Source organism: Oryctolagus cuniculus, chromosome 13 (genome assembly GCF_051225735.1).
Source record: "Oryctolagus cuniculus isolate XC-2025 breed Fujian yellow rabbit chromosome 13, ASM5122573v1, whole genome shotgun sequence".
In the NCBI taxonomy this organism is placed as follows: domain Eukaryota; kingdom Metazoa; phylum Chordata; class Mammalia; order Lagomorpha; family Leporidae; genus Oryctolagus; species Oryctolagus cuniculus.
Genome location: NC_142879.1, coordinates 22,889,332 through 23,173,195, shown reverse-complemented (window position 1 = coordinate 23,173,195; position 283,864 = coordinate 22,889,332). Strand labels below are relative to the sequence as shown.

Below are 283,864 nucleotides of genomic sequence, written 5' to 3'. Positions count from 1 at the left end.
TTGTGACACTTACCGTAGTCTGCCCAGCCCTGAACAAGCTGGCTCTCGAGGACCCCTGTGTTTTCATCTCTTACCAAACTCCTCTGAGCTCCTGCTACTTCGGAAGAGGTCAGACTTGTCTGCTCCCTGGAGCCCCACACTTGCTGAGCTCCCTCCCCACAGTTCTGCAGGATCAGGTCATCCCATGGTTGCTTCCTCACCAGTTAGATCTCAGCTCGTCCTCAACGAGGCCTATCCAGAGCAGCCCACCCAGCACAGCCCCCACCCACTGGCCGCAGCCATCATGCAGCACTCTGTTCATTGTCTTCATAACGCCCATCACTCCCTAAAATTGCAAATGCTTGACATTGTTTTTCATATCTTTCCCCATCAGAAGGTAAGACCTATAAAAATAGAGACTTTCGCTTTTGGTTTCTTTGTGTTTCCCCAGCATGCAGGACAGTCCCTCACTCACAGCAAGTGTTCAATATTGCTGGAATGAATGAATGGCACCTCACTCTTTCACTTATCTGAGTTTCCATAGTACCCTCCTCCTATCTCTATGAAGACATTCAGCACGTTGTAGAGTAGGAATTTGTCAAAGTCTCATCCTCTCATTCTTGATTATGAGCCCCTTAAAGGAAAGGATGTGTGTTGTGAGACATGTGTTAGGGCACGGCAAGCAGCATTACCCACGGAGCTGGCACTTCTCAAACTTTCATGGGTGCAAGGATCACCCAAGGAATCTTGTTAAAATTCAGCTTCTGATTCTGGAATGGGACTCAGAATTCTCTATTTCTAACAAGCTTCCAAATGATGTTAATGTTGTTCGGTCTTGGCATAGTGTGAGTAGAAAGGTATATTTTGAGTGGATGTTTTAAAATATTGGTTTTTCCCCCTTCCCTTGTATTTGATGCACAGCCTCGTTCAGCACTTCTATGATGGATGTAAAATAGCATACATTATATGAGTGAGTGAGTCTAATATTCTCCAGTGTGTTGAAAACAAGTTGAGTCATAATGAATTAAGTAACTCGCTTGTCTGAGATCTCACACCAACTAAGTCTGGTCTAGAATCCTTGTCACTAGTGCTCTCCAGCCAAGACTTCCTCTTTCCAGCTGCTTTCCAGGATTGAGCTTTACATGTTGAAAGTACGAGGGATGGTCTGCCGAGGGCAGAGTGTCTCCACAGTCTATCACAAGTGCTAAAGAAGGCCAAGGGAGCATGCGCAGAGGGGCCATTGCCCAGTGACTATCAGTGAATTCCTGCCCCTATCAGCCTGTGTCCACATGGCCTACCCATCCCAGGGCATCTCTTTCAGCAGAAGCTGTCCTGTTTACAGGACACGCAAGCCAACTTCTGAGAAGGGCAAGCCAAGGCCCAGTTGAGAACTGTGAGAGAAGATATGTAGTTATACTGATTGAAAGTGAAAAGCTAGAAGACCTGGAATTATGAGAATGAGTGGGCAGAATCAGATGAAGGAGGGCCTTGCTGCACTCCTTCCCAAACCTTGGGTAGCAGGGTCCACACTGCAGGTTCACCCTTGGTCCCAGTTAGCATAGAGGGACCTTCAATTCACAGCCCATGGCTTAGCACTGGGACGAGTCAGGACCCCTTCATAGAGAACAGAATAGCTCAGCTGGGAGTGGGAAACATTTGGTCTGGTGGTTAAGATGCTTCTTTTTTTTTTTATTTTTTGACAGGAAGAGTGGACAGTGAGAGAGAGACAGAGAGAAAGGTCTTCCTTTTGCTGTTGGTTCACCCTCCAATGGCCGGCGCGGCTGGCGCACTGCGCTGATCCGATGGCAGCAGCCAGGTGCTTCTCCTGGTCTCCCATGGGGTGCAGGGCCCAAGCACTTGGGCCATCCTCCACTGCACTCCTGGGCCACAGCAGAGAGCTGGCCTGGAAGGAGGGCAACCGGGACAGAATCCAGCGCCCTGACCAGGACTAGAACCCGGTATGCTGGCGCTGCAAGGCGGAGGATTAGCCTAGTGAGCCGAGGCACCAGCTAAGATGCTTCTTGAGATGCCCACAGCCCATACTGGAGCGCCTGAGTTTGAGTCCCAGCTCTGCTCCCAGTTCCAGCTTCCTGCTAATGTGCACCCTGGGAGGCAGCAGGTGATGGCTCAAATGGATGCCACGCACAGAGGAGACCGGGATGGAGTTCCCAATTCCAGGGCACTTGAGGAGCGAACCCATGGATGGGACAGCACACTTGCCCTCGTTCTCTCAAATAAATATAAATAAATAAATATTTAAGAGGAAAAAATAGCCCAGGAGACAGATGTACACAGTTGCTCACATTCCCTCAATAGCAGCCCGGGACGTGTCCTTAGTGAAAGAATATGGAACACATAGGAGAAGCACATGTCTGAAAGCTGTACTCGCCAGGGGAGCTTTTCTCGAACTTTCTGCTTTCATTCTTATTCCCACCCCTGTGGGTTCTGAGAAATGACGATTGTTGCATTGGCCTTTCCAGTCATTCAGAGTAGCCTCAAGCCAGGCTTGCAGGGACTGCCCAGGAACACCCTCTAACCTGCCAGGAACTGTATGGTCTCTTCTTCACACATGACCCCAGGAGTATGTGGTTCGAAGGCGTGGCATAGAAAGGTTCACCAGTCATTGTGCACCTATGCTACAAGCAGCACGGAAAGAACACGTTGTCCACGTGCATGTAAGTCAGACCAACACCCTGACTCTGAACGTGGTGGGGCCTCAGAACGCAGGTTCCCGTGTGCAGAACTGACTGGCACCTTGTTGCTTACTCAGAACGTCCAGAAGCCAGGAGAGGGTGGTAAAGTCCAGATCTCACCAACCCACACCCCAGGCTTTCAAATCAGAATCTGCGTTTTAGCCCAGCCCCTGGATGGCTTCACCCTGAGACGAGACACTTCTGAGACACTGGATACGCCTCTGATGGGGATAGCAGCTACAACCCTGGCCAACCACAGATGACAAACCAATGATGAGTCCAGTTCCCTGGGACCTTCTCATTGAATCCTATTTTTCCCCATGTCTCGACTATGGATCACTTGCTGTGCAGGGGCATAATTTGCCTTTTTGCTTTATCCAAAGGACATGGGACTATTTCAATCTTCGGGCACAGAAAGCAAGCAAGACAAGCTCAAAATTTCCCCCCATGAATCCGAAATACAACAAAGAGTGGCCTCTCTCCTTTAAGGAACAAGCAGGATCCATCGTATCTCCCCTGCGCCTTCTCAGGATGATCCCATTTAGCTCTTGCCCACACTGGCCCTCTTCCGCTCCCTCCCCCTTCCTCCTTCGGAACAGCCACTGGCTGAAACCTGGCACATCAGAGAAAAGAGTCTCTTGCCGTCTTCCATGGCTCCATCTCTCCCGATGGCTTTTAGTTACTGGTCCCTCCTGGGCACGCCCCCTTCTTCTGTCTGAGGCCTCCAGAGCTGCAGGTGTGAGCACATTGGACCCTCATCCTCCCTAGCATTCTGCTGGCATTAACCCCTCTTCGCCTGACTGCACATCACACCTCTCCTCCAGGAACCAGAAATGGCAGATGGCAGCTTAGTATTGGAGACACCTTCACAGGTGAGTGCATATGCCCCAAGCTGGAAAGAATCCCATTGGCCACTACTTCATGGACTGCTAATATCCACGCTTGGGGGCCATGTGATGTAGTGAAAAGCTTCCGTGCTGGCTGGAGTTCAAATCCCAGCACTGCCGTTTAATATTCGTGTGTCTTTGAGCAACGATTTGATGTCATTTCCCCTCTGGGTGCCCCGGCTGGGGATTCAGGATAACGACGCCCAGTTCCCAGTGTGATGTCTGGCACATAATCTTTCCAGTTTCCGAGGTTCCCTGCTCCCACAAAGCTCTTGCTGGTTGACTGAGTGCTGGCTCTCGGCTCACCTGACTGCCAATGGTTCTGGGCATGCAGGCTACATGCCTATGCCTTTGTCCTCTATAACCATAGGCAGCCCGTTGATCTATAGAATGGTGGAGGATCCAGATCCAGCCTGTACCTATTTGTATAAAATTGTTCTGACAATTCCAACCTATCACAGATGCAAGAATTCACTGTTTCCATTGTTTGAAGCTTGGGGACAGCAAAGACCCCTGGGGGGCCCTAGCACTTTTCCAACTGCCCACACCCATGCCATTCATGCAGGTGGCTTTCTTCCGTGGTCAGCTTTTAGCCACTACTTGACATCTTCTGCTGCACACACAATCTGAACAGATCAATTGAGACTTTAATGAGGACTCTACAGTTAATTCCAAATAATTGTTGTGTTCTTTTAATCAGAGATTCATTTTGAAAAACCAAAAAATCATAAGAATATTTATGTAACAGTTCTTTCCCCAGGGAGGCTTTGACTTGATGTTCTCAGGAGATGTGAACCCAACATAACAATTTTATTAGCTCTTATTAAAGCTTTGATACATGCACTTCAAAGGAGTGGCCGTTCTTTTCATGTGAGGTTCCGAAATCTCTCCTGGCATCTGCTCTGTCTGGAGGGGCAGTTGCTCTCTGCAGGTCTCAGAGCCAAGACCCTGGAACAAACAGAACTTTCTGACAATGCCAATCCTCCCTACGGCCATGTATTTTACGTTTCTCCATCTGCTCCTAAAGAGTCGCTGGAGTTAAGCGGGAGGGGGGCAAGCACTATTTAGGGGTCAGTGAAGTCACCCTGGCCCAGGGAATAGGCTTATGAGGCAACCCCAGAGATTTCCTGATCCTCCCAACTGTCCTGGTTCTCAGATGAGTTCTTGGCCTCTGCTTTGCAACCTACAAGTGGTCAGGAACCGGCTTAACCAAATGTTGCCTGATTCACCTAGAGATAACTTCTAACTGTTGGGGAGGGGGAATTTTCTTTATATTGAGTTAATATCTGCTTTTGTCACACCATTCATAATCACACCAGCTCTGCTTTCTGGAATACAAAGAATAATTCATCTTCTCCATGAGATTCTTTTAAATGTCTGAAGCCAATTGTATTATCTCCCAAAATGTTCTTTTCCTAAACACATTGCCAGCTTTCTCAATCAATCTTCTGTTGACAAGACGTCCAGATGCTTTTCAGAGCAGTCTCCTTTCTTCGATTTGTTAGTATCTCTCCTAACCCTGGAACCCAGAGCTGACTAGAGTACTCTGAGTGACTTCGAGCTGATGTAGAGGAGGACAGTTTACTCTACAGATTGGACCAGGCATGTAGAAATAGATAGATAGATAGATAGATAGATAGATAGATAGATAGATAGATAATGATGACAGATTTAGATAGATGATAGGTAGGTAGATAGATAATAGAATGATGGATGAGAAAGAAAGAGAGAGTATGTACACAAAGCCTTTGTATGTATTATGTTGACCTGGTAGAGTCTACAATCAACTCAAGCCCACTCAGATGTTTCCTGTATGGACTACACACCAATTCTCTGCTATCCTCCATTTCTGTAATCAAGCTGTCTTTCAAACCTAAAGCTGAGACTCTACTTTTATCCTTGTTAAATTTATCTCATTAGTTTCAACACATCATTCAAGATATCAGATCTTTTGAAACTTGTTTGTATCGTTTGTCATGTAGCTGACCTGTGCTTTGTGTCATCACAAAAGTTGATAAGCACATGGTCGATGTTTCATTCAAATCATTGATAAATACTTTGAACACGACAGGGACAGGATAAAACCCCTGTAAGCTGATACCACACTCCTCCCTTCCCATCAAATGTCACTGAATGGCATTGTCCCATCAGCTGCAAATACACATGCACCACCCATATTTTCCAGATCATTTCAGAAGGCATCAGGAGAAATTCTGCCATAGGCATTACTAGATGCTTATGATTTGTGTCTACCCTACCTACTGCCACACCCACCTGTCTGCCGGTCTAGTGAAGATGTCAAAAGAGGCACTGAGGATGTTTGGAATGCCTTGCTTTTAGCAAATTGTAGATGCTTCTGGTGATCACCCATTTCTTTCTTATGTGTTCGTTATCTACTTAATAATATGCTCTAGCATTTTTCCAAGAACAAGCCTCAGGATCACGAGTCCACAGTTTTTTTTTAATTCATATTGCCCCTTTTGTGAAGCTGAGGGCAGCATTTGCCTATTATTTCAATTCCTCATGAATTCAGAGAATACGTTCAAGACTTCCCAGGAATCTGTAGTCATACATTAAACCCAGAGCCCAAATAATTGAGGAATCTGCACTTTAAAAACATGTTCTTAGTCATAAAGAGAAGCAGAGCTTAGACCTCGAAGATTAACCTTGAATGTCTTAAGGACTTGGGGTCTAGGTCCCACGGGCTATTACACGACCAGGGATAGAGATCAAATTCTGTCTCTTCTTCCAACTAGCAATTAGTTTCTCTGGTCTTAGTTTCCTCATCTATAAAATTAGGGAATTTATTCTAGCTCCATGTTTTAGTGACAGAAGAGTTTAGTTGCTGTAGGTGACCATGCATAGTACATATGTCTGATTTCCAACCCTCCCAATTCTTTGGAGGGTTTTTACAGCTGTGAGATCTTCATACACATCGGCATCCACAATCATGAATTGCTCCTCTTTCTGGAATGTTCATGTGATGAGAATCAAGTCCATTGTTTTAACAGTATCACTCTATAATGAATCTGTGCTAGGAACAGCTTGTCACAGTCTCATCTGTCAAGAATGTATTACTAATGCCTTTGAAGACATTCCTCATAATATGTTCCTAGAGAATAATGCTGGGTCTAGATAACACTTATTAAATATTAGAAACATTGTCAAATAACTTCACATATAAGTAAGGTTTGAGAGGTTTGTATATATTAACATACATGTATATTTTTAAGAATAATAAAACCCAATGCGAGCGGAAATATTTTTTGACGTTCTGTCAAATGCAACCTCCCCTATTTATGTTCTCTGAGATATTCCAGGGTGTATCTATTTATCCAAATAGAAGTGAATAAGCAAAATGCAAGGATGTTGGAAAGCCATTTGAGAGTGAAGTCAGAACTAGCCTTTCCTCATTTTCTGACCTAGAAAAAGTGAAAATAAGCCTAGAGCACCAGAAGAGGGGTGTAATTGTCCAGTTCTTTGGAATTTTCCACTTGAACACAACCTCAGGTTCCTATTGGTCAGCCTGTGGTGGATAGGCCCTTCAGAGCTGAGAAATGACATTTCAGAACCTCCTTCACTTCATAACTGTGACTTTGTGCTGCATACCTGGGGCATCCTGGGGGACGGATTCTTACTTCATTAAGCCTCTATTTGACCCAGACTGACAAGTCACTGTTCTTAAAGGACCCATACTTGAGACCTGCTTTCCATGGACAGGGACACTGACTCTTCCTACTGTAGCCTCAGACATGGCACAATCAACGTGCTGCTGGCTTCTATGTATAAAAGAACCCCAAGCATCTATAGTCCTAGCATGTGCGTGCACACACACACACACACACACACTACTAGCGCTACAGAATGGCTGCTGTGAAAATTAATAGAAAGGCTATAGAATTGTGCAAATTGCTAAGAAGAATCTACTATGTCTTGATACAAAGAAGATTGGGCTGTCTTTCCCACCTTAACTGTCCTACTCTTACCTAAAATCCGAATCCTAGGTGGAAAGCTCTGATCAGTGGCTCTCAATCCTCACGGCTGATCAGAATCACATGAAGGGATTTTCAGCCTATCTTCTTCTAACGGAATTTAAGACCTACCCACTGGATGAGGCCTAATCCCTATTACCTTTTAATTCCGAAAAGTCTCTGAAGCAGTTGTACAGTAGATTTGATGTGGATCCTGCACCCTCTTACCATGTCTACTACCACCTTTCACAACTACTCAGAAAACATTGACTGCACAATTACATTTTTTATGCTGAAAGTCAATATGATAGAGACTCTAAAGGCAAACTGTGTGGGTTCAAATCCCATCTCAGCCACCTCCATGCACCTCTGTACAGCCAATCCATCTGTGATGAAACAGGACTGCTAAGAACACTACTCTGGAGGTCAAATGAATATTCTTACACATAAAGGGTACAGAATGATGCTTGGTTTATTCTGAGTTTCAGAAAATGTAAGTTCTTTCAGGCAAATGTGCTCTTGATTCTAAGATTTGAGTCTTCACCTCTAGCTGCATTTTCCGTTGAGACTGCGGCCAGCTCGACAACACACCGCCTTGTGATCAATTTCTTCTTGCCTTGTCTCTGTTCCTTTTTACCACAGTCTTGCTTCACTAGGATTTCTCCTTCCACATAAACACAATAAAACATCCACCATAAGTTTTATCTCAAGCTCTATTTTCCAGAGAAGTGGGTAAAGATTCTAGGATTACCAAGGCAATAACCAGATAAACCAACAGAGAGTGTTGCTATGCTTTCGAATAGAGAACATAAGTATCCAATGGTGGAATCTGGACAAGTACTAAAGGTACTAAGAAACACTGCTTGCCCTGAATGTAAAGGTTAGAGGCGGAGCCAGTGTGGAGAACACTACCTATCTCAACCCTCCTTGCCCCATACCCCCGGAAGAACTGCTAGAAGAAAGGTTTAGCTCAAGACCAAGAAGGCCTCTCGCTGATGACAGCCCGGAGGTGACTGATGGCAGTGAGGCTGGTTCTAGAGGAGCCCCGGGGTCCCTAGGCAGAAGGCTGCCCAGCAGACCAAGCCTACACTAAAAGAAGAAAGAACTCCGGCAACTGAGGGGACCTTTGTCCTAGGCCAGGGGACCCAAGGTCTACCCAGAATGAGAGCTCATGTAACAGCAGGGGCCTTTGCCTGGCTCAACCTCTCATCCAAGGTGGCACAAAGTGCATTCTCTCTGTTCCCCACTCAGTGAAGGACAGAGGTGATCGGCCTAGGCCCTGCCTGCGTCTCTGGAATGGATTCAGGAATGGCGGTGGGGCCTTTCCCAAGGAAGGAAGGGAAGGAATAGGGCCGAAGCTCCTAGAGAAAGTCTGTACCACGGCAGCATCTGATGCTAGAGAAAACACCCCTGCAGCCACGGCAGGGGTCTAGGCACCGTCATGGTGGAACTCACCAAACCCGCGGGGGTCTGAAGAGGAATACCAGTGAAGGGCTGCATTCCCAGGGTTTTGCTAAGATTAAGACCTGCACTCCTCTAGGTGGGAGCAACAGAATGCAAATGGGAGTGAGCAGCCGGAGCAAGAACGATTTCTCTTTCCACCTCCTCAGTCTGCCCCAGGCAGTCATTCTCACTGCAGCTTCCAGCTTGTCCTAGACCAGCCTTGCCCTGGTTCTCGCCTACACAGGAAGGGCATAAAGAGCCGTGGTATCAAGGCCAAGAGTTGCCTCAGCAACCAAAGCCCTTCTTCCTGATCCCACACATCCGTGTCCTTCCTTCCTGGATCCACGTCTGAGCTCCCACTGTTGTCTGAGATTTAACATGTTCTCCTGCCTTGTGCCTTTTACGTCTTAGGTCCCAGCTTAGCCTGTTCGCTTTTGCCAGGTACCACCTGACCTTGGTTGACCCAGCTGATTTAACAGCCTTCCTCTACGGTTAACAGCACCTGCATTTCAACTCTGACCCGGCGCTCCCCAGAACACCCAACACCCCACATTCCAGAACAACAAATGACCCTTTTGGTGACAGAGTTCTAAAAGAGACCAAAAGCCTGTCTAATTCTGTTCATGGGTTTCCAAGCTAGATCCATTGTCCCCATCAAAGCACTGGACACAAATGCATCACCAGGATGGCCATGCGCTGCTCCCAGCCCCGCAGCCCATGTGCTCCCTGGTGAGGGAAGACCCAAGCAATGCTCTCTGACCCTGTTCATGTCAGGATGATTTATCCCTGGCTCTCTCTACTCTGTTGCCTGAACGTCAGGCGCCCAGAAGCCTCATTTTGCCACTGACAATCAAGGAGTGGAGTGGTGATGCTGGGAAGCGGATGAAATCAGAGAGGGGAAAACAAATTAAGTCTCTCTCTCCTGTCTCCACCAGAGACTCCACCCCTTTCCTTGCTCCTTAAGCCCAACCACAACTGTGGGTAGATTCTCATTGAGGAGGCAAAAAGTAGTTTCTAGAGCCACCCAATTCGCACTGCTTAAGCAAACTGAGCTGTTTAAAATTTCAGATTTGTCCATCAAAAAAATAATAATAGGAAGTTGTCTAGAGTGGAATGTGCTGACAGCAGTAATGTTTCCATACTAATTCATGTGTAGTAGATGATACTCTGGAAGTCAGCCCGGCGGGCTAATGCAGACTGGGGCTGCTCTCCCACTGATGGCCAAACGATTGATGGGCACTTCTGCTCCATCCTGAAATCAGATGGCAAAAGAAGAGGAGGTGGCTCCAAAGCAGGGGAATGGAAGCGGAATGCAGGAATGAAAGACAGTGAGCAGTAATGTGGGGGAAGTTTGAGGGGAATGACCAAAAAGACTTTTCAAGGTCCATCTCCAGTCTATGTCAACTCCATCTTGACTTTCTGTCATCATTTTATAAAAGATAACCAGGCAATAAAGGAAGTGAACTGCACCAAACCCACCACCTGGCAACCAGATCTCCCTCCCAAAAAAACTATCTGCGTTTCTCCAATTCTGCCAATAAGATCTGTACAACCAATTAGCTCTGCTCTTGCTGCACACAGAACTGAGTGGTTGGAGCCAGTGTTGTGGCATAGCAGGTTCAGCCACTGCGTATGATGACAGCATCGCTTGATGGCCCAGGTAGTTGCGTCCCTTCCCCTCACATGGGAGATGCAGCTGCAGCTCTGGATTCCTGGCTTCAGCCTGGACCAGCCCTGGTCATTGTGGCCAGTAGGGGATTGAGCCAGTAGGGGGAAGATAGTCGTCTCTCCCTCATTTTGTCATTTCTGCTTTCAAATAAGTAGATAAATAAATCTTTTTTAAGGGGAACAAAAGAGAAGTGAATGGCTTTCTGCTCCATCCTCCCTGGTCGATGTCATCAGCTCTGGATATCAATGGGTTGATAAACACAGATGACTGTGTTTCCCAGACTGGATTCACTTTGCCACCCAGAGCCTTGAGCCTTCCGTGCCCAAAAGTCAGTGAAGAAAAATTCATTTCTGAGTTAGGATTTACACAGTGTAACTAGGTAGAAAAATGTGCTGCCCCTAACTACATAACAAAGCAAAATCAAAATAAGTTTATAAATCCCTCATGTTAGCTTTCTTGAATTGAATGTGAATAATTGAAGGATCAGTTTTCAAGGCAGATACCTTTAATATTTTGTGATTAAAGTGCAAGAATCAGAGAGGAAGAATTTATAAAGGGTCTACCAGTTGCCATGCACAGGACTAGTTATTTAATAGCTTCTCACTTGATTTTCACAACTTGCTAAAATCAGTAATGTTACATTAGATGGATTATTAGTTAAATCTCTACTGCCAATGTGGTAGCCATTATCCATATGTGACTACAGAGCACATGGAATGGGACTAGTCTAAACTGAAATGTGTTGTAATTGCACAAATATACAATGGATTTAGAAGAATATGTTAGGAAAAAAGAATGCCAAATATCACACTGGTAATTTTTACATTGATTATATATTGAAATTACATTGTGGGAAAAAAGGGTCAATAAAATATATGACAAAAATTACTGTCACCTGTTTCTTCTGCTGTGTTTAACATGGCCCAGGACAAGGATGGATTGAATTCAAGTGGTCAGAGTAAGCTGGGCCTCGGACCACCATCCAGGAGTCAGGTGTGGCAGAGATACCCAGAGAGCCATCTCTGCCCTTACAATCTGTTTTGCCTTAAGTAAGTTAGTAACTGCTCTAGTCCTTAGTTTTCTCATCCAACAAGGTGTGTGTGTGTGGGGGGGGGCTTAATAATAATGAATTTGGGGGTAGCGTTGTAGGTAAAGCCACTGCCTGCTATACCAGCATCCTGTATGGGTGGCTGTTAGAGTCCTGGCTGCTCCACATCCAATCCAGCTCCCTGCTATTGCATCTGGGAAAGCAGCAGAAGATGGTGTAATCGTGTGGGCTCCTGTACCCACGTGGGAGACCTGGAAGAAGCTCACAATTCCTGGCTTCAGTCTGGCCCAACCCTGGCCAATGAGGCCATCTGGGGTATGAACCAGCAGATGAAGGTCTCTTTCTCTCTCTCTCTCTCTAACTCTAACTCAAATAAATCTTTTAAAAATAATGGATTTATAAGCTTGCTGTGAAGATTAAATGAAATGACATCTATACAGCAGTGGCTACCATACCTAGGATAGAGTGGGCTTCAATAAATTTGGATCATTACTATTGTCTATCAAAAGAGGAGGTTAAATTAGATGGTGGCTAATGGTTCTTTATGCCTGCTATTAAAAATGGCCTTGAATATCACTCTACAAAAACAAATTATGACTACGGAGGAAGCAATTCAACAATTGCTGGCTGCCTGGAAGTGGATCTAGCCACGTGGATCCAAACTGTTCTCTGGGGATGGTGTTAGAACCTTTTGAACAGAGTCAGGAGAACCTCCCAACAGAGCACGTTCCATCTTCTCCCTGCTCTGGGTCTGGACTGTGCCAGTGCCAGAGGGGACCACCTGCCTCCCACCCTGAGCATAAGAATCTCCCGCCGGCTCTATACCTGGCCACAGGGTCCATGGTGCCCAGGTCCTGGAGCTGAGTGTGCTGGGAAATCAGTGGTGAAGACCTTGAGCACAGACCCTGTCAAGAGCTTAGCTGGTCCATGTGCAAGAGCTTGAGCAAACTCAAAGCCCTGACTGAAGAAAGTCTGGCCACGTAAATGAAGCTAAACAGAGGGCAGCTCTGACATGTTGACCTCTCATTAGCTTCTGTGGTTCTTAGGAGTGAATCTAAAATCTTTAACACTTTCTGCATGACCGGATAGGATCTGGCCCAGGCCTGCCCCCACTGGATCCCTGCCTCTTCCACTGGGCTCCAAGCAAGTAGGTCTGAACTCAGTCTCTCCAAAACGCTAAGGTCTTTCATGCCTCAGAGTACATGCATAGGCTGTTTCCTATTGCCTCAGACTTGGTATGGCTACCTCCTACCTACAGGGTCTCCAGGTCTCTGCATTGCCACAGGTATCTGCTCCTCACTCCCCCTCCCCCAATTTTTGCCCTTATGGCCCAGATCAAAACCTTCACTTTCTTTCCCTCTCAAGATCACAACTCTCATATTTGTTGCATCTTCAGCTCAGTGTGTGTGTGGTGCAGGGGGTTTTCAGAAATTTCAGAGAAGTGGCAGGTGTCGTGGCATAGTGCGTTAAGCTGCTGCTTGGGCTGCCTGCATCCCATGTTGGAATTGCCTGGTTTGAGTCCAGCTGCTCCACTTCCATTCCAGCTTCCTACCAATGCTCCTGAGAGGCAGCAAATGTTGGCTCAAATGTTAAGTCCCAGCCAACTCTGGACTTCGCTAACTGTAGCTATTGCCAGCATTTGGAGATGGAGGATTCTCTCTCTCTCTCTCTCTCTCTCTGTCTCTTTCTCTCTCTGTCACTCTGCCTAAATCTTTGTTTAAAAAGTTCGTGAGAATGTACATTATCTTTTAATTCATATTTCATTGAACTTTGTTCAAAGTCCTGTTGCTTGTAGGCAACTAGATTTGTGAAAATCCAGGTATACATAGATGGATCAGCATGGGTGGCCTCATGTATGATTCTGTACTTGTCTGCCTTTCTGCCGCTCGTGTTTTCTGATTCCTTCTCCAGTCTCAGACATACAACTCCTCCTCTTTAACACTCTGGCAGTCCCTACCCTCACCCGGCAGTTTGAAATGGATGGATTGTGCTATGACCTGACAATGCAGCCAAGGCAAGAGTCGCATAGGGTTTGTACGTATACAAATGTACTGTAAAAACAATAAGAACGAGCCGGCGCCTCAGCTCAATAGGCTAATCCTTCACCTAGCGGCGCCGGCACACTGGGTTCTAGTCCCGGTCGGGGCGCCGGATTCTGTCCCGGTTGCTCCTCTTCCAGGCCAGCTCTCTGCTGTGGCCAGGGAGTGCAGTGGAGGATGGCCCAAGTCCTTGGGCCCTGCACCCCATGGGAGACCAGGAAAAGCACCTGGCTCCTGCCATCGGATCAGCGCGGTGTACCAGCCGCAGCGCGCCGGCCGTGGCGGCCATTGGAGGGTGAACCAACGGCAAAAGGAAGACCTTTCTCTCTGTCTCTCTCACTATCCACTCCGCCTGTCAAAAAAAAAAAAAAAATAGAACGACAGTTAATATTTCTGGGGTTTGAAATATACCATGGACCATGTGCTATGATGTGTTTCATTCAGCCTTCACATCCACCCTCTGGGATGGGAATCTTAGCTGCTCCCACCTTGCAGCTGGACAAACTGAGACCTAGATTAGGCACTTGCCTAAGGCTACACAGCAGCTAATTACCGACAGGAGCTTTAAAACAAACTGGTCTGATCTCAGGGCTCCTACTCCCAGGGCTCAGTCTCCCTTAGCGCCGGGATCAGTTCTTCCAGTTAACTGTTTTCTGACTTCAGCTTCAGGCTGCTTCCCTCCCAGCCCATCTGAGCTCTTTAAAGGAACAGTACCTTAGTGGCAATTTCCAAAAATAACCCTCAATACAGACAGAAGTTGTTTTCTCTTCAACATTCTGACACTCCAGTTTGACCAATCTTTTCTCTCTGGTTCTCACACTTTGCGTTTCTTTAACCACATGTTGCCCCCCACCCCCACCCCTTTCCATTGTTTCCTGGGTTTTCTTTGTTGTTTGTGTTGTTTTACCAAGGGCATTGTGATGCCTGAGTGGAGAAGAGAAAACCTGCATTTATGTAGTCCCTTCTAATTGTCAGCCATTGTTCTATTTCATATATATCAACTTATGCAATTGCCTAGTAACCCATGAAGTGATTGTTAGTACTCCCTGAATATACAAGATAACAAACATCCTCAGAGACGTCACATCGTTTGCCCAAGGTCACACAGCTACTATGTAATAAATGAAAAACTTCACAGTTATTTTTCTTTCATTCCAAACCCATGCACTTTCCTTTATACAAATTACATCCATAAATCCAAATCTTCCTACTTTGTCTAACAAGCCTTCTCCCCTTGCCTTCTGTTATCACTCTGCCCTCTTTCTGCGGGAAGTCTCCCGTCACTCATGTCCAACTGGACACTGGCTTCTGCTTCCCTCTCCTCCTACCCTTTACACAGAATAATGTGCCCCCTTTCTCTTCTGGAGCAGTGGTTTGCCCCATAGAAATTGACGTTGATATGTATTCTTCATCTATTTACATTTGCCGAGCGGCTCTATTTGCATATCTCTTTTCCACAGCCACATTCTACGGAATGTTAACCAAGGCAAAAGTCCTGAGCACAGGGCTAAGAGAGCATTTTATTTAGGAGCTAGTCTTGTTCAAATGCAAATATGTTGTCACATATCATCACATTAGCAGAAAGTAGGACCCTAAGGGAATGGGACGTAAGACAGACCTGCCTTAATAGGATAAGTGGAACCCGTGTACGGGTAGGAGGCATGGCTTGTGATAGGCAGCTAATGGATGGGTGGTGGAAGTGGCGAGGAAACAGCCAAAGAGCATTGAGAGGCCTGGGACGCTCACAGGGAGAAGGGAGCCAGATGAGGTGGTGAGAATATTGTTCAAGAAAACGAATAAAGGACTTCACATTTTTATTCAGTCTGGTCCTGAAAATACCATTATCATTCAATTATGTTTAAAAAGGAGAAAGAGAGAGAACTGGAGGAAGATATCATTGGAACGGGAGCCTTCTAGGAGATGTCGTTGGGCACGGAGGACGTAGGTCGCTCACTGAGCCTAACAGGGTTGCACACACAGCAATGTGTGTGATACACGGTGAATCCATCACAAGCAGGCATAATTGCTTGGGTTGCTGACACTGTTCAAGCCTGGCATCTACAATGGTGAGGTGAACACGCAAGAGAGGTCTGCTAAGATTAGCGAGGAGCCCAAGGAAGACCTGACTCGCAGGGTGAGTCTCAGGTTTTTCTCCATGGTGTCCCCAGGTCTTCCTTGGAGGTATCATGATTTGCGTCTAGAGGCCAGTGCCATATTGAATGACAAATGTGAGAGAGAATTTGAGACAGGATTCAAGGGCGCTGCTGGACCGCTGGGTTAGATGTGTGGCGCAGGCGTGAATGCCTGGCAGCTTTTGGTAAGAGCCAGGATTACATTCCGTTAGCAGTCCCCTCCCCTGACCCCATCCCTGTAAAGGAATGCTTCGGCCTCTTCTTGGAACGGCCTGACGTAGAAAGACAGCATCCAGGGCCAGTGCCGCGGCTCACTAGGCTAATCCTCCGCCTTGCGGCGCCGGCACACCGGGTTCTAGTCCCGGTTGGGGCGCCGGATTCTGTCCTGGTTGCCCCTCTTCCAGGCCAGCTCTCTGCTGTGGCCAGGGAGTGCAGTGGAGGATGGCCCAGGTGCTTGGGCCCTGCACCCCATGGGAGACCAGGAGAAGCACCTGGCTCCTGGCTCCTGCCATCAGATCAGCGCGGTGCGCCGGCCACAGCGTGCCAGCCGCGGCGGCCATTGGAGGGTGAACCAACGGCAAAGGAAGACCTTTCTCTCTGTCTCTCTCTCACTGTCCACTCTGCCTGTCAAAAAAAAAAAATTAAAAAAAAAGAAAGAAAGACAGCATCCAGCCCGAGCCACCGCTGTTAACACGGGTCCAGGCATCCTAGAGTGGATCTGCTTCATGACGGCCCGGATTCCTTTACGGGGAGATGCAGCCACCTCTAGTGGCGAGCAGATTCAACCCGCAGCTCCCTTCTCTGCAGAGTGGTCCCTGACCAGGGAGGAGCTCCCTCAACTCCAGGGCGACCCTGCGCCACCACCTCAGAGATCCAAAAGGCCAGCGCCTTGCCGCCGGCTGGGTCACATCTCGCAGGGTAATTTGTGCTGAGTTTCCCTACGGGATCTGACCGACACGGGTGCCTGGAGAACAGATTCTCCCAGAGCCTCTTCTCCATGCCCCACCCTACTCGGATCATTCCCTCATCCCCGAGAGTAGACCTCCCCAAACATCATTTGAGTAAGGATCTCCATCTCAGACTCCACTTGTAGGGAGCACCTGGTAGAGTTGCTCTCCTGCCCTGATGGGCCAACCCCAGGCCCTCTCCAGCTCCACTCAGCCCTCCCTGACCTACCCAACTTCACGTCCTGTTGAGATGGGCCTGGGGATCTTAGTCCTTACTCCAGGTTCTTGACCCTACAGATAAGAATCACAAGCAGAGGCATCCATACATAGTGCACAAGTGATTTATTTAAAAGAGAGTGGACATACGCTTATGCGTGAGTGTGCCCCACCCCATCATGAGTGGGCCAGAGAGTTGCCTATGATGAGAGAGGGAGAGAAAGCCCAAGAAGGGTCCCCAGCATGGTCAAGGGCAAAAGATTACCCTGCTTTTTTTTAAGATTTATTTATTTATTTGAGGGGCAGAATTACAGAGAGAGAGAGGGAGAGACAGAGAGAAAGGTCTTCCATCCTCTGGTTCACTCCCCAAATAGCCACAATGGCCAGAGCTGGGCTGACCCAAAGCCCAGAGCCAGAAGCTTCCTCTGAGTCTCCCAGATGGGTGCATGGGCCCAAGTACTGGGGCCATCTTCTACTGCTTTCTCTGGCCATAGCAGAGAACTGCATTGGAAGAGGAACAGCTGGGACTAGAAATGGTGCCCATATGGGATGCCGGTGCTGCAGGCGGAGGATTAACCTACTGCACCATAGCACCGGCCCTGAGCACCCCTCTTATCAGCTTCTTCTGTGAGCTAGAGTATGGTACCTTGATTGCATAAACAAACAGGATGGGTCTTAACATGTGCGAAGTTTTCTGGGATTTTATGGCGCCTTCACCTGGCCATCTTGGCATCTTCTCCTTCCTGGTCCTGGATAAGACGCAGGTGCATTCTGGGAAGGAGGGTGTATTAGACTGACAGGTGAAGGCGTGAACTTACTGTGAGGGCTGGCAAAACTTCCAGCTCTTTTCTTTCCCACTCCCTGCCCAGTCCCCTCGCATCACTGTGAGTGGCGCAGCGAGACGTGTTCTCTGCTCTGGGCAGAGTCGCACACCGAGGACTCTGGGGAGCCTTCCTGTCTGTGTTCTCTGTTGGATGAACCAAGCCTGCTCTGGGGTTCACCTCCACCGTTAGCAAATGAGTCTTTAACCTGGCGAAAGCCTTGCTGCTCCCAGACTCCCAGAGTCAGGAGAGGCTGCAGGGCAGAGCAGAGTCCTCCAGTGTGTGTGGAGGTCAAGCCAGCCTGGATTCTTTGTAGCCATCAGTAAGCTGCCCTGGCGTCTCCCTTCATGATCTGTCCCCAGAAGCAGCTGGCCCGAGGGGGTGAAATGCTCCTTTCATGGTCAGATCTTCCCCAGCCATTCCCCAGGCGATGGAAACCATTGGGCAGAAAATGGGCAAAGAGGAGTTGGCGTCCTCAGACACAGCCACCGCGGCCCTGGACACGCGGGCGGCAACAGCCCTGCTCCACCTCTCCAGGGCAGAGAACAGAAAATGGAAGGCACAATATCAGGTCTCTGATGAACTGCATAGAAAACACAAATTTCCCCCAGATGATTTGCTAATGCTTCACCCCTGAATGATGCAACCTACAGAGCCAAAAAGAGGCCACACAGGACATCCCCAGGCCTCTCTGGACGTTCCCTGCTCAGTGAAGAGCAGAAAACACAGCAGCATCTCAACAAGCAGGTAGATCCAAAAGTGAGAGAGGAAAGGCCGGGCTCCTCCTCACCCACATTTTTCACCACGATTCACTAAGGAAAGCAATCGCTGCTCCTTTCCTGGTGACAAGAGAGGATTCAATGGGGAGTTTGGAACTCTGTCGTTTAGTTCGGAAATGTTCCATCATTGCTAAGTCTCTCCAGGATGTGGGGGATGCACTGCAAGACCTGGGGGCAGGATCAGCTTCTGGGGGCAGGAGCAGGTGCAAGGGCTGCTATCCCACGATGTGAGGAACGGGACCAAAGCACAGTGCCACCCCGTGTGCCAAGCCCACCCCCAGTGCAGGCGTGAGGAGTCAGGTGGTCCCAGAGGAATCTGGGGTGTAGAACACTTGTGTCCCCCATCAGGTCATCTTTAGCAAGAACAAAATGTCTGCCCTCCTTCCTTAGGAATCTCTATATTTACCACGAGAATAGCAAAGGAGTGGTGATCCCTTCCTCCTGAGCTCATGGTTTATTGTGAAAACAAGTTACCTACTCCATCCTTTTGGATGGTTTCTTTGTTTTATCATGAGCAAGCCAGATAGGATAAAGGATTGTAAATCAGGTCGTTTGATGGGTTTTGTCCCCACCTTGTAACTGAATGTCAATCAAAATTGTGCTTAAAAACTCACTGCCAGGGACCACTTTTGGGTTTTTTTTCCTCTGTTAAAAGCCCCCCTCCATGCCACACTAGCTGGAGGTCTTTAACTCTAATAAATCTTGCTTTTTAAATCTCCCTGCTTGTCCGCTTGGAAATTCTTCCTCCATGTGAGACCGAGGTAACAGTAAGTTCTCCGCCTCCGTTTTCCTATAACACATGGAGACACAAGGCAAGCATGGGGCCTCTCAGCCTCCCGCATGCTCACCAATGATCACCTGTGGATTGAAAAGCACAGGACACTCTGTGGAGTTCATCCAGGAGAGGCCAAACTGGCTTCACAACCTGCAACCACCTAGGAGGCACCACACCTGCCCCTGCAGAGCCAGCCACTGGTGCATGCGCTTCGTGGAGCGCCTGACTCCAGCATCAAGTCAGAAGTCAGGTGGTCCGTGACTTTCCTGAGTGGCAGTACAGTACAGAAGAGGCAGCCTGGCGAGCTGGAGCCCAGAGCTGCCCAAAGTGTGCTAGGCTGCCCAGGGAGGGTCCCCATTACCTTTCTTCCTTCCCTTTTTCTCTTCCTCCTTGCTTCAGGACCGCTAAGGTCCAAGATTCTCTCTGTCAGCTCCCACTGCTTGAGTGAAGTAGGCAGGCATATGGGTTAAAATTGATTAGGGTTGTGAGCTGGAAGACCACACCTTCGCCACGCCCCTGTGTGACCTCATGCTCCTACCTGGCCACACCTGGGTGCCCACCAGCCAATCAGGTTAATTAACCACTCCCCTTTGGAAGTGGGTTAAAAGCCTGGGACACAGTGTGTCCAGCCCCTTCTCTTCTTCCCTGGCCTCTGGCCAGGAGGGGGCTTGCTGTAGCTCTGTGCCTCCAGGGCACGTGGCCTTCGGCTTCCTGGCCTAGATGCTCCTCCATGTGGCTGGTGTCCAAAAGGAGAATTTCTACTAATGGTGAACTCACATCCCCAACCCCTGGCTCCCTCCACGCTTTCACAAAAGGTGCCTCTTCCTGCACCGTTGTCTTGTAGGAGGCCAGCGGCCATGCGCGAGTATTCCCAGTCATCCAGTGTGCACACATTACTGTGTCCGGCCGTATGAACTGGGTTATAAATATGTCTGGTAGGAGTCTGAGGTTCAGAATTGATGAGTGTGAGCAGCAAGCTTCTCCCTGGGGCCCTGAGAGGGACACCACGCCACGCAGGGAGAGTTTACACACATCATTTTCACCTTCATTTCCTAATCTTGTCTACTTTTATTTCTTACCACATGAAAAATGGATGGGGAACTACTTGCTATTTTTGATGAACTTTCTCTTTAACTATTATTTCCCCACCGGCTGCTTAAATGACAGGCTTGCTGTTAGAAGCATCCAGAGCCAGGTCCAACCCATTCACTAAGCAGCCAAGCCAGCCAGGAAGGCCAGACCAACACCTGCCACCCAGGAAACTCAGAGGGTGCGGATCCTCAGGTATGAAATCAGCCTGCAGGCCTAGTGGGCCTCTGCCATACACAGCCTTTCTTAACATCCTCTGACTATGTGAGATGCTGGCCGACCAAAGTTTGTAGATAAAAGGGATTGTGGAAACCAATTGGTTTCAGGTATTTAATTGTCTTAACTGATTTAGAGAGCCTTTCTCAAATGGCCCTCTAGGGCTAGCCCTTATATTCCATAATGGACACATTTCCTACTAGCAGGCACTCAGTCTTGTCCTGGAAATGTTAGCCGGACCTCTTAAGATCATTTCTACTCAAGACAAGATTATGTAAATATTTCATAAAAAGCCCTAGTAATAATCACAAGGACAGCTAAGGACTGGCTGACCCTGTAAGACAAGCCTGGCACAGTGGTGAGCTCTTTATAGAGATACCAACTCACTTCATTGTCATGGTGGTGTGTCCATTAAGCAGATGAGGAAACTGAGGCTGCAGAGCAGGTTAGTAATGGGCTAGCAAGAGGCAGAGCAAGGATTCAGGCTTGAAGAGACTGGCTCTGGAGCTCTGGCACATAACCAGGCCCCTGTGCCACCCCTTGTGTTCACAGGCATCCAGATTCTATTGAACACAAGCTCGGGCTCCTTGATAACCTTGGAACACTTCTAAAGTAACCAGTCCAACTGTCCATATCTCAAACGCGTACCCAAGCAGCGGGTGAAGGCTACGTGTATATCCAGCAATTGAACCTTGTAGATTGCAGCATGTGAGCAGCCTTTTTTTTTTTTAAAGTCCTTTGGCCGAATTCTGCCAGCTGGCTGCCAATATGGGAGTCCTGGTTCTAGTCCAGAATTTTACAGACAGTGAAACTGTAGCCCACAGAGGGAAAGGGTTTGCACAAGGTCACACACACGTAGCAAGAGAAGCAGGGCTGGAAGTCAGGGCTCTTGGTTCACCATCTTTTTTTTTTTCTTTTAACCAAAATCTTTCTCCAGCCTGCACTTCCCTGCCCCTTCCCCCAGCCCCATCTCTTATGCACAAGCAGAAAAGCTCTTATTCTATTTGCAAAGTAAATAGAGCTGAGATACAGATTACTCTCAGCATCGAAGCTTTTATCCAATATAAACAGAATCAGGGTAACTTGTTCCTCTCACTCCCCTCTCACACATGCACACAGGCTCTGCGCCAGCACCAGCACAATTAGCAGAAGGCAAATAGAACTCAGGCATCCTAGCCAAACTGGGGAAACGCTGTAGATGTCCCCTACAAGCAGGGGGACCATTTCCTCCTGCCTTTTCTCTTCCTACGGAGCCTCAGGCAGGAATAAAGACTGCCTAATTGGGAGTGAGGCTCAGGACAGAGCCCGGGTCCCTTGGTTGCAAGACAATGGGATCCGGGTTCTCACACAACCACTCTGAGTCTCCAGTCACATATTCGCAGTGATGTGAGACCCAACTAGGTTAACTCAAAATAAAGATCCGAAGTATGGTACATTATCAATGTTCCTCATCTATGCCTCCGAGAGTTTTCAAACTCACCAGAGAACCAAACACACACACGCACACACACACACACACACCCATGCACAACCTCTGATGCATTCATACCTATGAAAAACAATACACACGCTTGGGAAATTACATTTTTGGAACAAAGGAGTTGCCATTATTCAAAAGACGATTTTTTTTTAGAACCAGCTCATCTCTGAGAATGATGTTAGAGGCTCTAACCAATCTAACTCTGAGGGTAGCAACTCTTTATTTTCTGAAAGTGGATTGATTTGATTCTGGTAATAGCAAAAAAAAAAAAAAAATCTTCCAGAGTTCTGGAGAATAAAGCTAAGCCGTAATCTTGGGATGCTGTTTTGGATATGGAGAATAGGGGGTAGAATGAAAAGGGCTCCAGATTCTGAGTCAGCGATCGGCCTGATTCTCCGTTCATCAGTCCTGTGACTTCAGGTCAAGCCCTAGCTTCCTGCCCGTGTCAGTTTACTCATCTGTGAAATGGGAATGCCAATAATCTTGCAGGTGACTTCTGTATATGAAAGATTGTCAAGGTCAGAAAGCCTAAATGTCAGTTTTAAAATGTTAAAAATTGCAAAGGTGTGGAGTGAACAGTAAATTAAATCTGAAGCCACCTCCCATAAAGGAATTTAAAAGTCATTGATCACTAGGAGTGCGAATAACAGTAACATTGCAGATCTCCCAAGTCAACTTTGTATGGCCATACTCATATCTACATATCTCATTCATTCTTTCCTTCCTAATTCAAGAAATCTCTTTGAGTATCTAGAAGTGCCAGACCCCACTAGACTCAGGGACCATTGAGTCAAATGCAACATAATCCTATTTCTCTGAGAGCTTGCAATATGGGAAGTTATTAGGTCCAGTGGTTAAGCCTCTGCTTGGAATGTCCACACCCCATTTCAGAGGGCCTGGATTCATGCCTGCATTTTGCTTCCAATTCCAGCTTCCTGCTAACGTGCACCCTGGGAGGCAACAGGTTTTGGTTCAAGTAGTTCGGTCCCTGCCACCCATGTGGGAGACCCAGACTGAATTCCAGGTTCCCGGCTTTGTCTTGGCCCAGCCCTGGCTGCTACAGGGATTCCAGGAGTGAACCAGTGGGTCTGTCTCTGTCTCTCTGCCTTTCAAATAAAAAGAATAAATACTTTTTAAGAAGCTTGCAATAGAACAGCGCTAGACATCTCACATGTATTTCTCATTTATCTCATTACTTTATAGTTAGATCTGGTATTTTAGAAAATGAAAACTACGAAACAAATTTAGAAGGTGCTGAGGCTAGATGCCTCCCAATGTCTGCAAAATCCCTTGGGAAAATAAAAGGTGCTCTAATACTGTTTTCCAAGGGAAAGAATGAACCAGTGAGGAAGTGGATGAGGACCACAGAGATGGCAGAATGGAGGGCACAGGGGAAGATTTCAGGCAGAAAGCAAAGGTAGAACCAGGCTGGGAGAATCCACATGGTCCAAGAGGACACCCCCCTCCTTGGCCAAGAGTCTCGCACCCACATTTGTTTATTCCCTAGTGCAGTAACCCTGAAAAGAGTGGACAACAGCCACTTGCAAGGGCAGTGCTGCACTGTGTAAGGGAGCAGCCATTTTTGAAAACGTTCCCTTCAGACTCAGTCTGTTTGTATTTTATATCTTTGCATCATGAAGGGTGATCCAGCTGCACACTGGAGGTGGCACAGAAGACCTGCCTGCCCTCGGCCATGCCAGTTTCCCTCTCTGGAAGTTTCTCATCTATGAAACAGGGAACTGGAACAAAAGGCCCCCAACATCCGGTGCAGCTCAGTTCTTCTGCGGTCCTTCACCATGTAGGGTGACACCCCAGAGGCCTGAGGGAGTTAATTCATCCTGCAGAACATTTCAATCCTTGCATCTGCAAGAGGTGAGACAGGGAATCTAGGGAGGAGTGGCCCCCACCCCCTTCCCGGGAAGACAAAGCTGCCCGTCATTTGCCTTTAATCTGTTTTCTTAATTTTCTTCCTAAGGAAAGTCACAGCTCCAATCAGCCCTCTAATCAATGGCTGCACAACTCCTGCACAAATGAGCCAGATTTATTAAAGGAGTCTTCTCTTCGATGGAAATGGGCTCCCTGCTGGGCCTGAAAACACAGCCTAAGATTGACTGCTCTCAGAATAGGTGGAGATCTAAAGGAAGTGACAGCAGGCAAGTGCTGGGGAAAAGGGTGCCCAAGGACTCAGAATGAGCACCCAATGTGGATGATCATCGGTGGGAACCTGGGTATTGGCATCGCATCAGGCTGATCCTGGGGACAGTCACCAGACGTAACTTGCCAGCGAGAATCTTGTTACTTCTCTACATGCCGCCGGAGAAGAAAGTCCTAAAAAATCAGATGAAGAGAGGGACTCTTCCCAATGGACAGCCTCACAGAAGCCAAGCGTTTAAAGGTTGTCCCAGCTGGAAAGAAACTTTGACGATGATGCACAGCTCTGGATTGGGGGGGGGTGTTCTGTGTAAGGGCCCCAATATTTCTGATGGATTGATCAATATTTCAATCCTGTAAGTAATTATTCATATCAGATAAAATTAGATATTTGCATATTCATATTTGGGGGCTTAGAGCTCCTTGATGATGGGGGTGGACTCTGTATTAAACTTTCAGTTATTTACAATTGAAGCCAAGAGATACTGGAATGAGGAAAACTTCACCTGTTCTACAAAATAATGCCAAACTCTGCCTTCTTTGTGGATATAATTATATTTCTGGAAATTCCTACTATGTTTCCTGGGGAGGTGATGGGGAAACTGACTTATTATTTGTTTCCTCCTTAAAACCTCAGAGTCCTTGAAACAGGAGCAAAGGCCCTCATATGATTGGCAGGTAGTTGGCCCCAGCAATGCGATGAGAGGTTCATGGGTGGGGGAGGTGACAAGGATGAGAATCCTGTTCTAAAATCATGGAAGCCAAGGTGCCCAGCATCCTGCTGGAAATCTTCTCTTCTCTGCTCTAATTGCCTTCTGTTACCCTCAAATCATAATTCTGTTCAAGATATCAGGCTGAGAGTGACCAGTCTCAAGAAACAACCTGGCTACAAGAAGGTAAAGAGGATCAACCACTCAGAGTGCAACCAGCTTTGTGTTACCATAACTAAGCGCCTAAGACAGCTACTTACAAAGGAAGGAGGTTTCCTTTGGCTCGTGGTATTGGAGGGTCACAGCCCAAGGTCAGGCAGCCGCATTGGTCTGGCGTCTGACGAGGGCAGTGCATGACTGAATGAGTGCCAGGAAGTGGGGAGTGTGTGTGTTGGGGGGGGAGGGGATGTCCCTAATGATCTAAGGACCTCTCACTGGGCCCACCTCCTAAACATAATAATTGGATCAATTCTCCACCCTCAATCCATTAACCAATTAACCATTAACATTCATCCATTAAGGACCCAGTCTTTAACCCATGGGCCTTTGGGGGATATCTAAATCATAACACTGAGCAAGGTGGATGTAGAGACATTAAGAGTGAGCCAGGATGGATTTGTGGGGTATCTCAGTATACCTGGAGACACCACACATTCACATTAGCAGAGAAGAAGCTGGTGGAAGGCTAGACTTTCTACAGTTAGGTGGAACAGAGGGCTGACGTTGATTCTGAGGAATAAAGGAAGCTGGAGAACCTCTGCAGATGGGAGAACTTGGGGTCCCCTGGCTTCCACAAGGGACAACGTCCAGAGCAAGGCATTTAGCAACCTAGCCAGGGTAAATAACTACTTGGCGGTAGAGCTGGACACATTCAGAGAGAAGCTTGGTGATTCTTTAAAAAATTTTCATTTTATTTATCTGAAAGGCAGAGTTAACAGAAAGACTGGGAGAAACAGAGAGAGAGAGAGAGGTCTTCCACCCACTTGTTCACTCCCCAGATGGCCACAACAGCCAGCGCTGGGCCAGGCGGAAGCCAGGAGCCAGGCGCTTCAGTCAGATCTCCCACTGAGTGGCAGGAGCCCAAACACTTGAGCTGCTCTTCCCAGACTGTTGGCAGGGAGCTGGAAAAGAAATGGAGCAGTCAAGACACCAACTGGCACCCATATAGGATGCTAGCGCCGCAGGCCACGGCTCACCCCACTACACATCAACACCAGCACTGGTGATTCTTCTTGAGTTCTTTGTAACCCTGGACCCAACCACACCTCTGTGTGTCTAAGAAAGCACAACCAAGCTTCCAGGCACTGGTGCTCACCATGTAGAGAGGGGAGCAAGGGTGGAGAGGCAAGAAGCGGGAGGGGAGAGGAGAGGGGAGGAGGATTAACTGTGCATAGGAGAAGGATGCTGTCCAGGGTCGTTCTGCTCCCAAGCTTTCTCTTGGCCTGATCCTGGTGCTGCAGACTGGCAGTCTGTTGGCATGGAAGGCTCCTTAGAGAGAAGTTGATTCCCTCCTTTTGTACATGAGGAAAACCACCCCACCGTGCCAGAAATTGTGAGCAGCTAACCGTCTAAGTCCATTCAGAGGACGGGAATGAAAGCAACAGAGACAGAATGTGAAGGGTGAGCGAGGAGGAGGAATTCCCCAGGACGCTGGTGGGTCATCCACAGGGAGTGAATTTGGGTGAAACTTGTAAGTCTTCCCATCCTGCCTACTCCAACCAGGCTTCCCACCTGGGCCAGCTTTCTAACTTCCTTCCTTGGGCCTCCAAAGAGAGAGAGAAAATGTCTTGCTACTCTCCATTCAATTCTCTTAACCTGTTCCCGAATCTCCCTTGTGTGCGTCTTATTTCCCCCAAACTCCCAGCATGGTAGGAACTGGATTCCAGGGACTGCACCATGCCACATGCTTCTCTTTCATAAACTGCCTACCCCCATTTGGAATAAGCAAGACGCACTCAATAAGTCCCTGTGAGAAACCTGCAAACCAGCTCACGGTGCAAGTTCTTGAACTGCCAAGCAAACAAGTTCAAAGGTGGGCGAGTGAAACTTCACTTTCTAATCTGGAAAATGGGGAGGGCTAGGCTCAGTGCTGTCTTGCCATTGTCCCTTCTTACGTGAAACATACCACTCTGTGACCCAACTGTAGTGAGCGTGTTGGAATTCCAGAAGTTGTTCGGCACATCCTCACACCTTGTGCTTTCTTCCTTGTCCTGTCAGTCCCTTCTCTGTCATCCCCCACACACAGCCTTCCAGAAGCAGAACGCGGGATGTGATCGAGGTCTTGTAGGCTCCAGCAGTGACACAGGCAGAAATGTGCCTGGGGCCTATGAAGGCTGCTTTTCACTGCCTTTGAATTCGGTTCTGTTGACACTGAGTCTGAAATGAGGAGTGCGGATGCTGAGTGCCTCTGCGGCCGTGGGAGCTGTCAGAGCACCAGTGTTCCGTGCCTCCTGGGTTAGGGACCACGCCGAGGCTGGGCGGCGAGTGGGTGATGGTCTCCACTGGGAAGCACATCCCAGGCAGGCAGCAGCCTGGATGAATGTGCTGCTTGCTCGTTCGCCCCACATCTCCTTCCCCAAATCCACTGACTAATTTCCCTCTTTATGTCTGTGCATTATTAAAATTTTGCTCGCAATAGAAAATGTTACCCTGCAGTCCTCAAGGTAACTAAGGGAGCATTAAAGCTATTTTTAGTTTGGATTTTAAGCTGTGTCTTCGCCTCATTTCAAAACACTGAGTGGAGAGGGGTGGAGAAGGACCCACCAGCTCGGGAGACAGTGGTGAACGAGTGGACAGAAGCAAGTGTGTTCCTGCCTAAATGGCCCCTTCCACAGCCTTTTACTTGGCACAATGCAACCACTTAACCTTTTCCACTTAAAAAGCAGATTCTGAGTTTATGCATTTTTAGATCCAGGTCCCAGCTCCACAGCCCTACCAGGAAAGAAACACATCCAATATCTATCCTTTCATCGTGGCAAATCTAAGCAAAGTCAAAGACAGACCCCTCTCTGGTCTATCCCCGACCTGCTCTCCCCGACTTGCTTTCAAGGTGAGCAGACTTATCTTGGACCCAATTAAATATACATACCACGGTGCCTGGAATGTTCTTGAAAAGATGTGCAAGGGGCATACCCGGAAAGAGGAGGCGTCTCAGGATGAATTATTGATCAGGGCTCCTCCCCTACACACACACACACACACACACATTCCCCAAATCTTGTGTGGTCCTCACAGAGTTAAGAAAGATAACCTCTCTGCTCTAAACTCTGTTTGGCGGATGGCAAGTGTGTTTACATCTCTCTGGGCTTCCTTTTGTTTGGTTTTCCACAAAAGCCTGAATCAGCAGGTTTCAGAAGAAAGCTAAAACATCTGACAGGCTTAGAGAAATGATGTGTGCCACCTGAAAAATTAATTGAAAAGAGGGGAAAAAAAAACCCGACTTTTCACTTATAGAGCAATTTTTGTCCCAGTCTCTAAACAGGTTATGGATATTAATTAAATGTTGCCATGCCTCATTTGTCACCTTGGATTTTCTAACTCAAGTGGAAACATCAGATTACTGTTAGAGGCGGGGAAACTGAGGCTGATAGAATGGTCAATGAGGAAGTTAAGGGAACTGCCCCCCCCCCCACCGTGGACCCCTCCAATCTCACTCATCTCATGAGAACTACATGGAAATGCAAAGCCAGGTACAGCGCACACCGCTGCTACACGGACCTCGCCAACATGGGCACTACTTCTTCATGTCAGCCAGGGTCCTTCAGTCTCACGTCAAGACAGAGTCCCACAACACAACGCCTGTGTGATGTGTAACCATCACTTTTGCTCTATTCTGTCGGTTCAAAGCCAAGGTGTAGGTCCTGCCCGCACTGAAGGTTAGGGGATCACACAAGGGTGTGAATAGCAGGAGGCGGGGCTTTGGGGCTCACTCCACAGTCTGTCTGCTGCACAAAAGAGCTTGGGAATAGGCATGCTTCTGCACCCTTCTGTTTTGTGGTAGCCTTTTGAGAAAACAAAGGTAAAGATTGGGCAGATTATTGATATTAGCCACCACGCAGAAAACATGAAAACCCAACCCAGCACTGACCTGAACCAAGATGGGTGTTTAATAAAGATCTCAGGGAAGCCCCAGTCATTTGGGCCATTAGTTATCTATGCGGTTGTAATACACTCAACTGGCAGCCAGAGCACTAAGATGCCTACTTCACATCCCTCCTATCTTTAGTTCTGGGAAAAAGAAAGGATAAATGAGAGAAATTCAGGCCAGTTCGGTGAGGATCTTGTGACTGTCTCCTTACTGTTCACACCGTCCTAAAAGCGGAGCTACCACAGAGAATGCTGGCAGAGCAGCGTAGGGCTTCCCAGAGCCTGGGTCACCTGCAGCATGGTGAGAAAGGCGGGCTTCTGGCGCCAGCTCAGACCTGGTGCATGGAACTCTCTGAGTGGAGAAGCTGGTAATCAGTGTGTACCAAGAACCCTGAAAGAATCCCATTCTCCCGAAGTTTGAGAAACATGCAAATGACTCGACCTGCATCCTGTGGGGCTGGGATGCCGGTTCTGGTTCTGACTCAGCAGGTGGGGAGCAGGGCCTGAGATGCTGCATCGCTAATGAGCTCCTGGATGGTGTCATTGCTGCTAGCCCCGGTAGGAATACTGAAAGGACCAAATAAGAAAAATCACACCCAACCCAAAGCGACTGTCAGTTATTGGATTTTGAGTCATTTAAATATTTTAGGTGAAAATTTCTGAAATTTTTACCAAGCCAGATAGGGATCATTGTTTTTTTCTTTTTGAAATTTTTGCACGTGGTATCTTGAATTTGGGAGGAAAACGATGTTTAGGTTTGGAGCAGGCGGGAAGTGAGGGGAAGTTGAGTGCAGGAGAGTGAGTGACATGCAGGGTGAGGGACGTGGTTAGAGCGATGAGGACAGACACAGAGGAGAAAGCGAGGGCCGAGGAGAGTGGTCTAGGAGGCTAGCACTTGGCCAACGCTCCCTCAGCAGGACCCAGGGGAGACACAGAGCACAGAGCATTCGGGAGCAGGAGCAGCCAGAGGGAGGGGAAAGAAGACAGGGATCCGGGAGTCTCACCAGTTCCGAGTCAGCATCCACCAAGAGCCACTGGCCGAACGCATGAAGAGCGAAGGGAACAAATGAACCTGCAAAGAGAAGATGGAGGCGGCAGGCAAGTTGAGAGGGAGACAGCCACCCAGTAGAGCCCCCCGGAAGGTACAGGGGACCTCTCAAAGGCCAAGGTGTGATTTCAAGCCAGAAGGTGGAAGCAGGGAAGAGGCAGCAGAGGCCCAAGGTGGCGAAGTCCTAAGAGGGGGCTTCAAAAGCTTGTGGGAGGGGCTGGCGCTGTGGTGTAGTGGGCAAAGCCACCACCTGCGGTGCTGGTGTCCCATATGGATACCAGTTCAAGTCCCGGCTGCTCCACTTCCGATCCAGCTCTCTGCTGTGGCCTGGGAAAGCAGTAGAAGGTGATCCAAGTCCTTGGGCCCCTGCACCTGTGTGTGAGACCCGGAAAAAGCTCCTGGCTCCTGGCTTCAAATCGGCTCAGCTCTGGCTGTTGCAGCCATGTGGGGAGTGAACCAGTGGATGGAAGACCTCTCTCGACCTCTCTCTCTCTCTGTGTGTGTGTGTGTCTTCTCTCTCTGTAACTTTGTCTTTTTTTTTTTTTTTTTTTTTTTTGACAGGCAGAGTGGATAGTGAGAGAGAGAGAGACAGAGAGAAAAGTCTTCCTTTTTGCCGTTGGTTCACCCTTTAATGGCCGCCACAGCTTGTGCGCTGTGGCCGGCTCACCACGCTGATCCAAAGGCAGGAGCCAGGTACTTATCCTGGTCTCCCATGGGGTGCAGTGCCCAAGGACATGGGCCATCCTCCACTGTACTCCCTGGCCACAGCAGAGAGCTGGCCTGGAAGAGGAGCAACAGAGACAGAAACAGGCGCCCCGACCGGGACTAGAACCCAGTGTGCTGGCACCGCAAGGCGGAGGATTAGCCTAGTGAGCCGCGGCGCCGGCCTGTAACATTGTCTTTAAAATAAATGAAGAATCTTTTTAAAAAATAAACAAAAAAGCAACGTGAGATCACAAAGAGAATTAGAATGTTTTCTAATCCTACTTAAAAAAAAAAAAAAGATGATACGCATTTGTCACGGACTGTTTGAGACACCCCCCCCTTTAAAGCCAGCTCACTGAGTCTGTCTCCAAAGATTCAGCCAAGTCATTGCACCTCAAGTGAGTATGCACTGACTTTTTTCTTGTCCTTATTCCTTAAATGCAACAACCAACAACTATTTGCTTTGTGTTACGTTGGATGGGATACTGTAAGTAATCCAGGGATGAATTAAAGTCTACAGGACGAAGTGTGCATGTTCTAGGCAAGCGCTGTGCCACTTGCCACCCATGGAAGGGACTTGAGCGTCTGCAGATTGTGGTACCTGTGGGAGTTCTGGAACCCATTGCTCTCGCAGATCGAGGGGTGGTCTGAGCCCAGGAACTCCACGGTGGAGGGCCCAAGGCAGTGTGTGGGGCGGGGCAGGGGCTGCAAGTTCGAGTCAAGACACCTGGCTTCTCTGCTTCGTGTATTCACTCATTGCAGATTGTCTCCCAGATTCTGAACCCTGTGCTAAGCCCCAAGAAACATGAAATACTAGTGAAAATGAAAAGTGGTGCAGAAATAATAATGCTGATCGTAATAATATTTAGAGTGATTAATTTGTATTAAGCATGATCTATATTTACTCTTTGAATTTATTGGACACTTTAAATATCAGAACAACCTAGTAAGGTAAGTAGTGATTTTATGCTATTTTTTAGATATGGAAACTTAGGTAAACAAATACCAACACCAACTTCCCTGCATCTGCAGAGCTTATATTCTAACTGTCAGAAACTCAATCAATAGAATGACGTTTCCTGACTTTTCAGTTGCTTTTCTCTTCTATAACCATAGCAAAAATCACTGAAAACATTAAGAGCCTGCCCTGAGTCACACATATTATCCCATTTGATCCTCATAACAACCCTATGAGGTAATTATTACTGTTACTTCTGTTCATCAGACAAGGAAGCTAAGTTTCAGTGACACTGATTCATTCTCCCAAGATGCCACTTCTATGACTTACGGGCAGACTGTCCCACATGAAGATGTAACGATGTAACAGAAGCAACCTAGGAGACTGGACTTGGGCCATCTCTGAGATGGCAGGTCCCCTGGCATCCCTGTGAGTTCCCTGAACCTCCTGTAGTTTATGGCTCAGATACTGGTATCTGAACTAGTTCTGTGTGCTAACAAGCTCTACGGGGCAGATGGAAGATAAGGTCACAGTGCAAGGATGAGTTGTGATAGAGGAAAACCCGCTTGACCTCCGCGTGGGGCGGCAATGAAGAGCAAATTCCAGTCCTCCCACTTCTCGTTGGCAGCACACGGAGGGCTGTACCCCCACAGACTCCGACCCGGCACGGCCCGGGGTGCTCCGTTCAGCTGGGAGGCTCCAAGGTACAGGAATAATGGACTCCTTGTGAGCACGGGGATTTGTTTCAGCACAGATCCTGAAACCTTGGCTGATCGAGATGAGCAGGAAAGGATTTAAATTGAGGTCCTGAACTGAAAGCAGAACACATTAATCATGCTCATTGCTGGAGACAGAAACAAATTCATTTTTTCCTGCAAGGAGTGCTATCAAGCAGGAAATCAGGTCCACAGGTGAGGGAGGTGGCGAGGTGCCTGAGGGAAATGACAGTGGGGCTTGGGTAGACACCAGAGCAAGTGCATCTCCAGACTCTATAGAATTTCTTACAATGCAGGGCTTCAGAGACCAGGCATGACTTTTCGGCTGGTGGAAAGGATGACTCAAAATTTAACAGATGATCCAAAATTTGAGAGTTTCAACTTGTCCTGAGCCAAAGTGGTTCATTCATTCAACAAGCACTCAGTGAATGTCTCCTGAGCTTCAGGCCTACAGGATTTAGCAGTGAACCAAATAAAAATTGGCCCTGCCTTATTGAGTTTACTTCTATAAGCAGAGAATAATCAAAGAGCCTCATGATTGTAGATAAGCCAATAATTAGACAAGATAATTTTGGATGGTGATAAACATGAAGGGCAAAGATAGGATGATCTGATACAGACTGGCAGAGATGGCGCTAGCTTAGACACCATTGCAGGGAAAAGCTCTATAATGAGACGACATTGGATCTGAGATCTGAAGGATGAAAAGGCATCCATGCAACCAGGCAAGGGGAAGAGAGTGGCTAGGGGGAAGGAAGACCAAGTTCAAAGGTCTCTGGAACAGGAGCAAGCAAGCATCTCTTTGAGGACCTAACAGGAGGCCACCACAGCTGGTGTGTAATAGGAGCAGCAGGCAGGATGGACTTTGTTAGAGACGAAGCAGAGTCAGAGCACACAGGGCTCAAGTGTCACACCAAGGAGACTGAAACAGGGCTTTGTTCCAAGGGCAAGCAAAGTGTTTTAAGCAGACGAGGGACTTGATTTGCACTACAGTACATTTACCATGATGTAGAGAATGAATTGTGGGGTCCAGAGCATGGCAAGAGACCAGGTAGAAGACGGCTGCAATCATCCACGTGGGAGGTGGTGAAAATTTTGCACGTAGATGGGGGGGGGGGCATTGGGAAAAGTGGATGAGTGGAGCAGCTGCTCTGGAGGTGGGAATGACAGTATTGCTGATGGATCAGGTTGTTGTGGGAATGAATATGAAGGCGTATTTGTGTCCTAGCATCACCATGCTTTTTGAACTTGAGTCTCTCCTTTGTGAATTTAGTTCTGCTTCAAACAGTGGAGACGTTTCTATGTGTGAAGTGCAAGTCACCCATGTTTCTTCTGCTCTTCTCCAGTATTGATGACCGTGACCAAAGGCTGGCCATGAGAGCAGAGAGAGAGAGAGAGAGAGAGAGCAGCTGAGGGCTTGGATGAACAGCTTTGGGCTGGCCTCAACAAAAGAGTAGGACCTAGAGGAAGCCAACAACTCAGTGTTGGGTATAGCACATTAGAAGATGGTCTTGTTGACCATTCTAGAATGACCTCGTTCTCTCAATGAGGAATGAGCACTGAGACCAGATGAGCATGTGCTGTGTGTGTGTGTGTGTGTGTGCATGTGTGTGCAGGGGAGCTGAGGTCACCCTTGGGAAAGACATGGCGAGCAGAGGCAGGCTGGTGGTCATCGTTAGATAGAAAAGGGCACCTTGGATTAACAAAAACAAAAACAAATTCATGTGAAAACTGAATGTCAAAGCTGTGTCCAACTCACAGCACACATGGGCTGAGGGTAAAAATTTGATCAAAACATGATTCCATAACCCAGGCTCATGCTGTTCTCAATACCACTATCACCCTGTTACTGCTATGAACACCACTGTTGGAGCCCTGGCTGCAGGCAGACCTGGGCCCACACACACTGAAGTTGGGCTATTGCATCACAGAGGCCAAGTCATGTACAGAGGGAACCCAGGGCAATTCTACCCTGGGTGCTCTAGTCAAAGCCACTTAGCTGTAAGGAAGGAAGATAGATGTTGTTATAAAATTTTTTTGAAAACAAAATAGAAACCCTGAGCTGAGTCTGAGTCATCCACCCTGGGAAGCCAGGGGAATGCAATAGAATCCTAGATAGGAGGGGGAAAAAGCTTCACTAAGGGGGAGAATGGACGAATTCCTTTTGTTTAGCGTGAGGTAGAAGGCAGAGAGTCAGCAGGAAGGAGTAGAACCCTCCAACCCTTCAGACAGAGGCAGGAGAAATTCCCTCCAAACCTTGAATGTGTCTATGTCTTGACAAGTTACTTAACCCCTTGGGCCTTCCTTGCTATGTAATGATGGAAGGAAAAAAAAAGTAATGAAACTCGAATTCCCTGCAGACAGGGGGCTGGACCAAATGGTCAAGATCTAAGAGGCTGTCAAGCTCAGGAGTCCACGGGTCCACCCATGAGGCAGCATCATGCAGTGATCGAGAAAGCAAGAAGGAAATAATATTCCCACACCAACCCTGCTGTGTCCCCATAGAAAAACCCTGGCCAAGTCACCAGGCTTCTCTCTGCCTGCATTTTCTAATCTGTGAAGAGAGGGTTCTAACAGTTGCTGTAGGATGGAATGCATTAACGAGAAAATGGCTATGGACAGTCCCTGGCACATGGTTATTGCACTGTAAATATTAAATGAGCTTTTGCTGGAAACCAGTCTTCTGTACTCATCATCCTATCATTTTGGCTCCAAAGAAATCAATCCAAGGTTCCTAGGCTCCCAGGATGATCTTCAGTTGCCCTGTCTAGTCTCCTGCTTCTATGGAAACTTTGTCTAAACTATCCCAAAGAGATAGGAGCTACCACATAATGTAATTTGGGGAAACACCCTGAGGTGTCTAGTTTCCATGGTTACCATCACAGCAGATGGGCATGAATGTGACCAAGAAGTCCCTTTTGCATAGCAAAACTTGTAGATGTAACAGCCACCTTAAGTGAGGTCAATGTCAGAAAGTCAGACATTTGGGCCATTTTCAAAAATCAGAAAGCTGTCTAATGAGCCAACACAAGCACTCATCCCCCGATCAATGTTCCAGGGACTCACGAAGCAGAATAAGCTCTTCCCAAACTTGTTTTACTTAGTCAGGCCAAAAAGTCATTAATTAACCATTAGTCTCATTAGAAAGAAGAGACATGACTTCACAAAGCACTGGGACTCACAGTTCTCAGAGCCAGGAGCAGAGGTTGTTGGGAGACACAGGAGAACAGCAGCTCCTTGACCTGGCTCGGGGAGCTGGAGACAACCCAGAAGTCTCCCTTCCTTGGCCAACTTGGAATGTTTCTCTCACATGTGAATAACGAATGCACGTGGGGGAGGCCATGATTTAACAAACCCAGAGGTATTTGGAGCAATGGCCACCACATTCATTCCATTCATACCTTTCCTTATTTAACAGGAAACCCAGGTCCGGGGAAGCAGAATTTGTCTGGGTTGCTCTCAGTAGAGAGGCTCGAAATAGAATTTCACCGTGCAGCACGCAGCTGCTCAGGCAGGCTCTTCTCTGAGATTTTAAACAAGGGAGGAGGGGAGGTGTCTCCTCACAAAACCTTTTTGGTTAACCTCTTTTCTTGACCCAAAGAAAAGATGAAGTTCTGAAAAAAAGAGGAACACCACTCCCCAAGTGCTGTCCCCGCCTCTCGTTCCTTCCCTTAAAATTCACTCCTGTTGCCAGTGATTTTTCTAAAACTCAAATCCACTTATGTCATTCCTCTCGTTAAATCCTTAAATGACTCCCCATTGACTGCAGGATAAAATCCAAAGCCCTTCTAATAAGGCCATTCATTAGCAAGCTCCTGCCTCTCTCACCAGTCCCAACCCTGTCACCCCTGCATTGCGCGCACACACTTGCTCTCCATCCGCTGGCCCCAGTAACCTTGTGCTTTCATTCTCTTCTCTCCAAGGTGCTGAACATGCTGCACACTGCCCACCCATCCCTTTCTAACTTCAATTTCTCCAAAGTCAGCCATCACCTCCTCCAGGATGTCCTCCCCAGCCTTCAGTGCCCTCAGTGGACACCATCAAGGGGACAGCCTCACCAGGACACTGCCACACCTGTAAGTTATCCATGTGCCAGGCTGCCTGTGAGCTCCCACTAGGACAGAGGCTGCAAATAGTCTTTTGTGTGTTCCCAGCCCTGGCACATGGGTAATGCCTAAGAGGTGGTTAGCAAATGTCTCTGTGTCACCTAAAGTAGGTCTCATTTATCTTTAATGATTTCATATATAACTATTTGCCTAGAAAACAACACGCGAACAGCTGATTACTCTGAAAGTGATTATCACCTGCTTTATCAAAGAGTGGTACCAACAACTCAAATCAACAGATCATCCAAAAGTATGTCTATCTTTCTAGCTGGTTTGTGATACATGGAGCTACAGTACAGGTGTGTGTGTGTGTGTGTGTGTGTGTGTGTGTGTCTCTGTTTCAGGAGGGGAGAAGCATGTGCTAGTATTTGTGTGATTTACTTTCATAGTTTAATCTTTGTTTTACTTTTAGTGTATATGTGCCTGTTCCCTAAAGGCACATATACACAAAACATAAAGCGGAATAAATGGCAAGAAGTTGGAAGAAACAAATCTGGTATTGCAAATGCCCATAACATAGAAAGATTCTTCAAAACATCTGTGGAAAGTGGAATTAAAAGATGAATTTACTTTGGTGCCAAAAAAATTAAAACCCATGTAGTGTGTTTATAATACTTATTTTCCATAAACTTTTGGAAACCATTGAATGGGTAACCCACAAGGCTGCTGCTCCCCGAGAAGTTAGCAAGAAGCTGTCAATGCCCATGATCCATCTATAATAATTAACCCTTTTACTATAGTGCAGGATGGACTGCACAAGCCACTTTTGCATTATTTATTGATTTCTCACAGCATTTATTTTATCTTTAAATGATGTAATAAGCAGCAATGTTTCCACAAACAACACATAAATTGGAACTTTCTCAAAAACTTTTATCATCTCCATAAGAGTGGGAATAAGAGAGGGAAGGGATGTATAATTTGGGACATGCTTAAGCTGACTTGCCCCAAATGGTAGAGTTAGAAACATACCAGGGGATTCCAATTCAATCCCATCAAGGTGGCATGTACCAATGCCATCTCACTAGTCCAAGTGATCAATTTCAGTTCACAATTGATCATAATGGAAGCAGTAAGAGTCAAAGGGAGCACATAAACAAGTCTAGTACCTGCTAACACTAACCGATAGAATAAATAAAGGGGAGAGTGATCCAACATGGGAAGTGAGATACTCAGCAGACTCATAGAATGGCAGATGTCCTAAATAGCACTCTGGCCTCAGAATCAGCCCTAAAGGCATTCGGATCTGGCTGAAAAGCCCATGAGAGTATTTCAAGCATGGAAAGCCAAGACACTCTGGCAAAAGATCTCTGTGAGTGAGATCCCAGTGGAAAGAACAGGTCTTCAAAGAGGGAGGTACCTTTCTCTGAAGGGAGGAGGGAACTTTCACCTTGACTATGACCTTGTCTAAACAAGATAACAATCGGAAAACTCAGAGGGCTTCCATAGCCTTGGAAACTCATGACTGGAGCATAGGGAGATTACTGATGCCATAGACAGGAGTGTCAATTGGTAAAGTCAACAACAGGAGTCACTGTGCACTTACTCCTCATGTAGGATCTCTGTCCTTAATGTGCTGTGCATTGAGATTTAATGCTATAACGAGTACTCAAACAATATATTTCACTTTGTGTTTCTATGGGGGTGCAAACTGTTGAAATCTTTACTTAATGCATACTAAACTGATCCTCTGTAAAAAAAAAAAAAAAAAGAAATTATCAACTCCCAACTTGACTCTCACTGGGATTAAACATGACAATAGGTCTGATCTGATTTCATCATCATTTAAAAAAATCATCTATTATTTTTCACTTTATGTTTCTGTGTGGGAGCAAACTGTTGAAATCCTTACTTAATGTATACTAAGCTGATCTTCTGTATATTAAGATAATCGAAAATGAATCTTGATGTGAATGGAAGGGGAGAGGGAGTGGGAAAGGGGAGGGTTGTGGGTGGGAGGGACGGTATGGGGGGGAAGCCATTGTAATCCATAAATCGTACTTTGGAAATTTATATTCATTAAATAAAAGTTAAAAAAAAAAACTTTTATCATCTCTACTATGGTCTTCTCCCATCCCATCAACTCTCCTATCCCAAATCTCATCATGCCACACTAAAGAAACCGGTCTTATATCCTTACTGCCTATCTTTATTTCAATAACTTTAACTTTATGAAATAGGCATCATGCCACTTGCAATTGGGCTTTGCTTTTAAAAAATTAATACACCCAAATCATTGTCCCTTTTGCCTACTAAATTACATTCCTTAATATGATCATTTATGGCAGTTTGCCCAGTCCAGGCCCTCCCTCCTGGGTGCTTGGGTTGTTTGGTGTTTTGCTGGTGCACAGCACAGCTGTGAGCACTCCTGTCCATGGATTCCGGAACACAGGGGCTGGGGGATCTCTTGGGTGTTCACTCAGCAGGGTAATTGCTGTGTGAGAGTGAAAGTGAATGTTTAGTATTGCATGTGTTCTCGCAGAGTATGGGAGCTCCAGTCACTCCATCTCCTCTCCAACAGTAAGGTTGACACAAATGACTGAGAGCAATAAATGTGAGTTTCCAACTAGCATCTTCTGAGCCAAATTAGGCTACTCATCTTATAGAATATTTTGCTGGCCTTTCATTTGGATTTCAAAGACTTTATGTGGCAGATGCTCTTCCGCAGATCCCACTCTTCCCTGACGCCTTGAACATGGGCTGATTCACACATTTTTATTACCTGCCTGGCCTCTGTAGCCATTTGACTTTGAGAACTCTGTGATTCATAAAGTCTATAAATTTAGACACACAGAAGAATGGTGGTTCCATGCAAAAGTACTTTCAAAAAGAATGTAGGAGAACTCAGTTGAATGCCCTGTAGATTTTTGATAAATTATCCCTAAAAACCAAAGCTGTGGATATTCTGAACCCAACAAAGTGAATTATAATTCAGAGAATTAGTGGAATTCAAGTCCAGGTGACAGGTGCAATTGGGATGGTACTTGAAATAAACAGTTACTGAAGGTGTATCTACTGCCACAACTGATCCTCACACCAACCCTTTGATGTATGTATTATTCTTCCCATTTTATAGGCAAGGAAAATGAAACATGGGGAAGGTAATTGGCTTCTCAAACTGATCAGAAAGAGAGATGGGGTTTGAATTTACAGCTGAACAACTGAATTCAAAACCCTTACGCGGTATGCCATAGCACAATACCTCCCAAATAACACTCGCTGAGCGTCTCCTCTGAGTTAGAACACTGACCAGCTCCTCGTTTAACTCATAATAGTTCTGCAAGTGGTGATAGCAAGAGGTTACAGCACCTACTCTTGCTGTTTTGTAGATAAGGAGACCGAGGTCTGGAGCAATTAAGGGGCTTATCCAAGATGCCCTGGGGAATAAGGGAAGACACCCACCATACTCACACACCAACACCAACTCCTTAGTCCTCACTGACTGAGCACCCAATAGAAAGAGTGGTTTTGGACATAGAAGGCCAGTGCAGTTCATAGCAGGAGGCCCAAAAAGGAGCTGCTGCCAGCTGATACCATTTGTTCTTCCTGGATAGAAGCACAAGACTCCTCACAGCCAAGCAGATGAGTGGTCCTAGAAGGATAGGCTTGAGAAAAAAGAGACTGGTTTTACCTCTACTGACCTGGAAACTCAGTACCCCTACCTGCTCACAGTAGGGCTGCATGTTGAGGATAATCATCCTTTGGAAGCTTGTTCATACAGGAGACACACCCCAGGTCTGCTAATCCTTCTGGAAAAGAGAACAATGTTAGAAAAACAATTGTCCAAAAAATGACTTCCCTCCCTATTAACAGTGACAGAGATAATCCCCTCCTTGGGTTTTCTGTCTTTCTCTTCCTCAGAGTAGGCTTGGAAGTTGGAGAGCTGACTGGTAGCCTTTCAGAATACTTACAAATTCAACTTGGAATTATTCTAGTCCAGGTCAGCTTCCCTCCCTGCTGGGTCTTGCTGATCCTTACATTGTAGAGATCAAGAGGACCCTCCAGCTTCAAACTCATCCCCCAGGGCCATCTATGGGTTGTTTACCAATAACAATTGTGATTTTGCGTCTGTTGACACTGAGAACATTCCCCCAAAAAGCTGAGCTGGCATTAGCACCAGCTTCTCCAAGCTTTGATAGAAGCTGTCCCTGTCCTGGACGCCTGAACCTTGGGAAGTCCTGGGTGAGGATCACTTGCCTTCCTCCAGGCACAGGGCCAGAAACAGAAGGTGAAATGATGAACAAGATAGGCCGGGTGTCAAAGACCTCCCAGTCTAGTAGGCAGGGCATGGTTAGAAGCAGCAGAAGCCAGAGTACTGCTGTCCAGTAATAGAAGCACCCTGCCAGTGCTGAAGGAGGGGAAGACAGTGACGGATGTCCCCAGCCGCAGAGAAAACCGTGCAGAAGAGGAGACCTCACAGCAGAGCACTGAGGACGCGGGCAACACTCCGTTTATCCTTTCCATCTCAGCCTAGAGCCTAGAGCTCTTGTCTCGGGCTACCTCTTGACCAAAGAGACACCCTCGTTAGCTCTGGGTGGCAGAGAATGAAGGCTTTCATTTGTACGGCTGGCTGAGATTAGATGGCTCTAAAACTAAAGAGCAAATCTCTCACCCGGAAAGGCCTCCCTCCCGTGTGCTTGGTTTTCCCCAGAGTACGTGAAGAGGTACGCTCTTCCCCACCCCCACCCCGAGCGCTGTCCCCCTGCACGGACTGGTTTCCTGCGGAGGGAGACAGAGATGAACTGATGCCCTCCGGCAGCAGCACCTTGCCTCCCCTCTTGCTCGATATTATTCAGCAGCGATAGCAACCTCTTCCATTGTCTCGGAATCCACAAGTTCAAGCTGGCATCTCTATCTCCTGTGACCATCAGATCCCTAGACGTGGCTGCCTCTGCCGTCCTCTCCAGAGAGATCACACGTTGTTAATTTTGCTCCTGAGTACTCCCATTGAAGTCAAACAAAGCAAACCGTTGCATCCTCGTCTGTCCCTTTCCCTTGCACTATATAAAGCTAGTTACAGATGGCGTGCATGGACTGACGCTCCAAACTCCCCAGTGCCCACTCCCTTCCATCAAGCTGGTTCCTAAATCTGTGGCTGTAGCAGACTTCAGAAGAGGAAACGGCGTGATCACGCAGCGTGAGCCTTGGCACGCTGGAGTCTGGGCTGTGCCAGGGCCGTGATGCCCTAGTCTCACCCGCTATGAGACGGCACTCGAAGTGGCATCTGGTTGCCCCACTGCCCACGTGGTGGGAGCCCGGTGCTGGAAGCCAACTTTCCTCTTTCGTGCACGCCCTGGTAAGGAGGCCAAGAAATTCATAAGGAAGTGAGGGGAGGCAGAAAGAGGGAAATGATCGGGGGAATAGTAGCTGAGCAGCTTGGAGGAAATGACCTTGGCTACTTCCTTCTTGCATTCAGCTTCCAGGGAGCGGCTTGGGTAGAGCCGGCTAAGCAAGGCTAACAGAGATCATTTGAGGCCTCTCCCTCTCTAGACATGAGTGTTCTGCTCTCATTACTGTTAATATTTAATACTCCTGGCCGGCGCCACGGCTCACTAGGCTAATCCTCCACCTGCGGAGCCGGCACCCCGGGTTCTAGTCCCGGTCGGGGTGCCAGATTCTGTCCCGGTTGCCCCTCTTCCAGGCCAGCTCTCTGCTGTGGCCAGGAGTGCAGTGGAGGATGGCCCAAGTGCTTGGGCCCTGCACCCCATAGGCGACCAGGAGAAGCACCTGGCTCCTGGCTTCGGATCAGCGTGGTGAGCCGGCCGCAGCGCACAGGCTGCGGTGGCCATTAGAGAGTGAACCAACGGCAAAGGAAGACCTTTCCCTCTGTCTCTCTCACTGTCCATTCTGCCTGTCAATAAAAAATAAATATTAATAATTTTCCCTACTCATCCTCAGTTCCATTCCAGACCCCTTAACAGCCCAAATCACACGTATGTATGGCTGTTTATCATGGTCTGAACACTGGACAAAATGCTTCAGACTCATCCCATTCCATCCTTAGGCAAAACTGAGGACTTGGATTATTTCCCCCATTCTTCAGAAGAGAAAACAGAAACCATAAAGCAGTTGCCAGGATCACCCAGCTCTTACATCACGGATCTATGGGATCGCACAGTCTTTCTCCCGCAGGATCTGGGGCGCCTCAACTCGCTGTCATAACAGGGTTGAAAAGCGTTACCTGAAGCTTTCCATCTTGGAGATATTTACATTTTAATGGCCTGTCTCTTAATGAGGCGTCAATGAGCAAAGAAATGAATGGCTTGTAATGCTATTTGGGGCACTGTAACAGGTCACAGAGAAAACACATGGGGTCAGGAGCGTCTCAGAGAACAGCGTCTATCTCAGCTCCGTCTCCCGCAGCCAGGCCCCTCTGAAGGCAGACTGAAACTCGTGTTTTGATTTTATTCCAATAGAAACTGGGCTTACAGCTTATGACCAAGAGAAATTGTGTGTGAATAGAGAAGCTTCCCTAGTGAGGGAGCCTGTGGAAGCTTGGTAGATGGCTGCACTGTGTACAGATGGACAGATGCACACACACACACATGCAGTAACACACTTACATGTGCGCACATACACACACACATATACACACACCCCTCTGGCCCTCCCTCCTGGGAGAGATTCAGATCTGCCTGGTCACAGAGGAGGAGCAAGGTAACTTCCCAGGAAAAGTCTTGGTTCAATTTGGAGCCCTTAACCTTGACTTGAGGTATCTCATTTTATTTCCCAGGACTTCCTACGGACCCACAGTAGTTGACAATTTCTGTCCTTGAAGCAACATTGGATATGCAAAGCTGGGGACTTGCAACACAGTCTTTGAAAAGGAAAACATTTTCCCAGACTGGAGTCAAGAGTGAGTTGTCGCTCAACAATGCTTGGGGATTTAATTTCCACCTTCCTCCAGGCTTTCCGATCTTTCTGGAGGAGATCTCCAATGACAACCCAAGTTGACTTTCTGTCTTCCTGGACAATCCTTATAGGAAATCATTTCCCAACAAGCTACCAAGCACAGATCCTTGAAAGCAAACATCTTTGCTTGTCTTTGTCTCTTCCCTCTGGCTGTGTCGAGAGCACTCACCTCCAGCTGAGGAAGAGACAAATGGTGCCGACCAGCTGCGTTCCTGGGACTCAACTCACGGGGGCTAGCGTGCCTACTCCTTTCTCGGGTGCCCCCTCTCTCCTTCCCCTTCCTTCTCAGCACGCTCCTGGGGCTGCCCTACCTAAAAGAGAGGGAAGAGAAGAGCATGGCTGCAGGAAGGTTCTAGCTGATGGTCCATCATTCAGGACCCGCCTTAGGCAAGTCACTCATCAAAGTCACTGACACGGAGCTTCAACACATTCATTCCTGAGAAACAGACGCAGGTGAGCTGGGTGGACATGGGTTGGGACCGCGCAGGGGTGCCTTGCTTTGTCCTCTTCAGCCTGTCAGTACAGATGGAAGCCCTGAATGCTTCAGCTCCCTCCGATGAACAAAGAGCTATGCTCTCTGACAAGTCTTTCTCAGTTCACTGTTACTGATGCAAAGGGTGTTTTTTTTTAAAGGTTTATTTATTTCAAAGAAAAATTATAAGGAGAGAGAGAAAGAGAGAGAGAGATTTTTTCCAACCACTGGTTCACTACCCAAATGACCACAATGGCCAGGATTGGGCCAGGCAAAGCCAGGAACCTGCAACTCCATCCAGGTGTCTCAAGTGGGTGGCAGAGGCCCAAGTACTTGGGCCATCTTCTGCTTTGCTGGACGTATTAGCAGGGAACTGGATCTGAAGAGGAACAGCCAGGACTTGAACTGGCGCCCACAGAGTCCCAAGGTGTTCTTCATCAGGAAGTTTGCACTTAGGAAAGAATGCCCATGGGGGCAGATGCTGTGTGCAGTGGGTTAAGCTGTTGCTTGCAATACTGGCATCCCATATCAGAGTGCTGGTTTGAGTCCTGGCTTCTCCACTTCTGGTCCAGCGATTAGGCCCCTGCAAGCCACATGGGAGACCCTGATGGAGTTCCTGGCTCCTTACTTCAGTTGGGCACAGCCCTGGCTGTTGCAGCCATTTGGGAAATAAAGCAGCAGATGGACGATCTCCCTCTGCTTCTCTCTTCCCCTCTCCCTCTTTGTCACTCTGCCTTTCAAACAAATCAATTAAATAAGTCTTTACAAAAAATAGAAAGAAAGGATGCTCAAATAGGACAATGCTGAATCTGAATCTCAGAGGAAAAACCGAAAGCCCCATTATAGCGTCTTACAAGCCCCTCCTCGAGTTGCCACCAAGCCAGCCTCTCTGAACTCTTTCTAGTGATGGTCCCTTGTTCACCACTGCAGCCAACATAGCCTCCTGCTGTGTGGCCCGCTGCAGAGTCTCTGCCAGGGAGCTACGTTTGACTTGAGTAACGTTTCCCCAGAACCTGCCAGCTCTGCTCAAATGCTGTTTTTCAAGGGGGAGTCCCCTTCCCTAAGCACCCTAATGCAATATGGCTGCTTCCTGCACTCCCCAAACCCCCTCACCTCTGCTGTAGTTTCTTTTCCCATAGCCTTTGTCATTTGATAGCAAATGGCATAGTTTTCTTGCTTATTATGTCTATTGTTTATTTTCCCTGATCTTCATACCCTGCTTAGGATGTAAGCGTGAGTCTTTTTTCATCCCTGACTTACCTCAAAGATCCAGGATAATGTCTGCCACATAATAGATGCTCACGAAATACTGGCTGGGAGAATGCTCAATGACAGGAGGCAGGAGTACCCAGCCCTAACGCAGGACTTTCCAAAGCTCTCTCGCACTGGATATCAGCTCCCTGCATGTGGCCGATCCATGCTGACATGTGTGGCACAGGCTCCCATCCCTCTCGCATTCCTCACAGCCTCGTCATGAATCCCCTTAGATCTGGTTTCCTTCACACATTTCACATTTGGAACCCAAACGTGGAGAGAGTCCGACCAGCTTTTAGCCTCCTGATTCATTTGCCGTGCTTGAAGTGAGGTTCCTGTCCCTTTCAATTTGCACCTTTGCTTGTCTGCAATTCAGGTTCCCCTTGCCACTCTCTGGTTCTGGTCTCTGGAGCTGCAGGCCACCTGCTTCTACCAGGGTGCTAGGCCCCATGGACTGGCAACAGCCCCCACAGGCACCCTGCTCAGCTCGCCTAGGCCCTGGAGGAACCTAGGCCCTGGAGGAAGGAAGCCTCCTGAATGTGTCTTCATTCATTGTTATCACTAAGACCTGCATGCACTTAAATCAACAGCAGCAAGCTCTCAGCTCCATCAGGAAACAAGTTTAATAAAGAATATGACACATAATTACGCCTCTCATTGTTCTGAATGTCAGCACTAACCTTGACTTTGTACAACAAGAGCAAAATGTAAAAACCAGAAACCACAAGGATGACAAAATGTCCCCAAATTTCACATGTGTTTCACAGCACATTTCTCCCGGCCTAACTTCCTGACAGTCAAAATCAAACGACGCTTTCCTTTTCAACATCTACTCAATCTCAAGGCTGGTCAGCCATTTTTTAAACTGTCAGCAGCCACGATGCCAAGTCTAAGGCATAGATACTCTGAGGTCTGCAGCCCGGGCTCGGCTGATGTGTGCAAGGGCTGCTCATGACACCTGGGGGCTTCGGCGTCCTCAAGGAGCGCAGACCCCTCCCACATGTCCCCACCATTCCCCATCCCCCCCTACCCTGTGACAGACGGACCTACCCGTTTTCAACGTCACTGCTTCATTCTCTCCCCTCCCTTCTTGCAATATAAAACAATAGACACCCTGCGCACAGCACTTCACAGACCCCAGGGCATTGGCGCCTGTCACCTAATCTTACCCCCACATCAACACAGAAGAGGGCTCTTAGAGTTCCTATTTTTCTAGAGTGGAAACTGAAGGGATGAAGATACAGGGGTTCATCCACGGCTGCACAGCTGATACATGGTGGGAGAAGTTTGTAGCCAGGCCCTGGGGCTCCCCAGCCAGGGCTCAGGGTCCTTGTCCCTGCATCCTGGCTCTGTCACCAGCTCCCAGTGCTCCCTGGCTCTGCTCCGAACACTGAGGTGCTCCACTCACCTCCCGCTGCCCACGCACGCGGCAAGGCTGGTGCACTTGCGGATGGGCAAGCAGGCATCTCAGCCTGAGACACTAACCGTGCTTCTCTGTGCCGTCTCTCCTTCTTCCTTTGTGCTCTTGCTTCCCACTGTGTCGTTTCGGTTACTTGCTGGTGCGTCGCTCCTCCAAGACAACAGCTGTGTCTTATTCCGCCCTGATATCTCAGATTTTAGCGCAGTGCTCGACGTGGAAGTTTGTAACCAGGGTTGACAAGGTCTAGGATACTGAACGAATGACAACCAGGCCCCAACAGGAGAATGGAACAGAGGCTGGGGCCACCCCAGCCACCGGGACCTCCCAGAGCTCACCAGAGGGTGGCATCCTGGGCTGCTGCTGCTTAGCTGAGGACCCAGAGACCCGAGGACCCCACGGGACTGGTGCTCCCAGAGGAACAAGCCCACCGGAGGAGAGGAGTTGAGAAAGTGGGTGAGGGAGAAGAGCCATCGAGAGTGAGAGGTAGGAGGGGATGCAGGAGCAGCACCAGCTACATCACGTCTCTTGCCATGGCCTTAGTGTGGTACCAAGAGAACAGAGAGATTTGTCAACCTGAAGGAGACCAGCACCGCTGGCGGGAAGGGCTGGGGTATAAGTTCAACTGGATCTGGGAGGCACTATGGGTGGCTCCATCAGTCAATGCAGAACCTGTCACTGTCAGAACCCCTCCAACCCCCCGGAAGAACAGGTGTGCTCTCTCTGGAGCAGCAAAAGTCAATGTGAAAGCCAAAAGCAGAGTCACAGGACTCCATGGCCTAAGCCCAGCAAATATGCTTTCTCTCCTCTTGTCTGCAGCACAGATTTGTCATTTTTCCTGAAAGCCCCCAAACAGGATGTGTTGCTTCCCCAATAACACACAGTGCTTTTCACTGCAAATACATGGTATTGACCGAACCACAGGGGTGGATGTTCACGGAGCCACACCTGCTCCCCTATCCAGCCCAAATGGTGATGGGTGCTACAGAGCTGCAGGCCATTGGTAGCCCATCCTTGCATGGCAGAAGCGTGAAAGCCAACTGCTGCAGGCAGGAATGAGCAGTGGTGCGGCCCATCTCACTCGTCGAAGAAGAGGAACGAAGCGCAGTCTTCGTGACCTGATTAATTACCGTCGAATTCTTATCCAGCCTGAAATCTCCAGATTACTAGGGGTGACACTGGGGCCAAAACTGGGAAGTCACGTGAAACACGGCTCTGTTCTCCATTCTGGGTTATCAGGGACTAGAGAGTTTCCATAACAAAATAATTTGATAGCTACAGGGAGCGTATTTTCTAAAATATAAAAATTGGACATATGCCTGGACAAGTACTTTGAGAGACAGAAGCAAAATAGCATTTAAAGCAGGGACTATTTCTGAAAACTCTCCGGCATGTGGTCACTTTTACACATAGGCCTTCGCAAGAGGACTCCGGCACAAAGAATCCAGGATAAGCCAATTAGCACACATCACTAATTGCGACCAGTGCTAACCTCTGATCCGGGGGAAGAAGGAGTCATCGGTATGGCTCAGCAGAGGCTCATGGCGACTCTGCCGCCAACCTGCTCCTTCGCTTCTCAGTACCCCCAAGGCAAGGAGCAGACTCAGGAGCTAATGAAGTCCAAGGGGGTGTTACACACCGTCCTCCCAGAGAGCCAGCCTGTGGAGTGGGCAGGACAGAGCAGCTGTGTCCCTTGCTACCTACGAACTGCTGCTTTCTCACCCACAGAAACCGTAGTCCACTTCCATCAGCCCAACACCTGCCCACATCCACTTTCATCGCAGCCTCTCTCTCTCTCTCTCTCTCTCTCTTACACACACACACACACACACACACACACACACGGGGGATGGAAAAGCAGGCTCCATTTGGTTGTAACTCCTAGGAGGGATGCAAAACGGAGCCAAATTTGCATCCAATGCCAGACGAGCCCTCCGGCCCCTGAAACTTCACACCTGTCTCCTGCCAGTACCCAAAGTGCCATCTGCTTCCCCAGGAAAGCCAGACACAAGGCCCTTTCTTTATGGCTCCACTAGACGATGAGAAAACCTGGCATGGAGAGCCCTAATGGCTCAATAACTCTATGGTGCATAACACACAACTCCATGACAATCCCAAGGAAAAGGCTTGGCAGGATTTTTTTAACAAATATACAGGATAGTGGTTGGTTGCAAAAGAGAAACCAGTTAAGGACTCAACTTAGTCCAGAGTTGTTTCTGTGGCCAAGAACTCTGCAAGTGAGGAGTTCTGTGTGTTGCAGAAAGTTCCAGAAGGAGAGTAGTGCATGGCCTTCAAGAAGGATCATAGTATCCCCAACTCTATCCTAAATGTGAGAGGTTCTCCTGAGGACTTGCCTTCCACCTCCCATTATCAACACAACACATCCATGTCTCCAACTCTGAGAGCAGAGGGCAAGCCCCTCTCCCAAGCCCATGTAGCCGCACCTGAGCAGAGCCCAGCTACATTGGACTGGCAGATCTGAGAGGTGCTTACAGCCCAAGACTGTCTTAAGGCAGAGGCTGGATGAGAGAAGTGGCATTATTGGCATTTGGGAGCTGGATAAATCTTGGAGGGCGGGGGAGCTGTTGTCTGCACTGTAAGATATCTAGCAGCATCTTGGTGTCTCCGCCAGTTACCCACTGTACAGCCAAGCCTGAGTTGTGGTGAGCAACGCCATCTCTAGACCTTGCCAAATGCTATTGGTGGGCAAGACCCACCCCTTGTGAGAGTTGCTGAATGGGATGGTTCCGTGAGGCCTCACCAAGGCCCGTTACTGAGGGACGTGGGGGCAGGGAGGGCTGGGACAGCACAGCATTAGCCAGAAAGCATTCTGTCCGCTTGTGTCCGAGCCTGTGTCTCCCGTTGGAGTGTAGTTGGTGATGACAGGCCCCATTCCCGGCTGAGCTGCCTGTCTCTGCAGTGCCTGCCTGGTGCCTGGCACAGGACTGAATGAATGACAGGCTGGACCCAACACCTCCCTGCCCAGCCCCGGCTCCCGGTGCCAAGTGCTGCGTCTTTGTCTCGTTGGTGGCAGGGGGAGGGAACATCTTCAGAAAAGTAATAAAATAAATGACTAAATCAACGGAACCTCTTGTCTAAAGAACACACAGATAAGCTAAATCATTTTGAGTCCTGGGAAAATTATCTCCACCATCCTGGCCCGGTTTCTCTGTTGAGCCAGAAAACACTTTAATTCATCTTGTGAAATTTTTCATCTGCTGGACGAACATTAAGTCTTTCTTCTTCTTCATCTTTTTAAATATTCCTCTCTCCACAAAGGTGAGTTGGCTCCCAGCTCATCGGAATAAAAACTGCATTAGCCTGGGTGCACGTCTGGCTCGTGGGGGTTGGCCTGCGTTCAGGGCCTTTGGAAGTATAAAGAACCAGGACACTCATTCTTCACGTAATTAGAGTTGGTAAGATAAACTGTGTGCATTTCATTAAGGGAATGGATCCATCAGAGCCAGGACAGGGCGGGAATCCCACGCTTACAGCACCGGGCTGTGGTCTCAAATTAATCCCCAGCTGATCAAATGCGTTCCTATGGAGACACTGGTGAGCTGGGGGTTTCCTAACCACATCCCCCCCCTCCTCATCCATTCCTGTTTCTTAGTCTCTGAACCCACGGAGTCTGTGGCCTGGCTGCAGCCCAGCAAACACTACAGCTCTCTTTTTCACACACGACACATGTTATCCAATTCCCCCCGAAGCCCCTACATGGAACGCCTGCTCCCTGCCTAATACGTTGTCATTTGCCAGCATATGTCCAGGAACGCAACCTCAACTAGGAGGACATGGCTTCTCCGTGCACTGAGACAGCTACGCTTTGGACCAGCCTTGCAGTAAGTATCAGCATAGATGGTTAGAAATCAAAAGAATAATCTAATTAGAAATCATTCCAATTTGGAAATCATTCATTTGGAAAGTAAGCAGACCCTTCGTAAATTCAACTTGTGTTGCTAAGCTATGGTAGCGTTCTCTTGCACAATCAGAGCCAAGCAAGCCAAACTCGGCTTTTGAAATGGCAGGGAAGTCTCTGAAACTTTCTCCTTCGCTCCAGGATTGCCTGATGCAGCAGTCTGTGGCTGTGCGGCTTCCTGCTCTATCACAGGTCTCTATGGCACCCTCCTTTGGCTAACTTAGAGTTGCTATCAATTTCCTATAATTTTCCTCTTGCCCCTCTTTCCTAGAAGATGCCCCTCTTTGGGTCTATTTGATCAATAAAGTGGAGAGAAAGGCAGGTACAGAAATAAGGCAGCTTCTGTCACCAGCAAGCCAGCACACGAGTGACACAGATGTGCATCTCAAGCAAGGCACAGGAAGAGGAGGCAGATGTGTGGCACGGGACTGCTCAGAAGTCAAGACTGCCCTTGGCTATGTGAGAAGAGCAGCCAGAAATAGACCAGCTGCCGGAGAGGTTATGGAAAAAGGACTGTTCTGTCCAGAGATGCCCACATGCAGCCTGGTGGTCTCCTGATTAAATCCTTGCAGGGCTCCAGGGAGTGGCTCTGCTGAACCGCTGTGCCCATTCCTGCCACAAGGGACAGCCCAGGCTGCAGTGGCGGGGGGGGGGGGGGGGGGGAGGGGGGTGGAGGGACTTCCGTGGTGTGGGGGGTTGGGAAACACCACATTCACCGTCTCTGGAGGTTTTGTTTTTTTGTTTTTTTGTTTTTTTTTTTTTTTGACAGGCAGAGTGGACAGTGAGAGAGACAGAGAGAAAGGTCTTCCTTTTGCAGTTGGTTCACCCTCCAATGGCCACCGTGGCCAATGCACTGCGGCCGGCGCACCACGCTGATCCGAAGCCAGGAGCCAGGTACTTATCCTGGCCTCCCATGGGGTGCAGGGCCCAAGCACCTGGGCCATCCTCCACTGCACTCCCTGGCCACAGCAGAGAGCTGGCCTGGAAGAGGGTCAACCGGGACAGAATCTGGTGCCCTGACCGGGACTAGAACCCGGTGTGCTGGCGCCGCAAGGCGGAGGATTAGCCTAGTGAGCCGTGGCACCGGCCTGGAGGTCTTTACTTTCCAGAGAGGCAGCCTTCTACCTGGGGAAAACAAAAATGAGTTCACCTGGGGAAAATCCAGGGCCACATCTGCAGGGCGGGGTGCAGCGCCAGAGCTGCGTTCTGGAGCAAGCTTGGGCCACAGGCGTCGAGTAGCCCTCAGCTCTTCAACCCAGCCTGCGGCTCCCCGGGCTGGAGACAATGGCGCGAGCGGCTGCTGGACAAACGCTCCCCAACATGTTCTCGAAAGAAATGAAATTAGAGGACGAGCTGATTTTGGCTAAAGCGCTTCTGAAATCCACGCATCGCTTTTTTATAATACGCAGGATCGTGAACTTTGTGAAGCCCTCTCAGATGCGCGGATTGCAAACTTTTTTTTTTTTTTTTTTGCAACAAGATAAAGGTATTTTTTTAAGTCCGTTTTCCACGGGGCTTTCGGAGGCATCCTCATATGGCCGCATAGCCTCAGTGGAAATATTTTGTGATGTTTTAGCTCTCGTGGTCTCATCGGCAGTGTGCGTGCACGCATGTGTGTTTCCTGGGCCATTTGTTCCGTGAATAGGGACGCTCCATGGTGACAGGGAGCAGGCAGGGACAGCTCAGGGGGTTGGGGGAGGCAGTCGGTCCAGACCTGCACCTCCTCCTCCTCGCCATGACCTCAGGCATTTGGCGTCTGTGACTTCTCCCCCAGCGGCTCCTCTTCCCTGCTGTTCTTTCCAGACCCTGCTCCCTCTCTCCCTCCTCACCCCTTCTATGCCCGCTCTCCATCCCCCTCTGGTTTCTTCGATTTCAATGAGTTTATTGGCATGACGAATGCTGCCAAAGCCAATAGCACTGAGCCTCGGTGTCTGGGGATGGATTTCACAGTGGGAAGGGGCTGGCTAGGGCCTGGGCCCACATTCCCACCGCGGGCTGGTGCCTCTGGCTGAGGTGGTGGCTGGCTGCCAGCAGCCTTGTTCACTTGGGTTTCCAGTCTCGGCTGTCCCGTCTGCAGACAGGGAGAACACGCTCATGGGGGCAGAGGTCACGTCTGGAGTCGCAGGCCTAGGAGAGGCGCTCGTGATTGGCCAGCGATCCGTAAAGAAATCCTGCACCGTCCCCCACGGGCTGATTCTGAGCCGCCCGCTGACGCCGCAGATTCACACGCCCGGGCCAGGGCCACGAAGGCAGGGTTCACACCCCACTGGAACGGGTCCTTCCAGGGTCTTCTCCACCGTTTCTACTACACCCCGCACACGTGGGCACGCATGCGCACACGTGCACCTACATACACCCCCACTAGGAGAACACTTTGCGGAGTCAGAGATGGGGAAGAGAAAATGGGCTTTGCTGTAACTGGGGCCTCAGATACACCTTTCCAAGGCTGCTCTAGCCCAGGAAGTCTCCTGTCTGGTGAGGGTCTCTTCTCAGGCTCCCATTCTCTCTCTGTCTCTGCCCCCACCTTACCTTATTACACACACACACACACACACACACACACACTCCAGCCTCAGTGCAGCTGACTTTTCCCTCCAGGGGGCCTTAGCGCATGGAAATTTCTATTTGCAATGAAAATCAACTTTGGGGAACGTCACAGCAAGGGACTTTTTTTTCCCCTGGCTGCCCCAAGATTGATCTGGTCCATAGGATGCCCCAGATCATTGCATTCGGTAATTTCATTCTGCTTATGATCTATTTCTTATACGATCAATATGATAAATGCGCCCAAGAGCAAAGTGGGCTCCAGCCCGCCGCCGGTGAAGTGAGGAGAGGGGAGCGCCGGGCTGCCGCGCCGTTTGTCTCGTGAAGCAGAAAAGCAATTCAGCCCGACTGAAGGCTACCGACAAGGCGGTACGTCTTCTGTGATAAATGCAAATGATGTGGCTGCATTTCCCCCAGCACGACTAAGAGGGGGAGGGGAGCCGAGCCTGCACCCCCCATCTCAGCAGCCTCCCAGGAAAGCACGTGGGAGCCGGGCCCCAGAGGGAAGAGCTAGAGTTTTGTTAAATCATCCATACTAATGGCAATCCCCTCTTCCTGGCTGGGCCGCACGTGCCTCTGAGCCTTGCTGTTTTCTAAGCACAGTGCAAGGGAAACAAGGCATCCAGCGAGCAGGGAGCCACTGGGAAATCTGGGACCATGCACTGATCTGGCAGGCCCTAGTCATCTTCTCTGAGCATCCGAGTTCCCGTGGCTGCAGGTCACGTTAGGCTGCAGGTCACTGCCGGCATGCTTACTCTGTGCCGGAGCCCTGTTTGCACACGAGGTTGGGTGTCCTTGGGCCAGCCATTGAATCCTCCGCATCCAAGTTCCATCATCTGTAGGAGGGGATCAATGCTGTCTCCGCGGCAGGAGGAGAGGGTCCTCATAAGACGGGAATGATGTAAATGACTGTGCAGCACGGGCAAGGTCTTGGCTGCGGGAGGTGAGGAAGCTCCTGCAGAGAGGGAGATGCACAGCCTTCAGCAAGTTGAATGGGGAAGAGTGGTCAGATGCCTGAGCAGGGGAAGCAGGACAAGTCAGCATGGAGGCGAAGTCATGGACGCGGGAAGCAGGACAAGTCAACATGGAGGCTGGGACCGGGACTCCACCACCCCCTCGATGTATGGCTTGCACAAGTTCCTTCCTCACTCTGGGTCTCAGTTTCCCCCCAGAGGAACACAAGAGAGCGGGGGTAGTCTCTTCAGGTCATCCCAGGCTCTGACTTTTTTTTTTTATTAATTTATTTATTTGCAAGTCAGAGTTACACAGAGAGAGAAAGAGAGGCACAGAAGAGAGAGAGAGGTCTTCCATCCTCTGGTTCATTCCCCAGTTGGCCACAACGGCTGGAGTTACACTGATCTGAAGCCAGGAGCTTCTTCCAGGTCTCCCACACAGTGCAGAGGCCCAAGCACTTGGGCCATCTTCTACTGCTTTCCCAGGCCATAGCAGAGAGCTGGATCAGAAGTGGAGCAGCCAGGACTAGAACCAGTGCCTATGTGGGATGCTGGCACTGTAGACGGCAGCTCTACTGGTTACGCCACAGCGCCAGCCCCAGGCTCTGACTTTTGCTGATGCTCTGACATTGAGGGTTAATGAAGATGCAGATGTTACAGAGTGATCCGAGCTCCAGGAGATGAACTAGAAGTAAATTTCAGAGCAGGGGGAGGATGCATCGTGGCTGAAAAGAAAGGCAAGGGCCTTCCGCCTGGAGAAATCAACCTTGCCAAGTCCCCCAAGGGGGAGAGGGCAGGCCACGATCAAGGATGTTTGCAGAGTTTAGGTAGCTAGCACCCCACCCGAGAAGAAGGCTACGAAGAAAGGTCAAGAGGCCGGGCAGGTGCCTCTGGCTCGGAGCACTTGTCCAGGATGTAGAAAGAGGAAGAGGACCAGTGCTGTCCACTGGGTGAGCTCTTCTCACTGGAGCTCAGAGGAGCCTCAGCTGCTCCCTCTCCGCCCCTCCTCTGCATCCAGGGACCGAAGCTTTCTGGGGACGTTCTTGGGGGCAGTGCTCTGTCACCACAAGGCTGCTGTTTCTAGCGTCCTTCCAGGAAATGAAATTTGAAGCTGCCCAGCCTCGCGCAGGCTTGACCCCTCACAGACGCCAGCCCCTCGTGCAGCAGAAAGCCTGGGGCTGGCTGTGGAAGGTGGGTGAGGCGGGATGTGGGGGCGGGGCGAGGGCTCTCACGGTGACACAGATTCCAGCAACCGTCTGCACCGGTGAGTCGCCACTCTCCCACGCTGCCCCCCGTGCACCTGACGTCTCCCGTGTGGACTTCCGGTTTCAGTTTTCTCACCTGGAGGGCAGGGGGTTTGATGAACTCTGCACTGGGAGTATTGATTAAGTGCCTACTGCCCCAAAGGTGAGCATATGAGAAAGCAGTCAGGACAATTTGCCTGGACGTTTCCTGTTTTCAAAGGGCCGAAGGAACTGTGGTCTTCACAGGCAGTGGGTTGACCAAAGCTACATCCGAGAGCATACCCACGGGGACCATTCATTCATGCCTTCAGCTCGTGTTCACCCACTGGGAAAAGGACTTGCCGAGCATCCCTTTTCAGGGGGTCTGGACGAGTCCACTCTGGTCCGTGGCTTTGAAGGAGATGGAGGTCTGGGTGAGAGGAGGGCCGTGTGCGGCTGTTTGCGCTTCAAGAGAAGTAAAACTTTTAAGCACAGGAACTGCTTGTGTTAGTCAAAGCTTTTTCATTTCCTCTTCCCCCAAGTTTCTCAGCCAGCACGAGGTTCAGAAGGGAGCACAGACTGGTATCAGGATCAAAGGGCAAAGCCCACCCTCTCTGACCTTTGTGCTCCCTTGCCAGTGCCTGGGGACGGTGTGCAAAGCAAAGCAAACGTTCTGGGCTTGCAATCCAGAAAGGGAGAAATACGCTCGCTCCCCAGCCTCTCCCTTTTTAGTGCCTTTTCTATTGACTTGACTTCTTTGGGTTCTTGGCCTTGAAGATATTTCTGACTTGCTCTTTGCCAGCAGTTCAGCTGCTCTTCTTTTGTGGGTAATGAGTTCAATTCACATGAAAAGCCAGAGCCTGCTTCCGAGGCACTTGGACAAGTCCCAAGCAGCCCTTCTGCCAGTGCCACTTGCCTGAGAGTCCCTGTGAAGACTCCAGACAACGCACACCTTTCTCCCTCCAGAATAGTCTCGATGCTTCCAGAATAAGTCAAAAACCCAATATCGATGGGAATTTTCCAGTGGGACGACTTCCAAAGTCACCAAGGACTTGAGTTACCGTTCCCTAATTGGAAAAGTCCACCGAATAGCAGAGAAATGATGCCTTTCTTTTTCTCCCGGTGTGCCAATCGAAACACTGTGTGTGCCTAATCCGAAGCATGTCACGAGGCCTATTCCCACTGAGCTCAACCCCAGTAATTGGAAGCAGCCCTGCCTCCCCTTTGGTCCTGGAGATTTTCATCACTGGATTGCTAAGCCAAGACATACATTTTGCCAAGGAAAACTTTCCTTTGAAATTTCCATCTTATCCAAATAGAGAGTTGGAATTGACTCTTGGCAGTTCCAAAGATAGTTCTGAGTTTTGAAAAATAATGCATATGTATCAGCCAACCTATGAGATTGTCCCCAATTAGGAAAAAAAAAAAAAACACAAAATTTGCACATGAACCCATCTTTCCTACGAGTAGACTGATAAAACCAGTGCGCCTGTTCCAACCTCAGAGCCTGGTAGGTAGCCATCAACAGCCACCTGCCCTGTTCCTCTGAACGTGAGCCCTGCAACTCCTTCAGTTCAAAGAGGTATGTGCAGCAAAAGAGCAAAGGGAAGCTAGAATGAAAAGAAATTGCTGGAGCACAGAAAATTCTCGTTGCATTCTTCAAGGGGAGGCATTCTTGTTCCAGCTGTTGGCAGGATGGCAGTTTTTGGAAGGCTTGGTACAGCTTGGAGGAACTGTAGTGTTAGAAAACAAGGCATTTCCAGGCTGTCTGTCTCCATGGGGAGCAGAGTGGGTCTTCAGGAGAAGAATCATGTTTATACCCAGAAGCTGATGAAAACATTTTGCAAAAGATTCAAACCAATTATCCGACCTGGAAAACGGAGTCTCTGCTCGCCACAGGCTGCCTTCTGCAGTGGAAGAGCTGGGAAAGAGAGAGAAAAGCCTTCCCCCGACTTGCTGCCACTCTGCAGAGCACACGGCTCCCCAGGCTGCCTCAGCCCGGGTTACTGATTTCTCTCCCAGTTGCCTGCCCAGCTCCATGAGGGAAAAGCTTGCTGTCACATCTCAGGACAGTCCCCCGAGTGGGGAAGAAAAACTACTTGGAATCGCAGACTCTCGTAGTTAGACGAGTCCGTGCAGTCAGCTCACCCATCTCATGCTAGAACGCCTGAGTGACAGAGGGTATCACCAGCCCCCACCCGCCCCCGCTGTCACACAGCTCAGGATGCAGGGCTGCACAGGGTCCCCAGGCGGCAACTACAGACCTCAAAACAGGAAAACCAACTCTGCCAGTTTAGGGACTGAGTGTTGTGGTTAAGCTCGCGGCTCACACTGCCTGGAGTTCAAAGCTGGCTCCCCCAGGGGCTCCTAGGTGACCTTGGGCAAGTGACTTGACCTGTCTGTGCCTCAGAGCCTCATCCCTCAGGTAGGGATAGCGGTAATACCCACCTCGTTTGGTTTCCGTGAGATTCAAGGGAGATAATAAAACACCTCAAATATTCCTTGAGATGTCTTTCCCGAGATCATGCTCATTTTAAACATTTATGTATATTTATAAAGCATAAATATTAATATAATGAGACTTCATATATCAGGATAGTGTAATGAAATCACTCTCTTCAACAGTGATCAACGCAGGGTCATCGTTTCTCTCCACATCCCATCCACTTGACCTACATCCCTCATTATTTTGAAGCTAATCATATTTAATCTGTCAGCATTTCTGTATGTATATCAAAAAGGGACTCTAAAAGTAACAACCAAAATAGCCTCATCATACTTCCCTAAGATAGAAAAATAGTAATACTGAATAGAAACATATTGATATGGCCTTATTTACATGTTCCTTCTCTCTCTCAAGATTTTTATTTGAAAGGCAGAGTTATAGACACAGAAGGAGGGACAGAGAAAGAGATCTTCCATCTGCTGGTTCACTCCCCAAATGGCCCTAATGGCCAGGGTTGAGCCAGGGGGAAGTCAGGAGCCTAGAACTCCATCCGACTCTCCCACATCTGTGGCCTGGTCCAAGCACTTGGGTGGGCCATCTTCCGTTGCCTTCCCTGGCACATTAGCAGGGAGCTGGATTGGAAGTGGAGCAGCCAGGTCTCAAACCGTGTTCATACAGGATGCTCTCTCCCTCTCAGAAATGGGACAGGGAAAAGTGCACAGACAGCGACTGACTGATGTCTCTTGAAACTTGTAGGCTTTACTTTTGGTTCTTCTCTCTTATTCTTTTACCCCTTGCAACTTTTTCAAAGCTAGGTTTTTTTTTTTTTTTTGTATGGCTCTTCTGATAGTCTGTATTTGGTGACCACGTGTCACATGACATGTTCCTCTGTCCCCCTGTATTTCCTGTAACTTCATAGATGGGTCTGTGGGCTTGACAAGACTACTTCATGAGTCGTGGAATGTGTTCCAATCAGGAGGTTCATAAGAGCTGCTTGTTTGTATTTTGTGGGTGTATGACGTTACCAGTGTCAGTTATCACTATCTAGATTTATTAACCCGCTGTTGAGTTGCTAAATAAAGCACATGTGTCCGGTTACATTTGAATTTCAGATAACATTGAACAATTGCTTAATGTAAGTATAATCCAAATATTCCCTAGGGCATATTTATACTAAAGAATTATCAGGGCCGGCATTATGGAGCAGCAGGTTGAACAGTCGCCTGCAATGCTGGTATCCATTCCCATATGGGTGCCTATTTGAATCCTGGCTGCCCCACTTCTGATCCAGCTCTCCGCTAATGTGCCTGGGAAAGCAGCAGAAGATGGCACAATTGCTTGGGCCACCACACCCACGTGGGAGACCTGCAAGAAACTTCTGGCTCCTGGCTTCAGCCAGGCCCAGCCCTGCCTGTTAGAGCCATTTGGGGAGTGAATCATGGGTAGAAGATCTCCCTCTGTCTCTCTTTTCTTTCCATAAACTCTGCCTTTCAAATAAATAATCTTTTTTTAAAAGAAGTGTTAACATTTAGTATATTATTTCATTATTAATATGCATATTATTAGATACTGTATTTTTATTTTATTATTTAATTATTATTAGAATATTGCTGTTGTTATCTGAAATTAATATTTAATTGGGGGGTCCTTAATGTTTTTACCTGCCGAATGTGGCAGCCCTAATTAGGGGTTACAAACTGGTGACATTTTTACTCTATTGTTCGTCCTTTGTTGGTTTGAAATATTTGTGTAAAGAGATAACGTCCCTTGTCTACCGGAGGGGCCTGAGAAGCAGGGTAAATGCTTGACACTGCTTTGAAATTGATGAGATTGTTCCTTGGACGACTGGAAGAGGAGTCCTATGGACTCTTTTCTTTAAAAAAAAGATTTATTTATTTATTTGAAAGTCAGAGTTACACAGAGAGAAAGAGAGGCAGAGAGAGAAAGAGAGGTCTTTCTTCCAATGGTTCACTCCCCAGACGGCCGCAATGGCTGGAGCTGGGCCAATCTGAAGCCAGGAGCAAGGAGCTTCTTCTGGGTCTCCCACGTGGGTGCAGGGGCCCAAGCACTTGGGCCATCTTCTACTGCTTTTCCAGGCCACAGCAGAGAGCTGGATCAGAAGAGGAGCAGCCGGGACTAGAACCGGCACCCATATGGGATGCCGGCGCTTCAGGCCAGGGCGTTAACCTGCTGTGCCACAGCACCAGCCCCAATCTTATGGACTCTTGACTATGAATCCACTTGTGAATTTCGGTCTTTTGCCATGAGACCTAGTCCCACAGGTGCAGAGTCCTCTTGATGTGACAGCAGCAGTGTTTGGTGTTTAGTCTGCTCTCTTGTGTGGCAAGGCTTTCCAGGATCGCCTAGTACATTTCCTCCCCTGGATCTGGAAGTTGCCTCAAGAAACACTGATTCCTTCTAAGAGAAAGTGATGTTTAAAAAATACAGTCTGGGGGACTGGCACGGGGGTATAGTGGGTAAGGCCGCCGCCTGCAGCACCAGCATCCCATTTGGGCACCAATTCAAGTCCCAGCTGCTCCTCTTCCAAGCCAGCTTCCTTCGGATGCACCTGGGAAAGCAGCAGAAGATGGTCCAAGTGCTTGCGCTCCTGCACCCACGTGGGAGACCCAGAAGAAGCTCCTGGCTCCTGGCTTTGGATTGGCCCAGCTCCAGCTGTTGCAGCCATTTGGGGAGTGAACCAGCAGATGGAAAATCTCTCTCTCTCTCTCTCTCTCTCTCTCCTCCTGTAACTCCACCTTTCAAACAAATAAATTAATCTCCAAAAAAATAGAAAATATAGTCTGGGAGCTAGAGACGCTCTAGAATGCTATTGGAATGCATATTATTTTAGGTCTTTTTTTTTTAAAAGATTTATGTATGTATTTGAAAGGTAGAGTTACAGCGAGAGCGGGAGAGACAGCAAGAGGTCTTCCATCCACTGGTTCACTCCCCAAATGGCCACAACAACCAGGGCCAGGAGCTTCATGTAGGTCTCCCACACAGGTGGCAGCCACTCAAGGACTTGGGCCATCCCCTGCTGCTTTCCCAGGTGCATTAGCAGGGAGCTGGATTGGAAGTGGAGCAGCTGGGACTTGAACCAGTGCCCATATGGAATACCAGCATCACCAGTCTCTATTTTTAGTTTTTTTGATTGTTTGTTTTAAAGAGAATCAGCACACATATTTTTTAAGAAGATGATATAGATCATGAATTTACAATCACATTTCCAAGAGAAGTTTGCCTTCACTTCATCAATCTCACATCCATATTTTTATCTCCAATAAGAAAAATCTCTGCTCTCAACAACATTCATGTAATTACCCACATAGGCCTCATCCACAAAACGTAATATAGCTATATAACATTTCCCATCCACAACAACTTCAGAAGAGCAATAATGACATTACTGCCAACAGCATGATTACTAAAAACAGCTTATGGTTTTGTTTGATGGTTTTCTTTGTCCTTAGGATATATCACACTAGGAATATTAAAAGATACTTATTTTTTTAATTCATGTGAAATATTTTCCCAAGTGGTTATGCTCCTCTAAACTGGAAACACATTTAAGTTCTCTTTTTCTTTCATTTTACTTTCTAAATTTTTCGATGCTTCTCTTTTGTGTTTTGTTGTAAAATATTTAGAAAAGTCCAAAGACCAATCCACAAGAGATGTCTTAGAAGTACAGCATCTCTTTCTCTCTGCACTCTATTTCTCCTCTCTCACTGACAGTGAACACATTATTTTTGCCATTTATCTTTTATTCATCTCTCCTTCCATATATTATCTTAACCAAATAAAGAAATGAGCTTGTATCCTGATTCCCCAAGGTTCGGCTCCCCAGTAGCATGGCTGAGGCCTCACCCTCACACACAGAGCGTGCACCACGTGGATTTCAGCCAGAAGTGGGTCCTGTCTGGCTGCGTGTTGGCTGGTCACGGTAACACACTGATGCTTTACGGCTCTCTTCCGTTCTGATGGTTCACTCCTCGGTTATGACTGGCGGTGTCTGTGTTTAATCTGATTACCATTCATGACATTCATATCTGCTTCTTTTGGTAGCAAAAAATTGCTAGGATGTCTTAGAAAGCCAAGACCACACCAACTCTTATACATTTTTTTATATCCTGTACAACCATAGCCCCGATGAAAATTCGTTGAATTACATGCATAAAACAGTGTCTCTTCACCCTGGTTAGGCATCCAAATTACCTACACAGCTTTTTCAGTTTAAAAAAAAATACAGTTTGCCAAGTTCTACCAAGACTCATTGAATCTCCAAGAATAGTTATCAATCATGTTTCAGTTGTGTATTTGGTTTGGGAGCCGCTGACCACGAGTGTAGCGCCCTGGGTACAGGCTCAGGCAGCACACACAGACACCTGCCATGGCTGCTTCCGAATAGTGTCTCTGCTCCCCGTGCTGTTTGCCAGGGTGCAAAGCTGTCAGCAAAGCCGACAGGAAAACTCAGCTAGTCATTTCATTTATCCTGATGGTTTTCTTCAGAGAAAACTTAAGGATGGTGGAGGGTGAGGTTTGTGCTGTTGAAAGAGAATTGGTTGCATAGAAAGGTTAATTACTTTTTTAAGGTCACACAGTCTGTCAACACCTAGGATGAAGCCTCTGCCCCAGAGCTCCGTCCACCATCCTTCCACTTCTGTCCACTTCCCTTCACCAAGCCTGGGATTACCCTGGGGCAGAGAGGATGCTAAGCCCCGCCTCCTGCTAAGGGCACTTTCTCTTGTCCCTGCAGACGTGGGAGCCAGAAGGGACCGTGGGGATCTAGTCAAATCCCTAAAGTGTGAGAACCGTGGCCTGAGTGGGACAGAGTGAGCGAGGTGTGCTCCCCACGAGGACATCAGGCAGCTTTGTCCCCTGCCGCGTGCACGGTGGCCACACCCACTGTCGTGCAGTCCCTGCTCAGCTACCAGCCGGTGCACCGACGCTGCTGCTGAGAACAGAGCTCAGGGGGCGTCGCTGACATCCATCTCAGCCCTGCCGCCTAATGTGACATTTCTGCAAGAATCAGCCTCCATTGCCAGTGCCGCGTGCAGCAAGTGACACCCAACGTGAGCCAAGAGGAGATGGGGCGCAGGCTGGGAAAGGGTGCTCCTCTCCTCCTCTTGGAATAACTTTAAACATGAGCTCTGGGGTTCGATTTGCCTTGATCATCGAGCAGAGAAGAGAGACGGTGGGCGGATGGGACGGCTGAGGGCAGGAGGTGCGCCTCCTCCCATGGCCGCCTTTTCACTTCTGTCCCCAGGGCTCTGCAGGCCAGAGATAGTCTAATTGGTGTCCTGGTGAAAAGAGACAGCAGCCCAGCTAGACAGAAGTGAGGCTTAGGGTTTTCTTCCATTGTGCAGGACCCCATAATCCTCGCCACGTCCCGTGCCCTACCCACAATCTGAACCAAAGGGGAGAACTGGAGGTGGTCTCCGCACTCCATCTGGCCATCTGGAAAGCTCCGGGGGAGGAGTCATCACAGTAACAGAACGCGTCCATTAAACCCCACAGATCTATTTTAATTACAGACACACATGCACGGGACATGCCAAACGCACACACCAATGCCTGTCTCAGGGTATTCACAGGGCTGGCTCCCTCTGGCCTCCCTGGCATCCACAGGCCACAAGGCCAAGGCTGCAGAAGGCGGGGCTGGGAGGAAGGACCAGAGGGGGTGCACAAGCCTGCTGGTGAACTTGAATGTGTGCCTGAGAAGGGGGCTCAAAGGCTTTGAAGGCAAAGAGTCCTACAGGGATGCTAATCTTGAGTATTTCATTGTGGCAATTCTGGACTGTTTCTCTCGCTGGGATACACACAGCACTGGGGAAAGAAACCGCCCAGCTGTTCCCTGTATCACTACAAGGAAAGGGATCAGTGTGAGAGAAAAGCCTTCAGCCAAAGGTCCAAAAGGAAAACTTAGGCTAGAGTTTAAGAATTGTCCCAGCTAACAGGACTGTAAAGCTACACTGGCACTCAGAGTTATTGGTAATATAGCCTAGACTCTTTAAAAGTTATAAGGTGATAAGTGCCCTTTTATTAGTTGGAGCCACGATGATAAAGAATGACCACTATCTGAGTCTATGTGACAGACGTTCTCATGGAAGCTGCAGCGGGGTTGAGTGGTGCCCCATATGTACACACTTAACCCTGTTAACTCCAAATGTGATTGTATTTGGACAAAGAGTCTTGGCAGACGTAATCAAGTTAAGATGAAATTCTACTGGATTAGGGTGAAACCTAAATGGCACAGTCATACTGGATTAGAATGAGCCCTGAATGACAACGACTGGTATCTCTTTTTTAAATATTTATTTATTTATTTGTTTATTTGAAAGGCAGAGTTACAGAGAGGCAGAGGCAGAAAGAGAGAGAGAGAGAGAGAGAGAGAGATCTTCCATCCACTAGTTCACTCCCCAAATGATCGAAATGGCCAGAGTCAGGATCATGGAGCTTCTTCTGGGTCTCCCCCAAGGGTACGGCGGCCCAAGAACTTGGGCCATCTTCTACTGCTTTCCCAGGCCATAGCAAAGAGCTGGATCGGAAGTGGAGCAGCCGGGACTTGAACCAGCACCCACATGGGAGGCCAGCACTGTAGGAGATGGCTTTACCCACTAGGCCACAGCACCAATGACTGGGATCTTTATAAGAAATTCATGTGAACACACACACACAGAAGATAGCCATGTGGACACACACATCTCACACATATGGACACACAAAAGATAGCCAGGTGAGGACAAAGGGAGAACTTGGAGGGACGCAGCTACACGTAAGGAACTCAAGGGATCTGGACGACCACCAGAAGCCAAACGAGGCAAGGAAGACCCCTCCAGAGCCCGCAGAGGGAGCACACCTGCTGCCACCGTGAGCTCTAACTTCTGGTTTCTGCAACTCTAAGAGAGAGAGAGCCACTATTGTAGCAGTCACTCCATGTGTTGGGACACAAGGCCTGGGAGGCCTTGTCCAAGAACAATGAGCCTCAGTCCTAGATCTGTGGGGGTGTCTTTGCTGGGACCTCAACCCAGCCCGGTTCCCACAGCATCCAATCACGAAAGGGTGGCAGGGAGGGAGAGCTAGGGAGCCTCACCAGGACCCTGCTTCCTCAAGGAAGAATCCTCACCCACATACTCCCTTCCCGCTCCTCTTCCCATGCAGCGCTCGGTGCCTGCTCCTGTGGGGGGGAGGCAGCCCCCAGTCCCCAGAGTTATCATGCAAGACTCCTGAGTCAGGAGTCCCATTCAATCCTGATCAATTAGATAATCCAATCCACACTGCAGACAGTACACACTAATGCCATTAGAGGCCCCATCTGGGCAGGCGATGGCGAAGGGGGAACGGAAGGGAGACACAGTACAGTGGGCTCAGTCTCAAGGTCACTGTATCCTCCCAGATGGAGTCTCTTGACACAGATGGTTCTGAGGCCACACCAGGCCCCAGGGGCCCAGAGCACCGACGGCTTATACTCAGAGGACAAAGCATCACCCAGAGGTGCGTAGGAGAGGCAAGGCACCCTCATGGGCAGCGCCTGGGACTATGCTAGGTCAGGAGGCCTAGTTTCAGTCTCAGCTCCAACATCTGTCAGCTGCATCACCCTGGACAGGACACTCAACTTCCTAAGCCTCAGTCTGCTCATTTGAAAGCGGACAGTTACTCTGCCTTTTAGGATTTGCGGGATGAGAACATGGAACGCACGGTTTGCAGTCGGGCTGGGAGTCAGCCATTGTTCATCACGATCCCTGGGCACCGTTTCCACGTAAGGCCAAAGCGGGAGCCTGGGGTTTGAAAACTGTTCAGATCAAGGGTGTGGAGGTAACAACAGTGCCCATGGTGCTGCTCAGATCTGTGACTATTTTACCATGTTGTGCTGAGAACCAAGATAGGAGGAAAATGAGGAGGCAGGCTCCACTGCCCCAAGGCCACACCACCACGTAACAGTGACTATCACATGTCACTGCACGGCAAGGAGCAGTTTTTCTTGGGCCAGTCACTGTGGGTTACAGGCCTCTTGTTTAATTCTCATCATCACTCTGTGACATCCACCTGCTTTCCCCATTCTACAATAAGGAGACTGAAGTTAGACAGCGGGAGAGATTAAGGGACTTTGTGAGGCCACAGTGGAACAGGCCACAGAGTAAGGAATTAAATCTACTCTGAAATCTACGCTCTTAGGAGCTGCCATTAAACCAGCCATCTTTTCAATAGAGACCCCCCGTCTCTAACAATCCTGAAATTCTGTCAATAGTAACTTGCTGCACATATGAGTGCATTCATTATCAACAGTACCTGTTAAATGCAACCCTGACATTAAGAAAAGCCAGCAGTCATTTGACTTTAAGCTCAACAAAAGTCCAGAGGTGGTTCACAGGGCCTGGAGAGAGGTGGACAGAGAAACTGCAAAGCAGTCCAGCGTGATCTCTCAGCTAAGGGTCTCTCCGGAGCTCATCAGCCAAGGGAAGAGGGGATGCACTTTGTCTACACAAGGTCAGAGGTGCTGGTGCCTTTCCCTGACCTTGGAACCAGCAGCCGTGGAACTCAAGGTGTCTTGAAAGAAGAAGCTGTTCTACCTCCTGACCGGGGGAGCAGAGCTGCACGGCTCCCAGCGTCAGTACAGGAGGCACAGAGATGAAGGTGTTTGCCATTCCAGGCCAGCGTCAGCACCACGACTTCCCAAAGCGTGGCTCCAGGATGTTTTGCCAGTCTAGGCCAGCTGGAAACAGCTGGGGTGGGGGTGTGGCAGGGGTACCACCCCACCTTCAGTTCATCTGCAGAAAGCAGAAGCGGAAGCTGTACTCCCTGCCTTGGGAACACTGATCTAGCAAAGAAGCTGAGCAAAACCAGGTGGCAAAGGGAAGCACGCTGACCTGATACAGGGACAGGAGAGAGTGGATCACAGCCGGGGTGCACCACAGCAGAGGGTACGACCTGGAACAGGAACACCTGGGCCCCAGAAACTTCTCTGTCATGTGCAGCGCAGGTGATCTGCAGGTCACATACCCTCTCTGAGAAGCCTAACTAAAGCCAAACCAGATACCACGAGTGAAAGCAATTGTGCAACACAATGGATGAGCACTAGCTCACAGAGTCCTTTCTTAAACATTTTTGTTTGTTTATTTGAAAGGTGGAAATTCAGAGGCAGCAACAGAGAGAGAGAGACAGAGAGAGAGAGAGAAAGAGAGACACAGAGAGAGAGAGAAACAGAGGAGAGAGAGAGAGAGAGAGAGAGAGAGAGAGAGAGATCATCTACCTACTGGGTCACTCTCAAATGCCCACAACAGCCAGGCCTAGGCCAGGCCAAAGCCAAGAGCTGGGAATTCAACCCAATCTCCCACATTGGTGACGAGGAGGCAAACCACTGGAGCCATCATCTGCTGCCTCCCGGGGTGTGCATTCGCAGGGAGCTGGAGCCAGCGCTGAGCCCAGGCACTCGGATATGGGATCCAGGTATTCCAAGCAGTGTCTGAAACCTCCGTGCCAAACGCCTACTCTCGAGTGTACCCATTCTTAAGCACCACATGACCCAAGTACCATGAGCCAAAGTTGGAGACGGAATCTTCAGAGATGGCCTTGAGCAGGTCTTTAGGTACTCAGGCATGGGATGTCCCTGGAAAATAAAGAAGGGAACACCTGCTCCAGACTGTAGGAAGACTGCAGCCAGCAGGGGGGATAAAATAAACCTAGCATTTGCGGCTTTTCTATAGGGCAGGGAGAGAATCTGTACACCTGGGTGGGAGGGAGGGGCTCTCAGAAGTAAGATTGAGGGGCTGGCACGGTAGCGTGGTGGGTTGAGCTGCAGTGCCGCAGCCCATATGGGCTCCAGTTCATGTCCCGGCTGTCCTCTTCCAACTGGGCTCCCTTCTGCTGCACTGGGAAAGCAGCGGAGGATGGCCCACGTGCTTGGGCCTCTGCACCCACGTGGGAGACCTGGAAGAAGCTCTGGGCTCCTGGCCAGCCGTTGTGGCCATTTGGGGAGTGAACCAGAGGATGGAAGATCTCCTCTCTCTCTGTCTGTAACTCTGCCTCTCGAGTAAATAAATAAATCATAAAAAAATAAGATTGAGCCCGGAGGGTAGAACAAGCTGATGAAAAACCTGGAAAGATGGCCCTCTGCCCTTTGGTATTATGGATATAGGGTGTTATTTTTATTCCAGGGAAGAAAAAAAAAGAAAGGAAATGCATGCTGCTCACCCAAACATCAGGACATTCTGTTCCTCTGAGATTGTGCTTCGTAAAAACGCTCCCCAGCAAGAGTGAAAAAGAATGATTAAGGGGAAAAAATAACTAGAGCCAGGTTCATTCCAGCCCCCACTGAAAGCACAGCAGGAGAAAGTGGCCCTGTTTGCCAAACTCCAGAAAGAGACACGATTGATGGGGGGAGGGGGCGGGGAGGGGGAGGGAGAGGGGGGTGAGGAGGAGGGTCCAGGGCTGCTTTATTCCCCGGAGAAGGTCTTGTAAATAAAGCAGAGGTGCAGCGTGCAGACGGGAAAACTACTGTGGCAGGGCTCTTTAGGGGAGGAAAATGGAATTAAATACACGTTGCGTTATTCCTGATCTCTCATTCCCGGCTCCGTTTGCAGCGGGAGGCGGGGAGGGGGGACTCCCCGGAGCTGCTGTTTCCTTTTGCTGTCATAAGTGCTCATTGACTGGAGCCGATCATTTCCAAACAACGGCCTGCAATTCTTCCACTGTCGTGATTAACACAGGGCAATCATTATTAGCCACACTGACAACCGCAGCGGAAGGGGCCGCTGCCAGGCTGCCCGGCTTTTCCCAAGCCAGGAAAGTTCCCTATCATTCCACCAGGGGGGGTGATGTCCCAGAGAGACCACGGTCAGCCTCCTGCTCCCTCTTCCAGGAGGCCAGGAGCGGGGAACCCACGTCCTGGCAGGTGGCCAGAGCTGGGCTTGTCGTCACCTTCTCAGCAGGACCTTGTGCGGGATAATGCAAAATCAGGAACTCCACAGGGAAGAGAGGAGGCTGGAGCCCCAGGGGAGGAGCGGGAGAGCACAGGGTCCGCACCCACTCCAGGGTCATCCCCCTGCTCTTGGCCTTTGAAACATCAGAAAATGCTGTCGGCTGAATGAATCGAAGGGGCTGTAGCCACCCATGACTCAGAAAGATTCATAGCAGTGCGGCCCCGAACAGGAGCGTTTATCAAAGGCAGGCAGAGCGAGAAATCATCCAACTTGAGACAATTCAAAGGCGAAATCCGATTTCTCAGCTCTGCCCCCGGATTGCACTCCCTTGTCAATTTTTTAGGCATGGAGCTTTCTGAGGCATTAAAAGCAGCCCTGTTTAGTTTCAGCATCCTGTCCCCTCTTCTAAGGAGAGGCTGGGAATGATGGCGGCGGCACAGCAGCGCTGGGAGTGCCTGGCACATGGGGCATGATTCCTGCTGCTTACAGGAGTGGAAACCAGGGCCAAAGGTGACTTGGGTGGAAGCGGCAGAGTCGCTTAGGACTCTCTTGACTCCGGGGTGTGTTGGAGGGGAAAGGGGTGTTCCAACCTTAGTGTTTTAGCGGAGAGAGCAGATCTTTCTCTTCCGGCGTGGATTCCAAGTCCGTGGAAGCCACACTGAGGCAGGGCAGCTCTTGCTGGCCTTTCTCTTCCATCCCAGACACCACTCAGAATCCCCCGCAACAGCTTCTTCCACAAACGGAATCATAATGAACTTAATACAAGGGTACTTCAAAAGATTTGTGGAAACATGGAAGAAAAAGATAATTTAGTTTGGTGTAAAATTTTTTTGAAATCTCTGCGGAGTTCTTCTATGACACTCAGTGTGCTTGAATGTTTTAAAGATCCCCTTTATCTTTATGGTGATAAAAGTTATCACCATAACTTTTCTTTCTATTTTTTCCATGAAGTTTTGTTAAGACTTATTTATTTTGAAAATCAGAGTTTGAGAAAGAGAGAGAGAGAGAGAGAGAGAGAGAGGCCTTCCATCCTCTGGTTCACTCCCCAGATAGCCACAACAGCCAGTGCTGGACCAGGCCAAAGCCAAGAGCCAGGAACTTCATCCGGGTCTCCCACATGGGTTTCAGGGGCCCAAGCACTTGGACCATCTTCCGCCGCTTTCCCAGGTGCATTAGCAAGGAGCTGGATTGGAAGTGGAGCAGCCAGGACTTGAACCAGCGCCCATATGGGATGGCAGTGGCACATGACCCGGCTTTACCCACTGCACTGCAGCACTGGCCCCTCCATGAATCTTCTGAGGTCTCCTTAGACAACAGTGACTAGTGGGGGAAATCTGAGTGTGGGCCTTTCTTTCTAGGAATGTGAAACTCAGAATTCGAAATTCAGCGTTCCGGGCTATTCACTGCTGCATGATGGCGGGGGTGATGGGGCTGGCTGCGACCTGCCGAGGGCTTGTGCCATGTCTTGTCTTGATTCTTCTTTTCTGACTCTGGTGGTCACACCTGGCCCAAGTGGACAGCGCTGTAGCAAGCAGTGGTGTGCACCTGCATGTCAATATTCTGCTGTACTTTACTTAAAGCAGGGTGCTTATTTATGTTTACCTGAGCTGAGGGACTTTGCTCTCTGCAAGCCTCGTCCCCAGGCAGGGCCCTGCCTTCTCTGCCAGCCACTGCATGTCTGGCTTAAACTCTCCCAGACTTCCCTGGGCCACTGCTCTGCACCTCCTCAAACGAGACTGGATCCAGGTCCCTGGGGCAGGGTCTGTCTCGCCTAACTTGCCCCCTCCCACTCCACCGTCCATCACACCCAAGGAAGCCCCGGCACGGTGCTAGGTACTCCACAGAGCAGTCGGAAAGGAGACGAGGGGGGCCGGGCACAGAGAGGGCGAGCTTAATGGCCTGTCCCTATAGAACACGCAGTCGGAGGCAGGAAGAAATTCTTCTGCTATCATTCCTGTCTTTCTTTCTCCCCTAATTAGGAGAATCCGTGAGTTCAGGTCTGTTGGGGTTTGTAGGGCACGGATGCAATCAAGGGGAAGGCAGACTTTGGCGTTTTGCTCGCCCAGCTCCCTGTGGACTCCCACAAAGACTGCTGCCTTGCTCTCTCTCAGGGGTGGGGGCCGTTCGTGTTGCGCCCAATTATCCCATTATTCTGAAAGGCAGGCGTGGCCGCCGACGTGGAGTTGTGCTGGCAGAGGGGACGTCAGCTGGTGGCGATTCGCGTGTGTTGGCAACTTTTTTCCTCTGGGCCAACCCTTCTTGTTAAACACACACACACACACACACACACACACACACACCCTGTGAAAGGGGAGAACAGAGCTCATTAGGACAATTGTTGATGATAATCATGACAACAATTACAACAAGCCCTCCTTTGTAAGAGAAAGTCACTCCTGACCCTCAGTAGGGCTGAAGCTTGGAGATGCTGTGCCCGACTCCTGATGGATCCCATGGCATCCCCCTGAAGCAGGGGCCCTGGCTGCCTGGCTGGCTGAAGATGGAGAGGGAAGAGACCCTGGGCCTGCCACCTCCTGGCGTCTAATGTACGGGCTTGCCCAGGTCCATCACTTTCTCCTCCGGAGAGGAGAGCAAAACTCAGGAACGCAGACGTCACAGTCTGACTACATCACACACTACCTGCGTGGCCCATCCTTTGCCTTTCTGAGCGTCAGTTCTGCATCTGCAAAATGGGCTGATAATGCCTACCTTGTAAGATTAGAGTCGTGAGGATTAGCATTAGCTCAGGGTGGGCACTTGATACAATTTTTAAAAAAACATGTATTTATTTGAAAGGCAGGGTTGCAGAGATAGAGATCGTCCATCGGCTGGGTCATGTTTCAAATGGCCACAACAGCCAGAACTGGGCCAGGCAGAAGCCAGGAGCCTGGAACACCATCCAGGTCTCCCATGTGGGTGGCAGGGACCCAAAGACTTAACACACATCAGCAGGGAGCTGGATTGGAGGTAGAACAGCCAGGACTCTTAGCAGAGCTCCAATGGGACACCAGCGTTGCAGGCAGTGGCTTAACCTGCCGCACCACAACACCAGCCTGACGTGATACACTTTAATACTTATGATTGTTTTGTGAGAGTTACTGGCAACTGAAGGGAAGGGATGATTTTGTCTAAGTGAAGAAATTTGGGCAAAATAATCTCTTTGCTACTGGGTCTTGGAGTTTCTGATCTCAAAGGAATCAGTTGCACTGGTTTTGTGCAGTCATATCCATCCCAACCCAGAGGGCCTTAGGCCAGTCCACCTGTGAGACACAGAACCTTTGGGAAGTCCTGGAAGCCCAGCTCCCACTGAAATTCCGAGGGCCACTGTCACCTGCAGCAGGCTGGATATCAAACCTAGGGAGATCCATGACTTGGCCAAGTCAGGGGCTGCCTGGATGATGAGGGCTGTGGAACAGGAAAGGACCCCAAAGTGCATCTTCAAAATGTATCTCAGCCGGCGAGAGTCAGGGTTGTTGTAACTACCATGCAACTGAGGGGTGTTTCCTACGGCACCCCTACCCTTCTCTTCCTGCTTGGGAGGGTGTGTGTGTGTGTGTGTGTGTGTGTGTGGACTGCCTAGCAATGACAGCCAGCTGCCCATACACGTGCTTTGTGCTTCCAATTGGGAAGAGAGCTAGCCAGGATCCCTCTTGCTCTTTAGAATCTCCCCATGGAGCACTGAAAATGGAGGTTAGGGTTGGGCTGGACAATGCAATCACCCCACAAACAAAGGGGATTTGGGGGGGGGGCGGGCAGCTGTGTCTCTGAAAACCAAACCAGAGAATGAACTTTGATTGCAACAATTGGGAAACAAGATTTCCTCTGGATGGAACTTGGGGTTTTTCAGACAACCTCACTGTAATCCGGATGAGCACCAAGCAAAAGCCCTTTTGCAGTGTCTTGCGAATTTTGCAAGGTATGCAAGGCAAAGGGCATTATTTCCACATCATAGATGAAGAAACTAAGGCAGCTGAGACACTGCCAAGGATTGCATGACTAAATGGCCAGAGTCTAATTTTTTGGAAACGTTTTTAGAAGAGAATCTTCCTTTCAACAAGAGAGGAAGACCATTTTTCAGAGCCACAGTGCAAAGCACAGGGAAGCAGCAAAGTCCTGAGCTTTGGCCAGGACCTGACCCAGCTTCCACCTTCCAAGCCTGAAGCCCAGTAGTCCAGACTCTCTGCCCCCCACCACAGCAAAGGTTCCAGGGCCCCCGAGGTTGGGGGCTGCCGTTGCCTGGGCTGCATGGACAATATTCTCTTCCCAGAGGGCTGAAGGATGGCCGCAAGGGCAGGGAGCGAGGCTGAGGCACGCAGGGACACAAGCTCTGCTCGTGGGAGGCTCCGTGAGAAAGGAGTGAAATCCTGCCTTGTCTGATTTGGAGCCTTAACAGGTTTGCTGCTGTTGAAAGTACCCAGGAAAGTGGGATTGGTGAAGGCGGCAGAGGGGAGGAGAGAGCAGGGTGATGCCTTTAGGTGGTGCTGAGAATCCCGGAGCAGGTGCGCCGTCCCAGCCAGGGTCCCAGGTTCCAGCCCCCTTGCCAGGCTGAGAACCCACCCAAGCACTCCGCTCTCTCTCCTCCATTCACAGGACTTGACCCGCACACTCGCGTCTGCCTTGTCACACCAACCCCTTTGTGCCCAACAATGTGGGGGGTGGAGGAAGCGGCTTCTCCACCACTGTGGCTCCCGGGCAGTGTCTGTGGGGCCAAGGCGAGGTGCAGTGTGGTGGAAAGAAGCCCCCTCCCCACAAAGGTGACACTCTCCTGCCTCTCAGGGTGGCCAGGCCAGAACAGATCTATCAGGACAAGTGAGGAAAGAGAGATCGAGCTGGTGGTGGCATCGGCTGTCTCAGTCTCCGAACCTGACACAAGCCTGGCCACGACCGATGCACCACCCATAGCTCACCATTGAGGCTGGCAAGCAGGAGCCACTTGCCCTCCCACCACGGCCCCCCAGGCTCAGCCCCCAGCCCACTCAAGGCTCCCTGAACGTATGCACACGCACACACCAGCAGGCGGCCTGCCCACGCTAAGCACTGACGCCTTGCTACTCCCCACCTCTGAAGAGAGCAGACTTGATGCTTCCAGCCTGCCAAAGTGTGGCGAGCTTCCAGCACCAAAAATACCTCCCGCGATCCGAGGGGCTACCGTACTGGCATCTTATCTGTGGGGCTGGAGCTGCTGCTGTGACAGAGAGGGCTTCCCTGGGAGGCAGCCATTTGCCCATTTGGTTCTCCAGGTGGCAAAGCCTCAGCGCTCGCTTTGCAGGGTCAGGGCAGGCGACTCCTGGGCTGAGACGTGCAGCCTGCAGCAGCTCGGCCGGCTTCGCCTTGCTCAGGAAAAAGACCATTTCTCATCAGACAGCTGCAGTTCCATTCGAGAATGCCGTGGCTCCGTGCATCCCCACTCCTCCTGTCCTCCTGCCAGAGTCGCCCAGCTACTAGCGAGTAAAGAACAGATCCAGGCAGCGGACTAACAACTCAGCTGCCACCGGTGGTCTGCCTAGGCTGAGGTTCCGACACCATGCTCGGAAGAGGAGGCTGCCTGGAGGAGGTGACTGCAGGAAGGCTAGCAAGGAGAACCGTCCTGAGCTTGCTCTGATTTTCCAAAGATGAGGATTTGGCATAAGACAGATGTTTCCCCATTCACTCACGCACTCAATTGATTATGAATTGTGTAGTATTCGCCCACGTTGGGCTGAGTTGCAGCTGGCCCTCGTGATGGAGATGAGGCACTGGCCAAGGACTGGTCAGTCCCCAGGGTTTGACATTATCTGAACAAGATGAGGAAGACTACTAGAGGGTCGAACAGATGCAAGAAAACTTGAGTTTGGCAGATATAGACGAATTTCAGAGCGTGTAGTCTGTGAGATTAGCTTTTTTTTTTTTTAACTAGGTGCTGGGAGTGGGTATCTAGCTTTGCGTTTAAGAGAATGGTAAAGATGACCGATCATGTCCTAGACATCTGAGCACCTAGGTTTGCTTCCCAGCTCCAACTCCTGACTCCAGCTTCCTGCTGATGCAGCTCCTGCAATGCAGCAGGGACAGCTCGAGTCATTGGGTTCCTGCCACCCAGGAACTGGACTGAGACTGGATTGAGTCCCCAGCTCCTGGCTTCTACCCTGGCCCAGTCCTGGCTGGTTGGGGCATTTGGGGAGGAAACTAGCAGATAAGAGTACTTCCCACCCGTTCTGAAATAAAAAGTTGTGGTGTGCTGAAGTGGTAATTCTGTACCATATATAGTCCCATTAAAGGAAGAGAGCTCATAAATGTGAACTTAATATCTGCAGAATAAATGAATGAATACGTGCCCGGTGATCAAAAAGGGATTATCTGAGCATCTTTAAAGACCAGAGGCTCACTATCTCAGAGGATGTTATATCAAAATACAAACCAAGAACCGGAATTCGCTTAATTCCCAAAGTATATGATTATAATTACGTGTTTTACTAAGATCCGTATTTCTTCTAGCCTATTAACACTAAGAGTAACAGTGCCTCCATGTTAATGATATTGTTAATTCTCCAAATACTTTTACATACATCTGTTTTAATTCCCTCAGCTCTCTGGAGAGTGAGGGTAGACATTCCCAGGCAGATAACCAGAGACCTCAAGGAGTTAGGGAGCCTCCACCAGGGTGCCTGCCAGTGGAATGGGTCAGCGCGCCCACATCCTGTCCAGGGGGAAGGCGGAGAGTGGGTGGCACTGTGCCCCACATCTGTGCAGTGCTCTCTTGTCTGTGAGCTGCGTTCCTCCTTCCTTCCTCTCCCTTCTCCCCCTTTATTCTGGAAGGGGAGAGAAAAACTGGGGTGACACCTGGGGTGTATGGGGGAGTCTGTTTCATTTTATGCTTCCTTGCTGTTCATTCTAGAATTTATCTCTGATCCCACAAGGATGGGGAGTAATATCAGAAAGTTATTCAAATTGTACTGGAACCTGCCTAACAGGTGATTCAGTTGCGGCATTCAGCTGCTGTGACCTCTCTCTCCCAGAGTCACTCTGCACTTGACTTAGGACCTGAGGAGTCTAAGTTTCAGCTGTGAGCTTGACCAATCAGATATTGCCAACCCTCACGCTGGTGGCCTTATGGGTAGCTGACCAGACTGAGGCTCCACACACGGAACAAATGGAATAATGTTCCAGAATCTTCTAGCATCTTCTTTATGAATAGAACTTTGTATATCACTGATGGCCTTTATTTAAAAAAAATATTATCTATTTTTTACTTTAAAGGCAGAGAGAGAGAGAGAGACTGACAGAAAGAAATCTTCTGTCCACAGGATCACTTCCCAGATGCCAGCAGCAGCTGGGGCTGGGCCAGACATAAGCTCAATCCCAGTGTCCTGTGTAGGTAGCAGGGACCCAACTACTTGAGCATCTGCTGCCTCGAAGGCTATACTCAGCAGAAAGCTGGACTCAGGGGCAGAGCCAGGACTGGGACCCGGACACTCTGACATGGGATGAAGAAGCTCTAAGCCGTTTTACCGGCTGTGTCAAACATCTCCCGCCCCCGCATCTTCTTAAAATCACCTACATAAATAATTTCAGCTTAGAATCAGTTCACCCAAAGATAAACATGATCTACTTAATAATAAAGGGTCAATATGACGATGGCCTGCGGTGTTACCAACAATAACTGCTTAAAAAGTTCAAAGCAAGAAGCAGGGACAGGTGGCATCTTCGTGACCCCACAGGACTCAATCAGGAGCAATCTACAAAAGTTACAGGGACGCACCTTTTATTTAATTAGGATGCACTCTTGAAGCCAAAAGCTCAGCGCTGCCTATGTTGGAGCAGAATCTAGACTCCCGCAACTCTGTAAGGCCGGAGGGCCCTTGGAGGTGACGGCTGAGTTCCAGCCTCCGCCGCCCCCACCCTGGCCTCCGTGCTCTGAATTCCGCGCGGCGCTCTTAGGGTTTCCGGAGGGACACTTTGGGGTCTTCTATTTATACCACTGAGCACCGCGGCCACGAGGGGGCAGTAGAGGAGGCCGCTCGGAGCACCTGGACGTGTGGAGTAAACTCGCGTGCGCTCTCACGGCGAAGAGACCACGCAGATCCCGCGACCTCGCTGGGGTCCAGCTCGCAGGCCCCACGGGAGAGCCGCGCCCCGGGGATGCGGGGACACGGCCACGGGACGGCGCGCCGGCGGTGGCCGGCGGGGCCCCGACGTGTGATTGCCACTGGAATCCAGAAACCTGTGCTCTCAGGTTATTCAAATAAGTTATCTTAACCGCCAGCGCTCTGTTTCCCCCTGCCAGGCGGGCTCCCGGGGCCCGAATCAAACGAGCTCCCTCCCGCGTCCCCACCGCCCCCATCCTAGGCGGGACTTGCCGGAAGCCCTGGGTCCCTGACCCAGCCGGAAGCTTGGGATTGAGAAAGCGGCGCTCTTCCTCGCAGGCTGAAAATAATCATTAATAGCAACAACTTCAAACCTCACCCGAGAGCCAGTTGGCTTTCTGAAATCCAAAGACGGAAATGTGCACCCCCATGCCCCCCCCCCCACGCCCGGAGACCCGTGTCTCAGCCGCCTCGGCCGCGGTCTGCTCCTTCCGACTCGCCCCTCACTCCAATCCAAGATCATAGGGCGGCGCGCAGGACGCGCGCGGCGACAGGTGATGCCCTCACCCGCTCTGGCCTGCGCTCCCGAAGGCTGAGCCGCCGGGGCTCGCCCAGGCCCCGACCCGCCTCCCCAGGCCCCGGTGGCGTCTCCGGCCCCCTCCCGCCCCCCAGAAGGTGGCCGGCGGGTCCGCGCTGCGCCGGGCACCGGGCAGCCTCCGGTGCCAACCCTGCTCCTCCTTTGTTGACAGCTCGCGCAGGGGGAAGTCCGTGCGGGCGGGGCCGGGGGCAGGGGGCCGGCGGCGGCGGCGGGCGGTGCCAGCGGCGGGCGCGGCCCCAGCCCGGGCGGGCGCGGCGGCAGCGAGCGGGTTAAGGCGCGCGGCCTCTATGATAATGAGCTGCGCGGTAATATAGGGAGGCCGGCGCCGAGGGCTCGCCGCCGCCGCCGCCGCCGCCGCCGCCGCCGCGGGAGCCCGAGCTGCCGGGCGCAGCGGGTCCGCGCCAGACTGGAGCGGGAGGGCGGCGGAGCGCAGTCGCCGGGGACCTGGCAACCCGGAGCGCCGGCGATCGGCAGAGAGACCCCGCGAGCAGGGCAGCGGCCAGGAGCGCGGGCGCCCAGAGAGCGGAGCGCAGCCCGGAATCAGAGCTCCGGAGAGCCGGGCTCCCGGAGGAAATGGGGCTGTGAACGACCCGGCGAGCCAGAAGGGAAGGAAGCGCCGCGGTGGCTGATGTCAGAGGAGCCCGGAAAGTGGCGCTGGAAAAATCTGAAGACAGCCGGGGGCTCTGCTGCTTGCCCGGGAGGGACCTCGCCGGCCACCCCCACACGCCCCCTGGGCGGCAGCCACCGGCCGGGCTGCCGCGGGGCGACGGAGGACGGAGGGACGCGCGGAGCCGACGCCGAGGGGCCACTCCAGGAATACAGATAAGTGGCTGCCGGCTGGACGTGGGTCTTAATGCATTCGGACTCCATGTGGATCTGGTCGTCCCCGTGATTCGGAGCTGCGGGCAGGAGAGGGGCGCGCGCAGCCCTCGGCAGCCGGCGGCCGAGGCACACGGAACAGGCACGGAAGGGCAGACCGACGTCGCCGAGCTGGGTAAGCGGCGGCGCGGCCGGGCGCCCTCCGCCCTCTCCCCAAACGCGCGCACGCCCCCACGGGCGGCTCCTCCCGCGCCCGGCCTCTCCCGGGTCCCGGCCCCAGGCGCCCGGGCTCGGCCGCGGTGGGCGAGTCTCCGCGCGCGGGCTCGGCTACTTTGGCTACCGGAACGCGGCGTGCGCGCGAGTGCAGTGGACTCGCAGCCGCCGCCGCCTCTGCCCGCCGGGCTTCCCCGCCGGCCGCCGGCTGCTGCCTAGCCCGGGACTGCGGGTGGCGGCAGCGCTCCGTGGCGCGCCTGCCTGCACCGAGCACCTGCTGGCACGCTGCGGCTCTGGGGAGCCTGGGGTGGGAGGGAGGGCGCGGCGAGGTTGCCCCGAGAGCTGGAACCCAGGCAGGGCCTCCGGGGCGCGAGCAAGACCAGCCCCCGGCCACTGTGGCCCGAGATCCATGTGGGGGCGTTCACTCCGGTGCCAGAGTCCCTGGCGGCCGCTGGCCCTTCCTTCGCGATCAGGGACTTGGAATCAGGGGCAGAGGAATGCATCAGTGGCGCGAGTTGGGGAAGGCCCAGAGAGCGAGTGCAAGGCTCCGAATGAGGGGGTCGTGCTTCAGCGTAGCCCCCAGTGGGAGCGCTAGGCTGGAAGCGGGAGTTTGCCTCGGGTTGGAGTAGCCTGCGAACCATTTGCGACTGCCTCCCTCGGTGTGTTCTGGCTTGCCCCACCCCACAAGTGATGTAGAGGTCCTAGAAAATCCTGGCCCCTTCTTACCCACCCCACAGGTAGTTTCTGTAAACGTTCATCACGGTCTAGACGGCCACAGGGAGTCACCGGAAACTGCCATTCCAGGGCGCTGAAAAAAAAAAATGTCCACCTGTTTGGCACGACCCTTGCCCTAGGAGCTGCCTGTGCAAACAGAACTCAGCTCCCGGGAAAGGAACAGGGGAGATAATGGGGGAGGGGAACCGGGTAGCGGACTTGGGATTCCAGGTCAGTTAACGGTCCAAAATTGAGAACCCCCAAGAACTGGCTATGGGAATATGCTCTGGTCTCCTGGAGGGACCCCAGACTCTAGGGAATGTGGCACTGGTCGTGGGTTTGCAGGGACCTAAGGCAGGATGAGCTGGGGTCAGGTTGCTGTAGCTCCTTAGTCTGAAGGCAGCCACAGACATTTGGGGTGGGTTACTCCCCCCAGTACTCAGGAGCAGAGGAGACAACGGGTGTATGGGTGACACAGCTGAGTCCCCGGGCTGGGCGCCGGTGCGCGCTTGCGGAGCCGGTGTCGGGTTCAGCTCTCCCCTCCCCACACAATAGCAGACTCCTGTCTCGCTGGGCTGCTTTCCCAGACCTTGAAACTTCACTCTTCCCTCTGGGCTGGCTTTGGGTTCTGGGGCCTTCCTCTGAGCGCCGACAGAAGAGACAGCCCTGGCGGGGGGAATTCAGCTTTTCCTAATTGAAATGCACAACTGTTGTGTGATCACCCCAGAAAGCTCTGGAGTTGCTGGCAGCCCCCTCGCCTCTGACCTCCAGGCAAGAAGAGAGAAGAATTCATTAACTTTCCCCTCTCTACACGGTGCACCTTTTGAACCAATCACCTGTGATCTCCTGCAGCAGCCTGCAGGGGTAGGAGGCTGAGGACAGAGGGGAGGGACCTCAGGATCAGGGTGGACTCTGCCCAGACACCCTAGGGACGGGGCTGCCTTCCTGTCCCCTTCTTCCACCTGGCGTTACCACCTCTGTTACCTCCAACTCGCCCTGCTCCAGAACTTGGCCCTGCTGCGGCCAGCCAGCATTACCTAGAGCCAGTCCCCACTGTCGCACAACCCATCCTTTTCAGGGACCAGCCATTCAAAAAGGGAGGGCAGTGCACACGGCCCTCTGCTCCCTCACTGTCCCCTGCAAATTGCATTAGGACGGGGGCAAATTGGCTTGCAGAGCAGTTGAATGCCGTTTGGAGCCATGTGGAGGGGCGTAGTTGCGGAGAAGCTGTAGGGTCTGGAAGAGTAAAGGTCCATGTCCAGGGCGCAGAGTCCGGCCAGGCGAATCCACGCTGGCCTTTCTCTTTGCAGGGTGGAAGGGGTCTCTCACAGCCTGGAACCGGGCCTCTGAGCCCCATTCGGAACGGAGAGTAAATGGTGAGGTTGCCCGTCCATGGGCCAAAGGCATGTCATTGCAAGGCTGGCTCCCATGTCACAGCTGGCCCGCCACCACCCCTGTCTCTGGAACACCAGGGAACTTTCGCCCTCCCACTCTCTTGACCGTCAGAAGCTGCAGAGGTGGATGTAAAAGTTCACCATCTGTTTTCCAGAAGTCCGCGCTCAAAATGAGGTTAAAAAGAAAACCGGTAACGAACAGCCCCTTCTCCGCGAGCTCCCTTTCTCGCGAACAAATACTTCTGATTATTCAGCTGATGTTTATTTCATGGGCATGGTGGACGCAAACGCGGGAGCGGGAGGGGAAACGGGTGACAATGGTTAAACGGACGAGGCAGCCGCCGGCAGCAGCCCGGACGCACCCGTTCAGGTACCGTGGAATATTTATGGCGCTGGAGTTGTCGCTGTTCGGGGCCTCACAGTCTCTGTCCTACCACGTTTTCTATGATTGCTTCCCCAAGATATAATTTGGTGTGGGGGAGGCAATCCGTGTCTCCAACATCACCCCCCCTACACACACCCCCAGCTGTCTTCCTGCATTGCCACACAGCTGTCTCCGCATACACAGACTGGGGCACAAATGGAGACCAGCAGCTCAAGCCAGCCCCCCACCCCACCCCCATTCTGATCATAAAGAGACTGGAGCATTGTGTTACAGTCTGTTAACTAGAAATAATTCAGGACTGTCCATAGGGAAACTGGTAGGAACAGGCTTCGAGGTGCTGGGTTTTACAGCTCATGTGCACGCCATGCCCCCCACCCCCACCCTCACCCTGGGCAGTCTGTTATCAATTCATTATATGTGAATATTCTGTCCTCCCCTTCACATATGCTCAGTTCAAACAATGATGAATGGAACCATTCCCTTATGGGAAACAGTTTTTTCACTTAGTTACAAAGATTTCATGCCTGATTAGAGTAAATGAGGGCTGGGTGTGTGTCCACTTCTTTTCTGGTCATTTCTAAAGGTGAGCCCTGCAGAGACAGAGAGAAAGGGGTCAAACAGCTGGTCCCAAGATGCTCGCCCGCAGGGGTGGCGGTGAGAGGGGATACCCCTCCCTCCTCGGCTTAGCCCCAGGCTCCCTGGGCCCCCTCCCCTGGCATCTGGGCATATGGAACCTCTTTATCTAGCTCTGCACTGCTCCATCTGGAATTCGAGGGAAGAAATAGAGGCGAGAAAGTTCTTTGTTGGGGAGCAGGGTCCCTATTGGGGAAGGGAGTGGGGAGAGCCCGGTTTGGGCCGGAGCACTGCTCAAGTTCCAGCTCCTGCAGTTGGTTAACCATTAACCCCTGCCCTGCCCTGGCCGTATCTCCGCCTGCTTGAAAGCATATCTCTGGGAAACCCAGAGAGCCAGCAGGTGTTCCCCCCTGTCCTTCCCAGTCCCAGGCATGGGCCCTGGCCCCACCTACCTCTTTCCCTCCCTCTCCTCCCCACCCCCAACCCCAGACACTCTGCTCACCCCATGCCAGCTGTCCCTTCACCCTGGCAGGCACTGTCAGTTGTCTGAGTGGCTGGGAGGCCCAGGAGCAGGCAGGCTGGTGGGAAGGACTGATGGAGTGGCACCAGCTGGTTTCACTCCGAGCTCAGGTACACACAGCTTCAAAGGCCGGAGTGTGCTTCCTGGGGGGAGGAGGGGGGGTTCTTCTGCAGCAGCCCTAGTCTTCCCAGGGCTTCTCTCTGGCTCCAGTTCCTGGGTCCCTGTGCTGACCTTCTGGGCTCAGGCCATTTGAGCCTAGGTCTTTCCCAAGCATCTTGAGCTAGGCAGACTCCTGGCATTTAGAACCTCAGAGAAGACCCGCAGGTGCACCAAAGTGCAGCTCCGGATGCAGGAGCTGGCACACACGTGGCCGGGCGGAAGTCGAGATGTAGACAAAGTCTCGGATAAACAGAGAGCGGCAGGGAGACAGAGCGGGAAGATAAAGGCAGGGAGGCCGGCAAGGACAAGCCGAGCCCCAGCACGGAGGGAAAGCTGGAGAACAGAGCCACCAAGGCTCCGCTGGCCTGGGGCGGCTCTGGGCTCCACGGGGACGCCGCAGTATCAGGTTCTCTCCACTAGAGGGGACTCGTGAGAATCAGGCTGGGCTGAAACAGTGGCTTTTGTGCTTTTGGTGTTTTTTTGTTTTTTTTTTTTTTTTTTTTTGGGGGGGGGAAATAGCTGAGATGCATTAGAAATTGCCAGCTGTCACTACCCAGAGACCGCAAGTGGTGGGGTCCTATTGCTCAGGGACCTCCGGGCCCCCGTCTGCCTGCAGGGGCTGGGAAGGCGCCCGCAGCCTTAAGCCCTGTGAGCAGGGTCTTGGGCCGCTCCGGAGAGGCCTGCCCAGACAGGACAGGACGCCTGCCCTGGGGTGGGAGGGCGGCAGGCCGGGGCCTTCTCAACTTAGCGGGCGGTCCAGCCCACTGGCTTTTCTCGGTCAGCAGCAGAGGTTCAGCCCATCCCCAAGGCGCCTTCCCAGGCCCTCCCGGTGTCCGTAAGGGCAGATTTTCCAGGCACTCTCAGGTGGTGGCAAAACTGCTCCCGAGGAGACTTTTTGTAAAGAAGGGCTTTGCGAGACGGAGCGCGTGGCAACGTTGTATCACTGATTTAATCTCTGTCTTCATACTCTCTGTGGGAGCCTTTCTCTGAATTATAATTCCCCTTTTCATTTCAGTAGAGGACAATATTGAGAGAGAGAGAGAGAGGGAGGGAGAGAGGGAGAGAGAGAGATCGAGGGAGCACAGAGTCCAGAGGCCTTTCTCATCCAAGGAGATAATAAGTGTCCGCCGTTGGAATGAAAAAATCCGGAAGCAGGGGGCCTGACATGCTGTGTGCCCTGATGCTCAAACTCCATCTCCACTTGGCTCCAGTTTACCTGGGGGTCGAGGAGCGGGGAGGGAGGACAGAGAAAAGAAAGAAGAAAAACAAGATAAATGTATCATGTTATGAAAGTTTAATCCCGCTTTTCCTTGGCTAAAATTACTTTCAGGATGAGTGATAAAAGGCAGCGGAGTCGCCCTTGGAAAGTTCAACTTGACTTTGAGAAGGAAGGGGGGGGATCCTGGGGGTTTAGAGTGAGAGCTGCAGACGTTTCTCTCCCCTCTGTGACCCTCCTCCTCCACACATATGCCTGCCTGCACACACACGCACTCACACACACACACACGCACACACATGCACACACACGCACACACACGCCTTCTCTCAAGCACTTCTCAGCCTCCTCTGAGCAATTATACTCCCAGGCTCTCTCTTTTTATGTTTAAACAGCCTCTTGCTTGCTGGCTTGCTCGCTCGCTTGCTCGCTCTCTCCACCTCAGTTTCGTGTGTGGGTATGGAGGGGTTGAGAGAGGGGCGAGAACCTCTGAATGACCCCACCTCTTGCTCCCCACACTGAGAGCAGGCATCGGAATCCGCTGGAGTTTAAACACAGAGGGCTTGCGCGCACTTGTAGAGCTGCTAGCACAGGATGGCGCAGGAAGAGACGGGACACTGCGGGGAGTGACAGGTGCATGAGCCGAGTCCCCGCAGTGCCTGTGGGAGGAGGCAGCCTGGACTCTGACTGGGGGCTCAGTGGAAGCCAGGGCAGGGAGCTCCTCAAAGCTTCTCTCCCAGGCCATGGGTGGTACAGGGCTCCGGGAGAGAGACTCGGGGGCCTGAGGACTTCGCAGCTCTGGGGCCCTACCTGGCCAGCCCCTCAGCACCACCCCTGCCCAAGTTCTAGTTCCCCCGCCCCGCCCCCACCCCATGCTGTTCTCCTTCGTGGACTTGGGATGGGTAACACCAATGGTGCGTTGTTTCCCTCTTAGTCAACATCGGGTACACCCCAGGGTACCTGATCCCCAGGGCTTCCCGCAGTGTATTCTGTGTACATTGCATCCCCTTCCGGTGCAGTGTGCTTAGTCAGGAAGCGTTATTACTCACCCCGTCCCTAGGTCCCTCGCATGGAAGTGCCCTGCTGTTACCGGATTGAACTCATGAGGAGCTGGGAGAGAAAATTCACATTTGACCTCTGCTCCCTGGCCGGGCAGGGGTGGCCACTCTGTGGGCCACCTCCGCCCTCCTTTTTGCTACCTGGAGAAGGATCTGAACTTTGGAGAATTAGGCAGTGTGTGTGGCTGCATGTCTGGAGAGAAGGCGTTTGCACACACACACACACACACACACACCCACACCTTGTGAAGCTCTGTCAGATCTTCTCTGTGTCTGGCGCCTTCCCTACCTCCAGCCACTGCTCCTGCTCTAGCGGTGGGACAGGGGCTGCAGGGAAGGAAGTGCAGGCCCCATGCCTCCTGCACATCTCCCAGGGGCACACAGTTCACGCCCAGCGTGAGCAAGCACCTTCCAGAGACAGCCTACAACTGCTGTGTGACTGAGCAGGCTCAGTATCTCGGAGCAGGAGGCCAGGCCCGGGGTTCCTCCCTACAAGGCAGCGAGGAAGGGCTGTGTACAAAAACAGGCAGGAGGACCAGGGACAGACAAGTGGCAAGAGGGGATGTGGCTGCTTTGAAGTCGTTTCCTGCTTCATGAAAGCGAAAGGCCTCTGCAGGGCTGGGTAAATATTGCGTTGACCTCTGACCTCCCACCTCCCCCCAGCCGCTCCCCCAGCTTCTCATTTTCCCCTCCAGAGGAACAAAGCTACCTGGAGGAGGAGAGCCTATTTTCTGAATGTCATGGAAAACACACAGGGCTCTTAGGTGGAGCCCAGCCCAGGGCCAGGCAGGAAGACCAGATCCCTTTCCTGGCCTGAGTTAGCAAAGGGCACCAGGCCTCTGCGAGGAGCCAGGCCCCCTGAGATGTCCCAGTGCCCTGATGAGATGACCGGCCTGTGCCCCCCCTCTCCCCCACTGCTGTTGCCATCTCCTTCATTCTCTGCAGGATTAAAACCCACGCCTCCAGAGTGGCGGCGGCTGCAAGGCCAGCTCCCCTCTGAGGTTGATCAGGAAATGGAGCAAATCCCAGTCCACCGACCCACTCCGGGTGAGCCGCAGGCTGTCAAGCATCCAGCTTCCTGGGCCTGGGGGCTTGGGGAAGGAAATGACACCTGGGGCTTGAGATGTGGGCCCTGCTTCCAGGGTCAGAACAGATGGTCAGGTGTCAAAGACCAGGGCAACTGCCTCAGGAATAAAGGGCTTCCCTTCACACTGCAGCTCTTGCCACTTCCTGAAAGATTTCTCACCTGTTGGTCAGTGCTCACAGGAGAGGGGCAGGAGGGAGCCACCAGACACTCCAGCAGAACTGGCCTCTGCCTCTGAGCCAGCACCTCAGTTCTCCTCTCTGTACAATGGGGATGCATATGTCTTGTGACTGCCCCAGTGCCTTTGTTTCTGGAACCACGCATAGGAAGATGGGGGTGGGGGAGTGAGAAAGGTGCAGATCACTATGAACATGGGAAGCTCTTCCAAAATGTAGAGCAGGAATTAAAACCAAGCTAGGACTGTTCTTTCTCCCTCTGTCTCTCACTGAATATTTTGGAATTTTCTGAGAGAAGTAAGATTCTATTTAGAGAACTTCTGTGTGCTAAGGTAGCAAGGCCAGAAGGCTCCGTGGAGCCTGGAAACAGGAAAGCTGATGGTGACCTTGGCAATGAGGCCACAGGCAGGGCTCATGGTTGAGTGTTTAACCAGGGAGGTTGGAATTTGAATTCTGGATTTGCTGGATTGGGGTTTGGCTAAGTTGGTATTGCTCTGGGTGTCAGCCACCCCTGGCCAGGAAGAGGCCAGTCTCTTGGGCCCCCAACACTCTAGGGCTCATAGCACCCCTGAAAGGAGGCTTCGGAGCAAGGGCAGGGAGAGGGCAGGCACAGTGTGAAAAATAATCACAGGAGCCCAAGCCAGCCCCTGGGGTGCAGGGGTTGGCACTTCGGCCGTTGCTGTGGTTGACATGGCAGATGTGCGGGGACAAGCCTTGGCTGTCTGCTGGGGATCAGGACCTCTGTCATGGCCCCCCTGCAGAGCATGGGGAGGTGGCTGGGAGGGGGGCGTCCCTGTACATCCACCAGCACCGTCCAGGGGCCTGCTGGGGAAAATGTGATCTTAAAAAACCAAATGAAATGACAAAAGAAATAGTTGTTCCCGTAGAACACGTAGGAGTGGTTCCTGAGTATTTGATAGCTGGTTTTGCCCAGGCCCAAATAATAGATGTGAAACCCACGTCCAGACTGGGAGAGTGGATGGTCTTGAGTCACACAGCGAGTCACCACTCACTGTTCTCTGCTTCGCCGCGAGGTTGGCTGGGCCCAGCGTCATCGGGCATGCTCTCCTCCTGTCTGAGCTGCCTCCTCTGGCCAGCCTCTGGCTCCCCCGTCGTGTGCCCCACGTCGCTCTTTCTTGGGTCTGGGCTGAGGTGCATCTCACGATGAAGCAGTGTCCCCCTGAGAACTGACCTGTCATCCTCTCTGCCCATCTGCAGGCCCTCGGCGCGTCCCCCCTGTCCCTCGGTCACGCTGGGCAGTGCGGTGCAGCAAGGCCCCCCTCTTTCTCATAGCTCCAAGCAGCTTTCCTCCATCCACAGCAAGCCTTGCTATTTGCACAGTCAATGGCTCTGGCAAGGCCAAGCCGCCCCTCCCTCCCCGAGAGGCACTGTGGGCACTGTTTGTGTTTCGGTCTCTATAGACTCAGCATTCACAACTTGAAGAGGCTGAGACAATGACCCGAGCAGCTGCCTGCAGACTGTGCTGGCTGGGAGGCGCCCAGAGCTCCCGACTCTCAGGAAGCTGCTGGGAGCCAGAGGCAGGGAGAGCTGGGCCAGCCAGAGTTTGTGCACCGCGCACCTGTCAGCTTTCCCAGGCAGCCGTGGGCTGGTCCAGAGGGAATGAGGGGCACACCATTGCAGGCCACCTGACTGGCTCCTGTGGCACTTCCCCAGCATTGCTGGCCAGGCTTTCCACCAGCTGTGCAATCCCTGGGGGGAAGGGACGGCGCTGGCTTCAGGGTGGCAGCCACTTTCTCGTCTGTTAGAAGAAAGTAAAGGAGTTTGCAGCTGGCACCGCCTAACCTCGAACGAGTGTTTTGTAGAGTACCTGCTGCATACTGAGGACGATGGGAGGGAGCAAGTTGCCGTCCAGGCTCTCAGAGAGCTTGCTGTGTGGCCAGGGAGTCGGGGTGTGCACACCAAGCCTACTCACACCGGCCACTATGGGCATAGCAGAAGGAGGGCAGAGCAGAGCCTGGGAGGGGCCATCTAGGGAAGGAGGGAGCTTTGTGTCATCTGTGTCATCTGGGGAATTCAAGCAGAGGTTGGGAGGGTTTCCCACTGGAGCAGAGACCTCCACCCACATCTCATCCGCTAAGCTTGAGTGCCCCTCGCTGGGAACTCAGTGGAAGGCAGGGCTGTGTGAGTGTCAGGTCCATACAAATGACCTGCAGCCCCGGCCTTAATTCCCAAGGAGGTGGAGTCCGGTCTCACACTGCTACCCCTGTGGCTGGCCTCAGAGCAGGGTGCCAGGAAGGCTAGCCTGGGATTAGCCCCGCTCTCCCCTGGAGCCTGAATTCTCCCGATCGCGTTAAAATTAGCACTCCCGCTACAAGCCAGGGCAGACCCTCTGAAGGGAGATTTGGTCAGCTCTCAGCTCACACAGCTCTAACTTCTAATCATTGTCATAAGCAGGACGGAAGCAGCTGCTCACTCCAGTCTATTATCAGCTTGGTTGGAGACAGAGAAATTTAAATGACAGTAAGATGCTTAGCAAAGAAACGAAAAGTCAGTGTTAAAAATAAAGAAAACAAGACAGCTTGTTTCATCGAAATAGAAGGGTTATTAAACAGCCCTGAATTAATCAGTGATCTGCCATGGCTGGGGATTGAAGAGCAGCGAGGCCAGGGCTGAGTGCTAGGAGCAGAGGGGTGGGGGAGAGGAAGCCAGGCCAGGTAGGAGACACCCCGTCTCCCATCTCCCGGGCTGGCTGCAGGGACTGGGGCAGTGCTGCCATGTTCAGGGGGCAGCTGGCAGCTGGCTTTCGCCCCCGTGCCCCCTCCCCAACCGAGTAGGGCAGTTTGGGGAGGGGGGCTTTGGCACGCCAGCCTCTTTCCCTGCAGATTTGAGCTTCTGGACTACTGCCATCTGCCACCACCTGTGCCAGCCCCTGGGGCCCCTCCCCCGCCCCCCTTCCCACCAGCCAGACCTGGCTCCCAGCCCAGCCGCTTCTAGCCTCAGGTCTTCTCCCTCAACTTGCACAGGGTTCCCCAGGCCCTCGACTGGGCTTGCAAGCTCCTTAGTCCCCGACCCAGTGCCCCGAGAGTGATAACAGCATATCCTCAAGCATGATTCAGGGTGGCCTCTGGAGTAGGGACTCTCTCCTTGGAGCTATCGGGGTGGCCCCTGTGGCTCCAGGCAGCAGAGAAGCAAGGGTGATATGTGGAACCATGGGAGCCCCAGGCCTTGTCTCACCTCCACATCTGGGATTTTAGCCAAAATGTGGATCCATAAATATACCTAAGTCTTCTCACCTGTAACATGGGATGCTGAGGTCACTGTGGACCTCGCAGGCTTGCTCGGTGACATCTGTTAAATTCTTAGGGACCTTTCAAATCGCTGCACAAAGGCTAGTTCGTGGGTCAGTGGGGTCCCTTGGAGATGCAGGAGCACACGCCACGGGAAAGGTGCTGCAGAGGAGGCAGAACGTGTCTGGTGCAGGGAGGGGGCGGAGAGCACAGCAGCACACATCTGGCCAGGGCCTGGGCGTGACCGTCCGTGTTGGAGCATTTGCTTTGCTCTTTGACCTCAGCATTCTTTCTCCCCAGCCTGTGCCGCCCCTGCCCCTCCGCCCCAGCCAGCCCTCTCGGTTCCCCCCTGGCTGTTTACCCTTTTCCAGGCGTCTCTCTCACACCCCATTCATCATGATGGGGGGGTGCGGAGTCTCACTCAGGGAGTTCTTTTCATCTCCACCCCAGCGGGATGGGGCCTGTCATCCGCCTGCTTCCTACAGCACATTCTTCCCCGGCTCAGCCCCTCTGATAATTGTGCCCTTCACTTTCCCTCCCAGGAGCCTGGGGGTGCTTGATGTCCACCTGGAGCTGAGGGGCCCACCGGCCTCCGTGTCTGTGTCTCCTGCCCCTCACTAAGGAGCTGGGGTCTCGGTGTCCTGCAGGCCGAGTGCACGGGCATTTTGGCACAGCCAGGACCCTGAGTTTGCACGTGGCGCTGGTATCCGGCTGCGTGGCCCAGCCCCTGCTGGGCGTGTGTGAGTGTGAACATGCCTGTTACTCAAGAGACGCTGCACGACAGTGCCGGATCTGCTCTGCAAGAGCTGGGCGTCTCAGACAAAGAGAGGCAAAGAATAGAAATCGAAGGTGGGAAGGTACAGGGTGAGGACACTGCCTCCTTTATGAGACGAGACAGAGTTAGGGTTTTGCATGGCAAGGCTGGCTGTCAGTTCCGAAAAGCTCCAGATACCAGGGGAGGCAGGGTGCATGAGGGAGGAAGAGGAATGCTTTCCTGAACCCGGGACAGACCCTATATGGGAAAAGCCCAGAGCATGTGGGGCACCAGCTGCTGGAGCCGAGACCCACAGCCCCTCCTCCCCGTGGCTCCAGCTCTGCTCCCTCCTTTCCTGCCACAGGTGCCGGGCACACTTCAGCAAGAGCTCAAGTGGCCCTTAACTCACTCTCAGCCCATGAGAGGAGGTGGGAAGGTGACTTGGACACCATGGGGGGCTACTGGGGACCCCAGGTCAGAGCAGTGGGGAAGGTGGGACCTGTAGCAATAGGTCCCTTCGGGCTGGGTGTCCCGAGCTGGGCACTCGGTCACTGCATTGTGTAGTGACCACCCCTCTCCTGAGCTAGAATAGAGTTCAAGTTTGTCACCGTCTTCGCGGTCAGCTCAGGCTGCCAAGGAGATGATGCCCTTGTACACTGTTTCTGCAAAACCAGGAGCAAGAGTTACTGGTGTTTGCTCTGAAATTAGAGCGTTTACAAAACAATTTCACATCCAATGCCCTGTAGATTCCCACCACAACCTCGGGGACTGTCATTTCACAGCTGAGGAAAGGGAGGCTCCAAAAAGGTGAGCACACAGGTTCAAGTTCACTGCACTTGTAGTAAGTGGTGGTGGCAGGAGATTGGAGCCCACAGCTCCACAGCCCTGTCCCTGCTGCCTGCAGAGTCCCCGGAATGCCTTGACCCTCCTCTGCGAAAGGACCATGTTCTGACTTTCCCCGCCCACTCTGTTTTTGACCACGTGATGTGGCCATCGGAGGCTTTCCTGATCTGCTGTGGCTGTGGAGCACCCCTGGTCAGCATTTTCCTGCACGAGTCTGGAATGTACCTTCTTCAACGACACGGCGGGAATCTTCCCATTCTACCCCATCTTCCCCCTCCACCCTTTGCGCCGAGCCAGTGACATTTGCTCTCTACCCAGTGAGTCCAAAATAAATAACTGCCAGCATCTTTCCCAAAGCGTTCACCCTCATCACCACCTTCACAAAATCAGTTTTGTCAAAGCCCTGGGCCATGCCAGCTCAAGGCATTCCTTAGGGCAGATGGGCAGCTGCAGGGCCAGGCGAGGAAGCTGGTGAGCACTCTGGACCCCCTTCCTGCTGCTCCCTGCAATCAGATTGAGCACATTACTGAGGGCCAGTCACCAAGTAAGGCTTGCAAGGGATGCTAGGAAGCATGGGGTACTGTTCCTGCCCTCAGAGAGCCTCCAGTGCAATGGGGAAATCAAATACAGCCACATAAAGAAAGCATGCTACCATGTCAGTGCTTTGGGGCAGAGTAAGGTGACTGGGAGCAGAGAGGCCCTGGAGACCTGATGAGGCTTGGAAGAATGGGCAGAGCTTGACTAGACTAAGAAGAAAGTCCAGAGAGACATTCGAGGGGGAGGGACCACACGGGAAGCTGCAGGGAGATTTCGGAACTCAACAGTAAACCAGTGTGTGGGAGAGGCGGGCAGTGAGCCTGGAAAAGATGCAGCAAGAGCCCGCTTGGGAAGGACTTGAACTTGGGCACTTGGCATCCTCCAGCTGCCCGGGCAATGGAAAGGAGCCGTAGGAGGAGCTTCACAGGTGACATCGCACTTTGTCCGTGTGCTTAGTAAAGTTTGACAAGCGGCACAGAGAAGAGGCAGTGCAAGCGCCCCTTCCCAGGACGCCGATGGCTGAATTGTAGCTGCCAGTGGCCTGCACCAGGGTCTGTCTCACAGGAAGGCCTGCATGTGTCAGGCATCATTTTTGGGGGAGGCAGCGCCAGGCTTCCAAGGAAAGTGGTCCATTGTGGGGAACCTTGGCTTCTGGAAACAGACGGTGTTAGAGATGCAGCCCCACCGGGCGTTAACGGTTGAAGCATCTGGGATGGGGAATGCTCCTTGTCCCCAGAACCACTTGGTGGCTGCTGTGTGAGGCAGACTGGAAGGGGGGCCTGCAAGAGGAAGCAGGAAGCGCTCTCACCTGGCGTCTCCTGGGGGCCAGAGGAGAGAGAGGAGAACAGCCTCCCTGGCAAGAGAGCGGGGGTTCAGGGTCAGCGGTGGACTGGGCGTTGAGACAAGCGCCTGGAGCTTTGTTTGGGATTTTGCTCAGCGCGCCTTTGTTTCTGGCTTTCCCTGCCACGAGTGTGAACTGGAGCTGTGTCATTATTCTTTGAAAGCATCATGTTTAATGGCAGCATAATATGCCATTATGTGGAGTGACTGTGATTTCTTTAACCATTTAGTTGGGCTTTTTTTTTTTTAAACCTGCACTCCTGCCCCATTTTAATCTCAAAAGAATCCCTGGCTGTCCCTTAGGAAGGAGGGGATGACAAGGCAGAAGACACAATTCCAGGCTCTTTGGAAAGGTCACTGGGGATTGCTTTGAAAGGGGACCACCAGCTGCAGTCTCCTGCCTCTGCCGAGACCGAACCTGGGCACTGATGACCACAGCTCCTGCCAGCCCCCACCAGCCCGGTTCCATCACCCAAGCAAACGGTCAGCTCGGGATAGATGCAGATGAGGCTGTGGAGCCTCAACTCTTGACCCTTAAAATACAGTCCTCGCTAAGTCTCCCTGAACATTCTGGTGAGTTTTCCCAGACTGGCAATATGAGGATCTGGCAAAAAAAAAAAAAAAAGTACATTTTACAAATCTAGGCAGTGTGGGAGAGTGGGGAGGAGTGTGGGGCTCGGGAGTCACTGTTTCCTGCCTGGATGATGCTAGCCTTTTCCCACCTTCCAAGGGCTCAGTGTTTCCACCTGTGCAATGGGGCTAATCCCATCCAGGCGTCACGGTCACCCACACGGATCCAGAGCCTCTCGTACAGCTGGCCGTGTGGCGGGCAATTCCTAAGCAGTGACAGCAGCTCCCTGTTACTGGTTTAGTAATGGAAGCCGCGGTGACGGTGGGGCTCACGGCCCTCAGGGCTGAGCCCCATCCCACTTTTATCCTTTCTCCTGCCTGTGGAAGGAACCCAGGAGCTGCTTTTCCTGTCCGTTCCTCCCATGGTGTTACGAAGACAGCAGCTCCACCGCTGTAGCGGTTACACAGGGTCCTGCTCAGAGGCAGGGGAGGGATGGGGGCGCCTTTCTCAGATCCCCTTCTTGCAGATGGCGGGCACCTCCCCAGGCCTGCTCCCCACAGCCTCAGGGCCCTGCAGATTTGCAGAAATTCTTTCTGCCCAGGGGAAGGTGGCCACGGCAGGGCTGTGCTCCCCCTGGGACCTCCCCCAAAGGGGGTTGAAGAGGGCAGAGCCTCAGGAAGCCTGGGGGGCGGGAGGCAGCTGCTTGAAATTGATGGCTCCTGTAGTTTGGTTTGCACCATGCGGCTCTCTCAGCTCTGCCCGGGTGGTGACCTTTAGATAATAAAGGGAATTCTGGGAGATTCCTGACAGGCCCATGACATATGGGGTGGGGCTGCAGGGTCACACGGTGTATCTCCTTGCCCCCAGCCCCAGGGTAATGAATCTTGTTTTGACTTTGCAAAGCCAGTGCCCCAGAGAGGAGCAGAGCTACTCCCACCACCCCGACCAGGCAGCCCTTGGGAGGGACAAGTGTGTGCCTCCGAACCTTTTATCATGGGGGGATAACTGCGAGCTTTGCAGCTCTGAGAGTAGCCGACAAACACTGCATGCTTTGCTGGGACCCTGGGAGACCGGAGAAGGGAGGAGGGGGAGACAGCAGAAGGCGCTCCTTGCGTCAAGAGCAGTGGTCCCAGGACAGGGCCCAGGGCCAGTGCGGGTGCTGGGGTGGGGAGCCTGGAGGGCCTCTCCCCGGGCGTCAGGAGCAGCCCATCAGGGCTGGGAGGCTGGCACCTGACCAGTATTCACTGTCCAGAAAGGTCAGGACCCGCTGTGCATGGAGAGCAGGCAGCAGCGAATCCCTTCCCATCCTGAAGCCGGGAAGCACAGAGCAAGTGGGTTTCAAAGCCAAACGACGCACACATTGCCGCCCTGGGCTCGCACAGAACTGCGACCGGCCGGGTCTCCGAGATTCTGGGCCCTGGGACTGCTCATGGTGCATACACTCCTTTCCTTTCCAAGATCAACTCCCGAGCCACAAAGTCAGGGGCCGTCACTGCTCCCGGCTGCCTGGCTTGCCAGGGCTGCTGTCACACGGGGTCACAGATGAGTGTTGTCAACAGTAGACTTTACTTCCTTGCCTTCTGAAGGCTGGGAAGTCCCGGATCCTGGTGATGGCAGGGTGGGAGCGAAGCGCCTGTTGGGCCCAGGCCTCTCTCCTGGGCTTGTTGATGGCCATCTTCTCCCCAAGGGCATTTGCATCATCTTCCCTCTGTGGGTGTCAGCCTCTGGCCCCCGAGCCCCAAGCCGTGGATTGCGCTGGCCCACCTTAGTGCCTACATCCTGACACGTGGTAGGGACCATTCTGAGGTGCTGAGGGCTAGGACTTCAACACGGGGTTGCTGAGGGGACTCGATTCAACCCCAACACCTGCCATCCTGCCTCTTGCCAGTAGCTGGCCCCACACCTGTGCCCTGTCACCATGCCTCTGTCCACTGTGGGGGAGGCAGAGTGCCCGTCACTGTTGTGCATGAACTTAGGGAGGGGGGTGCAGGGGCCTTTGCCAGGGCACCGCCAAGAGCTCCGCTCAGCTGTAGCACAGAGCCCCTCCCTGCTCACCCCCTGTCACGGGGACTCCTCCCTCGGGCCTCACCGGGACTCACTGGAGGTTGTCACCCAGCGCTGCCCTGACAGACCCTGGTGGGGGTGCAGTCGCACCCATATCACCTTCTGCAGCATGTGGGCAGAGACCCTGTGCCTGCTCCCTCTTCTCACTTCCCTCTTTCCTCTCTGGGGCACGGGATCGCCACTTAGCTTCACATAACAGCCCAGCGTCTGGGGAAAAAGTGACATTCGATTAATGAAGCAAGCACAGCTGGTACAGCAGTGACATCTAAATTGTTCCTTTGGTCCCGTTATTTTCCATAGGAAATTCTCCCTCTCCCCTCTCCCCTCTCCCCGCACCCCTCCCCCTCTCCCCTTTACATCGCGTGCATAAAATACGCTAATAACAATCTTGGTGTCTGGGCATGAGTGACAGCTGAAATAAGAAAAAGACTAATCGTACCTCCTGCAGCCCTGTCACATGGAGATTAAATGAGTCCCCCTCCCCACCCCCTCCCTGCTCCCCTCCCTGCTCCCCTCCCCTCTCCCCTCCTCTCTCCCCTTTCTCTCTCTCTCTCTCTCTCTCTCTCTCTCTCTGTCTCTTCTCAATGAGAATCATGGGCATTTGAATAATAATATTATAGACGCCATCAGGGTGACAGTGGGGAAAAAATCAGCTCAAACCCATGATTATTCCTTCAATCTAATAATTATTTAAATACCAGATAACTCCTTTCACTCTAATTGAGGCCTTTCAGCTGCCGGCATCGCCAGGGCCTTCCCGCCTGCCCTCTCGCTCACCTTGCGCTCCCCAACGTGCCTGGACTACGATGGAGGTCGGGGTGCGCTCGGGCTGTTTGCATGTGCGGTGCACAGGGGACAAGCAGGCGGGCCGCGGAATCTCACGTCCGCAAGGTTTAATCCTTGTGACTTGTGATTCAGAGAGATCTTAGGCCAAATGGAGCCTTCGGAGGTCGTCAGGACCAGTCTGCAGCCTCTGAGTAAGCTTCCCCCCTAGACGGCCACTGGGGAAAATCAGGGTCAGAAAAGCCCACGCCTCTGTGGCTGGCTGCTCCAGGGTGGCCCTCGGGAGAGGCTGACCCCTGCATGTCTGGCTTCCATCTCTTCCATTGCAGCCGTGACCCTTTGGGGAGAAGGAGCTTTCTGTGCTTAGTCTAAGCCTTACCTGTCTGGGCTTGGGACCTCCGAGTCAGGTGACCTTGCCTGGGCCTGGAGGTCGAAAGAGGTCATTGTCCCTGCCATGACAGGGGCCTTTCTCTTCTGTTCTCTGCCCCTTGACCTTGGGCCTCTTTGGATCTGCCCTGAGCAGCTCCTCTCTGTCCAGGCCATGCCATGCTCACTTCTGTGCAGCACGGGGCCACCACCAAAGACACGTTATTCCCTCTAGACAGGACAGCTTCAAGGGAGAGCGTCACCCACTCCCAGCCTCCCCCCCCCCCCCTCTGAGGGAGGAAGACCTGGGCTTTCTCACTGCAGCCTGGCCCTGATTCATTTGGGCTCACCTTGAGCCACTTGCTTTTTTTTCTGTGGCCTTTGGTTTCCACATCTTAAAAAAAAGGTCATGATTGTAGTCATTCTGTCATGTCCTTCAGCGTCCACCCTGAACACCTGCCTTACAGGTCTACCAGTTGGACAGGAGAGCTGGGGTGGGGTCAGGCTCCCCTCCACCACAGAGGAGAGGCAGGTTGGAAGAATCCCCAAACCTCACTCCTTCTCTGACATCACAGACTTTAGTTTTGTGCCTTTCTCCTGGCTCCTGGGGCCAAGGCTGCAGCGGCCACCTCGTAGGTGCAGTAATAACATTAAACAGCATTCACTGTAATGGTTATGAAGAGGAACAGCACCAGGATGGTGTTGGAGGTGACGTCGATGGTGGTGATAGTGGTGACAGAAATGGAGTGGTGATGGCAGAGCCACAGATGGGTCCAAGCATGTGAGATCTGCTAATGTGGGCTTTGGCCCAACTGGATCCTGAGTCTGACTCCTGTTCCCTCGGTGGCTTTTGCAAAAATGGAACCCGTGTCACAGCACTGAAGCATGTGCACCCACCTCCTCCGAAAAGAAGGGGACGGCAGGGGGAGAGAGTCCTCCGCTGAGCTCAACTGCAAATGCCTGACTGTCGCTTGCTCCCTGCTTTGTCACTGACGTCTGCGGCAGCTGATTGGGAAGCTATCAGATGCCTCCCCTGGCTGTCACCAACACCTGCCTCCTGACTCCCGATCCGGGAGGTGGTGTCATTGGGCCTTCCAAATAAAATATGTAGTGGCACTGGCTTCCCAAAGAGGCAAGCGTGGCCTCTCTTTGGCATCCAGACTGCCCCGGGTGACATGTCCTGGGAGGCCCTCCTGAGAGGCCCAGAGCAGCAAGCCCTGGTTTGGGGACGGGGGTGGAGGAGAAGGAAACGGGTGGGAGAATAGAGATTGGCAAAGTTTTGGCTTTGGAGAAGGCACGTGACAAGTGACTTCATGAACTAGGCAGAGTGAGGAGCTGTCTCAGAAAGAAGGGATATGACGTCGCTAGTTAAAGTTGGGGCGAGCTGGGACTCCTGTATCCCTGGAGGCCAGGGCATGCCTCCTGTTGGCTCCCAGGGAGATGATGATTCTGTCTCTTTAACTGTGGGCTTGATACGCCCACCTTCCCAGGATGCACCTGTCACACGCGGGACCAGGGCGCGTGCTCTCACACCCCATGCCATTGGTATATCCGATTGGGGGCCCACCCCCTTCTTGGTGAGAGAGAGGGAAGGCAGGAGAGAGCTCTCTTTCACCATGCACCCTGCATAGGGGCATCGCTCTCCCCTTCATTCCTTCTGCCAGGGCCCAGACAGACCTCTCCTGCTCTTACCTAGAGGTACCGATTTTGGATTTTTTATCTTTTTCTCATGGACAGGCAACACTTTGGCCCACTCATGATTTCTGTGTGGGGCATCCTGTACTCGAGGGTAGAATATGTGTTTATTTCCTCGCTGCTAAATAAGTTTTGTTTCGGGGCCAGAGCCATGGCTCACTTGGCTAATCCTCTGCCTGCGGCACCAGCATCCCATATGGGCACTGGGTTCTAGTCCTGGTTGCTCCTCTTCCACTCCAGCTCTCTGCTGTGGCCCAGGAGGGCAGTGGAGGATGGCCCAGGTGCTTGGGCACCTGCATCCTCATGGGAGACCAGTAGGAAGTACCTGGCTCCTGGCTTCGGATCGACGTAGCTCCAGCTGTGGCGGCCATTTTGGGGGTGAACCAATGGAAGGAAGACCTTTCTCTTTGTCTTTCTCTCTCACTGTCTAACTCTACCTGTCAAATAAGTAAATAAAAAACAGTTTTAAGTAAGTTCTGTTCCTATCTCACACAATATTACCCTCCACTTAGTATTTCTGTCTCTGTGGGAGGCAAAAACCTGGATTGGAAATTAATATGTTCATTGCCTACCTCAGAAGAGGCATCGTAAAAACAAAACTCTAGGAGGAAATTGGGGCTGAGAGAAACACTAAGTAATGAAGTCATAGACATACATTCACTGCCCTGACTCCTACCAAACTGGGATGGAAAGTTCACTTTTTTAGAAAACACAAGGTTGATTTATTTATTTGAAAAACAGAGTGACAGAGGGAGAGACAGTGCTCTTCCGTTTGCTGGTTCCCTCCCCAAATGGCCTCCATGACTAAACTAAAGCCAGGAGCCTGGAGCTCCATCTGGGTCCCCTGTGTGGGAGCAGGAGCCCCAGTACTATTGCTTTCCCAGGTGCGTTAGCAGGAGGCTGGATCTGAAGTGGAGCACCGGGACTCAGACCAGCAACCATGTGGGATGCAAGCATTGAAGGCAACAGCTTAATCTGCCGCACCATGTTGCTGGCCCCAGAAAAGTCACTCTTAGATCATAGGGTGGCTGGAGGCGAGAAGCCAGAACTGTCACAATAAATTCCTCCCAACACAGAGGTCTTCCAAAAGTTCAGAGAAAATGTGTACTATATAAAAAAAAATGCATGGATTTCAAAAAATCTTGCCCCAAAATAAACTTCTTTTAATTTTATTTTCTACTTTTTTTTTTTTTAATTTGGGAGGAAGAGACAGAGACAGAGAGAGGGAGAGAGCGAGCGAGCGAGCTAGTGTGTTTCCATCCTCTGATTCACTCCCCAAATGCCCACAACAGTGGAGTCTGGGCTGTAATTGGATCAGAGCCGGAATCCAAGGACTCAGTCATGTCTCCCATGTAAGGTAGCAGGGACCTACTTACTTGAGCCATCACCTGCTTCCTTCCAGGGTGTGCATTGGCAGGCAACTGGAATCAGGATCCAGAGTTGGAAGTGTGGGGCACAGGCATCTTGACGGCTAGGCCAGACACGTGCCACTCCCCAAAATTTTGGAAGTACCCCCATAAAGGCTATTATATCTCAAACTCTTCAGATGAGCCAGGCGCTATTCTAAGTCCTTTATTCGTATTAACTGATGTCATCATCATCATCTTTTGAAGTTGATGTTTGTATGAAACTCATTGTCTATGCATGGTAAAAGGGCATCAGTGAATGGTCAATATCCCCACCAAATATTCACAGCTACAGCCCCATCTGCGTGCAAGTCCCCAAGTTCAGAGCTCATGTTTAACTATGACACTGCCCTGCCTCTCAGAAGCACAAAAGTGGGCCTCCTTCTCCCTTCCTCTGAGCTCAGACAGGAGGAGGCCTGATCCTTGCCCACAGCTCTGCTCTGGAAGAGCTCCTTGGTAACCGTGGTGTTGGCATGGAAAGATGGGGCCCCTCAACTTGCCCTTGAGGTCTGCTGTCCTGTGAAGGCCATGCCCCAGGGCAGAGGGCAACCCTCCCCTCACTGCAGAAGGCCAGGGCATGCCTCCTGTTGGCTCCCAGGCAAGTGGTCCCTGGACCGGTAGGGTGAGTTCACCCAGCTGATCACCAGGAGCAGTCTACCCTGGGGTACTACACAGTGCGGGGAGGGGATCAGGAGGATTGCAGGGCTCCGTGGAGGACTCCTAGCCTCCGTGGGCTCCCTGGGAGGGAAGAAGGCCCTCAGTTGCTGTAGAACCACAGACTCCAGGAACAGAAGGAACCAGGCCTTGGAGGATTGTCCATGGGGGAGAAGCAAGCTTACAGATTGACTAATTCAAACAGCTTTTATTTGACGATCAAGACACAGGTTTGGGGAGATGTTAGACCCAAGTCATGTGACAATTCTTGAGAGACGCAGGCAGAGTCTGAACCCAGGGCTCATACATCCCTCGCTCTTCATGCCTTCTAGCCGTTAGGCCAGTTCTCCCGTTCTCATCCAACCCTTGCAGTAGCCTCCCTGCAGTCTGGGAAAGGCCACGCTAGGACGTGTGCACTAGTGTGATAGAGACGCTCACCTTGGACCCATTCCCTTTCTCCTGCCAAGCCTTCCTGCACTGAGCTTTGTCTCTGAGTCAGGGACATCTAGGGATCAAAGATCCACCTGTAAGGTTTATTCCACAGAAAGAGAAAATGCTAGGGGTTACTCTTCCAAAAGATCACAGCAAATGCATATTCTGATTTAAAAATTTCACAGATTTCACATTTTTTTGCAGCCAAATAAACTTTCATATTCCTTTTTTATTTGAGAGGCAGGGAGATGGAGACAGAGGGAGCTCCCATCCACTGGTTGACTCCCTAAGTGCCCACAGCTGCTGGGGCTGAGCCAGGCCAAAACTTGAGCCGCAAATTCAATCCGGGCCTCCCAGGAGGGCGGCAGGGATCAAACAGCTTGAGCCATCACTTGCTGCCTCCCAGGGCGCACATCCGCAGGAAGCTGGGACTGGAAGTTGAGCCGGTACAGAAACCCCGGCTTGGGATTGCGGGTAATTGTGGGTATCCCAAGAAGCCCCTCAACTGTTAGGCCAAGTGCCCTACTCGCTGATGCTGTTTTCTCATGAGCATTTGGAAGTACCCTCGTAGAGGCAAAAACATGAATCAGAAGCTCTGGCAGGAATCCCCAAGTGATAATAATCACAGTGAACTTCCGTGAACACCCACTGTGCCGGCGGCCGTGCCACGGGTGCCCTGCCCAGTCTCATTGGCTCCCAGCACAGCCTGAGAGATGGTGCCTGTGCATTCTCCCATTCTATCCAAAAAAGAGAGACACTTTGAGCATCCCAGAACCCCGAACATCTGCCTACCACAGACCTCCCCTGGTCCATACTGTCTCGGGAAGATGCTGGGCAGGGAGCTAAGGTGTTGAACTTGGCCTCTCATGGTGTCCCGTGCGTGCATGTGGTCTCTGTCCCTACCCACATGGTAAACATGTATATGCATGTATGCTGTGGAGAAGGCAGGAGTGTCACAGAGAGCGCTTTCTAAAATCCGAAGCCCTGAGCAGGGCGTGGTGACAGTCACCTGCCTCCTCCCACCTCCTCCTGTGACGCACACTCAGGCCCTGTGGCCAAGGCAGCACTGTGGCTTCCCGCAGCCCCCACCCCCCCCGGGCAGCTGGAGAAGTTGAGGATTCTGTTATTTCCTTTCCACAGCTCCTCTTGAGGGACTCACGTCCTGCTACCGGCCTCAGGACATAGCTAAAAATAACCTCTGGTTTGCAAACCGAAAGCTGGGCCTGATGGGAAGCTTCGCCGGTGTGCGCGTGGGGCCGGAAGGGCTGTGTCAGAGCCGCCGGGGTCAGCTGCGCCCCGTGCCGGCTGTTGCTTTCCTCTTTCCAAGGAAGCCAGGGCCCCATGAGTCACCCCGGACACCCTGGCGGAGTCCGGTCGGAGGAGGGAGGCCGGGGACCCGCCCTGGCACCATGGCGGCTGTGTGGCCCAGGCCGCGGAGAGCAGCAGAAGCAATGGGGAGGTTCTAAAACCCTTGAAAACGAGGGGGATCCTCGAGGTAGCGTCCCTGCTACGTACAGCCTGCCCAGCCGGAGCGGGGAGTGGAAGGGGACAGGCAGGCTTCTCCCAGATGCCATGGGGCAACTTCTCTGCCCTCCCCGCCTGTGCTTCCATTGCCGCCGCCCCCCGGGGCCCGGAGTTCTGTCTTGGCCTTGTCTGAGAAGGGTGCGGACGACCCGCCCGGCTGCCGCAAAGGCTTCTGTGCAGGACGGCTTGCGGCCTCCTCTTCCTGGCGCTGCCAGCACACCAGTCCCTGTTCAGAAGAGCGCTGCTGTGGTGTCAGGACAGGCTGCCTTGCCCAGGAGCACCACGTGGTTCCCTGGGATACAGATGGGGAGCACCAAGCCCCCGGCAGCAGCAAAGCTCTAGAGCCCGGGGTCAGGAAGGGCCGGAGAGTAAAGCAGTCAGGGCCAGCCGGGGACTTCGGGAATGGCCGGCAAAGGCCCAGGGTTGATTTCACAGATGCTTAACCAGCGGGGGGCCCAGCAGCAGCTGCAGGAGACTGACCCTCAACTTGCCCACCCGTGCTCCCCCTGGCGGCTCCCCACCCCCAGCACTCCCACCCCCGTGGGCTGAAAGTGCACCCTCCCTCAGCAAAGTGGGGGCTTCCCAAGACAGAAGAGGGGGTGGTGGTGGGGTGTGCACCTGTCCAAGGGCTGGGGGCTGGCTGCCCGCCCCCCACCTTCTCCCACTCCCCGGGCTTCCCAGCCCCGCTGATGGCACCTGTGGGAATCTTACTGACCATAGTGCATTTCACTTTTCTAGAACATTCCCAAGCTAATGGGCAGAGAGGCTTCTCTCTGGCCAAGGGGCTGTGGGGGGCACTGTCATTCCGGGTGACAGCAGGAGAAAGGAAGGGAGCGCCAGCAGTGTGAGGCGCTGGGAGTCTGGAAGGAGTCGCGGCTTTGCTCGCCGGAGGCGGGGAGGGCCTTCCTCACACACGGGTACAAGATGAGACGGGCGATGGGGTGGCGGGCGTCCTGACGCCGGAGTGATGGCCCGGGTGAACCTCAGCAGCCTTCTGACCTCTCCGAGAGATAAAAACCACGTCTTTAGAGGACAGAAATAGAGACGCTTTGTAAAGTTAAAAAAAAAAAAAAGCATTTTATAGCGTAAAAGCTGGAGACCGAAATAGATAACAGGATTCCCTGAACATCCCTAAGAGGGGGAAAGTCTGCTAAAAATAGAAAGGCCGAAAGATAGAAAGCAGAGAGTCCCAGAGCTAGCCGGGCCCGGGCCTGGGGTCAGTCCTCCCAGAGCCTGCTTTGAGTCTGACCACGCTGCCTTGTGTTTTGCAGAACCATGTGAGAGCCAAGCCGGGAAGCAGGAGTAGACAAGAACACAGAGCAGCTGTCGCCTGGCCCTCGGCCGTCTCAGGATGGAGCAGAGGCGGCCCTGGCCGCGGGCCCCGTCGGTCCCGTCGGTGGACAGCTGGCCAGTGGTCCTGCTCTCCTTGGTGTGGATGCTGCTGGCACCCCCGGCCACCGGCATGCCCCAGTTCAGCACCTTCCACTCCGAGAACCGGGACTGGACCTTCAACCACTTGACTGTGCACCGGGGCACGGGGGCAGTGTACGTGGGAGCCATCAACCGCGTCTACAAGCTGACAGGCAACTTGACCATCCAGGTGGCTCACAAGACGGGGCCGGAGGAGGACAACAAGTCCTGCTACCCGCCGCTGATCGTGCAGCCGTGCAGCGAGGTGCTCACGCTCACCAACAACGTCAACAAGCTGCTCATCATCGACGACTCGGAGAACCGCCTGCTGGCCTGCGGCAGCCTCTACCAGGGCGTGTGCAAGCTGCTGCGCCTGGACGACCTCTTCATCCTGGTGGAGCCGTCGCACAAGAAGGAGCACTACCTGTCGAGTGTGAACAAGACGGGCACCATGTACGGCGTGATCGTGCGCTCCGAGGGCGAGGATGGCAAGCTGTTCATCGGCACGGCGGTGGACGGCAAGCAGGACTACTTCCCCACGCTGTCCAGCCGCAAGCTGCCCCGCGATCCCGAGTCCTCGGCCATGCTCGACTACGAACTCCACAGCGATTTTGTCTCCTCCCTCATCAAGATCCCCTCGGACACCCTGGCCCTGGTGTCCCACTTCGACATCTTCTACATCTACGGCTTCGCCAGCGGGGGCTTCGTCTACTTCCTCACTGTGCAGCCCGAGACGCCCGAGGGCGTGGCCATCAACTCCGCCGGGGACCTGTTCTACACCTCGCGCATCGTGCGGCTGTGCAAGGAGGACCCCAAGTTCCACTCGTACGTGTCGCTGCCCTTCGGCTGCACGCGGGCCGGGGTGGAGTACCGCCTGCTGCAGGCTGCTTACCTCGCCAAGCCCGGGGACACGCTGGCCCGGGCCTTCAACATCAGCAGCCAGGACGACGTGCTCTTCGCCATCTTCTCCAAGGGCCAGAAGCAGTACCACCACCCACCCGACGACTCCGCCCTCTGTGCCTTCCCCATCCGGGCCGTGAACCTGCAGATCAAGGAGCGCCTGCAGTCCTGCTACCAGGGTGAGGGCAACCTGGAGCTCAACTGGCTGCTGGGGAAAGACGTGCAGTGCACCAAGGCGGTAAGCGGCGCGCCCCTGGCTCTGCCCCTGCTGCGTGCGTGGTGCAGAGCGCGCTTCCCTGTGCGTGCCCTCTGCGCGCCTGCTCCCAGACCCAGGGCCCGAGGTGGGACAGGCTGACGGAGGCACGGTAGGCGCTACCGTAGGCACCTGCAGGCTTTAGCGGCAAAGCATAGAGCGCAGGTCCCTTTCTCACTCTCCAGGAGCTTAGATGCTAGTGAGGTCAAACAGAGGAACAAAATACAATGGGTCAGAAGGCGGTACCTGCTAGACGGACCGTGAAAGCAGGGCACAGGCAAGGCAGTAGCTGAGAGAGCTGACTCACCAAGAAAGTGGGATTTGAGTAGACTCGGGAAGGGAAGAAAGTGAGCCATATGAGGATCTGGCTGGGGAAAGCATCCCAGAGAGAGAGAGAGACAGAGAGAGGGAGGGAGGGAGGCAGGTGCAGAGGACTCAGGGCACCCCTGGGGTGTTGGAGAGCAGCAAGGGAGAGAAAGAGCAGGGGGAGGGGAGGTCGGTCACAGCTGCCAGGTACCAGAGCAAGCACGTGTAGGCCCCGCCGATGACAAAGGAAGGGTCGAGCAGGTATCAGAGAGCTAAGTCAGGCGAGAGGGCAGAAAGTCAAGCTTGACTGATAGATTAAACACCAGAGAAGGATCAGGAGTCTGGGTGAGCGGAAAAGAGGAGGGGAAGGGGGCTCAGGACTCAGACCCGAGGACAGCAGAGATAAGAAAATCCATGGCCGGCACCTGTCAGAGGGGCGGGATGCTGCCGGGGGGTGCTCGCCACACTCCACCTCTTCCCCCTCCCTCATCTGCACACGCACCCCTGTATCCACTTAGCAGGTGCATACTGAAGCTCATCTGAGTGCCTGGCGCTGCACCAGACACTGGAGATGCGAACATGAAAACCAGGGTCACTACTGTTACAGCTCTCACAGGGGACAGAGAAAAACTGCTGGCGGCTGAAGGAGCGGCTAAGAGTTTGGGTTTGTGGACAAAGAGCAGGCTTCTCATTGCGTCCGTGCTACTCCCTGCTCCAGAAGTCAGGTCCCAGGTCGATCTTCTCAGCTGAGAAATGGGAGCCGTGGCGGGATGATCAGAGGAGTCCACACGGTGAGGTCAGCACACACCCGGCGAGTTCTGGAGCGTGAGTCTGTGCAAGGTGCTGTGGGCTCTGGACCTGCAGCTGGGGGAGAAACGGGAGCCCGAGGCCACGCGGCCGCCTTCTAGGACCCTACAGTGAGGATGCTTGCTCTTGCAGTGAGAAGACAGATCGCACAGGCTCTTTCTGTCCTTGGTCCAGGGGCATAATGGTTAGGATAAGGGGCCTTGAAGTCCAACAGATCCAGACTGAAAACCAGCCCCCTGCTTACTTCCTGTGTGACTTTGGGCAAGTAAAGTGCCTATTCTGAGCCGTGATTTTTTTCATCTCTGACACGGAAGTTGTGTTACCCTCTTTGCATGGCTATTGTGAGGATCAAATAGAAGGTTTATGTAGAATGCTTAGCACAATTCGGGGCATATAAGAAACATTCAGCAAATGGGCATCAATGGTTATTATTAATTAAATGCAGTCATAAAGAGCTAGTAGCTATGTTCTTCGATGTCTTTTATAAAATACATTGGACTAGGTAATCTCCAGGTTCCTTCTGTGCACTGAAATTCTATGACCGTGGCCTTCGTGGAGAGGAAATGTAAGGGTTAACCCCTTGCAGAGTGCAGCCAGGCTCCCAAAGCCCAGAGGGCTCTTGTCGGGAGGAAACTGCTGATTCCTGCCTGCCTCTGAGCCAGAGGAAAGAGGAAGACGACACCCTTCTCTGCTCCCGTGGCCGTGCAGAGAGACAAGCCCGGGCTAGTGACCAAGGGACCGCAAAGGCACTAGGAGAAAGGTGACAGCAGGTGGGACCCGGACCGCAGAGGGAGCAGCCCCTTGTCCTCCATCGCTGAGGCACCACACTCCCTGGTACAGCTTTGGCAGCAGGGACCACAAGAGGAGGGGTCCTTAGAGGTCCATGGAATCCAAAGGATCCCAGCCCTGCGACCCGGAGACGTTCTGTGTCCTTGAAGGGGACTGAGGATCAATGAGAGAAGCTGTGGTCCCGGCAGGTGATGCTAACATGACCCGAGCACCGACTTGGGAATCTGGGATCCAGGGACGGGGAAGGGACTGTCACTCTCGGATAGCAGGTGCCTGCTAAGGGCTGTGCTGGCTGTTTGAACATTGTCTCACCTGGTCCTCACCGGGACCCCATTTAACAGATGGACAGGCAAAGGCTCACAGAGGCAAAGTAAATGGCTTAAGCCCATATGACTATAAACAACACAGCAGGGATCTGAATTCTACTCAGCCCAGAGCAAGTGTGAGTCCAAGCCCTTCCTGTCGAGCGGCTGGGCCTTTGAGGGAAGCCGTGCTCACCGTTGGAGCAAATGCATGGGGCATCAGGTATATGGGGACCTGCGAGGGTGTACTGCGAAAGACACGGAGGAGAGGAAGAAACAACGGCCCATTCCAGGGCCTCGGGCTCCAACCAAACCATTTCTCTACAGTTCTGGAGAATCGAGAATCTGGGAGCAATGAGCAAATGTTCACGGTGGCTGGGGTGACACGTGTGGCCATGCTCTGCAGGCTGCAAGCCCCTGCAGAAAGTGGGAGGGGGACTATGAAGGCCCTTGAGCTGACTCGAGCCCTCTCACTCGGCAGAGAGGAAGACTGGGCTCAGAGCGGGCGTGCGGGTGCGACGTCTGCTGGCTGGTGGTAGCGAGGGCACTGATGCTGGCTCCCCTGGCTCCCCAGGCACCAGGTGGTGCTGCCTCTGGTGTAGGTAGGAGGAAGAGGAGGAGAAAACGTGAGGACCAGTAAGAGACCTGCACTTCCCAGGAGCTAGGAGTTCCCCGCACTGGCTCCATGATGTGTTGGTCCGGAGTCCGCCCCTGGCTCTCGGGCACCGCATTCGCCCATTCCCGTGGTGTAATCCTCTCAGCCTGGCTGGTCCCAGGCACCAGCGTCAGCTCCCCGAATACAGAGATGTGCGCAGCTGTCTTTCATGAGCTGGCTCCAGCACGGCCCTGCCCCTGCTTTCCCGAGGGGCTCATGCTTCCTGCTGCATGGGGCTCCATGTTACCCAGGGTTCAAGGGTCACCCTCAACTAATGGTTTCCATTCCTCAAGAAGAAGCACGCCAAGGGAGCACCACCACGCCTGCCGGCAGCAGGAGCAGCAGCAAACTCCGTGCCCTTTGAAACAGAGAAGAGAATAGAAGGGAAGTCCTTGGTCTAAAACACACACACACACACACACACACACACGCAAGCTGTAGCTTATAAACCATTTATTCCAAGGCAGTGGGGCTGTCAGTGAGTGATGTGCCAGCCTGCTCTTCTCTGGTGGGGAGTGGGGGGGGGGGGGGGAGCGGGAGGGAGCGGGGCTGAAAGGGAAGCAGGGCGGGGCCCTCAGGCTTCTCCCTAATGCTCTCAGTTTCCCACAACAGCCGCTTCCTTCCTCCCCTGGGACGCCTTTCCAGACCAAGAGAACGGCTGCCCAGGGCTTGGCTCTTTCTGGCCCAGAGTCTGCAGCCTGTGCCACCAGACTCCATGTGGCGCAGTCCACCGTGGGCGTCTCGGAGCCCAGCTCCACGGAGACACCGTGTGGACCAGGCCTGTCCTCAGGAGACATGCAGTCTTTCTCTGCCTTTCTCCCCGGTCTCCCCCCTCCCTCCTTCCCTTCGGCCCTCCCTTACTCCTCTCTCTCTCTCCCTCTCTCTCTCCCCACCTCTGCCCTCCCAGGAGAGTACTACTACTTTACACAGCCACTGAATGACGGAGCGGAGGGCAGGATTCAGTCTTCCTGCTTTCTGCCCACCATCTTTCTCTCTTGCTCCACATGCGCCCCCTTCGAAGGTTCCCCGGCCTCTCCCCACAGAGGCTCCTGCTTCAGGCACACCACCGCACCCTTCAAAAGCCTGGGGCGGGGTGGGGGAGGCGGGGGGAATTCTCTTTTAAGGGAATTTACCCACACACAGCTGAAGACAGCGCGTGTCATAGTAGAAATAGCTGTGCAGCTAAACAAGGCTCTTTATACGCATTATTTCATTTGCTCCACCGTGTGTCCATCAGAAAGGTAGCAGCTATGAGTCCAGACCGTGGCTTATGTAGATTAACTCGCTTCTGCCGAGTATGCAGCACTGTTCTGTGGTATTACGACATGCACTCCATGCCCCCCCAATGGTAGATAGCAAATAGTTGAATGACTTAAACTCATTGCATCCCGAAGACTCTAGAAACATAAGCCTGCTCAAGAAACCAGCGAGAAGCCCTCTTGAGGCTGGCAGAAACCAGGTGACGGCTGCCACCTCTACACCAAATATCCTCTGAAGGAAACTTTGTCTATTAGAAGGATGTCCCAGCAGGGGCCAGTGCTGTGGTAGATCAGGGAAAGCCAGTACCTCTGATGCTGACATCCCGTCTGGGTGCTGGTTTGTGTCCCAGCTGTTCCACTTCCCATGCAGCTCCCTGCTAATGGCCTGGGAAAGCAGCAGAAGGTGGCCCAAATTCCTGGTCCCCTGCTACCTGTGTGGGAGACCCAGATGAAGCTCCTGGCTTTTGGCTTTGGCCTGGCCTAGCTAGACTGGCTGTTGTGACCATCTGGGGAGTAAGCCAGCAAATGCAAGATATTCTCTCTCTCTCTCTCTCTCTCTCTCTCTCTCTCTCTCTGTGTGTGTGTGTGTGTGTGTGTCTCACCCCTCTCTCTATAACTCTGACTTTTCAAATAAATACATAAAGCTTTTTTAAAAAAAGAAAAAGAACTCCTACCCCATAACTCTTTCAAATAAATACATAAATCTTAAAAAAAAAGAAAGAAAGAAAAATGCCCCACAAAATGGCATGGTCCACAGGGACATTGAAACAGCTAGAAAATGAGGCTCAGCAGTCCACTTTGCAAATGGAGCCTGGCTGTGCTGGCAGAGTGTTGGAGGCAGGTGACTCCCGGGCAGTGGGAGAATACGCTCATTCCTGTATCTGGTTTCCCGGGAGCCGGTGTGGGATGTGTGGACCAGCCAGGGCAGAGCCTTCTATGCAGCCCAGCTTGGACCCTGGTCCCCATAGCTGTGGCTCTCTGAGGTTTGGTGTCCTCGGGCTGGGGGGTATGGGGCAGAGGGCTGTGGAGTGACCCCAGCCTGCTTCCACTGCCGTTCACCCCAGTCCCCTCATCTTCCCTCCAGCCTGTCCCCATCGATGATAACTTCTGTGGACTGGACATCAACCAGCCGCTGGGGGGCTCGACTCCAGTGGAAGGCCTCACGCTGTACACCACCAGCCGGGACCGCATGACCTCCGTGGCGGCCTACGTGTACAACGGCTACAGCGTGGTGTTCGTGGGGACCAAGAGCGGCAAACTGAAAAAGGTATGCGTTTGTGCGCTCGGGTGTCTGGGCTGTTCAGCGCCTCTCCTGGGAAGGCAGCTGGGGTGGAGACTGGACTCTGGGCAGCTCGTGGTTTTCCAGGGGGGTGAGCAGGGTGAAGCGGGGAGGTAGGAAGGGGTTAATTCTATAAGGTCACTTCTAGCTGTTTCTCCAGTCAATGAGTGCCTGGGGAAGGCAAACGTGTTTTGATATCATTCAAACTTTAAGGAATTAGGAAGGCCTAAGGGGGGAAAATCCCTCAATTCCAAAATCAAGTGGCACTGATGCTTTGATTGTCTGCATTACCAATCGCCTGCATCAAGAATCCCTCCTTAGGACTCGCAGAGCTGGTTGCATTGGTTAGAAGTCTTTGTCGCATACAAAGATCCTGGTTGGTACAAATGAAGCGTCCCAAATCTAAGCGGCCAGTATGCACGGTATTGCTGCTGTCTGCTGGTCTGTGATGCTCAGATAAGAGGCCTGGCTTCCCTCTTCCTGCAGCCAGACTCTTCCCTCCCTGCCTCTCCACCCAGACCTGAGTGCCAGGAGGAAGCAGGCATCTTATCCTGAGCCTCCCTGGGCACCTCTGCCAGCTGGAGGGAGCAGGCTGTCTGGCAGCACGGGAGGCCTCTGGGCAGCCAGCGGCTTGTACCTGCTTGTCTAGTGCTCTGGGTGCAGAGGGAGCACAGTCTGGTTCATTATGTGGAATTAGAGCAGCCACATTCTTTCCGGTCCCAGCTAATCCCCCTTCCCCAGGCTTACCCTGCCGCCACCTCTCCGTGGTCCCAGCACCTGTGGTTCGCAGCACCGGCAAGACCTCCTCACACCTCTCCTTTTGATGTTGACCTCACCCCTGGAGCTCTTTCCTCCTAATCCTGTTGGAGCCTGGGGAGGCTGGTGTGGGGCTGTGGAAGGCGGGTAGCTGGGAGGGGACCCCAGCAGAGGTTCCATGTTGTGCCTGTGCTGAGTTACTCCCACAGGAGGGGAGCAGAGCCTGCCTGGGGTCACGTGGAGGGGCTGAACATTCCGGGCTTCTCTGGCCCTCAGGACACTGGAGCTGTTGGATGGTTTCCTTGCTCTCTGGAGAGGGCCCTAACATCACTGCCCCATGCTGGCCACTCTGCCTGGGGCAGGCTGTGGGCCCTGGCTTGGCTTTGCAGCGTGTGGGGAGGGGGTAGGTAATACACTGCTTGAATTTGCTGGCCTAACATGGAAGAGGGGAGGAGGTGCACTCTGAGATTCTACTAAGATCCAACAGTGGCAAATTCTCCTGGACATGGGTCAGCTCGGACCTCTGAGGCTGGCTTCTCCCTTGCCCAGCCAGCTGGGCAACTTGTGCGTGGCGCAGGGACATTGGGCCAAGGGGCCTGGTGGGAGTTGCCATCCAGCCTGAGCTCTCCTTGTCGCATCACGGTTTAGAATCCGCCCCCTGGGGCTCCTCCTGCTGTTCTTCCACCCCTAGTGAACCCTTTAGTCTCACTGGCACAGCGGCGGCGTTCTGGGGGCCCTTCCCCCTCCCCCGTGACTGCTGTGGGTCCTTCATGTGGCTCTGTTTGTCTCCCTTCCTCTGAAAGTTCTCCTGCAGGAAGATCTTGTTGGATTGGTATTTTTCACTTTCCTCCCCCATGAATCTCCTCGCCAAGGGCTCGCGCATAAGATAGGTCCCCCAAACTGCTCAGCGATCATCCTGCCCCAAACCTTCATCATTCCCAGGGGGGAAACTGAGCCCCAGAGAAGGACGGTGATCCGTGGAGCCTAGAGATCCAGGACAAGTTGCCTCTTGCCCTGACCCCCAGTTTAGCACCCTTGCTCCTGCAGGCAGCAGGGAAGGAGCCCAGGGATGGAGGCTGGGCGGGAATGTCGGGTCCAGACTTGCCGCAGAGTTCAGCCAGGGGCTGGAGCCTGCTCTCTCCCCAGCCCCCGGACCCCAGTGAAGGAGCGAGTGCGTGCTGAGTGCATGGATGGGGACTGAGTCAAGAAGGGCTGACCCAGCCAGACTCTGGGGGAGCCTCATGCCCACAATGTTCCCCGGGGCTCTGCGTCTTGCACAGCACACGGGGGCTGCCTGGCGTCTTCCCGAGCCACACACCCGAGCTGGCCGAGCGCTCTTGGCCTTGGCGTACAAGTCACTGTGGAAGCAAGTCAGAGGGTTCAAGGGCAAGACTGGGGGCGTGACTGCCCTTGCTTGTCCCGACCTGCCTCCCTCTTTGTTTGGCCTTTCTCGGCTGCTCCTATGAGCTCACTGTATCCCACCCCCCCTTCCTACTCAGTGCAACTCACCCTTCCTTTCCACCCACATGTCTATGAGGTGCCTGATCTTCCCACCCTGCTCCTGCTCCCATTCAGTCACCCACCAGCCAGCGCCTGGCCCCACCCTCCTCCAGAGAAACAACCGAGGAGGAATTTCTGGAATGTCCCCAGGAAACCCTACCATGGTCCAGGCCCTGTAGCGCTTTCAACACAGGAAGGAAAATACAGAAAAAAATAGCTAAGAGTTTGGAGAGGGGGGAAGCAGGGTGCGTCAGAGCTGCTCACTTCTCCCCTGCCCAGCCAGGCGTCTGTCAGACTGTCCAGCCCTCATGGACCGCTATCTGTAGGAACAGGATGTCCCAGTGTGTCTTCAAGTTCAAGGAGGCAGACTCCCTTGCCGTGGCTTCGCCGCAAGGTGCTCCTCTGTGTCACGTGCTCGCTTACCCACTGCTCCCCGTGAGACACACTGAGAACACCACAGGCCAGGCCACCCTCCACACAGCCACTGGCAGGTGGCGGGAGCAGGCAGGTTGAGATAAGACCCCAGAAGTGGGATGTGCTAAGGGTCAGTGCCTCGCAGGCGATGAGAAGTCAGGCAGAGATTCATCGCAGGCCTGGAGCCAGTCGGCTGAAACCAGCACCGCTCATGCAATCCACCTCGAGGACGGAGGCTGCCAGGATGTGCTTAAAGACTGGGGATGAGAGAGCAGAGCATGCTGGGCCCGTGTGCCACACTGGGCAGGTGCAGGTACAGGGCAGGAGCCTGAAGACCACACAGGTAGAAGGTGAGGGTCTAAGCCCAGGAGGATCAAGTGCAAGGGGACTCGGGACTGTCACTGACCACGGACCAGCCCTGTGCCAGCTGGGTGACACAGCTCCAGCAAAGTTAATGGGTCGTCGCCATGCGAATAGACGAACAGCGCTGAGGTCGTGAGAAGCAGTGACTCCACTTCACACTGGAGTAAGAGCGGGTGTTAAGCAAACTAAAGGGCAGAATAAACAGGGGTTGGAAGGATGTGGAGCCCGTGCTCTGTACAGGGTGTTTTTAAAAGGATGTTAGTCCAAGAAAAAAGCGTGAATGAAACAGGACACGGAACAGCTCTCGCCAGATAATTTGCTGAGTGTTTATTACATGTCTGATGCTGTTTTAAGAGCTTTACATCTAGGGACTCATTTAATCTATTACTCTTACAGGATAGGTTCTGTGCTAATGTTCGTTTTACAGGTGAGCGAGTAGAGGCCAAGAAAGGGAAAGAATTTGTCTAGAGCCACCGCGGGTTAATGACACAGCCAGGTCCTGAACCTTGATCGTCTGGTTTCACAATGTGCGTGTTGAGCCGTGATGCTGCAGGAGATGAGTTAGACATGTTCCGTGTGACCCCAGAGGGCAGAACGGGGTCAGTGGGGGAGGCGCAGCAAAGCAGCTTCCCTGTTAACAGCCAGTCTGCCCTGTGTAGGAGGGGGCTCCGGGACAGTGGCAACGCTGGACCAGAGATGCTGGCGGGGGGAGCCTTCCCTGAACCCCAGGACCTCACTGGTGTTCCTTGGACTCCTTCAGTGGAGCGAGGCATTGGGGAGGAGAGACCATGACAGAGAAGAAGAGAAAAGAGGGGGAGACCAGGGCACCCTGAGTGTGGGCTTTGATGCAGGCAGGGGACAAAACTGCTCAGGGCCAGGTGGGAGGCATGTGGCACACATAGGGGAGGCCTGGCCACAGTGGGCAGGGATGCAGAGGAGGGCAGCGTGGCGTGTTCTGGGCACTATGGGCTGTAATGGCTTCCTTCCCACTGACAGGCAGGCTGTGGAGTCCACAGAAGAGGGTGTGGGGAGTGGCTAACGCCAAAGCAACAGGAGGGAGAGTGGCAACAGGGACCAGAAACTCAGCTGATGGAGCTGAGATAGGTTTCAGGGGAGGTCAAGGAGGCGATTCAAGCACCAGTTACAGGGCACGGGAGGGAAGGGGCCAGGCTGAGCAGGTGCGAGACTCCGCGATGATGGATGGGAAGGGGTATCTGAAGGTTCAGGGTCAGGGTTTTCTGAGTTCTTCCTTCTACATGCAGCTGCTGAAACTGCTGCTTTGGCCCCGTTTCTCGTACCTACAGGGCTCCTGGAGGAGGCTGGAGGGCAGGGTTCTGCCGGCTCTCTAGCTCTCTGGCTCTCCAGCCCCTTGGCCCTGAGGTCCTCCAACAGTAGCAGAAGCTGCTGGAAACCTGGCCCACTGCTCATGTCCTTGCCTGTCTCTTCATCCTGGATCCCACAGCATCTGACCTGGGAACACCTGCTCAGGCGTCCATCTGTCTTAAGAGTCACAGGTCCTGGAGGGCCTTCCTTATCATCCTCACGTCCCTCCATCCCCACTGCCAGCTTCAACATCTCTCACTCATTCAGTTGATCTCACATGCATTGGGTGTCTCCTCCATGCCAGACCCCTACGTGCAGTGACCAGGATGGGGTCCTGGTGATGGAGCTGCTCCCCCGGGCCTGGCAGTCATGATGTGTTGGGTCGATCAGTGGAAGGGAGGAGGGCTGGGGTCGTCGAGGCAGAAGGAGTCAGGGAAACTGGGGAACTTGTAGTGGGCAGCAGGGAGAGGCTTTGTTTTGTGGTTAGCAGCGTTTGGAAGAGGCTGGGGTGGAGGAAAGGGACAGCTTTTACCCTGTTGCTGGAAGTTCCCAGAATAGCACAGCCCCCTGCCTCACCTGGAGCAGAGGTAGGCTTGTCTGCATTAGGGAGGCAGGGGCAGGTCCAAAGTCCCAGGTGACCACTGCTCCCCCACCAGGCTGACTCCTGGGTCAGTTCTGCAAATCCAGAGATTTCCAAAGGTCTGAGAAGGGCCTTGGCCTGTTTTGGCCCCGCCTTCTTTGCCATTAGCTAACAGAGGCCCCTAAATGCCTAGGAAATTCTTTTGGGGGAAAATGATTTACTTTCCTTATTTATTTGAAAGGCAGGGTGAGAGAGAGAGAAAGAGATTGATCGATCTACTGGTTCACTTCCCAAATGGCTGCAACAGTCGAAGCCAGGAACCAGAAACTCTATCCTGAAAATTCCTCTTCCTTTCCCTAAGGGATACACCAACCCCAGCTCTCCAGGAAGCGCTGACGTCCCAGCCCTATTCTTCTCTTGTAATCTTACAAATGATTTACTAAGCACAGCCAGGAAAGTTGTGAGCTTCTTGCAATAAGGAGCCGTTTGGGCCTTGGAAAGAATCCATCTGAAGCCCGAAAATATTAACTCTCCAGGCCCCAAGGATCTGGCTGAGTTGCTTGAAGGCACTGAGTATTTACAGGGTACCTTCCCGCGACCCCCTGTGTCTCTACCCCATTTTACATGTGTGGACAACTAAGCCACTGGGGTGCTGCCAACCCTCCCCCAGACTCTGTGCACATCCCAGCCCTCTGTCAGCAATGTTGACACTGGCGTTTAGACTTCCTGCCCCGAAACGTGTAGCCGTTGGTAACCTGGTCCTTGGCTCCCCTCGGCGGGTGGAGTTGCCTCGGCGGACGGAAGGCCAAGTTGGATGGAAAGCTGAGAAACATGCCTCTCCCTCTGTGCCAGTCCCATCAAACAATAGCCGCTCATTCCTCTGAGTGGAAATGATTCACTCGTCTCTCAGTGTGAACCCTGGATTGAGTCAACAGCCAGGACGGCGGCTCCAGTTCTAGGAGACGTAGGGGCCTCCTCCCCAGGCATGTCAGCAGTACCAAGGGCCGGGGGCCAGGGGGCTGGGGCTGAGGAGCAGGTGCCCTCTCCCCTTCCCCAGAGCCTGCGTGGAAGAGGTGGGTGCTGGCTCGGGGAGTTCACCAGCACATCCCTGGTAATGAAGTTGGCTCCCTGCCCGGGCTGCAGCCGCCAGACTCGCTGCTTGTTTTGTTGTTGTACAGGCCTCTTGGGTCCCACGAACTGATCTTCCGAAAGCTGGGAAACACTGCACTTGATTGGCACAAGGAAGAAGGTGTATTGACAGCATCCCTGCCCCCACCCCTGCCTGCACATCCTCCTCCTTGACCATGACAGGTGTACACGGGGGCTGTTGGTTCTATCCAGAGCCTCCGCTGAACACAGAGCGTTTCTGAGAAAGGGGAAGCTCGGGCCTCGTTTTTTCTTGGCCAGGTGAGCCCTGCAACTCAGAGCTGACGGGCAGGGCAGGTAAATCCCAGGGAACTGAGTTTCGGGGCAGGGGTTGCAGGTGTGGTACAAGCCCATAGAATCCCAGTGGCTTAGAGAGGCCCTGCACAGTCCTCAAGGGGTCGAGGTGCCAGCGTCTGCAGAGCTCTATCTTTAGGAAAAAGCAGCCCACACATGGGCACGCCTATGCCTGTGAGGCCAGGAGGCCTTCCTGCCTGTGGACGTGGCCCAAGGACGTACATCTCAGAGTCAAGGGCACTTCCAAATACCACCTGGTCTAGCCTCTCCCCTTCAGCCAGGACCCAGTTTGCATAGGGAAGAGGATGTGGACTGCCGGGTCAAGTCCTGACTTCAGCCTGTTAGCAGTGTGATCCGAGCTGCCTAAAAAATGAAGAATAAAGGAAATAATCTGTGGGTGAACTAATACAAGGGCACGTCAGATAGTCTGTGGGAAACGGGATTAGGAGACAGGTTTATTTGGGAACACAAAATTTTGATATCTGTGGATATTTCTTTTATGATCTCCCTTTTCCTTGAAATGTGTGAAATACCCTCCTCTTTACTGGATACTTATGTGTGCTGAGTGTATGGTAATGAGCAAAACTGTCAAAACTGTCTGCTCCAAGCAGATAACACTGAGGGAAGACAGGCAAAGCCCACCAGGAACACAGTACGCAGTGTGTTTAGAAGGTGACCAGTGCTCATGGCAAAAAGACAGCATAAGGAAATACTTCCCAGGAGACCAGGGGTACGGGGCTGGGACACACAGCACTGAAATGCTACAACTACTGTCTCCTAACTCGTGAGCCTCCACTGTTTTCTTCTGAGCAGGGAAGCAGGTACCACTGCGCGTATTTGTTGTAAGGATTCCTTAAGACCGCTGTGAAAAGTCCTGGAGGCTGTACCTGGCACTGAAGTGCTGTCTACTGGTTGGAACATCTTTGAGGCATCCCCCAAACCCCACCTCCTCCCTGGCTTCCTGGGGTGGCAAAGCCGTCGGTTCAGACTCCTTTTTAGTGACATGTGTGCAAGATCGGATGGAGGAAGAGAGTCCTGCCCCTTGTTCCCAACCCTGAGTCATGGGAAGAAATACTTAGGAGACTGGCCCAGCTGAGACGGCCTAATCCGGCCCCACTGGACTTTGGCATCCAGTTGCATTAGTCACCAGAGAGAGCTTTCCCGAGTCCGCTATCACCAAACAATGTGCACCGGCCCCCTCCCCTAGGGTGGGGCTGGGGAAGTGTTGGTTCCGCTCTTGCAGTTTTGCAGAATTAACTAAAACGGGGCCAGTCTCTGCCTGTGCATGCTCCAAGCCAGCCATGATATCCTGGTGCTGCACAGCTTGGCCTCACGTGAACTGTGTGCACTCGGGTCGGGGTGGGGGATCTTACTCCCCACAGCTGGACCACTACTTCCTGCCTTCCAGGACTTCCCTATGAAAAGAGGTGGGGAATGTAAAAGAGCTGATACAGAGTCTGCCCTACAACACAGGAGATGGTTGGTCAATGGGGGCTGTGGCTGCTATGACCACTGTTTCTACTGATGTGACTGCTCCTATTAGGACTGTCATTCCTGTACTATTACCAAGTTTGTCTTCCAAGGGCCGAAATTCCTTTTGCGTCTATTAGCTCTTTAATCCCATATCATTTTCAGATGGTCAGGAGGTGCTTGGAGAGTTCTCAACTCTCTTGAAGGTGGTGATGCTGAAACTCAGAGAGGTTATGCACTTACTCGGGCCCACGTGGTACATCAAGGGAAGACACGGGAATTGGAACCACAACTACAGATGTTTCATGGTGGATGCAGGCTTGGTGCATGCCTAGGTCACTCGCGTGTGGCACGAAGTCCAAGATGATCAAGCTGTCAGCTGTGGCTATTGATGGCCTCTTTCCCTCTCGTCCCCATGTGCCCTGCCCTTTCTTCTACCGAGGAAATGTGAGTGTTTAGAGATGCGAGGTGGTGAACTTGAGCTTGCAGTTCTGACTTCCAAGTCTCTTCCTGGGATTCTGTCCTGGCTTCAGAAAGGTCCCTGCCCTCCATGGTGGAGGAAAAGTTCATGAGTCGATGCCACGGAGCTTGTCCCAACCAGCTGTCACCCGCCTACACCGGGTTCTGGTTTCCACTGCAGAGGCTGGTGCCACCAGCTGAGTGTCCCCACCTGACCCAGCAGGAGAAAGGGCATCCACAGGCATCAGTAACAAGTCAGTGATTCCGATGCTTGGCTGTTCCAGGATGGGTGAGAGAGGAGCCGAAGCAGCGGGGAGGCCGGGAAGCAAGGTCAGGAGTCTACCTTTCGGTGTGTGGCACAGATTCAGTAGCTAGGGAGGACCTTGCAGACGGGTCGAGCCTGCTGCCTTTGGGCATGGGAGGTGTGTGCTGTTCCATTTTATGGGCGAGACAGCTGAGGTCTGGGCGGACTGAGTCAAAGACTCAGAACTACTCAGGTTCTTAGCAACAGAGGCAAGATTGGAATGCAGGTTTGGGGATCCTTCTCCGTGTCATATGAAAGAACGTTCCCCTCGGCCCGTCCCCAAGTGTTTCCTAAACAGAACCTGCGATTGGTCTGGGGGTCATTCCCCCAGGGCAGGAGCCCAGCTGAGCTGTCTGCACTGGACAACCATGCAGCCGTGTCGGGGGAGTGGGGCAAGGTGACTCACATCCCCGAGCCCTCTCCCTACTGTCTTGAGGGACCCTGCCAAGAAGGGAAGGAGGCTGGCTGAACCCCAAGATGCTTGCCCTGGGGCTAAGAAGTTCTGACAAGTCAAAGGGACATTGAATAGGGAAATCCAGGCTCTCACGTCTTCCATGGTAGCTGTCTCTCCAAAGTTCTTGTTTATTTTTCTATAAATGAGACACCAAGCATAGGCTAAGCCCTAAACTACGTGTTATTTCAGTTAAACCTTTTCCACCAACGCTGGCAAGGTGAGAATTAGTATTTCATTCCTTTCACGTGCAAACGCGCTGAGGTTCCACAAAGTTAAGTTACTTGTCACGAAGCGGAGAGTTGGGATTTGAATCCAGAGCCCTGGATCCAGACCTGTGCTTGTCCACCACTCGCGCTCAGCACTGCTCAGTTTCTCTCTTCTCTGCTGGTCCCTCGGGAGCCTCCCGCCCCGAGGCGGCTCCAAGAAGATGCCTGGGACAAGGCTGGACGGGCTCGCACTTGGCACTCTTTCGAGTGAAGGTGCCCTGGAAACTGGGGACGTGGCAGCTGTCACCCCGGCACACGCTGCCTTGTGTCACTCTCCTCGGGCCTCCTCCTCCGGGTCACAGTGGGCGAGGTGGCAGCCCTTTGTGCCACACGCAGTCCCAACTGACCCCCCTTGCTGCAGGCATCTTTGTTTGCCCTGAGCTTTCTGAAAGGGAGACAAAGGGGAGTTGCTGACAAGGCCAAAAGCTGCTGTGTAAAAGCGTGGGGCCTGGGCCCATCACCCACGCATCTCTTGGAGCCCCCGGGCTCTTCTTCACAGTCATTGTCTGGGATCTTTTGTGTGCCAGTCATACCCATTCACAGCCAACCGGGCAAAGGTTTCAGGGGGAGGAGGGGAACCCTGAGAAATGGAGTCATTTTGATCTGGCAAAATTGGAAGAGACATTAATGCAATAGTTAACAGCAGGCCGTGGCTGGCGGGGGATGGGCCCGGATGCTTGTTCTCTGTTTATGGGGCTTATGCAATTCCATCAATATTGATGCCTGATGCCTTTGATTCTGACACTAATCATTGCTATGAATTAAATTTGCAGCCATATAATTAGGATTGCTATTAATAGGGCCCTGAGCTAAGCACCACGATGCAGCGTGTCTTTTTCTTGATAGAAAATGGCATCCTTGGAACGGTGCTAATGGGGCGCACCTGGGATTTGCCAAGAATGATGTGAAAATTATACTTTCTATATTTGTATTGGACCTTTCCTGAAGTACCAGCAGGCAAAGGTGAGGTTTGGGAAGGTTCTCTCCGCCCAGAGCCATGGGCAGCCGTTGGGGGACTCTGCTACTCTCGACTTTGGGGGAGGGGACCCCAGAGCCAGCATTGGTTGCTCGTGGTCAAGTCTCATCTCGTGGCCAGGAAGCTGTGTCCGTAAGTCTACTCTAATCCTAGTCTGGTTAGGCTAGGGGGCTGGATACCACAGTGATGTCTTTCTCGGACTTCAAGGTGGCCAGGGGCCCGCCAAGGGAAGGTGGATGTGCTGTTGTGTACTAAGCTTGGTTGGAAGAGGCTGAGGCAAACCCCTCTTGGCAGGCCTCGCTGGGCCCCATTTCTGGGTGGATAACTGAGCGAGCCTCCCACTCACAGCTGACTCCCAGGGCCCCACCCAGAGAGCTCCCTGGGCCACCACAGCGTGAGCTCACTCTCATGTGAGATGCTGTCCAGGAGCCCGCTCTTGCATTGTGATCAGGCCCCAGCCCAGCTCTGCCGGCTCTCAGCGCCCCGTTCACCCTCAGCCTGAGTGATCATGTGTCATCATGCCCAAGAGTTGTCCACCCTCCTCCAACACTGCCCGTGCACTGACCTCCCCTTATCACGCAGAATAATAGCATGAACCTGTTGGCATAAGGGATGCATTAGTCCCTGCTCTTTTGACCTTCGGACTGAAAATAATTTTCTTTCAAACCATCTGTTGTTGATTTTTCTCTCTTATATTTTAAGTCACTGTGAGATGACCAGGGTTTGAGTTCAAGTCCAAGTTCTATTACTTAATAAGTGTGTGTCCTTGGCTAAGTTACTTAACTTCTTTTTTAAAGTGGGGATAATCATGTCTCCTTGATAAAGATTGTAATAAGGTAAATAGGCATCTTAACTCCTCAGCACTGGACTTCTACACTTAATGAGATCCTCTGGCCTGTACCCTTTCTCTTTCACCTCTCGTAATTACCCAGCCACAGAGGACGAGAGAAGAGTTTTACTGCCGCACTCCTTCACACACCTGCTCTCGGTACTCATGGCATTCCCCATTCTCAGGGCCAGCACGGAGAAATGAATTTCTCCAAAACAAAGGGCGCCCTGGAACCTGAATCCCAAATGCCTTCCGCCCTTTTCTTCCCATGCTCAGAGCGGCTGACCAGGGGCTCCCTGCGCCACTACTGTAGTTTCTGACTTTCCCTTTCTGCTCAGCTGGTCCAGGGTCTTAGGGGGTCTGAACCCATCTTCAACTTCGGGGCTCGGTGCTCTACCATGACTCACAGGTCTTCTGGGCTTCAGGGTTGGTGAGCTGGGCAGGAACTTCTTAGCGTCATCCAAAACGAAGGCTGTGTGTCTGCAGGATTTCAGTTCACTTCTGTTGTCTGCACGTGGACCCGTTCTCTATAAGTACATACATAAAGGCACATGTGTAACTAGATAGCAACTGGCCAGGGACCAGCTTCTCAGTACCAAACCTTAGGGAGGAAGCATGGTGTTTGGCTGAGGAATTTTCCATTCCTTCCCAAACAAGGATTTCACTGTCCACACTTGAAGTTGGTCAGGAATGATTCTTGTTGGGTGGTTGTTGGTGTTGCTGTTGTTTGGCTGCCACTAAATGGAGGACATCAGTCAGTTCCTTTAATATTGGAAATTAAGCTGACATTGGGCAGGTTCACCGGTACTTTCCTAGGTGTTCAATCATATATTCAACGTAACTACACTCACCTCATTCAATTATCTTGTCACTTGCAACAACTTGGTTGGTGCAACCAAAACACCCAAATTGACTGGCTCAATGAGACAACGTGGTGGACCTGATAATGTCCCCCACACCTCTAGGCTTTCCAGTGATCACCGCCTGCCAGCCATAAGATATTGGGTAGCTTCAATCTCAGACAGATTGGTGGTGTCCCCAGAGAAATGGCCACAGACAGAAATGGAGAGGGAAAAATATACCCAGGCACCCCCTACCATCAAATCAAAGAGATAAAAAATCCTGTCTCCTTGGTGCCTCCCCAATATTTATGTCTGCGCTCAGCAGACGCCCCTGGGCTGCAGCCGGTCCATGTATTAGCATTAGTCCATTACGCTTTTTATGATGCATGTTACCCACCCCTCTCACCCCTCCCCCTACAACACTTTATGACTGTCCTTTTCATTTCTGGAAAGAGCTTCCCAGAATGGCAGATGCCTGCATTTCCCACTCTTTGGGGAGCTATTTGTAGGCAGCCTGTCCCAGGCCATAAACAACGGGAGATAAACCACAGCCACTGGCTGTAAATGCAGCCAAGGCCAAGGAGGTGCAAAAGTGGGAGGGGGCGGGGTGGGCTTGGTGGTGCCTAGGAAAGCTCAGTGGCTGGTGGGTCAAGCAGATGCCACCTTTCAGAGGGCCACACAACCTGGCGGGCTGTCCTACACCTTCCCTCCTGCCTACCTCCCCCAACCAAACTGTGGTGAGAACGAGCAGAGTCCCCAAGGTGGAGGGGAGTCTCCCTCTGGCGCCATTGTCTCTGCCAGCTCATGTACTACTTGGAATACTCTGTACCACTCACCTCCTGCGGATGCTTAGAGATCTTGGAGCAATTTCTTGCTGGTTTCTCCGCCTCCTCCTACCCACGCTCCTGTGACACCTCCCCTCTCCACTACTCCTCCCGTCCTTCATGGCCAAGACCAAGTCTTACCAATCCATCACCACCGCCTCTGGCTCATTAAAACTTCAGCCTGGACGCTGGTGGCCATGGCAGTGCTATTTATTTATCCGAGCTTTAGAGCTGCACCCACAAGCAAGGCACTTGTGACGCTGCAGGAGACGGCACCTGGAGCCAGCTTTGCTCCGTAAAAGGCACCCCTGGGAGAAGAAAACCAAATTCTGAATGAATAATTGGTCTAGTGGAGATTTCAGATTCTTCCTACACACACAAACAACCACCGAAAGCAAAGCAGGGGGTGGGGTGGGGGGTGGGAGGGGTGGAAGGACCGGCAGCAAAGCCCCGAATAATTAGCGCAAGAGCTGGCGTCTTGCTCATCAGCCCCATCTCGCTGGCAGAGGGGCTGGTACTCCTTTTCTTCTCCTTATTTGGTTTGGGATTCTGCATCAAATGGAAGCATGTAGATGAAAGTGATGTGCATTTAAAATGTATGTACACATCAGACTGCTGGAGATAGTAGCTATTATTCTGCGTGTATGTTTTTTTGCAGTAAGCTGCTAAATTATTTATTGGGCACTGGGCTTTAATCTCATAAACCTGCCTGCAGGCCCCGGCACCGGCAGCCTGAGCACTGCATAAAACAGGTACGGTGGGCAGGCTGCGCGGAGCACGCCTGCCACCACTGGAGGTGGTGATTGCTCATTTTCACTCGGCCTTTCCCCCAGATCAGCTCATTAACAGCAGGCAGACCCCAGGAAGAACCCTCTCGTCTTCCCAGCACTGCAAACTTGGAAATTGATTTGCATCAAGTAGCAGACAAGGGCCCCAACCTGAGTACAAAGTACCAGGGGAGCTATGGCAAGAGGCTGTTCTCAGAACCTCTTTCCTCGCCCGAGGGATGGAGCTTAGAAGACAGAGCAAATGACTCTGGGAGACGGGCCTTTGCTCGGTCGTCCAGAGCTGTCCCCCTAAGCTGTGAGCCCTGCTCGCTGGGCTCCCCTCCCAGGACTTAGACATGGATGACCTTGGACCAATCTTTCTGTGTCTGGGACCTCACATTTCCCCCTGTTAAGTAGAGCAATCATCAGTCTCCCCCCTGGCTCCCAAGCCTGAGGGCACCTATCTTGGTATGGATGTGCTGGTCCCTCTGTAAACACTAAGATCACACCCCTAAGCTTGTTCAGTGGTTTAAATTCTATGGAGCGCTTTCATGTAGATTTCACCGATGTTGAGGCTATCCAGTAATCCTGACAAGATGCCATTTGAGGATAAAGAAGCCGGCCCAGAGGGGTCCGCATTGGCCCTGACTTTGGAGCCTGGAGGCCCTTTGTTTGTCCACCCTAATGTCACCTACCTGTGTGAGCTACACTGGCACTAGACAAGTATGGAGACTGAGGCATGATCCTCTCTGACATGCAGTGCCCTAGGGCTGTGTGGCAGTCCTGTTGGCACCAGTGCCCTTATTGTTGAAATTTGACGAACACTACAGGTTGTACTTTCCAACTGTGCAGCTCTGTTGTCTTTGAGCCCAGTAGGTGATGCCAGTTCTGTCCGGATTTCATTATTCGCCATGCAGCTGAGGCCCTGGGGGAGGCAGGGAGGTCCAAGAGGAGGACACTGTGGTAATTGCATGGTGGGATTTTTAACCTGTGTTCCTGGATTCAGAGGGTCCATGACCTACCCCCCAGAATGTTTTTTTTAAAGCAGTGTATTTTTTTTTATTAGACAGGCAGAATTAGACAGTGAGAGAGAAAGAGAGAGAGAGAGAGAGAGAGAGAGAGAAAGGTCTTCCTTCTGTTGGTTCACTCCCCAAATGGCCACTACGGCTGGCACACTGCACCGGTCCGAAGCCAGGAGCCAGGTACTTCTCCTGGTCTCCCATGTGGGTGCAGGGGCCAAGCACTTGGGCCATCCTCCACTGCCCTCCAGGGCCTCAGCAGAGAGCTGGAGTGGAAGAGGAACAACCGGGACTAGAACCCAGCACCCATATGGGATGCTGGCGCCTCAGGCGGAGGATTAACCAAGTGAGCCATGGCACTGCCCCCCCCCCCAGAATGTTTCGCAAACATTTTGAGTTATCATTTTTGTGTCTAGAAGGCCCATAGCTTCCAACAGATTCTCAAAGTCATCTATGACCCTGTAGTATTGAGACCCTTTGTCCAGTGGTTTATTTTTTAGACAGTGAGCCCTGGGGTGACTACTCCCAACCCCCAATTTCACCCTCCTTCAGTGAGAACATCTTGCTGTCATCTATATTATACATCAGGGTCAGGAGTATAATTTTTGTTTGTTTAAAAAACAAAGGTCCAAATGACAGATGATGAAGTGTTGAGCTTGCTTGATCATCACTTGGTGTGTACTGGGGAACAGGCATGGAGGCACCGTCCCTACCACCTGCCACACACACACATACACACACACACACATACCCTCCCCATGCCCAAACCTCAGCTACAGTAGCAACAGAGAAAAACAAGCCTGAAAGCACTAAGATCAGGGACCAAAGATGAGGCAGAGGGCCCAGGCCAGCGGAACCAGTTAGGACCTGAGGGAGGAATGGCCAGAAGTCTAGGTTGTAAATCCCATCAGGCAGCAGAGGCTTGGAGAGGAGGCCCAGTAGGTGGTGCCAGCCAGATCAGGCCACCAACTAGGAGCCCTATCAGCCGGTGAGAATTAAGCCTCCATGGCCCAGGGTTGGAGTTGCCTCCTGGAACCCATCTGTGTCTCCCTGCTCCTTCCCAGACTGGGGAAGACACTCTGTGCATGTCTGATCTCAGACTAGGAGCACTCAGCCTGCTGCGTGACCAGCCAGCACCTCCTCTTCGTCAGCCTGCTGTGCCGACTCCTCCACCAGGAAGCCCTGCTCCTGGGTGCTTCACAGCACCCCGGTCTCATGGTTGTCAGTGTAGACCACAGTGCTAACTAGAGTCCAGGCCCAGGAGCCCAGTGCCTGGGTTCCGCTCCTCATCCTGCCCCCTGCATGTCCATGGGATGGGGTGAGAGTCACATGGCCTTGCATGCAGCTGCAAATAATACTTCCTGCCTTGTGGCTTGTGAGGGCCACGTGAATGAACCTCACAAATCAATGTCCGAAGCAAAACCAGGGTTGGAATGGTCCCGAGGATAATGGTGGGGTTGTAACTGTGCCTTCGCTTTTCTTGCTCCTTTGGTACATTCAGCAATTTTAGGATCTGGACTGTGTTCATCATTCCAGTCAATGTAACAGACATTCAATAAAAAGTGTTTCTCTCTTTATTTGGAAGGCAGAGTTACAGTGAGAGAGGGAAGGGAAAGAGGAGGGGGAGGGAGGGGGGAAGGAGAAAGGGAGGGGGAGAGGAGGGGGATGGGAAGGGAGAGGGACAGAGAGATACGTCTTCCATCCTCTGGGTCACTCCCCAAATGCTCACAGCAGTCAGGGCTGAGCCAGGAGAAAACCAGGAGTCAGGAATTCCGTGTGGGTCTTGCCACACGGGTGGCAAGAACCCAAGTTCTTGGTCCGTCACGCTCTGCCTCCCAGGCTGTGCATCAGTAGGAAGCTGGATTGGAAGGTGGATTTGGGATGCCTGCGTCCCAAGCAGCAGCTTAGCCCAGTGCACTGCAACGCCTGCCACTCAATAAATGTCCAAAAGAAGGGGGCAAAGGACAAAATCTTGGCACAGGAGCCATTCTCTGTCCCCTAAAATTTTAGGGAGTCTCCTTGATGTGGGCCGGCAGAGGCTTGCAGGTGTGTGCAGGCATCCGGTGAGGTGAGACTTCGGGGCCTCCCGTCGACATTTATGGCTGGCCGTGGGCAAACGACGGAGCTCCCTGGGGAGGGCACAGGATTCAGGCAGTCCCATCTCAGACGCAGAATTCAAGCCAGCATTGCTGCAGCCACATCCCTTTGGGGTTGTCCTTTCCCAGAGGGGGAAGCTCACAAATCTCACTTAGCTCCCAGCCTTGCTCACCCATCCATGTCCCCCTGCAAACCCCACTGGGTGCCAGGGCTGCACTGAAGGCAATGACAGCAGAGAGACGGCGTGAGGCACTGGAGGTGACTCCGTCCACCTTCTAGGGTCCGAAGCTGAGTTGACAGTTCTCCTTCCGCCACCAGAGGGTTGCAGATGCGTGACTATGTCCATCACTCCCTAGTGTGTTCATTTGTACATTTATCACCCATTCAAAAAACAGTACTGCTATAGGCGCCTAGTCCATGTTTTCAAATATATTTCTAGTTGCTAATATCAGTGTTAATTACATCGACAGGGGGTTTTCCTGTAGACTTTTGGCAGTGTCTGGGATATGTTTTGATTATTGTGTCTGGGGCAGAAGGTGTTCCCAGCATCTCCTGGGTAGAGGCCAGTAATGCTGCTACACCCTGACTTGTAGCACCTGGGACTGCCCCCCACAGCAAAGGACTTCCTGGCCCCCAGTGAGGCTGAGAAGCCCTGGCCAAGGCCGCCACCCTCCCTGAGTATGAGCCGTGTGGCACCCTCCGTCCTAAACACTACTCATTTCCTTTTGCAAACAGCCTTTGCAATGTTGGGACCATGACTACTTGTTCTTCCAGATGGGAAAATTAAGACTCAGGGAGATTAAGTCAGCTCCCCATTCACTCACATCCTGTGTGTTATCAGACAACTCAGTGGGTAAGGGATTTGAGAGGCAAACTCGGGGATCTGGCCCCAAAGACAGCTCATCCACTAAAGCAGGCTGGTTCTCTGCCCAGGCGCATGAAATACGTAAGTGAGGGAGGGAGAAGTGTGAGTTTGGGGAGGAATTGTGGTCATAAATGCCACTGGCTATGAAAAAAGATACCGTCCTGCGCCTCCTGACTTCCCAGCCCCCCTCCACACACAGGTGTGCAAGGGAACAAACTGCTGGAGGCCTCGGTTTGTCTTCAGGTTTGCTTTGGTGTGGATGCTGATGCTCAATTCCACTCGCCTCCCCTCCCCCCAGAATGGTTCTTACCTTCCAGACAGAGCCAGGGCCCGAGCTGGGAAAGGGTGGAGCGCTTTCTCTCGCTCCTGGGTGTCTTGATAAAGATCTGCTCTCTGCCAGCCTCCAGCTCCTCGTGGTGCTGATTTAGTGCATGCTGTAGGAGGTGAGGTATTTTATGTGCAGCTCCTGACCGCCGGGCTGTTTGGACAGGGGCGGTGTGTGTAATGGGAAGAATGTGGACTCTGGAATCAGACTGTCTCGGGTCAAACCCTGTCTTTGCCACTGACTAAGGAGATGGTGTAGGGCCTTTTGGTGAACCCGACTGGGTTTTAGTTTCTTCATCGACAGAATGAGACACCTCACGCTGGGAGGTGAATGAGCTCAGATGTGTTCTTGTGTTAGCACCGTGCATGGCAGCCTCTGCCCCAGGCCGGCTGTTTCCAGGGGCTCAAAGAGAGGGGCCAGAGGAGTCGTTGTATCCTTCCCGTGCTGGGCCGCCTGTGGGACACTGGGTCAGCCCAGGCCCCTGGGCCAGCCTATGTCCTTCTCCCCGTGAATTACAGATGTTATATATACCAGTCCTAGGACGGGTGCTGTGCCACAGTGGGTTAAGCCACCGCTTGGGATGCCCACCTCCCATATCAGACGGCCTGGGATTGAGTCCCACCTCTGCTGATCCAGCTTCCTGCTAGTGCACCTGAGAGGCAGAAGATAACAGCCCAGGAACTTGGCTTCCTGCTACCCATATGGGAAACCCATATGGAGTTCCAGACTCCTGGTGTCAACCTGGTGGAACCACGGCTGTTGCAAGCATTTAGGGAGTGAACCAGCAGATGGAAGATCTCTCTGCCTCTCTTGTCCTCTCTTTCACCTTTCAAATACGTAAATAAACAAAACTTTATGTATGTGTGTGTGTGTGTGTATGTATGTATGTATGTATATAAAGGATACCATCCCTAGAAATATCATCTCTAGAGAAAGAGCATGTCACCTACAGGTCAGGTGGCCTCGAAAATCCCTTTAGGTGGAGGGGGGAAATGGCAGCAGCTTTTCCTAAGAGCTTTGTCGTGGTTGCAACAGGCAGCGAATGCAGTCCCTGGAGGGCAGAGCCCCTTGTAGACATCATCCCACAGCTCCGGGTGCTGCGGTTTCTCCAGAGGAAAGTTTGGACTTGAGAGATTCGCATATTTGAGGTCAGAAGTTTCAGGAAACACAGCAAAGAATTCCGACTTCAAGTGGTCATGAGGTTTTCTTGTGGGTGCACTCCTGTGTGAGTTCTGTTGGTTCCGGATCCAGCCTCTCACCGGCTCTCTCACACACTGCAGAGCTGGGACCAGCCCCTCTGGATTCCGGAACACGAGACATCCTGTGCTGCAGCCTGCGAACCATTACCTCTTCCAGATGTGGGATCATTACAGGGCTAAGCACCCCTGGGATCAGCTGGGATCCCTTCCTCAGGGTCTCCAGGTCCTTTTATTTAATCCCCACACCGATCACTAACAACGAAGCAGAGAGTGGGAGACACCGAGCGGAGGAGCTCTGATATTTGCCCAAAGACACAGCAAAGCACTCACCGTTCCAAGTTCAACATTCTCTTGCCCTCCCTCTGCCTTCTTACAGGAAAGATTTTGTGCAAAACCACATTGCAATTCCCAGCACAGCACTTCAGCCCTTAGCTACCTCTCTGCAGATGTGGGGCCACCTTCCCCCCCCCATCCCATTTTCTCCGTTGCCACCTCCTGCCTCCAAGTCTCCCTTCCTGAAAGATGTTCTTGACACTGTCATTAACCAGCTGCCAGCAACACCTGCTGGCGTTCTGTGTTGCAGGGATAACAACCCAACTTTGAAAAGAGAGACTGTGACACAAGAAAGCCTATAGGAAGTGCAGTTGAGGGTTTGAGTTTTCTTGTTTTGGGGGGTTGCTTAATGCCATGTCACATTTTCTGTGTTTCTCTGTTGATTCTCCGATTCCTTTGCATTTTCCTCTTTCTGTGTAAGAATCCCTTTTCCAACCCCTTCTTTGAAAATCAAACAGAAACCCTGGTTCGGGATTAAATATGGTGTCAACATGTGGCTGCGATCTTAATTCCTCTAAGAATTAAGGTCACCAGGGCTGTCTCTCCCCACCCAGGCCTTCAAGAGTGGGGAAAGAAAGAAGAAGAAAAGGATATAAGAGGCAGCTTTCCCCTCCCTCCCTAGGCCTGCTTCCAACAGATGCTGATGCCAGGGATGGAGATAGTGCTCTGAGAATCTGTGCCCAGTGCAATACTCTCAAAACTCATTACCTGGCCTGCATTGCCATCCCCGGGCTTGTGTGCCTCTGCTTCTCCTGTTTGTCCAAGGTGTTGTCACAGGGCAACCAACTACACCATTGCCCACTGCCTTCTTCCTCTATGTGCCTGCCATGTGTGCCTCGCTGTCCTGCCCACAGAGACACAGTCGCCTTGGGAAGCACCAGCACCCATCCTCACCCACACCTGTGCCTACCGGCTGAGGTCCCAGCATGCAGCCTCCTGGACTGACCATGCTCTGAAGGCAATAGGCCAAAAGTGGTGGATGATTTTGCTTCCAGACTGAGGCCAGCTAGGAACAAAGCAGCAGCTTCAGGAAACCGAGCTGTGTGTTCTGTGGTTGCCAGGGGGTGGGGCGCGAGCTGGCAAGGACTGGAGGGGCCACTGGAAGCAGGGTTCAAATGAGCTTTGTGGAGGTCGACCTGAAGCCGTACTTGGGGGAAGGCACAAACTGATGACTCTGCTGCTTTCCTATTGTGTCATGCAAAAGGCTTCTAGGGAATTCTTGCCAAGTCTTTAGAAGAAAAGATATATATAGCTAAAGATGTGTATATTTATAGAGAGATATATGGATCTATTTATGCCAGTCATGCCACTTAACTACGGGGAGGAGCAGATGCCTCTGGAGGAAGAGCAGGGCACCGGGATCCCCCGCAGCTCTTCCCAGCCCCTGGGAGAAGGAAAGTCAAGCAGCACCCAAGGAACCTGGGCCCTTGGCCCTGGTACCCAGAGGAGGGGCCTCCCTGGTGGAGGCCAGGCCCCCGAGCCAGGAGCTGTTCGGCCGGGTGTCTGTGGCCCCAGGAGACCTTGGAAAGAAATCTGTCTCGGGGTCTGTTATCCCTGAGTAACCCAATCCTCGGAGCGGAGTGCGAGAGGCCAGGATGCCTTGTGGGAGTGTGCAGGGCACGGAGGGGCTGCGGCGAGGCGTGAGGGCCCCTCGGGCCTTTTTCCCTCCACCTGTGGGAAGCGAGCCTTTGGACTTGACCTCAGAGGGGCCCTCACTCGGGTTGTGGCACTGGGAAGCCAGCCAGTTTAGCTGGGACCATCTGTCAGTCCCCTGGGAGGCTGAGGGAACAGCTGAGGGATTGGGCTAAAGATTCTTCCAGAAATCTCCCAGAACACAAAGTGGGAGGCGGGAGGGATTGGGTGGTGCATGAGCACTGCCTGATTGCTCTCCACCGTGGGCCCGTGGGTGAGCTGGGTGTGCCCCGTATCCGCCCTGGGCATCTCTCATTCCATCTTCATCGTGTCAACACTCCCAAGTTGGCTGGCGTGGAACCGCTTGCCTCACCCGCAGCCTGTGTCCCCCAGCCCGGTCCCTGCCTCCACCTGCTCTTGAGGAGGCCCTGGAGGGATGGTGAGTAAGCTGGCTAATGACACTGCACCCACCTTATCTAGGGCTGGCCTGGGTGTACTTTCCTTGACATTTTTAAAGCAGTAGGTGGGGGGTGGGAGGTGAATATTGCAAAACCCGTTTGGTGTAGCTGCCAGGACCTTCCCCCTCTCCCCAGGCAAGCATAATCGCTCCGTGCTGGCAAAGACTCTCGGAGGCTGAAGACAGCCAACATGTTGGCAGAATGGGCTCTGCCCACCCCACACGCATCCCTGGTGGTGAGTCCACCAGGCTATCCTGTGACCACCGGAGAAGTCGAGAGCGAAAGTCAGATCCCAGGGAGGACTTTAGAATGGCACTATCCGAGACAGCTTTCCGTGCGGATGCAAAATGTGTGTGTGTGTGCTTGGTAGCAGCTGCCAGCTGAGGGCCTGCAGTGTGCAGGGGCACCTGTGGAGCGAGGCATCTGATTTTGCTTCATTTTCACTCATTTAAGTACAAATAGCTACACGTGGCTAGTGGCTGCTGTACTGGTGGGAAAGTTCTAGAATACAAAGCAGAAGTGACCTAGAAGCCTGGGACCCCATTAAAGCCTTGAGGAATGGCCTCCCTCTTTCAGTCCCTGTTCAAAGGGGGCAGTTTTGTCTGGCGGCCACAGGGCAGTTTCTGCCCCAGAGTGAGCCTAATTCCTAGCCTAAAGCCCAAGATAGACCTTTCTGGGACCTGCTCCCTGGGTAGAAGAAGCCAAGGGGTGGAGTAAGCAGGGGCGCTACCCCTTCACCCTCCATGCACCTGGCACTGGCTCCCCACCCATAGTGTGGAGCCACAGCTGCACACATCTGGGCTCCCTCCTGCCGCTGCCTCTGCGTTTCTCTGTCAGCAATGGCTGTTGGCTGCTGGTGGTCAGCCGAGTCACAGAGGCCCTGCAGGCCTCCTGTCCCCCTCCCCCACTCTCCCATCCCTGCTGGGGGAGGTCAAAGGGGAAAGAGAAAAAGGCAGGAAGGCAGAGTGAGGGTGAAACGAAATGTCAGTGACATTCGAGAGCGTGACTTCACAGGCTCGCGCTGCCCACCCTCTGGAGTCAGGACGAGCCTCGTCTGGTTCAGAAGCCATCGACGACTCCCCCATCAGAGCTGCCAATCCCGAGTGCCCCACCCCCACCCCGTCCCACGCACACAGTAACACGTGTGCCTCATCCCAGACCCATGTGACCTCCCAGGGAGCTTTCCCTGCCGATTCCAACCTGAGAGCCTTCAGCCGTCCTTGTGTGCCTCTCCCTTCCCCCACTCCTCCGGGGACACAGGAGGGCAGAGGCAAAGCTGCCTCTCTGGGCCAGGAGGTCAGCAGCCCTGGCTGCTCTCCACATGTGCAGAAAGCCTTGGAGGGAGAGGTGTTCGCTTCTCTGGTCCCCAGCTCTTGGCCTTAGCTGGCTCCCCCTGGCCGGGGCTGTGAACCTGCTATGAAGTTGCAAGAATCGGCCAGGCTGTCCAGCAGCCACACGCTCCACAGAGTGAGGCTGAACTGCCTGTCCCAGGAATGGGCTAGGCCCCAGGGGGACCAGAGGCAAACCCACTCCACAGCTCTGTGCAGCCTGGAGGCTGCTCTTGGAGCCTGGCTTCGTTCTCATAACTGCAGAAGAGAATGGGGGGGGGGCTTTCTTTTGCTGCTGACCTGTGGAGTGATGGCAGACACGCCTTTGTTTCCCTGTCTGCAAGAGGAGGCGATTGCATGATGAGACCCTCCCAGAGCTACCACCCATGAACGTGATCCCCAACCTCTCTGCTCCTGTGGCCACAGCACGGCGTGGTTAGCAGCCCCGGAATAGCGGGGAAACCCCTTGCAGTGCCTTGCTGGTTCTGATTTCCCACGGCTGAGAAATGGGCTAGCCTTAGCCTCCTGAACTCGAGTGAGTCACCTCGCAGATTCTCAGCCCTGGAGCTGGACTGAGCTAAGCTGGACTGGACAGGCCGTGGGCGAGCAGAGAGGCACTAAGTATGGAAGCCCTTGCTGGCAGGAAGAAGCTGGGGTAAGATCGCAGAAGGAACTTCCTAAGTCACGGACACTCTCAGGGGACTGCAGTGTTTCCCTTCCTAGCAAAATTTCAAAATGAGAGCGTTGGAGGGGTATATTTGCATCCTGAAAGTTATTTTTCAGAATATGCAGAGGAGCTTCAAAATGCCCACGGAAAAGGCAGAGTATGAACAAAAACAAAAAACTACGCATGAATTTCAAAACGTTTTTGCACCCAAAAATCCCTTTTTATTTCCATTTTCCACAAACCTTTTGAAGTCCCCTCTGGCATCACTCCCCATCCACAGACCCCGTCTCTTCCTTGTCAGTGATCTCAGGCCCACAGGGGGCTGGTGTGCACGTGGTGGGACGAGGGGGGCTCCGGGAGAACGGGGTCTTGCCAGACAGTGCGGGGGTGCAGTTTCGCTCCCTGACTTCTGCCCTTTGCCCTTCCAGCTATGATCCCTAAATTACTGAGCTGTCTAAGCCTCTCTAGGGAGGAGGGAAGCAAACAGGGCTGACGGGGGGCAGGGCAGAGAAAGAATGAGGTGGAGGTCAGGGGTCATTTCACAGTGTGTTTTGGCAGAGGGGGCCTGGGGGGCAGCCCGTGGCCCGGGACTTTCATCCTCCTGAGCTTCCCTAATGCAGAAAGCAAAAGCTGTCACCGAGCAGTGATTTGGAGCCCCTGCTCCAGGGGACGGGGATGTACCCCTGGAGGTCTGGCAACCTCCGGGAGAGACTTCCCTGCACCCCTTCCTGTCCTCATGCTTCTCAGCCTCAGAGGTGACCACAGTGCCCTGCCCGTGGAGGCTTTGCTTGGGCCCGGAGGGCTGGGGCTGGGGCTGGCCTGGGGGCGGGGGCAGGCACAGGGGGCGGGCCTCAGCAGGTCCCTGTGGCCCCTCAGGCCTGTCTCCTGTGGCACAGGAAAGTCTAAAGGGCAGGATGAGCTCACAGACTCAGGGCCTGAGGCTGGAGGTTTCCTGCTGAGGGAGGGGCAGAGAGGCAGGGAAGGGGGTGCTGCAGAGGAGCCGGCCTCCACCAGCGCCTGCGCACAGGCATCCTCATGAAAACCAGAGCTGACTCTTTCCCCAGCGACCCCGTTTCTCTCTTCACAGCCCCCTCCCTGCCCCCAGGTTTCCTCTGTTTCCGCTCTCCTAGGTGGCCCCGGGGTGAGGCGCAGTGGGAGCACACACGCAAGCTCCGCCCAGTGAGCTGGTCTTAGCGGGGGCTGGGTCCCCAGACGCTCGGCCACATCCTAGCAGGATGGCTGCCCACTGTGCCTCAGTTCTCTCCTGTGTGAAATGCAGATGACAAGAGTGCCCTCCCCATGTGGATGTGGGTCTCCTGAGAATTCAGTGTGAAGCACTGGGCCTGATTCCTAGGAAGGGCTCAGTATGCACAGTGAGCAGTACAGGGCCTGACTCCTAGGATGGGCTCAGTATGCACAGTGCACAGTACAGGACCTGACTCCTAGGAAGGGCTCAGTATGCACAGTGAGCAGTACAGGGCCTGACTCCTAGGAAGGGCTCAGTATGCACAGTGCACAGTGCAGGACCTGACTCCTAGGAAGGGCTCAGTATTCACAGTGCACAGTACAGGGCCTGACTCCTAGGAAGGGCTCAGTATGCACAGTGAGCAGTACAGGGCCTGACTCCTAGGAAGGGCTCAGTATTCACAGTGCACAGTACAGGGCCTGACTCCTAGGAAGGGCTCAGTATGCAGAGTACACAGTACAGGACCTGACTCCTAGGAAGGGCTCGGTATGCACAGTGCACAGTACAGGGCCTGACTCCTAGGAAGGGCTCGGTATGCACAGTGCACAGTGCAAGACCTGACTCCTAGGAAGGGCTCGGTATGCTGAGTACACAGTACAGGGCCTGACTCCTAGGAAGGGCTCAGTATGCACAGTGAGCAGTACAGGGCCTAACTCCTAGGAGGGGCTCAGTATACAGAGTGCACAGTACAGGACCTGACTCCTAGGAAGGGCTCGGTATGCACAGTGAGCAGTACAGGGCCTGACTCCTAGGAGGGGCTCAGTATGCAGAGTGCACAGTACAGGACCTGACTCCTAGGAAGGGCTCGGTATGCACAGTGCACAGTACAGGCCCTGACTCCTAGGAAGGGCTCGGTATGCACAGTGCACAGTACAGGCCCTGACTCCTAGGAAGGGCTCGGTATGCACAGTGCACAGTGCAAGACCTGACTCCTAGGAAGGGCTCAGTATGCTGAGTACACAGTACAGGGCCTGACTCCTAGGAAGGGCTCGGTATGCACAGTGCACAGTACAGGCCCTGACTCCTAGGAAGGGCTCGGTATGCACAGTGCACAGTGCAAGACCTGACTCCTAGGAAGGGCTCAGTATGCAGAGTGCACAGTACAGGGCCTGATTCCTAGGAAGGGCTCAGTATGCAGAGTGCACAGTACAGGGCCTGACTCCTAGGAAGGGCTCAGTATGCAGAGTGCACAGTACAGGGCCTGACTCCTAGGAAGGGCTCAGTATGCAGAGTGCACAGTACAGGGCCTGACTCCTAGGAAGAGCTCAGTATGCACAGTGCACAGTACAGGGCCTGACTCCTAGGAAGGGCTCAGTATGCACAGTACACAGTACAGGGCCTGACTCCTAGGAAGAGCAGCATCAGTGTTAGTTCTTTTCTTGTGGTTTGCCAGCTCTCTTCTCTGTTGGTGGCACTTGAATGCACACATAGTGACATAGCACTGCAGTTACAGCCATGGCCAAGGCACAGGCCCAGAGAGAGACCCTCTGCCTTCGGCCCCATGCCAGCCTCCCGGCACAGAGGTGCCCGCTCATCCCCACCCCCGTCTCCTCGCTGACAGCCTGAGGACAGGTCGTTTTTCTTCCCCTTTACTCCTTCCCCTCCCTCCTCACCCCCTCCCCACTTCCCAGCCTTAATGATTTTAACATACACACAGTTCTTTAAAAAAAGGCCCCCAGTGAGCGGCTCCAAGCCTCGTGTCGTGCAGGAGAAGCGAGCGAGCACAGGTTCACAGTCACAGCTTGTGATGACAGGGGCCTGGTGCTGATTTCCTCCCTGCTTGAAGCCGGTGGAGGCAGGGCGGGCGGCACCAGGGCCAGGGCGCCCAGCCTTGGGACCTTCCGGGTTCCCTGGAGACTCTCGTCCTGGGGAGTTTGGAGGAGCTGCCTCCAGGTGGCTGTGGGGGGCACCGGGCAACCAGGACGCTTCCAGGTGTCCCTTCCTGTTCTAGATTCTCACTCCATGCTGCCTCTGGTTTCTGTGGGCGGGGCCACAGGAGGAGAGATCTGCAGGGGGGACTCCAGCCCCAGGTACCATGGATTTGCTTCGCCCACCAACATACACAACCTCTCTGCCTCCACTTTCTCTGTGTGGCTGGCCTGAGAGGCCGACTCTCATCTGCCCCCCAGTGCTGGCAGCCCCCAGGGCAAACCCCCACCTCCAGGGCTGACTTCTTGTCTGTGAACCCAAGGATGGTCTGGTGGGGCAGCAAAGCCGAGCTGTGCCTGAACGCCCGTGTGCCGGGGGGAAGGAACGGGCCCATGGCAAGGGCGTTGAGGCAGAAAGGGAAGTGGACAAAGAGCTGGGAGCCCCACTGAACCCCCTGGCATGGACATGGAGCTGGCTGGGCTCCAGGTTTCCCTCTAAATCAGAAGCAAATGCGCTAGAGCTGCAACCTTACCCCTTGACTGAAGACGGAAAAGTGCCTGTGTGACCTCACATTACTGGTGCTATTATCGTCATTATTGGTAATATCACCGTCATCAGTCTGTAATTTGCCAGTTTCAATGGCGAGGAGGTTTAGGACCCTCTGGGCTTTCACGTGAAGAGAAAATGAGTCGTGGCAGCCCCTCCGCCTCTCTCCTCCCCCCTTGCCACCCACAGGGCCTCTGCCCCAGTCTCGTCTCTGGCACTGGAGAGGCTCCCTCACCTGGGCCCAGCACGAGGTCATGGTGCGGGGACAGTGTGCCCTGGGGGTGAGATGTTGGGGCAGTGGGTAGGGCCACGTCCCTCTTGCACACAGCAAAAACGAGACTGCAGCCCATGCCCTAAGCCGGTGGGTCTCAGACTCCAGTGTGCCCCAGAAGTTCCTGGGTGGTGTGTTAAAGCACAGATCGCAAGGTGCTCATCGATCGAGTGGGGCCTGAGAATTTGTGTTTCTCGGGTGCTGGTGTCACGAGTTCCCCAAGGACACCCATGCTGTGGGACTCGGGGGGGGACCCCACTGCATTTTGCCAAGCACTGCCCTGAAGTGTCCTACCTGGGGTATGTGTACAGGCGAGTCACCAGGATGCCCCCTCTCCTCCCACCCTCTCCTGCATAGAGGTGTTGGGTTCCCAGCAGGGGACGCAAGGGCCCAGGTGCAGTATGAGGTGGCGGGGGAGGGGGTGCTGCTGGCTCTCACACATACAGAAACCCTGGAGAGCAAGCGAAGGCAGGCAGCGACTCTGTCCCCACCCCGTGAAGACTCACTCCTTCATTGGCATTTCTGTGCCCTCCGAGGCAGGGAGGCTGGGGCCAGTGTGACTCACTGTGTGAGCCTCTGTCAGAACGCTGGGCCCCAGCCAAGCTCTCCTCAGTCCGGCAGGCCCACCCTCATTCTTCCCCACCTATTCCTCCAGTTGAGCTTCAGGCTGTGCAGAGTGGTGGCGTCCCTGTGCACACCCCCACTGTCACCCATCAGAGAGCGGGCACCTTGCACGCGTGTGGTCTCAGAGCCACACTTCCCCACTCCCCGCCCCCAAGGAGCTCCAGGACTGCCCTGCAAAGCCAGTGCTATGCAAACATAGCCTTTCCTCTCTTCCCTCCTCTCTGGAGGAAAAAGAGATCAGAACATTGGAATTGGCCCTCGGGAAGCTCCTGCCAGAACGCAGAGGCTGTGTGAGAGGCGTTGCAGGCACCTGCTGCAATGAGGAGTGTGTTCTGTCTGATCTTTGCTCAAGTCCTCGGGCTAAGGCTGCACACTTGTTTTGCAACAGCAAGTTTGGAAACTCAGGGCCCACACTAGACTCATACACAGATACCAAGAGCTGGGCAAAGTCTAACCAGGTTGGTCTCCCATGTGAGGAAGCAGTAGGAGCTCCTGAAAGCTTGTTCAATCCCACACAGCGGGGCCCCGCCCCCAGAGTTCCTCATTCACTAGCACTGGGCTGGGGCGGGGCCTAAGGCACTCCCAGGTAGGGCTGGTGCTGCAGCCCATTGGTTAGACTTTTGCTGGCTGTGACTCCCTGTTGCTGTTCACCAGAGCTGTAATTTCACACTGGACCAGTTAACACCCTCTGTGAGTTCTTCTGAGGTCACTAAGAAAAAATGTGACGAGCTTGCTAATTCCATGTTGTTTCTTCGTTCATTCACGAGATAATCATCATTATAGTAGACACTCAGTACTGCGGCCCTAGAGCTCTGCCCGTATGAACGTTGAGTCCTTTTCATCTGTAATTATGATCCCCGTTTTGCAACCGAAGCTCCAGAAGCAGAGGTGGTGAGGTTACCCGGCCAGTCAGAGGTGGCACAGGGATTCCAACCAGACATCCAGCTCCAGGATCTTATTCCTAACCAGGCTCTGCCACGTTGAGTTGTGGATCAGAGGCTCTGCTGGGCTCTGAATGGTAGATGGAAAGGATACGAGGGTGAATAAGTCAGCATCTTACCTTGTATTGACAGCCAGAACGTCAGAGAATACCACCAAGACAGAACGTGCTGGTGACCCAAAGCAGAGAGAATGAGCGACTTAAAAAAAAAAAAGATTTATTTATTTATTTGAGAGGCAGAGAGGGGGGTCTTCCATCTGCTGGCTCATTCCAGAATGGTCACAATGGCTGGAGCTGGGCCAATCCGAAGCCAGGAGCTTCTTCCGAGTCTCCCATGTGGGAGCAGAGGTCCTAGTTCCTGGGTCATCCTCCACTGCTTTCCCAAGCCATCAGCAGGGAGCTGAATCAGAAACAGCACAGCCAGGACTCAAACTGGCACCTATATGGGAGAGGCACTCATATGGTACACCACAGCACCAGCCCCCAGAATGAGTGACTTGACCTAGGAGAGGCGGAGAAAGCATGGAAGCGGGCACTCTGGCTGGACTTGTAAGTACAGCAGCTGTGAGCTGGAAAACGGGCTGACGGCCACGGCGTTGCAGACGGCAGTGTGAGAACAGGAGCGCCACCATTCCAGCCCTTCCAGTGGCTCCGGGCTAACGGTGCCCGATCGATGCTGGAGAAGGCAGGGACGTGGCCAAAAGACGCAAAGCCGCGGCCTGGCTGTGAGTGACCCGGAATGTGTGCTCAAGTTTTGGACTTCGCTGACCGTGGGGGAGCCGTTTAGGGGCTTTGAGCAAGGCAGACACACCACCACACGTGTCATTGTGAAACGACTCCAGGTTTTAGCCTGGGGTGCATTCCAGACACACCAAGAGCTGACTTCCCCCACCCGGCCGTCACACACAGTTGGCTGGGCAACATCGTTCTCCCTTGCACTTTCTGTCTACCGGACAGCGGCCTTGTCCGTTCCCCGCTGCGGGGACCATCCTGGCTGATCCTTCCCGTTCTTCTACAGGGCTCTTCCCACCTGTACCGACCTAACTCTGGCCTTGTCCCCTGCTGCCTTCGGGTTCTATTCTCCGGGACTCTGAGATGTGTGTAGCTGTGTTGTGTGTGACCTCACGGCTCGTGGTCAGGGTACATTTGGATGATGGTGGTCACCCCCTCCCATGGAAACGGAAGGGTCCCCGAGTTGGTTGCAAGCCGGGTATTGAGATTCCTCCTCCAATGCTGACCTTTCTAACCCAGCTCTTGTTGTCTGATGGGAAACACTGATGGTGCTAACGCTAGGCTGGACGTGCCATCCCTCGCCCTCCTGCCTCACTCGTTGCTTCAACTAAGTTGCTGGGCCCTTAAGTCATCCCTGAATGCAAGCAAGTTGTAAACTGCAAGGCACCCGGCAGACAGGGGGTGGGAGGAGGAGGAGGCACGGGCCGGTTGCTTCAGACAGGAGCACAGTTGAGCCATCCATCAATTCCCGTCAACACCAGCGCAGTGGGAAGCCCACCTGCCTCCGGCCATGGACCCCTCCCCCGCGTCCCCGGGCGCCTCTGCACCCTCCTCCCCACTGCACAGCCTCCTGTCTGTGGCGGGCAGCTTTTTTCCCATCACTCTGCTAAGAAGCCTGCCCTTTCTCCAGCCTGACCTCTGCCCTCTACCCCAGGGCCACAGGTTGTAGCTCCCGCTGGCCCTGTCCAGGGCTGTAGATGACCTTTCCAGATTGCCAGCCCGTTCCCCAGAGAGCAGTAACCGCTGGAGTGGAGACAGCCAGCCCCGGGCTTCTCTTAGCTCTTCCGCAGAGGACACGACCAAGAAGGAGGCTATGGCCCTTGCAGACTGCTGCGATTTCCAAGCGCTCCGAGCAGAGCCTGGCCTTTGTCACCCTGCCGAGACCTTACAGAGGTCATTTTACATCTGCCTCCTCTTCGGGCCCAGTAGCCGCTGGAGGAGCAAGGTGGCTTCTGCACAGTGAGCCCACGTTCCACTGTGGGCCGCTCAGCGGGGGTGAGTGGGTGTAGCTGGGATGTGTCAGACCCACAGTCCCTTCTTCACTTATCACAAGGTCCTTGTTCTCGCCCACCTCCCCCTGCCCTTAGCCTCCTCGTCGCCACCCCCGCCCCCAATGCCATCTTTGAGTCCCCTTTAGATAAAGGGCTCCAGGTGTTCCAGTTCACTCCACATACACCTTCCCCATCCCAAAGATTTCTGCAGGACCAGCCTGCTCCCTGTTGGGGGCGGGGGGCGGGCTCTGTTTTCGAAGGGGTGTGCAAACTTCCATGGAGCTGCTAAAATGCAAAGCTCCAAGCACAGCTGGCTCCCAGCTGTCCCAGTTTCCCCCAAAGACAGTGATCAGCCAGGTCTGGCCCGAGAGTTCCCAGCACCAGGGAGGTATCAGATCAGCAGGGGCCAACTCTAATTTCCTTTGCCTCGCACAGACACGGAGGGAGACCAGGAAACAGCACCTCATTTCCTTGGGGGACTTCTCCTGTGTCCACCTCTGCTGTCTTTGACAAGTTGTCACTTTGCAGCCGTGAACTTGAGGGTCTTAGGGTATTGGGGTGGGGAGCAGCGCTGCCTGGGCGTCCCCATGGACCCGTGCATTAGGCCACCGCAAAGGGGAAATGGGCCGTGCGTACACTGCCCGCTGTCCATTGTGATGGCTCAAGAGTGCAGCCTCTTTTACCTGCCTCTCTGCCTGTCCCAGCCACCCTCCCCCATCCTGTCTCCCTCCCTGCCCCCACTGCCAGCCTGCCCCCTCCAGATGGTCTGCACATCTGGCCCATGGCCATCCAGAGAGTTCCAGGGCACCTCCTTCCCGCCCACAGCAGCCCTTACTTACTGCCTCCCACCCCCACCCGCTGGGACTCCTTATGACTGCCTTCTGCATTCCTGCCACCCCCCCTCCCCAAGGTACCTCTGCACGCAAGCACAGTGCTCTGCAAAGATGTCCCTCTCTCCCACCCCTACCCACACGCGGCATGGGCTGCCAGGCCCTGTCCACTGCCCACCCTCTCCTTCCCGAATTCAGAAGCCCCTAGCAGAAAGGAGCAGAGGCCCATCAGTGGGCAGTGCCCTCTGCATCACCTGGCAAGACTTGGACACATTTTCAGACCAAATCACATCACGCCTCTGAGACTCTGGCCTCTGATCCACATTCCCATCTCAAAGAGGCCTCTCAGGGAGAAGTCTGCACCTTCCAGGATCCTCCCTTCCCTCCAGGGAGCCGTGTCCTCAGAGCGCTCAGAGTGCACGTGGCTGTGTGTGACCACCTGTTAGCGTGGCAGGCCTGGGGGGCACTCCCGGGCGGGCAGCGGCACTGACAGCCGAGCAGGTATCACCAGACTTCTGCTCGCTGCTGCCTGTCCTCCTGCTGCTTAGGCTGCTAACGAGAGGGCTCGTCCCAGCGCCTCTCCAGCTCAGCCCCAACATGGCTGGTGACTGCTCGTTCAGCTACTAACGTTTTCCTTGGCAAACGCTCTACCCACCCTTGAGACAGCCTCAGCGTGCACAGAGCTGGATCTGCCTGCAACAGGAGCTGGGGCCCTAAATCTTTGGCAGACAGCTCGTTCCCGAAGGGCTGATCTTGTGTCCCACTGCAGACAGATCAGAGCGGGAAGAGTGCCGAGCTGGACTGCGCGTGACCTCACTCTACCTCATGCTGGCTGTGTGGTCTCAAGGCCCTCACCTGCATTCTCTAAGCTCCCATCTCCAGCTCTTTTGTTTTTAATTTTAATTTTTTTTTTTTGAAATGCAGAGCAACACACACACACTCGTACTGAAATTTTCCAACTGTAGGTCTACTCCTTAAATGGCTGCAACAGCCAGGGCTGGGCCAGGCCAAAGCCAGGACCAGGAGCTCCATCCTGGTCTCCCACATGGGTGGCAGAGACCCAAGTCCTTGAGCTATCACCTGCTGCCTCCCAGAGTGAGCATCAGCAGGAAGCTGGATCCAAGGCAGAGGCTAGACTTGAACTCAGGCACTCCTTTATGGGATACAAGCATCCCAAGCTGCAGCTTTACCCACCCCCGGTTAATGAGCCTGCAGACATGCAGGGTTTGGGGTGTAATAGTTAAATAAGATAATATATTCTCCTGTAAGTGCTCAGTAAAAGCTGTAAGTCTGAAGTCTAAAGTGGGCTTGCAGGGCAGGGACCTGGAACCACAGACTTCCTAAGAGGTCTTGAGAGGCTCAGTGATCCATCCCCAGGTGTGGGTGTAATGGTCGTGGCGCAGGAACACTGGGAAGCACCTGTAACGTGTCCTGTGCCTGCTCGTGTTCAAGGTCTCTGCATGTATGAATTTATAAGCCTGAGCCAGCCCATCCTACAGACAAGGAACCTCACCTCCCATCTGTTGTGAAGCTGAGGTCCAACCCAGAGAGATTGGTCTTGACCATGACCCAGTGCTGCCTCCCACTCATGGCAGAGAGGCCACTCCAGCCCCATGAGGGCAGCAGCCACACAGCTCACCCAGTCCAGGCGTTAACTCACCTTCTAGGCCCGGGCTCTTCCCACAACCTGGCCATATTCTCCAGGAGGGGCTGGACAGACAGACAGACAGACAGACCGAGGGACTCGGTTACCCCTTTCTCCTCTGCTGCTTGACTGTGCCCTCTGCACACAAAAAGCAGCTTTGTGCAGGCTCCTTGTGGTGGTGGTGATGGTGGGGCCTCCAGGAGCATCCCAGTCCCTCCCACCCCCATCTGTGAAGATGGGCAGCTCCTGGGCTCGGTACTGTCAAAGACACCATTAGATCAGGCCCCTGTGCCCTCCAGGATCCTCTAGCAAGAGAGAGCAGCTTCCCCAAGACCGCTGCTCCCAAGGACTCAGAAGCCAGGCTCCTGGATGGTGAGACAGGTGTCAAGGCAGGTGCTCAGCCCGACCTCCCTGGAGCTGAGATCAGACCCTGTGAGCCCCGGGGGTCATCCACAGATGGGGGCCATGCTGAGGCCATAGGCAGTGGGGAAAGGCAGGGAGACAGAAGGTGACACTGGGAGCAATCACTTGGAAGTGCTTCAGAGTTGTTTTCCAGGCAATGTCAGAGTGGAGAACTAGAAACCAAGGGAGGAACAGGACACACAGTTTCACAAAGCGAAATCCGGGATCCTGCCTGCTTTTCCAGTAATGCTTCTCCTGGACAGAGACTTCACTCTGTGACTTAACTGAGGCCCACGACAGTGGTAGATCCACACACATGGTGCGCATCTCTGCCTCCGAGCCACTGCTCATGCCGCTACTTGCTAATATTCATTGTGCACCTGCTACGGGCCAGGCACTGTGCTATTGTGTTCTATTTTAGCCTCACCTCTCTCATTACCTATTAGGTAGGAGCTGGTATTATTGCTATTTAATAAAAAGATCAAAGTTTGGGGAGGTTAGGTAGCTTGGGCAGGCTTCTTAAAAACTGCCGGTACCTCCATTTTCTCACCTTTAAAATGGGGGACTAAAAGTTTTATTTTGAGGATTACAAGTATTTTGAGACTATATGATAGGATGTGTAGAAAACGCTTACGATAGTAGCTGCCGTGGTGAGCACTCGATGACAGTTAGCCACTGTTACTAGCGTTGCTTCACTGCTGTGTCCTCTGACTGAAAGTGCCCTGGCCCATGCCCAGCCCTCTCGGGTCCTGCTAGTCCTTTAGGCCGAAGCAGTGGCAGTGCCAGTGGCTGCCAGCCTCCCCTTGCTGCCACCACCACCGCTGCCGCTGCCGCCACCCCTGTTCTGTGATACGGACAACTTGCCTATTTCCCAAGTGTGTGTCAAATGCTGAGCAAACTTACCCACTGCCTTTAATCCCTGTCCCCGTGTTGTGTCTTACCCTCACAGCAACACCTCCTCCAGGAAGCCTTCCTTCCTCTACTCCCACTGATGTCTCTGAATTCCTAGCACAACGATCCTGTATCAGGCATTTGCTCGCTAGCATTATTTCTCATTAGTCTTCTTTCCCTGTCTTGTCTTCGTCATTAGATCGTGGGATAGTTGAGAACAAGGACTGTGTTCTGTTTATCTTTTATGGCTGGGATACTTAACACCCAATGGGGAGCTTAAAAAACTTCTTGGTGAGTAAAACAACCAATAATGATCATTTGTTCATTAAAAACAACCCAGGTGATAGTAAAAGGCACTTGGCTTTACTTCAAAGGCCAACATGGTTTTGGGGTCATGGAACATGCCATGAAGCCTTCTAGTCTTTGAGCACACCAAACTCCCTCCATCCTCTCAGGCTCCGTCCAGTCCAGCTAGCATGCCCCCGGGGCCTGGTCCTGCCTGGGGGCTGGCCCCATGCCCCACACCCCGGCAGGCGTCCAACCCCGCAGAGCCCCCCCCACCCCTGCCTCTGTGGGTGGCTGCAGTTCAGATCCACCCGCCCCTGCTTCCCCTCTGCCTGTCAATCAGCAGTCCCTGGAGATGGTCCCCAAGGTCCCTCCCAGGTCGCCCCAGCCTCCAGTCACAAATGACTGCTTCCAGGCAGGCTGGGCTTTGTTTAACACTCTTTTCATTTGACTTTGGGCAAAGAAGAAGATAAATGACACTCTGTCTCTTTAAGGTAAAAAAGAGGCATTTTTAAAAAGACCTAATTTTTTTTTTACCTTTTAAGAGAAAAAAAATCCAAGTTATTAGGGGAAAGAGAATCATTTGACTTAAGCAGCCTCTGGCAGTCTGGTGATGCTGAGAACAATATACCTGTCAGCATCTACCAGGTTTGGAAAACAAAGCCATCTGCATCCGGGCAAATGCAGGGGGGCTGGGGAGACGAGGTGGGGAATATTTGATGAGGGGTGCACAGAGCACCCCACACCTAGCTGCAGAATTTCTTGGAGGCTCTGCTTCCCACGATAGGCAGTACCTTAGCAAAGCCCGGAGTTTTCAGAAGGGGATGCTAAGCCTGGAATTTAGACTTTTTTTTTTTTAACAAAATCATCAATAAGTATATTAGAGTTCAACTCATCCAAACCTTTTAAAGAAAGAAATGTAAGGCCGTGCAAGTGACTTGCCCGAAGCCATGCCCCGCCTGTACAGAAATCACAGCCAGTGTCCATCTCTCGTCCGTCTGGGTTTGGTCCTCTCCTCTGCTGGCTGTGGTCCTTTTCTCACCTGTCCACTGGCTGCTTCTGTTCTCCATCCTCTCTCCTTCCCCGCCTCCCTGCCCCCAATGTCTCTTCTGTTCTCGTGTCTGCCCTCATGAACCCCATGCGGCCTCCGGGTCTGAGTCCTCTCTCTGATCTGTGTTGCTCCTGCCTCTTGCCTGCTTGCGACTCTGCCCACTCCAGAGCCTGTTATCCAGGGGAGGGGCTCTGGTTTATTCCCAATCAGAGCCAGATGCTGGGCTCTGGGGTCCAGCACCCACCCATCTGCCGTGGGGCTGGGGCTCTGCAACGTCAGGTCTATCCGTGATGAGTTGAAGTTCTAGCAGCAGATAAGGCCGATGGCCCGGAGTTGCTCATGGGGCGTGAGGCTTCTGAACTGTCCCTGTGCCCTGTCGTCACTCCATTAATCTGCACTTGTTTATCTGTTTTTGAGTGTGTGTCATGTCGCCTCTGCAGCGTGTGGCCTGTCGCTCCCCTCTGCCCTTGACTCTCAAAGGTCAGACTTGGAGCTCTCTCTAGGGCACAGGGGCTGCTCAGTGCAGAGAGGGGCCTGCCTGGGCCCCAGCCCAGCTGCTCCAGGAACTTGATCTGGGAGAATCCACGAGAGACACTGAAGACCCTCCCCAGGGAGACACAGCTGGGCGGGTGATCAGCTCAATGGAACAGAAAGCCCTGGAAGGGGCAGGGTGCCTTTGATGGAATCTGGGGGCGGAGTCCAGAGGCCATGGTGGTAGAGCGGCCCAGGGGCGGAGTCCAGAGGCCATGGTGGTGGAGCGGCCCAAACCCTGCCTCCTGGAGCTCCTGCCTTTTGCACCTGCTGTTCCCCTGGCCTCATGTTCTGGGTGGAATTGCAATGCCCTCGAGTGCCCCAGGCTCCCACAAATGGGTTCAGGCCCATTGACCTCTCAGGAGCAGAGCCTGTTATAATAATAATAATAATAAACCCACACCTTCTTCATCCTCCTCTGTCTTTATTTTCTCTATTTGCATAAAATTAAAGACTCCCCAAACTCTTAAAACGCTGCTGGAGGCAGTGGAAAGAGCATTTGAGTAAACGCTTGAGTTTCATGCCAGGCTCGCTGCATGCCTTGGGCAAGGCACTTACACCTTTCTGAGCCTGTTTATTCTGCAAATGTACGACGTGCACCCGGCGTGGGGTTATGGAAAGGACTGAGTGAGAAAGCTTGGCATTCATCAATTCAGTAGATATTTCTTAAGCACCTAGTATGTGTTGGTCAGTGTCCTGGATCTTACGGATTTATCAGTGAACCACACAGATAAGAGCTTGCTGCATTCCAGCGACCTGTTGTAAGTTGAAACGAGAGTGCTGTAGACTGAGGTCTGAGAGGAGGGTATTGGACATCCCCACAGCCCATCCCCTCCTGCAGGTGCAGGACCTGCAGTGCCCCATCCGGCTGTGGCTACCTGGGGGGAAGGAGAAGGAGAAATGCAGAAACACGTATTGAGTGCCATTTCTCTTTCTTTAAAGAAACAAAAAAAGATGTGTTATTTGAAAGGCAAGGTTACAGAGATAGTGGGAGAGACAGAGACAGAGATAGATCTTCTATGGTGGGTCTACTCCCCAGATGGCTGCAATGGCCACAGCTGGGCCAGGCCAGAGCCAGGAGCTTCATCCGGATCGCTCATGTGGGTTGCAGGGGTCCACGCACTTAGGCCGTCTTCTGCCAGTTTTCCCTGGTGCATTAGCAGGTGCAGCTGGGACACGAACCTGTGCCCGTGTGGGATGCTGGCGTTGCAGGCGGCAGCTTTACCTGTTACACCACAGCGCTGGCCCCTGAGCACCACCTCTTTAGTCCTCAGCCACAGCAGAGGATCACTGTCCCCAGTGTCCACCCAAGTTAGCAGGAGGTCCAGAGGTTTACGTAACTCATCATGGTTCCACAGCCAGTTGGTAGCAAGCAGAGGGTTTAAGACAAAGCCTTGTGGTTCAGAAGACCTGCCCCTTGGTTTCCCCGAGCTGCATCCACACAGCACATCCTCTGCGACCCCCATCTCAGAGCAGCAGCCCTGGCCCCCAACTCCTGGCCAGAGGGAACTCCATGGTGGCGGTGGCCAGGGGCCACTGGGGGCAGGGGCTTGTGCTTACTGTCTGCTGAGTCTGCGTGTGGGGCTTCCACGATGGGGATCTCAGTAGGGAATTGGTATTTGGGCTGCTAAATAACCACAATTTGTATTAAGCAGAAACATAGTCATTATACACCACGTGCGCCTGGCTGCGGCTCCCTGGCATTGCGGAAGAGGGCGGCTGATGGCGCTTTGGCCTGTGGTCTGAGAATAAGCTTCTACCTGGGGCCCTGATGTGCCTTTTGGGGAAGGGGCCGGTAGGGGGGAGGGAAGCAAGGAGAGCGGAGGACCGGGGCGTGTGCACCTCACCCTCCTCCCCTGTGTCTCGGGGCCTCCCATCAGTCAGGCCATGCCAGTTCTCATTAGCACCGGGAAGCAGGCGTCCCAGTGCCGGGCAGGGACACGTGTGCAGGTATTTAATTATGGAGCGTGGTGCCTCCAGGGAATGGCAGCTGCAGACAGAGGTGCAAAGGAACGCATTCAAAACTACTTGGTTAATGAAGGCCATCGCAGCGCACTTTGCTGCGCAGGATGGGGGCACACGTTGTCCTGGTACCTTCCACTCCCCTCCTGTTCCTCTGCTCCTCTGTGTCCAGAAGCTCTGTAGGTCCTCCACCTGGGGCAGGCCCTGTTAGCTGTGCTCTGGCTTGAGACTTAGCAAGAGGGGCAGGTGAAAGCCTAGCCCCTAGCTGACCCCCGTTAGTGAGGCTTGGAAATAGTGGCTGGATTCTCTTTGTCTCGCTGATGCCAACTGCCGTCGACCTAGAGGTGCGGGGAGGCGGGGAACTGACACCCCCTCGTAGCCCCAAGCTCCACGCTCTATTTTGGGAGCTCCCTGTCTCTCACTCAGTAGCCTCAGGTGCACATGCAGGTGCACAGTTGCTGCAGCACACAGCTTCCCATTGTGCTGGGAGCGCAGTGGAGGCGGGGTGGAGTGAGAGGGAGCCAGGTGAGGTGAGAGCAACTGGAGCGGGAGCTTACGAATCCATCAACAGAGAGCTTGAGAGGAAGAAACTCTGTCTCCTAAGTCCTTCCAATACATGCCCCCCACCCTGCTCCACTCCCTTGCCCTCGGTCAATGCTCCGGTCCCTGCGCGAAGCCCTCCTCCGGTGTCCTCTGCAGGTCTCTTGTTGCTTGTCTTTTCCCCATGCCTTCACCCAGGGAGCTTCCTTCTCACTCTTACACGCAGGCATCTGCCACATCACTCCAGGGGCCTTTGTCACCGAGCCCCATAGATGTCTGTCTCGCTCCCTCGCAATACAAGCTGCCAGTGGCAAGGACCAGATCACAGTTGACTTGCTGTGCCTGGTCCCATCCTCCATGCAGGAGGCATTTCCAGCGGCACAGGCGGTGACAGACACACGCCACCCTTACCAGCTCTTCCAGAGCCCCAGCTGGTCCATGACCATGAACTTCCGCCTGTGGGCATCCCTGCAGGGGCCTGAGCACAGCGGGGGTTAGCACAACGCTGGCCAGTTAGTTGGCCGTCTGTCTTCCAATCCAACACAGAGGCTGCTACGTGGGCAGCTCCCTGAGCCAGAGACCTCACAGGGTCCGTGCCTGGCAGTGGAATTGTGGGGACCGGCTGCTGGCATTTTTGCACAAGGTCCCAAGCGATCAAGAGTTCTTTTCTTTTTCTTTCAAAATCTTAGTATTTGTGATTGTCTTGTTTCTGTGCCACGTGCTTCACAGGAGAAAGGTAACCCACCCTCACCATTGTATTGTCTTTGTAGAGATGGGGGCTGCTTTCCGGAGCCTTGCTCCTTGGACCACTAGCAATGGGGGCAGGGGAGCTGCCCCCTCACGAGAAGTAACCCTCGGGTTTCATCTGTGCAGAGGAACTGGCCCTCGGTGGCCGCAGGAAGTTACAGGAAGCCTTGAGTCAGTGGGCCATGGGAATTGGAGCACTGGTTCTCTCTGCTCAGAGAGTGAGGCCCCGGTCCTCTGGGCCACACGGCAGAGGGTGCAGACACCTCACCTGGAGGCCTGTGGCCGCTGCCCCTCTTCCAGCTCTGCAGCTCTGGGCTGAAGCAGGCACGGAGACCAGTGGCCCAAGACCAGCCTCCTCCTGGGCCAGCCCTGGCCAAGCAGGGGCAGCTGGGCCTTTGGGCTTCAGGACAAGTGAAGCTGAATGAGGGCCTGCTCTGTGCTTTTAGGGGGGCCCCACAGGTTTTTCTCTGATGGGAGGATTAAGGGGAGCAAAAAGTTGAGAGAACAGAGGATGCGAGAACCCTGGCAGGGAATCAGAAAGCAGCTGCAGAAGCCCACATGCGACTTCCTAGACGCTGACCTTGGGCAAGTCTCAGAAACTCCCTGGGGCCACGTTTCCCGGGACGTAAAACCAGGACAGTGGTACTCCGCTCGCGGGTGTGGTGTGCAGCTACAGTGCCGCTGGGCGGGTGGAGACCCTTCAGAGGCAAGAAACGGCTCTCTCGCTGCGGGAGGCTAGAATTGTCTCCCATCCGCGACTCGGTTCCTCTCCCAGACGCGAGCAGGAGCTCTAAGCTGAATCAGAGCTTGGGTACCCCAGACGCCTGTTGGAACATCGATGGTGCCCAAGCCAGAGGCTGAGGAGGGAGAGCCGGCTGACCCAGTTCCCAGCTGTGCAGACCTTGTGAAAGAGGTAGGGCTAATCCCTGCGTCTGCACCATGCTAGCCAAGCACTGTGCAAATTCAAACTGAGGGTCCAGCGCCTCGGTCCCTGCCCCAGAGGCCTCTCATCACTGTCATTCCCACGGTGCGGCCCCCACCTAAGCCTCTTTGCTAACAGAGTATTTTTAACCTGCCACCTCCTTCCGCTTTGCCGATCTGCAGACAAGAGTCCCTGCGAGATAACAGAATCCATTAGTGCCGCTACAGTCAGGCCGTGCCTTCTAACTGCGTCCTTCGCAGCTCCCGCCTCTGCCCCTGGCGAGGGGCTGCCAGCGGGGCGGGGGCCCGCGCCTGTGGAGGGAGCTCGGCTCCTGCACCCTGGCGCAGGCTGCCAGGAGTGTGTTTTCCCCTTCTTAGAATCGGAGTTTCCAGCGGTGATCCCTGGCCTTGCTTTGTAAGAAACCAAATGATCCCACTTGTAAGAATATCGGATACTCTCGTCTTTCCTCGGGGAGCTGGGAAGAAAGTGTTTCTTAGGAAATGTCTAGAATGAGCTCCTAGAGGAAGACGGCACGGAGCGGCTGCTGGGGGCAGTCTGCCCTCTTGGGGGGTGGGGGCGCTGTCTTCTCTCGCTTCTTGTTCTGGGGCACGGGGATGGGGAACTGTAGAATCTTGGGGAGGACTCCAAGAGGGGGCACAGAACTCTGTGGTCCGCCATCTGACCTCCGCTCAGGCAGGTTGCTGGGGCTGGTGGAGCAGGACAGAGTCTGGAGGCGCAAAGGAGGGTTGAGGTGCATTGGGATGGCTGGGGCTTTCCTGGGACAGGAAGTCAAGGTCACCCGCACTGGGACTTCCATGGGAGCCTGTGAGTAGGGAACCTAGGCTGTTAGGGCCAGAGAGGCAGAGGTTCGTCTGGGGAAGCCATAGGGACGCCGAATCGTTCAGGCGCCTGCTTCCCTCCTAACGTGCACTGTGAGGGCCACACCCCGTGCCCTGACCAGTGCTCTCTCACCCCACACATGCACCAGCCCACTCCTGCCCAGGCTGATTTCCATCCTAAAGTGGCCGTTACTGGCAGTCCTTGGGGAAACCGTGGTGCGAGGTCTCCACGCCGACATCCAAAGGTGGGCAGAGCGTGGGGAGGCATTTGCCGAGTGTTGGCATTTGCTGACATGGCAGGCAGGTGCCTGGCGCTGGGGACACAGGACTGAACGCGCCCAGTGACCCTGGGAGTCAGTGCACAAGTGACCGGTGTTGGAGAGCTGTCGAAGCGCCGTGATCACTCGGAACACCTGTGAACAGGGAGCCTGCAGTGCTGCGGCCCGAGGGTCAAAGGCTCCGTGGGGATGCGCTACCCAAGCTGAACTGTTCTCTCAGTTTCACTCCCAAGGTGCACTGTGTAGAGCCCCGCTCCGGCCCCTTGGGCCACCATGCACGTTTCTCACCCGCCATCTCCTGCACCACGCCCTCCTCATGTCCCACGGTGGGGGAGGGGCACCGCCAGCGCCCGTCTTTCTGTCTTCTGCAGCTCTTTCCCTCTCCGCCTCCTTTCCACCCCCTGCCCCGGCCTGAGCTGACACTTCCTTACCCACTCCTGACCCCGCCTCCCCCAGGTCAGCCTCCATGTCTGAGCCTTTGAAGGGTGCCCAAGGCTATGAGAACATAGCTCAGAGCAAGGTTCCAGCCTCCCTCCTCCAGACACATTCCACCTCTTCCTCCAGCCCTCCGCAGCCGCCTGGGCCACACTCGCACCCCATGCTGCAGTCTTGCCAGTCCCTTCTGCCCTCCCTGGTGGCCTCCTCCCTGTCCATGCCTGTGCCTTGTCTCACGCTGTCCTGAACCATGGCTTCATGCAGAGCCCACCTCCTCTGTGAAGCCTTCCTGGATTTGCCTCTTCAGAGTCAGTCGTTCATTCTACACTCATTGTTGGCTACAGAGCTTAGTGGAGATGCGAGTGGCTTATACTCCTTTCATGGAGCCAGCGTGCACAGTGGTGAATGCCGGAGATCTTGGAGTGGAAATACCTGGGTTGAAAACTTGGTCCTGTCTGTGTACCGGGATGGCTGCTTTGACCGGTTCCTTACCCACTCTGTGCCGGGGCTGTCATGGGCAGCACAGTGCCTGCCTGCTGTTGTGTTCTGTGTTGTCATGGGCCTTGCTGGAGTTCCAGAAGCAAATAGAGTTCATCTCTGTGCTCCCCGGAGGAGCCTCGGCTGCTTTTCATCAGCTCCCCCCAGGAGAGCACAGAGGGCTCACGCCAGCAAGGACACCCACGCTGGCCTTGACGTCCCAGGAAACTGAGGCCTGGCTGAGCTGAAGGGCTTGCCCGAAGCACGCTGCTAGAAGCCGCCCTGGAAGCGTGGCCATCGGGGACGTCACGCCGAGTCTAGCGTGCGTCTTTCTGCTCCAGTGAAAGCTCTATTTCCAGCCCCTGTTTGGGGAAGAACAGATGGACGGTGTCGTCTCCAGCCTTTTCTTGGCGTATCACTGGGCCACGCACTTGCAGGTCGGCCTCAGCCTCCTGCCTCGCGGCTGATGGATCTCGGTGGTCCTGAGCCCCGCAGCTCTTCCCATCACGGCGCCGGGTGCTTCAGGTCGGGAAGGTTTGCACTTGGCCTTGACAGAAGCTCCAGGGTGCAGAAGGGGACAAGTGAGGTCAAGGAGGGCTCAGTCCAGCCCTGACCCCTGACCCCTGACCCCTCCAGTACCCCCCCCAACCAGGCACCCCGGCCACAGTCAGGCTCTTCATTTCATTGTGGACTTGATGCAATCTGCAAAATGCATTAAACATGACACAGAGTAGTTGACGCGTAATTAATAAAGTACAGATTTTGGCTGGAAGCCTCCACTTAAAATAGCACCATGACTGTGGCGAGAGGAAGGGCAGGGGAAGGAGGCTCCGAGGAGGGCAGGCGATGAGGACCAAGACAGGGGTCTCTGAGAGGAGCGGGGTCGCAGCTCTCTCTCCCCCAAAAGCATGTGAAACTGGGGAGGGGCGGAAAGACAGCAGTTTGCTATTTTTGATCAATGGGGTTGAACTGAGGCTCAGAGAACCCAAGGCGGTCGGAGTCAGAGCCCCGGGGCTGGACCAGGACCTCTGACATCCCTCTGCACCCTCAGGTGGTCGGAGCCCACCCCTGCCTGCCCGCGCGGCACTCGCTCCTGAAGCCACACATCGCAGAACCGTTTTTAATTTGAGAGATGTTTTAATGGCATTTTGAGACAGACTGTTCCCTCGCTGACTCTCCAGAGAGGCTGGAGGGAGCTTCGCAGCTTCTTTGAAGAGGCACAAAAAAAGAAGCGTGTCCTCTGCCAGGCGTTCAGAGAGCGTCTGCGCGCTCACCAGCCTGCACGGTGAGAAGGGAGAGGTGAGCAAGGGGCTTCTGCGGTTAATTCAAATGTCGGGCCCCCGGGGCATTCGCGATTGAAGCTGGAGCCCCGCTGCCTTCTGCCCAGATCCCAAACTGGTTGTCTGGAGCAAAATGCAAATTTCAGCCCAGCTAATCAACCCTGGCAGGGCAGCGTCACCTCCACCTGCCAGTCATTAACAAACGACCCAAGGCAGACCTGGAAGACGGGGAGGGCCTGCTCTGGATGGAGAAGCTAAAGACAGAAGTTTCTGGAAACTCCAAAACCAAGTCACCACCGGGTAGACCCTTGATAACAAGGGGGAAACTGAGGCTTGTTTATATATTTCAGGCCAGGGAGTCCTGATGTCACTTGCAGTGATTCTTTGCTCACTGTACAAGGCGGAAATGAACTTGACCTTGTTGAAACCATGGTGTGTGAAAGCCGGGCCCTCTCTGAGAATGACTCATCTATTAATTTTGCGACACAGGAAGACAGCCCTGGCTTCAGCGCCATCACCTGTGCTGCGTTTGTGTCTCCAGCCCCAAAGCATAAGCACCACGCTGGCACAGCGCCGGTCCTCACAAATGTTGACGGCAATTAGGAGGCCAAGGCCAAGTGTGCACACTGAACGCCACAGAGCCTCAGTGTGTTCATCTGTAGGATGGGAATAAGTAGGAAGTCAACTTTGCCTGCAGCCTGTTAGACCACTGAACTCTTGGAGACCATGCAACAGAGACATGCTCTCATGCCACCAGATACCTGCCTGCCTTCTTCTACCTGGCTCCGTGTTCTTTCCTCCTCCCCTGCCTGGGTTGGCACCTGCTGGACAGATCTGGCCATCAGAGGGACACAAGGCGTTGCTGCTTCCACCCCTGGGCTCCCCATGCAGACAGCCGGTTCTCAGATAACCAGAACTTGAACCCCAATCCTTATCCTGCTGCTTCTTGCTAGGGGGAACAGTCAGAGCTGCAGAGCCCAGCTGTCTGCTGAACTCCCAGCTCTGACCCTGAGTACTCATGGTGGCAGGGGGTGGGGGTTGCTAATGCGGGAGAGAAGGGGCAGGAGAAGGAGTGTGCTATCTCTGATGGCAGAGGCGGCGAGGGGGAGGCCGCCGCGAGAGGCGGGTTGGGTTTCAGTGGCATTCCACAGCGGCTGTGGCTGTGCGGCTGAATCCGAGCAGAGGGAGCTGCCGAGAGAGACAGGAGCCACCGAGTCGACTGTGGGCAAACCTGATAGCCCATCTGGAATCCATCCATAGCCTGGCTGCCTCCCCCGGGCCCCAAGCTCATTGGAGGAGCCACGGTGGGGGAGCGGGGCCAGGCACCTCCAACAGCAGGCTGGGCAAATCCCCCAGGTGCCAGTCCACAGGCCCCTGGCTCCAAGAGCACAGCCGCTCCCCTGGCTCCTGGCTTTGGATCCTGCTGCTTCCCTGTGGGGAACCAGAGTTAGGGAATCGTGGCTGCAAGCAGCACAGACAGGAGGAGCCAGGGTGGAGGACACAGGCTTGTGCAGGGAGCAAGGGAACCCATTTGGCTGGAGCCTGGCCCTTCGCCCGTGGCTCCAGCGAGGTGTGTTTCGAAACCTTGAGGGAGTCGTTGTCTTTCCTGAGGATGCACAGATTGAGGTCACGGGGCCGTAAGAGGAAGGTTAGCCGGCAGACACGAACAGAAAGTATCATGACCCAAGTACACCCTGAGCAGGGCCGAGGACGGCCAGTACCGCTGTACCCAGACCTGCCCTGCTCTGAGAAGCTCCCCCCAAAGCCTGTGGGAGAGGGGTTTCTCCCGCACCCTGGGTAAGTGGGAGTCGCAGTGGCTCTGTTGCCACCTGCCATTTCTTCTCCCTTGACCATCTCCCAGCCATGATGTGGCAGGGACCCCCGTGAGGGCCCCTCGCTCTGCCATGCAGAGAAACACCTTCCCCCCTGTGAGTAGGAGGGAACACAGACCCTGGGAGGCTCTGCTAGTGTGCGGGAGATAGAGCCCCCCCCACCCAGGGCACCACCACAGGGAGGACCCTAAAGGCAAGAAAAGCTACCTATTTGTTGGGTCAGGGGCAGCTCAGGCCACCTGGAGGGAACCAGGCCCTTTTGCCCCCCACAAATCTCTTTTAACAATAAACTTCGAGAGCAGCCTGTTTTCCCAGTGCAGCTTCCTGCGTGGTGTTTGCCTAATCTGTCCGTCCAAAATCCCTCTCCAAACACGGGGTTTCCTGCCCAGCGCTGGCAATCAGAGAGCTCATTATCTGGGATTAGAGAGGGAATAGGGGTTCCCTTTTAATTACAGGAAAACATTAGCCCCGCTGGTGGCGGCAAGGCCACTGGCATTAAAGTCCGGATTTGGACGCAGGTCAGTGTGGGAGTTGGGAGTGACCCCAGGCTCTGGGGCTGGGGTCTGGGGCAGGTGGTGGAGGAGAGGGGGGCTGTGAAGAGCATCTCTCTTGGGGCTCTGGGAGGAGCGAGACTGTGGGAGAGGTGGCAGGGGAGACGGAGAACAGAGCATGCAGGAAACCAAGGAAAACAGACAGGCAGGGACTCTGGGATTGACAGGAGAGAGACAGGAAGGGGAGAAGAGTGCACGTGGAGTCCAAAGGAGACTCCGAGTGACCCAAGAGCCAGCCAGATGGCCGCATGTCCAGAGAGCACCGTTCTCTCCCTGCATCCCCTGTGGGTAACATTTCTGCTCCTTTCTCGTTCAAGGGAGGCACAGGGAAGCAGCAGAAGCCCCCGTCCCCTCCTCCTCCCCCATTTCTCCTGTGCCCAGCGCACTGTCCTAGCTCAGCTACAGGTGGTGCAGGTGGAAAACGCCTTCTACCTGCCAGGGGCGTGCACGGTGCAGGTGGGATGGGAGCTCAGGGCTCCTCTTCTGCCACACAGCCCTCGCCTCCTCTCCTAGACGGGGTCTCTCCCGGCTCAGAAAAGCACTCACCCATTCATGTGTTCATTCAGTCCTTGATGTAACAAAGAGTAACAGAGCAGGGTCACAGCCAGGCCCACAGCCAAGCTCTGGACTTTCATTAGCACAGCAGATACAAATCAACCCTGGGCCTTCATTCTGAGTGGTGTCTGCCCACCTCTCTTCCTCTCACCCATCCTAGGAGTAGGCCACACCCTCGTTCAGAAAAACCCACTAGAGACCAGTGCTGTGGTACAGCAGGGTAAGCCGCCACCTGTGACACCAGCATCCTGGCTTTAGGTGCCGGTTCGAGTTCCCGGCTGCTCCACTTTCAATGCAGCTCCCTGCTAAGGTACCTGGGAAGGCATGAGATGATGGCCCAAGTACTTAGGTCCTGGCTTCAGCCTGGCCCAACCCTGGCTATTGCAGTCTTTTGGAGAATGAACCAGCAGATGGAAGATGTCACTCTCAGTCTCTCTGTCTTTTTTTTTTTTTTTTTTTTTTTTTGACAGGCAGAGTGGACAGTGAGAGAGAGAGAGACAGAGAGAAAGGTCTTCCTTTGCCGTTGGTTCACCCTCCAATGGCCGCCACAGCCGGCGCACTGCAGCCGGCGCACCGCGCTGATCCGATGGCAGGAGCCAGGTGCTTTTCCTGGTCTCCCATGGGGTGCAGGGCCCAAGCACTTGGGCCATCCTCCACTGCACTCCCTGGCCACAGCAGAGAGCTGGCCTGGAAGAGGGGCAACCGGGACAGAATCCGGCGCCCTGACCGGGACTAGAACCTGGTATGCCGGCGCCGCTAGGCAGAGGATTAGCCTAGTGAACCGCGGCGCCGGCCTCTCTGTCTCTCTCACTGCTGCTGTGCCTGTCAAATGAATGGACAAGTAAACAAAGTAATAAATCTTTTCTTAAGAAAAGAGTCACTGGCTGACTCCTATCTGTAGGGACAGAGCAGGCGAGCATGCCATACAAAGACCTGAGAATACCCCAAGGCGAAGTCCCATGTTGCAAAGAGAAGCCAGGAGCATGCTTCTCTCTGTGTGCTCCTATCCCACTTCTTCCCAGAGAAGGAATGAGGGGTGACTCCTAATAAAAGATTCGGCAAATGTATTCATGATGGCTGGCTTGGAACTAGAAAATCCCAGCCACCAAAGGAGCTGCCATTGAGTATTCCGTGGAGAAGGTCAATGTCAGTGTCCAGGTCCAGCATCGGACTCAGTGTTGCCGCTGCCAGTTTATAGAAGGGAGATGGACAGAGCTGGAGGTGGTCCCTCTCTGGTAGGGGGACGTGTGCCCACTGCTCAGGAGAGGGCGTTCCCAGGCATTCCATCCTGTAGGTGATTTACCAGGGGCACCTTGTATGGAGACCAGAACAAGGGTTTCACACCAAAATCAGAGACTTCTTCTATACGGCGATTTCTGATATTACCTCCTGATAAAGCGCCAAGGCCGTGCCTGGCATGCCCTAAACGGCAAGCAACAGTGTTACCCTCATGGGATAGCAAGCGACAAAAACAAGTACATAGCCCCTTAAGGAAAGTGAAGCTTGACGGGTAAGCCTTTGCAGGCCGCGTTTGTGGCTTTCTGAAGCTCGAAGTTGACTCAAGGATAGAATATCATTTGAAGCACCCTGTTGTGCTTGGCACTTGGTTAAAAGTCGGATAAAGTGCACTGGATGGATTCAGCCTCTACGGCTGGGAATTTATAATTTATGTTGGCACTTAGGAAGGCTCTCAGACAACACAATAAGAACATTAAAATGGCAGAGAGTGATCTGTTAACATTGTACTCAAGACAAAGGTGAGTGTATTTTAGGGAAGCAAAGGGATTAATAAAAGATTGTATAACCAAACCGACTCAAGTTCCAATCCCTGTCTACTACTGGCTGGCTGTGTGGCCTCAGGCAAGTTTCCTGCCCTCTCTGAGGCCCGACTTCTGCATCAGCAGAATTGGTTTGCTGGATTGGAGGAGACAGTTGGTGCCAAGTCCAGTATGTAGTGCGTGCTCAGGAGGTGGCAACTAAATTCTCACCAAGCTGGGTTCCTAGTGTGGGAGGGGAACCCGAACCAGGCAAGGCAGTCCAAGAGTTCTCTGATCCTCTCTGGGAATCTGGGGATCCAGTGCCTCTTGAGAAATTCCCTTAAAGCCACCAGTTTTCTAAGAGTTGGGATTGTCCAGAGCTGATTTTGGAGCGATCCCAGCATAGGTCATCTCTCAGAAGCCCCAGAGTCCACTCTTTGCTCTGCTTACATCACAGCTTGACTGGGAAACCCATGGCCCTCCTTCCTGTCAACGTGTTTTCTTTCCTCTTAGGAAATCCCCAGGGCTTGGGTGCTACTGCCCTGGGAGGTCCTTTCTTAGGTCCGTCCTTCCCGATCCGGCCTCATGGGCTCCCCAGAACTCAGCCTTCGGGCCCCGACACCACTCACTGTGCCGGTCAGGTGTCGGGTGGAATGAGGGGCTCTCGTTCTCACCTCTCCTGCAAGCATCACTTGTCCAGCCTCTGGATGACAGTGCAAGTGGGTGAGGACAGAGCCCTGTGACACCTCCGGCCCTGCAGACACGCCCCTGCCCACCTCGGCCCCCGGCTCCCCTGCAGCCTCTCTCTACTCCCAGCTCGCTGCCGAGTTGTCAGAAGCCATGAGAAACCAAGTGCTGTTCAGTTAATGATTCCAGTCCCTGGAGAGGTGGAGCACTCTTTCAAGAGAAAAAAAATAGAGAGGAGTGGGGGCGAGGGAGGGGTGGAGGGGGCTGCTTTAGTACTTCACACAAAAGCCGTAGCTCCTTGTGGCTCTCATTAAGGAGCAGATGAGAAGTGGGCAGGTTTGCCCTGAGCTGCCTTCTCCCTGTGGGTGAAGACTGGAGCCTCCCCCGTACTTTTCTCTTTTTCACGACATGAAAAGGGTCTGAGTCACATCGCCGCTGCCCTTTCAGCCCCTGTTCCCAGTTCAGGGCCTGCAGAGACCCTCCCCAAACCATGCTTAGTCACTGCGAGGGAAGGGGAAGCCACCTTCACACGCAGGCTGGACACTTCCAGCAGGCACAAGACACCTGCCCCATGCACCTTCTGCTCTTTCCCAGCCTGCTCCCTTGGAGAGGGTCAAGTGGGGGGGAGAGGGGGGTCTGACCAGTTGCCCATATGGTCCCCTGAAGAATTCCCCCACCACCTGATGTCTCTGCTCAGTCTGGTCCCACCCAAGTCTGTGGCTTGAAGGTAAATTGATCAAAACCTCGTCTCCTTCACACATCCCTTTCAGGTTCCCAGACGCGTTCACGTTCCATATGGCGTGTTTCTGCTGCAGCCGGGATTGACTTTGTCGGTTTTGTAGATGAGGCAAAAGAGAATGAGCCCCCTTGGCTGGGTGCCCGTGTGCGGGCCCCGCCCCAGAGAGTGACGATGCAGCCTGCCCTGACAATTAGCACCTATAGGAAGGAAAGTTCTAGAACAGAAACCGGAACACTCATGCTGAAGCTGCCGAGACAGGGCCTGTGCAGCCTTTAACTTCTGTCAACTCCAAGTGCGATCTGGCTGGGGGTTAAGTTCATTTTGTTCCGCGTTATCCCTAGGCTAGTTCTGTGCTCATGCTCTTGCATGGTTCTGTGGGTGCAGTGCTGTGGCTGTCAAGGTCCAGGAGCATCCCGGGGAGTGGAAGCCTCTTGGGGGCTGGGAGGGTTAAGGGAAGGCCCTAGACGAATGCAGACTGCACTCTGCTAACCGTTGAGCCCATGGATGCTCTGTTAAAGCTCAGAGAAATGGCAGGATAGAGTCTGTTCCTCACAAGGCCAAGGCCAAGGCCAAGCCCTGCTTCCTCCCCCCTTTCCTCCCCCCCCCCCCCCCCCCTGCTCTCACCTGTGAGATCCTGGTGCCCGCTGTGCTGTATCCCGCACTGTGCAGCTGGCGCTGTGCCCAGCAGCTGTGGGGAGTCAACGCGAGGAGGGACAGGCACAGTGGAGAAGCAGGTGTCCAGGCAAAGAGGACAAGGTGACCGGGCAGTCTCGGAGCAGGGCGCGGGGAGCGGAGCTGGCCGCCGTGGCAAATCAAGCAGATGGAGACAGCGCTTACGCCCCACCCCTCCCCCACCCCACCTTGATTAGGATGGTCTGGCCCCAGAAGAATAGCAATGAATTAATTGGGGGCCTGTTGTCATGAAGCAGCTCATTATTAAAGGCTCTGCCCTGGGAGGGGAGATGGGGAGAAGTGTGAAGGCGACAGCTACTCCAAGGGAATCTGACGAGCGCGGGACCCTCCCCCAGCTGTCTCTTCTGCCCAGGAAGTCAAATGGACCAGAGCACACGTGGGGACTTCAGGGGTGGGAGGGGGTCTTCCCCTCCCCCTTACATTGCAGCTCAGGCCCCAGCTCTGACCCCATCTCTGGGACCTCCACCCTGGCCGTCTGCCCGCCTCTGAGCCAGAAGAGCTCCGGCCACAGTGGCCTGTGGCTGTGGTCACACCAGCATCTCCAGTGGTCTCGTGCTCTCCTCCTAAGTGCTTTTAGCTGTCCGTGGGGAGCCAGAAAAATGATTTTGTCAGGACCAGATGTGTGCAGGGCGGTTCCGGGCAGGTTTGGGGAGATTTAGGATGGGTGGAGCGGTGCAGAGCGAGACGCCGCTTTGCTTTCCAACATTTACCTGAAGGAGAGAACCGCGGCTTCAGAAAAGGAGAGCCCAGCAGCGCGTCCATCCTGGCCCTTCTGGTGCCAGCTGAGTGACCTGGGGGAAGTTCTCCCGCCCCTATGCCTCAGTTTGCTCATCTACAACCTGGGGCATTAGTAGTGGCTGCCTCAGCAGGTGGTTGTGAGGAGTAAGTGAGGAAGTGGGAGGGAAGCCCCTGGCGTGATGTTTAGTAGCCATCTGGGTGAAGTCAGCGTGAGCCGAATGATGCCCCACTGCTCTCCAGTCTCAGCAGCAGGCTGCATTCCCCTGGTCAGCGTGGTGACACCCAGTCTGCCATGTGCTTGGTGGTACGGAGTGCAGTGAGGCGCCCGGGCCTTCCTATCACGTCCTAGTCTCTTTCTCCAGGAACTGAACAACCCTCGGAAAGCTGACTGCCTGTGTTCACAAGGACCAGGCTGGGCTCTGTGGGAATCCAAAGGAGGGCTCTGTGCAGGCTTCATGGTGGAGGTGGCATTTGGGTGAGGTCTTGAAAGATACCTAAGATCTAGGAGGATTTTCTTTTTTAAAATTTTATTTAAGGTATGCAGATTTCATGTATTGCATATACACAGATTTAGGAACATAGTGATACTTCCCACCCTGCCCCTCGCATCCACACTGCCACCATTCTTCCTTCTCCCTCTCCTATTCCCACTCTTAATTTTTACAAAGATCTATTTTCAGCTTATGTTATACTCATCATATTAATCCTACAGTAAGTAAAGAGTTCAACAAATGGTATGAAGAAAAAAAACTGTTCCTTAACAGTCAAGATAGGGGCTGTAAACGATCATCGAATTTCAAAATGTCAATTTCACTCCTATAGGTTACCTTTTAGGTGCTCTGTTAGTTGCCACAGATCAGGGAGAACATGGTGGTGGTCTGTTTGGGACTGGTTTATTTCAGTAAGCATAATGGTTTGTAACTGCATACACTTTATTACAAAAACCAGGGTTTCATTTTTTTTATCACTGAATAGTATTCCACAGTGTATGTATATCATAATTTCTTTATCCCGTCACCAGTTGATGAACATCTGGGTCTATTCCATATCTTAGCTGTTGTGAATTGAGCTGCAATAAACATGGGAGTACAGGTAAATCTTTCATATGCTGATTTCATTTCATTTGAGTAAATTCCCAGCAGTGGGATGGCTGGATCATAGAGTAGATCTATATTCAGATCCCTGAGGTATCTTCATACTGTCTTCCACAATGGATGTACCAGTTTATATTCCTACCAACAGTGGATTAGGGTACGTTTTTTCCCCACATCCTTGCCAGCATTTACTGTTTGTTGATTTTGTTTAAAAGCCATTCTAGCTGGGGTGAGGTGAAACCTCACTGTGGTTTTCATTTGCATTTCCTGATGACTAAGGATCCAGAGCATTTTGTGTGGCTGTTGGCCATTTTAATTTCGTCTACTAAAAAATGCCTGTTCAAGTTCTTTTGCCCATTTCTTAACTGGATTATTTGTTTTGTTGTTGAATTTCTTAAGCTTCTTATAGATTCTGGATATTAATGATTTATTGGTTTCATAGTTTGAAATATTTTCTCCTATTATGTTGGTTGCCTCTTCACTTTGGAGCAAAGACATAAAGACCAAAAAGAGGGGGACAGAATTGGAAAATAGTAAGAAGGTACTCTCAAATGACAAACAGAGGAGACTCAACTTTTCTCCTTTACCAGTGAGTGTAAATACAGGTGTTGTGTGTGTGCATGGACTGTATGCAATGATTTACTTTTTTTATATTCTAAAAGTAGTGTATGTTCATCATAAAATATTAGGAGACTGAGATAAGCAAGAGAAAGAAAATTACAAATATCTGAAATTTAAGGATTTTGCCTACAGAAAAGGCAGGATCAAATAAGTGTTTTAAGACGATTAATCTGGCTGTGTTGGGTAGAATAGACGAGAGCAGAAATATGCTGGAGGCAGGGAGAGTTCTCAGGTTATTGCAGGAGCACAGATAAGAGGCAATAAAGGCCCAGCCCCAGCGGAGAGCAACAGGGAGAAAGATACAGAGGCGTGGATGCCATCTCCCTTTCCCCAGTTACCAGGCGACTCTGCCACATGGTACACACATGCCCCATGGTTTTTCAAAAGCCTTCTCCTTTCAGCGAGTCTCCTGCATTCAGACGCAAGCCCGGAATCCGCCAGCAGTGCCCAGAGCCCTGAATCTATCTCCCCTCCCTGTAGCTGGAAATGCCATGGGCACTGCTGGCAAATGCAAGAGATGACTGTTCCAGATTAGAAACTCAGGGTGATCCTAGACCCTTGAAAAGAATGAGTTAATTAGGGAGGGTAATAGCACTCTTCAGGCCCCCAGCCCTTGCTCTTTTTCCACACTGCAGGTGGCCTTCTTTGTCACACTGGCAGAGACAGCTGTAGGATCTGTTTTGTTCCCCAGGGCTTATCTGCAGAGGCACGCAGCACTTTTTAGTGTAGTTGTTGGTCTGGAAGCAGGCATTGTGCTCCTGTGTGACTTAGGGAGAACCGCAGCCCCCAGGGAGAGGCAGAATGAGAAAGAGTGCAGGCTTTGGCATCAGGCAGACACAACTCTGAGGGTCGCTCTGTTACCACCTGCGGATCCTGGTGTGGATACTTAACACTTCTTTCTCTTTTTTAAAAGATTTATTTTACTTATGTGAAAGGCGGAGTGATGGAGAGAGAGGGAGAAACAGAAAGAGGTCTTCCACTCTCTGATTCACTCCCCAGATGGCCACAATGGCCAGAGCTGGGCCAGGCTGAAGCCAGGAGCCAGGAGCTCCCTCCTGGTCTCCCATGTCCCTGACAGGGGCCCAAGGACTTGGGCCATCTTCTGCTGCCTTCCCAGGCACATTAGCGGGGAGCTGGAATGGAAGCTGAGCAGAGAGCTATGATTTGAATCTGCTGTCTGATACGGGACGCTGGCATTGCAAACAGACGCTTAACCCACTGCACCACATCATGCGCCCTGCAGATACTGAACAGTTCTTATTCCGTAAAGCAGGCAGACCTACCCCGTACAGTTTTGAAATTTAATCACATTTCCCCCCTAACCTTTTGTGCACTGGCTGACATTGAATAGACACTCAGGAAATATGATGAACTGAATTAATAAAGAGAGATGAGCTACTGAAAAGCCCCACATATATCCAGTCCAAGGAACACCCGGTGCCTTTTCCGACCCCTCGCGGGGAGTGGGACCGGACATTTCCAAGGTAGCTGGCCTGTCTGGGGGCACACTAATTCCACCCTTGGACCCACCCATTGCTGAGCGTGGTGAGAACGGCTGCACCCCCTACCCGTGACCCCACAGGCTGGCTGTCCATCACCTCACCTAGCAAATGCCCAAGAGACATCCTTGCCTCCTGAAACCACCCAGGAACAGGCGTGCCCAGGAACAAAACCTGTGTGCGGTGTTTGGATGGACACCCCGAGCCCCCACACGGCTGCTGCTTTGAGTAAACAAAGATTCAGATTTGGCGGAAGCTCCTCATTACTCTTTATTAATTCCTCTTCCCCACCCCTCCCCCACACCCCAACTCTGCGCGCTCCACGTGAGTTATTGCTTCGCTGCTGCGTGATTTGATTTCATCTGGGGCTGCTGAATGCTTCGCTATCCCTCGCTGTGTTTGTCTTATTGTTTCCCAGAACAATTGAGGGCTTCCTCTGCCCCTGGCAGCTGTGCCTTCCTCCCTGAGCCTCCTGACCTGCCCAAACCTAGCACTGGGGCAGTGCTGAGAGGTGGGGCTGGGGCAAGGCCTGGCCCTGCGTCCCTGCCTTGCCCCGGGCAGCTCATGGCTCGCCAGCTTTCAGCCCTAACCTGCCCTGGGGGTTCAGACCCTCCATGAGAACCAGGAGTTCTGCGACTTGTTGCTTCCGGGCCTGGCGGATGTCACTCTTCCCTGAGTGGGAAAGGGTGGGGCCCCGGGGCAGGGGACTTGGGGCCTTTGCGAAGGGCAGTGCAGGTAGGAAGGCGTGAGGTGGAGGCCTCCGTGGGTGTTGTGGGTGAGGGGCTGCTTGGCTGTCCCCCGGGGCTGATGAGGAGCAGAGAGGCCCTGGTTTAGAGACAGCAGAGAGGCCTCTGGAGCACCCCCTCTAGCCAGTCTCCCCGCCACACCCCAAACCCTTGCCTTACTCATAATAACTGCTCAGTGAAGGCACAACACGTCCACTCTGCTTCCTAGCCAGGCTGCTCATTCTCAGGCTGCCCCGAGATGGGCAAGTCCAGGGAAGTGGCTCCTCTGCAGACTCCTCCCCACACCCCAAGACAAAGCCCTCTACGGCCTGGCCCTGAAGGCCTGGCCCTGCAATCCGGGGGTTTTGAGCGCAGTGCACCCTTATGCCCAGTTGAATAACAAGGGCAGAAATTAGCATTCCCAGAAATAGAAATAGTTGTACAGGGAAATGTCAGTCTCCAGTGTCAAAGCCCTGGTGTGTGAGCAACAACTCACAGGGGACCAGCGCTAAGAGCATCTGTGTTGTGAATGTGTGTGCGCTAGTGCATGCATGTGCACGCGTGTGGGTGCATGTGTGACTGTGTGTGCAGGGGTGCGGGCAGCAGCAGTTCTCAAAGCTGAGCGCATCTTAGTGACCTTCTTCGTCATAGACAGGAGGTCATGGGCCGCCTCCCCTCTTCCTCTCCTCTCCCCGGCCGAGTGCAACCCACAGGCCAAGTGCCTCAGGCCCTTGTGTCTCCCTCCAATTATCCAAGCTGTTTAGGGCTGGGCTCCAGCTGTCCTCCAGGGATCCAGCACCTGCTGAGCTGTGACTCTGCATGCCTGGCTGGCTAGCGTTTGCACAGCTCCGAGGGCGGGGCTGCTCCAGGCACCCCAAAGTTGCTGCCGCTGCTGTCGCTTATGGGTGTGTGGGAGATTGTGTGTGCAAGATAGAGGGAGGAAGAATCTCAGAGCCTGAATTTACCAGACTTCAATCTATAAATAATTCGGGTCATGAAGCTCTACAAAAATAAACTTCAGCTTGAATCCTCTCGCAGCACTAAATGCACAGCTGTAAATACATTCTCTCGTTAACTCACTCCCAGCTTCAGTGTGAGTGACACCAGGCCTTCCCTGCCTTTCCCCTCTCTAAATGCCGGAGCATGCACACACACACACACACACACGTGCTACATACATGTGCATGCCACTCCCACCACACAACACTATACACGCATCACACACAACATGTATGTATGCACACATAAACACACGTACTACGCCTGCTCCATGTACACGCATTCCACAATACCCCACACACTGCACACATATATGTGGCCATGCACATTTGCCATATACATACACACTATCCATACTACATATACAGTTGGTGTGCATATATATATAACATACATACACACCACACACTATTTACAACACAAGTATACATACCATACACTTACACACCACACATAGTGCACACTTATGCACCACACACCACATGCATATACACGTGTTCACATACGCACTGCACACATATACCCTACATGTATATGCGCCACACACACCATACATATATACATGCATACCTACATACACAACACAATAAACACACATCACATCCACATGTATGTGCCACACACTGACACCACCCACATAAACATGCAACATAACATATACTGCACACATACACATAGCATAGATATATCACACACATGAAATACCACACACACCTACGGAACCCACGTTTACATACTCTACCATATGTCAATCATGCATATACATACCATACCCGCGTGCCACACACACCACACACACACACACACATCCGCCACACAGAGTCCCGAGCAAAGTGGAATGGAACCACGTAACGAGGCTGCTTCCCGAGGGGATTTTCGGGCAGCGGGTGATCCGCTCCACTGAAATTCGTGCGGAGCCCTCAGTAACTCAGCGTCAGTCTCTTCCTCTCCAAACGCTCGGGTCTGAGAGAGCAAGTCCCCAGCCAGCCCGGCTGGAACCTTTATATTTATATCACACTTCACATTTTCCAAAGACATGCACATTTCCACTTACGCGCTCCATCGGGGGCCTCGCTTTCCCCAGGAAGCCTCCCCCAGGGCCTCTTCCAGGCCAGGTAGGGCACTGCCCCTTCCCCACACGGTCCCCTGGGTCCCCCACGCAAAGCCATCCTCACAAGCACAGCCTGCATGTTAGTGAAGGCGGCTGGATCATTTATCAGCGTCCCCAGCTCCTAACGCAGGCCCAGCTCGCAGGCAGCACGTCATAAATAAGCGGTGGACAGTACTGAAATTCATAGCTAATAACTCATTTCGTTTTCACAATATCCTTTCTGAGCTGGGAAGGACAGGAGCAGCCGCCCTTATTTGGCAGCTACAGAAACTATTATCCAAACAAGTCAAGTGTCTGCCTGAAGTCACCCAGGCAATTAAGAGAATGGGGATTGGGTCCCAGCCCTGCAGACGGGAGCCTGTGCCTCCCTCCACCTGCTGACGCCTGTCACACCGGCCTCCCTGCTACAGAGACGCCCAGAGGAAGAGTCCCCCAGCCCACTGCTTTGTAGCAGCTCTCATAAAAAATAAATAAATAAATAAAATGCCCACGACTGCCCATTCTCGTCCTACTAATAGCAAGGTGGTGAGAAGAGTTCAGAGGCTGAGTGAGGGCGCCGTAATTTGGGGTTAGAGAAACCATGAGTGCAGAAGAGTTTGGAAGGGCCTGCAGGTAGACAACTTAATTGGCTCTGCTGATTTCATTGGTGTTCCAGTAAAGAGGCCGCCATTAATTTCTGCAGAGCCCTAGCTGTGGTTTCAAGGAAAGGGATGGGCATTTGGCGCAGCAGTCAAGACACTGCTTGGGACGCCCTCATCCGATACCCGAGTGCCCGAGTTTGAGCCCCACTCCCGAGTCCTGCTCCCTGCCAGTGCGCGTCCTGGGGGGCAGCAGCGACAGCTCCAGCAGATGGGTCCCAGCCACCCACGTGGGAGAGCTGGATGGGGTTCCCTGCTCCTGGCTTCCGCCTGGGCCAGCCCCAGCTGCTGCAGGCATTTAGTGAGTGAACCCGCAGATGGAAGAGTGGCCTCTCTCTCTCTCTCTCTCCCTCCCACCCCCCGCTTCTGTGTATGTGTGTCTGCCTTTCAAATAAGTAAAAAACCTAAAAGGTAAAGCTAGAGGGGAGACACCACCAGATTGCTATTTCCTGCTCATTTGCAAAGCCTGTTCACCAGGGCAACAGGAAGGTGATCTCCCCTGGACGCTGCTTACCACCGGTGTTCCCGCCCCAAAACAGCCCTCGTCCGGAAACAAGGCCCCTGTCAATTGGGTTCTGGATGCGTCACTGGTCACTGTTCCATGTGGGCCTAGGGGTCTGAAGGAAGAGAGTGGATGGGGGAGAATTAGGACTTGCAGTCGGCCCATCTCCTGCCACTCTCTGCGTCCTCTCAAGAGTCCCATTGAGGCTGACAACCAGGGCTCCGTGGGTGACCCTGGCTCTGCATTGCTCAGCCACGTGGCTTGGGAAAGCTGCCTGACTCTCATTCCTGATCTGCAAAATGGGAAATCATAGCATTCACCTCGGGGGTCCTTGCCAGGATTAAATGTGCTGTGTTTGTTCCGTACTTCCGACTCTGCCTGCACATTGAGAAGCAAGGGAGGTGGTGGCTATTGTGAAATTCAGTTGGCGAACAGCTCCCTCTGCACATTCACCAAGTCTCTCTCACTGCCCCTGGGCAGGGCCACTTGGTGCCATGAGCAGAGGGGGTTACTGGGTGCTAGAGATCCGCCCCCCAGGCGGATGACTGTCTCATGTGGTCATCCCTTCTATTGTCAATTCTTAGTAACAGGAAGTCCCCAGTCCCCATGTGTAGCAGTGTGGGTGCACTTTGTCTTTGGCAGGCCTCATGAACCTGGCCCTCTCCTCTAGCAGACCCTCTTTCTTGTGCAACCTGCCTCTGAGCCCCATCCCAACACCCGGTGCTGCTAGCTTCTGCACACCCACTGTGGTCAAGCCTCCTGGGCGAGGAGAAACCCAGCCAGGAAAATAGGCTCGTGGCACCCGTGGCACCTGCCCCGGCCACCTTCTTCCTGTGCCCCAGCTCCAGGTTCCTCCACCAGATGCTGGGACTGCACAGCTTGGTCTGCTAGTGGCTGCTTGTGAGTTGCATTCCTGGCCTATGTCAGTGTGCTGTTGTCCTTGGGGTCACTCTTACGTGCCTTGGGGACACCAGGTTAAACACTAAGGAGAATTGTTACTTTGTGTGACTCCACAGGGTGGGTCCAGTTGGGCCCAGTTGGGTGGCTTTCAAAACCTCAGTCTTGTTTAGGGACTCCCTGACTGTCCCCTCACCACTGGCCATCCCGTGCCCAGCCAGGAGGGGGGCAACTGTCCATCCAGGACAGAAATAAGGAGGTACATGGGCTCTCACTGCAATGGGCTCTTCTCCCTCGGCCCTCCCTGGGCCAGCTGTGTCCCTCTGGGCGGGTCCCCTGGAGCTGGTTTGAGCCCCAGCACCCCACTGACTGGCACCTGGATGGAGAGGCTCCAACGCTCTGGCAGCTCTGGCCATTGTTAGAAACCTGTGACTCTCCTGAGACCGGCACTGGACAGGTGCTTCCTCCTGTGATCCAGGCAGGGAAATCGAGTCTGAGAGAGGCCACTCCCCGAAAGTGTGCTGCTGGGCAGACCTCAAGCCCAGGTAGGACAGTGTCAGGGAAGAGCAGGGTGCTCGGGTCCTCTGCCTACACCGGTGTGTGGCCCCTGTGGGGACGGCTGCACGGCTGATCTCCTGCCTTCTCGCCAGCCCCCAGCGCACCTCATTCCCCTACACCCCTGTTCTCCATTTCTCTGACCTCCCATGCATATCTTCATGGATTCCCCAAGCTTTCGGCAGACAGCATGGAGTAAGGGGTCAGGGGGGTGGTCAGTACTCCCTTGGTCAGTACTGCCCTTCTTCCCGGGGATTCAGACTGAACGAGCTAGGACAGTTTCATTCGGGTCCAGCACCAGCTACATCATCTGTTCTGGTTTGGTTTGAGCTCTGATGTTTCAGAGTTGTGTGGACTTGACACTGGCTTCTACTGGTTTGCTTAAAGATTGGGGTTGCAGACAGAGATTTTAAAAGGCTTTCTGACTAGGCCGCTCTATGGTCAGGTTTGGCCCTAACTGGTTGCAGCAGTGTGATGTTGAGTTGTCTCTAGTTGGTTCAACTCCAGTGCTAATCTGGCCTCAAGGACAGTCTCATCCCATGGACCCCAGAGGACGGGCCAGAACTGGGACATTCTTCTTCCTTCTGATTTGGTGACCAGGCCTTGCATAGCAGGTGCCACAGGCACATGGTGGGTGCCAGGGGTGCGTGGGTGCATAGTGGATACCTGGGCGCATGGTGGGTGCCTGGGGTGCGTGGGTGCATAGTGGATACCTGGGCACGTGGTGGGTGCCTGGGCATGTGGCAGGTGGCTGCTGCTGTTGGCACAGGGCAGCCAGGCTCCTGAGGCAAGGGGGCCGTGGGCCAGGCTGCAGGGAGGTCTGCTTCTGCGGCTCTGGAGCTAGGTGGCGCCTTGAGGGAGGCTCACATCTCCCTGGGGAGGAGCAGCCGTCACAGAGAGGGTGGCAGGGGCTCTGAGACCTCTGCTCTCCAGTGGGGACCCAGGCAGGAAGCTGAGCCTGAACCCCTCTTCTGGAGACAGAAAGCTGAGGACAAGCCCGCCGGAAGTCAGGACACTCAGTCTTCCCCCCAGCTCCCCTTGTAGCCCGGGACCCTTGGGGCCTGAAAGCTCCTCCATTTCCACTCAGGGTCTTACAGACACTGGGTGTGTCCACCTAAGGGAGAAGGCTGCTCTGAAAGCTAAGGAGAGCCCTTTTAACTCTGGGACCCTCTGCCAGCCAGAGACACTTGTTCTTCCTGCTTGGATCTCCGAGTAGCCTCAGCCCCTGTGACGTCATCGCTGACTCCTGGAGGATGAACACAACAGGCCACTGACCCCATCCCTGGAAGGAGGGGCCTGGTGGCAGCTGCCAAAGCCCTGACTTTGGACAGCAGGAAGCCCACCAGCTAGGCAGAAACAGGGCACGAGCAGAGCTTGGGGCAAAAGGAAGAGGCCAGCCGTTCCTTACGTGTTGCCCGTGGTTGCCGGCACCTGGGTCCACCTTTGGCGTGGTCCCTTGCTCTCGGAGCTCTCAGTGTGGTGGGAGGAATGTGCAGGGGGAGAGACAGGTGCACAGGAAAGAATGAGAAAGGGTATGAAAGAGGAGAAGGCTTCGTCTTCGAGTCCTTGGCCCTCCCTTTGATCCAACACTACACTGCCTCAGTGAGTTCACAGTTCGCGGCCCCACAACAAGAATTTCCCAGGCATTCCCTCTTCTCCACCACCACCCATGTTTCCAGGCTGTGCCGGCCCTCAGAGGGTTACAGGAGAAATACCAAACCTACCCCGGCCTTCAAAGTGCTGACGGGACCCGCGTGCGTCTGAAGCAATTAGAGAACAGTTCCAGTAGGTAGTCAATACGTGTTCGCTGGGACGTATACAATGAACAAATCAATTGATTATAATCCCAGGACAAATGTCTGTAGAAATAAAGGCATCCACAAGGGAGCAATTAATTAGCCATTAGAGAAGCTGGGGAGGCTTCCCGGAGGAGGTGGGGCTGGGTCAGGAGGGTGCTTGGACGGGCAGAGGCTGACAGAAAGCAGCTGGGGTAGGGTGTATTGATCCACTGTCACTGTTTTCCTGCCAGCCGCCACCTCTGCAGGTGACCTCAGGGACTGCTCCCTGTTGCTGTCCAGCATTCTGTACAGGGTCGGCGTGCACTCATACGTCTGGACTACATCACTGTTACTCAATCCTGGCTACCAATTCAATCTGTGGGTTGGGGGAGTGGGGGTGGTTAAACCCCAAGACCGTGGCTAGCCCCACCCATGGAGATTCTGACGAATGCATCCGGCCTTGGCACTTATCTTCTGTGAAAGTGCCCAGACAAGTCCGATGTGCCGCCAGGACGAGTGACATCCAAGTCCTGTCTGACTTATTTTCCTGGGACGGGCTCAGAGAGACGGAGCCAGCAGTCCTGGCTTACCGCATCTCACCAGCTGGATTTGAAGACTGTCGGGGCGTGTTGTGCACAGAGAAAGACTTGCCTGAGATCTGAAAATCTTGATTCTCTAGATCACCAGCTGTTTGATTTTTGGAGAATTACCCACCATCCTCCATGCTATGCACCTGATTAAGGCAAGGGTCCTACATGCAGATGTTGACAGTCCCATCCCAGCCACCAGTAAGCGAGCAGATGCGCAGGCTCACTTGCATGCCCACACATCCCACGGTGCTACAAACGTACGTAGATGCGAACGAGACTGCCACACTGAGCTGCTCAAAATCAGTCCTGAGAGCATCTGTGCACATGCAAGTTAAGCACCCTGCGCAGGAATCCCAGGCCCAGCGCTCTCGGAAAGCTTGGGAAAGCAGTCCGCTCCGTGAGGATGGGGCCAGCGGATGAGAGTGGTGCTTCTGTCTGTGGCGTAGTGGCGGGGGATGCGGGATGGTTGCCTGCGAGCGACCCGATCCCCGTCGAGGTCGGGCGCCCACGGGGAGGGCTGGGCCCACATGCTGAGGACGCCTTTGCTTCCCTTGCAGATCCGGGCGGATGGTCCTCCCCACGGCGGGGTGCAGTACGAGATGGTCTCTGTGCTCAAGGACGGGAGCCCCATCCTCAGGGACATGGCCTTCTCCATTGACCAGCGCTACCTGTACGTCATGTCGGAGAGGCAGGTGAGTGCTGACAGTGTCCCTTCTGTCCAGGGAACCCCGCGATCGTCTGTCACCTCTGTTCAGAAGCAGCTCCCTCGAACGAGAGCGAGCTCTGGGCTTGCCGCACGGGGGTCCTGTGGGAAGCAGCGGCCCTGGAGGCTTTTGCAGGGAGCCAGGGAGCGGCAGCCGGGGGGCCAGCCACTTCCCGGAGGCTTCTGTCTAGGCCACAGCCCCTGTCTCGGCGAGTGATGAACAACCCCGCAAGAACGGGCCAGACTGCACAGAGCAGCTTGGTGTGATTAGGAGGGAGATTTACTGCTCTCAGGCCCACGGAGTCTGCAGCTCAAGGGAGCCAAGGAGGTGTAAATAATCCAGGCCTCCAGGCTGGGCCCACTCCTGGGAGAGACAGATCCAAGATAGGCCCCAGAAGGAGATAAACATCTTGGCCTGAGTCTCAGCCTGGTGCAGGGTAGAGGCTGGTCAGCTCTGGGAAGCTGAAGTTTTGCCTGCAGACACGGGCAGCCCTGCAGAGCAGACTTCCGCCCTCCATGCTCTCAGGGTGTATCTGCCCTGACTGTGGGTGAGCAGAGAGCAGGCCAACGCACGCAGAGCTGTTGTTCTGGAGGGAGAAGCGGGAAGAGAGAGGATCCACGGAGATCCAGAAGGCAAGGCACAGACCTGAGCAGAGTCCACTGCGCCCACTCGGCCAGTGGCTAGCAGCTCCCCAGCAGCAGCGGTGTTCTTGTCACTTGCCCGAGCAGGATGAGGATGGCAAAGGCCAAAGCAGGAGGAGAGGCTCGTGGCTCTGTCCCAGCAGCCAAGGACGCCGAGTGGGGCCGGAGGACCAGCGAGCTTTCACAAGGGGCCTCCCCATTCCCGCGTCGTCTTTACCATATCCTGCAAGGATTCCCGCAGTCTGTGATCGGCTTCCCCCTCCCCAGAGTTCCCTCCACTGCTTTCTTTCCAAACATAAGGGATCTGAATCGAGGGATGAGGAGCGAGCTGATGGAGTGAGGCAGGGGAGAACAGGCACATGACAGCATCAAGGCAAGCAGTGATGCAGCTCTAACTGGAAAATTGCTTCTTTCGAGTAGATGACACAAATCGTATGCTAATTGCATGCAAATTACACCCAGAGCCTCTTGAACCCACCTGTCTTGCTCACCTTCTTTCATGTGGTCCCCGCAGTTGAGGCCTAAACAGGTCCAGATGGGAACTCGGTGGAGCTGGAGACAGCTCTGCTAGACCTGGAGTGGAACAGAGAGTCTTGGAAATGAACAGTGGCCCATCATCCCAATGAAATAGTCAGACATGTTTATGTGGAACAACGCACTGGAAAAATCAAAGTCAGTAGGCCGGCGCCGCGGCTCACTAGGCTAATCCTCCGCCTTGCGGCGGCGGCACACCGGGTTCTAGTCCCGGTCAGGGCGCCGGATTCTGTCCCGGTTGCCCCTCTTCCAGGCCAGCTCTCTGCTGTGGCCAGGGAGTGCAGTGGAGGATGGCCCAAGTCCTTGGGCCCTGCACCCCATGGGAGACCAGGAGAAGTACCTGGCTCCTGCCATAGATCAGCGCGGTGCGCTGGCCGCAACACGCCGGCTGTGGCGGCCATTGGAGGGTGAAGCAATGGCAAAGGAAGACCTTTCTCTCTGTCTCTCTCTCTCTCACTGTCCACTCTGCCTGTCCAAAGGGAAAAAAAAATCCAAGTCAGTGAGACTTGGTCGCTGCCATTGGTTGATTACACTCTGTTGAGGGAGAAAGACAGGTATCCAGGTAGCTATAATATTGGATTGAATTTTATAAATCATCTGCTTTTTTCTCTACTCTTTGTTTTTTAAACACAAAGGGTTTTCTTAAGCGATAAAAGTGGTAGATGTTCATCCTACAAATTCAAGCTCAGTATTGTAGAAGATAAAATAGCAATCCCACCACCTTGACATTTGGCGAATTCCACCCTGGATGCTTGGGCAGGAACACACACAGCCAGGAGGGCGGGTGGCCAGGTGTTGACCCATGTAGGTGACCAGGCCGGTGCCCTGGAGTCTGAGCTGTGTTCTCTGAGCCCAGGGAAGTGGCCAGGAAGAAGTAGCAATGGAAGTGACCAATGAGGCCTCTGTGGGACTGAGAAGGCATATCAGGGCACGTATTTTTGTTGCACCTCTTTCTCTCACATGGGATATTTTTTGAAAATGCATTCAAAATATAGCCAAAGGATAGGGGCTACTTCAGGGCTGGAGGCTGAGGAGTGGACTTCAGGGACCACACTGACCTCTTGAATCCACACCTGATGCCACCTGCCCTGGCCCAGCCAAGGGACCACATAGCTTGGGTAAGAGCATCCTCAGCTTCTGCTTCAGGGGCCCACTTGTCATTGCAATCTACACCAAACAGAAGGGGTGAGGAGCAGCTGGTCGCCATGCACAGACGTGGAGAGAATTTGAGTCAGTGCCACCGGGCTGTCTCTGCTCAAGTGAGCTATAATAGGGGAAGCTCCCTGGCCCAGGGGGAGCTGCAATCAGGAGGCAAAGCCTGGGGGCTCTGTGGTGGTGCTCTGAGGCCCGTCACCTGGATGGGCCTCACCTGTACATCCTGTAGAAATAGGTAGCTGGGTGACTTCCTGGGGCTGAGTCAGGAACAGAGCCAGGAGCAGCTCGGGAGGCCGGACCGTCAGCAGCTGGCGGGTAGCACAGGGTGTGCACAGTCACCCACGTGATGCGTGGCAGGAGAGCACTCAGGAGCCAGGGAGATGGTGCCCTGGGCCTGGGCCAGCTGTTGCTAGCATTTGGCCCTCAGAGCTTCACCCTTCTCCTTCGTAATTTACAGGAGCTGGGAGGGGCAGATGGGAGGGGACTGCAAAATGTTCTTGGAAACTGGAATTCAAAGATAGTCAGTTTTTATTTCGATACAAGAAATCTTGAAATTTGTGCGTAGTTGTTTTTTTTTTTTCCTAAGCAGCATTTTAAAGTGGACCTCTGGAAGAACCCTTATAGCAGGATTGTCCCTGAAAGCCAATACTCTGATTCATATCCCAGCTCTCGTTTTTTTAATCTTTTAAAACTTTATTTAATTTATGTGAAAGACAGAAAGAAAGGGAGAGAGAGATTTTCCATCTGCTGGCTCACTCTTTTTTTTTTTTTTTTTAAGATTTATTTATTTACTTGACAGGTAGTTACAGAGAGGCAGGGGCAGAGAAAGGGAGAGAAAGAGAGGTTTTCCATTCGCTGGTTCACTCCCCAGTTGGCCGCAATGGCCAGAGCTGCACCGATCCGGAGCCAGGAGCCAGGAGCTTCTTCTGGGTCTCCCACACAGGTATAGGGACCCAAGAACTTGGGCCATCTTCCACTGCTTTCCCAGGCCATAGAAGAGAGCTGGATCAGAAGTGGAGCAGCCGGGACTCGAACCAGTGCCCATATGGGATGCCAGCACTGCAGGTGGCGGCTTTACCTGCTACGCCACAGCACCGGCCCCTGGCCCACTCTTTAAATGCCTGTAACAGCCAGGGTTGGGCCAGGCTGCAATGGATCCCATCTCACTTTTCTGTAGCCCCGGGGCAGGTCAGGGCCAGGTGAGGCTGAGACAGTAGCTGGGATTTCTCTTCTGCCTGCCTCACCTGCCACTCCGATGCAGGTAGAATTCTGTGTAGCCCCTTTCGGCTCTCACTCTTTGTGTGCAGATGACTCAGGAGGGTGAGGCTCTTAGGGCTGATTAGGAGGACAGTAAGTGGCAGGTGGCCCCACAGCAGGCCTCAGCCTGAGCTGGGAAGCCCTGTCCGAGTCCCAGCCTCACCTCCATCTCTGGCTGACCTGGACCCCTCGCTTCCCATCTTTAAAGACAGAGATGATAAATCTAGCCCTGAAGTCTCTCCGGGATCTGAGATCCAAGATCCTGGGCCTGCAACTCCTCCCTCCGGAGAAGGTAACAGCTACAGCACAAGAAATGGGCTTGAGGTTAGAACCCAGAGAACTTGCCAAGGGAGGGGTTCACGTGGCCCTGTGTGCTATGAGCTCCTTCCCCGAAGGCTGAGGTCTCTCTCGAGGGAGCCAGAATGCTGGTTTGGTTCTGGTTACGTGTATTCCTGCTCTGAGGTCGTGTTAGTCCATTTCTGTTACTAGCACAAAATTCCTGAGGCTGGGTAACTCACAAAGAGGAGACGTCAATGCAGCTCACAGCTGAAAGGTCAAAGGGCCTGGCCCAGGCTCTGGGCAGAGCCCCCTGGCTGCATTGTGGGGTGGTGGGTGGCACCATGGAGGGAGCACACTCGCAGAGAGATTGTGTGGCGGGGGGCACCGTGGAGGGAGCACACTCGCAGAGAGATTGCATGTCAGGGGGCACCATGGAGGGAGCACACTTGCAGAGAGATTGTGTGGCGAGACAGAAACCACAGCAGCCAGGAAGTGACCAGACTCACTCTTCCGTGGCAACCCTCTTGCAGGAACCAACAAGGGTTCCACAGAACCCACATGAGTTCCTCCCAAGGGCAGTGGCCCCCATGACCTCGGCGTTTCTCATTTGCCCTCACCTCTGAAAGGTTCCCCCACTTCCCACAGCCACCACGCTGGGGACCAAGCTCTCAGCACGTGAACTCCGGGGACACGTGCGAACCAGAGCCGAACCTGGGCACTGGGCAGCTGAAGACGGCAGAGCTCTCTCAATGTGCTTTGACCTTGCAAGGCATCATGGGAACGGAGTTTCCATCACTCCACTGGGTGGCAGATCTCTGGGCAGCCTACTCTCGTGTCTGCCTTCACGCTGGCCCCAGCACGGGCCTCTCTGCTCCCAGACCCTCCCCCAAACACATGGCACCCATTACATCCTTGGGGCCACGTGAGCATAGAACCAAGTCCCTGGTCTCATTCTTTGCCTGGACAGATTTTCATCTCCCTACAGAGGTAGAACAATCCTATAGAGCCTCTCTCTCTCTCTGTCTCTCTCTCTCCCCCCTTCCCTCTCTTCCTCTTCTCTCTCTCTCTCTTTCCCTCTCTCCCTCTCTCAATCTATCAATTAAATGTAATTAAGCAATGGGACTAGTAAGAAGTTTTGGATCGTTAGTGCCACTGCCTAACAAGTCAATGTTAATGTTCTGTTAATAGAGCTACAACCGGCCAGTCCCAGGGGAACATTTGGAGCCTGATTCCCCAATCCCGTTAATTGCACAGGTGCTCCACTGAGAAGATGCTTCGCTCTTCCCTGGAAAGCACGCCCCGACTTCACCCACAGCAGATCTGCAGATGTTAGGAGCATGAGTGCAAGTGGCCCCCATACCCTCAGTGTCTAATAGAAGCCAGACGGCGAGTCCAGGGAAAATCAGGCCACGGGCCAAGTGCAAAAGCCAGCACCAAGATGAAAGGAAACTTGATAGCCCCGGTTTCCACCCAACTTGTCAGGCCGGCCACTCCCAGAAAGGGAATACAACTCCGTACTCAGGGTGGAGGGGCAAAGAGTACAGGGAGGGAAGCAATTATCCTATTTTATACTTTAATTAGTTTGAATTAGCAGAGGGAATAGAGGCATAAAATGATCCAGCGAAGGGTGAAATGGAAAAAGGGAGTCACAGTGGAGAATGGCCCCGTGCTGGCGGGACGGAGCCTTGGGAACGGCAGAGAGGCCCACGATGGGAGCGCGGGCTCAGAGCAGGTGGGGTGTACAGGCCTCTGCCTGCTCTGTCAGGGCCTGGGGCAGCAGGAGTGCACCGCGGTTAAGTGCTTACGCCCAGGAACCAACCCAGCCACCAGTCCATGGGCTCTGCGTCCTCACCTATGGCTCCGAGAGTTATTTAACTTCTCTAAACCTCAGTTTCTTCACCTGTGTTATGGGCCTGCAAACGGTAACTGGAGATTGAGAGAGCACGGTACACACAAAGGCCCTGCTGCCGGGTCGGAGGCACAGTCAGCGTTTTCAGGAAGCGGTTATGGATACTGTAACGGTCAGGAGTGTCACTGGAACTTCCCTGGGACCTCCGCGCGGTCTAGCCTCGTGTCCTCGTCTCCCAGTCTCAGGCAAAAGTCTCGGACCTGCTGTTCCCGCTGCCCCCTCCCCAGGGAGACCTGAGAAGCAGGGCAGATGACAGCCCTGGGCCGAGTCACTCCCAAATCTGGTATTTATTTTTAAAACCCAGGAATGTGCCCAGCAGACTAAACAGTCCCACTCCCCTCAGGGCACGCAGAGGCAGCCCCAGGCCCACGTGCGCTCTGGAGGTCAGAACAGGATGCATCTCTACGGAGAGCAGGGAGGGGGCCTGACCCTGGTGCGCCCCAGCCCTCCAGGCCCTGCTCGCCTGCGCCTGTGGATGCTGGGCCGAAAAGGGACCATCCAAGGGGCTCTCCATTGGTGGCCTTTCTGGATCCGTCAGTGAGTCCCAGGCTCATTGCGGAAGTAGAGGCTGTCATTGTACAGGCAGGCATGCTCAGAGCCCGGTGCTGAGTGTCCTCTGTGTGCCAGCAGCTGGCACACTGCCGTGGTTAGGTATCCCTGTGCAACCAGCCAGCCCAGACGTCAGGATGTACACCAAGCACGTGTTACGCACGCTCACCGGCTGTGTGAGTCAGGAATTCAGGTGCGCTGGGCTGGCACCAAGAGTCCAGATCATCTGGGAGTTTCTCCTCCCTCATGTGGAACCAAGTAGAGAACTAGGAGCGGGGACCAGCTGGGCCAGTTGACCAGAATGCCCGTGACAAGGCTCCTCCCAGTGCCCTGAGTTTCCTTGCAGGCCTGGTGGTCCCCAGGGTGGTTGGACTTGAACTCAGCGGCTCAGGCAGAAGTCGCAGTGCCTTGCTAGGACCTGGCTTGGGAGGCTGCAGCCACTCGAGTCTTCCCCTCGCCTCTCCACCGCGCTGCTGCCTGTCGCCTGGGTGATCCTGGGGCAAGGGGACCCTCGGGGAACCCAGGCTCCAAAAAGATGGGTGTGTGGGTCCCTGTCTGCCAGGGTCATGGGACCACTTGGCCTCAGAGCCGGGGCAGGTCCCAGAGACCAACCGGTGTGACCCCACATGGGACGTCAGGTTCAGGGACATCCCATGGACCCGTCAGCATCGGGTAGCACCCGGCATCCTGCCCCGGGGTCAGCAGGCCCAGGCAGATTTCCAAGTGCATGGGAAACAGCTTTAGAACATGCTGTCGACTTGCTATGCCGAGTGAGGTGCCCGGCAAATGTCTGTGGGCCCCACAGTGGCTCCGGCCGGCCTTTGTGGGGGTCTTATCTTAAGGGCAAAATCACACTCCCTGGAGGTTGCGCCATCAAGGGACTCCTGGGCAGTCCTCCCGGGACAAGAGCATCTTGGCTCACTCTGGAGCACCCCAGCTCCATGGTCCCCTGCAGTCAACAGGACACTGGGGGCCACCCCCTAGGGGTACGGGAGAGTGACTTTGTCACCACCCCTGTCCTTGGTCATCAGAAATACTCATGCCTGGAGTGGTCAGAAGCAGCAATGACTCTGAAAGACTGGGAAGCTGCCCTTCCCCAAAGACCTTGGGCGCCCGAAATCTCCCTCCTCCGGTAGCTGCCTGCTGGGTTGAACACCCTGTCACTTGGCTTCCCTGGAGAACTGTTTGGGTTCCTTGATTTGGAGGAGACCTCGTCCACCGCTCACCCAGATCTAGGCCCCAAGCAAGACTCCTCTTCAAAGGGGCCGCTGTGATGGGCACGGTAGTCAGTGTTCACAGGCGCCCAAAGCTACTCAACCGCCAAGCCCAGAAGGCACCGGGAGACCTTGCGGGAGGGAAGGAAGAAATGCGGGACCCACACTTGCAGATGTCCCTGCCTGTTTATTTTGACGTCTCCGTGCACATTTGTTTAGTCCGAGCACGCCGGGCATGTGTATTTTGACAAGGCAGACCGAGTCCCAGTAACAGGACACCTCCCTTCTGCCTGGGGCCCGGACCAGGGGGGCAGGGCGGAGAGTTGGGGGGGGGGGGCTTGGGGGAGAATTACAGAGTGGGCGGATTAGGGAAGTGAGGATAAGCGAATTGCTGCTGCGCTTTTGTTTTAGAATGTGTCACTTTCAATCCCAGCCTGCGATGCACATGTGTTTCTGGTTAAGGGCGCGGGACCCCAGTGTGGCCCAGGAGCTGAGCGCTCACGGGGGAGCTGTCCCCAAAGGAAGGGCTGCATCCTGCTTCCCGGGGAGGGGTGTGGGGGGCGGGTGCAGGCCCAGGGAACAGCGGGGAGAGCTGCGGCCAGGGTTTTGATTTTCCCCTTTTCTTTCCCCCATTTCAAACATCAAGGAAGACAGAGCCTGGAACTCTCTGGCTATTAATATTCGCACCGGAGCAGTTTCTTTAATAAATATTTTCACATGCGGGAAAGGAAATGCAAACCCACCCTATTAATCAGACGCTTGGCTTGCTGTGTTTAAGAGAGAAAGCGCCAGCCTCTTATTTCAAAATCCTTGAGTTTGGAAAGAAATGATTGAATACAATGCCCAGATTATGGTGCCGAAAACCTTCATTTCTCCAAGTGGGCAGGGGGCTGGAGACCTTGGCAGGGATTTGATTCCGCTTTCTAGGCAGGCCCAGCTGGAAGCCACCTCTGCAACTGAGAGGTGGGATCCGTGGGGTCTGAAACCCGGAAGGCACCCCCCCCCCCCGCCTCTCCCCACTCCATGAGATGCAAGGGAACCGAGGCCCAGAGACAACTGCCACCTTCTAGGTAAATCAAAGAAAGCATCAGGGTTCAGCGCCACGAGTCTGGTCCAGCCCCGCATTCTCTTCCCAACTTGGCAACAGTCTCACTCAGCACAGGCAGGAGAAAACACGGGTTGTATTTAAAAACTTTTAATTAAAAAAAAAATTAAAAATAAGCTAGGCCCAGGAGAGTCCCTGAAGACATTCCCAAGGGTCAAATTAAAATAGAGAAAGATTTGCATATCATTTGCATACATAGACACATTCACTCAACAGACCATTAAGTGTCTACCATGTATAATGCATAGAGCTGTCCACTGACAAGTCATTTGCATATGCAGATTGAGACAGGGGTTCTTCCTAAGTAATATTCCAGCCAAGAGTCTCTTATTAATCAGGCCTCCCCTAAAGACAGGGACCTTCTCGGTTTCTTTCTGTTTCTGTTCTCGCTCAGCAACAGCTCTCTAAAGTACGCTTCTGTGTAGAGACAGATAAACTGGAATCTGACTTTGCAGAAGAGCCGACAGAGCCCTGAGGGGCAGGCTGTGGGGCAGGGTGCTCCCAAGCAGGAAGGGGAAGGAGCAGATGGTGGTCCAAGATGAAGAGCGTGGGTTCCAGTCTCGCTGCTCACCTGGGTTCAAGTCCAAGCTCTGCCACTTACTACTGTGTGGCCTTGGGCTGGTTACTTCACCTCTCAGTTCTCAGCTGCCTCATCTATAAAGTGGGTGCAATTACGACATCTGCTTAAATTTAATTAAATGGATTAAGTGAATTAACACAGGCCATAAAAAGCACTCTGAAAAGGGCTTGGCACATGTCACTTGCTTAATAGAGGTTGGGAGCAGTAATTACAGTTGTGCGGTTGTGCCCCATCCGCTACCCCCAGGCCAAGCTCTGCAGCTCACACTCTGGGTCGGCCACACCTGAAAAAGAAACTGAGCCGCCCTGCCGGCCTCTCAGCTCTCCCGAGTCTAAGATGTGTTGAGATCTAGTGGATGCAGTGTTTTTCTTACTTTAGTTTACAAACGTGACCTCAGCGAGTCCCATGAGATAAGTGTTAGTCTCCTGGCCTGTTTTAGAGATAAGCAAACTGAAATTCAATCTGGTTAAGTCATTTGCCCAGGGCCACCAAGCTGGCGAGCTGCAGGGCTAAGCCTCTGCCCCACCCTTCCAAAGCCAGGTCCGCACTCCCAGAGCTTCCGCAGACAGCGCCCCCTGGCTGTCACTTGGTTGCAGACAGCACCTCCCCTCCACTTCCATACCTGGCTCCAAACTGAGAGCAGGAACTCCTCACCCCATGCCCTCTGAGGTTGGAGGGTGCACTGTTCAGTTTTTAAAAACTAATTCAAGGAGAGCAGTGTGCCCCAGGCCCTGCGTGCCTAGCGGGAGAGCGAGGGGAAAGCTCCCTTGTCCAGGGAAGGTACAGGGGTCGGAGGTCCTGTGTCCTCTAGGCATGGTCCCTTCTCCTGCCAACAGCAACACAGAAAGGAGTTGGGCACAGCAAGGCTGAGTGACCTGGACAAGATGCTCAGAGCCCTCTCGGGAGGCAGAATCAAAGAGGGAGGTCAGGTCTGGGAGGTGGCAGAGCCCACCCGCCCCACACTCCCAGGGCAGCCCCTTCATGGCCCCCAGCAGAGAGGTCATGGTTCCCCTGCACATTGTCCCACCCCTGCCAGGAGAGCAGGTACAGAACACGGGGTGGGGGGGGACGTCTGCCCTGGAACCTGATCCAGCCCCTCCACTGGGATTCCCGGGGTGAACCAGGCAAAGCGGGGCCAGTTCAGTCCTGGGCTCTCACGAGGGTCCCTGAGACTCCAGACAGCGCCCCGAGCTCACTGTCCTGAGTCCAACCCAGCCAATCACGGGGGCCGAGCCGTGAGGCCCAGAACCGTGCAACCTGTTCTGCAGCTCCTTCCCGGAGCTCTTCCCCACGCTCCCCGCGCTGAGTTTCGGTAATTGAATGTGTTTTATTTAGACCATAACATTTAGTGCCACTTTGGATTTCCAATTAGGCTTCAATCAGTCGCCAAGAGTCTGATCGTTCTGTTGTTTTGATCGACACAAAAGATGGCAACATCAGAGGGGCCATCGGGAAAAGTTATTCCCATTTGCTGACGACTGGTGCGGCGGCCGTGAGGCCGAGAGGCAGCTTCGGGCATCATGGGAAGTTGAGCAGAAGTCGGGGAACCTTGGAAAGAAGCACATTGTCCTGGGGTCACCCCCAGAGGGGTGTGGGGCACAGGGCGTGTGGACAGGGCTCCGGGGGGCCACGGGGAGGGGAAGGGGCTCAGGCGTGGACTGCGCCCCTGAGCGCCAGCGCCGTGCACGTGGGGTTCCCATGCCCATGGGCAGCTCACTGCTGGTCTCTTTGGTTACTCCTCAGCCAGAGAGACCAGCTGCTTTCTAGACACACACGGGGGCTTTTCTTCCTGGCGCGTGAGTGCTGCCTGCCGCTCACACGTGCTGTCTGTCAATCAGACAAGGTTTCTCCTGGGGCTGGGCCTCGGAATGAACTTGAGAATCAAACTTTGAGTGGGCGGGAGAGGGAGGTGGAGGGATGGCAGACAGGGAGACAGGGGAGTGGAAAGAGTTGCTCAGAAGGTGTAGCTGAGTGAAGGCCGACTGGAGCCTCAGTTTCCCCATTGATGAGGTGCACTTGGAACCTGTGCGGTGGCCGTGACATTCAGTGTCGTCCTTCTAGCCACGAACATGTGGCCAAGGCTGTGTGCCCTGCGTCTGCATGTGCATGTGTTTGCATGCATGTGTGTAGCTGTGTGCATGTGTGTGTTGGGGGTGGGGCTGGCTCAGATGAGACCAAACTTCAGACATTTCTGTGTGTTCAGGGGTGCACAGGGGCGGCCTCACTGGCCACGTCGCCACATGTACCCACCGTGCGCCTCCTCCTCCAGGCTTGCACTGCTTTCAGAGCCCAGCGGAGCGGAGCTCTGCCTGTTGGCCCTTTGATCTGTGTAGAGCCGGCAGCTCGGGGACCCAGCGACTCAGCCGCAGTCTCCACTCCATCATGAGCAGGCCCAAGCCTTTGCCTCTGTCTGTGCATCGGTAACTTTGCCACCTCCCCTCCAGGTGCATCCCACTGCCCACCTGGGCAGTCAGGCTGGGCTTGACATTTGCACCAGGTAGAGGAGGACTGGCTGCGTCATCAGCTGGTGGGGGCTTAGCAAACAGTCTGGGTCAGGCTCTGTGCTTCATGTGATGTCCAGTGATGGGAAAAGGGAGGTGGCAGAGGAGAGTCGGGCTAGGAAGACTGGACAGGGGAAATCGGCAGAGGGGAGAGCAACGTCTTAGCCTCTCGGCCGCCCAGTGGCTCCTCCAACAACTCTGAGAGCCCACTGTGCCTACTGATGGCATAGAGCATGTCCTCACAGTCACACACACACACACACACACACACACACACACACACAGAAATCAGACAAGCAAGCAGTGAGTACAACATGCAGCATGCTGGATGCCCATGAGAGGGCGCCACCCTCACAGCCTGTGAGTCAAGGAAGGCTTCCTGGAGGAGGCCATGCTCTAGGGGAGGGGCTCACCCAGTGGTGATAAAAAGCAAAGGAGTGTGATAGAATGATAGAGTTTGGAGATGTGAGAGCATTGAGGACATTTGGGGAATACTGTTGGAGCTGGAGGTGAAGGTTAGGAAGTGTTGACCCTGGCAAAACTTCCTTGGCACCCAGGTGTGCAGCTTCCAGGTTGGCTCAACCCCTCTCTCCCCCCATGGGGAAAGCAGCCTCAGTGTAGAGAGAAGGGGCTTCACGCTCTCCGGGCTGCTGCAGCCTCGACCCCAGGCCACGTTCTCTGAGAGCAAGCCCCCCCGTGGGCCACCAGACAGGTGGCAGCCCTGAACCACATCGTCAAGTGTGAGCCGAAGCCTGTGGTCACCACGCCCACCTGCTCTGTCCACGCCGGCTTCCGGGGACAAGGGCCCGGGCGAGAGGGCCTGTTTCCTTCAGCAGTGCCATCCCTGATGGGCCACAGAGGCCCGGCCGGGCCGAGCTGCTGCTCTCTCCTCGAGAGAAGACCCAGTGCTGGGCGCTCCGTGGCCAGTGCTCAGCAGACACTTGTTGACGGAAGGGAGGGGAAGGAGGAGGAGCGGAGAGAGTCCGTGGGAACGCAGGCAGCACAGGTGCACGCCAGGCGCTTGTCAGAGGCGATGAGACGTGCGTGCAGGTCTGTCTTGTCACTCTATTGATTTATCTGAGAGACAGAGACAAAGAACGCTCCCATCTGTGGGTTCACTCCCCTCCGTGCAGGTCCCCCCCCGGGTGGTGGCAGGAACCACGCACGTGAGCCATCAGCCGCCTCCGGGGTCGGCACTGGCAGGAAGCTGGAGTCAGGAGCCAGAGCTGGGAACTGAACGTGGGACACGGGCTTTCTAACAGCTGGCCCAAATGCCTGCTCCCTCCCCTGTCACTCTTTCGCATGGCCTGGCTTATCCTTGCTTAGCCTCAGTTTTCTCCTCTGCAAAGTGGGGATACCAGTAATACCTGCACCTACCTCAGGGGATTGCTGAGAATAAATAATAATGGATAACGAACCCCTGCAAAATGCCTGGGCCGGAGCAAGAGCCAAACCCATGGAATGGCTCCGGCTAAGCCCTGTGCTCCCTTCCCGGGTCGTTCAAGAGCTTCCTCTTTGCTACCCGGAGCCCCCACGACTAACTCGCTGCTCATTTTTCATCCGCGAGTTGGCTGCCAGTTGCTCTCTGTCTTGGGAGACAAGAATAAGGAAGGAAACAGATAAGTGTGGAGCCTCATCTGCCAAGTGTCAGCTCCTGCCATCAGCAGAGCTCTCTGTCTGCTTCTCTGGAGTGTCTGGAAAAATGGCCATGACCTTTGATGGAGGGGTTGAGCTACTCAGCTCTGGGCCCTGGGTCTCTCCGCCCGCCTGCCAGTCTGTGCCCGGCCGCCCCGCCCTGACTCTGCGGGGTGAGCGAGCCGTGCGGGGGCCTCCTGAGCCTCTCTGTTTCCATGATCAGGTTCCTACAGCCCTGTGGGCACACAGAGGAGCAGCACCCAGAGTTACAGATCCGCCCTGTTCGCTGCCTCCACCAGGGTGGGATCCCAGGGCCCCACCTCTTCTCCTGCCCTCCCCTCCCCGCCCCTTTCCCTAAGGAGCTGCACTGAGACGCAGGCCAGCAAGCAACTGCCCCAGAGTCACTCCGGGGGTCAGCAGCCCTGATTTTGCCCTTGGAGCTTTACCGGCGTCCTCTCCCTCTCACCCTTTCCCCAGCCTCCACCACTGCCGGCACACGCTCCAAGCCCGGCCACCCCTGGCCGCCAGCAGCTCTTTCTGCTTTGCTTCCTCCTTCCTCCCCGGGTGCAGCCACGTAGTCCGCTCTAGCTCTGAGCCAGCTGAGCTGAGGTGCGCAGTGCAGGGAGGTGGCACTTGAGACTGGTGACAGTTATAATGGTGACAGGGAGACAGGAGACTAACAAGTGGGTGCTGACAGGAAGGCACAGCCCAGGGGTCCCTGGGAGGCCAGCAATGAGCCAGGCAGATGCAAACAACTAGGTCTTGATTGGTTGCAGGAGCTATAGTGTAAACAGAACACGCACATGTGTGTGTGTGTGTGTGTGTGCGCGCACACACAGACATACATATGTGAGTCACACCCAAATCAGCTTCTGGGAAAAATTAGCCAGGGCAGAGTACAGCTTTCCGGCTCTCGTTTCTTGAGGTGCTGCCCTTGGACCTGGCAGAGCCCACCTCGCCTGTGTCGGGGGGGCAGCCCCTGCGTCGCCCTCAGACTGGGGGCACGGAAGTTTGAGCACTTCTCATGGAAGGTCTCTCCTTGGCCCGCGCTGTCAGCATCAATTTTCTGCAGGGAGTGATCTAACCTTCACTTACTCACTCATTTCTCTTCCCCTTAACTTCATTAGGTAAGATTTATACAGGTGCTGAATTGGAAAGGTCACCTGTCCCTGGGCCCAGGACACAGTGTGCCTGCGTCTCTTCCCAGGGGTGCGGCGGACGTGGGGAGGTGAGGGCCAGAGCCGAAGCAGAGCCCTGGCTCCCAGGAGGCCGGGCAGGCCAGTGGATGCCACAGGCTCTGAGCACACTTCCAGGTTACCTGCTCCTGGCTGGGGTGCAGAGTGGTGTGTGGGGCGTGGCAGGCTCTGGAATCTTGGCCTTGCCCTGGCTAAGCAGTGGCCTCCCCCCAGTCTCATTTGGCGCTGGTTTCCTCTTAGGTGAATTTGCCAGTGCTGGTGGAATCGACTTCACTGGGTTTCTGCAAGGATTAATGAGATGATGTGCGTGGCGCACCGAGCACGGTGCCCAGCAGGTGTACACTGAATGGTGTCTTTGAGAAGGAGCTTCAGAGGTCCTGGATGAGTCCTGGGCAGTGTCAGTGTGACTAGACCACCCCCACCCCGCACTGGAGCCCAGTGAGCAGGGAGTCTGTGCGACTCCCCAAATGTATCCCAGCACTGGTCCCATCTCCAGAGCCACAGGAGGAGAAGCTGTTGAGAACCAGTCCACTGCGTGCTGGTGTCAGACATGCTCCCCCAGGTCCAGCGGATGTCTGCAGGAAGCCAGGTTTTGCTGGCCTGCTACTCTGCACCCTGGCCTGGTAGCACTCACTCTCCGTGCCCTCCCATGAGTCACTCACGGTTGCAGGCCTTTTCCCAAGCCCGATGCCACCAGGCCCAGCCACCAACCAACCCTTCTCCAGACGCGCTCTCTCACTCTCACAGGGGAGCAGATTGTGGACTAAAGAGCCGTGCGGACATTTGAACCTGTTGGGAAAGAGAGCATCCACTCGGTGCCGTCTGCGTGTCACCCTTCTTCCTTGTGCCCCAGCAGAACTCAAAGCCTCCAGTTCACCCCAATCAGAGTGTACGTGGTTCTCTGAGCATCTCTAACGTATGCCACAGATCAGGTGACTATCTATCTGGTGTCTTCCACCATTAGGCCCCAACTCACCAGGAGAGCAGGGACAGGCCGGTGTCAGGCATGCCTCTGGAGCTCACTCAGTGTTTGAGAAAGTCATTTTAACAGGAGCACACAGAGGAAAGCAGGCCGGCAAAGCTGGTCCGTGTGCCAGCCTGAGAATATTGGGTTTGAATGTGATCACAGAGGATTACAAGAATTCATTTTAGTTTATCTAATATTCTAATATTTGGGGCCTCCGGAATTCAACATGCAAATGTATGCTCCCAGTGCAAACTGGAGCATGCCCAGATGAATGGAGAAAATTCTAATCACCCTACTCTTTCCAGAATCCGCTTTCCCTCATCTGGGATCACCTATTTGTTTGTCACTAAGACATGAATTGCACTGGAGGGAGGGGCTTTAGGACTGGGTACATGTGACCGTTGTCTCCCCCATGCCGGAGGCCGGGGTGAGTGCACTGAGTACTGGACAGCCCCCAGGAGCGTGGGGACCTACAGGCAGTGGTCCCGGAAGGCGTCGCCCATAGCCCTGGTCCCGGGGCAGCCTGGGAAGCAAGGCGCTTCTGATGCACTGTATTCACCCATCTGTCCTGCTGCTCCTGCGTGTAAGGGGATGCGTGGGGGCGGCGTGCATCAGCGATGCTTGACCTTTTCAGAACAGCAACGTGGGACTGTTGGTTCATGTCCTGAGGTCGGGTCCTACACAAAGGCCATTGGTGCAGTTGTTACATATTCAAATGAACCTGGTTCTGAGACTCCCACCGTACCCACTAAGAAAACCAAGATACTGCTCACTGAAGAGCCCACAGGAAGTGGTCAGGCTTCACACCTGCACTTCTCTGACTCACCCCATTATCTGAGCTCTTCCCTGTCCCCTCGCTGTGGCCACTACTGCTGCCACCATGCCTGGCCTCCCAGGACACCATACCTTGGAGCACTGTCTTGGCCTAGCTGTGGGTAATTTCTTCTCTCTATAATTCCAGCTAAATCAATACTGATTTTTTTTTTTTTAAGAAAAGAAAGAAGGCCTTGCATGCATAGGAAATATACTTTCTCAGCCCTCTTTCGCTGGGTTTGCCTGGAGCGTATGTCAGTGGTCTGCCTGATTCTATATTTTATGAAGTTCCGTGCCTTCACCTGTGGCCCTAGACGAACATCTGGTGGCCGTGGGTGATGCCGGGGGACATCCACACAGAGGGTTAAGCCACATGTGCGATGTAGTCTGTAAATACTTTCTGTCTCGGGGCTCAGCTGGGTGGAACTGACACCTTGTCATTCCTGTAACTCTCAGGGGAGCTGCCCTAAGGAATAGACACATCTCTGTTCAGCTCTACAACAAAAGTGACTGACACCTCCTGAGTCCAATGAACAGCCTAGTCCTTCCAGTCTGGTTTCCAAGCCCCTCCTACCTCGGGAAGTGCCTTTGGCCCAGGGGTGTTGCTTTCTGCTTTCACGCACCCCAAGGCTCCCATCTTAACACATAAAATCACTTCCAGCGTACACAGTGACAGAGAACCATTAGCGGAGAGACATCCTCGTGCGTTGTAAAAACTGAGTTGGGAATTGTCACTTTTAAGAGGTGAGAGGGAGACATATGGACAGAATACCAAGACACTCTGATTTGTCTCTTAACATTAAATCTAAGCCATAAAACCAGAGACAGGAGACGCTTGTGTTTGGAACCTGTTTTCCCTTCTCCGTGAGAAGTGTGTGGAGGGTGCAAAAAGCCCACACTCAAACCTGTCATTTCACCGCGGCCTGGTTTCCCCGATGATGAAAACAAAGAATCCAACTGCCTGATGCCCAAGTGGATGACTCAGCTTCGTTCGGTGAGATTTCTGGGGGGCAAGCAATTGGAACATTTCCACCGGGACGCATGCTTGTGTTGGGGGGTGCTTGGCTCTTTTCCTTTACCTACTTGCCTTTGAAGCGAGACATCTAGGACGTCACCCATGTATTCTAGAATATTAATGAACCTGGGAAACATTATGCTACGTGAGAGAAGCCAGGCACAAGGGACCACATGTAGTATGGTTCCACTGGTGCGTAATGTCCCACATAGGCAAGTTCCTAGAGACAGCAAGTCAGCTGGGGTTGCCCGGGGCTGGAGTGGTTAAGAGAATGGAGTTACTGCTCAGAGCACGGGGTTTCTGCTGGGGGCACGATGACCGTATTCCGAGACTGACTTGGCAATGGTTGTTCAATCTGTGAACATACTCCTTAATTGTGTGCTCCGAAGAAGGTGAATTTTCTGGTACGTGAAAAGCTCTTATTTAAGAAAATCTTGGGAGGGCTGTGCCATCATGGCCCGTCCCCTCCAGGACCTCTCCTTCCCCTGGTAGCCAGCACCCAGAAAGGTCACGGGCTCAGCGAGTGGTGTCTGAGCTGTCTGCTGTCACCCCTTCCCCTTCCTCTCCCGGCCCTGGTCCACTGCTCTTTCCTGGGTCTCTGATTTCCTGTCTCTCTTCTCTTCCTTAGGCGCCCCCATCCGGTGGGCTTTCCTTGTTTGCAGGAAGCCGAAAGGGGTAGGGGTAGGGAACAAGAGGTGAGAGTGAAAATGCCCAGTAATTATAATAATAAATTGTTACTACGATTATAAATTACTGTCCCAGCTTTCCAGGACTTAATTTAATCCTCACAACACCCCTACCAGGAATAATCACCAGTATTTCACAGATGAAGGAGCTGAGATTTAAACAAGCAGACTAACAGGACCAAGGAAACCAAGCTAGGCAAGGGTCCAAACAGAATTCAAACCCCAGTCTGTCTGGCCTCAGGGCCTGTTCTCTCAATCGTGTTAGAGCCTTGAATAGGAGGCTGGGCTTGGTTATCTGTTGATGAATTCTAACAGCAGTCAGACTGGACTCTCAGCCTGTCGGTGAATTGTTTGTGGCCCTTTGTGGGTGTCGTCTGCGTGGCTCTCACTCACTGGGTTCTTATTAAGCCTCTAAACCTGCTAAGAAGTCTGTTGGTCATTTTAAACTCCTCGGGATAATCTTGGGCTGCCCTAATCCTTCTCCCGCACCAGCTGATGGAGACCGTGCCCGGTGGCCCGTCCCTTCTCCCAGCTGTGTGCGGGCGTGTCTGTGTGTGAGTGACATGAGCAGGTGCAAGGAGCACTGGGGAACTGTGTGTGTTGTCTGCATGTTGGTGTGTGATGGACCTGTGTGGTGTGGAGTGTGTGTGCTGCTGAGTGTTTGTATACCTGGAGCAGTGTGCAGTGATGGCTCACATACACGGGGGTGTCTGGGCTTCTGATTCTTGGCATTCCTTTTTCAGAAGTCTAAGAATTCTTTTTTTTTTTTTTAATGTGTCTTTGTTTATTTATTTGAAAGGCAGAGTGACAGACAGAGGGAGAAACAGAGATCTTCCATCTGCTGGTTCACTCCCCAAATGGCTGCAACAACCAGGGCTAGGCCAGGCTGAAGCCGGGAGCCTGCAACCCCATCCAGGCTCCCACGTGGGTCCAGGGCCCCAAGCACTTGGCCACCTTCTGCTGCCTTCCCAGGCCCATAGGCAGGGAGAAGATCAGAAGCGGAGCAGCTGGGACTCAAACCCTTGCCACAGTGCCAGACCCAAGAAGTACAAGAATTCCTGAGTGGGGCCTGAATGTTTCTGAAATACTAAGGCCAGTCTCTAGACTCTCACTCTTCCCCTGGGGAGAGTGGACTATGCTAAGTCCAGAAGGGGCCAGAGAACCATAAAGCTCCTCCCCTAACACAGTCTTCAGCTCTGCCCCCGCCCCTCGGGGCCTGGAGCCTCTGCTGAGACTTCCCTAGTATGGCGCTCTCCCTCCTTCCCTCCCCCTCCCCTCCTGGTGGTGTTGGTTTATGGAGATTCTGCCCAGAGGGAGACCCAGACTTGTTTTGCTTTCTTGATAATTGCTTTAAATGTCTCCTAAGGAGTTGGAAAGACATGGAATCCGAATGGGGACCTCCCGCGTGTGCCCTTCCTTTGTCCCCAAAGCTCATTCTCTCTCTCCCCACTTTGGTTTGTGACATCTCTGTGTCCAGGACACTTTTCACCCTGCCCCTTCTCAAGTCCTGCTCCCTCCAGGAAGCTTCCCGTGTGCCTGGACCCACAGTCAGCTCCCACCTGCCTTGCAAGACTTGTAAGAAGGCACCGCAGTATTTATTCCCTCTGGAGCTAGCTGGGTTACAACTCTGTTACACCTGCTAACCACATTTTGACTCCTTCCTTCCCTAGAGACTTTGAGCCAGACACGGTGTTTCAGGTTGTGCACCACACAAAGGCATCTGGCTGAGGTACAAGTGGGGGCTGAAATCATGCCCTCACTCATCTCCCCAAGCCGTGGTGAGGGGGTGCCACTGTCAGACTGCACAGAAGGGCTATCTCGGGTCCGAGCCTGGTGTCCTGGAGTAGCAGCAGAGGGGGCCCGCCTCCCCTTCCGTGCCTCTGCAGGTGCAGTGTGCCTTGGAAAGCACAGCACCCCTGCCCCACTCTGCTCACCACTTAACACCCCATGCCCTCCTTGGTTCCAACTCAATTTTCACTTCTCTGTATCTGCCTTTTAAGTGCCCTCAACCTTGTTCTCACATCTTTGTGATGTCCTTCCAGCTAGTTAGCAAGCTTTGGGGGCAAGAGGGCGTGATTTCATTTCCTTTGCTGCCGGCCACCTCTGTGACACCTGTCACAGGACTCCGCTGAGGAGGCTGAGCCGGTGTTGTTGACACACTGAGTCACCAGCTAAAGGGGCAGCGACACCAAAATTCTGTGCTCACAGCCATGTGTGCGGGGCCACTGACCCCTCTCCCCAAACACCAGCTCAGCCGGGCATCCCAGGAGACACAACCAGGTCCACTCATTTCCCTCCTGCTCTGGACCCTGTTACCTGCAAAGTGTCCCTAAGGGCTGGAACATTCCAGAGAAACTCAGCGAATCATGTGGCCTGTCTGTGTGGGGACACCAAATGCAAGACAGAAAAAGAGGAGGCAGCCCCAGGCCCTCACCAGATCAATGTCTCTTGATGACTTAGTGAGTGACCCCTTGGAGTTCCGATGTCCAGGGGCTGGGCAGGGATTCAGGCACGCCCCTCCCTGAAGGTGTGTTTGGCCAAGGTGAGGGGCAGGTGCAGGCAGAGCGTCTGGGCAAGTGGCCTTTAGCTGGGTCTGTGACTGCTGGTTGCCTTTAAAATGAGGCAGGAGGCAGGTATGGGCCCCAGTAGCGGGCGAGGGTCTCCTGCCGGTTCTGCAGACCTCCCCTGAGTCCCACGGCCCCCCCCCCACTTCCACCACGTGGCCGCCACACCCTCCCAGGCAGTGGCTCAGGGCTCCTTCCCCTCTTCGCGCATCCCCCGCCGTGAGTATCCAGATTACGCTCAGGTGGTTAAAAGTCCAGGTCTAATTAGAGTTCCAGAGAATCAAGCCATTGTATTATTAATGATTCTCCGGCAATGTTCTGATTAAAACAGTAATTTTAATAAGCACAGTTCAATGCTAAGTGTTCACTGAGCACCTAATTACATCAGTTATAACTCCAAAATTATTTAAAATTCCACTTTTTTTCCCACCAGACCCGGTGTGCACCAAATAAAATAGAGACTCAGACAACCCAGTGATTATTTCCTCTAAGTAATTTCTTAAGCACCTATTTAAAAAAAAAAAGCCAAAAAAATCTTTTGTCCCTCCTCAATCTCCTCCACCGTCCATCGACCCCCTGTGACTCTCCCGGGCTCCAAGACTAAGGCTGCAGGCCCCAGCAGAAAGTCTGGAACAAGCAGCAATGAGGCGGGTAGAGATTGCAACAGACCCCACCCTCACCCTCCAGGCTGCAAAGCTCCAATCTCCTCCCACTGCTCAGGCAGGGCCCGCCCCCGGGGTGGGGGCACAGAGAACCCAGAGAACTTCTTACCTGGAGCCCGCCCCTCGCCACAGCCTCGTCTTCATCAGCACAGCCCCAGGGCCCTATTGAATGACTGCACAGCACAACATCCCCTGGAAGACAGAAACAAAGACTTGCTGGTGTGAAGGTCCCCAAATTCTTTAGCCCCAAGAGCCACTTGAATTGAAAAATGACTCTGTGACTCACTCACTCCCTGGGAGGACCCCCAGATTGCAGCAAGAGTGGTTTGCTCGGGCATCTGAGAGCTGGCGTCCGGCGCCCCTGCCGCTCGGGGCCTGCCTCTGGAGCTTCCACATGAACCTATTGGAGGCTGGCTGTTACAGCATCCCCAGGTCTTCCTTGCCAAAGTTCCCAGAATCTCTTCTTTCTTCATCCCCATCAACCCTCTTACTTCATTGCTGGGGGTCAGGGGTCACAAGGCAGTGGACAGAAGAATGATGAACCTGGGTCTTGAGACCCTCGGAAAAGCTACGTGATCACCTGGCACCCTCGAGTACAGTGCAAAAGCAGCCTTGGGTCTTGGTGCTTTGGTGTGGGTGATCCTTTTAGCATTCAGTAATGTTACAGATGTGGAAGTGAGGCCTGGCACTGCTGTGGATGCGACGAGGCTGGGCCGAGTGCTTCTGGTGTTAACACTTGCGTCATCTCCCCGACTCCAGGAGCCTCTTACACAGGGAAGCAAAGGAGGGGCATACGGGGATCTCATATACAGACATAGAAAGCAGAGCTCTGGGAGCGAGAGACCCACCTAAGGAGAGCGTGCAGTCCCACCGATGGAGCAGGAAGATGGATTTTTGGTTCAGACCTAGCAGTCACAGAGGTTGGTCAAAGAAGGCTTCCTGGAGGAGGGAGGGCCCAGGGACGCACAGGTGAGCAGGAGAGGGGAGGAGCCTCTGACTGGCAGCCCTGTGTGAGCAGAGGCGTGGAGGCAGGACGGCACAGGGCACGATGGGCGGCCAGCCCAGAAGGTGGTGTCAGGACAGAAGAAACAGAGTATACAGCCAGGGCCAGACCAGGAGGGGCTCAGTCCCCAGTGAACACACGGCGGAGAGAGAGCCCTTACAGACTAGCAGTTTATACAGTACAAAGCAGAGGGAAGGGCTTGGGAGTCTGAGCTCAGGCTGGACTGAGGAGCTGAGGAGACAGAGGGAGAGCGTGAGCTCCTTCTAAAGGACCTGCGGGACCACAGTGTGAGCTGGGAGGGGTTTGGGCTGGGGCTGAGGCTGGACTCCGGGGCTGAGCTGCTGACTGCGGGGAGAGAGCTTGGGAGGAGCAGGCGAGCTCAGGCTGGTGGCTGGGCTGATGGATAGTGGGATATCCAGCAGTCCAGGCGGGGTGGGGCTGGTCAAGACAAGGTGGGGCTGTATTAGGGGGTGGAGAAATGGGGGCCTGTTTGCTGTTATGGAGGTGAGAGGTCAACACGGATCTAAGGCTTTTTGTCCTTGCTCCAGCAGGTGGGATGCGTGCTGACCCAAGGGCTTAGGGTCAGCCTGGGTGGGGAGATGTGTAGAAGGCTGGAACATTAGGCAGTGGTGTTTGGACTGTCAACCCCATCCAAGAGGCAGTGTTTTCTTTAAAAATACTCTTGGAGGTTTTTAGCTGAAATGACCAAGACCAAACCCTACTTCTGGGACACCTTCCCTGATTCATATTTTCTCTTTGCTTTATCACATCTCCACCACGGTGCTGATATTTTGTTATAATCTGGGATGTTTGTCTCTTTTCTGACAACGGTGAGATTGCTTTAGGATCAGGTTTGTGTCTGTTTGTTCTTCAAACCTAATGAACACACAGAATATACAGCAGGTGCTAAGTAGATATTTGTTAATAACTGCCTTCTGTGTGCAAGGCATTGAGCTTAGTACCTTCTAACCATGCCTGCCTTCATGCCTAAGAAGCATAATAGTGTCCAAGTGATGAGAATGGACTCTGGGTGAGTCAGCCTGAGTCCCAGCTGCAGCTCTGGTGTGTGTTGGTTAAATGACTTGAAATGAACTCACAAAGACCCCCTGAGCCTCAGTGTCGCCTTCCTCTGCAGGTGTAAGTCTGTGGCGTAATTATCATGGCCATTGGACAGATCAGTGAGTGAAGACCAGGGCTGAGTCTCTTGCCAGAGTCCTCACAGCTAAGGGACAAAAGATCTGGAGTTAGGTACCAACAGTCTGACTCCTGAAGCCAGGCCCCCAACCAGGGCACCTTGAGATTTTCCAGAAAAGGAAAGCTGAAGGGTTCCCCACCTTCTCCAAACAGGTGGAAGGGGTGCCAGACACATCTAGAGTAGAAAGGACAGGAGGCAGGCTGACGAGGGCCAGCAGCCTTCGTCCTGCTGGGCAGGGGTGGGCTTGCGGCGGGGGCAGGCAGGTGGAGGTGGCCAGGGCAATCCTGAGAGGAGAGCAAGCATCTCCTTTTCCTATGTGTCTGCCGCCCTGCCCCCCCCCCTCCCGGTCTGCCAGAAATCACTGTTCCTATCAGCTCCCTTGCCCTTGAGACCTGCCCATCCCTGGAATTCTCCAGGTACCTCATGTCGGTGCTTTCCTCAGTCTACCCTGTAGAGCCCTTCCTCCATTCCCGCCTATGAAGGCATCGCCACGTTTCAGAGCCTGTCGCTGGTGGACGACACCTTCCTGGCTCCTCAGTTCTCCCCGGCGTGGTACCGCGCATAGCCCGCTTCCTACTTCCTAGCAGAGCTGTGCATGCTAAGAAGGGGACTAACTCACACTGTGACCCCACAGTACAAGACTGGATCCCTGCTCTGGGGATGGGCGGAGCACACTGATGAATGAGAGAATGAATGCATGGGTGGATGGGTGGATGGGTGAATGGATTCATACCTGGGCGGACTGACTGAAGAATGGGTGAGTGAACAAATAAGCAAGGACCCCTCCTCAGTGCCAAGTGCACTCCAGCTGTGTGCTGGGCTACTCGGCCATAAACCAGATCTCCAAGAAGGCAGAGTCACAGGGCCAGGCCAGTCAGCCCCCACCGAGCAGGTCCCAGTATGGAAAAGCAGGCACTGAGGTGGTCATCGCCACCTCAGAGGAATGGGTTTTATGCAGTTGACCGGCTTATACAGGTTCCCGGGGCAGCACAGAGGCACCGCGTCCAGCAAAGCGTGGGAGCCTCCTGTCTGTCACGTGACCGCTTGCCAGGCTTCAGTGTGGGAACAACATGGAGGAAAAAAAGGGAATTTAGTGCTCCAACCTAAGTATAGAAAACATTTTTCTTACTGAGAAATTCAGCATATATTCTCTCTCTCTCTCTCCCTCCTCCTCCCTCTCTCTCTCTCTCTCACACACACACACACACACTCATCCACTTTCTTGCTTATTTTGTCCTAGAATCTGTGAATGACAAGAGGCTGCTCCGTGGTTCCCACGGGATCTAGTCACCAGGAACACCAAGGAAAGAGAGATTATTCTCAGGACATCTGATGTGTCAGGGCAGGCAAGATGCCCAAGCCTGGGATGCTTAGAAGGGAAAGCAGAGAGATGTACTCTGTGCTTCTAGAAACCAGAATTCTGTTTCACCGCCTCAGGCTCCAGGGGCTTCTTGCCTGTTCAGAATTAAACCACGGCAGAGACAGAGAGATGGAGGCCAGGCCCAGACCCAGCGGCTGTGGACGGGGCCGAGCTGGCTCCACTCTCTTCCTGTGTGCTACAGGAGGCCTGGGCAGTTGGACTGGGCAAAGCCTGATCCCATCGCACACTGTGGTGGAAGTGTCCTCCCCCTACCCCTAGAAACAAATTCCAGGGGAGATATCAGGGATGGAAGAGGAATAAACAAGGGGTCCCTGAGAAACTGCAGGTGTGCAGCAACACCCGAGTGCCAGCGTCACAGCACACAGAGCCGTTGGGCCAGAATTGGAGCTTGGTTGGGAGGCAATGCCAGGAACTGTTTGCCAGTGAGCGCCCATGTTTCTGGTCCTTTTAGAAGCAGTAGGGCCCTAAAAACTGGGCTTCCCCTGCTGTAAAAAGACCACCCCCAGCTTAAATCCCTTCTCAAACCACAGTAAAGTACACTTCGACCTTTGTCGCAGACAACAGCAGAGATGTTCGCACCCCAAATCTCTGAGCAGCCCCTTCTTGGGATCCTTCGCGTGATGATTGCCACCCCAAGCCTCTCCTTAGGTGCTTCCAAATTCAGAAGTGTACTTGGGATTAACTGGAGCTCAAACACCTCCTACCCTGCTCCCCTGGTGACTATAAAGTGGACAAGGCAGAATGGAGAGGGCGGGGCCCAGAGACTAGGGCCTGGTAGTCAGATGCCCTGCTCTCAGATAACATCAAGCTCCTGGGGTGAGGCTGGGCGAGGGCTCTATTTGTCCCCGGAAATCAGGTCTGGACAAACAGCCGATGTGAATGAATGAGCAGGAGTAGCCAGGTCAAGGGCTCCACTGCCTTGTCACCCACCCTTGCGATCGCCCCCTTTCTGCTCCTTGGGGAGAGGAGACAACATGGCCCTAAAAGGGGCTTTGTGGGCTCCGGCTAATCCCAGGCATCTGGTTCCCAGGTGAGAGGTCTGTTTTAGTTGTTTCTTAGGCCCTATTTCCTAAATCCTTCTCATTCCCCGTTTCCTATCCCACCCGCACTTCCTAACTGAGTAAAATCCCCTGTTGTCATGGAGACAACATAGTATCAGCATCTCGGCTTCTCTGTAGATCCTTCTAAAACCCAGAACTAGAAAGGACCCTACTTCTGCCTCCCTGGTATTTCTGGCGCCGAAGTCCTTTCCGAGAGAAGATGGTGTGTTGTGCAGAATGTCTGATTGGCTGCTCTGTTGCCCACCCTCCTTGTGCGTTTGCCCAAGTTCCACTTTCGTCCTGAGGGGTCCAGGCTCAATTCGATTCCTTTGAGCCAAGGATCTGGGGTTTGAGCACACGTGCTACATAGGACAGGTCATGGGTAGGACGAGCCTTTGAAGGCCTATGATGCCCTTCACGGGAAGGACAGACATAATTCTCCCCATCTGAGAGATAAGCAGTCTTGGCCCAAACTGGCCGGGCCATTTGCTCAAGGTCAGCCAGTACAGGAGTGCCACACCTCGGGGAGGGCCTTCTGCAGCTTGCCCATGCAGACGCTGCCGCCTCCAGTGGCAACTGCAAGTGTGTGTCGGTGTCCGGCCAGCCTCTGAACAACCTTGTAAGTCGATGCCATCACGGTGGCCGTTGAATGGAGGCTCCAGGAGCCGCTGCCGCTACGTGGGGTCATAAGCGATGGAGCTGGGATTGAAACGGAGGACTGTGCCCCTCCAGGTCCCACTCCTCAACCAGTGCTGAACCCGGGCAGAGGACTCAGCTCCAGGAGGGGGAGGCTGAGGCCAGATCCCAGGAGACCAGAGCAAGCTTCAGGAGATTTCTGCCACTGCCCCTGAGGTCCCCTGAGGGTTGCATTCTGTGGTCTGGGCCCAGAACTTTCTTTCTCCGTTGTCCTCCCCTCTTTGACTCCTACAGGAGCTCTGCTGGGTTTTTATGAATGAGCAGGAAAAAAAAAATGTCTTTGAAAAGTTCAAACAACTTTGGACTCCTCTCTCTGAGTGATAGATAGCTTTAATTACTCGGAATTACTGGGCCACTGCTCTTCTCCCCGAAGTCATTAAAAATAGATTTCCTCTTTGAACTCCACCGCGCCCTCAGGTCTCCCAATAGTCAGGGGTTCTTGGGGGACAGCCCCAGGGCCAGCTTCTGGTCAGGAGGTTGCAGGTTTCTCTCGGCGCAATCACAGGCACCCCAAGCCCCAGCTGCTTGGGTCAGGAGTTTGTGCCTGCTTTTTCTTAGTGATGTCGGCCGCGTGGATTTCATGGCTGGAACATGGGCAGGGGGCTGGGCTGTGGTTACCTTACGAGGATTTCAGCGATCAGGGCACACAGCTTGAATTTTTTAAAAATGCGTCTCACCCTGGGAACAAACAATAATGAGTGCTTCTTATTAATTACCGAGAAGTTGTTCCCTTGGAAAGACCTAAGCTGAAAGTGTGAGCTCCAGGGCGCACTGCTCCCTGACAAGCCCTTAAAAAGGTGGGACAGGTGTCATCTCCATTTGAATGATAAGGAAATGAGGGCTTGAAGTAGTTAACCAGAGTGCCCAGGGTCACCCAGCTAACAGCAGGCAACCAGGACAGAAAGGCCCCCGCTGCCTCCCCCACCCAAGCTGGGCTAGGGGAAGGCTCCACGCCACCCGGGGGAGGCTCAGATGGAAACCTGGACCCTGCTCACAGCCTCTTCCACGGCTGTTCTAGTCCTGATTGGCTTAGAAAAACAATCCAGCAGGGAACCTGCCACCTTCTCCAACTACCTCCCACTCCACCTCGCACTGGCACCTCTCCTCCGCCTCGCTCTTGATTCCCCGGCTGCACTGTGGTTACACAACAGGAGTGGGGTGAGCTAAGAGACACCCAGGGGTCAGGTGCCGACGCCACTGCGGTGCCTACCGGGCCCCTGATGTCTGGACCGGAGAAATGTGACTCTGGACAGCCCTGGGAGAGGGGTCTTCCCTCTTCATCCCACCCCTGCCTCCACTCCACTCCACGGCCTCGGCGAGGCAGGCAGGCAAATCTGGACATGAATTCCGCCACCTACGCGGCGTGTGACCTGGGGCAGGTTACTTAACCTGAGACTGTTTTTCAGTAAGTAAAGCGGGACCCAGAACACCTCCCCAGCAAGGTTGGTTTTGGATTAAATCAGAGGATATGTGCCAAGTGCCTGGCATGCAGTAGGCGCTGGATAAATGTCAGAAGCGGGATTGTTTCGGCGGCTTCGTTCCATTAGGCAAGCTCCGTCAACAAGCCTGGCTCCGAGCAGGGTGGCATGGCCAGCAGCTGACCCAAGGGCTCACGGTCTCGCCGCTGCCTCACACACCTCCCTCCAGCGGGGGAGACTGAGTTTAAGGTGTTGCTTCAGGCAGCCAGCAGCCAGTCAGCTCTTTCCCTCTGGATGGCAGGGGACAGACGAGGGTGTTTTCCCACGGAGACTCACTGGGCAGAGTGGAGCAGATGTAGCACAAGCCATGTTAGGAGCAAGAGGAAGCCCAACCTTTCCCCAGAGGCTCCACTTTGGCTTCTGTGCCTGAGAGAATCAGGCCAGCGGCAGGAGTTGGGCTGGGTCCCCAGCTGTCAGTGCACAGTTCTCTCCCAGGGAGGACTCTGAAATTTGGCCATCACCAGGCAAAAGGGATGGATTGAGTCCCAGGCCTCCAGGCCTGTCCTGCTGATTGCACCCAATCACACAGGGCTGTCAAGATCTGGGGCAAGTGCAGACGAGAAACTCCACCCACCCCTGCTTCCGTCAGCAGCCAGCTAGCAGGAGCCTGAGCTGCAGAATCCGGCATCCCCTGCCCTGACGCCGCCTCCAGCCTCCTGAGCCCTGCCCTGGCCTCACCTTGGGTCTGGCCTCGCTCTCTGTCTCCTGGAGCTCCCCAGGCAGCTCCTCCTTCCTCGCCTCTCTGGTCATGGGCAGTTGCAGCATTCTCCTCTTGCTGGCCACTGGGCCACTTGCTGTGAGACCCGAGTTAAGCTAGACCTTGGGGGGCTTTGTTTTCTGGTGCATTTGGTGGCGATCATGATGTGGGATGATCCCTGTTCTCTCTGCACAGATCAGACAAGGCAATGCATGTGAGAGTGTCTGGAAAATGCTAGAACCCACTGCCCGGAGACCTCAACTTGGGCCCTGATCTCAGCCCACAGGGCAGCCATGGCAGGGCCCCTTTTCAAACCGCCATCCTCTGTGTGTGTGTCCGTGAATGCGGCTTGAACACATTGGGATTGGGGAAAGAGGAGGACGTGGGACTGAGACCCTGCAAACTGGAGGGTAAGCCGGTAGGCAGGGGCCACAAAGAGCCAGTCCCGTCAGCCTCAGCTGCCAGGAGCTCCATTCCAGGCCCTGGGGACTGGGGGCTGCTGCTCAGGCCAACTGCAGGCTCCAACCAGGCCGTCGGTGCCACCTCCGCCCTCGCCACCTGGCCCCCAGCCACTGAGAAGGCCTGTGTTCTCTGCTCGCGTGTGGAGACAGGTGTACCATCTGGCAGGGGGCGGGCGGATTCCAGGGAAGTGAGGGATTAAACGCTCCGTGGCGGAGGGGCCCCAGCAGCGTTGCCTGCCCCTTCCCTCTCTCCGCATTGCTCGCTTGCGTGGCTGCAGAGGAATCCTGCAGGCCTCCGGCACCCCTGGGCGAGCCGCTGCATCCACCCCCCTTCTTCGGTTGCTCCATCTCCTTGGTTTTGTTCTTACCCAACGCATAGGCGCTGAGAGGTCAGAGAGTGGAGCCCCCGGCCTCACAGAGGGTTTAGCTGAACCCAAGGGCTCAGTAAATGTTCAAGGACTCATGGGACTCTTGCTGGAAGCCTGCGGGGGACCCCTCTGGGTGGTGAGGACCCTGCAGCTCCTTCCAGGTGCCCTACGAACGCTCTGCACACCCTGTGGAACCCTGCCCACTTGGGTGTCCAGGCCGCTGAATCAGGCAGGGCTTGCACCGGAGGCGTGGGGCCCCGGGGCCAGAGGAGCTGGAATACCATGTGAGTCACCTTTAATTAAGAAGATTTCTCAAGTAAATGACTTAATAGGACAGTTATATTCATTAGAGGCATCATTACAAGGCGTCAGACCGGGCAGGAACAAATGGGGAGGGGAGGACAGAACCCCATTGGAGGCAGCGAGGCAGGGCCTGGGGAGACGGCGGCTGGGTGGGCAGCGAGAGGGCGTTCTCCCCATGTGGGACCCTCAGGGTCACACCCACCTGCCGACCCAGCCACCCGCTCGTCCCAGCATTCACAGTGGAGGAGGCGGGGCAGGCACGAGCATAATTAAAGGACAATAATAATAAACACACACTAATTAAAGCATCTTCGAATGTCCCATTAAGCTCAGCATGACACACTGGATACTGCCCAGGAGAGAGCTCCCTCTCCTGCCTGAACTTCCGGCCCATCCCCCCATCTCACCTCCCCACCCCCACCCCCGGCACGGGGCTAGTGCCCGGCTGTCACCTGGGTGTGCGCAGGGACGTGACCTCTGACTCCGGAGGTCTGAACTCGGTCCTCCAAGGCTCTGTAAACCTAGAATCATCACAAACAATTTCTCCAATAAGGAGACACCCAGGTCATGTTCATTCCTTCCCTAGCCCCAAAGTGGAGTTTTACTCCATTTCTTCCTGGCCCCAGCACCTGACGTCTACAAAGGCTTCCCACCAAGGCGCTGAGGTCATCTGAATGTCTCAAACTGGCCATCAGCTGGACGGTCGTCAAAACCCACGTCCTGGGCCCGTCTCCAGCGGTGTGGCCGACTGAGTGAATGGGCTCTGGCTTGGCTCGGTAATGAGCCCACAGTGATGCCCACAGTGCTGGTTCCACAACCACAGGTTGGGAGCTGCATAGGAGGACACTTCTTGAGCCAAGGAGGGACCAGCTGAAGGGCTCGGGGATTTCATGCATCCCAGCCCTGCCGCCTTCATAGTCCTTCCCAGGTGAACCCGAACCCTTCCAGACTCACACCCGAGCTCCCTGGGCCTCTTGTGAGGTTTCCAGAGGAAACCCTGCCCTCTCTGGGTTTGCTGCTGGGGTCCCCCGGGCAGCGCCTCTCACGCCACCTCCCACACGAGGGGCTGCACTCTCTCTCTGATATACGAAATGCGGGCTACAGATGCGAGCCACATGTGTAATTCTAACTTTTCTGGCAGCCACATTGCAGAAGTAAGGAGAAACAGGTGACATTAATAATGGCTGTTATTTAACCCAGTGTATGCAAAATATTATCTTTTCAACATGTCGATGAAAAAATTATTAACACGTCCTTTTACTTGTTTTCTTTTCTGTACTAAAATCCTCAAACTCCCGTGTCCATGGCATCCATGACAGCATGTTTCAGTTCAGCCCAGCGCCCATCTCAAATGCTCGGTGTCCACACGGGGCCTGTGGCTGTCGGGCAGAACAGCACACACAGGCGGGTTTCCTGTTCGCTCCGAATCCCCTCGGCCTGCTCTGGGCCTCTCTTAGACTACCTGTCGCTTCCTTGTTTTTGTTGCTCATCTGTTTATAACTTGAAGGCGATGGCTGTGTTTTCACGCACTTGCTGGTTGCTTACACTCTTGAAGCACCCAGCGCTGGCCTGGATGGAGGATGCAATCAAGGAATCCTGGTTGGCGAACAACTGGAAACAAACACCCAGGGCCACTGGCGGCAGACAAGGCCCATGGGAGCGCCTGCCCTTCAGGGTCTCCTCCCAGCCACTATGACATTTCTTGCTCTGGTTTGTGCATGGCTATTAGATCTTACAGGAGCGAAGAATTCAAGTGTGAGAGCATACTCCCCTCACTCCTGTAAGTTTCCTATTCCACTTTGCTCTTCAACTCAGTGCATTACAAAAAAAAAAAAAAAAAAAAAAAAAGAATCCCACCAGGAGGGCCCAGGAAACAGGAAAAATAGTTGTGCTCTTGGTTTCGTGTTTGGAGAAGAACAGGGTTTCACTATCTCCGCGGCACTTGGCGTGAAAGTGGGCTTTGTTGCTGGACACACTGCTCCCATTCAGGGCCCCCTTTCCCAGCTGCTCAAAGCCGGCCTGTGTTTTGACAGACGGCCCAAATGCAATGCACACAGTTGTTTTAATTCCCAGCCAGATGCAGACATCACTCACAAGGGGCCCAAAACCCCAGAAAGGAAGGCCGGGCCCTGGATGGCTCCTTGCAAGCCTCAGAGGATGGGTTGGAGGGGCCAGCGGAAGCCCGCCGGGCAGCCAGGACCCCGCAGGTCCCGAAGGGCTGAGAGTCACCCCGCCTGGGAGAGGCACCTTGAAGTCTCCGACAGGCACCTGTGAGGCAGGTGCTTCTTGCAGGCACCGCCCACCAGGGGGCAGGGTTCAAGGGCTGCTCTTGGAGTCCACAGGAAGTTCGTTGGTGGTGCTGACGGCTGGATGTTATCACTCAACTGTCGGCTCACAGGGGACACGAGTCCTAGTCTCAGGGCGGAGTCGGACAAACTGTGGGAAACAGAATCCTGGATGGCAGAATGGGAAGGGCTGAGGGCAGAGAGCCCTTTCACAGCCCCCTGGACAGATGCCGCCTTCACTCCTCTTCCACGTCCCGGCGACAGACGGGGTCTCAGCCCTTGGGGCCTACTGCAGTGTCGTCCAACCCTGACTCGCTTATGTTGAGTGTGGCTGGACTCCCCGCCCTGAGCCATCCTGCAGCTTCACCACTGCCCTTCTCACAACTACTTGAGACTCCTGGGTTCACAGGTGGTCCCCGCTCCATCCTGGCCCGCTGCAGGACACACGTCTGCTTGGGCGACACCCCACTAGGGCAGGTTGCGGGGACCTGAGCTCAGAACTCCGCAGTATGGGGTGGCCTCTCTCAGTCCCTGCCCTGTGCACGTGTCTAAGTGACTCATGCTCACGTTGGCCCCTTTGGCCATTACATCACCAGTCGACTCAGACCCTCAGGTGTATTACGGAGGAACTATCGAAACCAGCTCTCCATCACCACCACACACACAGACTATCAGTTGAATCTCAAGACTGTACACTTGTTATGTCTGCTATTTACATTCCCATTATTAAAGGAAGGGTAGGACTGCTTAATGCTGATCCTGTCACTCACTCACAGAGAAACCTGGTGATCCGGCATGCTGAGTGTTATAATGTGGTGAGGACAGGTAGGGACCTCTCTGTCCCCACCCCATCCCGTGAGCACCCAGAACTCAAGTTAAGCTAACCTTGCCCGGGATGGCTTTTGGCCATGACAATCCCGCAGCTTGGACGTCCTTCCAAGTTACCTGCACCAGTGGCGACTCACCCTTACTGCCCTGTCCATGTCCTCCCGATAGGTTTTATCTAAGCTGCTGGGATCTACAGAGCTCACACCAACCCCAGGACACCGAAAACAATATAGAGCAAGCACCTCTCAGTCTGTAGTTGCCAACTGCTGCCACGCTGTGGGGCTCTGCGTGGGCAGCAGCATGCGCCATTGGCCGTGGCCTCTTAGTGCCCGGCCCTGATTCCCCAGAGCTGACGTCTGACCAGCACTGGCCAAACCAGCTCGCTAGCATCCAATCCTGAGCGTCTGTGAAGGCGTCCCCATCGCATCTGTCCTCTTTCCATGGCGGCGCACTCTGCTCCCGCTAGACCACAGCTCGTGTCATCAGCTGAGCTTACAAGTCCAGCGGGTGGGGGACCTCTATGCCCCAGCAAATGACAACCCGTTCCCTGCCTGGAAAACACATTTGCAGCCCAGCAGCCTCCTGCCCCAGGCAGTGTCAGATTCCCAGAAGATAGCAAGTGTATGACTTTGGTCCTCTGTCCTCGCCCGGCCTTTGTTGTCACTCGTGCTGGGCCAGAAGGCAAGAGTGATGTCCACACAGGCCCGGCTCAGGTCCCTGCAGGGCCAGGGAGAATTTTCGAGGGTTGCACTCGCTGGGCAGCAGGTTGTTAATCTGCAGATTCCCGCTCTCTGGGCAGGACAGGATCAGACGGGGAGCTCCTCTCCGCCGTCGTTACCATTGAGCCAAATGTTTCAAAGGCCGGGAGATTTGCTTGGGAAACTGAATGCAGACATCAGAGAATGGGATAATTGGATCCAGGTGGGATAGTTGGTTGGCTATAAAGAGGCTGTGGCATTCGATGAATATTCGTGGAGGGGAGAAGTTTCTCCCTCTCTCCCTTCTCGGATGTTTGCGGCGCAGGCAGGATGTCACAGCCCAAGCCCAGCTGAATGCTCTTCAGATGAGTTTGTGCCACTCAATAGCCTTTCAACAGAGTTAACCATTTTCAGCACTTGCCCCTGGCTTGTCCGGCTCTCCGGGGTGGGGGATGTTACTCATACACAGAAAGAGATCGGTGGATTTAGTTCCAGCTCTGCAAAGCAGGAAGTTTGAGCCCTGCCATGCCAAAGCATGGTCTACATGGCCGTGTCTGTGTATGTGGGCACGTCAATGAGAACATCAAGGTCACTGGTCACCCCCAGTGCTGCCTGTTAAGAGCTGAGGTGGTGCCACCCGGGTAGGTAAGGGGAGTCTCAATACACGTGTGTGAACTGTCACAACCTGACCTCACCGTGCCCTTTTGCTCTCTCTGCCAGGTCACCAGGGTTCCCGTGGAGTCGTGCGAACAGTACACAACTTGTGGGGAGTGCCTGAGCTCGGGGGACCCTCACTGCGGCTGGTGCGCCCTGCACAACATGTAAGTTTGGATCATTCTGGAAAAAGACCTGGTGTACAGAAAACCCGGGGCTTTCCTGGCATGATGGGATGTGGCAGGAATTCAAATGTTGTATCCAGCTTTGGGGGCAGGAAGAGGCAGCAGGGGTGGGGTTGGGGGTTTTCTCTAAGTGCAGGGTCCCTGTCTCTCTGCCGGTCCCTGCTATCTGCTCTGAGGGGACACACCTGCATCCCAGTGTTGTGAGAGAACTCACAGGGGAGCCAGGGATTCTCCAGCTATCCTGAGAACCAACTCACTGTAGCCTGATAGAGGTGCACCTGTCAAGAGCGGGCAGACAGTGGCGTGCTGGGGGTGGGAGGCCTGGCCCCCAGCTGGCTGCTGTGTGACCCTGAGCGGGTCCACTGACAACTCCAGGCTTCCAGTCCCCATTGCTAAATAGGGAAAAATGCCTGTTTCACAGGTGAATTGTGAAGACTAAATGAAATAATAAATGCTTTGGAAATAAGGAAGCCCAGAAGAGGCTACACAAATCAAAATAATTATTATGGACTCTGTACCCTTGGGAAGACCCTTCTGGCCTCATTATTTCATGATTCCAAGAAGTCCGCATCTCACTCCAACTGGCCTCCTATCCCTATTCAAATATCTCCCTGCCATTGAATACCCGCTCAATAGAAATGCAAAATCACACAAACTTCCTAATTCCAAGAGCCCCAGAGGGAGAGAAAAGGGTGAAAACCCCACAGGCAGGAGCTGCCTACGAATGGAGTTGGAAACTCCGTGGCTGGGTGCCAGCCAGCCATGCATCTCCATGAAATGTGCCGGGCTAGGGGTGGAGGCGGAGGCGGAGGGCCAGGGTTCAGGGTCCTGCACAATAGCTCTTGGCTTCCAGCCGCTGCAGCAGGTGTTGGGAGGCTCGAGAGGGAAGGAGGGAGCCTGGCGCCTCACAGATGCAAAATCCGGACTGGATTTGAGCCCACTTCTCCTGGGTTCCCTGTTTGGGTTTTGGAGAGAAGTGATTCCTCCAAAAGTTTTGCAAAAATGCTCATAGCAAAACCCACGCAGCAAGTCTCCATGGCCATCAGACCACGATGGTGATGCCACGCCAGCCTGGCACAGCAGGGAGTGCAGTCTAAGTGCCCTGAGGAGGTGGGCCCAGCAGCCAGCGGGCTGTCTCCTCCAGAGGTTCTCTTCCTCTAAAGAACCCAAGAACCCATGAAAGGGCCCTGCACCGCTGCTGTCCCATTCTGCAGTGGGCACCTGCAGCCATAATGCCCAGTGCCCGAGCTCCCAGCCTGCCTTCCCAGAGACAGTGGCCATAAGTGGCTGTGGCGCTTCTCACGGGTGGGACGTGGCAACACCGCAGATCAGCGGTGACCCTTTATTCAACAGCAATGACCTCTGCTTCCCCCAACCCATCCCAGTGCCCAGTGCCCAGCCTCCCCACGGCCCCAGCCGCCTCCACCTGCCTCCTCGTCTGGGTGGTCCACTGCTGAGAGAAAACACAGCCGTGTCAGGTCTGGAGAGCCCAGGTTTCCTCTGTCCCCCAATCTCCTTCCCGGTTGTCACAGAACCTTCCCGCCTCCCTGCACCTGTGCCTGCCGTAGCAGCAGGGGAATGACATTCTGCTGTTGGCACCCCCAGGCTGGTCTTCCCGAACCCCCAGAGCCTCCCCTGGTTCCTGCCTCGGCCTTGGCGACAGAGCAGTGAGGAGATGCGGCAGCCTCCGGCCACAGGCCCCACACACAGGCCTCTGTCCTGGAGGCCCAGAGCCAAAGGAGATCGCTGGCGAGCCTGCGAGGATTGGAAACCTTCTGGTCTCTCGCACAGGCTGCGCTCTTGCCAGTGTGTTATTGTCTCCCCGGCTATTTATCTCTGTTAGGGCAGTTGCCATAAATAGTATGATAAAAAAGAGCATTTCAGGGAGTCAATGAGATAAAGGCTGCAGTCAAGGGCTCACTTTAGAGCTATCTTAAGGATTCACTTAAACCTCAATAATTCTTCTCTTTGACAGCATTCATATTTAGATCCATTATGTGCCTGGAAAGGAAGAGGGGGAGGAGTTTGGGGGGGCTGGGGTGGGAGTCTCCGCTTGCTGGTGGAATCCAGCAGATTCCTAGTGCAGACCCAGGAGCTTGGGGGCATGGCAGGTGGCAGCAGGGCACCCCCCATGGGCACAAGAGCCTGCAGCGAGAGACAAAGATTTGAAGAGAAGCGGCCACCCAGGCCTTGTGACGGAGGCCACCCTGGCAGCAGCTCCCTGTCTGTCCATCTCTGTTGCAAGGCATTATTTCATGACACAAACACTTGTTTACAATCCACCATGTGATGGCTAGAATATCCCAATGAGTTCCACAGCTCTAGATTCCCAGGGCCATCAGTCTGCATGTGCAGGGTCCCCTGTACCCTATCCCACACCACACCGGCCTTCTCCTGTTTTCTCCCTCGTTCTGAGCATCACCTCCCAGGACCAGCACTGAGGGTACAGTGCAGCGGGCCAGGGCAGGCAATTTCCTGAGCTCTGCTTCTAGCCTCACCCTTTTACAGCTGAGGGAGCAGAGCCGCAACGACCAAGAGTGCACCGCTGGAAGGTAACAGGCCTCAGGGACTCAGGAGCCAGGCAGCCTGACTCCAGAGTTCAGATTCACGGCCTGTGGCTCTGCGACTTCTTGGATTCCTCAGACTTCCTTGGCTCACTCGTCTGAGCATCCTACAGTGCTGTCAAGGGTGCTCTTTGAATGCACACTGCAGCGTTAGTGTTCGGGATTTGTCCACTTCCTCTCAGTCTGTCCTTAGCTGCCTGCGACAGAGATCACCGGGAGGCACCAAAGCCTTCTAGACAAGCCACAGGCAGAGGGGCAGCAGGGGACAATGGAGCCCACCCCCTGGGCCCCCGTGGCCTGACCTCTTGTGGATCTGTGTCTATGGCAGGTGCTCCCGCAGGGACAAGTGCCAGCGGGCCCGGGAACCTAATCGATTTGCTGCCAGCATCAGCCAGTGCATGAGCCTCCAGGTGCAGCCCAGTAGCATCTCCGTATCTGAGCACAGCCGGATGGTGAGTCACTCCACAGGGGGTGGCAGGGGGCAGGCGATGGGATGCCGGTACTGCTGTCACACCGCACAGGGATCTATGAATGGGTCAGATGCTAGCTGCCCCAAGCAAACTTAAGGTGTTGATAGAAAACTTTGGCAGCCCCTACTATAAAGGGCCCGGTCCTTCTCCCTCTGAGCTGATTCCCCACTGATCTGCTTTGTAAATCTGTAATTTGCATTCAGTGACAAAAGCCTATGACACAATGTCATCCACCCAAATAGCACATGCTTTAGGATATGCCGTATTAACAATTCTCCATTTGCTACAGCCCCTCACAGAAGTCTACAAATTGCCTTTGCATGTGTGTGTGTGTGTGTGTGTGTGTATGAAAGAGCGAGAGAAAAACCGCGAGACTGAGCCTCAGTTTGAAGTCAGTGTGTGCTTAACAAGAATATTAAAGAGAATAAATCACGCCCCAGCCACCTATCAAGGTACAACCCCAAATAGTCCATGTCCTCAGGCCCTGACTATTATTTCATTCCGAAGGTTTATAAGCATTCTCGAATGTTAATTAGTTAATGAACCTTCCAAGATTGGAGTTCATTCATCCCCACCAGGAGGTTTGGGCTCCAGGGGACCAGAGGGAACAAACAGGGGAGTTTGTCCTTAGCCTCCTGGCCCCATGGAAACGAAACTGGGGCAGAGATTTAGCTGCAAAGCACTATGCGGGAAGGCTGGACAATACCCGCCATGACCGAGCGTCTGCACAGAAACTCTGCCAGGTGCTGGTGGGCAGGCAGCCGTCACGGGACCCCTGACGTGGAGCACAGGGGTGTCACCATCATGACCCGTGGGCAGCCCTCGGCACCAGAGGGAGCCCCTCGCGTTTTCGCCCATTCCAAAACCAATTGGAGTCTGAACTGTGGCCATTGACGGCCAATTCATTTTAAAGTGTGTGGAACTCACAGCAGCATTTTTCCATTAACTGTTTTCTCAAGCAACGCATTTTTCTGAGAGTCTGATATCTTCAGCATTAAAAGAGGGTCTGGGGAAGGAGGTTCTCAGGGCAGGCTTTTTTTTTTTTTAAAGATTTATTTATTTATTCAAAAGAGAGTTACATAGAGAGAAGTAGAGGCAGAGAGAGAGAGAGAGAGAGGTCTTCCATCCACTGGTTCACTCTCCAAATGGCCACAATGGCTGGATCTGCACCGATCCGAAGCCAGGAGCCAGGAGCTTCTTCCGGGTCTCCCACGTGGGTGCAGGGGCCCAACGACTTGGGTAATCTTCCACTGCTTTCCCAGGCCATAGCAGAGAGCTGGATCAGAAGTGGAGCAGCCGGGACTAGAGCCGGCACCCATTTGGGATGCCGGCACTGCAGGTGGCGGCTTTACCCAAAGGCCACAGCGCTGGCCCCAGGGCAGGCATTTTTAACCATCAAGATGCCTGAGTCCCATATCAGAGTGCCTGACTTCTTGTCCCAGCTCTGCTTCCGGTTCCAGCTTCCTGCTGATGTGCACACTGGGGAGCAGCAAGTCCTTGGGTCCCTGCCACCCATGTGGGAGACCTAGATTGAATTTCTAGCTCCTGGCTTGGGCCTGATGCAGTCCTGGCTGTTGCGGACATTTAGGGAGTGAGCCAGTGAGCCATGGGAGCTCTGTCTGTCTGACTCTGTCTCAAATAAATTAAGAAATAGGAAAAGGAGGGGGAGTTTGGAACCCCCTGGCCTCACTGGTCAGAGCCCATAGGCATCAGCAGACATTCAGACCCCTTGGGCTCCTTCTGGAGCTACTATTCTAGTCTAGGGGCCACAGGAGGCGGCCGCTAGTGACCGGAAAGCCCGAAGGAGACAGAGAAGCAGACACCCTAGGAACCCTGCATTCTCAGCAAGGGGCCTCTGAATAAGCGATAGCCATGGTGAGGCTCTCGCCACCTTCCAGAGTGAGGCTCTCGCCTAGTGACCTCCGGCTAAGCCTCCAGATGGGTGGTTCCCGGCCAAGGGCTTGTGAGTGATGGGCTCAGCTCCTGACTCTCTGCCAAGGGTGCATGGAGCCCTGTGGTAATGTCCCTGTGAAAATGAGCAGGGTCTCAGGGGGATTGTGGTCCCCTGCTTCCAGGGCTTTCTGGAACTGGACAAGATAGAAAACTCGATTAATGATAAGAATCTGAATAAAGAGCAGTGGCTCTGGCCACGTGGAACAATTAGTTGCTGGAGTTGTTCAGGGGCAGAGTTGGAAGATCACCCAGACCAGCCCCTTCTTTTTTTTTTTTTTTTTTTTTTTTTTTTTGACAGGCAGAGTGGACAGTGAGAGAGACAGAGAGAAAGGTCTTCCTTTGCCATTGGTTCACCCTCCAATGGCCGCCGTGGCCGGCGTGCTGCGGCCGGCGCACCACGCTGATCCGATGGCAGGAGCCAGGTACTTATCCTGGTCTCCCATGGGGTGCAGGGCCCAAGCACTTGGGCCATCCTCCCCTGCACTCCCTGGCCACAGCAGAGAGCTGGCCTGGAAGAGGGGCAACCGGGAAAGAATCCGGTGCCCCGACCGGAACTAGAACCCGGTGTGCCGGCGCCGCTAGGTGGAGGATTAGCCTAGTGAGCCTCGGCGCCAGCCCAGCCCCCTTCCTTGATGCATGAGGTCGGGGCTGGGGCGGGGGGATCAGTGAGCAAGTGGACTTCAGCAGAGCAGCCCTGAGTACTTCCCACTGGAGCGTCCGTTTCGAGCCTCTTTTCTGCCCCCGCAGCTCAGCCTGGTTGTGAGTGATGCTCCCGATCTGTCTGCGGGCATCACCTGTGCCTTCGGGAACCTGACGGAGGTGGAGGGGCAGGTGTCCGGAAGCCAGGTCATCTGCATCTCCCCTGGGCCCAAGGATGTCCCCGTCATCCCTCTGGATCAAGGTAAGCAGTGTCTTCCAGGAGAATCGCATGCCAGAGGCTGCCCTACTGTGGCAGAGCTGGGAGTGACAAGTGCCAGGAAGGTCTTCTTCTACCAGATGCGAATGTTTGCTTATGCAGCTTGTTGTGAACGGTCACACCCGGAAGGGGAATCCAGGAAGAAAGAAAACCCGCAGCTACCCTTTGGGTTAAAGCTGCAGAGTGGGCAGAGTCCCTGCACACTGTGAGCCCTTCTAGGGATGGGAGCGGCTTCTGTCAGCTTCCAGCAGGTTCTCGCCACAGAGCTGGGGCTGGAAGCATTCTTCCCTAACAGTTCTGAAGTTCTTCCAGTAGCTGAACACGCCTGACCAAAGCAAGGGACCCCCGGGAGTCTGCCGCTCCCTCCCTAGGGGTGAGACAGTTGGGTCTGCAGCATGAACTAGTAATGGGCCAGAGGGAGTCTCCTGGGGGGAGAAGAAATTCAGGCAGGTTCTCTCTGCCATCTGCATCCCAGGGAACCCCAGGTGGCCCCAGGGTCTGCTGGTCCCAGGTGTTCACTCTATTACCTCCTTTCCATTTTTTCCCAGACTGGTTTGGACTCGAGCTGCAGCTGAGGTCCAAGGAGACTGGAAAGATATTTGTCAGCACTGAGTTCAAGTTCTACAACTGCAGCGCCCACCAACTGTAAGCATTTCTCCGGAGGAGCCTCACCCTGGGTCTGGACAGTGTGGGGCGGGGGGGTCCCTCCCTTGGCTCTGAGCTCCTTGAGGACAGGACTTGTGCAGCAGTCCCCTCCACAGTCTCCACAGGGGCCTGGTGCGGTGTTTGGACAGAGTAACTGGCATTTGCTCCACGCTGTCCCTGGCCTTATCCAGTCTCCCTCGGCCCCACCCCAGCACACCCCTACTCCAGTTCTCAAGCCAGAAAAAGGCTCATGGCCCAGGAGCCATAAGAAAAGGCGTCCACTTTAAAGCAGCTGGTGGTGGCTTGGAAGGTAGAGAATGGTGATGAGTGGAGTCTGGACTTGGCATCTACACTCTGGTGAAGAGGGCCCGAGCTCCGGGCCTCAGCTGTGCACACCCACAGAGGAGGAGCAAGGCTGGGGGGAGTAGCCACATTCCAAACTCATCCGCAAAAGCAGAGCAACTCCAGCCTCCGGAGGGGCCTCCGTGCAGCTGGGCCACCTCCCCAGCTTCTTCCTGTAGCTGCATGCCTACAGATTAGTGCCCACCGCTCTGAGATTGCACACGGTGCAGGCAGCTGGTAGCAGTAGGTCAGGAGTGGAGAACAGAGGTCCCCCCCTTCATTTCTGCCCGTCCTTTCTGGGAGAGAAATGAGACTCTTTCTACAGAAGTGTGGAAGCTCCTACACCGTTTGGTTCAGAAGGAGAGGAACACAAGGCCCTGCAATAGGCCACATAGGGTTGTAGGACCAATGGGCCTGCACGTTTGGCAAGGGAGAAGCTAAGCAGCAGCTCCATGCAGAGGGAGCCGTATGTGGTTCCACAGACCCATCCTTCCCATCACCTGAGAGCTACACAATGAGCAGAGCCCCAGGAACATCAAACCTGCAGGTACAAGCTCTGGGCACAATGGGCTTGGCCGTCAAGGTGAGGAGGAGGTCTCTTCAGCTAAGTCCTAGAGAAATCTCTAGCCATCGGTACAGTCTCCTCTTCTCAGATCTGGATTGTCGTGATTTGGGTTGACTTCTGAAGTTCTAGAGTTTCTACAGTAGTCAAGGAAGGAGACGTATCTGAGCCCCATGGGGAGGAATCAACAGATGTGCTGAGACACGGCAAGTGATGAAAATGGCCTGGTAGGAAACAGGGCGGGGCAGAAAGTGGTGCAGCTGCAATGGATGCGGTCGGCCACTTGCCGCTGCGTTCCAATCCCAGCTGACCCTGTGTTGGCAAACACAAGCATCTCGGAGACAGCACCCCTCAAGCTCCTCCACAAACTAACCCGGGGCGACAGAACCCCTTGTTTGTGAGAGCATCCCCTTCTCCTTGCTGAGCCAGTGTGATGTCACCACTTGTAATGATGGATTGCTATGGCAACAGAGATGCTGTCACAGGCAGCAGGCTGGGAGGAAAAAAGCTGGTCTCGTTGACAGCAAAGATCTCATTTTGTTCCCAATGCTGTCTTACCCTTCTCTACCTTTGATAGTCATAGTTTCAAGCCACAGAGTCACATTCAAGTGCTTCTTTCTAATGTGACAAACTGAGGCCCACAGACGGTACATGCTGTGACGATGGTCACAAAATGAGCCCATGCAAGAGTCAGGTCTGGAGCCCCAATAGATACTGCTATGTGTAGCTCACTGGTCGGCTTTCATTATTTGTTTGCCAAATCCTATAACATTAGCAACAACCAGCTGATCATAGGGAAATTCATAAGCAAAATAATTTTGGACATATGCAAAAGGAGATATAAATGATGACCAAGGGAAAACGAAGTGTAGCTGGGCTAATGCACTTCATAACCTGTGGCCCAGGAGCCCTGGGTGGCACCGCAGCCACCCAAGTGCAGTCGGAAGCCCACCAGGTGGCGCCAGCTCGCAGATCTGATCCCACCCACTCCAGATAGTCTCCTTGTGAAAGGGGAGCAGGCAAAGAGAAGGAAGGCCACCCCAGCTTGCCAACACGCTTGCATTACAGTGGTCTGAGTACACAGAGAGAGCCAGCGTAATGTACACAGCCGCCAGGTGAGGCCGGAGGGAAAGGAGGGCACACCTTGGCCAGGAAGGCATTGCCACACCAATATTCCATGGCTCCGTGCCCGGGCTTCTTGGGGAGTAGGACAAACTTACCATTTAATACTGTGAATTTCCCCAAGCCCAGTAACACAGCTGCTATGGACCAATTGTTAACACTCTAATGTTATTTAAGAGCTTGAAATAGCAGGTAATTTAAGTACTTGAAAAAAATACATTTAGCTTTGTACTTTTCAAGACCACTTCCTATACATTAGCTTGTTCGATACCAGGCAGCCCTGTGGTGCAGACAGGAATGGTTTGTTATAGTCAGATGAAGAAACTCGAATTCAGAGGGAGAAGTGCCTTACTCAGGCAGCAGCCGAGGAAACACTGGAACCGGATATGCCCAGGGTCCACCCCGTGCTCTTTGAGTTCCTCAGTCTGATAAGCATTGCCGTGATGGTAAATGGTTAACTGCCAGCATTGAGGGAAAAACCCTCGTTTGCAATTTCTGTGGTGTAAATACTCCCACGATAGCCAGTTTCAACATTTTTACCAGCATCGTGTCCACCAACTTGCGAAATTCTTATGAGCTAGTACAGACCAATGGTGGCACACTTCCACCTTATACGTTACATTAATCCTACTCTGACCTCTTTTTTCTTTCCTCCAGTTTTCTGATCCTGTGAATATACTGGATAGAGAATTCATAGTTCTTAGTGCCAGGAAATCTCCCAACAATTTGCCTTCCCAAGACTGAGACCATGAAAGAGACTTCAGCAGGACACCTGGCTGCCTGGCCTGCCCTTCCCTCGCCTCTCTGCTCCCTGCCCTTGCCTCTTACTGTCCCTGTCCTTGCAGGTGCCTGTCCTGTGTCAACAGCGCCTTCCGCTGCCACTGGTGCAAGTACCGCAATCTCTGCACTCATGACCCCACCACCTGCTCCTTCCAGGAGGGCCGGATCAATATTTCAGAGGTAAGAGGTCTCGCCTTGGCAGGACAGTATTCCCGGGGAATCGTGGGGTCCCCCCTTCCCTGACCCAAATGGTCAGTCTAATGGCTTGGCCATCTTCTTGCTCTGGCCCGAGATTCTACATATTAGAAATCCCCACTGTGATAAAACTCAGAAGTCTCAGTAAATAACTCCAGAGGCAGAGGCCATGTCCACCAGACTCTTAAGACTATGCATTCAAGACCTTGAAGGTAACTGGGGCTGAGACCACAAGCTTAGAGGAACCACGTCCACCAACCAGCCTGCGTGGTTCAGAAGAGCTAGTGAATGCCATTTATTCTTTGAGTCTGGCCCTTTGCTTGGCTAAAGACATTTTCAAGTTCAATGGAACATTCACTCCCAACCATTTTCTCATGCCAACCTCTCTTCCAACTCCAGAACTTGGAGAAATGCGATGATTCTTTGACTCTGATGTATGACTGGGAGGGTGGTCTTGAACAAAGAGAAAATCAGCTGGTGAAAAGAACCATACATTGCTAAAAGACCTATGTTGTTATGTCAGCAAAGCTCCATCACTGAAGACTGGCCCCTCCCTTGTTATCAGCAACAGGAAATATCAAATCACTCATCTTTCCTTAGTATTCACTCATTGGCTATGCATTGATGTTGATTGCCTTACGACTTCACAGCATATCTTGAGGCAGTGAAGCCTGCTTGATAGCTTCCCTTAAAAAAAAAAAAAAGATTTATTTGAAAGGTAGAGTTACAGAGAGGAAGAGGAAGAGACAGAGGTCTTCCATCTACTAGTTCCCTCCCCAAGTGGCAGCAACAACCAGAGCTGGGCTGGTCTGAAGCCAGGAGCCAGGAGCTTCTTCCAGGTCTCCCACGCAGGTGCAGGGGCCCAAGCACTTAGGCCCTCTTCTGCCGCTTTCCCAGGTGCAGTCACAGGGAGCTGGATTGGAAGTGGAGCAGCCAGAACTCCAACGGGCACCAATATGGGATGCCTGTGCTGCCGGCAGCAGCCTCACCCACTATGTCACAGCGCCAGCCCCAGCTTCCCTTTCTTGTGCTTAATGCTTTTCATACCCCAAGGTGCCAGTTGGAGTTAAGCAATTATGCGGGTCTCATGTATTCAGACAAGTGCCCGTGTACATATATACACGTTTCTCTCTTGCTCCGCCTTTTGGAAAATGCATCAGTGTTAGCAGTGACAGTACAGGCTTTGTGGATACCTTTCCCCTATTACACCAAACTGTCAGCTCTCGAAGGCAAGGACTCCGTCTTGCCTTTAAATCCGCAGTGCCTTTTGCAGTGAATATTTGTAGAATGCACGCACGAAAGAATGGATGAACCAGTGACCTCTCTACCTACATCCCGCTGATGGGAACGGTGTCTTCCTGTCTAAGATTTCAAGAAAGGGTCTCTCTGAGTCTCCTAATTTGATTACGGCCCTGAGTGTTTCTGTGGCCAAACGTAAGAAAGTAGATCCTGAAAGGCTTCCCAAATACACACCCATCACCTTTAACTCCACCTAATTTTAGGAACAGAAAACAATGGAACGTACCTGAAAGAGGGCTCTGAGATGGTCCCCGCAGGTGCATCTGCCCCAGTCTCCCGCAGCCAGCACGCAGCGCCCTTGAGAACTGTCAGACAGGTATTTTCTTCCGGTCAGCGGCTGTGCTTTGATGCAGCTGGACTGGAAGCACCGCACTGGTCTTAGTGGACACTGGCTATAAATTCCGGCCAAATTCCCTACCAGGGTATGAAACTGCTTTGGGACCAGCAAAGGGCCCAGGAGCTGAAGGTATCGGGAGAGAGTCAGTCCTGCTCGGGAGCCAGTCCAGCGAAAGGAGACGAGCCAGGCCAGAAGGTGGGAAGGCCAGGATGCCTGCTCAGAGGCACAGGCTGGGCGGAGAGAGCAAGACTGTGGCAGACAGGCTCTGCGCCTGCCCGGCACGTTGTCGCGTCTAGTTCCTGAGCTCCTTACGAAAATCAGGCAAGGCTGACCCCAGCGCGTAGAGAGGGTGTGAAGTGCAGATCTAGAAAAGAAGAGCAGCTGTCTCACCTTCTCCCAAGGCCACGTGCAGCCTCAGCTGAGCCTGAGAGCAGCCGCCACCGGGGCGAGGCACGGGGTGTCGCTGGCTGGCTCGCTGGGACCCAGAGCCGACTGCAAACAGCCCGGCCTGGGCTCCTCCGCACCGTTTGGAGGAGGCTGAAACACAGCTTGCTCTCGGCCAGGCTGAGCGGTGCAGACGGCCCGAGAGCTGGGCCACAGGGGAGCCGTGCCTCCCCAGGACTGGGGGTGACCAGCCTTCCAAAACCCCAGGGGAACCCAGACGCTTCCCCTCTCCTAAGTTCATTTTCAGTGCTTGATGTCTGTGCCTTGGGACTGGAGAGGAGAGGTCCCTGTTGCCCCTCCACCTCCTTGTGTGAGACTGGGGTGGACGGGTACACGCATGCACTGTCTCCTGGCACGGCCCTAGAACCTGGCTCTCGGGAGGGAGCTGAGGGAAGCCAAGACTCCACCCAAGAAAAGAGAAACAGTGTGGATCTGCAGTCAGGTTGCAAGGGCCACCGCCTTGGCTTTCTAGGATACTGAGTACTGAGTGTGTAGGCACAGCCTCCTGCACATCCCTTCCCAGCAAATAGCCCCCAGGCCTTGCTCTTCCCGCCCAAACCCTGCTGGGGGGGGGGCGGTCCCCACTTCTGAAAGTTTAAGGAACAGCAGCATGCACTTGCCCAGCTTGCGTAAGGTGCCCCCCATGCGCTCTCCTCTTTTAGGGAGCTGGATATGCATTTGCTGTCTCTTTGGGGGGTCCCGAGACTATCTCTGTCACACTTCCAGTAAGTCCCTCCCCAGCTCTGAATCAAAAGCATGTGCCATCAGCTCCATCCATGGATAATACAGCAGTGTTAGTGTATCACAGCCTTGTCACTTCCTCTCACGAGGCAGGAGTTTCTCGAAGCGGGAACCCAGGGATCAGTCACATCTGCACCACCTGGGAACTCCTTTGCAATTCAAATTCTTGGGCTGCAGCCCAGATGAGGAGGCTAAAGACAGAACCCCTGGCATGTGCCGTGCCCGTTGACTCTCACAGCAGCCCTGAAGTCTCATATCACTCCAGTTGACACCTGGAGTAACCAAGATGATAACATTTTTTATTTTTTGCCCAAGGCTACAGAGAATTCAGGCATCCCAAAAAGCTGAGTACAGTTTACTTTCTGTAGAAAATCAGGGCCCGGGAATGTGTTTGTCTCCATGGCCACGGTCACACTTGCAGAGATTGACTTCAATCCGGCCCCTTTGCTGTTGACCTTGAGGGTGCAGGGTGTGGCCAGACCAGCACAAACTTGTGTCCACAAGTTGGGAAACTGTCCATGGAAAGATAGGCCAGCAGTGCCATGTCCACATAAAAAAAGCCAGCCAGGCGTGCCCAAAATACTAAATATATTCATCATTAACATTCACTGAATGTTTATTACATATGCAGCATATATGTGTCATTGAAGAGCTATATATAAACACCATTTACTCTTAACTACTCTATGAAGTGATTTCCATTACAGATAAATAAACCGAGGCTTGGATATGTTGAACAGTTTCCCTGTGATCATCAAATAAACGTGGAAATCAGGATTCAGCGTTAGTGTTCCGGGGCGGCCTTGAATAGGTTGGCGTCTGGCCCTGTTTTCTTACACACACATGCACACGCGTGAGAAGTGTGCAGTAATAATATTCACACTTGGTCATCCGGCTCCTGACCACTTACAAGGTCCTTCAGATCCTGCTTTCGTGCAACCTAGGGCTTTCAGGTATTGCAGGCTCTGGTTTACAGATGAGGAAACTGAATTTCCCTGGAACTGTCTCTCAAGGCCTTGCCAGGCAGTGGGCCAGAGCTTTCCACGGCTCGGAGCACAGCTGGTCTCCGGTGAAGCCGGCGGGGGTCTCTGCCTCCCTGGGCCGGATCAGGCCGTGGCGTGTTGTTAGCAAGCTGGTGCGCACAGGGGTACACGTGGCCTTCAGCTTTGAAAGCTCATCGTTCTCCATGGCTAAACCAGGCCTAGTGAGATGTAGATGCATAAATATCTTCTTTACACCCCGTCCCAGGGGAAAGACAGAACCAAATAAATCCGATTAGCTTCCCAGGAGGCTGGCTGCTGTCGCTCTTTGAAGACCAGCGAGTGAAGATAATGCCATTTCCACGTGGGAAGTCGAGTCAGAGCGCTAGAAGGTCCCCAGCTCAGGAAGCTGGCAGGGCACAGCCAAGCCAGGGGGGCAGCGTGGCCTCAGGACAGCAGGGTCCTTGCCCACCCCTATGACCATGCTTCCTCCTCCCCAGCGCCCCCTCCCCTAGCATATCCCCACAGATCACTGCCAAGGAGGTGATCCTGCTCCACTTGGCTCAGAGACAGAGAAAGAATAAGGCCATGGCCAGAGGTTGTGAGAAGTCTCAAGGCCAGCAGAGCCGTTAGGAATTAAGAGTACGAACGAGGGTCCTGACATGCGGGAATAGTAACTTGCAGTGGTTTGCTTTCTTGTTCTTAGGACCTTGATGCGTGCGTGTATATGTGTGTGTATGTGTGTGTGTGTGTGTGTAGAAGCAAGCAGTTTGGCAATGGTCTCATCATCACATCTGATTAAACACTCATCTTCCTCAAGCCCCTGAGGTGTGCAGGTTCCAACAACCTGGCAGTTCTCTGGGCTTCCAGCTCTCCTGCACCTGCCTTCAGCCCCTGCCTCTGCCTCTGCCATTTCCACCCAGGGGTCACGGCCCCTTCACTACTGTGCGCACCAGGACCAGCTCTCAGCCCAACCTTCCTTGTCCTGCTTCTTCCCAGGATGAGGAGGGCTCACCTGGGACACCGGACTCTTCTGTCCTGTGCCCCAGAGAATAGAAGGAAAAGTCCTGTTTTGCCCGGCCCGAGAGCCATAGCCAAACAGACAAAGCAGAACCACACTTGTTCTGCAGCCACCTTGGAACCTACCTAGGCAAGAAGACCTTCACGAGCATGGCCCAGAAACTTAGTCCCCAAAGGCCTGACACGGCGGACCAGGGGAAGTTTTTCTAAAACCCTACTGAGTATGCACCAAGTGTACACACACACACACACACACACACACACACAGAGTCATCTCTTGTGTCATGGGAAACTGGCTCTAAGACCCCCACAGATACCAAAATTCATGTGTGAATGCTGTGCAGGTGGCTATCAAGCTGCATTGTGGGGGGAATGGTGGCAAGAATAAAGTCTCCATGTGTTCAGGGTTCAGGACAGACGAAACTTTTGTTTCGATATTTTCATTCTGTTGTTGGTTGAACCCATGAGCCCATGGAAACAGTGAACCAACTGCATTCTTCTTTGTCAAAGTCAAAGGGTTGTACAACCTTATTTACTAGCTCCAGACATCATAAATCCAAAAGCACGTGGTGAAGACCCTGCAACTGAGTAGCTCTGGGTTTGTTCTCTGAGCTCATTAGAGACGAGAAAAAAGAGCTCATCATGTACAATACATCAACTGGGAAAGGCTCTGAAAACCTTCTCTCTCTCTCTCTCTCTCTCTCACACACACACACACACACACACACAAACCATTATACCTCAGCATTATTTCTAGCCTAAATTGAAATTCTAACTTACTAGATTCACCAGGGTTTTTTTTTTTCCCACTAACAGGAAGTGGCATCTCCTTTTCCATAGGATGCCTGGGTTTTCCCTAAAGTGGCATTCATTTTTTTTTTGGCTATAAATATATGAAAGTCTCTGTCAGGAGTGCCTGCAGGGAACGAAAGTTGAAGAGCAGTAAAGAGTCAGTTTACGGGTTGGCAGCCTGAGTGACTGGCTCCCGCTCCCTCACCCGCACCCATCTGCTCCGCCGTGGCTTTGCCTTCCCGTCTCCACTGGGAGCCCTGCCTGCCTGCCTGGAGCCCTCACTGGTGGCTGCTGGCAAATGAGGATGGCACTGGGAACCCTCGGGGTGGGGAGGGGTCTGCAGAGCCCCCAGGTAGATCCCCATAGAAAAATCTGCCTGGATCCAGTTCTCTGTAAATCCTCGAGACCCCTTAATAGGTGGAGTAATCACGTGACCCCATTCACCAGGATCATTTTCAAGCCCACTTTTGGGAATCAAAACCCTTCCCAGGGCTCTGGCTGCCTGGGGGATGGGACAGACTTTATACTCGTCTCTAAACTGTCTTCACTTTTTCCTGTCTACCCTCCCGCAATGACCGAGTGTCCACGACATGCAGGCATTGGAATAAAGACTGGGGGTGCAGAGGTGGCCACCTTCCCCAGCAGCCCACAGCCCAGGGAGGAAGGAAATCCAGAAGTGGCAGCTCTGTGGCCTCTGTGCTCTCCTGGGGGGCCCACAGCCCATCCTGGAGCCAGTGGCCAGCAAGACGGCCTTCCAGACAGGCAGGGCCTGAGCTGAGCGTGAGGGCTGATTGAAAAGCAATCAGCTAAAGAGGGCTGGGAGCAGGAGGAGCAGAAGAGCGAAGGACAGGAGTGAGCGTCTGAGACAGAAACACACAATCACAGGCCCGGAGCTAGGAGCTAGATGCAGACAGGGAGGCGGCCCTTCACAACTCCACGTGGCTGGATCATTCGCCAGACACAGGAGGAGAGGTGGCAGGGGCCAGGTTGCCCAGCAGGGGCCCAGAGGGGAGAGTCCAGGCTGACTGGCTGTCCCAGGTCCCGGCCCAGGCTGTGCCATTGCTCAGCAGGCCCTGTGTTGCACAAGACTTCTGATAGGGACAGGTTTTCTGGTTGTTGGGAACTGTTCCCCACATCAGCATCTTAGTAGTCATTGGCAGCAGCACCTGTGCAGGCCTTGTTGCAGCAGCAGCCCCCACGCTTTCCCCAAGGGTCTCTCTAAGAACCAGGACCCGGGGGCAAGGGTTTCTTTCCCCTGGCTGATCGTTCCAGGCAGGCGAGGATGGTACAGAGCAGGTGGTCTCCAGGCCTCACTGCCAGGGGCTCCTGGGGGTGGGAATTTGACCTCTGTTAGAGGAGCAGCGTCCAGACAGAGAAGTGAGGACAATCAGTCCTCTCCTTCTCCCTCTCTCCCCAGCGTGGTCCTTCCCATGGCCCCTCCCAGCCAAGCCTTTCTTGTTTGGGTTTTGTTTTCCAAAGCAACCCGACATTCATGGCATTCATTCATTCACGCAGGGCCTGGTAATGAAAGGAGATCAAAAGCCAGAGCAAGTGTGCAGAGCATTGCTGGGAGGGCTTCATCCACCTCCTGGAAAGCCCAGCTCAGCTGGAGCCGGGAAGCTGACACTGCCGATAACAGGTGCCTCAGGCACCAGACACCATGAGGAGCAGAATAGGGGGGCTGGGGGACCACATGAAACCGGGAGCCCAGCGTGTGCGGGCTGGGAACGGGACACGTGGAGGCGCTTGTATCCGGTATTGCAAGAGATAAAATCTGCAGCATGCCACAGCGGAGCTTGCAAATCGGTGCCCAAGTTGCATCACACACATGCGATCCAGGACAACCCGTGGGGTTGGATGAAAGCGCCGTCCTTCTCACCGACAGCTCACCTGGGCACCACAGGGTCTGCCCATGCCCCGGCTCAGGGAAGGACAGTGTGAGCTGAGGACAGACCAGCCTCTGTGCTTCCTCCTCCTGCCCCCAGGACTGTCCCCAGCTGGTGCCCACGGAGGAGATCCTGATTCCCGTCGGGGAGGTGAAGCCAATCACGCTGAAGGCTCGCAACCTGCCCCAGCCCCAGTCGGGCCAGCGAGGCTACGAGTGCGTCCTCAACATCCAGGGCACCGTGCACCGCGTCCCTGCCCTGCGTTTCAACAGCTCCAGCGTCCAGTGCCAGAACAGCTCGGTGAGAGGCCCCTCCCAGAGTAGCCCGGGGCCTGGAAGTTTCCAGAAGCTTCCGGGCCCACAGACTGACCACACAGCCCCACACAGAGAGGAGCAGGGCAGTGAACAGAGTTCTGGGAGCCCCAGCAGCAGCAAAGCTGACAGTCTTGTGCCCTTCCCTGGGTGAAACCCCAGCCCCATTGAGTCAACCCCAGGGTCCTGTCCTGCTGCGGGGTGTAAGCGGGAGGGCCTGACTCAGGAGGGCAGCTGGGGAGTCCAGGGGCCTGTGACTCTGAGAGCAGCAAGGGTTAAACCAATCCCGGATAGCAGAAAGCGTGAGGTGTTTAATTATAATACCAGCCCAGCGAAGATCTTTTTATCTGCCAACTCCCTGTCTCTGACTGTGGGGGGTCAGCTGGGGAGGGGGCTCCGTGACAAAGGTGTTGAGGAAAGCTAATTCGCCTGGGAGACATAAAGGGAATCTGGGCCTCTTATCAGGAAGCTGTCAGATTCCGGGGTCACAGGCGCTTGATAGAATTTGTAATGGGGAAGGCACCAGGCTAGGGGAAGGCAGGATGAGAGAGGGAAGCAACAAAGGAGACAGGCCAGGGGAGGGCCGGGGGCAGATGTGCTGACAGAGACTTGAGCCAAGTGGCAGGGCTGTGCTGCACACCAGGGGGTACCCGGGGTCTCCCCTACAGAGGTGCCAGGTTGGGCCTGGGCCACCGCAGGTCTGCCTCGAGAGAAAACAAAGCGCTGTGAGTCCCTCTGTGGGGTCAGTCCAAGGGGGGAGTGGACTCTTGCCTGGAGGCCTTTCCTGGTGGGACTGACCAGATCTAGGCCCCCAAATCTGTGGGCCTGCTCCCCCAGTGGGGCATTGACCAAAGCAGGGCTCATGTGCAGCTAGAGACAGGAGCCCAAAGAATCACGTGGAGGTAGGGGTCACTGCCGGTGTGGGGCAGGGGTCTCAGAGAGGAGAGGCCCTGGCTTTGCCTCTGAAGCACACGGCTTCCTAGAGGCCAGACTTGCCAGAACGGCTGCATGGTAGCTCCCAGCTGGGGTTCTGGACAGCAGGCAGCGAGACCAAGGACAGAGAGGTTGGGGGAGGGCTGAGGGATCCAGGGACCCCTGGAGAAGGTGGGTCTGAGCTGAACTAGAAGGGCAAGGATGGGTGAGAAGGGTGGCGTTCCTTATGACATGAACTCAGCCAAGACATGCAGAGGGGCGTGAGCAGGTGTCTGCGACAGGTGGATTTGAAAAGTCTGTAGGAGACTGGAGAAGTAAGTTTGGATCAGATTATGGAAGGTGTTGAATGCCAAGCGGGAGGGTTTGGGTAGGAGTCTGGTGGCATTGGTGACTAGAGAGGTCATCTGGGAGCCCTCTGTGCAGAACGGGGGCATCCTCTGCACCCCAGACCTGCTATGGTAGACAGCCTTGCGAGCTGGCGCCTCCGCCCCTGTCCCTGCAGTACCAATATGATGGGATGGACATCAGCAACCTGGCCGTGGACTTCGCCGTGGTGTGGAATGGCAATTTCATCATTGACAACCCTGAGGACCTGAAAGGTAAGCGGCTACTTCCGGGTAGCAGTTTGATCTTCGCACGACCCCGGGAGAGACTGGGGCGGGAGGGATCAGAGCCGGGCGGCCGCTGTGCCATGAATAATACACTCCCTCTGTCAGCGGACCTCTTCAGAGGAGCCGAACGCAACATTTGGAGCCATCAAAGGAGCCCTGTTTTATTACAGCCAGAGCATCTGCGGGCGGCCGCCGGCCCCTCCACGTGATTCTTTGGGCTCCTGTCGACTTTGAAAAGGCGGCGGAGCCTGACCTAGGAGGAGGGCAGGCAGGAGCGTCCCACCAGGCGCCCTGGGAGGACAGACGTGGTTTCGACGCAGGCTCTTGTTCTCCCGTCCTTGGCCCTGCTCACGGTCACTGCGCAGAGAAGGTTTTGAGGCCGCTCCCCTGGGCGGCAGGGGAGGGACCGGCAGGCAGACTCTCGCTCACGTCCGGGGCAGAGATGCTCGCGCTTGGAGCTGGGCTGAAGTGGGACTGGAGCGCCACGCGACCACCTCGACCCCTGGACCTGTCCACAGGTGTGGAGCCCCTTCCAGGGGCCAGGTAGCCCAACCCACAGCGTAGCAGAGACCAAGATTCCGTCCATCCTGCTCTCCAGAGCGGCAAAGCGACTCCCCGCCGATGAGCACTTGCTGTGGGCCAGTGCGCGTTTCGTGGTTTATTTGAGTTGTTTTTTTCTTTGTCATCACAACTCGGAGCTGTAGGCACTATGAGTGTTCTCTTCTTGTGAACGGAGAAACCGAGACCCAAAGAGATCAAGAAATTGGCCAAAAGCCAGAACGGGAAGCGAGACAGTCTCGCTTCAGAGCGCCCAGGCGTAGCGTCCCCACAGTGGGGCCCCACGGCTCAGGCCTCCGTGGAACTCACACGTCCTCTCCTCCAGGAGACGAGGGGACATTCAAAAGTTTGAACAAATGGGATAATGGAATCAAATGATAAGCTTATTTTGGATTTTGGCACAAGACAATTGAAATCCATGCATAACAGTTTTTTTCATAATGCACATTTTTCCATGAACTTTATAAAGACCCCTCGTATACCCCATCCCCTCCTCCCACCATAAGCCACAGGCCTCATGCAGCTGGAGGGTCTCAAGCCACCCCAGGCGCAAAGAAGGGGGCCAAGGCCGAGGGTCTGTAAGTGTCAGTGTCTTTGGGGCTGCAGCTCCCTGTGTCCGTGCCGCAGGGGGCAGACATCTGGTCCACAGTGTAAGATGCTGCTTGGGATGCCCACGCCTCACATCAGAGTGCTTGGGTTCAAGTCCCGGCTTGGTTCCCAACCCCAGCTTCCTGCTGATGCACACCGGGGGAGGCAGCAGGTGACAGTTCAAACACTTGGGTCCCTGCCACCCACAGGAGAGACCTGGATTGAATGCTGGACTCCCAGCATCTGGGGAGTGAACCAGTGGATGGGAGCTCTTCTCTGCCTCTGTCTCTCAAATAAAATTTAAATCAATGTCTCTGAAATGAGGAGAAAGAAACTGGGCCCGAGGTGGGTTTTTTGGTTTTGTTTTTTGTAGTCAGTTTTTTTCTTATTTCTCCTGCCCAAGGCCCCGTTTGCTCACTGTAGAGAGGCGGGAGACACTTCCCCTGCTGAGGGTCTGGGCTGTGCACAGAGCTTGTAGCAAAGCATCCCCGTCAAGCGGTGGCATCCAAACCTTCCCTGGGCCTGGGGATGTTTCCCAAGCACCCTGGGTGCCCACGAAGAGCCGTCTTCACACCTGGCTCCTCCCAGGCTCCAGTGTTCCTGGACGCTGCTCCCTGTGCTGGGTAGAGGGGCCGCTGTGTGTGAGGACTTGGGTTCAGTTGCTGTCACTTCCACCTGCAGCTGTGTGAGCTCAGACTAATTACTGCTCCTCTCCACTGTGCCTGTCTGAGAAAAGGAGGGAAGGAAGCCCGCCTCCCAGGGCCAGCGTGAGTTTCCAATGAGCTCGTGCCTGGCACCATAGGGTCCAGTTTTATATGTGCTCAATGTGCGCACTTGTTTGTGGTGAGCTTCCCACCTCCTGCCCTCTACCTTAGGGAGCCATAGGCACAAGGATGTCTAGATTTGATCCCTGTGGCTGGGACTGAGGGGTGCTGGATAGAGCAGAGGAACAGAATGAAGACCAATGGGAGAATGAAAACATTGCCTCCTGTTGGGGCACACGCCCGTCCTCCAGCACTGATGCCAGCAGGGACACACCACCTGGTTCTGAGTACCTGCATCTGCTTGACCGGAAGAGTTGAAAAACTATTTTCGGAGTGCAATTGTTGTGCTCTGTCCATGGGAGATTGGTTCTAGGACCCTCTGCGCATACCAAAACCTACAGACGTTCAAGTCCCTTATATAAAATACTCTGCATTAGAACCTACGCATATCCTTCCACTCATTTAAAATCATCCCTGCATTATTTATAATCCCTAATACAATGTAAATGCTACGTAAGTACTTCTTAATACTGTATTGTTCAGGGATTAATGACAAGGGGAAAAGTCTGTATGTGTTCACTACAGACACCATTTTTTAAAAAAGATTTATTTATTTTATTTGAAAAGCAGATTTAGAGCAAGAGGGAGACACACACACACACACACACACACACAGGGCATGGGGAGGGATCTTCCCTCCATTGATTTACTTCCCTAGGGCTGGGCCAGGACAAAGCCAGGAGCCTGGAACTCCACTCAGGTTTCCCACGTGGGTGGCAGGGGCCATCTTGAGCTGCTTTCCCAGGTGCATTAACAGGGAGCTGGATCGGAGGTGGAGCAGCCAGGACGCTAACCAGTGCCCACATGGGATGCCAGCATTGCAGGTGATGGCTTAACCTGCTTCACCACAATGCTGGCCCCACAGATGCCATTTTTTTAAAAAAAATTTCCAATCCATGGAGAGTTGGATCCATGGATGCAGAACCCATGGATGTGTAGGGCTGACTGTACTCCACTTCCGGAGAATTCTCTTAGGACTCTGAGTGCAAACCACAGCAGGCAGGGAGCCTCAGCTCCCCAGGCCCACACAGCTCGGATCCCTTGACTGCCTGGATCCACCAAGACTTTTAGCTCAGTAGGACACAAAATCAAAGACTGAAGAGTTCAAGGACTTGAGATGTTACCCATGTGGCCTGTTTGTCCTGTCTGGGAGACCCCTCCTTCCACAAGGCCTGTGAACAGAACTGTCAGCCTTTCTTTATCAGCAGTGCCGCCCACTTACAGTCACCTAAACTTCCTTGAGGCCCAGGCTGGCTTCTCTCTCCCAGACCCATGCGGTCTCCAGCGTGCCAGGCGAGCTTCCTGTCTTCTCCCGTTCTAGCATCTGGCAACCTGGTGAGCTGGAGTTTCTGGAGTTTGGAGTGCTCCCTTTAGTAAGCTCTGAGAACCAGGACACCTCTGAGCTTTAGTTTTGCCTGCGGTGAGAAAATGTGCCCGTCTCTCTGGCAATGAAGGCCATCTGTGAGACAAAGAGACAACTAAGGAAAATGGAGCTTGAGTTCAAAGAAAAGATAATCAGCATGTATAGAGCATCAGATATGTCGCAGGCACAGTGTTAAGCGCTTACTGTACAACAGCTCATTCGAACTTCCTAAGAAACAATGATTATCCCCACATCAGAGAACAGGTAAACGTGGTTCAAGGAGGGTAAATACTTTGTCACACTGCTAGGAAATAGCGAAGCCACAATTAAAGCCCGCATCTGATTCAATCTGGAGCCAGAACTCTTAAATAATATTATTTTCTGCAGTGCCTTTAAATGACTTGCTAAGAGGCTCGATTTATCAATTCCCCATCAGTTATTCTTGCAAGGATAATGAGGACCAGTGGTGTTATCCATGCCAAGGGCAGTTTCTGTTGCCAGGAGAGGGTGTATCAGGAACAGGCTCTCGAAACCCACTTGTGACTGTCTCCTGTCTTTGCAGTCCATCTCTACAAGTGTGCGGCCCAGCGGGAGAGCTGCGGCCTCTGCCTCAAGGCCCACAGGAAATTTGAGTGCGGCTGGTGCAGCGGCGAGCGCAGGTGCACCCTCCACCAGCACTGTTCCAGCCCCTCCAACCCCTGGCTCGACTGGTCCAGCCACAATGTCAAGTGCTCCAACCCCCAGATCACGGAGGTGAGTTCCCCAGGTTCCCTGGGTGGGAGAGGTTGGCCTGGATCTGACCTCAGGGCAACGGAAGGGATGTGCAAGTTGAACCTGTGTGGCTGAATTCTTGGTATAGAGTATATTTAACGTGTGGGCTTGCAGGGTCCGTTGTGTGCGTCTGGGCAGCCCCTGTTCAGGCATGGAGTGGACCCCATGCATCAGTGTGCACACACATCTGCATGCATGTGCACATGACAAGAGAGGCAGAGCCAACCCGGTCTCTCTGGCAAGCTGGCTGAGCCAGGTGGGGACAAGAAATTGGTTCCACAGTGGGTGAACATTTCAGAAATCGGGTTTAGCTTTTCTCAGCAGAAATGTGACTTCAGGAGCTGCAATTAGCTCAAAGTTGCAAGGCTGAGAATGGAAGAAGAAAGGTAAGGCAAATACAACATCAGCTGCTGGACCATGTCCCAAGGTTTGCTCTCTGTCCCAATTTGTTTGTGCACTTGAACAGGAAGAAATAGACAATTAATTATCCTAGGGGGAAAATGATGTTCCCCAAAATAGCAAATGGCCAGGGAAGATGTGGAGACGACGTGTGTACAAATGCAGCTGCTGGGTTTTGAGTAGCCTGGCAAAGGAGCTATTCAAGTTGGTGACATTGTGTGCCCATCACTCTTCGCGGCTCCTGGTTCAATGACTGGCACTTGTATTTTGGAACTAATTGCGTATCCCTTATGAGGACTAGGAATAAGGGAGGAGGGAGGGTCCTGCAGTGGTCTGCAGGGTTCAGAAAGCAGGGAGGGGCCACTCCCTCTCTTCTTCCTTGAGCTGATGCACACTGTCCCTTTTCCCAGCCTCATTTTCCTGACTGGCCAAAGGAAACAACTCTGGTTCTGGACTGTGTCACCACGCATTGGGAAACTTCCAGAGCATTCCCACAATCAGATCAGTTTTTTAAAAAAACAACCTTCACAAACGAATGGGTGTTGTTAAGCTACGGATGGGTTATTTGAAGAGGGAGCAATTATTTATTCAATGGGCTTGGCACTGTTATGTTTAATCCTCACCACAAGTGTGGGAAGGAAAGAGGCTGACGTCCCTTGTACAGATGAAGATGAGACTCAGAGAAATTGGCTGACATGCCACACAAGTCCACGCAGCTGAGAAGGGGCAGAGCCAGTACATGAGCTCAGATCTGTGTAGTAATTCTTCAAGTCTCCACTGCCCAAATACTGTAACACAAGAAGTGGGGCTACCCTTCCCTTAATACCCATGCCCTTCCCGGCTGGGGTAGACCAGGTAGATTCAGCACATGTACATGACAGCACGTCCCCAGGAAAGAGCAGAGCTGTGGGACGGTGCATACCATGTCTCGGTCTTCATCCACCCACGGCAGGATGCTGATAGTCCAGTGTAGACGCTGGCCTTCCAAGACTGGGCTGCATCAGTCCCTTGAGACTCCTGGACGTGGCCAGTGATGATGCCTTCTGGCTCTGCCCCATGCCTTCATCTTGCAGGAAGGGACTGTCGGCAGGGGCTGCTGGTGGTGCCCCAGCCTGTGCCCCCAGAGAACCGGCTCCCCGAGCTGCTCAGGGCTCCGTGCCTTCTCCCCGATTCCAGCGATTTCTGGCAGCGGCTGGCCTGAGCACTTACACAGTTCTATAATTCTTACCACTGCCATGTCAGTCTCTCTGCGGCTCAGCACCTGTGGTGCCAGGGAGCTCAGATTAGGCAGGGATTCCCTTCTTGGGCACCCCCACCTCTGCCAGCGCCAGTGTCTGCCCCAGCGCCCCCGCCGTCTGCTCCCCGACTGGCTGCGGCCCCTGCTTAGCCCCAGGGCCGGCTCCTCCCTGGGAACTCTGCCTCCTGTGCCCCTGCTCACTGACCGGGGACTGCCAGGCTGCTCCCTTCACAGGGAACACCCAAGCTGCAGGAGGCTAATTAACCCCCTGAGGTAATTAGGCTGTAATTGATTTTCCCAGTGAAGAGAGCAGCAGGAGCCAGAGGCCCCAAGTCTCCTGTTGGTGATTTTCATGTCAAGGCTGTTGAGAAATGAAACAGCCTGGGGTGGGGTAGGGGGCAGCAAATCCATGCTGTGTCCCAAGTCCCCCCCCCCCCGGGGGGTCGTCACTCTGGACCAGGACCTGGGGGAGGGGAGCGCCAGGGTTGGAAAGTTCTCGTCTCCGTCATCTGGAGCATTTGCCTGCTGCTTGCGTCTCCTGCCCCACTCCCATCCTCCTTTCCCTCGAACAGGCATTTTTCTGTTTCTTTAACTTTTCACTTTTGAAATAATTTCAGGCTTATCAAAAGGTACAAAAATAGTACAAAGAACATTCCTATACCCTTCACCCAAGTTTTCCAAAGTTAACATCTTGCATAATCATGGTGCAATTAATCAGCATCAGGCAATTAATGTGAATAGAAAGATACCATTTAGGAGAAAGGCCTTATTAATATTTTCCCCACTGCCCACAGCTGTCCTCTTCCTGGTCCCGGAGCCAGTCTGGGCTCCAACCCCGGTGACCTTCTGTGGCCTCCCTCGTCCTTTAATCCCTGCTGGGTCTTTGCCTTGCTCGGCCTTTGCACAGCTGAGGGGCATGGGCTGGTCATTTTGCCGAATGTCCTTCAATCTGGGGAGGCCTGACGGTTCCTCCTGATTACATCCAGGTTATACATTTTTAGCAAGAAGTACTAGAAAAGTGTGGTGCGTACCAGAAAGGCACAGGAGCCGACCTAGAGGGGAGCCCAGTAGCCACGTCCGGAGCAGGGTGAGCGAGAACATGAGCACAGCCTGCACCCACCGAATAGGAGTCCTCGGTTCTGGTTCACACAGAGACGTAGATAAATAAGTTGATAGGTGAACAAACAGAAGAAACCAACCAAAGAAGTAAATAGTGGGGGAAAGTGGAAGCTCTTCATTACACCAGAATTCCAGCTCTCACTGTAGAAGGCATGACGGAAATAGAAACTCCCCACTTGGCAAAGTTCACGGTAATAACTGTTTCCGGCAAGAATGGTCAATGGCTGCTAAAAATAGTGAATGAAAGTGCAGTGAGAAACAGGATAATTGCGTCGTCCTCAGTTACCTTCCCATAGATGCTGCTGAGACACAGCAGAGCAGAGAAACTTCCCGGTGGAGCAGCCGGGAGACTGCACCCTCAGCAAGCGTCCCCAGTGGTGGGGGACTCAACCCCAGCCGCCCCCCAATAGGACGCCCCGAAGAAGAGCACAACGTCCTCTCCAGGGCGTTTTTGGCAAAGATGCTGGTTGTCTCCACTCATTTGCTCTGTCTCTGCTTTCTTGACTGAGCACCTCGCCCTGGCGTCGATCTTCTCCCTAAACCTGAGCTCCCACACCCTTTTAGCCTCAGCACCTGGTCCCTTCCCTCGTCTTTGAACCCTGTTCTTTCTCAGTGCAGGCAACAATGCCAGTTACTACAGAGGAGTGAAGAGAGGAGGAGCCTAGGGTGGCCTCTGATGGTTGCGGGGGCGGGGGGGGTGTGTGTGTGGCAGATTTCCCAATCCTGGAAGTAAGTGGGGGCTGCAAAGGGTGCTGCCCCGCCTGCAAACAGGAATAAATGAGATCCCTCAGACGAGTTCTACTTTAGAGAAAGAAGTGGGTTCACGCAGAGTGAGGTGAGCAGCTGTGTTCTCCCTCAGCCCCTCCTTACCCCACCGTCTCCTTGGCAACCAAGGTCACCCCTGGAGACCCATCTTGGATGGCAGCTTCATGTCGGACAAGTTGTATCGCCAGTTGAATTCCCCCGTCTGCATCCGCCTCAGGTTAGGACCCCCTCAGGACCCACCGTCTGCTCCTTCTCAGCGGCTGCTGCTGGGATAATGACGCTGGCCCCGTGGGAGGCATCCCTTGGCTGCTCCCATTTCCAGCTGTCGTGGGGACGCCCGTGCACGTGTCACCTGTTCCACCTCGCCACTGTGTTTCTGCTCCTCCGTCCTTGATTCAGAATCAGCCAGAATTTCCCAGGGGAGGATGTGCTGAGCCACCCCCCCACCAAGAGGGGAGGCCCACAGAAAGCACTGCCCGAGAAGTGGAGAGTCGGCAGGATCTGGCCGAAAGCGAAGGGATGGAGGATGTTCTTGGGTAGAGAGGCTCAGGCAGATGGAGAGGCTATGGATGCTAACGTGCCAGAGGTCTGCCCGCTGGTCCCAGTGAGCTCTGTCTCCTCCACGTCTGATGCTGCACGTCCGAGATCAAGGGGTCAGCACCACTGGCTCCTTCTGAGGGCTGAGACGGGAGCTGGTCCAGCCCTCTCTTCTCACTTCCGGAAGCAACGCCCTGGTCGCCCCTTCCCATTTCTTAGCATTCCCAGGGCGTAGCCGTCTCCAAACTTTTGTAAAGATTATTTTACTTGGAAGTCAGAGTTGTAGGGGAGAGGGTAGAGAGTGAATGCAAGAGCGAGAGCAAGTGGGTGAGCGAGTGAGAGAGAGAGAGAGACAGAGAGAGAGAGAGAAAGATGGCTCTTCCATCCGGTGGTTCACTTCCCAGGGGGCTGCGATGACCAGGGCTGGGCCAGGCCAAAGCTGGGAGCCAGAAGTTTCATCCAAATCTCCCACGTGTGTGCAGGGGCCCAAGCACTGGGGCCATCCTCCGCGGCTTTTCCAAGCCATTAGCAGGGAGATAGGAAATGGAGCAACCAGGACAGTGCCAATATGGGAAGCTGGCATTGCAGGCGGCAGCCTTACCAGCCATGCCACAGCACTGACCCCTCCAATTTTTTCAAATGAGGACATAAGTCATATTAGATTAAGGCCCACTCTAATGTGACAGCCTCTATACAGACCCTGTCCCCAAATAAGGTTCCAGACTGAACTACTAGGAGCTAGAGCTCCACCATTTCCATGGCGGGGGGGATAAAATCCAACCTATAATAGGATTTCTGAGACAGGGGAGGAGATGCCACAGCTCCAAATAAGGTTCTTCACTCATCCAATGAGTGTTTCAATGTTTGCCGTTCTTTGTGCCAGGCATGGCGGTTGTCATGTGGCTGGGTGGGCCCTAGGTGGACAGGCAAGGGGATGTAGCCTCTCTCAGAGTAGCTCCAGCCTGTCCCGGAACCCTGGCCGCCTAGAAGAGGCTAGAAACTGTCCACACTGCAGGCCACTCTGCTTCCTCCAAAGGGCCCAGAGTGGAAACGGCTCCACTGCACTCTGCAACTGTCGGTTCTGTAACAGGAGGGCTGCAGTGGGAATGCAGGTCTCCAAGCCCAGGCCAGGCCCGAGAGTGGACTGGCCACATCCCAGTTCCGGGAGTGTGCAGAACCACAGCTTTTCATGAGAAGCCTCCTCCCTGAGCCCCTCTTCGCAACTCTGCATGTTTGCCCCTCCAAACAACCCTGCAAGGCGACTGAAGTTATCCTCGCTCAAGAACTGGGAAGCCAATCATTGCAGTCCCCCAGCCAACTGGTGCAGAACAGAGGTGGGAAGCCAGGGTCGCCCAGCTCCAGCAGGCAGACCCCACCCCACCCTGTGTGAGCCTCCTCTTAGCTGGAGGGAGGGAGGGGTATTTCTTGACTGGGCACTCCACTTCCTCAGCCCACCCCAGTATACCAGAAATATCCATATCTAGGGTCACATTCTTCTTGGGAGACCCCAAGAGACAGGCGCACAAATGGGAACATTGGCCACCATCTGTACCGAGCCTTCAATAGCCTTATGGTGTCTTCCTCAGTGTAGTCAGCTCCCCCACTCACTCCAGTGAGTAGAGGGGAACCATGGCCAAGTCAGAGAACAGCTGGATCTGGATCCCCTGGCTTGCTGACTGTGGCTTCCTAAGTGTCTCAGCCTGACGGGAGAGCCCAGAGATGGGACACCGGTGGCTCACACATGCAGCCGAGAGCAGGTTAGGCAAAAACAGGCTTGAGATGTAGCAATATGAGCCCCCGAGCAGGTACCCCAAGAGCGGCTGGGAACGTCGCACTCTTAACATGTGAAAGAATGTTCTGAGTTCCTTATGCTACCTGCTATGTGACCCAGTAAGGCCACACTGATGCCAGGCAACCAGAGTGTAGGGTCGGCAGCCATCCCCACTGACCACAGCTTTCACTGGATGGATTTTGCAACCTTAGTCACTTCTCCAACCCCTCACTGGTCCATGCTTAGAGAATGAAAATTTTCTAACATTACCTTCTGTACATATACTGCAAAAGAAAATCAGTTGTAGAAAACCCTATACACCACCCTCCAAAACCAAGCATAAATAATTTTGCATAACCTAAGAGTCTGAGATGGTCACCGCTCCTGCTGCTTCCTGTTCATTCTCCACACACCCAGGTGATTTACGTAGATTGGTTGCTCCTGGACTCTCACAGCTGCAAATGCGTTCAGGTGACCGGGCATCTGGGACATTGGCAGGTATTTATCCACAAGACTGCACCTCATCTCTGTAGGAAAGGCCAAATGCCGCCTGCCCCAGGCCAGAGCGACTCGCTGCAAAGTTCCCAACAAATAAATAAATAAGTCAGCCAGCTCTCCAGAGAAGCAAGCCAGCACTCTGATCTCCCGTTCATTTATTTGCAAGCCTCATTAATATAACATCTCAGCAACAAACAGCTAACGGGGGATGGTGTCAGGATGAATAATGGAGTCTCTCTGCTGAGATAACAATTAGGTTTTGAATGTACTATCAGCCAAGACAGAGCCAGCAAGCATGCCCGGCGGAGGGCCGGTGCCACCGCTGCCGTAGACCCCTGCGGAGCGTGTGGGCTGGGCGCTAGCCCGCTGTGAAGTGTGCCACACGTGCGCCCATACGCACGCACACACTGCAGGCTGCGAGAGCATGTGACAACTTGGCCGTCCTGGAATCGGCATCCAGGAGTCTCTGGGAGCAGGGCGGAATGGGAACTTGCAGGCGTGAAGTCGACCCCGCTGCCAGCTCTGATGTTGGGAAAGCACCAAGCAACAGGAAGGCAGTGAGCGGATCAGGAGGGAGAGGATGACCGATGTCTCCATGGCCAGGCCTTGTCCCTACTGGCTTGTCCTTTCTAGGGGCCACTCGAGGCAGGAGCTCCCTGCACCCCCAGGCTCAGACCCGGGAGGGGCTGACACAGAGGTGACATCAGCCAGGGATGCTGAGAGGCCAAGGCCAAGGCTGCTCCCCAACAGTGGGGACTGAGAGCTTGCAGGTGACCAGCGAGGCTGTGCAGGCCCCTGCTAGAGGTAGCACTGAGTCCCACCAAGGACACGGCCCAGAGGCTCCGCCTGCACAGGACAGCTGTAAAAGCCAAGCTGCTTTCCCCCTGAAGTGCAGCTAGCTGGGCTTCTGCCCGCATCCCCTAGTCCTAAAAGAGTCGGGAGAAACATCCCTGCCAACCTTCAGGGATGCTGGCCTCACACCTCGCACTGCACGTGGTGCCTCGCACAGACCTCCCCACCACTCCTGTGATGCAGGAGTTTTTATCACAGCCCAGTCTAACAGACGGAAAATCAAGGCCTTGTGCTGAACGCTAGCTCCCTAGGTTGCCTTGCAAGTCCATTCTAGAGCAAGGACTCGGCCCTCAGCTGCCCGATTCTAGAGGCCCACATTTGAACAGGGGACTCACTGTGCTCCTCCATGTCTTTCCTGAGCTCTCTGAGACCAAGAGAGACCTCAACCTGCACCGTTGGAGGAGGCGAGGGAGCTGGCTGCCCCCTAGCTCTTCCTCGCCTGCTGCAGAGAGGGGAGAACAGCCAGGAGCCGCACTCCCAGCCCCGTCTTGGGGACACTGCATGTGCACAGTCAGGGAGGCCAGCAGGGCAGGCCCACAGCGGGGGATAACAAGGAGGGCACACGCTGGGAAACTGAGGGTGCAGAGAGCAGGGGCAAAGGCAGAGACAGCAAAGCCAAGCTCAGTCCTCCTTGGGCAGCTACAGGAGACAGCCTCAGCCTCAGAAGGGGCTGGCAGGCCAGAGAGGGACCAGGCCCACAGACGGGGGCTGCCAGCCCGAGGGCTCTGTCCCCCAGCAGGATCGTGGTCAGCCGCAGGTAGTCATGCAGCTCAGGTAGCCCCAGCGGGGTTCTGCCACTGCCTGTGCAACCTCGAGTGAGTTATCTAACATCTCTGGGCTGCAATTCCCACCTGTAAAATGGGAATAATACTACTTCTTCCTTCATAACTTATGTTGCGCCCTGAATGGAATGAAGTATACTGAGCGAGCCTGTGCACTGGCTCCCCCGGCCGCCACGCCCACCCCGGCCTCCCAATGCCTCCCACTCTGCTCATCCGCTCCCCAGTGCAGCCCCTGGGCTCTCCCCAGCTGTAATTAATCGGCTGCATCTGCTCTCACCCTTGGGCAGCGCAGTGGCACAGTTCCCGCCGAAGTGTTCAATTAGTGGCTGCAAGAACGAGGGCGCACGCAGCATCACGGCGGCTGCTTTCCAGGTCAGAGCACCCACGGAGGAAAACAAGCATGACAGAGTCTGGCAGGAATATGGATCTGGCTCGGTGTCCGGCGCTCGCCGGGGCTCAGCTGGGCTGTGCGGCTGGCGGGACAGGGTCTGAGCCGGGGCACAGGGGGCTCCCCAAACCTTTGAGGGCTGCAACAGAAGACAGGAATCCCCAGCTGGTCCCTTACTCCGCACCCAGGTGCCGTGGTCTGGGCGTGCCAGCCTACTTCCACACCTGCTGGCCGAGTCCTCCTGGCCTACGATGAACAGATCAACAAGTTCATGGCCAGGGCGTGGCCTGGCCACTTTCTACATGGGTGTGGTCAGCGGCTGCCTGTAAGGCAGGGATTAGGACTGCTAGACTGAACCTGAAAGTGTTGCCATGTTTCCTTCTGAACCTGCAAACCACAAACTTTTTATTCTACAACCAGTCAAGATGCCAGTACCCTTAAGGTAAGGTGATAACAGCAACAGGAAGTCCTATTGAGTCAGAACTAAACAAACAGTGCCTCATATAGGGGGAGGAATCCCAGGGAGGCAAGCAACAGAAGCAAGCGGAAGCCCGGCACAGAGAGCAAGCTCACCCTTGGCTAGGTCCTGCCCGTGGCCAGGAGCCAGCACGGTGCGTGGTGTCAGCAGGGGACCTCAGCTTCACAGGCCCTCCTCACCGCACGCTCATCCTGCAGGCATTTGCTCAGGCCCCGAGCCTGGGTTGGGTCACTACGCTCTTGCAGGATGCGTGGAAACACGAGAGCCCCGAGAAAAGCATCCAAAATGATCAAAGGGCTTAGAAAACCATCTCTTCAGAGGAGAGCCCAACAGAGCTGCAGAAGCAGAGGCCGGGGGTGACGTAATTGCTGTCTTCAGTCACTGCAAGGTGTTTGATGGGGAGGCAGCTGTTCACTGTTCCATTGCATGAGGACTCAAGCCAGCGTCGGCTTGAGCTGCAGCCAGCGATGCTGAGGTTCAGTGCAGCGTCACCCACAAGCTCCACTCAGCAGCTCCCTGCTTCCAGCCAGCCCTAAGAACAGTTTGTCCTAGGGTCTGGCTAGGACCAGCGTTTCCCAGGGAGAGAGAACTGGGTATCTCTGCACGGTTGCTGCGTTCCAGACAGTGTGCTAAGCATTAGGCTGCCGAGAGAAGCCCGAGACAGTGTTGGGCTGTCCCCTGTTGCTGTAACAGAGCACCTGTGGCTGGCTGAGTTCTAGAGAAAAGAGGTGTCTTTGGGCTCATGGTCCCGGAGGCAGGGAAGTTCAAGGGCAGACTCTGGCATCTGCTAGGCTTCTGATGAGAGCCTCCAGCTGCTCCATGTATGGCCGAGAGGGGAAGAGCAGGTGGCTCCTGCAGGAGAGAGGAAAGGGGGCCCAACTCCAGGACAGCTGAATGCTCCGTGGCGGTCCCATCCCTGGGAACAAAACACCCCCCATGAGGCCCCACCTCCCCCGCTGCCCCCATTGAGGAATCCGGCCACAGCAGGCGTTTTCAGACCTTAGCAGTCTCTGTCCCAAGAGAGTTTCCGTCTTAATGAGGAAGGGGGTAGGTTCCACTGCTCCCTCCAACATCTCCTGGCTTTGCCACACAGGAAGGCGTGGGTGCAGGGAGGCACAAGGAAGGACATTGCCAGCTGTGAAGCCCCCGCCCCTCCAAACAGCATGCCAGGGAATTTCCTCCTGTTACCCTGCACCTCTCCCAGGGCACAGGCAAGGTTACCTGTTTTCAGTGACAGCTTAGGAGAAGAGGCTGCTCTGCCTGCTGAGAGAGTCAGAGAAGGCTTCCTGGAGGAGGTGTCTTTTGAATAGGGCCTGGCAGGATGGCTAGGTGCTTGTCAGTGAGCATGTTTGACCAGTGGAGGGAATGGCAAGTCCGACGTATGTAAACTTCACATCCGACAGCTGTGGGGCCCCCACACCCCAGGGAGGGGCTGAGCCAGAGCTCTGGGGAGCACCCAGTGCAAGGGGTGGACAAAGGAGGAGCACAGAGCAGTGTCAGCCTCAGACCCCCCTTAGCCCCGCGCAGTAACACCTGCTGCTTCTGGCCCTCCCCCAGCTCCTGGGAGAATTCAGAGATTTCTCATCCCCCGTAGACCGTGTCTAGAAACGCACAGGGCTGCAGTGGGTCAGGAGCTGAAGATCTTCCCAGCTGATGTGACAGCTTTTCGTCCCCAACCCTCTCTCTCCACACCCCTCCCACACACGCACACAAACACATCCCGAACTGTCCAGCCATCTGTTTGCGTGGGTGTCTCCTTCAGAACCACTCCCCTGAAAGAATCCAATGACTCCGTTGTGCCTCACAGCACCCACCCCGGGGTGGCTGATAGCCCGGGAGGAAGACTGAAGTCTGCCTCCCCCAGGGCTGGGTTCCTTCCAGGCTGGACATGGGTGGCAGAGGGATGCCTGGCTCGGAGGTGCTTCTGCATGGGGCCAAGGCCCTGCCCCCAGCATCACCACCACTCCCTCCCCACGCTGGGCTGCAGGAGACCTGTATAGGAGCAGCCTGTCCCACCCCGGCTCACCCCAGCCTCTCAGGAGCTCCTGCCACATTGTGGGAGGCTTCCCGCCGTCTCCCTGCTCCCTCCAACATCCCAGGAAGCATGGGTGCAGGGAGGCACGGGGAAGGACATTGCCAGCTACAAAGCCCCCCGCCCACCCCAAACAGCATGCCAGGGGATTTCCTTGTGTTACCCTGCACCTCTCCCGGGACACAGGCAATGTTACCTGTTTCCAGTAGGGATAGTGAGAGTCAAGGTCTCGGGGCTCCCAGGTTCCAGAGCTGGTCATCACAGTCAAGTCTGTCTGACTGCAGAGGGTTCGCTCCCCCTGCCCCAGACACAGCACGAGCATGGCACAGCCTCTCTTCCCTACCCCAGAGCAGCCAGCAGCATGGGGGCCCACTGCCATGCCAGCCAGGTCAGACATTCTGCCCATACCCCAGCCGCACACTGGTCGCCCCGTCACTGGGGGACTCCATACACCCAGCACCTGCCCTCTCCTCCTCACGTCCGAGGGTGGTCAGCCCCGCAGCTCTTCTCGCAGCCTGCCCTGCAAGTCTGTAAGCAGTCCTGATTGGCCTCTTTAGAGTCCCAAGTAGAAAGACCACCTCTGGCTCCTGGATTGCAGCCTGGGTGTCCTGCAACCTGCTATGCTTTCCCGGGAGAGCCCTGGGCACAGAGTCCTGGGGCGGGGAGGAGACTTCGGATCCTGCTGCTTACCAAAGCGCAGAAGACGAGGCTGGAGAGGAGAAGGCCAGAGCCCGAGAGATCCCAAAGGCCAGGCCAGGAATCAGTGGCTCTTCCTGGCTCGTGGTCGGAGCCATTGGAGGTTTGCAGAGCGAGCGACTGGCCACCTGGAAGTGGAGGAAGGTCACCCTGGCAGCTCTGGGGAAGTCAGCCTACGTGAGAAACGCAGAGAGCCTGTGGCTAGCGTAGCACCTTCTCCAGAGCGCACAGATGGAGAAGGTCTGGTGACCTTGGGTGCCGGGCTTGGCAGGTGAGAGGACACCTACAGGATTCCTGGCTGGGTGCTTGGAGATTCCATCAACCTTGAACGAGAATCTGGGAGGGTAACAGGAAAAAGAAAAATTGAGCATTCATTTTTTTTTTAGACATGTTGAGATTTGAGCTGCCCGAGGGCCCTGCTTGTGGAAGTGGAGGGATGTCCAGTAGCCCTCGGGTATCTGGCTAAGGAGCCCTGGAGAGAGGTTTGGGGGCATCAGCAGTGCAGGTCTAGGGGGTCCTCCTTTAAATCAGGTCATCGCCGCCTCCTGGCTGTTCTGGAAAGCCAGGCTTCTACACATTAAGTAAGGAAGGAAGGAAGGAAGCCATAAGCCAGGTCCCTTTAAGCACCAGGGCATGTTCATGGCTCAGGCACCTCCTGGACCCCTAGGTGCTGGCGGTGTAAGCCTGGAAGGCAGCCCTTCTGAGCGACTGGCATCCGCAGGTGCTTGGCAAGCCTTGAGGACATGGTTAAGGACCCAGGAGGACACTGGGGACCTGGTGTGGATTCCCTGGCTGGTAGCTGGCACCACCCTCCCTTTGATATGCCAAGATTAAAACACATGCCAATAATTAACAAAGAAAGTCTATCGTTCATAGTAGACGCTGATTCTGCCTCTGAGCAGCCCTGTATGAACACACCAGCCCACGCCACCCTGCACCCGTGGCCACGTGTCTGACCGCACCCCCTGCGTGTTGGGAGGGGAAGGCTACCCAGCCTCCCCAGCAGGAGGAAGCCGCCGTGTGCAACCTGCCAGCACCGCCGAGGATCCACAATGCCGTCCCCACGTGCTACCTGCAATGCAGAAGTATTTTTAGACTTTCCAGAAAGATCTCATTTCACAGTTTTTCTGAAAGGTTGTAATTAACCGCAGCGAGCAGAAGCATATATTTTAAAAATAAAAGCGGGGGAGGGAGAGAGAAGCAGTCCCGGCAGTTTTGCCAGTTCCTAGGTAGTGGGTTCGTGCCATCCAGGGGCGGGGGCCGGTCAGGGCAAGCGGACGGAAGGCGAAACAGGAGCTGGAAGCGTGCTGTTTGCTAGTGATGCACCCTGCAGGGTGCAGGGCCCCTTCCTGAGAGAACCATGCCAGAGGCCTGGGACATCCTGGCTCCCCAGAGACAGACTTGTTGCGGGGGCTACAGGTCCTAATGCCGGCCCTTCCTTCTCCTGCTTTCTCTTCCAACACACAGAGCTGCCTCTGGGCCCCCCAGCTGTCTGTCCTTGACCCAGGTTGGCTGTGTGGCTTATGTTTATTCATAAGGTGGAAGATTTGATTCCCAGAAAAGGGCATCAGACAAGCGGACTTGGATGAAATGAGCCCCCAGGGCCTGTGTGGCAGGGAGGGAGGAGGCAGCGCCCGCTGAGGCCAGCAGGAAACAGGAAGGCGAGAGGCCTGGGCTCCCGTCCTGGCCGTGCAGCCAACCTACTGGGAGCTTGGAGTTGGAGGAGCACTCTCGCTGGGCAGGAGGACAGGTGGCCTCTCCCAGCCTTGTTCCCGCGTCTCTCTGCTCACTGTCACTGTGGACTTTGTGGTCGAGTTGGCAGCAGAGCCCATGGTGCCCAGGTCACAGGAAGGGAGCAGCGCCCCTTCTGGGGGGCAGGGGGCGGTAGCATTTCCCCTGTGATCACCTACAGGGGCCCGCGGACCACTGCCCCACCAGACACCACCCCCAGCACATACAGGGCCCCGGGAGAGACAGCCCACAAGTGCCCAAGGACACAGGAGCCCCATCTAGCAGATCCTGGTGGACTCCTGGCGACAAAGACTCAGAAAATCCACAAGCGGCTTCTCCGTCCTAGCAGTGCCATAAGAATTTTGCAGCACGATGTCAAGCACTTGCTGTTTGATGGCGCCCTGCAGCCACCCCTGGTCTCCCGTGCACACCCTGAATCAGTGTTGTTTAGGAGCCTCCCTTATCGCTTCCTCCTGATCTGTAAGTCCCCTGAGGGCAAATTCCCTGCCCTGTTCATCACTGTACCCGCCAGGGCCTGACACACAGAGAAGGCAACACCAGAGCCTCTGGTGTACCGCCCTCTATACCCAAGCTCCCTTCAGGACTGGGAGAGAGGACAGCACCCCCTTCACAGCCAAGAACTGGAGTCAGAGACCGGGTTGTGGACTTGATTGCAGACAGCCGGAGAACCAGAGGCCTCTCACTTTCTACCCTGAGCCCGATTCCCTTTCGGATCGTTTTTCTTTAAACACATGCATGCCTGTGTGAATGAATGAGTGATGGAGAGGATGGAGGAAGTCATGGGAAACAGAGATGACGACAGGACCTGTGCAGGCTGAAAGGTGAAGAAAATGCAGAGTTGGTGCAGATTCCGGGTGTGCATCAAAGTCCTCCCCACACCGGGGGTGGGGGTGGCGGGAAGGGAGGCACTGTGTCCCGTCTTCCGTACTCCCGCCCTTCCCAGTCGCTTTGCTGACACCCTTTTCTCCCTGCAGATCCTGACAGTGTCCGGGCCACCGGAGGGAGGCACGCGAGTGACCATCCACGGCGTGAACCTTGGGCTGGACTTCTCGGAGATTGCCCACCACGTGCAGGTGGCAGGGGTGCCCTGCACACCCCTCCCGGGGGAATACATCGTCGCTGAGCAGTAAGTCCGCCCTGCCAGCCCTCTCCCCGTCTCCCATGGCCCCCTCCTCCCATGGACTCTGCCCAGAAGCCTGTACTGGGTGCTCTCCCACCCCAGCCCCTCCCTCTGGGGGGCCTGGTTCTGTTGCAGTCACTGTTCTCTTGCTCCTCTGGCCTCGCCTGTCCACTGAGCCAGCTTCTGTGCCAAGCCCAGGCTCCTCCTTGGTCCCCCAGCTCCTCCCCAGCAGCCCCCATTGGAATGCATCCCGCACGGTGGGCTGCAGGCAACAATTTGTTTGGTGCATGGGGTTCTGACAGCAGCTTAATCCGAGCAGGGCCTCCGCCGGAGCAAATTCATTTATTTCACTAAGGGAAATGTCAGCTGGAAATTAGAAAATAGGCATGTAGTGGAGGACAGGCGGACGGGGCTCCAGGAGTGACATATGTTCCAATTCGGGCTGTTCATTTGGCAGTGGCGGCCGCTGTGTGTTGGTGGGCAGAAGGTGGGCACGCAGCTGGGGGCGGGAGGCAGGCAGGAGAAAGGGAGGGAGCAGCACACTGGTCCACACCGTTCATCCAGCCGCCCATCTCCCCTGAGATCGCAGCTAGGAGCATGGCCAGGGGCACTGACTCGGGGACAGGGACTCCCTCCCTGGCCCCACCGCCTGCAGCCTCAGGTCCTGCCCTGGCCTCCCAGGGCCAGCCTTTGGGAGCCACCATGCAAGTGACGTCTGATGTTTCACCCACACTTTTCAGCTGGTGCAACACTTTCTCATCCACTCTCTCAGTTGTCACTGGCAAGGACCCCAGAAGGTCAATGTTGTGACTGCCACTTTGCAAAGCAGGAGAGAGCGGAAGACTCAGAGAAGCGAAGTGACTTTGTCCGGGTCGCTCCGGGGACTCCTGGCCCCAGTGCAGGGCCGTTTTGCTTCGGTAACAGCCGTGGCGCGAGGCTCTGGGACAGGTGTTGCCTGAAATCTCCAGGCCTCGGCAGGGTGGGCCTTGGAGGCTCAGGGACCAGAGAAGGGTCAGAGTCACACAGGGGGGGTGGGTTGCAGCCGCTGCAGGCCGTGGGACGCCTGCCGGCCACAGCAGGGGAGAAGAAAGCACTCAGCTGACCCCTTGGCTCCTCCAGAGCTGAGCCTGCCTGACCCCTTACTCCTGCAGGGAGTGGGTCTTGGCAGCAAGGCCGGCTGGGCTGCAGGGCAGAGCTGAAGGAGGGCGGGAAGGGCCTCAGTCACGCCCAGTAGCTCAGTGGGGCTTCTGAGCTGGAAGAGCAGGCGAGGGCTGTGGGGGCGGGACGAGGACCAGGACAGCGGGCCCCAAACTCGCTGCCGTGGGACACAGACCAGCCTCCAGCCTTGGCACAGTGCCGAGAAACTCCAGCGGGGAGGGCTGGGGCTGGGGGTGTGACAGGGCAGGAGGTAAGGCTTTGAGCTAAGAATAGCCAATTCCTGCGCAGCTGGCCTTCCAACACCTCCTGCGGTTTGGATTAAAGTGTGTTTAGCCCTGGCTCCTCTGCCGACCAGCCCCTCAACCTTACTTAGCAAGCTGTTGGGTCTCACTGGGCTTGTCCGCCTCTGGTGCTCGCAGGTGCAAGGAGCTTTTAGTTGGATCTGCAGCATCAAATGTACTACAGGCGCCCAGGGCCCAAGTGAGGATGTGAAAGGAACCTGGGCTGGGGGTGAATCCCCCGTCCCTGCCAAGGCCGGCCGTCACCATAGAAAGCTGCGTAGGGGCAGGCAGGAGGCGCAGGCATGCCCCTCACCTCACAGGATGCAGCCCTGGTGTCCAGCCGTGTCAGGTTCATTACCACTCTTGAGGGTTAACATCATTAAGGCCTCCACCCGGGCAGGGAGCAGCAGGCGCAATCGTTACAGATGTCCGCGGGACACGGGTTTGGCCGCATGGGCTCGGTGCAGAGTCCCGGGCACAGGCACTGTACGGATTCGCCATATGCTTGTGCTGTGCCATCTATCACTCGGCAATTAGGCTAATGCTGGTTTAAAGGACTCCACTTAGTCCTGCCGTCAGCACCCCGCAGGGCTGGGGAAGGCCGGATGATACCAGCCCAGGACAGTTTCTAGGCTCTGGGCGCAGGTTGAGGTGGCAGCTCAGGCCCTCCTGGAATGGGGCCTCTGCATGAGGCAGCTTCAGCTCGGGGCTTCAGACCCCTTCTCGCTCATCCGCTGCACCTGTGAGCTCAGCCTCAGGCAGATGGATGGTGGACGCATGAGTCCCCAACTGCGGGAAGCAAGGCACCGATGATGCAGATCTGTGGGGGGTGGGGAGGAGGTGAGGACCCAGATTAGTGCCAAGAGACTGGAGGCCATGCCTTAGCTCTTTTTTTTTTTTAATTTGACAGGTAGAGTTATAGACAGTGAGAGAGAGAATGAAAGGTCTTCCTTCCATTGGTTCACCTCCCAATGGCCACTGTGGCCAGAGCTGCGCCGATCCAAAGCCAGGAGCCAGGTGCTTCCTCCTGGTCTCCCATGCAGGTGCAGGGCCTAAGCACTTGGGCCATCCTCCACTGCCTTCCCGGGCCACAGCAGAGAGCTGGCCTGGAAGAGGAGCAACGGGGGCTAGAACCGGCGCTCATATGGGATGCTGGCGCCGCAGGCGGAGGATTAACCGAGTGAGCCACGGTGCCGGCCCCATGCCTTAGCTCTTAAGCAAGTCACCTGGCTCCCTGATCCGCTAATGCCTCATCTGGAAAATACTTATGAAGGGAGAGACAATCCCTGCAGTCATTCCACGGTCCTTAGGATGTCCCAAGCAGGAAACAATACTTCCGGTGGAATTGGCACCGCCCACAACAGAGAGCTCAGTGGGGGCCTGATGTGACAACAGGAGCCCCCTGTCAGCCAGGAGTGAGGCCTTGCAATAGGGAAGCTGGAGACTTGTTTGGTCCCATTCCTCATGGGAGAAATGTAGGCATCCTCAGCTATTGACTCCCAATAACACACTGGGAACCCAGAGCCGCCGGAAACACAGACACCACTCGGGAAAGGCGACGGCCCAAAAACCGCAACACAGGAACCTGCCTGACTCCTGAGGCCTGGGCGGGGGGAGGCGTGGAGGGCACACACTCCTGTCTGTAGCCATCCATAACCAAGAATCTGGGGGGACAAGAAGTTAGCTCCCAAGTTGCAGCAACCCAGTGAGGCCTTCCCCACAAGCCCCTGCCAACAACCTCACCTTCCATGGCTGCTGTGATCCTACTCCCCCCACCACCACCAGAAAACACCCAGAGCATCCATGAAAACTGTTCTGTAGAGCGTGGGCATTTGGCCTGGCAGAAACGTCACCACTCGGGAAGCCTGTGTCCCCTATCAGAGTGCCTGGATTTGGCTCCTGGCTCCACTCCTGATTCCAGCTTCTACTACTGCAGACCACAGAGGCAGCAGGCGATGGCTCAAGTAGTTGGGGCCATACACGTGGGAGACCTGAACTGAGTTCCTTGCTCCCTGCTGTGGGCATTTGGGAAGTAAACAAGCAGATGGGAGTGTGCTCTCTCTCTCCCTCTCTCCCACTCTCTCTCTCTCTCTCTCTCTCTCTATCAGATAAACACAACATTTGAGAGATCTAATGAGTAGAATGGACCGGTCAAAGGTGTGAGCTTTGGAGTCACACTAACCCAGATTCGAATCAGCCTCTGCCACTCCCCACGGCTCTGGCATCAGCCGACATAGTCACTAGCATCCCTGAGCCTCCCTGTCGCGGTGCATGTGTATAAAATAGATACAAGGACCCGCCCTGTAGCTGAGCGCACGGGTGACGAGGGAGCCGGTTTTGTGGAGGGCGTAGCTCCTGCTGTTATTAAGGTGTGGTCTGTGGTTTGGCGTGACACTCATTACTCAGTTCACCCTTTCCACTCCATCTCCCTGAGCTCAGAGAACAAGGGCCTGCAACACTCACTCACAGCCTCCCCAGGCCTTCTGCAGGTACCCGGTCCCAGGAAGGAGGGAGGAGAGGTAGAGGCGGCAGACTCTGTCCACAATGCAGCCTGATTTCCTTAGGTCTCTCGGCAGTTCCTGCATCTCCCCATCCAGGTATAATTCCACAGCCCACAGCTGACCCCAGCCCCCAGCCTACTCCCAGGGTGAGGAGAGGCCCAGCCACAGTGCTGAGGAAGCGCACGTGCTGGCCAGCCCTGGGTCCTCACGGCAGTGCACGCCCTGGGCCCTGCACCTGCCCTTCCACTCACAGACAACGGCACGTCCATCTCCTACCCAGAGCTCTTCTCTCAGGAGCTTATTTTTTGAGACACAAGCCCTGAGCAAGAGCATGTCCTAGAAAACACAGGGTGCCAAGTGGCCCCAGCCCATTGTATACTCCCAATGGGGACGGCAGAATTGGGTGGGACAAGGCAGGCCCAGGAGCTCCTCCCAAAGGGAAGTGTTTCAGTGCTCCACAACTGTCCTATGTTCTCATAGTTCCTTCTTTTTAAAAAAAATAATCTATTTATTTGAAAGGCAGAATTACGGAGAGGCAGAGAGAGAGAGAGAGAGAGAGAGAGGTCTTCCATCCACTGCAACAGCTGGAGCTTTGCTGATCCAAAGCCAGGAGCCAGGAGCTTCTTCCGGGTTTCCCACACAGGTGCAGGGGCCGGAGGAGCTGAGCCATCCTCTACTGCTTCCCCAGGTCATAGCAGAGAGCTGGATCAGAAATAGAGCAGCTGGGACTCAAACCGGCACCCGTATGGGATGCCGGTACTTCCAGCAGCGGCTTTACCAGCTGCACCACAGCACCAGCCCCTCGTCTTTCCTTTCAACATGACATCAAACCTGCAGTGACTTCTTTCTCTTCTTCTTGAGGACCACTGCAGCTGAGTGATGGGTGTGGAGGACAGGGGAGAAGCAAGGCCTGTGAGAAAGGAGTGAAAGAGACCTGCCTCTCCCCCTGCCCAGTGTGCTCTCAGTCACTGACTCTCTGGAGCCCCTTGAGAGAACAGGACCTGCTCTACAGAGCAGGGACCCACGGGAGCAGGTGCCAAGGCCTGGGAGGCAGGATAGGAGCATTGCAACTCCAAGCAAGTAGCAGCTTGAGAATAACCATGCATACACCTTCAACGAAACTCCCCGGCACTCCACCAAGGAGGCTTAAGGAGAGAGTTACACGTCCAATACTAATTGATCATCACTCTTATGTATTCCGGTTCATAATTAATTTACTATTCCTAGAGAAAGAAAGGGTGCGGACGTCATTCTTCCATTGGGCATTGAGTCCTTCCTGCCTGCATTTCATATACTAAACATAATAAGAGAGCTATTGCATGTTAAGTAAATATTCGCCAGGAGTACAAGTACTTATTTGGGATTAGCTGCTAGGAAGGAGATGGAGATGGGCGGCATACGGTGTGTGTGAGCGCGCGGCGTGTTTGTTTAATGCAAGTTTTATTATGTCGGGATGAAAGCTCCGTTTAGTTCCCTTCCTTCCTGAAGACACTGCTGAGATAAGCATCGCGCGGTTACACACGGATCTTCCTCCCCGCACCAGGGTCATGCTGGGGATTAGCAGAGTGGGATCTGTTTCCCGGGCTCCCCGCCGAGCAAACCTACCAGGAGCACCAGAGTGCCACGCTCTCTTAAATGGGGTGGGGAGGCAGGATTCTTCCTTCCCTCCATTCTGGAGTCCTTGCAGCTGAGCCTGGGGGTCTCTCCCACCTAACCCAGGCCCTGCAATTCCAGGCAAGAAGTACCCATCGAGAACCAGGTTTCTGCCAGCCCTCCCTGCCCTGCGGCTGCCCACCCTCTCTCCACGGCAGCCAGTGTCTAAATGTGCTTGTGTGATTTATCTCGGATACTTGGGGCGGTGGCACCGGGGGTATCGATCCCGCCTGCTTCAGATAGCACGTGGCTCGCCGCCTCCCTCCAGCTCTCCTGTGACTCCCAATCCAGGGCCGTGGCCCCGCCTCGCCCCCCAGCTTAAGTGCACACAGCCCTTGATGAAGCGGGAGTCCAGTGTCAATGGCTGGCCTAATGAACTGATCCCGGCTGCCAAGGAACTCCGTCTCCCACTTCGCTGGAAGCTCCCGTTCTGAGCTCTAGCTCACCGGATCACCCAGCTCCTTTTCGCGACTCGTGGCAGGGAGCAAACCACAATGCAATCAGCTTGGCAAATAGGCCAGCACCTGCTCTGGTTTTTTTCAGGGGATGGGGAGGGAATGTTGCAATGTTGGCTTGTCACAGAGGAAAGGACACCAGCTAACTGTGGCCCCTGACCTCTCTGTTGGACACTCAGCTTATTCTGCACGTGCTGGGTGCTGCCCGTTGTTGGGCACTGCATGGGACATGGACAACCACAGGCTTGGTCACAGAAGTGGGCAGCAGCGTGCGTTCCAGGCACACGGGGCTTCAGACATGACTCAGTCCAGCCCTGGCGCTGCCTAGATAAGACTGGAGCCCAGAGAGGGAAAGCATCTACCCAGCTTCACACAGCTAGCTGGGTGCTTGTGCTGAGTCTTGGTCCAGCACCACGGCAAGACTGTGCTGACTCATTCTCTGTGAGCAAGGCCAGCAGCTCCTGCCAAGCCTCTCACCTGAAGCTGTGCTGTGTTCTCAGGATCGTCTGTGAGATGGGCCACGCCCTCGTGGGAACCACCTCTGGGCCCGTGCGCCTGTGCATTGGCGAGTGTAAGCCGGAGTTCATGACCAAGTCTCATCAACAGTACACCTTTGTGGTGAGTACTGGGGCCGGGCCCAGCGTGGGCACTCATCTGTACCAGCTCCTCCCTGGAGGGCAGCAGACAGCTCTCCCCAGCCAGGCCCCTCCAGGCTTCTTGCAGACCATGTAGGAGACCAGCAAAGGGGATTTCTGGCCTCGCTGCTGTGCAAACCTGTCTTTCTGGGGTGTAATGCGGGGAGATCCTGGAGTTGCAGAAGGCCAGGGTCAAGGTTCTAAATAAGGCAGCGTCGAGCCTTTCTTAGAAAGCAGAGCCCAGACGTGGGGCAGGAGGGGCCTCTCTGTCTTGCCCGCACGATACCGTCCTCTAATTCCAGTCTAATGAGGATACATCGCCCGAGGGGCCTCATTAAGTGGGTCTATATTTATGCACGAGCTTTGTTTTCTGCCAAGGATATTTTAAGTGGGAGTTTAGAAGAGTCGCTGAAGCTGGCGTGTCTGTGCACAGGACCTCGGGAGCGAGGCACAACAGCCAGCCTGCCTGCATGTCGGGGCGGTCACACACACGCATGCCCACGCTCACACCTGAGGTCTTTCCTTCCCACTCACGCCACAAGTGGTAGGACCACGGAAGCCTTCTGGGAGGCTGACACGAAGTTCCTCCTCCATCAATAGCTTGCTTCGCGGGCCCTCGGGTCATTTGAGCCTGCAGTCGTCCTGGATCCATGACTTCCTCCTGGGGCCCTGAGGCCCCTGTTCTGCCTCTTACCTCCATCGCCATGTCACGCATTTCATTAAACAAGCACTAGCACTAGCAAATGGGGTCAAACCAGCCTTGCTAAGAGTTTTGGGAAAAAAATCATTAGATCATGGAATTCTTTTCTCTCTCGAGCATTTTCCTGCTTGTCTGGGGTTCCCCAGCCCCCATCTTCTTGCCCTGGCACCTCCACTTTCTATTTGTATTCTTCTCTCCCGGCTTGGAGAGAACCACAGCCTGTCTGCAGCCAACCTACTCCAGGACACAGGAGAGGCAAATACAGCAGGACCAGATGGACTGAGAACTGTAGGGGTGCGGGGCTTGGGAGAGAACCCTGCCCACCCTCCTCCGTTGGGGGTGAGCACAGGCCAGAAGGATCCAAATCTTGCCTTAGGGCCTGCAGCTAGTGCGAGGCTGATGCAGACTGCAGCTCCCGCCTGCGCGGAGGCCCAGTGAGACACACTCTTCCCTGCACGCCACTGGCCTCCAGGCGGAAGCAATGCCTTTCTGCCCTAGGTCGGCTGCCGGATTTCAGGCTGAGATGTTTCTTTTAAGCTTCAGGCTTCATTTTACAACTTTAATGGGCATGCTGGAGAGCCCCAGCCAGGGCTGCTCCAGCGAGGGCTAGAGAGGCCAAGCCTAACCTTTATGCACGGCTCTGTGTGCCAGGAACCCTGCTGCGCCCTTCACATGCTCGGACAGGGCCGGAGCATAGGCGCCTGGGCCCTGAGTGGAGGGCATTAGGCTGTCCATGGCCCAGCCCAGGCAGGGAGGCTTTATCCAGCCCTATCGATTTTGTGCCAAAACAATCAGTTCAGGCTCTAGGTAGCGAAGCATTTTCAAATTGTTCTCAATTTGTAAACTAATTGATAGATTAGTCAGTGTCACCTCTGCTTTCCCTTCCGTGTTATGAGCAGGAGACTCTCTGGGGAGTTAATTAATTCAGAGACCCAGCCCTGGCCGGGCCCAGAGACTCTTCTTAGACATGGATGTCGGCTCCAGAACAAGCAGAGAGGGTGTCGGGATTGGGAAGGGCAGGCACAGTACCTCCATCCGCAGCCTGGACGACGGTGCCTCCTTCTGCCCTGAGGTCCAGCCTTGGTTCGTCCCTTTGAGCAAGCTCTAAGCTGGGATCTGTGTTTTCTCTGCTTCCTTCCAAAGAACCCTTCTGTGCTGTCACTCACCCCCATCCGAGGGCCAGAGTCGGGAGGCACCATGGTGACCATCACCGGCCACTACCTCGGAGCCGGGAGCAGCGTGGCAGTATACCTGGGCAACCAGACCTGCGAGTTCTATGGGTAAGCTGCACTTGAAGGTGGCCTAGCGGGCTGGACCTCAGGGGCACCTGCCTGTTCGTGCCCAGGCCAGCTCCCTCACCGCTGCATGAATTGGTGCTTCCCTGGCCCAGACCCTCTTCCAGCTGTTGTAATAAGTACAAAGCACTTCTTAGCTCGTTCCCGTGTATCAGAGGGGCTGCAGACCTCTAAACTAACTGGAAGCGTGGGCCATGAGGACACCAGATGAAGAGGGCTCCCAGGCGCTGTCCAATCCCCTTGATGAGGACTTGAGAAATGTGGAGGTTGCCTGACCTCGGCCCTGCAAGCCTGCAGACTCACACCTAGGGCGTGCCCTGTGCTCGAAAAGGTTGAACACCTGTTTGCCAGTCACACCTGTAGGTCCTGCAGATGTAGAGAATCCTGAGATAATTCTGTAAGAACCCACGGGTGAGAACCCAATCTGCCCAGTGTTATCTACAGGTAGATAATGTCCCGCTTGTTCCATGAACTTCACAGGGACAAGGACTGTGCATCCACTGTATGTGTGTAGCAGGTACTCAGTGAATGTTTGTTGACTGTCAGCAGAGGTTCAACACTCAGATTCTGGAAGAATCCAGGAGGAAGGAATTCGCCCACGGTCCATGGAGTCCTGTCCCGGTCTCACAAGCTCTAGCTCATCCTGCACTTTGCCCCCTGCCAATCCGAATCGAGCTGGGTCTCAGGTGGAGAGGGGGTGGGGGTGGGGCACGTACTGCAGCGTGGAGTGTGAAGCAGAGCAGAACCCCCACAGGCGGTCCCTTCAGGCCAAGGGCAGCCCCTTCTCAGGCCGGCTGACACCCCCTGTTGCCTCCGCCTTTCTTCTCAGTGCCCCTGCTGTCTCCCCCACAGGAGGTCCATGAATGAGATTGTGTGTGTCTCACCCCCGTCGTCCAACGGCCTGGGTCCCGTTCCTGTGTCTGTGAGTGTCGACCGGGCCCGCGTGGATAACAATCTGCAGTTCGAGTACATAGATGACCCCCGGGTCCAGCGCATTGAGCCCGAGTGGAGCATTGCCAGGTGAGGCAGATGCACCTGGCCGCCACCTGCTGCAGCTGCAGCCCACGGGCGGCTCCTGAGAAAGTGGCCGGTGGGTGAGGCTCACAACACCAGGTTGGAGGGGCTGTCCACCTAACTCGACCTCTGTTTGCTCCCAGTGGCCACACACCCCTGACCATCACAGGCTTTAACCTCGATGTCATCCAGGAGCCGCGGATCCGGGTCAAGTTTAATGGCAAGGAATCTGTCAACGTGAGTAGCAGTCGGTCCACCCCAGCACTCTGGTGAGCTCTGGGTTAGACACTGGAGCACCTGGGAACTGCAGGGGGACAAGACTGAGCCCAGGATGGTGGCCCTGAATTGCTTGAGCCCGACGATGATTTATTTTTCTAATTATAGCCTCCCTTCTTGTCAGGAGGTGATGTGTGTCAGAGTGCTGAGCCTGTGACAGCACACAAGGGCTCTCGCTTCTGGCAGGTTCGCTTGGAGGTCCGATGGGAAGCAGTGTTAGAGGGGCGGTCATTTGGCACAGGGGTTCAGAAATGACTTAGGAGACCCACATCCCATATCACAGTGCTTGTGTCCAAGTCCCAGCTCCACTCCTGCTTCCAGCAGGTGATGGCTCGAACAGGTGAGTCCCTGCCACCTGCGAGGGGGATCTAGATGGGGTTCCTCGTGTCAGCTGTAGCCTCACCTAGCCCTGGCCGTTGCAGGCATTTGAGGAGTGAAACAGGCTACAGGAGATCTCTACCCATCTCTGTCTCTCTGCCTGTCTTTCGCACAAATTAAATAAATAATACTACAATGAAGATCTAAAATGCCGTCTATTTTTATAAAAAGAAGTAGCAGCATACGAGGAAGATGAGCGCGTTCTGGCTGCAGATTCAGACGTCTCTGCGCTGGAAGCAGGACCGCGCCGTCTGTTAGCTGGGCAGGTGTCGCCAAGTCTTTCAACGCCTCCGCGGAGCTGCGAGTGCTGGGAGTCAGCCTTGCCTCACCCACAGCACTGCAGCCTGTGATTGGCACCTGCCGAGTCTCAGTCACCAGGCGGCTCATTCCACCCCCTCACTGAGACAATCAGGGGCAACCCTTCACTTTCCTGCTCCGTGCAAAGCCATCAGATTTCCTCCGCTATGGGTTTTTGTGCTTTTTGAAGAAGTTCTCTAGATCCTAATAGCAGAACCTCCAGTAATGTTACACATTTTTAAGCTTGTTCTCATGTCTCCATCTCACTCTTTTCAGCCAACATTTTCTGAAACATTATTGTCTTCATAATCACAGTCCAGAAGATGCTATTATGGCCATTCTTTTTTAAGTGAATTACTATTAGTACTGCTGTGACCTTCAAGGTGCTGGCTGGGTTAGGATGGAGATGAGGAAGTGGTGTTGTGTCTCCCCTCTAATCCCTGACATGTTTCCAGGCTTGAGGCTTCCTTAAGAAACCCAGAGGTCACAAAATGCCAGAGTGTATGCGGCTTGCCTTTGGGATCATCGGGTCCTCCGCCCTCCCCGTGTAGCCAGAGGGATCAGTGGCTGGCTCCCATCAGCAAGGTGACTGGTGTCTGGGCCAGGCCCAGTGCCAGACATCTGAACTCTTCATTAGCAGACCAGATGAGATGCCGGCAGAGACCCCGGGGCTCCTATGTCTCCCCTTCAGTACCCACCGTGGGCACAATGCTTTGAGCTACACGAGCACCTGCCTCCTTCTCCCAGAAGCAGCGCTTGGTCCCTGGGTGAGAGCCTGTGCCCCCTCTCCACTTCCCCTGGGAGCTCACAGATTCCAGCAAATGCCCAAGAGGGTGAGCTGCTGGACTGGGAAGAGTGAGCTTACAGCCAGGAAGGATTAAACAACAAACAACAACAACAAGCAAATTAAGGACAAGTTTGGACATCTAGGTTTATTTAATGAGAGCTCAGGTTTGGCAGGGCCTGAGCATGGTTTGTGACATTCACAGACCCAATCTCATAGGAAGGAGGCACAACACCATACCATGGGGATCAGGAGGGGCAGAGGGAGAAGTGTGGTCTCCACAGGGAGCAGGACACAGGCAGGGCCAGCAGGTTTGAGTAATTTGGGTGGGCGCTGGGACATCAGAGCTGTCCCCGGCTATCTGGTCCTGGGTTGATTCAGCCTAGCCTGTGGCTAGGGAGCTAGAGTGTGAAAGGAGGTGGTTTGGGGGTGGGGTGTAGTTTGGCTGGTTTGCTGTAGACTCACAGGGCACTGTGCAGCTCTGGGGGGCAGCCCCTCCCAGTCAGCAAGGCCCCAGTAGCAAGGCATTGGAATAGAGAAAACACAAGACATCTGGAGTGCAGAGGGGAGAGTGCTGGAGAGGGCGTTTGTGACTGCACCCAGGGCTGCAGCCTTTGTCCTCCGGGAGCCACCTGCGCTGGGAAGGCCTCCTCCATACTGGAGTTCAAAGCGGCGCAGGCCCCAGGCACCTCCCCCGTCGTGAGGACTCACTTGTAGCCCCCGGCACAATCTCCCCAGCACCTACCCCAGCCGCAGGCACCGGAACCACAAGGTTTCAGGGGACAAAGTCACAGTTCTGCCTGGTGGAGAGCCAGGGTCCTCGGCTCCCTGCTGACCTCCCTGGAGCAAAGGCAGGTGGGAATGCCACAGCCATCAGCCAGAAGGCTCTTACCCTCTGCCCTGCACCAGCCTTCGGGAGGGATAGAGGGAACGGCTGTGCCCCTAGAGCCCTGCTCACCTGCCAGGCTCCTGCTCAGCCCACCTGGGGCTGCCCCTCCCACTAGGTTTCCAGGCTGCCTCCAAGGATAGCAGAGGGTAGTGGAGGGCCAGAAAGAAGCCAGAAAACCCAAAGGAATGTTTGGCAAAGAAAGTGCGGATGCAGCCTGGGCAGGAAGCAGACAGAGGCCTGTTGTTTGGGAGTGATTTGCTTATTCACAGAGGCGCCCAGTCTAGGGAAAGTGACCGAGCAGGGAGGGTAATGGGGGCGGGGAGAGACGCTCACTGTGGGCCTGGGATTGCACCCCTGCCTCTTACCCACCTGCCTGTAGGCCCCCCTTACTGGCCCTGGGCCTCAGTGTCCCCACTTGCAACGAGAAAGAGGTGTTAGGTTCCTAAGGGGCTACTGCACCACAATGAACAGCAGGCAAGCCCTTCGCTTTAATTTTTTTAAAAAAGCTTTATTTATTTATTTGAAAGGCAGAGTTACAGAGAGGGGCGGGGGTGAGAGGGACAGAGAGAAAGGGATCTTCCATCTGCTGGTTCACTCCTCAAATGGCCACAACAGCCAGGACTGTGCCAGGCCAAAGCCAGGAGCCAGGAGCTTCATCTGGGTCTCCTACGTGGGTGCAGGGGCCCAAGGACTTGTGCTATCGCTCTCTCAGGCCATTAGCAGGCAGCTGGATCGGACATGGAGCAGCCAGGGTACAAAAAGTGCATATATGGGATGCCAGCATCGCAGGCCGCAGCTTTACCCACTACGCCACAATGCCAGTCCCTTGGTTTAGATTCTTAAAACCCTCACCACCACCACCACCGGGCTCTGCAAAGGGAGAATTGAGTTTTGGACTCGAAGCTCTGACGTAATCCCTAGACATAATCTCTCTGCAAGTGTCAGCTGCTTTGCAATTTCACACGCAGTCTGTGTTCTGAGCATGAAGCCCGAGTGGTGTGTGTGTTGGCCAGACACACGCGTGCGGCTCTGCCAGAACAGCGTGTACTCGAGCAGCCCGAGTCCTAGGAGATGCCCTTGGCTCCCGGGGCTGAGGCTGAGCTGTGCCGGGCAGGAGCCAGGAGGCGGGGCCCGCTGGGAGTCTGCGTCTTCCTCCCAAGCCTTAAGTGGACCCTTGAGCCGGCTCTTCAGCCTGGCTGCCGCCTGGGACAGCCCCAGAGCTAAACCTCTGGAGGGGATAATGGTGCCACGCAAGTTAGCGGGGGAGGAGGGGCGGCCTGGCCAGGTTGTAGTTGAGTGACTGCTCAGAGCACCGGGATGTCAGGAACTCACACACACTCACACACACACACACACGCACACACACACACACCCCATCTCAGATGCTCCTGTCCTACTTTTGCCCAAACGCCCCATGCTCCCCCACACCCAGCCTTTCCAGTTCCTTCCGCCTGGGACTTGTTCTGCCCTCCCTGTCTTGGCTTAGGTTACTCCTACTCCTTCTTCAGACTCTACATTATTCATTTTGCCCAAGCAAAAGCTTCCCCGCATCCCCCATCCCCGCAACCCGCACCCCCCGCCCCGCCCCACCGTCACTCTGCTCCAAGCCCCACACACTCGTGGCCACCCTCTTGCACACACATTCCAGCCAGCGGCTTTCACAGCCATGCATGCTCGCTTCTCAGTGCCGTGGCCCAGGCACTCGGCAGGCCCCCTCACCATCGTGTCTGCCCCTGGGTGCAGGCTGTGGCTCTCACCTTACAGCCCCAGCCCTTAGCATAGTGCCTGGCTCACACGGAGGGCCTCACACGGTGCTGGTGGAATGAATGTCAAGGCATCTCCCTTTACACTGTCCTTTCAAATAACACCAAGTCAGTGACCCAGCGACAAAAGTATCAGAGGGTGGCCGCGGGCAGTGGGGGCACAGCCTCGGCTCGCCAGACGCTTGATGCCTGGGTGCTGCTCTGTGCGCTCTTAGGTGTGTAAGGTCGTGAACACAACCACCCTCACCTGCCTGGCGCCCTCTCTGACCACCGACTACCGGCCCGGCCTGGACACTGTGGAGCGGCCGGACGAGTTTGGATTCGTCTTTAACAACGTCCAGTCCCTGCTCATTTACAACGACACCAAGTTCATCTACTACCCCAACCCGACCTTCGAACTGCTCAGCCCTACTGGCGTCCTGGACCAAAAGCCGGGCTCGCCCATCATCCTGAAGGTAGGCGTGTGTGCAGGGTGGGTGCCGGCCAGGGGCAGTGGGGGCTCCTGGTGCCCGCCTCTCTCTGCTCCTCCTTGCTGTGCTTGTGGGCTCGCAAAGCCGCCATCATCCTATAGGTGGCGCTCGTTTGCAGATAGGGACTCATCCAGCCCTGTGTTCTGCATTTGGGATTCTTAGGAAAAGTACTTCTGAGTGTTGCTGTTTGTTCTAGTGGGCTTTGGGATCCAGGGTTCCACTGTGTCAGGTACAACTGTTTCTACCTACTGCTTGCATCTGTGGCCACAGAAACCTGCCCCGTGTGTGCAGCAGCCACAGAGCCCTGGCACAACCCATCCCAGTGTCCTCTCGCCCTGCTGCTGTCCTCACACCCCACATCCCTTGCTTGCCATTTTGTCTCCCCTGCCTCTTTCCCACTCTCCTCGTCACTTTCTTTCTCCCTCCAACCCCGCCACCGTGGTCCCCTCTTTCTCTGTAAACCATGGCTGTGTAGAAGTCCCCTCCGAAGGAAACCTGCCAGGGCGTGCCTGTCGGTGTGTGCCCTGCAGCCCTTCCCCGGCCCCTCGGTCTCTTGGCAAGCAGGCAGTTACCCTTGGGAGACGGGTGCCAATGCTTCCGCTTGAGACTGATGCTCTCTGCAGGGCAAGAACCTGTGCCCTCCTGCCGCGGGCGGGGCCAAGCTCAACTACACGGTGCTGATCGGAGAGACCCCTTGCGCAGTCACGGTGTCCGAGACACAGCTCCTCTGCGAGCCTCCCAACCTCACCGGGCAGCACAAGGTCATGGTGAGTGAGCCCCTCTCCCACCTGTTACCCCACCCCTTTGTCCTCCTCACTGCGCACGCCCAGTCTACCGCAGCCGGGCTCTCCTCACCTCCACATCCTGCATTAAAAATGGGCAGAAGCTGAGCGCCTAGGGGAAGGAGAGCAGACGCCAGGGCGGGAAGCCGCGTCGTCTGCAGACCTGCCCTGCGTGGCTGTGGTCTGTCCCGTCCTTCCTCCCCCCTGTGCGGGGTTGGTGGCACGCCCAGGCTGCGCACCTGTGTGCATCTGCGTGCGTCTGTGTGTGTACAATGCACAGGTTCACGTGGGCGGGATGGTGTTCTCGCCGGGCTCGGTGAGTGTCGTCTCAGACAGCTTGCTGACCCTGCCAGCCATCGTCAGCATCGCGGCCGGCGGCAGCCTCCTCCTCTTCATCGTCATCATTGTGCTCATCGCCTACAAGCGCAAGTCGCGCGAGAACGACCTCACGCTCAAGCGGCTGCAGATGCAGATGGACAACCTGGAGTCCCGCGTGGCCCTGGAGTGCAAGGAAGGTAAGTTGAGGCGCCTGGGCCTTGTTGCCCTCTTCCCCTGCTGAGCCGCTGCCTTCCACTTGGACTTTTGTTTCTCTAGAAACTTCCTTTGCCCCTAGGGCCAGGAGTCCCCTGCAGAATGCCCACCGTGTAAGAACCAAGGACCCCTCTGCTGTGTTAGGTCCCTCTGCCCTGACTCAACCCTGTTAGTAACAGCCCAGGCTGGGCCGGGAACTCCATCTGGGTCTCCCACATGAGTGACAGGGGCTCAAGTCCTTGGGCCATCTCCTGCTGACTTCCTAGGCCCGTTGCCAGGGCGTTGGGTCCAAAGTGGTGCTCTGATGTGAGATGCAGGTGGCGGGTCAGCCTGCTGTGTCGCAATGCCAGCCCCTCAACCCCCAACCTGGCCGAGTCCCTCCGTCTGTCTCAGGGTCTCCCAGGCCCACAGTGTCTCAGGCTGCAGACTCCCCCGATGGGGGCATGGGGCCCCTGCCTCTTGCGTGGTGGTCCCAGCAGCATGTGGGGCTGGCAGCAGGAGAGGCAGGGGAGCTCTGACGTGCCTCCACGCCCACTGCCTCGCCTTTGCTTTCTGTCAGAGCCACTGGCTGAGTGCTAGCTGGCGTCCTTGGCCCTGGCCGTGTGTGGGATGGAAATTGTGTTTTTTCCCATCGCCCACACAACCACAGCCATGAGGTGACGAGGTACCTGGTGTACAGGGATGAGGACTCTCTGGGTAAACATCTCAATCAGGCATCAAAACATTTCTCCTTTTGCTGCAAACATCGGAAGCAGGCCATGTGCTGCATGAGGTGGGAAGCTGGGCTGGGCGCGTGGGCAGAGGCTCCCCCATGGGGCCACAGCTGGCGAGTTTGGGAGGGGCGGGCACGGGAAGCCAGGCCCAGCTCCCAGGGGAGGGAAGCCTGCAGAGCCCTGTGTCACCCAGCCTCGCTCGCCTGCCGGACCCTGGTTGGAGGACCAGGGCACCTGAGGTCTTTGCATCTGATCTCTCCCTTGCTTGGGGAGCGGCAGCCATGGGCCACTCTGGTTCTTGCTCGACTGCTCAGCCACAGCTGCCAGCTGCTTCCAGGACCTGCAGGGCCTTTACTGAATGGCTCGTCATGTTACTGTGCCTTTTTCTCCTATCTATGTAGAAAGTAAAATTAGATAAAACATAGAGGAGAAAAGGATAGAAAAGCCACCCATCTTTCCACCACCTAAAAAACAGCAGCCTAGGATTCTGGCCCCACCCCACCCCCAAAACACCCCTCTAGCCACCCCGTCCACCACCCCGTCTCTGCATCACAGACCCTAAACCTCTCCACTTCCCCAGCTCCTCCCCAGCTGGGCTGCCCTGAACCTCCCTGTCCCTACTTACAGCTTTTGCTGAGCTCCAGACAGACATTAATGAGCTGACCAGCGACCTGGACCGCTCAGGGATCCCCTACCTGGACTACCGCACCTACGCCATGCGCGTCCTATTCCCCGGCATCGAGGACCACCCCGTGCTGCGGGAGCTGGAGGTAAGGACCGCCTCCCCCGCCCTGCCCCCCAGGGGTTCCCGAGAGGGCCCGAGCAACAGCAGGGGTGCTGGCGGGGAGGTGGGCCGGGGCTTGATGCAGCAAAGCCACCGTGGAGGAGGTCGGCTGAGGGGGCACCTGGGCTCTTTGGGGTGATTCCAAGACAAGACTCGTTGTTTGTCATTGTTTAATTAATGACTGAATTAATTAACTAAGATCCTGCCTCATTCTGAAATGGATTTCAGGTGGCTTAGAGAAAGGCATGGGATTCCGCGAGGCTTGTTAGTTTGTGTTACTAAAGACGCTGAATTGGGGCCAGGGAGATTGGGGCGACTACTATACAGGAGTCCGATGGGTCTCTGTGTGTGTCCCTGGCGTCTCCTCCCCACTCCCAGATGGAGTGGGCCTCCTGGAGAGGGTCCCACAGCAGGGGCCGTCTGTGAGAGTCTGGGGTGGGTGGGGAGGCCACCAACGCCGGCTCTGAGGGAGCCCCGCCCACCGCAGGTGCAGGGGAACGGGCAGCAGCACGTGGAGAAGGCCCTGAAGCTCTTCGCGCAGCTCATCAACAACAAGGTCTTCCTGCTCACCTTCATCCGCACGCTGGAGCTCCAGCGCAGCTTCTCCATGCGCGACCGCGGCAACGTGGCCTCGCTCATCATGACCGGCCTGCAGGGCCGCCTGGAGTACGCCACCGACGTGCTCAAGCAGCTGCTCTCCGACCTCATCGACAAGAACCTGGAGAACAAGAACCACCCCAAGCTGCTGCTGCGCAGGTCTGCCCTGGACCGAGCGCGGCAATGGGGGGGCATCCCCCAGGGCCCAGGGCTGGCCACGCCCTCCTGTCTCCCCAGGGTGGGGCCTGACCTCCCCCAGCCCTGGCAGTGTCTGAGCCGGGCAAGTGTGATGGAGGACCACTGGCCTGGGCTTGCCCCTCAGCCGGAACCGCAGCTTGGCCACCTGCTTGCTCTGTGTCTCCGGCCAGTGGTGCAGACTAGCCACGTACAGTAGCCACGTACACAGTAGCCACGTGTAGCTGTCAATTAAAATGAAATACAATGGCAGCCTCAGTTCCCCCATCACACTGACCACACACCTGTGGCTGGCATCCACCACATGGGACTGCACAGAGAACGTTCCCACTCTTCCAGAAGATTCTGCCCCTTAGCACTGTAGAGATGTGGTGCTGCCTACCCAGCTTCTACTGCACACCGTGTTTCCCCACAGGGGAGAGAGCTGGAGCCCTTGGCATCTGCTCCGCCCACCCGCCCCACAGCTCTAGGGTCCTCTGGGCAGCAGGGGTCGGGATGCTGCACCCGGATCTGCTCCTCTGTAGCCTTCTGCAGGCCAGGTCTCTGGCTCCCGCGCCCCAGGTCCCAGGCGGGTGAGGAGGGAGGAGGAGCGGTTTTGTTTTATGAGAGCCAATGGGAGCATTAGAAACTCTCATTAAGAACTGTTGTATTTAAATTAGAGCTAATCTCAGGCACAATGCAGGGAGAGGGTGCTGGGAGGGGCCGGGCAAGAAAGCTGCAATTTTCTGCCATTGTCACTCTCTCCCAGGCCCAGGCCTCTGAGGGGCCCTGGCAAATGCCTGGGATTGACTGCACAAGGAGGGTGTAATTTGCACCACGTGCAGGGAGTTAAAATGCCCCCTGGGAGTCCCACACACACCCCCGCGGAGGGAAGGCAGCGGGGCGCCCTTCTTTCTTCTCCAGCCTGGGTTGGGGGAGGTGGCTCTCGACCAAAAGTCCCCAGGCCAACAATGACAGCAACTAATATTCACATCATGCTGGGCATGGGTAGGGGGCAGGCACCAGGCACCGTTCTCAGCACTTTTCCTATATTAACCCATTGAACCTGAGGACGACCATGTGGGGTAGGCAGTGTTACTACTGTCCCCATTTAGGGATGGAGACACTGAGCCCAGAGAGGTTACGTGAGTTGCCCAAGGTCATCAGCCAGTACCTGGTAGAGACAAGATTTGAACTCAAGGCAGCCTGATTCTGAATTCATGGAGGGGCAGCTCCCAGGAGCCTTCCAGATATGCAAGCCAGAGTGCTAGGGCAGGTGGAGAGTCCCGGAGGGACAGGAAAACAGCAATTCATTACCCTGAGACAGAGAGGGTGGGGAGACTGCCACGTGGGATGGGTATCTGGGCCGGGCTCAGGCACAGCCAAAGTTGGCAGGGCAGCAGGAACAAGGGGCCAACCGCTCCATCTGCGTGGAAACTGAGGCCCAGAGGGAGCCACCCAGCCAAGGTCATGCTTCTAGTTGCTGGTGGAGTCAGCCCAGGACCCTGGGTTCTTTCACTGGCTGTGGGTCCCCTGGGCCACAGCCCACACAAGCCCAGGCCCACCCGCGAGACCCCTCCATAACGCCCAGTGCCTCCTCCTCCTCCCTCTCCCAGGACGGAGTCTGTGGCTGAGAAGATGCTGACCAACTGGTTTGCCTTCCTCCTGCACAAGTTCCTAAAGGTGAGAAGGGGGAGACAGGCCGGGCTTCAGAGCAAGAGGCAGGGGCTGCTGCTCTGAGACCTGTCCATCAGGCTGTGGGACCCGCCCTCTCTGAGACCTGTCCATCAGGCTGTGGGACCCGCCCTCTCTGAGACCTGTCCATCAGGCTGTGGGACCCGCCCTCTCTGAGACCTGTCCATCAGGCTGTGGGGACCCGCCCTCTCTGAGACCCTGTCCATCAGGCTGTGGGACCCGCCCTCTCTGAGACCTGTCCATCAGGCTGTGGGGACCCCGCCCTCTCTGAGACCCTGTCCATCAGGCTGTGGGGACCCCGCCCTCTCTGAGACCCTGTCCATCAGGCTGTGGGGACCCCGCCCTCTCTGAGACCTGTCCATCAGGCTGTGGGGACCCGCCCTCTCTGAGACCTGTCCATCAGGGCTGTGGGGACCCGCCCTCTCTGAGACCTGTCCATCAGGGCTGTGGGGACCCCGCCCTCTCTGAGACCCTGTCCATCAGGGCTGTACCCTGTCCATTGGGGCTGTAGGGACCCCGCCCTCTCTGAGACCCTGTCCATCAGGGCTGTGGGGACCCCACCCTCTCTGAGACCCTGTCCATCAGGGCTGTGGGGACCCCGCCCTCTCGGAGACCCTGTCCATCAGGACTGTGGGGACCCCGCCCTCTGAGACCTGTCCATCAGGCTGTTGGGACCCCGCCCTCTCTGAGACCCTGTCCATCGGGGCTGTGTGGGGACCGCATCCCACTCTCCTGCCTACCTGGACTCCAAGGGGCAGAGGCCGTAAGGGCAGGGCAGCCCCGGGAGGCCGTGCCTTCAGCGCCCCATCCATGCCCGCAGGAGTGTGCCGGGGAGCCGCTCTTCATGCTGTACTGCGCCATCAAGCAGCAGATGGAGAAGGGGCCCATCGACGCCATCACGGGCGAGGCGCGCTACTCCCTGAGCGAGGACAAGCTCATCCGGCAGCAGATCGACTACAAGACCCTGGTGAGGGGGCTGGAGCTCAGGGCGCTCACCCTCCTGACCACAGAGGCTGCCCAAGGGACCGATGCGAGGGCAGACCAAACCCAAAGGCCATGCTGGGTGGGCTCTGTGCCTCAGTTTACCTAGATACTGTTGGGGGAGAAGAGTGGTCACCCCCCGTTAGGGACAGGGTGACCAGCATTAAGGGAAATGTGGGACTGCACTGACTCATGGCTGAAGCTCCGGGGAGGAGGGAGGCAGCCCTGATATATCTGGAACCATCTTGAACCCCAGTGGGTGCCTCAGCCTGGGGCTACAGTCTCCTGGATGCCATCCAGGGACTAGAAAGGAGAGGCCTGGTTCTCTGAGAAAGAAGAGGTGGGCACGATGACTCGGGCTGCTGTCTGACAGATGGCAGGAAGGAGAGAGACACTGAGGCCCAGAAAGACCAGAGGGGTGCCCCTGTCTCCCCTAAGGAGGGCGGACCCAGGGCAACAGCAGAATCGGAGGCTTGACCCCTCTGCCCTGCCCCCCCAAGCGCCCCATGCTCTGTGGCCCCGCTCACCCTCTGCACCCGCTGGCAGATCCTGAACTGCGTGAACCCTGACAACGAGAACAGCCCGGAGATCCCCGTGAAGGTGCTGAACTGCGACACCATCACGCAGGTCAAGGAGAAGATCCTGGACGCCGTGTATAAGAACGTGCCCTACTCTCAGCGGCCCAGGGCTGTGGACATGGACTTGGGTAGGAAGCCTGGCCTTGGCGGCTGAGGGCAAGGGTGGACAGGGCTTCCTGGAGAACACTCAGGCCGTGGGAGGTGGCCCTGCACACAGCCCCTCCTGGGAGCCTGCCTAGGTCCTGGCCAGGTGAGGGCACATGAAATCCTCCTCCCTCCCTCTGGGCACTGCCTGCTCAGGTGTGGCTGTCCCTGGGGAGGCCCCTCGCCCTCCTTCTCTGCCCTCTCCACCCACTGCCTTGACCCCAGGGGGCCTTCATGTCTCCAAGTTTATCAGTGCAGCCACTCAGGGGAGCCAGGTTGCAGGTCCCTAGAGAGGCAGGGCTGGGAGGCCCTGGGTCACAGCCCCTACCCATCTCACGGTGCTGCCTGCACCTCCCCCTCCCCCCAGAGTGGCGCCAAGGCCGGATCGCAAGGGTGGTGCTGCAAGATGAGGACATCACCACCAAGATCGAGGGCGACTGGAAGCGGCTCAACACGCTGATGCACTACCAGGTGAGGGTCTGGCTGCCCTTGAGGGCAGGGGCTTCATGCTAGGGACCCTGGACTTCCCAGAGTGTTCCCTTGCCTCCAAGCCTTGCTTTAAGAAGCCCAGGAGTCGTTTTCTTCTCTTTCCTGCCCGTCCTTGATCCTAGAGCAGTGACCCATCAGAATCCCTGGGGGCCCTTGGACAATTGTTGTATCCCAACTCCACCCCCCCCCCAAAGAGATACAGGTGCTGTGGGCTAAGACCTAGGCATTCCCACCTGGTGTGAACATGTCTACCTCTGCAGGAAAAGCTACTGTGGGGTGCCTGGCACGGTCCCCGTGGGGCGTTGCACTAATGCAGCCTACCCAGCTGACCTGCAGCACAGCAGGGAACGGGCTAGCCATGTCTCAGGTCTAAGCTTCTCCCACTGACTACCGGGTATCCTTGGGAAAAACACACGGGCTGTAGGCTGTCTTTCTTCTCACCTGCAAAATGGGGCTCGTGGTGCTCGCTGCTCCCTGCAGGTGTGTGGAAGAGATTAACTGCAGTAGGCAAAGGGATTAGCACCTGGGCAGACACTGAACGAGCAGGCAAAATACTCCCAGGCAAGGAACATGAGATCCGGGAGGCAACCATTGCCACCTCTGCCTCCCTCCCGTGGACACCGCTCCCAGCTGGGGGTCTCTGGAAGATTAAGCACAGGTAGACAGGTTGAGATTCAGGAAAAATACTAAAATAGAAACTGGAAATGAGAGACACCGAGGGAAATTAAACCAACCAGAGGAAGCGCCTCAGGCTGCGAGGCCCATGGGATGGTCTGATTAGTAATCTCCTCCTCCGTCCCTGCCTCACGCAGGGAGGCGAGCGGAGGGGCTGGCAGGTGTACAGAGGGCCCAGCAGGCTGCACTCACAAGCACGCTGCCGACAACCAGACCAGGCCACTGGTGCTCAAGGGAAGCTAGAGGCGCCGGGGACTCTCCACCATGCTCCTCTCCAAGCCCCGTCCCCCTCACTGGCCCGCCTCTCTCCCGGCTGATACCCTGCCTGGCCCGCTGGCCCGGATGGAGTGGGGTGTTGTAATGGGAGCAGAAAAGGCTTTGGGAGCTGTATTTGAACCCGTGCTTCCCATCACTGGGGTGACTTAAATCTGTGGACCTCAGACCCCTCATCAGGAAAATGGAGACAGCCTAGCTCGCCTGACTCCGTGAGGGCGGCTGGAAGGGTTAGGAAGGACCGAGGTGTCCAGGATGTGTGTCTGCACGCAAGGGGTTACAATAATCACTTCCTGTTAATGCCATACACACAGCCCATCCCCCTTCACCTGGTGCGTAATTCATCCAGCAGAACCATTGTAATGAACCACTTAGAGCTGAATGAGCAAGTGCAAAAGAGAACAGCCCGGGCCGCCCAGATCCCGCACAGCTCCTGCTGCCTCCAGCGCCCCAGCGCGGGTCCCTGGGCTGTCCATCCAGGGCCTCCCAATCAGAGAGCGGCGTACTCTCTCCTACGCTGCTCATCATATTCATACAAAGCGCTTTCAACTCCCTGATGTCATTCATCATTCATGTATTCATTCATTCCTCAAATATTTACTGAGCTGTGCCGAACGCCAGGCACTTCCCACAACGCCAGCCCTGAGTGACAGGGGACAGTACACGGCATTCCTCCCGTGGGGAGACAGTGAGGAGCTGGGAGACGCTCACAGCCCCAGCTCCATCACCAGCCTCATGGAGGGCCCACCTCGGCCTGCGTTGTCCTAACTCCTTTAATCCTCACAACAGACCCAGAGCCAGTTACTGTCTCCACGGACAGATGAGACCACTGAGGCACGGAGCTGGGAAGTGGCCGCGCCAAGGCCAGACCCGGCCAGGCATCTGAAGCTCAGACTTGCTTAGTGACATGACCTGGAGCTGAGTAGAACGGCGGCCATTTGAGCCACTTTGCCACTCTCCCTTTGGAGGACGAGAAACCAGACATGGTAGCAGACCCAGTTGTCCCTGGCAGTGGAAGCCTCTGGCCCTGCCAGGATCATTTCTGGGCTGCTCAGTATAAGGAGAATTCCTGAAAGTCAGGCATGGAGAGTTTCCCCCTCCCTCCCAAACCTGGTGCTGATGGTGCCAACTGCTGACCAGAGCGAGGGCTGCCCGGCCTGGGAAGGACCGCAGCCCACGGCACTTGCAGCACAGGACCCTAGAGCCCTAGGTCGTCAGGTCGGAGTGCTGCCCTCTCGTTCCCCTCCCCAGAGTCAAAGGTTCTTGGAGCCCCTACAGGAGAAAATCCGCATAATCTTAATTAACAAAGCGATCTTCAAAAACTTCCCTGGCTCCTGCAGATTTATGGGGAGGGTAAAATTAAACACCACCACTAAAACCAGCTATCAGGGAATCTCGTTAGCACTAATGTTCATTTATAGTTTGACTTCCCAACATTTAATTCTTTTTTGGTGGGAGAGAGGGACTGACAATTTAAGACCCAGAAAGATGGTTTTATGACTGGTGCAGCTATAAATCAAACTTATAAAGTTCATAAAAATTGTTAAAATAAAAAATGGTTTAATAGGAATGGTTTATGGCCCATAACATTATTATAGCTGTTTTATTCCCTCTGCGTTAGGGATTTAATTGGATCGCCACAATTCTGGGGATTCTCCATTTTTATTGGATGGGGGGCGATCTTAAATCAAAATGGCCCCAAATGTCTTCAATATGGCTCCTCATTTGTCAGCCCTCTCGCTGCAGGCTGGGGGCTAAGGCTGGACACCTGTGCGCCAGGTGGTCGAGACACCTTCCGTCTTCCTCTTTGAGTCCTCAAGGGCAGCTGCCCATTTGGGGGAGCTCTTCAAGGTGGCCCAGGCCTGCTAGGACCCAGGCAAGGAAGAAAGCAGAGCAAAGGGGAAATAGCTTCCAACCGTGTGACTTGACATAAAATCCCCCATTAGGATCCGTAATGAGAAGAGCGTGTTCTCTGGGCTCCGAGAGATGTGGCTACAAATGGGCTCCAGCATGTGCTCAGAAGATGTGGCTCAGCCTCCCTCCACTTCTGTTTCTGCATCTGTAAAATGGGAATAATTAGCCACAGCTCCGAAGGCGTCTGAGGCCACATCCAGCCCAGCTCTGCCCAGTGGGAGTCAGTCACGCAAGTCACGTGTATAGCTTTAAATTTGTCACTAGCCATATTTAAAAAAAAAAAACATAAGCAGGTGAGAGTCGTGTGAACACTTTATTTTATTTAACCCACTTGGTCTAAAACAATTGGCATTTCAATATGCCCTCAGTATAAAGATTATTAATGAGAGAGCTGATACTTTTATTCCTATTAAGTCATTGAAATCCGGGTGTATTGTACAGTTACAGCACATCTCAGTTTAACTGTGCTGCAGGTGCTGAGTGGCCACTAGTGACAAGGACTAGCAGACTCACAGTGTAGCTCTAGCCCCACTTTTATAAAAGCGGTGATGCTTGTTTCTAGTTCTCTTAAATTCCTTGCTGTTTTGCGTTCCATGACCCTCTGGGCATCCTGGACTATTCCGCTTGCCAGGACACCCACATTCATTCCTGATCTTCCTTCCGCACCCTCCTCAGGTGTCCGACAGGTCGGTGGTGGCTCTGGTCCCCAAGCAGACCTCTTCCTACAACATCCCTGCCTCTGCCAGCATCTCCCGGACGTCCATCAGTAGATACGGTGAGGACCGCAGGGCCTGCTCGCCACCCTGCCAGCAGCCGCACGCCCTTGCCGCGGCCTGCCCCAGTCAGAGGCACATGCCCGTTTCTTCCATCGCCCAGCCGTGTCCAGAGGCGCATGTCTCCTCGGAGCTGGGGAGCAGGGGGCACCATCTGTCCTTCCCTTGAGATCCCAGGCCTGGTGAGGGAGTTGGAGGGGCCCGGACCAGGGAGACGCCTGGATGAGGGGCTCCCATCTGCCGTTTGTGCCTGTTGTCCTGGCTGAATTATGAACAGTGCCTCCTTTTCCTCCAAACTGGGTCCCAGCTTGGACAGCGCAGTCAGCCGTCTTCACCCTGGAGCACCCACTGGGCAGTGCGGTCACCACGCCTCCCTCTCTTGCTCTGTTTTGTCTGGGCCGCCCAGCTCAAGGGCACCGCACCACTGAACAGGGCAGCTCCAAGAAGCACCTAGGGAAGGGCTGCATCCCAGGCCCCAAGCATAAACCCAAGGGGGGCGTTCTAGTTCACAGCTCCTCAGAGGCCAGATTTTTCTGTTAAAGCACTTGCAACAGTGTCCAGGTGATGCATCACCTGTTGGCCATTCACTGCTGGAAGCAGTAGACAGGGGGTGTCCCCCACATTCCCTAGAGTCCAGCTCAGAATTGCTAAATCCTGTTCCTGAAAAAGGACTTTGGCTCCTGTATTCAATGCTGACCATGGACCCCTAAAGTAATCCACCAACTATGAGGTTCCAAGGACCCTTCCAGTGGAATCGAGTTGGTTCTGAGTGGATGCAGCAGGCGGGGGGTGGGGGGTGGGGGGGGCTTTCTGGAAGGATCTACCAGCAGGGATGATGGACTCTGTCACTCACAGCCCTGCACCGCCCCCTTCTGCTCAGACTCCTCCTTCAGGTACACAGGCAGTCCCGACAGCCTGCGGTCCCGCGCCCCGATGATCACCCCCGACCTGGAGAGCGGGGTCAAGGTGTGGCACCTGGTGAAGAACCACGACCATGGGGACCAGAAGGAGGGGGACCGGGGCAGCAAGATGGTGTCGGAGATCTACCTGACGCGGCTGCTGGCCACCAAGGTAATTCCTGCTCCGCCCAGGCCCCCCGGGGCTTGCTCCCAGGGGTGCATCCTGCCCTGGGCACAGCGTCATGGAGTCTGCTCTCCACCGACACCCATTGAGATGAGCTAGCGAGCTCTCCGGGGCCTCCGGAGGGTCAGGCCATGTGGTTCTCTGTGGCAAAAACAGCGGCCACACCACTGCTTTCTGCCCGCCCCTCGGGACTCCCACGGCAGTCAGAGGAGTGGCTCTCTGACTTTTTACCCTGGTAAGGTATTGGTTTTGTTTTTTGTATTTTTTTTTTTTTTTTTTTTTTTTTTTGCTAGTGACAGCTGCATGGATAAGCCAGCCTCTACCATCAGTGCCTTTTCTACCCCGTTCATGGGAGGGAAAGCACAAAAGCCAATCCTGCGGGCTCCCCTGCCCCCACCCATCCCATCGAAGCCAACCATTGCTGGGTGTAGGGCAGCGTCTTCCAACCTCTCCCGCAGCCGACATGGCGGGGCTGTGAGCACAGCGGCCATGCGGCCTGTACTTACCAGGCCGTGCGCAGTGTCAAGTCATGCCCCCATCAGTGACCCCGTAACAGTGCCGCTGAAATGCCAACACAATGGCCCCCAATTCATGACCTTGTTCCCAGAGCAGCCCACGAACAACCTCTGAGACCCGCTCTCCACTTTACCCCTGCCTAATGTACCCAGCAATTAGAGACCAACAAAGAGACAGCAGGGGCCGGGGGGCTGGAGGTTTGGCCAGCCCTCAGCAATGGGCCTGGAGACCACGGTGGGACCTGGGCCCAGTCTTTGCCCTGTCCCAGAAACCCTCCAAGGCCCTCTGGATCGGGGCCACGCCTGGTGCCCTGAAGCTGGGCCCTCTTCCCGCAGGCCACGCTGCGGATACCACTGGCCCCAGGCCACTCTGTCTTAAGTCCCTTCACACCACCCCAGGAGGCACCAGTCCTCCAGCTTGGTCCCCAGACACCCTCTCCTGATCCAGCTGCCCACCCATGCCCTCTTCCCAGCTGAGCCTGGACTCCGGGCACTTCCTGTTTTCTCTGGGGTGGACACAGTCATGAGTGTGTGTGAGGCCAGAGAGGCTCTTCCCAGGGATTCCAGGCCCACTCGGTCTCCTGCCTCCCTGACACCCTGACCACTCCCCTGCCCCACCCTTGCCCCACCCCTGCAAGGCCACACACTGCAGGCCAGTTTCCAAGGTAGGATAGGTGCGAGGCAGCCTCTGGTGTGCAGACTGCTGCCTGCTGGCCCCTGCTCACGCCCCTCCCCCACCTCTCCCCAGGGCACCCTGCAGAAGTTCGTGGACGACTTGTTCGAGACCTTGTTCAGTACTGTGCACCGGGGCAGCGCCCTCCCCTTGGCCATCAAGTACATGTTTGACTTCCTGGATGAGCAGGCCGACCGGCATAGCATCCACGACACAGACGTGCGGCACACCTGGAAGAGCAACTGGTAACCCCCAGGGGAGCGCCGTGGGAGGCACAGCCCTCCCCACCCCCGAGAGGCCAAGAGCTATGGGGTGATGGGGGGCGCAGCAGGGCCCCTGGGAGGTCCAGGGCAGCCAGTTGTCTGCCAGGGCTGGGGGGTGCGAGGCTCCCAGAACATGGAGCATACACATGTCCTGGAGAGTCCCCAGGCCACCTGCGTCAAGTCCCGAGCCCGTGTGGCTTGAATCCCATCCTTCCCACTTGTACAGGAGCCCACTGACCTCACGGGTTTCACCGCACACTTGGTCTCTGACGGCCTCACTAGGAACCTGGCATTGCAGCTTTGAGGAGGCAGCAGGCAGAACGCCCCGTAGACAGGGCTCTTCCCAGAGGTCACCTCCTCATGTCCGCCAGCAGCGGGGAAACCACCATCTCCCAGGAGCCCCACACACCCACCCCAGCCTCTCCCCCGCCCCCAGACTTTGAACCTGGACCACAGACCAAGCAGAGAGCTGACTGTCAGGTCAGACAGGGCCGAGCCAAGAGCCACAGTCAAAGGCTTCCTTGGGCAAGGAGCACAGAGGCGGGGTGGGGGGACGTCCAGGCATTCGGGTCGGGCAGGCAGCCCATGCAGCTGTCAGCAGTCAGCAGCCTCCTCCGAAAACAGAGCCGACACAGATGGGCCAAGGCTGTTATTTGGGAATCAGAAGTCTTAGCAACCAACAAAACACCCCGGGAGCAGCCAGCCCCAGGCCCTGCCCCAGCCCCAGCCGCAGCCCCGACTGTTTCTTCCTTCTCCAGGGCGTCGTGGTGCCTGAGCCCTCCCGGGTCTCCGGCTTTGATCCCAGTGCAGTGAAATAGAGAGGCCCTGGTGGCAGTGGGCTGGGGAGCCCACAGTGCACTTGGCTGGGGCATGCTTTGCAGCCACATTCCCGGATGCAGAGCTATGCCTGTCTCCTTTGCTTTGGAGGGAGCCCAGCCAGCCCAGCTCTGGAAGCAGGCGACCTGGGGGAAATCCAAAGTCCTGGGTGACCTCGTCTCTGTGTGCCCTCTGTTGTACTGTCCAGGGATGCACCGCCCTGGGGCTGTGGCGGGGAGAGAGAGCCCCCGCTCAGACCTCAGACGGCAAATGTCCCAGGCAAGATGAACAGGAGGTCCCCGAAGCTTCCAGGGGAAGGGAGGGCCAGAGCACTGGGGGCAGCTCCTCCCAGGCTCCAGGGGAGCCAGTGACCCTCTTGCACTTTGGGGCACAAGCACAAAGTGTGATGCCAAGCTTGGGGTGAGTCAGGCTGACTTTTCCCAAGGCCTGGCACTAACGAGATATTTGGGGAGGTTCAGGATCCAGGAGAGTCAAGAGCAGAGGAAGACGGGGAGGAGAGGGGTGAGCTGGGAACAGCATCTCAGGCTGGAAGGACAAGCCAGAAACAGGGCTCACACCACAGAGGACTCAAAAGAGAGAAAGCAGCTGGAGCAGGCCAGGTGTTGGGAAAGGACGCGAGAACAGCAGCTGTCTGGGTTCTGCAGGGAGTCACGGGAGCAGAGCAGATCCATTCTCCTCTGCTTCGGGATGCCCAGGGTTGCAGAAGGAAGTCTCCTAAGGCCGATGGCTTCCTCTGGGGGTGGGGAAACTCTGAGCAGGCAGTGAATCAGTCCCAGGATGCCAACAATGGCCTCCCCCTCTCCCGCTGCCCGGGCCCAGCTACAGGAACACCCTGGGGAGAGTCATGAAAGAGCATCCCCCCGGGGAGCCTGGGCCAGCCCTGGGAAGTGGCTCGGGCGGCCGGGCTGGGCGGAGAGGGCAGGTGGTGCCCTTTGTGCCCACGCGGAGGCAGTGCCCGGGGCTGCTGGGCTGCGTCCCTGGGGACAATGGCCACGGGCACTGAGAAGGGACTTGGGGCCTGGTGGCTTTGTCTCATGCTCTGAGGAAACTTCCGTCCCCCGTTCCTAAGCTGCCCTGGACGCACAGGGCCTTTGGAAAAGGCTTCAGGGAGGGAAGAGAATCCAGCCACGCCCACCCCTGGATTTTTAGCGAACAGTCAGTGCCCATAAGGGCCCAGCAGTGGCTCTGCTTTTTCCCCCGCGTCAGGAACAGCTTACACTAGACACGTTTCTGCAACACTTGATCCACTTGCCTTTTGGGGAGACAGTTTGACACTCGGGGTGACAGGAGGGGTGCTCGTGGGCAGCATAAGGGGCAGGGCCAAGCTGCCTTCCTGAGTGTGGCCTGCCTGGTCCTGCAGCCTGCCCCTGCGCTTCTGGGTGAACGTGATCAAGAACCCGCAGTTCGTGTTCGACATCCACAAGGGCAGCATCACGGACGCCTGCCTGTCGGTGGTGGCCCAGACCTTCATGGACTCCTGCTCCACATCCGAGCACCGGCTGGGCAAGGACTCGCCCTCCAACAAGCTACTCTATGCCAAGGACATCCCCAGCTACAAGAGCTGGGTCGAGAGGTCAGCAGCACCCCAGGGCACAGGCCCTGTGTCCCTGCCCCACTCCCCGTCCTGTGGGCATCACCGACCGAGGACTCGCATTTGCAGAGCCTGCAGGGGCTCACGTTCCCTCCTTCTCCCTCATCCGAATTCCTGCTGCACCCCTGCGGTCGGATGATGCCATACTAGTTGCCATCGAGTGAGCACACACTAAGCTCCTAGCACTAGGATAAACAGTGTGTGTGTGTGTGTGTGTGACCTCAACTGAGCTGTGAAGTGGGTATTGCTAATATCCCCATCTTACTGATGAGGGACTGAGACACAGAGAGGCCAAGTAATTCGACCAAGGTCACTCAGAGCTGAGATTTGAATCCCAGGCTGTAGCTGAAGTCTGGGCTTTCAACCACTCTGCTGGTGCAGCCAGGAGCCTCACCTAGGTGGGGTCTTCTAAAAAGCCCTGGCCTTAGGCCTCAGCCCCAGCTTGCTGCAAGAGGCCGTAGCACAGGAGAAACAGGGAGGCGAGAGCAAGTGGGGGCATCAGTGCTCCCGAGGGACCCGGGGCAGGGTGGGTGTAGGCAGGCACTTGCTGAGTGCTCATTGAGGGACCTGTCCTGTCCATGACAGATACTATGCAGACATCACCAAGCTGCCTGCCATCAGTGACCAGGACATGAACGCCTACCTCGCCGAGCAGTCCCGCCTGCACGCCGTGGAGTTCAACATGCTGAGTGCCCTCAATGAGATCTACTCCTATGTCAGCAAGTATAGTGAGGAGGTAAGACAGGGCCCTAGCACAGGTGTTGGGCACAGTGGACTAAGCCACTGCCTGGGACTCCTGCATTCCGATCTGAGTGCCTGGGATCTGGTCCCACCTTTGCTTCCAGTCGTGCATCCTGGGAGACAGTAGATGATGGCACAAGTACTTGGGCCCCTGCCACCTGTGTGAGCGACCTGGATGGAGTTCTGAGCTCTGGTTTTAGCCTGGCCCAGACTTGGCTGTTTTAGGCATTTGGGGAGTAAACCAGTGGATGGGAGATCTCCCTCTCTCCCTCTCTCCCTCTCTCCCTCTCTCCCTCTCTCCCTCTCTCCCTCTCTCCCTCTCTCCCTCTCTCCCTCTCTCCTTCTCTCCCTCTCTCCCTCTCCCTCTCCCTCTCTCTTCCTGCCTTTCAAGTAGATGAGAATAAATAAATAAGCAAACAAACAAGCATTTTTAAAAAGTGCTAGGCCCTAGAAGGGACAGAAACCAACCAGCAGAAATCCAGGTGAACAAACAGGAATCCTGACTCAATCCTTAAATCCTTAAATAAAGAGTAACTGAGAAAATGCATTCAGGCAATTAAAAGCCCAGGAGCTCCAAAACCATTCTCAATGCTTTATCTAAACTCTCCTGATTCACTGAAGGCTTTCTTAGACATGTCTTTGTCTTTGGCTCACTGCTAACACAGTAAATAACACTTTTAATAATGTCGTGTTTCCCAGTTCAGAGTACAGTATGATTCATTCCATCCTTCCTTAAACAATGAAGCTAAGTTTTCTTTGCATTTGGGCAGGGTTGTCATTTCAGACACAGGTGGCCCTCAACAGGCATCAAGGTTGAACAGAACAGCTTCAGAAAGTTCACAGCCATGCGTTAGCACTGAACTTGAAAGACAAAGTAGTGGTAGTAGGAGTAACAGTGACACTCACACAGCACTGGCGCCAGATGTGTCACACACGTCTGGCCCTGGGATAAGACCAAGTATAAATATTTTAGATGGTTCCATACGTACGTATATACAAGGGAGCTTCAAGAGCTTTATGGAAAAGGGGAATTCAAAGGTAATGTTCATTTACCGTGAACTCCACGAAGATCTCTCATAATGCATCATCTATGTGTGTATGACAACATGTTGGTCGCTGATGGGCCACATGCATGGTGGAGGTCCCACAAGATTACAATGGAGCTGAAAAACCCCTGTTGCTTAGTGATGCTGTAGCCAACCTTGTGTTGTTGTACGCTTTGTGGTGATGCTGGTGTGGACACACTTCCCGTGCGGTCTGTCCCACAAGCATATGGCACAGGTAGGGCAGGCCTTTGCCTGCTTAGGATGCCAGTTACAGTACCTGCATTCCACACCGGGAGAATTGGGTTCGAGTCCCAGCTTTGGCTCCCAGTGCCAGCTTCCTGCTAACCCAGACCCTGGGACACAGTGCTGATGATTCAAGGAGCCAAGTGCAGGGCACCCACGTAGAGACCTGGATGGAGCTCCAGCTCCTGGCTTTGACCTGGCCCAATCCTGGCCATTATGGGCGTTTGGACAGTGAACCAGTGGATGTACATTCTCTCTCCCTCTCTCTCCCTCTCCCTCTCTTCCTCTCTCTCTCTCTCTCTCTCTCTCTCTCAGTGAACCAGTAGATGGGCACTCTCTCTCCCCCTCCCTCTCTCTCTCTCTCTCTCTCTCTTTCGCTCTCTCTCAGTGAACGAATGGATGGACACTCCCTCTCCCTCTCCCTCTCTCAGTGAACCAGTGGATGGGCACTCTCTCTGTCTCTCCCTCCCTCTCCCTCTCTCTTTACTAATTTTTTCTTTAAAGTTAAAAAGCATAGCGCTGGCACCGCGGCTCACTAGGCTAATCCTCCGCCTTGTGGCGCCGGCACACGGGGTTCTAGTCCCAGTTGGGGTGCCGGATTCTGTCCCGGTTGCCCCTCTTCCAGGCCAGCTCTCTGCTGTGGCCAAGGAAGTGCAGTGGAGGATGGCCCAAGTACTTGGGCCCTGCACCCTATGGGAGACCAGGATAAGTACCTGGCTCCTGCCATCAGATCAGCGTGGTGCGCCGGCCGCAGCGCGCCGGCCGCGGCAGCCTTTGGAGGGTGAACCAACAGCAAAGGAAGACCTGTCTCTCTCTCTCTCTCACTGTCCACTCTGCCTGTCCAAAAAAAAAAAAAAGTATAGCATGTATAAGCATGTACAGTGCCTGATATGGACAATGATAGTGCACGACCATGTTCCTGGCTCACTTGGATGGTTATTTTAGAAAATGTTCTCTTCTACTTGTAAAAAGAAAAGTGCCATAAAGCAGCCTGCAGTGTCAGGCCAGCACCGCACACCCCCTGCCCGCCACACCTCCCAGAGGCCTGGGTTCCTCCTGTGCCTGATTTCCCTCCTGTTTGCCCGTGTGCCCTAGGCTGTGCACACAAGGACAAAACCGCCTAACCCCACATGTCTCAGGATACATCCTAGTCATTGAGAGACACACACGTGTGTGTGTGTATACATTCATTCATTCATTCAATCAATCATTTCAGTTATTCCAGGTTAAGTTCATCAAGGCAGAATGGAAAGGTAGGCAGAGGGTGAAAGGCGCAGGTCCCCAGCACCTGGTGTCTGACCTGCGGCATCCCGGTGACTCCCCCTCTTTGGTTCCTCAGCTCATCGGGGCGCTGGAGCAGGACGAGCAGGCGCGGCGGCAGCGGCTGGCACACAAGGTGCAACAGCTCATCCACGCCATGTCCATCGAGAGCTGAGAGCAGGAGCTGGCGTTCCTGGAAGAGGGACCCGTCCACGTTGTCGCGCCGGGAGTCTCAGGAGAAAGGACACGTGCAGGCGGTCAGGCTCCAGAGCTGCTGTCCCTGAGACGCCCTCCCGGCGCCAGCTATGCAGTTCCTGCCGGGACCGACAGTGGGCGCCAACCATCCACCCGCAAGCAAGGACCAGGGTGCGGGAGAGGAGAAGGCGGCTCCTCCAGCGGAGAGGCACGCGCTACCCAGAGCCCTGCCTCCGTGACTGCTGCTTTGCATGAAAACTCTTTGATGTATATTGGGGAAATAATGAGAACTTTATTTAATTTTTTTTAAGAAAAAGGAAAAAACCCAGAAATAAAACAAAAAAAGCCGCCCTAGTCATCCCGTCCAACTTTTGTTTAATTCCAATTTCTGTCCCCTTTTTCTTCTTTTCCCATCCTTCCTTCTTCCAAATGTCAGAACAAAAAACAAAAAAGCAAACAAAGCCTGCAAAAAGATCCGAGAGCAATTGGAGGAGATTAAAAAAATGAATGTCTCCTTTCCCTCAAAATTGCTTTTCAATTTTTTTTTTTTAAGAAGAAGAGGAGAATGAGCACAACAGGTTCACGCTGCGCGCTTTGCAAAGACAGAAGGCGCTAGAACCCGGAGCCATCGCGGCAGCCAGAATTGGAGGTGACTGTGGACTTTGTAGAATTACAGCCTCCGGAACCCTGGGCTTTAGGCACCACACACCTGTATGCTCTCGTCTCAGCAGATCTGTGTCTGTAGCTCCCATGCCGTGGCCAATGTGAGGTTTTTTTTTTGCTTTGTTTTATTTAATCCCAAACCTCGACAAATGAGGACCTGGTCTTTGGTACTTTTCCTTTTGGTGTCCCCAAAGTTACTCTCACAAGTAGGGCACAGGTGGGCCTCTCCCAGACCAGACCTCTGCGCCTCTCACACGAGGACCCTGGACAGCTCTGGCTCCCATCAGACCCTGTCGCAAAGCAGGCACCGTGGGGGAGCGGTGGAGGTGTGAGGGCCAGGTCTCCAGCGGGGGCCATCTGATGGCAGGGGAGCATGGCTGGCAACTCAAAAGAAAACAAAAATCAAGCACTGTTTACAGCAAGCAATACTTGAAGAGCGTAGGTTAGAGACACTGCAGTATTTATTATCGCACTTGCTTGCTTGCTCTCTCTTGTGCCTGGAGGAGAAGGCCCTTTTACTCACATGCGGAAGCTCTGGGCTTCAGCAGGAACAGCTGGGGCATCCCCACTTTCCTCTCCTCTTCTGCCTCCCTTTCGGCTTCCCGCTGGCTGGTGGGCTGGACGGATGTGTGGATGGTTTCTTCACTGTCTCTCCTGCTAACACTGGAGACCATAGACAAGCAGCGATCCTGGGTGTAGTTTGCCAATCAAGAGACCAAAGCTCCATGCCTGGGTCCAAGAGCCCCACAGAAGCCCATAGGAGTAACCAGGGGAACGGTGGCTCCCAGGACGGAGGCAGGATCTGGGTGGCCAGAGTGGCTGCCAGGGTGTCAGGCCTCCCACCGTGGCCCGCGTGCAAGCGGCCAGCTCCGACTTCTCTGCGAGCAGCACTGGAATGGGGAGAGGAAGACACAAAAAAAGCAACGAGTGGTTTGGGGGAGGCAGCAGCAGCCCAGCCTCCCTTCTCCCACCTTCTGCCTGCTAAGGGTTCGAGAGTCCCAGGCAGCAGTGCTGGGAAGCTGGGCCAGCTACCACAAGAGAGATCGTGAGGGTCGGTCCCTGTGATGAGCCGGGCTCCGGCTTCTCTGCACTCTGCTTTACCTCCAAGCACTTCCAGCTTCCAAAGGCTCTGCTGACCAACGCCACCGCCCAGGAAAGGGTGCAGGAGGCCTGGCTTCCACCCTTGTCCGGCATGTGGCTCTGGATCCCCACCGACCAACAGCACATGCCACCTGCTGCCCTCAGCTCCAGTTCCTTGCCTCCATGCAGCTGACAAATGGGAAAAACATCCAGCAAAACACTCAGGAAACTCGCTGTGTTCCTTAGAACTCACCACCAGCCATGCCAAGGCCACTTTCTTCTAATCACCCACCTCTGTTCAAGTTTCTAGGGCCCTGTTAACAGCCACAAAGAAACGCTAATGACCGGCCTCTGCGCTAAGCCAAAGTGTCTGCTCTTCGCAGCAATTCAGGGCCCGTAATTTATGGAGATGCAGCGAGAAGAGTGTGAACAGGAAACCCTGCTCCCTACACAGGATTCCCGTCCACCCGCCGCTTACTTCTCAGCTGGGTTGGGATGAATCTTCTGTGATTGTATTGCCGCTGAGACTGGCATTCAAGGCCTTGCTCCTCTAAGGAGAAGTGGGAGGAAGGCAGACATCTCAGCAACGTTGTAACCAGCACTGCCTCCATTCACCTGCCCCATGGGGACCGGTTGCTGCCTCTGGGCAATGCGCTTCCACGCTTCCACGAAGGGTTCTGGAGGCGTGGAGAATGAAGAGAGATGGCCGTGTGGACCATGGAGAAGAATGTCCCCGGAGTCACCTGTTTGGCCACAGCTCTCTGGATTCCAGGAGAGCTGGGGAAGAAAGTGGTACAGGGGCTCCCTAAGGAAAAGGAAGGCTCAGCTGGACAGCCGGGCCATGGGGGTGAGTGGCTGCCCTACAGCCTTGCCACCTTTCCAGCTCCCGCTCTGTGTCAGCTCCAGCAGTTCTTGGCTTTGGTCCAGTGGAGTCCACATCCTGCAAGATAGGGAGAAGGGGGCATTGGCTGGCCTCTCTCATCGCACTGTCTCTCTGTGGGTGGCATCATGGCCCTGTGTTAAAGCCACAGCCCCTCCCCACAGAAGCCATCCATCTTGGGGAGAGGCAGGGCGGGAAGTCTCCCTCCAAAGTCTGCCCCGCTCTGCTGTGTTTTGTGGATCAGCACAAGAGGCGGTCTTTGCAGAGGGTGCTTGGCAGAACAGACGATGCTGGTGGACACAACGCAGAAGGAGCCCCTCCCGCTGGACCCTACTGCCAGCGCCTGCCCTCAGCCTGGCGCGGGTGCTTCCATACTGGCCGCCCTACCTCTCTCCACAGCGCCTCACAAAACCATTTCCCATCCGCCACTGGCAGAGAGCGCCCCGCCTTCCAGGGGTCAGTCATTAAAAGCATGGACTGGCTGTTAGGCTGGCTGGAGGGAGGAACGCTTGCCTGCATCCATTCATCCCAGAACCTTCTTGGGAGGCAACTATCTGTGGGGCATGGCTCCAGGTGCTGGAAAAAGCAATGAAGTAGACCAAGCAGGTTCTTCAGGCAAGTGTGGATTCTGGCTGCTGGCTCCTGCCGCCGTGTTAGCAGGCACGGCTCCCCTCCCCCACTGGCAAAGGAAGAAAGCCGTCCCACCCAGCTGCCTTACCTTATTCTGGGGAACCCTCCCCCAGCTTCTACTGCTGCCGCCTCTTCTGACAGCCCTCCCCTGCTGCCTGTGACCCTGGGCCTTCCCCCCAATTCTACGAATGTGGACAAGGAACCCATTCAAGGTCCCTGGCCTCGCTGAGCAAGAAGCAGAAGCAATGCAGGGCGTGGGAGACTCCAAACCATCCAGCAGAAAAGAGAATGTCGGGAAGTCTCGCTCCTCCATCTCAAGGGGCAGCCCTGTTGCCTCACCTGCTCCCCACCCCCCCACCACAAGCCCATTCACTGCCGGAAATACTGAGCTGCACTGGGGGTGGCCACACTGAGCCACACCTGAGACTCCTGGCCACAGACAGGCGAATTGAGCGCAGGGGGCTCACTGAGTGAGAAAATGCAAAGTGGCCCATGGACAAGGGTCGCAGGGGACGTGGATGGCGTCAGGGCCTCCAGATGCCTTGTCGCAGAGGCATGCCGGGAAGACCATAACTCCCGTCTCTTCCCAGTCTCCTCCCTGTGAGCTTTCAGCATCGGGGGCTCCAGATCCCCATGAATGAAGTCTCCCTCTTGCTGTTCTCTCCCCTGTCCTTGGGGGCTCCTCCTCAGGGGCGTCTCGAGAGACGAGCGAGACCACCACGTTCAGACAGGGCCTCAGCCAAGAGCATGCTGGAGCCTCATCGGCCCCTCCTGGGCGCCACGTCACGTTCCCCTCGCCCAGAGCAGCTCTCCGTTCCCACTGAGCTGTCATCTTTCTCTGCAGTACAGCCTGCTCCCTGCTGCCTTAGCCTCAGGAAGGTTCTAGAACTCAGTCAAGCTCCTCCCTTTGACCGTACCTGCCTGGCTTATTGGCGTCAAGGTGGAACACACAGGGGCACGTGGTCCTTGCCAAACAGGGAGGATGTCCTTGAGTGTGGAGGAGGAAGGCAAGTTCCTGACCCGGGAGCCTGGGGCCCTGGGCCCACCTGCCTCCCCCAGTGCCGCCTACTCAGTCCCACTCCTCTTGACACACTGGAATCTGTATTATATATATTTTTAAGAAAATACAATGATGGTTGTCTGGTTTTGTTGTTTTTACAGGTGTTGTGGAATAAAAACTGTAAGAAAATTAAGTATTTAAAATGTTCCAATCAATCGGGGTTTTTTGTTATTCTAATATATTATTGTGTACCTATTGTAAATATGAAACACTCCTATTTTGCAAGCCAAGGATACAATTTTTACTGTTGTTATATATAAATAAAGTTTACTGGATAAAAAAAAATGAAACCTTGGGTTAGCCTGCTTGTTCCAGCAGCTTCTATGCAAAGTAACAGTTCCCAGGCCTGCTGAGGAGGCAGGGCACAACAAAACATGAGCTAAGCTGTTTTGAGAGAGTTCTAGAATTCTCTAGAATTCTCTCCGGGACCAGAGCTTATTAATGTCCAGTCATCATTGCCATCACTCACACACATACTGAGAGAGAGAGAGAGAGAGAGAGAGCGCGCGCACAGAGAGGGCTCTGCCATGCAGCAGTGGGTGGACACTGCCCCCTAGTCCCAGGATCCCAGAATGCAGCTTGCCTCCAGGGAGGCTGCAAGTGCAGCCTCTGGTTGAGGCCCCCTCCCATGGTGAAATGATCCTGAAAAGTGCCTTCATGCACCTGTGCAAATGTTGGCTAAGGCGGGCCCGGCACTGCGGCGAGCACGGGGGAATGAGCACCAGCTCTGCCCTCCCCAGCCTTGCCCTG

The 283,864-nt window shown here is 54.2% G+C and overlaps 1 protein-coding gene and 1 long non-coding RNA gene across 2 annotated transcripts; one reads left to right on the top strand and one right to left on the bottom strand.

The window, feature by feature from the left end:
• The first annotated feature begins 77,745 nt into the window (after nucleotides 1–77,745).
• PLXNA2 (plexin A2) lies at nucleotides 77,746–283,399 on the top strand. The gene is made up of 32 exons (XM_051821302.3): nucleotides 77,746–78,372; nucleotides 102,678–103,954; nucleotides 109,172–109,354; nucleotides 172,589–172,723; nucleotides 207,151–207,251; nucleotides 210,162–210,285; nucleotides 213,004–213,157; nucleotides 213,721–213,817; nucleotides 216,689–216,803; nucleotides 224,417–224,617; nucleotides 226,064–226,160; nucleotides 230,068–230,258; nucleotides 244,557–244,708; nucleotides 251,251–251,368; nucleotides 253,229–253,365; nucleotides 254,233–254,400; nucleotides 254,538–254,631; nucleotides 258,997–259,236; nucleotides 259,875–260,018; nucleotides 260,314–260,548; nucleotides 261,905–262,047; nucleotides 262,549–262,817; nucleotides 264,449–264,515; nucleotides 265,348–265,494; nucleotides 266,055–266,214; nucleotides 266,598–266,701; nucleotides 270,257–270,356; nucleotides 271,235–271,425; nucleotides 272,701–272,870; nucleotides 275,086–275,298; nucleotides 275,902–276,052; nucleotides 278,686–283,399. The coding sequence occupies exons 2-32, from the start codon at nucleotides 102,758–102,760 to the stop codon at nucleotides 278,779–278,781; spliced, it is 5,694 nt and encodes a 1,897-aa protein (XP_051677262.1). The 5' UTR covers nucleotides 77,746–78,372; nucleotides 102,678–102,757; the 3' UTR covers nucleotides 278,782–283,399.
• On the bottom strand, nucleotides 269,193–273,427 carry LOC149122519 (uncharacterized). Its single transcript, XR_016219592.1, has 2 exons — nucleotides 273,127–273,427; nucleotides 269,193–269,726 (listed from the first exon to the last, which is right to left on the bottom strand). It is a non-coding gene; the product is annotated as an uncharacterized LOC149122519 (long non-coding RNA).
• Nucleotides 283,400–283,864: the final 465 nt, after the last annotated feature.

Excerpts from the sequence above, each read along its gene's own strand:
- PLXNA2 (XM_051821302.3), top strand. The coding sequence starts at position 102,758 with ATGGAGCAGAGGCGGCCCTGGCCGCGGGCCCCGTCGGTCCCGTCGGTG. Across the intron at positions 216,804-224,416 it reads GCCGGATCAATATTTCAGAG|GACTGTCCCCAGCTGGTGCC; the intron begins GTAAGAGGTCTC and ends TCCTGCCCCCAG. Across the intron at positions 272,871-275,085 it reads CACACCTGGAAGAGCAACTG|CCTGCCCCTGCGCTTCTGGG; the intron begins GTAACCCCCAGG and ends CTGGTCCTGCAG.